General features: G+C 42.0%; 5 protein-coding genes across 16 annotated transcripts in view; 1 reads left to right on the forward strand and 4 right to left on the reverse strand.

Moving 5' to 3' along the window:
* LOC140069868 (B2 bradykinin receptor-like) overlaps nt 1-8,250 on the reverse strand; it is a 26,781-nt gene extending 18,531 nt beyond the window's left edge. Inside the window, exon 1 of the mRNA XM_072116069.1 lies at nt 8,167-8,250. The gene's annotated coding sequence lies outside the window, so the exon portion shown is untranslated. The remainder of the gene's footprint in view (nt 1-8,166) is intronic.
* A 22,496-nt stretch (nt 8,251-30,746) lies between these two features.
* On the reverse strand, nt 30,747-47,098 carry BDKRB2 (bradykinin receptor B2). 3 transcript variants are annotated; one of them, XM_072116072.1, is made up of 4 exons: nt 46,957-47,050; nt 42,450-42,548; nt 37,904-38,004; nt 30,747-33,189 (listed from the first exon to the last, which is right to left on the reverse strand). In XM_072116072.1, the coding sequence occupies exon 4, from the start codon at nt 33,163-33,165 to the stop codon at nt 32,086-32,088; it is 1,080 nt and encodes a 359-aa protein (XP_071972173.1). In that variant the 5' UTR covers nt 33,166-33,189; nt 37,904-38,004; nt 42,450-42,548; nt 46,957-47,050; the 3' UTR covers nt 30,747-32,085. The 3 variants fall into 3 exon arrangements, with proteins under 3 accessions (XP_071972173.1, XP_071972172.1, XP_071972171.1); XM_072116071.1 differs by lacking the exon at nt 42,450-42,548 and having other exon boundaries at nt 46,957-47,098; XM_072116070.1 differs by lacking the exons at nt 37,904-38,004; nt 42,450-42,548 and having other exon boundaries at nt 46,957-47,098.
* A 47,993-nt stretch (nt 47,099-95,091) lies between these two features.
* On the reverse strand, nt 95,092-207,173 carry NIN (ninein). Of its 5 annotated transcripts, none has more exons than XM_072116074.1 (30): nt 207,152-207,173; nt 172,982-173,175; nt 167,694-167,775; nt 149,139-149,308; nt 140,416-140,455; nt 135,961-136,151; nt 134,750-134,896; nt 133,725-133,892; nt 132,846-132,982; nt 130,544-130,684; nt 130,180-130,354; nt 129,978-130,088; nt 129,575-129,664; nt 129,347-129,485; nt 128,428-128,549; nt 127,092-127,615; nt 122,521-125,340; nt 121,167-121,292; nt 120,539-120,608; nt 120,233-120,427; nt 118,959-119,057; nt 118,653-118,775; nt 117,929-118,042; nt 117,599-117,745; nt 116,725-116,904; nt 115,130-115,279; nt 114,841-114,942; nt 111,143-111,307; nt 103,992-104,105; nt 95,092-97,246 (listed from the first exon to the last, which is right to left on the reverse strand). In XM_072116074.1, exons 2-30 carry the CDS (start codon nt 173,153-173,155, stop codon nt 97,031-97,033), a joined length of 7,032 nt encoding a protein of 2,343 aa, XP_071972175.1. In that variant the 5' UTR covers nt 173,156-173,175; nt 207,152-207,173; the 3' UTR covers nt 95,092-97,030. The 5 variants fall into 5 exon arrangements, with proteins under 5 accessions (XP_071972175.1, XP_071972174.1, XP_071972179.1 ...); XM_072116073.1 differs by lacking the exon at nt 207,152-207,173 and adding an exon at nt 186,667-186,834; XM_072116078.1 differs by lacking the exons at nt 122,521-125,340; nt 207,152-207,173 and adding an exon at nt 186,667-186,825 and having other exon boundaries at nt 95,101-97,246.
* On the forward strand, nt 185,312-214,766 carry ABHD12B (abhydrolase domain containing 12B). Of its 6 annotated transcripts, none has more exons than XM_072116084.1 (14): nt 185,312-185,535; nt 200,179-200,318; nt 201,602-201,729; nt 202,569-202,671; nt 203,244-203,363; nt 204,376-204,406; nt 208,250-208,295; nt 208,378-208,507; nt 209,120-209,157; nt 210,405-210,484; nt 211,159-211,241; nt 211,977-212,055; nt 213,084-213,205; nt 214,663-214,766. In XM_072116084.1, exons 2-14 carry the CDS (start codon nt 200,218-200,220, stop codon nt 214,682-214,684), a joined length of 1,083 nt encoding a protein of 360 aa, XP_071972185.1. In that variant the 5' UTR covers nt 185,312-185,535; nt 200,179-200,217; the 3' UTR covers nt 214,685-214,766. The 6 variants fall into 6 exon arrangements, 5 of the variants coding, with proteins under 5 accessions (XP_071972185.1, XP_071972183.1, XP_071972184.1 ...); XM_072116082.1 differs by having other exon boundaries at nt 185,313-185,535; nt 200,161-200,318; XM_072116083.1 differs by lacking the exon at nt 185,312-185,535 and adding an exon at nt 186,709-186,778 and having other exon boundaries at nt 200,161-200,318.
* Nucleotides 214,767-215,196: 430 nt separating this feature from the next.
* Nucleotides 215,197-242,724, reverse strand: PYGL (glycogen phosphorylase L). The gene is made up of 20 exons (XM_072116079.1): nt 242,435-242,724; nt 238,075-238,176; nt 232,879-232,957; nt 232,162-232,265; nt 227,865-227,996; nt 227,660-227,771; nt 226,915-226,997; nt 226,403-226,546; nt 226,221-226,313; nt 225,296-225,442; nt 224,463-224,626; nt 223,482-223,596; nt 223,076-223,177; nt 222,696-222,843; nt 221,323-221,381; nt 219,342-219,483; nt 217,461-217,668; nt 217,244-217,378; nt 217,023-217,089; nt 215,197-215,697 (listed from the first exon to the last, which is right to left on the reverse strand). The coding sequence occupies exons 1-20, from the start codon at nt 242,675-242,677 to the stop codon at nt 215,509-215,511; spliced, it is 2,568 nt and encodes an 855-aa protein (XP_071972180.1). The 5' UTR covers nt 242,678-242,724; the 3' UTR covers nt 215,197-215,508.
* Between the last annotated feature and the right edge of the window lie 14,010 nt (nt 242,725-256,734).

Genomic DNA, 256,734 nt, shown 5'->3' on the forward strand with positions numbered 1-256,734 from the left:
GTGTAAGTTCAAATGACAAGAATTCATATTTGAATTTGGAGATAAAGGGTATGAACAGAACTTTAATTCAACAAACACAAAATCTAACAGTAGACTAACACTTCCCATTAGAGGTCTAACACATCAACAGCCATCCCCAGAGACAAGTCCAAGTAACTGGGATCCGGCTATTCTTCAAGCTCTTATATGTTCAATGATCCTAATTACAAGATCCTCACTTCCTAGTAAGTGAGCCAGGAGACGCTGGGATCATAACACCTCTCTTGCTAATGCACTGCTACTTCCCCAGAGGTAATGATGGAGCCCAGATGTTAGATTACCAGATGATATGTCACTAAGTATTGAGTGGTAATTGTAATTACACGGTCAATCATCCTAAGAGATCATTAATGTATCTTCTTTATCAAGGGATTACAGCGGTATTAATTTACACCATGTCCTGACTACACTGTTGTGTTGTGAATAATGTAATGGAAGATGAAATACCAACACACATACCATGAATGCAGTGGTTGCTATAACTCCCATCATCCTTAAAGGACATCTACTATCAGATTTACTGATAGTAGATGTCCAAAACATACTTGCTCGTCCCATCTGTCAGTGGATGATCTCGCTTTTATGAAGTCATGGTCGGCATTGCTATTAACCTCTTCCCGCTCAGCGTCCGATATATCGGACGCTGAGCTCAGTGACTTAGCGCTCAGCGTCCGATATATCGGACGCTGAGCTGATGCCGGTTTGGCTCAAGATCTGAGCCGAACCGGCATCGGGAAAGACGGGGTGCCGGCTGTGACTGATAGCCGGCACCCCAGTGTAACACCCGCGATCGGAGTTGTCTCCGATCGCGGGTGCTTAACCCGTTAAATGCCGCGGTCAGCGCAACCGCGGCATCTAACATGTATCTGGGGGGTCTTTCCCCCACGATCGGCCCCCCCGAACCGTTTTCGGGGTGCGCCGATCGTTGCTATAGTAACTCTGGGGTCCGATCTGGACCCCAGAGTTACCTGCAAGAATTGCCAGTAAGATGGCGTCTGTGACGTCATCTTACTGGCAGAGTGCTAGCCTATGCAAGTGTATAGGCTGACACTGATAATACTCTGCAATACATGAGTATTGCAGAATATTATCATGAACAAGCAATCAGAGGATTTCTTGTTCATGTACCATGGTATAAAAGTGAAAAAGTAAAAAAAAAAATGTTATTCAATAAAAAAATAAAGTAATACATCACTAAAAATGCCCAAAACCCCCAAAACATATAAAGAGACATATAACTAAAAAAAAAGTCTAAATCATAACACAAACCCCACATATATAGTATCACCGCGTCCGTAACAACCCGTAGAATAAAAGTAAATCATTATTGAACCCCCACGATAAACGCCGTAAAAAAAAAACTGCTATAAACCTTCCAAAAATTATGATTTTTAGCTATTCAATCCCACAAAAAATGCTATAAAATGCGATCAAAAAACCATGTGTACTCCGACATGATACTGGTGCAAAGTACAACATGTCCCGCAAAAAACAAGCCATCAACCAGCTCCGTAGCCAAAAAAGTAACAATGTTATGCCACTTGGAAGACGGCAATACATAAATGATAGATTTTTCCCCACATTAGGGTTTTGTTTGACAAATTTAGTAAAACGTAAGAAACTATATTCAAGTCTGGTATCCCCGTAATCGTATCAACCCATAGAATAAAGATAACATGATTATTAGTCTATATGGTGAACACCAAAAAAAAAAAGAGTAAAAAATCCAGTACAGAATTGATGCTTTTCTACTCCTGCCCTCAAAAAAAGTTCCTAAATTTTCATCAATAGGTGATACCAACCCCAAAATGGTAACAATGGAAAAAGCATCTCATCCCGCAAAAAAAATGGCATCACATGGCCCCAATAACGCAAAAGCGAAAATTTTATAGCCTTCAAAAGGGGCCAATGAGGAAACTAAAATCCTGGCAGCTGCAGGGCACTCCTTCCCTTCTGCGTCTCGCTGTGCGCCCATAAAACAAGTAACGGCCACATGTGGGGGGTCTCTGTACTCAGGAGAAATTGCAGAACAAATTGTATGGTGGGTTTTCTCTTTTTATATTTTGGAAATGTGTAAATTTTAGTGCTAAATGAACGTATAAGGGAACAATTTGACCATTCTAAATTTCACCTCCATTTTGATTCAATTACTATGAAGATCTCAAGGGGTTAACAATCTTCGTAAAAGCGGTTTCTGATAGCTTGAGGGGTGCAGATTTGAAAATGGGTTGGTTATATACGGGGGTTTTGATGCTAAATATGTAAAATTTCATTCCAAACTGTATTTATCCCCAAAATAGTCAATTCTGAAAATCCGGAAAAGCGATATTCTTTTTGTAAGCCGCGTGACATCAAAATAAATTATCCAGACATATCAAAAATTATGAAAATGTAAAGTAGACAAGTGGGAAATGTTATTCAGCAACTTATTTAGGTGGTAAATCTATCTGCCTGGAAACGCAATGATTTTGAATTTTCGAAAATGGCAAATTTTTCAAAAAATTTATCATATTTTCTTTTTTTTTGTAAATAAACGCAAAACTTATCAGCCAAAATTTACCACTAAAATGAAGTACAACATGTGGGGAAAAAACAATCTCAGAATCGTTTTGATAAGTAACAGTGTTCAAAAGTTATAACCATATAAAGCGACGCAGGTCAGAATCCAAAAAAGCGGGCTGAGCCTTAACCTGCAAAATGGCTGCGTCCTTAAGGGGTTAAAAACGCCTTTATAAATATGTTCAAATGAGCTGGAGGCCCTCAGGGTTACCTCACCCGAGCGCCTCTTGACTCAGCCTCCTGCTAATATATGAACGCCCACCTCCATGTTCATGGCGTCTGGCCTCGCCCACCAATCGTAACGCCAACGAATCGGTGGATGCGAACACTGAGGGGAGGGTGCATATGTTAGCAGGAGGCAGAGCCGAGAGGCGCTCAGGTTATTTTAAAACAATGCCGAGGTTCCAGGACTGCATAAACGCAAGGTCATCAGACGGGACGAGCAAGTAAGTTTGGGACATCAGTAAATCTGAAGACAGATGTCCTTCAACTGTGTCAAGGAAGTCCTGTTAATAAGTGTCAAAATTACATCAGAATTCAGAAACACCTACCCATATTACTCTTATAAGTGACATTTTGGAAGGGCAGATAAGGGTTGAGGTGGGCAGAGCTGGGACAAGGCAGTTTAACACATAAGGAAAATTGTGCTCTACTCACAAGCCAAAAATTCAAGATCATACTGTCATTGGTATAAAAGGGGAAACTGTGAAGGGAACCTGTCATCAGATTCATGCTGCCCTGCCATGCTGACAGGGGAGAATCTACTGGTAGGTTCCCTATGTGCCCCAGTCCTGTCTGTGCCTCAAGCATAGTTTCACATGTAGCTTGCATTAGCCGTTGGAGGGTTCGGTTACAGGGATCCTGTATATGGACAGCAGGAAATGATTGCGCGAATCCTCTATTAAAGGGACCCTCTATATGGACAGGAGTTTATTGAAGGGAATCTACTCTCTAGACTAGAGGTCCTCAACCGCTATGTCCACGTCCCAAGGTCAGGCTATGGAACACCTGGTTCCGGGCCAACGTTGAAGAAGAAAATCTGATACTCTCCTTTCCATACTCCCCCGAAGCAGTAGCAGATTACCTCTTCTATTTTACTCTGTGCAATGGCAGTTTGCGTCTCTGAAGCTGCAAGATGCAATGATGTCATAATACCATATCTGCCAGCTTCAGGCCTGTGTACTGCCGCCACAAACAGAAGAAGAGAAGAGGGCGGCTGCTGCTGCTTCGGGGGAGTGTGGAAAGGTATATGTTTTGTTTTTTCTTCACAAGAAGGTGGCAGATTGGACTGGAGGAAGGGGGGGGGGGATAAATCGAGGGGGCATTATAAGTAGGGGGGGGGGCTAGAGAAAAGGTGTGTTACAATTCCCCCATTTCTGCAAATCCCTGCTTATAATGGTCCCTTTATGGTAGCTCCATTATAAGGAGGGGGCTGTAGGAGAAAAGGCTTTATGAGGTGAGATTCAGGAAAAGCCACATTACAATAGGGGGCTGTAGGAAAGGAAGCTACTACTACTTGCATGGGCGCAAATACATTTTATGAAGATAGCCATCTTTTGTGTTTTGTAAACGCAAGTATTAAAAGCTGTCTAACTAGGCAAATCTCTCTTCAGCTGTTACAATCAGGGGCGCACCTGCCATGAGGCGAGTTGAGAATCTCGCCTCAGGCGGCGCGCCACCTGCTGGACGAGTGGGCAGCATTGTGCGCCCGCCCGTCCATGCTGCCTCCCGCCTGTCTGCCTATGCTGGAACCCCACCCGTGCTGCCGCCCGCCGGCCCATCCTGCCATCCGTCTGACACCCCCCGCTGCATGCCGGCTAGCACATCCTCTTTCCCGCCAGCTGGCACATCCTTTTACCCGCTGGCCACCACATCTTCCTGAGCACCTGTCTGCTCCGCTCCCTCTGTCCCGTTTATCTCCCCCTCCTCCGCTCCGCTCCCCCCTCTCCTCCAGTCCGCTCCGCTCCCTTTGTCCCGCTCATCTCCGCTCCACTCCCTCCTTCCTCCGCTATGCTCCGCTCCGCTCCCCCCTTCTCTGCTCTGTCCCCCCTCTCCTCCACTCCGCTCCCCCCCTCCTCAGCTCCCCACCCCCTCCTCCGCCCCCCTCAACTCCGCTCAGCCCCCCCCCCCTCGGCTCCAGAGAACCTTCCTGGAGAATAAAAGAAAATAAAGTAAGTTTATCTGTGTATATGTATATGTGTATATGTATTTGATGTGTGCATGTATATGATGTGTGTATGTATGTGTGTATATGTATGTGTATATGTATGTGTATATGTATGTGTACATATATGTGATGTTTGTATGTAATGTGTATATGTATGTGATGTACACTACATGCATTTTATACTACGTGGCGATATGCTGTATGTATTTTATACTACATGGTGATATTCTGTATGCATTTTATACTACATGGCGGTACGCTAAAGTAAAAAGTCCAGCTCACCTCTCTCCGGTCCTGGTGCAGGAAAGTCAGAAACTCCGAGAACCTCCAGCCAACAAAATCTTTTAGCAAATGCTTCAGCACTCAAAGTTCCGGTGAAAAAATGGTTTGCTTTATTCCATTAAAATCCATATCAACGTGCATGAACAGAGGTGATAGTCACAAAACAGGTGATGGCAAATCTTTCGGAGATTGAGTTCCCGAACTGCAACTCAAAACCCAATAATTTGGCTTTTGCACCCTGAGGACGCCAATACCATTGAAAGAGGGAGATATTCAGATTCTCATTGTAGCTTCCATCTAGGCCAAAGCTTCTGCTTGAACAGGAAGAATCACAGACCTGGTGAAGAAGCTCCAGTTATAATCCTACCTTATCTGCTGCTTTTCACTCTTCCTAAAGTCAAGGTCAGCCAAGAAAGTGGCAAGGCATGCCTAGGACTTTGGATGCCCTAAGTCCTACCTGGGAAACTGTGCTGGGGTGATGACCTGTTTGCTCACAGAGAGGGCTCTGAGTGCCACCTCCTGGACCCCTGTCATAGATTCACCACCAATGCTCTATATGGACAGCTGATAACTGATAACTGGGATCTTCTATATGTAAAACAGGAGTAGATTGTAGGGATCCTCTATACGGAGAGTAGAAATTGATTGTGGGGATCGTCAATATGGATAGTAGGAGCCAATTGAGTGGATCCTATATATCAACAGAAGAAGGGGATTGAGGGGGATCATCTATATGGACCGCATTAGCTGATGGTGGGGATCCTTTATCTGGATAGCAGGAGCTGATTAAAAGGATTCTCTATATGGTATACAGAAGGTAATATTGATGAACCCCGATATGGACAGCAGGAGCTGATTCCGGGGATCCTCTATATGGAAAACAGAAGCTTTTATTGAGGATACCCTATATGGACACCAGGAGATGATTGCAGGGCTCCTGTATTTGGACGACATCAGCTGAGAAAGGGGATATATAGATGTTTACGTTCTGTTCAGATTTGTGGCTTATTGTAAATGAAATGATGGTTATTGTCTGACAGCAAATTATGGTCTTAAAAGTGTAAAGCAACACAAAGTATACAAGAAAGTTACAAAATCTTTCATTATCACTTCCCAGTACTCACTAGTATACACTAGTTCCTACATAATCCTAGACTCCCATTGCAAATCCGTGTGGCAGTGCTTATTTTATGATCCATTGATATAGAATACATAGACTAATAATTCCCATATTTTTCTTCAGGCATTTGAGAAAACAGATGGAAATTTGATACAATACAGACAATAAAAACTGACACCCTGAACAAAATCTGACAGGAAACCGATTGAAATCTGATGGAAAATGTTCTGTTTTTCACTGATGATAGTAAGGCCCTTTCTGTACTGATAAATGATAACCAGCCTTATTTCTGCCTCTGGTGTACAGAAACTGCAGAGCTGACATAGGGCCGGGGTCACCAGCAATTGGGCACACATGTAATAGATTACTGCTTGCCTATGCTTTACATTCTATGTCATGCTAATGTCCACAACCCCTGCTGTGCTTTTGGTATCTGAATACTGTTGATTTATCTGATGACCTCACCACAAAAACCTATAATAGTGGTCTGTCCAGATCTTTAAGGGGTATTCCACAGTGATGGCAAAAGATATATGCTTTTTCACAGTTAATGTGAACTCACATCAGTTGCTAGACTTGAAACTCCTAATTCATGAATATTATTGTCAGTGGAGGCTTCCCTCTATTACTCAGGAGAACATGGGGGCAAATGTCCTCCTCAATCCTGTCAATGAAGTGAAATCTCAACAGAAGTCAATGGAACGATGGTCATTGACAGAGAGGATTCTGGGGGAATTTTAATTCCCTGTTCCCCCGATTGCTATGGATCCCAGCAGTCTAATGATAGGACATCAGTGTCAATGGTGGGACAACCCTTTTAATGAACAACCATGTCATAAAACGGCTGCAAAATCACAAATCGTTTCAGGACCTGACAACCTTTGCCTCGGAGTAATAGTTTCAATAATGACAACTATGCCTGAGTATGAAATGTCCCCTCTACTTTTTACTAGTAAAGGTAACGTCAAATTATTTCCTGAATTTGGCAGAAAGGATTTTGAAGAACTGGAAGCACAAATTTTCAGCCCAAAGAATTTAACAAAAGATAAATAGAACTTTAATCCTTTTATGATCGAACCTTTACCAGTCATTGTCACAAGGATTTACTCACACTTCTCCATTTTAAAATTATATTCATTGTCTAAGGAAAGCTCCTAGTGCATATTCCAGAAATATCCACATGACGCTGTGTAACCATTGCCTGTAAAGAGGCATACAACAGAATTTGGAAATCCTCTCAATACATAAACAGAGTAAAAACAGAGTACATGGTGAATATATGGGAATCTATTATTTTCCATGTATAAACAGAGTATATGAGAACAGTTATGACACAACATACTGCTTTATATAACCATAGTGATAAATGAAACATACTTGTTTTCATATGTTTCAAGCCCAGTGGTGTAACTTTAAGCTAAAGGGCCCCACTGCAAAGTCTGTGCCAGGCCCAACTATAAAGGATGGTTTATAGTACTAGTATTCTAATATGGGAAAGTGACACCTTTTGGACCACCTAAAAATTTTGGACCTTGTTGCAACCCTCTGCACCCCCTCAAGTTACACCCATGTTCAACCCCCTTTTTATTCTTTACATTATTCACTTGACTTTCTGTTATAAATCTAAAACATTGCATATCAGTCCCTCGTAATTAAAAAAAAGTAATTAATGAATTAATTAAATATAAGGAAATTTGACTGTACAAAGAAAAACAAAATAAAATGTATAAATCAAAGTTTTTAAATATTAAATGATATATATATATATGTTACATCTCATGAAAACTTTTTATGAAAACGGAAATCTAGAAAATACAGCATAAGCCAATATATAAGCTAATATAGTACTTTGGATCTATGCCAAAAATTACAAAAGAATCAGTTTTGTTACTTCCCAACAATTTGGTTATAATAATCTCTATCTGGTTGTACATAACACACAACCCTATTACTTTTCTATACATAATACTGAACAAAATATATGATGAAACCTTCTTACTTGGTGTGCAGGATGAGGCAGTCCCCAGGGTCAGCTCCTGCACAGAGAGGTCTTCTGGCTGCCGTTGAATCCTCTGTGGGTTTGTGTCAGTGGAGGAGTGAGTATGATATTATACACTGACTACTTGTTAGTATCACACCCCTGACTGTAGGCGAGAGGAGGGGTCACACAGCTGTGCTCCACAACACTGCACTCCAGTCTTACCCGTACGTAGTCACACTATACATATATATAGGATCTCATGTTTTACGGTCTCCGCTTCCACATTCTCTTACATGTGTTCTCTATTATACAGGCATTGCAGACATCCCCCTTAAGGGATACAGTGTATGACTTTCCTCCTTTCACTATTCAATCATTAAATTGAATCTCCTACAGGGGTGTAGTTATAGGGTTGAACAAATAAATCTTGTAATCCAGCACCCTAAAAATCAATTCTTTTTTTAAAAAAATGTCCTAATAAAGAAGAATTTATTTTAAGTTGCTGTATTTTTTCAACTGTCCCGCAGTCATAGGGAATATCCTTTACTTTGCCTCTTAAAGGGAACCTGTCATCAGAAATTGGCCTAATAAACCACTACCAGTATGTTGTCAAGCAGCTGAGTAGCTTGTAGATTGTGTTGCTTTCTTGGCCTGGTGTAGTGGCATCATCCAGAAAATCAACTCATAAATTGGTTTTATGAAGTCAAGGAGGCGGAGAGTTTAACACTGAAGTCAAGCTTTGCCTGCCTCATTATTGATTGTCCTTCGTCCAAGGACATCATTGACCAGATCTCCTTAAGTCAGATGCATGATGTCAATCACAGGAGTGGAAGAGTTCAGAGGTGGGAAGAGATTGACTTCAGTGTTAAACTCTCCACCTTCCTGACAAATTAACATCTCACTTCAAAATTGATTTGCTGGATGAAGCCACCATGAAAGAATCATGATCTCGGAGCTGGTAAACTGCTTGACAACCTACTAGTAATAGTTTATTAGGCCATATTTTGATGACAGGCTCCCTTTAAAGGTACCAGAACAGGTGAATATTGAGATTGTTGTTATAGTTTCACCTTCCTTCCTGTTTATACAAAGTTAGAAGGGTGCCGAAGCTGCAGCGTCTTCTCGTGCCTGAGTGCCTGAGTATGTCCATCTTAAAGGAAATCTACCACCAAAATCAAGCACGATAAACCGGAGATCCACTATGATAATCTTCTTATATTTGTTATCCATGTCCTCATTCCTTTTAAAAATCAGCTTTTAAAATTATGCTAATGAGTCAGAAGTGCTCTGGGGGTGATTTTAGAAGATAGGAGGCCATGGATAAAAAATATAAGAAGATTACCACAATCACCGCACCTTGATCTATGAGTAAGTGTCCCTGGTTTATCATGCTTGATTTTGATGGTAGATTTTCTTTTTTAGTGTCTCTTCTGGCCAAGGTTTCAAAACCCATTATAATAGGTGTTCCATTTTGATGTGTGCTGTGCGACCTCCTCTCTACTGTGTAAGTCACTGTCCATCACATTAGACCTTAATTTTAAACCTTGTATGGTCAGTATAAAGAAGCCATCATTCAGAGGAATGCTCATAGAGCCTTGAGATGTGATCAGAGAAGGTCTTACCCAAGTCCTTCCATACAAAAAAATTGCTCACCTTCTTCTTCGCAGCGTAACCCAGCAATGATAGTGCAGCCTCCATGTGTGTATGACAAAGATAAATGCAGTTGTGCTGAATAAGGCAGAGTATGGACGGACCCTGCCTGGGCCCCTATATCTCCCTATGATCTTTACCAAAGGAGAAAAAAACTTTACTTGGTACAGTCTGGTACGACAGCAGCACCTAAATTCCTTGTGTATTCAGTATACATAAATTACTATGGGTCACATCGTATGAGATCATAACATTGAAAATGTACAGGTATGTCCCTGCTAGTATAGTATGATACATTCAAACGTACAATTCCATATAAAAGTTATATTCCGTATCATGCTCCAGAGCTGCACTTACTATTCTGTTGCATAATTTAGGAAGGCATCTACATTCTGAAATGTAAATTGCCAGGTTTGTCTTCTGTAGATACAAAAAAAGTGAGTTTGAGATTGAATTAAAGGGCTATTGCTTGTGTTTTCTATTCAAGTAAATTAAATTGAATTCCAATATCAGGAAGAACCAAACCACATGGCCCTGTTACTGTAAAATGACTCATTGGGGGTCATTTATCATAGCTGGTATTTTTTCTTTTCTCTCTTTTTTTTAAGTAATTTGCACCTTTTTTGCGCCTATCTAGCCTATTATTTTGCGCCTAGTATTTTTTCTGTGTTAGGTTTTTTCTATTTCTCTTAGCAAGGCACATGTTCTTGTTTCATTTATGCCTTCTTCTGATACAAATTGCCGGAATTCTGCTAAACATAGGCGCAAAACTAAGCCAGCAAAACCTTGGCGTTATTGAGGTTCTTTAATGGAAGGAGGAAAAACATTCAAATTGTGACTTTTGATCAGAGAACTTGCACCTTTTACATAAGTGTCACGGGTGCCCCTGCAACCCATATCCTGGGTCGCAGGCGCACTTGTGTGCCTCCCTGTTTCCCCTGCGCCAGCCTGCATGCTAACTTACCTTCCCTGGCTTCCATGCCCTTTGCGATTATCCTGATTTCCCGTTGTGACCTCTATTCTGTTCTTGACTTTGCTCCTGTGCTGCCTGTCCTGACCTACCGCTACGTCCCCGACTCTGATCCTGTGCTGCCTTTCTCGACCACTCGCCTGTCCCCGACTGCGCTTTTTTCCTTACGACTCTGTACTACGTCTTGGCCTCCACTGTGGACTAAGTCGTGCCTGTGGAGTGACCTGGTGGTACCACGCTGCAGCAAGTCCAACCCGCTTTGCGGTGGGCTCTGGTGAAAACAGGGTGCCTCTTACACTCCGCTCCCAGGTGTCGGCTTACGTCATCGTCCACGGTAGTCTAGTGGGTCCACTACCCCTGGTGCCTGACAACAAGAAAGTCGCAAATTAATCCCAATTAAAAACCAAATACATTCACACAAAAAAACACAGGAAAAGAAAAAGAAACAACAACAAAGAGACCTCACAGTTATAAATGACCCCCATTGTCTATTTTCCTAACTGTTCAGGGAAGTAGAATAAAGTAGACTTAGGAAATACAATGGGGAATCTTTTACCAGTCAGCAGAAATGTGAGAACATCAAATCCAAACACTTAGTTCATTGGAAAATAATTGTGTCTTTCCTCCTGAGAAACGGTAAAATGTTTCTGGAAGTGCCAAACCAGTCTCAACAACCCAAAAGTTTCCATAGGTGGAGCCTGCAGCATACAAGGGGCCTGTGTGATGCAACCATATACAGCCTGTTTCCAGATACTGGCAGTCCAGGGGTTACGTACAAAATAGGTTCCGTAGGTTTGTTCTTAAGTTGAATTTGTATGTAAGTCAGAACTGTATAGTTGTCTAATTGTATCCCCAGCCACAATTTCTATTTTAAATTCGATTGGATTTTAAAAATGTTGGAATGTCATAGGAACCAGAATTAACAATAAAGCTTATTTGCAGACACCTATTATAATTATTATAGCTGATTATTATAGCCTGGGGCAAAAGTACAGTGAATTAGCACATCCACAGGGCCGTTTGTAGCTAGCAAGAAGTTGTCTGTAAGTCGGGTGTTCTTAAGTAGGGGACTGCCTGTATTTCATTATTACTTAAAGCGTAACCATCATTTGAGATAATTTTTTTGTGCCTGGGGAATTTTTCTAATATACTTCATTAATAAATTCAGCTTAATGTGTAAAATAAAATAAAGCTGCTCCCTCCCATAGAGATGTGAATTCCATTCCATTCACAGCACTTTCAGGAGGGGTCTGCTTGAGTTAGGGTCTCCGTCCATGCACCAGGATACGTGAGTTGTTTAAAAGGACATTCAAAGGATTGACTGTGATTATGCTTATGCAAGTTTACAAATAAGTTTACAAATATGTTAACATACTCACTCTACCTTGTGGTCTGAAAATGCAAGCTCTTTGAACTTTATCATAGTGAATATATGGTTAATTTATCAAAAAATGTGAATGTTTTTCGAGAAATTATGAAGTAAAAGGAAGATTTTATCCAGAAAACTTGTGTGGTCAGTTTTGCTCTTGGACACTATGGTGTGATAATAGAAGCCTGTGCACCTGTGTGACATCACATGACCATGACAGCTTTCTATAGCAGGACAGCAAGCAGAGATCTAGAAACCTGTGAGGAATTGATACAGAAAGTATATTGGGAAATTGGATAACTTTTCCTTATACAAACCATATCAATTATTTGCTGAAAGTGGACAACCACTTCATCTAAAGAGATCATATCTATGAAGACAGAAAGTCAAAAAAAGATGGTCCATAAATGGGCTGAATTATGGTAGGCCAAAGGGCCAAATACCAGTGGGCCTCTATAGACCATCCCCACAATAACACGGCTGTCTGGAGACTATTATCCAGGGGGCTAATTCTAATGGGTCATAGACGCACACTGTAAATCATTTTAGAAACTCTTGTATGTTTTATGGTGTAAGGTAGGTTATACTTTTCCTAGGATTTTCTACAGCTGAATGCATGGCTGCCGATAGAATTTGGCACAAACTATGCACATTGTCATTTATTATAAATTATGGACTTAAATGGAATGTGAGGACCCGGAATTGTTGTAATTTTTGACTGTTTGACTTTCCTGTGATGATAAATCCCAGAGGATGGTTTATGAATTCTCAATGTTTGATGTCACTCATCCACTTCACTGCATCCACAGATAACTATTGTACAATAGAATATTTATAGCCCCTTAGGGAAAGATAGTACGAAAAGGGAATATCCATCCACAAAACTTTGCTTTTTATATTCAAATATATATATAGCTGAAACCAGAAGTTTACAAACACATATACAGGTTTTTCTCACTATCTGACATGAAATAAGAATAAACCTTTCCCGTTTTAGGTCAATTAGTATTCCCAAAATTATTTATATGTGCCAAATGCCAGAATAATGACTGAGGGAATTTCTAAGGAATTTCATTACTTTCTGCACATTACATTAGTATTTGGTACCATTGCCCTTAAACTGTATGACTTGGGTCAACATTTTGGATCTCCTTCCACAAGCTTTTCTTGATAGTTGGTAGGAATTTGGGTCCATTCCTCCTGACAGAACTGGTGTAACAGTCATGTTGTAGCCGCCTTGCTCTCACCTGCCTTTTCAGCTAGGCCCATAAATTTTGAATAGGATTGAGATAAGGGCTTTGTGATGGCCACTCCAAAAAAAAAATCGACCTATCCTAAAGTCTCTTGGTAACCAGTTTGGCAGTAGCTTCCTGTCATTGTCCATTTGGAAGGTCCATTTGCGCCCAAGCTTTAACCTTCCGGCTGGTGTCTTGAAATGTGGCTTCAGTATTGCCACATAATGTTCTTTCCTCGTGGTCCATCGATTTTGTGAAGGTCACTAGTCCCTCCACCACAAGATGCTACCCCCATGTGTCACAGTTGGGATGGTGTTCTCAGGTTTGTCGGCTTCTCCCTTTTCCCTCCTGATGATGGCCATTATGACAACACTGGTCTATTTTAGTTTCATCAGACTACTGGACAAGTCTCCAAAATTGAAGGTCTTTGTTCCTGTGTGCATTTACAAACATTAATCAGGTATTTTTGTTTCTTTTGCAGTAATGGCTTCTTCCTGGCAGAGAGACCTTTCAGCCCATGCCGATACAGAACTTGTTTCCCTACGTATAATGATACTCTTACCAGCTTCAGCCAGCATCTTCACAAGGTCTTTTGCTTTTGTTCTTGGATTGATATGGACATTTTGAACCAAAGCTCATTCATCTCTGGTACACAAAACCAATCTCCCTCCTGAGCGGTAAGATGGCTGGACAATCCCATCTTGTTTGTGTTTGCATATAATTGTTTGTACAGATGAATGAGGTGCCTGAAGGTTTCTGGAAGGATGAACCAGACCTAGTACAAGTCCACAATTCTCTTCTGATATCTTTGTTGATTTCTTTAGACTTTCTCATGATATTATACAATGAAGGAGTGTGTTTCAGTTGTGCCTTCAAATGCATCCATACATGTTTTTCTAATTAACTCAGATAATAAACCCATCGGAAGCTTCTAAAGACATGATTTCATCATAAGGGCTTTCCCAAATTGTTTACATCTTGGTGTATGTAAAGTTTTGATTTTGCACAAAAGTAATAAAAATGCCTTAAAAATTCTTTCTCTCTTGTTGTTTGGGCATTTGACAAATATAAATAATTTTGGGAATCCTAATTGGAAAAGATTTATTTTGATTTCAGGTCATATTATAGATGATAGATTTATAGATGCATAAATATAAACTACCGTATATACTCGAGTATAAGCCGACCCGAGTATAAGCCGAGACCCCTAATTTTACCACAAAAACCTGGTAAAACCTATTGACTCGAGTATAAGCCGAGGGTGGGAAATGCATTGGTCACAGCCCCTTCCCCCAAATATATAGCCAGCAAGCCCCCATAAGTATATAGCCAGCAGCCCCCCAGTATATAGCCAGCCAGCCAGTCCCTGCCCCCCAGTATATACCCTGCCAGCCCCTGTGCACCAGTATACAGCCTGCCAGCCCCTGTGCCCCAGTATATAGCCTGCCAGCCCCTGTGCCCCAGTATACAGCCTGCCAGCCCCTATCCCCCAGTATATAGCCTGCCAGCCCCTGTGCCCCAGTATACAGCCTGCCAGCCCCTTTGCCCCGGGAAATATAGCCTGCCAGCCCCTGTGCCCCGGGAAATGCAGCCTGCCAGTCTCTGTGCCCCGGGAAATACAGCCTGCCAGCCCCTGTGCCCCAGGAAATACAGCCTGCCAGCCCCTGTGCCCCGGTTTATATCCTGCCAGCCCCTGTGCCCCGCTATATAGCCTGCCAGCCCCTGTGCCCCGTTATGGAGCCGGACCCCCGCCCCATTGATGTAAAAAAAAAAAAAATCAAAACTCACCTTTCCGGCGGCCCCCTTGGGTCTTCTTTGCTGTCCATCAGTCAGCGGCAGGTCCGTGCCGCGCACAGCGCTGACGTCAGCCGTAGCCACTGACATCACAGTGTGTGCCGGCTGCCGGCACACACAATACTATTGCAGCGGCGGCGGCAGATGTCAGTATCTGTGACATCGGACGAACCTGCCGCTGACTGCCGGATCACACAGAAGACCCGAGGGGGCCGCCGGAAAGGTGAGTTTTGATTTTTTTTTCAGCGGCAAGTCAGCGGCAGGTCCGCACAGCGCTAACATCAGCCGCAGCCGCTGGCATCACAGTGTGTGCCGGCTGCCGGCACACACAATACTATTGCAGCAGCGGCTGATGTCAGTGCCTGTGACATCGCACGGACTTGCCGCTTACCAACAGATGGCACAGAAGACCCTAACGGGCCCCCGGAAAGGTGAGTTTTGATTTCTTTTCTTTTTTTTGTGTGTACATTTTATGTTTGACTCGAGTATAAGCCGAGTTTGTGTTTTTCAGCACATTTTTTGTGCTGAAAAACTCGGCTTATACTCGAGTATATACGGTAGATTATATTTAGATATAAAATATATAAATTATAGATAGATAACAAGACAGTTAGACAGGAAATGCATGATAATAATCTTCACTCGGCATTCAACCAAGTGGGATTAAAAGAGCTTCACCCTGAATTGAACCATGCAGGGGCCCCTTTAGGACAGAGGGCCCTGGGAAAATGCCCAGTTTGCCGCCCCCTGATGCTGGCCGTGATGGAGCCCTTTGATTATATAAATCATCTTTGGTGCATACACATAGTTAACATTATTTTCCACATCACCATAACTACTGGCTACAAACTGAGTCAGACGACTGCTCATCCCTGGGCTCATTCCAATCTGATTCTTTGTGTTTCAACTTGCAGGAAATCCTGAACATGGTCAAAACCTGGAAGCGACAAAATTACAGTTGTTAATTGTGGAAATATATATTGTGTGTACTGAACCGAGAGTTGTGTTCCAATTTAATACAAATCTAACGTAAACCATGAGGAACAACGAACCTTATAGGAAATCAACCACCAGAAACAGCCCCTATTACACCATAAACATGTTTATGGAACTGTTCTTCTTGTAACTTTCTAGTGGTGTCATATTTGAAGAAATCCAGTTTTAAAAAACTGTGACGTCAGCTCTCTTTGCAATTATAGCTCATGCGCGGTATGTACTATTGCACATGCAAGGAATACCAAGAGGCGTCTGACGTCACCGGTTCTCTCGCTGTAGAGGGGAGGGAGGGGGTGGGGATTGAGTGGAGGGAGGATGGAGGAGCTCAGGCTATGAAAGGTCATGGTCCAGCCCTAGAATCCAGTTTCACACATCTTTATTCAACAGTACACCATTAGACAATTCAAAAGTGTCTATGCGTTTCTGGCGACAAACAAAGCTGAGCCTCAGACTCCATTTATTTTTAAATTGGGTTGTTTATGGTGGTGGATTTCTGTTAACATAAGAACACAGTTATGTACTATTTGGGTTGTACTTGGGTATAATAGAATTGTATGACGATCATGTCCTGTGGTCCGGTCATGTTGGGGGTGTAGTATCTTTGTATAAAGATACAGTCACTCCTGCTTGGTGCATTAAAATCAGCAGTAGTCTGGCATCCACAACTAGGTGTTGTTTACCATATAGCTTGTTAGTTTGTGTTTGTGTTGTGTTTGTGTTTCCACTCACAATACTACCCCATTAAGTGCCTTGTGCATTGCTTTATAATTTAGTATCTATGTATAGAATATAATAGAATTGTATTATGGTCATTTCTAGTGGTCAGGTCATGTTGGGAGGTGTACCGTATATACTCGAGTATAAGCCGACCCGAGTATAAGCCGAGGCCCCTAATTTTACCACAAAATACTGGGAAAACCTATTGACTCGAGTATAAGCCGAGGGTGGGAAATGCATTGGTCACAGCCGCCCCAGTGTATATAGCCTGCCAGCCCCTGCCCCAGTGTATATAGCCTTCCAGCCCCTGCCCCAGTGTATATAGCCTGCCAGCCCCTGCCCCAGTGTATATAGCCTGCCAGCCCCTGCCCCAGTGTATATAGCCTGCCAGCGCCTGCCCCAGTTATATAGCCTGCCAGCGCCTGCTCCAGTGTATATAGCCTGCCAGCCCCTGCCCCGGGGTATATAGCCTGCCAGCCCCTGCCCCAGGGTATATAGCCTGCCAGCCCCTGCCCCAGGGTATATAGCCTGCCAGCCCCTGCCCCAGTGTATATAGCCTGCCAGCCCCTGCCCTGGGGTATATAGCCTGCCAGCCCCTGCCCCAGGGTATATAGCCTGCCAGCCCCTGCCCCAGGGTATATAGCCTGCCAGCCCCTGCCCCAGGGTATATAGCCTGCCAGACCCTGCCCCAGGGTATATAGCCTGCCAGACCCTGCCCCAGTGTATATAGCCTGCCAGACCCTGCCCCAGGGTATATAGCCTGCCAGACCCTGCCACAGGGTATATAGCCTGCCAGACCCTGCCCCAGTGTATATAGCCTGCCGCCGCTGCCGGACAGATCGCACAGAAGATATACAGGGGTCGCTGGAAAGGTGAGTTTAGATATATTTATTTTTTTGACTCGAGTATAAGCCGAGTTTTGGTTTTTCAGCACATTTTTTGTGCTGAAAAACTAGGCTTTTACTCGAGTATATAAGGTAATATCTATGTATACAGTATAATAGGATTGTATTATGGCCATGTCCAGGGGATCAGGTCATGTTGGGTGATGTAGTATTTATGTATATAGTATAATAGGATTGTATTATGGTAATGTCCAGTGGTCAGGTCATGTTGGGAGGTGTAGTATCTATGTATACAGTATAATAGGATTGTATTATAGTCATGTCCAGTGGTCAGGTCATGTTGGGAGATGTAGTATATCATAGTATATAAGGCTGGAAGGAGACGCAAGTCCATCAAGTCCAACCTTTAAGAATTAAATAAATGTTTTATCCACATAACCTGTGATATTTTTTCTCTCCAGAAAGTCATCCAGGCCTCTCTTGAACATGTACATAGAGTCCGCCATAACAACCTCCTGCGGCAGAGAGTTCCATAGTCTCACTGCTCTTACAGTAAAGAACCTTTGTCTATGGTGATGGTAGAATCGCCTCTCCTCTAGGCGTAGAGGATGCCCCCTTGTTCTGGTCACAGGCCTAGGTATAAAAAGATCTTTGGAGAGATCCTTGTACTGTCCGTTCAGGTATTTGTACATTGTAATGAGGTCTCCCCTCAGTCGTCTTTTTTCTAAACTGAATAATCCCAAATTTTGTAATCTGTCATTGTATTCTAGTCCCCCCATTCCCCTAATAATCCTGGTTGCTCTCCTCTGCACCCGTTCCAGCTCTACTATATCCTTTTTATATACTGGTGCCCAAAACTGTACACAATATTCCATGTGTGGTCTGACCAGGGATTTGTATAAGGGCAGAACTATGTCTTTATCATGAGAATCTATTCCTCTCTTGATACATCCCATTATTTTATTAGCTTTAGCAGCAGCCGCCTGGCTCTGGTCACTAAAATTAAGTTTACCATCCACCAATACGCCCGAGTCCTTTTCAGCTTCAGTTTTACTAAGTAATTGACCGTTTAGAACATAATTATACTTTTTGTTTCCATGGCCCAAGTGCATAACTTTACATTTATCTACATTAAACCTCATCAACCATTTCTCTGCCCATCCCTCAAGCTTCCACAAATCCCTCTGTAATGCTAAACTATCGACCTCAGTATTTATTACTTTACACAGCTTAGTATCATCTGCAAATATTGAAACTTGACTGTGTAAACCCACTACAAGTTCATTAATAAAAATATTAAATAGAAGTGGCCCCAATACTGACCCCTGTGGCACTCCACTGGTAACATCAACCCAATCTGAGAATGTGCCATTAATGACCACCCTCTGTTTTCTATCACTAAGCCAATTACTTACCCAGATACACAGATTTTCTCCTACTCCCAGCAGTCTCATTTTATATACCAACCTTTTATGTGGCACGGTGTCAAATGCCTTTGAAAAGTCCAGATATACAACATCCACAGCGTCCCCCAGATCCAGTCTTGAACTTACCTCCTCGTAGAAACCAATCAGATTAGTCTGACAGGAGCGATCTCTCATAAACCCATGCTGACGCTGGGTTATAAGGTTGTGCACAGTGAGATACTCCAGGATAGCATCTCTAATAAACCCCTCAAATATTTTCCCCACCACAGCAGTTAGACTTACGGGTCTGTAGTTTCCAGGATCGCTATTTGATCCTTTTTTGTATATTGGTACCACATTTGCTATGCGCCAGTCCTGTGGAACATAACCAGTCCTCAGTGAATCTTCAAATATTAAAAATAACGGTCTGTCTATCACCGTACATAATTCATGCAGAACCCGGGGGTGTATGCCATCTGGCCCCGGTGATTTATCTATCTTAGTGGTTGCGAGGCGGCGCCGTACCTCTTCCTGGGTTAAACTGTTGACATTATAAAAAGAATTTACATTATTCCTCATTGTGTCTTCCACCAGGGGATTTTCCTGAGTAAAACCAGTTGAGAAGGCGACATTCAGTAGATTGGCCCTTTCCTCATCTCCTTCCACCATGACCCCCATGTTATTTCTAAGGGGACCCACACTCTCTGTTTTTAGTTTCTTATCATTTATATACTTGAAAAATAATTTGGGATTATTTTTGCTCTCCCTGGCAATATTTTTCTCAGTCTCTATTTTTGCGGCCTTTATCTGCTTTTTACAGGATTTATTTTTCTCTCTATAATCCTGTAATGCCTCATCGCTACCTTCACGTTTTAGCACCTTAAACGCTTTATCTTTCTCGCTTATTGCTTTCCTTACAAGACTAGTTAGCCACATAGGCTTTTTCTTGTTCCTTTTATGCTTTTTCCCATAAGGTATGTGTTTCTCACAGGACTTTTTCAGAATATATGAGAAAAAGTCCCATTTTTGGGGGGGGCTTTTGTCTTTGAGAGCATTATCCCAGTCTATGCCTTTAAGGTCTTCCCTTAGTTGATGAAAATTTGCCCTCCTGAAGTTTAGAGTGTTGGTTGTCCCTTCACTAACGTGCTTAGTAAAGCGTAATACAAAATCAATGATATTATGATCACTATTCCCCAGGTTCCCCCCAACCTGTAGTTTTGATACCCTATCAGGTCTGTTGGTAAGGATAAGGTCGAGCACTGCCCCCCCTCTTGTTGGCTCCAGGACTAGTTGCGACAGGTAATTGTCTTTTGTTGTTGACAAGAACCTGCTACCTTTGAAGGACCTGCAGGTTTCTGCCCCCCAGTCAATATCTGGGTAATTGAAGTCCCCCATGATAAGTACTTCACCATGCTTTGAAGCCGCATCCATTTCACTTATCAGCATTTCCTCTGCTGCCTCCATTATATTTGGAGCCTTATAACAAACCCCTAGTAATATTTTATTATTCTTTTTCCCTCCTCTTATCTCCACCCATAGGGACTCCACATTTGCGTTACTGATGTCATCTCGCAGGACGGGCTTGAGGCAAGAATTCACATATAAACAAACCCCTCCCCCTTTTTTATCTATGTATATAGTATAATAGGATTGTATTATGGTCATGTCCAGTGGTCAGGTCATGTTGGGAGGTGTAGTATCTATGTATACAGTATAATAGGATTGTATTATAGTCATGTCTAGTGGTCAGGTCATGTTGGGAGGTGTAGTATATATGTATATAGTATAATAGGATTGTATTATGGTAATGTCTAGTGGTCAGGTCATGTTGGGAGGTGTAGTATCTATGTATATAGTATAATAGGATTGTATTATGGTCATGTCCAGTGGTCAGGTCATGTTGGGAGGTGTAGTATCTATGTATATAGTATAATAGGATTGTATTATGGTCATGTCCAGTGGTCAGGCCATGTTGGGAGGTGTAGTATCTATGTAAATAGAGTATAATAGGATTGTATTATGGTCATGTCCAGTGGTCAGGTCATGTTGGGAGGTGTAGTATCTATGTACACAGTATAATAGGATTGTATTATGGTCATGTCTAGTGGTCAGGTCATGTTGGGAGGTGTAGTATCTATGTATATAGTATAATAGGATTGTATTATGGTCATGTATAGTGGTCAGGTCATGTTGGGAGGTGTAGTATCTATGTATATAGTATAATAGGATTGTATTATGGCCATGTCCAGTGATCAGGTCATGTTGGGAGGTGTAGTATCTATGTATACAGTATAATAGGATTGTATTTTGGTCATGTCCAGTGGTCAGGTCATGTTGGGAGGTGTAGTATCTATGTATATAGTATAATAGGATTGTATTATGGCCATGCCCAGTGGTCAGGTCATGTTGGGAGTTGTAGTATCTATGTATAGAGTATAATAGAAGTGTAATATAGTCATGCCCAGTGGTCAGGCCATGTTGGGAGGTGTAGTATATATGTATATAGTATAATAGGATTGTATTATGGTCATGTCCAGTGGTCAGGTCATGTTGCGAGGTGTAGTATCTATGTATATAGTATAATAGGATTGTATTATGGCCATGTCCAGTGGTCAGGTCATGTTGGGAGTTGTAGTATCTATGTATAGAGTATAATAGAAGTGTAATATAGTCATGCCCAGTGGTCAGGCCATGTTGGGAGGTATAGTCTTCTACGTACAGTGCATAAGTATAATAGAAGTGTATTATAGTCATGTGCAGTGGTCAGGTCATGTTGGAGTTGTTGTGTCCTATATACAGTATCGAGTGTTGAGGAGCTGTATTACATTTCAAGGATATCTGCCAACAAATTTAAGCATTATAAACCAGGGACGGTTACACATAGATCAAGGCACAGTAACTGTGATTATCTTTTTATATTTGTTATCCATGCCCTCTTTTCTTCTAAAATTAATGTTTTAAATTAGGTTTTAAATTAGGCTAATGAGCCAAAAGTGCTCTAGGGGGTGTTACTTAGGCCTCTCTATGCTCTAGGTCAGTGGTGGCGAACCTATGGCACGGGTGCCAGAAGTGGCACTCAGAGCCCCTTCTGCAGGCACTCAAGCCATTGTCCAAGGACAGAGTTCACCAAACAGTGAATCTTCAACTTAAGAGATGCTGCTCTCAGCGCTATTTTAAAGCGACACTTCATTGGCTGTTTGGAACTGCAGGGAAAGTAAGAAGGTGTTGACAGAACTGCAATATCTTTGGAGGTCGTCCTACTGGACCCACCATTCTTCCTGTACATAGAGGCCCTGGAGAGCAGCTACATTGATAGTTTGAATTTGCCTTCCTTCTGGCAACTATATTGGTGGCCTCAGACAGCCGGTACAATTGAAAGATGTGGAAGAACAGGTAGCAGTAAGTTACTGTATAAAATTCCATGCTGGCACTTCATGGTAAATCAATGTATTATGGATGTAGTTTGGGCACTCGGTCTGTAAAAGGTTCGCCATCACTGCTCTAGGTTCTCAGGCTCTTACACTTTGGGGGGAGTGCTGAGGGAGCACAGCTTGTGAAGCCACAGCATGGAGGATCTCTGGTAACGCCCCTCCAGAGCCCTTATGCTTCGTTAGCATAATTGTAAACATTGATTTTATGCGGAAGGATGCCATGGATAACACTTAGCGGGGGCTGGGGGGTGGGGGTCCAATCCTCCTTCAGCATCCCTGGGGTTCCACAAATGCCCCAAGACTACCCAATCTCCTCTCAAGTCAGGCCCTGCCTCCAGACCCGACTGTAACTCATTTGTTAACTTAAAATGATCAAAGGATTGATTTTCTGCTCAGAATGGCGCTCCTTCTCTTCAATCCCATGGCGTGTGCCCGTGCAGCAGTTTACCACCAAGTGTGTGGTATTGGCAAACTTAGGTGAAATTGGGTATCAAACTATGTGCAGCGTTTATGTATTTTATGAAAAATGTGTAATTGTTTTGAAAAATACATTCATTGAGCAAAAAAAATGTGAATTTCTGAATTGCTCTTGATTTTGTTTTAACCCCTGTGAAACAGTGAAAGAGTTAACAAACTTCCTAAAAGTTGTTTTATATAGTGAGGGGTGTAGGAACACGTCAGATTTGTTTTTTTTTTAAAGAAGGCTGTTAGGTGCAAAAAGGCCAAGTCGTCAAGGGGTTAAGGAATGAAGAATGAGAAGAGAGGCCTGAAATCTGATACTTTAGAGACTGGGAAAATTGCATCATGACCTGTGGAAAATAGCTGCCTTTTTCAGGAACATGGTTTTTAAATATTGTTACAACATTTCTCTCCTTATGGAACTGCGTCAGAGAATATTATTGATGCTCCTCACTTCTTTGCATGGTGAAAAAAACTGGATAATTTCCATCAACAAAACCATCAATACATGACCAAGGGCCAACAAAAATCACATTTACTCCAAACAAATGTCTCGCTGCAGTCACCTCCGGGTGCATGTTCACCAGCTCTAAGCGAGGTATCAAACATGAGGCTGACACTAGGGATGTGCAGAAACTTCACAATACACTTAGGCTATATTCACACTGCCGTTGCCCGCCCGTACCGTACCGTAGCGGGCAACGGCAGTGTACGGGGAGAGGAGGAGGAGGTGAGCGCAGCTCACCCCCGCCCCTCTCCATAGCAACCTATAGCGCACGGCCCCGTATTACGGGAAAAGATAGGACATGTCCTATCTTTTTCCCGGGTACGGAACGGTACGGTGCCGCACGTGTGCTGCACCGTACCATTCCCGTAGGGTGCCGTGCGCTCATAGGAGTGTATGGGGGACGTATATCGGCCGTATATACGTCGGCCGTATATACGTCCCCCATACGTTCGTGTGAATGTAGCCTTATTCTGTACCGCAGAGGCTGGCGGGAGGCCAGAATGACACAATCACACAGGGGGGATGCATCAGTACTACAACAGTTTTCTGTCTGCTGCAAACATGAAACTTTTAGTGAGGGTGAGCCAACCCAGTCCCCTTTTCACTTCCGGAGATTTATTCCAGATAATCATATGAATCCAGATGTGGTAGACAGATTCATGAAGTATGACTTTTGAAAAGTTGAAATTTAGGCGCACATTGGGGGACATGTATCTTTATTTCTGCTAGTCAAATTTTTAGTGACTTTTTGGCGTTTTTGCGACTTTTTTGCGACTTTTGCTGTGGTTTTTCAAGTGCACCTTGTGCGGTGCGCCTTATGTATCTTTGTTTTCCAGAAGTTCTGTGCAACCTTTCACTTTAACATCACTTTTTTGACTTATTTTTGTGACTTTTTAGGTGCAAATCTGCACCTGGTCCAGGGCAGGTGCAAAGTAAGGATTTTTTTCATGAATCCTTTTTTAACATGCAAATTGTAATTTTTAACATGCTTTAAATGTTTAAAATTTTGCACAGTAACCTCTTTTTTGAAAATTCAGAAATATAGCATTTTCTTTTTTTTTTTTTATTAGTTTCTTCTAAGGGTGCGGTCACACATTGGATTTTAATTGCGTTTTGAAACATATTACAGCAGTGGAAGAGAGGTGATTTGCCTAATTACATTACTGTTAACATTTTAGGCAGGTTTCCTCTGCTGTTTTTAAAAATATCACAAAAAAATCACAATGTTTCTCCTGCGGCTTCTACAGGCCTGCTGGGGTAGGTGGGTCGGGACTAAATTACTGCTTTTTATACAAAGTCTGAGCGGCTGGGCCAGCCCCCACTCTCCCCGACAGTTTATGGCGGATGCTGCACTGGGCTACTAGCCTGTCAAATCGCTCCTGACTTCCTATCAGCCCAGAGAGCCTGGATGCTTGTCATGGGTGCTCCCGCGATCCCTGTCACGGATCGCGGGCGCATCCGTGCTCCTTCATGTGCCCCCGCTGCTGCCCGGAGTCTCTTACCTCTCCCAGCTCCTGCACTTCTTCGGACTGCCGTGCGCGCGCGCGTCCCCGCCTCCTAGGGCGCGCGCGCGGCTCCGGCCGAAGATTTAAAGGGCTAGCGCACCGCTAGTAGGTGCACTGGCTGAACACCTCACCTTTAAGAATCCTGCCTCTTCCTGTGTTCCTTGCCGGATCTTTGTGCCTCATAGCCTTAGAGAAAGCTTCCAAGTGAGTATTCCTGCGTTCCCGTGTATTCCTGCGTTCCCGTGTATTCCTGTGTATTCCTGTGTGTTCCCGCTCCTGAGTCCTGTGTTACCTGAGTTCCTCCGTGTTGCTGTGTTCCGTGTGCCTGTGTTCCCGTTCCCACCTGCCTGGACCTCCTGTTGCTGACCCCGGACTTGGACTTGACGTTGCATCTCTGCCGCCTGCCCTGACCCTGTGCCTGGACCTGACTACGAGTTTGTCATCCGCTAAGGTACCTCGACCTCGGCTGCCACCGTGGACTAGTCACACCTGGGAACGACCTAGTGGTATCCTGCCGCAGCAAGTCCAACCCGCTTTGCGGCGGGCTCTGGTGAATACCAGGTGCCGCTAGGCTCCGGTTCCGGGTGTTGGCTAGTTACATCTCCCGCGGTGGTCCAGAGGATCCACTGATCCTAACAATGCTGACAACGTCACAGAGCGCTAGCTCTGTTCCTTCCGGGGGGCTTGTTTTTTGCATAACAAATTGTACTTCCAAGTTTAGGTATTAAATATTCAATGCGAAATAATGGGAAGCAGGAAAAAAATTCAGAATGTGATGAAATTGACAAATACATTTTGTGGGCTCTGCTTTATGGCTTTCAATGAGCAGTAAAAGGGTTGACACCCATGATCTGTGACAACATCTGTTGTGGGTGTCACTGGTGGGTGTTTGCCCATGAGCCCTCTTCGTACTCCCCTTCTCTCCCGCTGACATAATAGCATGATGGATTATGGTTAAACTCTGTCTTTGTTGCTCCTCTGGCTTTAACTTAGGGATGCAGGGCCCCATAGCAAACTTCTGAATAGGGTCCCACTTCCCCTTTAAAATAATATACATATTTGTATTCTCACTATCATTCATTATCACTGTCAGCCTGTGCAGGTATTTATTACCTGTAACACTCTAACCATTCACAAACTATTGGATTGTCTTATTATATTTAGATAAATATTACACTAAAACTCAACTCCTGACAAAACTATTTACTACATTCAAAAACCTCTCTACTTTCAATGACCACATGTTGCTTCACACGTGCATCTCAATCACCCTAGATCAGTGATGGCGAACCTTTTAGAGACCGAGTGCCCAAACTACAACCAAGACCCACTTATTTATCGCAAAGTGCCAACATAGAAATTTAATTTGTGATTTATACTCCCTGCTCTGTCACAGCTTTCATTGATATCAGTACCCCGAGGACACCAATAAAGCATAAAATAGAAGAAATTTGGATGATCATTGTAACTTCCCTCCAGGGTCCCATAAACAGGAAGAATTGTCAGGGCCGGAGCAGGAGCTACAATGATAATCCAGATCTGTCCACACCTTCCCACTCCTCCAGTAGTCCCAGATAGCGCTGCCACGTTAAAATTGCTCTGTGCACAGCAAGTCCTGGGCTGTCTGGGACTGTAGGAAGATACCTGGAGTCATCTCTGGTGATGGCCTGAGTGCCCACAGAAAGGGCTCTGAGTGCCACCTCTGGCACCCGTGCCATAGGTTCGCCACCACTGCCCTAGATCTACTTACTATAGTATATAAGCAGACTTTCCCTTTCACCCCCCTGTAGAATATGTGGTGGAATAGAACAGCTGTTAGGTGACAGCTACTCCCTTCTCTGTGATGATGATTAGTACAGGCGAGGAAGTTACCTGTTAGAGGTTACACTCAAGGAATTGTTTTGGGCAATATGAGTAGTGGCCATAGAGAAGACAATGCATTGATGTGATACTGTCCTCTAGCTGCCACAAGGGGAGCTCCTGGCATTCATTTTTTATCTCCCAACAGTGATAAAGAATAAATATTAGCTTCCCTTATATGTAGTAAATTGCACAGGAGGTTGCAATGGGACAATTTTAATTGCTACGAAGATCCCTTGATCTGAACAATTCCCTCTGCAAATAACTTTACATCACACAGTCACTCATTGGTGCTAAACAGAGGGCAGTAACATCTCACCCCGGGAATTTTCAGGAATGCATCGTTTTCTGTGGAGTCGCTCATTTTCAGACCAGGGCATTGTTGCTAATCTTTGTAATTTTAGGATGGTTAGCAAGGATATTAATGTATTTCAATAGCTCCATTCTCTATGGTTTGCCATGGCACCACTATATTAAAATCCAGGTTTCAGTAGTTCTCTGGTCACTCTTTTGTACCCTGATGTATTGATGCTGGGTTGTCCGAAGGTCATAACCTGTGATACATAAGTGGATCAAGAACTGTGAAAGATTACTAGATTATGTGTTATTTAGAATTTTACAGAAATATTGTCGGTTCAACAATACAGAATGAAGTCATTTCCTCTATATTTTGGGATTACTTCTTTTTTTACATGTCTGTTCACAATGTGAATTGTCTGATACCTAAGAACTTACCATATGACATCAAATGTTCCTTCCTGAATTCCTGGAAGCTAAATTCCTACCAGTAAAATGCATATTTCAACAACTTTAAAAGAAAGTCTAAAAATAGCTTTTTACTGAATTTATATATATATTATATATATACATGACCAAATTAGGGCCACTCCTAACGGGGAAAAAAAATGCTCCCGTCATGGCAACTTCTCCCAGGTGTGACTTATCACTGCAGAATTTGCTAGCCAGGTGACTGTGGCCTTTGGGGAACATTTCCTCACTTTGTCCCTAATAAAGTCACATTCAACATAATGTTCCCTAGATAACAGATAAGTGCTCCACAATGTGCCCTTGCCTATACAGATAAAACACTGTGACCAATTAATACATTATGATGTATACTACAACATAATATCCGCCTCAATAATTCGGTAACCATCCAGCCCCATAGAATAAAGCCAGCTCTTGCACCCAGTATATAACCAGCCAGCCCATGCCTCCAGTACATAGCCAGCCAGCCCATGCCCCCAGTATATAGCCAGCCAGCTTGACCCCAGTATATTGCAAGTGATCACATGTTTCCAGTATATAGCCAGCCCATGTCTCCAATTTATAGCCAGCCCCATAGTAAATAGCCAGACCCCTGCCCCCAGTATATAAACAGCACCCAGTAGTATATAGCCAGTCAACCCTATAGTATATAGCCAGCCAGACCAATAGTATATAGCCAGCCAGCACCCAGTAGTGTACAGCCAGCCTGCCCCCTGTCCCCACTTTATAACCAGCCACTGCCAGCTCCATATTATATAGCCAGCCAGCCCCCAGTATATAGCCAGCCCCAGTAGTATATAGAATAGTATATAGCCAGCCCACAGTAGTATATAGCCAGCCCACTGTATATAGACAGCCCTCTGTATTTATCCATCCAGCCTCCATTAGTATATAGACAGCCCCCTGTACTATATAGCCAGCCCCATAGCATATAGCCAGCCAGAGCCCCAGTAGTATATAAGAAGCATGTGGAGCACACACCAGCATGTCAGTTTGTTTGTTTTACAATCCTTATCCTGCTGGCAGATGTCCTTTACTAATAAATGACCCAGACAATTATTAAAAAACAAAACAAAAATGTATGATGGTCACAATAAGTTTTGGCATGTGAGAGATGGATCCGGGGATTTTTCTTTGCTATGCTCTGCTAGGAGTAGCTGTGTATGCTATCATATCTTTATCTACTATCATGTTTTTGAAACAACTTTCTTACATGAATCGGAGGAAGGGGATAATTCATGTTTATTTAATCAGGAAAACAATAGAAAAAGGGAAATTCTTAAGCCATTGAAGGGCAATGCTATATCTTAGATGTCAATATCTCAATTAGTGAAAGGTGGAAAACAAGCGTATTAACTCCTTAACAACCAGAATATTTTGGTTTATAAATTACCTTATTGTATTTAGAGGTTTTGTGCCCGTGGTAGCTAAATGACCCAAATGTCAACCACCATTGCAAATTAAAGAGGTTTTCTCATGACATATAATTTAATTCATCTGCCATATACATACATCTGCCATATACATACATTTTTTCATTTGGATGTTAAAAAAATTACCTGTGTGAAGATAATTTGCCATAAATGTAGCCATGTTGTCACTGTCAATGAGATTGCTGATCTAGACACACAGATTATTACGTACACTTAAGTATATATTATATATATATGTAAGTGTACGTAATAATCTGTACGTAATATATATCTATACCCTGTTACACAGATGGGTGTGTCTGCCAGGCTGTTCAGCAGATGCCATCACTCTCCCTTCATGCCAGGACAGTGAAATGCTGACATGCAGGAGGACAAGGAGACAGAGCACACACAGAAGTACTGTATTTACTCGAGAATAAGCCAACCGGGTTTAAACCAAGGCCCCTAATATTAGCGTCGTATGGTTTAGCTAGTCTCCGTTTATTCAATAAAATATACTTACAAACACAAGTGTAAAAATTTGCATATAAAAGTAATAGACAGGAAGCCAGTCCAACATGTCTCGTATGCACTGCCTATACCCTGCACCTGAAATTCCACAATAGCTCAGACCTCTCTTAGGCGCTGCACATCACTGTGATGCTGGCTGCAGGGATTTATCAGAAGGCCGGGGAGTGCTTAGGAGCGAGGATACCATCATATTCTGGTGTACTTAGTGACAGCCTATGATCAATGTGCTCCTTTGTTTGTTTTTGGGTAAAAAATAAAAAGACAAGCACCTTTAAAAATAAGATGATCTAAAAAAAATAAACTGGCAAAAACATAGGATATACTTTGGTTACTCATATTTAAACAATCCAAGCTTTCTTTAAAACTTTTTCTGTAGGGTTAAAAAAAAGCATGGGATAAAACAATGTAAGACGGGGGTGTATTTCACCCCCATTACAGTCCCAGTTTGATGCCAGAAATAGTTGTGGCTGAAGGCAATTTTTTTTGTTCATCCCAATATAGAAAGCATCTTTCTACTTCAATACCTTTCTCCCTTGGGAGAAATATACAGAAAAATGTCATTTTTCATGTTGGAAAAAAAATTGGCATCTATCAACAGTATTAGTAAATATAAGAAACTATGTAATATTTTACCATGGGTCTATGAGGATGTGGCAGGGTGCCAATGCATGGTTAGGGTGACGAAAGCCTGTTGAAGATTTCCAAATTTCTCTCTCAACTTATCTTTTTCATCAGAAAGCCATTTTATGCATTTTTATTTTTGCCACATACAAGGAGACATAAATTCATTATTTTTTCATCAAAGTCACAGTATGAAAGTTTGTTTCTAAAGCGCCAATTTTGAAATACCGTACATGGATCTATTTCGAGGAGGGGAAAAAGAAAAGAAAATCGAATTCGTCCTTTTTGGCAAGAAACAAATGAAACCACTCACTGTGTGATATACGTTAATAAAAAACATTATATTTTTATTCTCTGGGTTGAGATGGTTACAGCAATACAAAATACATATAATTGATTTTATTTCTACTACTATTACACAATAAAACCCCTTTTCTTCATTTACTGAAAAAGCTTTTGCCTCCTTTTCAAGACCCATAACTTATGTTTATTTTCCTTACATCCAAGCTGTGTTGTTGCCATTTGGGGATTCATTTCACTTTCTCTTTTCTTTTTATAATTTTTTTTTTCAGAAAAAAAACAAAAGAGAACTTCAGGGTTTTATTTAGTAATGAATGCCCTTTATCATTTAGATCCATAAATTAGTTAAGAATCTTAATTATGAACAAGATTATTACAAGAGTATTAAGTCCTTTCAGGGCCAAGGAGGGTACACAAACAGCCTTAGAAAAACGTAGGTTTTAGCTATCTAATAGTAAAGAGGAACCAACCAGTGCTGAGCCCCATGACTCTAAGATTCTCTAATTTTTGCATGGCCAGAATTTATTTAAAGGGAACCTGTCATCAGAAATTGGCCTAATAAACCACTGCCAGTATGTTATCAAGCAGCTGAAAAGCTTCTAGATCATGTTTCTTTCATGACCCAGCTTAGTGGCATCATCCAGAAAATCAGCTTTGAAGTTAGATGTATAAAGTCAGGGAGGCGGAGAGTTAAACAAAGAAGTCAAGCTCTCTCTGACTTTGAGCACCTCCTCCCATGTAATTGACATCATGCGCCGGACTTCAGAAGGTCTGATCAATGATGTCCCTGGACACAGGACCATCAATTACAGTGAACGGGGCATTTTAAGGCAGAGAAAGTGTGACTTCAGTGTTAAACTCTTCACCTCCTTGACTTCATAAAACCCATTTACATTTAGATCCAACTTCAAAGTTGATTTTCTGGATGATGCCACCACACTAGACCATGAAAGAAACCTCTACTAGAAGCTGCTCATCTCATTGACAACATACTGCTAGTGGTTTATTAGGCCAAATTCTGATGACAGGTTCCCTTTAAACTATTAATCATGGTATTAAAGCAGTGTTTGGTGAGACTTGCTAATTTCAGTCTCCATAAACCAAATACTAGGCCTTTAAATAAATAATTTGTGTTTAAGAGTAGGGTCAGGGGCTTTAGTGAATCGGCAAGCAGTGCTAAAGATATGTGTCTCTTCATCTGATAGACTAGCCTAGAGAACCCAAACTAATGTATATCACCTCTAAAATGGTAGAGGGTGAATTTAGGTGGACCAGAATACTAAGAGTAACATTGAATAAAATTCATGTAAGGGGAAATCCATGTAACAGAAATGTAAGGGAAACTGTTTGGTCAGGTTCCTACTACAATAGTGATGGTTTTTCTCAATCCTTAGATCAACAAAATATTAATCATTTGTGGTTCCATCTAGTTAAATGTTCTGATGATATTTTCTAAAATGTTGGAGAAAGTTACCATCATATAACATTATAGGATATCCTTTCACAGATCTGAAATTTAGTTCAAACTAATGTGAAAAAACAAAAAAATTTGCACAGCTTTTAGGTAATTGATTTCTTCTTTAGTCCCGTGACAAACGACATCTGTGTTGAGCTAGTGTCATCTATGGGGAATGATGACTTTCTTCTATTAGATCCTTTGCATAAAATTACACGGTAGACTGCTATGGCTTTTTGCCTGAAGTGATTACCAACCATAATGTACAAAATAGGATTGATACAGCTGTTGCTGAAGCCAATATAAGTAGAAATTTGGTTGAAAATATGATTTACAGATTTTACTGTACATGTAGGAAAGACATTGAATTGCTCCAGTGTGTCAATAAAGGTAGAAATATGAAAGGGAAGCCAACATGCTATGAAGACCAAGAGTACGGACAAGACCAGCCAAGTTGCCTTCTTCTCATTGTTGACTTCCTTAAACTGCTGCATTGTATTGTTCTTCAAAGCACAAATAATTTTTAACGTACAGAAGGTGATGACAACCAGTGGAACCAAGAAGCCCAGAACATTCAAGATGATATTTGTTGCAATAAGCCAGTTTTCAGATGGTGGATCTGTAATGCAGGCAGTGGTATTTATCTCACTGATAAACATTGCTTTTCGGAACACCACGGCAGGCAAGCTTAACACACATGCAGAGATCCAGATGATTGCACAGTTAACCTTTGCCCACCAAGGTCTTCTCAAGCGACCAACAGACATAGTCTTGACCAAAGCCAGATATCGGTCAACACTGACCATCATTAGAAAGTAGATGCTGCTGTACAGGTTGAGTTGAATGAAAGAGCTGACAGCCACGCACAAGAAGCTTCCAAATGGCCAGTAGTACTTGTTGGATAGCGCTATAGCCCAGAATGGTAGACCACTGACAAAAATCAGATCAGCAGCTGCCATATTCCCCAGGTAGATCTCAGCCACAGTGCTGCGACTCTTATGAAGAATAAATACTGAGATGACAAACAAGTTTTCTATGAAGCCCAGGATAAATATGAACCACATGTATGGGGGCTGGTAGATAGAGAGCCATTCGAGTTGTTCCATGTCTATACATTCATTTTTTGGAGATGCTGTGGTGTGAGCCAACATACTCAATGTTCCGTTGCCTTCTTCAGTCATCATCTTGTGTTCGATATGCTTGGACTCCTGCAAGGAACACAGAAATGAGTAATATCATTATCAATAGAAAACAAACAATTCCCTACCGCATAAAATGTTCACAATGTATTTTGTGGGAATTGTATCCCAAAAACATCGAGAAATAACCACAGACATTAGATCTAAAGGTAAGAAATTATTTTCCTATCTTATAGTTCACATACTGAGTTTACATAGTGAATGCTATCCTCTGGATAGGTAAAACTTCTTTAAAATTGCTACATCTCCAAGGGCTTCTCTTTTGATGAATCTTGTAGTGTGGGAGGACGGTAAACATTCCCATAATACACTGCTGCTCAGCCTCATTAACTGGTCTTTAATACCAAAGAAATTGTATTTTGACCCAAGCAGGTCAAGACTAAAGCTAAAGAGATATAGCACAGACTGGTACCTGCTACGGCACGGTGGGAAATGCCGAAAGTGTATTGACCTAAGGATGAGGAATTATGTTGTTACCATTAGGATAAGATTGTTACTGTCATGCATGGGAAATCCGACCATTGTGAAACTCATCTACATCTTGGGCACAACCTGTTCTTTCTTTACTCAGGTCACATGTTAATTCTTTGTTAAATATATGAGATAACATGTCTAATGGAGGTTTAATCACTGCTTCTGTGTAATGGAGAACTTTTTTGGTGGTCAACGATTTAACATTTTTTTTACATTTTAACCTATCTAATAGAGCAATTAAGGTGTTGGATGTTTTTAGAACAAGGCAATTATATTTTACTTCACATGAAAGTCCCTTGCTCAAACCTTGTCAGGCAATGCTGCAAAATCCTGCATTGATTCCTCTGGATATAAAGGGGAGTATAACCCTAGACCCAACCTGTAATAGCAATGTGGCTCACTGTGGCTGCCACAATATAATATACATAGTATGATATATGTTTCTAAACTCTGTCTTGTTGGCAATAACACGGCAGCCATGTGCACACTGTAGCTATACCTTGGACCATGGCCAGCTAACATCTTTTTTCTTGTCCTGATGTACTACACATTGTATATTAGGCTAAGCATTTATCTTTTCCCTTGCCAACTGCAGCTTCATTGTTAAACCAGGAAGGCTGAACTAGACAAAAGCCTTTAATCCAAACTTCATCTCTAAATAAACTAAAGAAACAAGACTTGGGTTCCAATAGCTGCATCTGTAATTAATGCAGAGAACTTGTTACTAACCAATTGACACCCCTCATTTGGTTGACTGTCCACCGGTCACCAGTTAAAAAATATGGCCATGGAATATTTAAATGAAAATATACTCATTTGAGTCAAGGTGGAGGAAACCTTTAATTTTCATAGAGAACACAAGGATCCAGTTACATACAAGCTAGATTCTATAGGTTGAATGTCCAGTGGAGACCATTACAGGCTGTGGGTATGGTTGTCACTGTAAGGCACCCATTTCCAGCCTCTGCTGTACATAAACTATGGATGCTCCCCTTAGTTAAGTAACTCTCCATGTAGGGAGACAACCTGAACATCATCAGTAACTGTAGCAGTAACTACTACTGCATAACTTGAGAGGGTGCAGAGAATGCAGTCGCAACCAAAACCAAGGGGATTATGGGGTCATAAATTGTGACTTTTCCATATGAGAAGACTAATACTATAAACCATACAATATACTTGCACTGTGACTTGCTACGCGACTGAAGCCCAATCAATTCTAGTTACAACTCTGGACTACATAGAAATCTTGCTAAACTATTGGTATTGTTGGGGCTCCAGGGACCATTACTAACTTCCATAGAGGTTAATATTAAAAATTATTAATAAATCAATAAATGTTTACTGTAGGGAGCTCTGCTGACACCTAGTGACCGTGTCTAACTTTTACAGCCTGGGCTGAGACCTGAAGGACTGAGGTAATCTCCCCAAAAGTCTGTTGAGAAGGTAACGGCAGGTGGGGAGTTTTGCAGATGAGGGTGGTAAGAGCAGAGCTAGAAGGTATGAGAAGCCTGAGCTAAAGGGAGTCTAGGAGAAATTGGAACTGTGGGACTATATAATTCCTTGGATTATACACCACACTTCTCTTGTAATGCAGTATATTATCCAAAATAAATGATGAGGACAAACCATGGGGCTTTCGTATGCTCGCTGCTGTTCTCCGTTGCAAAGGGCACCCTAAATGTGCTATGACTATGATATCTAAAGAATTAACCACATGCTAGGAGCCCCTACACTGTTCCCTCACTATAGGAGTTTATTTTCAGGCTTAATACAGACATAGGCTACATTAACACTGCCATTGCTCACCATACTGTAGCACGGCGGGCACATGGCAGCGTGCGGGGAGAAGAGGAAGTAGTGAGCGCTGCTCACCCCTGCCCCTCTTCATAGGGATGTATGGCGCACAGCGCCGTATTACGGGAGAAGATAGGACATGTCCTATCTTTTTCCCGGGTACAGAGCGGTACGGTGCCGCACATGTGAAAAAATAATATTTTATATCCACCTAAGAATGAGCCTGATAAGGCACAATGGGTACATCTTTGGTTCCGCTGGGCCTGAGCACTGTGTCAGTGAAGCTTGAGTTGTGCACCCCCATTTCATTGCACATGCGCTGTAGCTACAGTATCCACAGTGAAGCCTGGGTGTACCATCACTTATTGCCGATCCACCCTGGGTAGAGATTTATTATATAATAGACCCACTTCAGACCTTAGCACCTCATGTGCCAAAATGAAACCACATTTACAAAGCTGTCTAATGTTATTTAAGTGCATTTTGCAGTTAACATTTATTATAGGGTTATAAAGACACTCCAAAAATTGGAATGAGATACCTGCTTAATGATGGATGCGTCCCACTGAGGTACTGCCCCACTACCCTAAACAGCTATTTCATCCCATAAAGGCGTGATGGGTGAAATGCTCATTGCCTAAGACAGGGGTGTCAAACTCATTTTCCCTGGGGGCCACATCAGCTTTACGACTGCCTTCAATAGCGGAATGTAATTTTATTACTGTACAAATGTATCTACTCAAGCTGTTCAGTAGTTACATTTACACATTTTACCATTATAATTAGCCAATTCAGGGCAACCACAAAGCTAAACATATTACAAAATGACGCGATACACAGCCATGGCAAGTGTGCCCCCCAAACAGTAGCCAATAGTAAGAGTGCCCCCACAGCAGCCAGAGTACCCCACACAGCAGCCACAGTGCCCTCCAGAGATGCCATAGTACCTGTATAGTTACCAGAGTTCCCTCCACAGCTTCCAGAGTGCCCCCATAGTCACTACAGTGTTCCCATAGTAGCTACATTGCCCAGACAGCGGCCACAGTGCCTCTCATAGCTGCCACCGTGCCTCCACATAGTTGCCAGAGTGCCCCCCACAGTAGTCACAGCGCCCCCAGAAGCCACAGTGCTCCCCACAGTTGCCATAGTGCCCCCACATTAACCACAGTGCCCAAGACAACTGCGAGGGTGCCCACCACAGTGACTGCATAGTTGCCAGAGTGCACCCCAGAGCTTATACAGTGCCCCCATATTGGCTACAGTGCCCCCACATGACATTGTGCTGCTCCACTCCAGCGGACAAGAAACTTCACATCCAGTCTTAATTGAAGGTCTATGACAGTGGTGGCGAACCTATGGCACGGGTGCCAGAGGTGGCACTCAGAGCCCTTTCTGTGGGCACCCGGCCATCACCCCAGCACACCAGACAGGACTCAGAGAATCTTTCTGCAGTTCAAAGCAACTTAAAAGATGCTGCTTTCAGTCATATATCAAAGTTATACTTACTTTGCTACTTGGGACAGTAGAAAGAGGGAGAATGTGTAGACAGGAACAAATTATCTCTGGAGGACCTCCTGCTGGCCCTATAATTCTCTATGTATAGAGGGACACTGGAAATAAGCTAAAATGATGCAAATTTTCCATCTTGTCCTCAGGAGGCCAGTATGATTGAAAGTTATTGAAGAACAGGGAGCAATAAGTTACTGCTTTAACTTTTGGTTGGCACCTCACAATAAATTTTGGGGGTTTTGGGTTGCAGTTTGGGCACTCAGCCACTAAAAGGTTCGCCATCACTGGTCTATGTCTTTATTGCCAATTTTTACATTCACTAACTTACCAATTGGATAACATGTTTGAGAATGGTATTATCATGTTATCAGGGGAACAAAAGGGACAAGTGTAATGAGGTATTTCACTATTTTTGTCCCTCTTTCATTTCTTCAAGCTCTTTTTTTCAACCCTTGTGGTGTCATTAATCTTCAGCTTTGCTGCAATCCTACCCCAGATCACACCAAAGGGGAAAGTACAGCCAACAAAACAGCGCAGCCCACTTCCTAGTATGGCAAATTATTTTTAGAGTTATTTTCATCATTCCTAATCTGAAATTTAGAGAACTGAAGCTGTTTAACAGGATAAAACCTAATGCATACACTAGTAGAGGCTGTGGAGTGGCATGGGATGTGTAGAACCATGCCAATCTCAATGGATCCAATCAATTGATCACTACAAAGAAATGACATGACCCTGTAGAATAAACCTTCAATAAGTATTCAACCTAAAAAAGACCTGGTATTTTCTCATGACAGGTCTGTTTAAGTGAATAATTGCATTGTCCATTTTAACTTTCCCCCATAGTTGTAGTGAATAAGGAATCGCATAACACAGTCTTATAAGACAAGACGTTAAAAAATTTTTGCTTAACTAGTTAGGAAAGGGATATCTAACAAGATACCTTGTTTTATTATTGAGAAACAGCTCCACTTTTATCTATAGGCTGTGCTTGGTACTGCGATTCAGTATACCAATTGGAATGAGAATCAAAACCAGACACAACTACAACAAGACACAAGATTGTTAGTTTCAGGAAATAAATTATTTTTAATCCAAGAAATAACCACACATTGTGCCACAGTATATGAATACACATATTAATTACCTCTTTCTTCACTGATGATCAGACCAGTAGCAGTGTAAGTGGCAAAAAAATGTCGCCCTCTAAGGTCCAGGCACCAAATGCTACATACAAACTGGCTAGGGGATATATGGCGCCTCACAGGAGACACCGTTATAACGTGACATGCCCATGGGAGTCACAGACATGCCGCAGCTGAAATGTTTGGGGCTGTAAGAGACAAAGGTTGTCCATATGGTGGGTGCAGAGCATAGAAACCCAGAAAAATAAAGACAACTAATTTCTTCGTCGAGATAAAGAAAGAAGATTTTAAGGAATTGTCCCATAAAGAATATTGCTTATAATTAGGTCCAGCATATAATTTTATGTATTTACACCTAAAATAAAGTAGATCTAGATCCCGATATTTCAAGAATAACTTGAGAATAGTGCCCTCTGCTATTTCTGATTATTATGCACTATGGGTATGGCGCACCAGTGTATGATGTTAAACCCACCCCCTGCATATGCCAAATATATCTAGAGGTTCTGGCCTCCTGATATATCTGGTGGGTGAATGCTCTGCCAGGTAATTCTACACCACGTCCAGGCTGGCTTAGAATTGGGCCATAGCCTGCGCCAGTTCCCGTCCACAGGGCATGACACTAATCACACCCTCAAATCCTGGATGCAATTTCCATGCTTGTCAGAGGAGATGCTCAGAAAGTATAACTACAGTAATGTTATCTCCCCAGAGCTCTCTGCAAACTGAGACCAAACCCTGTATATGTATTCACAAACTGAGGGGGACACAGAAAGGCTGTTCAGCAGAAACAGCAGGTGGCGCTATTCTAATATACCCATAATACCGGGATATGTAAACATTTTCTATCAATAGCAAAGGTACAAAAATAATTACAATTATGACTTGGAATTTATAATGAACAATCTCTTGTGGGACAATACATTGTAGATTCAGCAGAGAATGTAAGTATATGAAAATTGATGGGAAGTAAGGAAGTGACATGTAACATACCCTGTCCCTGTATTAGAGTTATTCATTTTCACTCTGAAATTGGCTCCAAAATCTGCCTTTGCCATAGGTTTAGTCAGTCATTCTGAATAATAGTGACTTGTGCTGCTCTATTTTGTTGAGTTTGTGACACTGTCATTGTGACTTCGTCAGAAAATTTTACTTAAAAGGTCAGAGAAATAGATGATGATAACAAGTGGGTTTCAGTTGTCGGAAGATCCTACTCAGAGATCATTTATATAAGATGTTGCCACAAGCTCATTGCCAAATGCTTTCCGAAACAAATCAGTTTTTAGAAGTGTTCCTGTCCTGAGAAACCTGGAGTTTCCATCCAAACAATAAAAGGCAAATCCTGCTCTCTTCCCTGAGAAGACACTGGCAGTGGTAGAGTACAGACAAATATTCCTGGATTTGACTTACCACACCCGGCACCTCCCACCTAAAATGACACAAAGTGAACTAGCCGAGGGATATAATCGCTGCTCTAAGACTGCGCGGTCAGGACTAGACGACACATCTATTCCTGCGGAAATTGTTGTATTGTGTCATATTACATCTTCTGTAAAATGGTTTGGTAGTTTTTTCCATATGTAATAAATCAATTGAAAGTCTCTACTTTACTCACAGTAGTTAGTGAAGTCCATATGCAGGAGTGCACACCAGCATCTGCTCAGAAAGTGATGCAAAACATACAAAGGAAAAGCTGTGGCACCTCCAGGAAGAGAGATTTTTAATGTATTTCTAAATAAAGAATTTTCAGGATTTTATCCTGCAGGTGCCACAGCTTTTCCTTTGTATGTTTATTCCATATGTAGTAACAACCCTTGTGATCTAGAGTAGTTAAAGGGAACCTGTCATCAGAAACTGGCCTAAAAAACTACTATCAGTATGTCTAGCAGCTTTACAGCTTACAGATCACGTTTCTTTCATAGCCCCATCATGGCTCCATCACCCAGAAAATCAACTTTAAATGAAATGTAAACTGGTAGTTTAAAATCAAGGAGGCAGAGCGTTTAACAATGAAGTCAAGCTCTCCCTGCCTCTGAACACCTCCTCCCGTGACTTACAATTTGACTTTAGAAGATATGGTTAGTGATTTCTCCGGGTGCAGGACCATCAATTACAGTGAAGGGAGCTCTCTGAGACAAGGAAAGCTTGGATTCAGTGTTTAACTTTCCACCTCCTTGACTTCGTACAACAAATTTACATTTACTTCAAAGTTGATTTTCTGGATGATGTCACCACCCCGTCCATGAAAAAAATATTATCTGGAAGGTGTTTATCTGCTTGACATACTGGTAGTGGTTTATGAGGTATATTTCTGCTTTAAGGGATTCATGGTAACTTCTCTGGTGGTCTAAAGGAGTAAAAAAGTCAATGATAAAATTTAAGGAATTGAAGAAGTTGAAGGGTTTATTATAACATTAATACCTTACCGCCGCAGCAATTTTCCATTTTTGCTTTCCTGCCATCCTTTTATGTTGTCCAATAGACAACACATTTTTATTTTTCTGTTTACAGAGTTGAATGAGGGCTTATTTTCTATTTGACAAAATGTACATCCTAGTGTCATAATATAAGTTTCCATGCAATGTACCAGGAAATGCAGTGTAATCGACTAAAAAATGCAGCTTCTTCACAGGTTTTGTTTTTCACCAAGTGATACCCCTGACAACAGAGTTCTCTCCGAAATGTGCGTTGTCTTTCGTGCTTTGTGTTGGGCCCCCTGGTCATACCCCAGTGTTATCGTTACACATGAAATAAGTGTGCAGCTGTGTATTAACTGTGTTTAGGAAAGCTATTAGATATTTACCTTACTCTTGCTTAGTAATTACTTGCTCCAAAGCTATTGGTAAATATTACATTATAAGGTGGATTTGCTGTATTTGGCATTGTCTATTTATATTATAAAGTGCCATCGGGGTCTCCAGCTTGCTATGTTTACACTATGGGTTGTGTCCCATGGAGGTTTTTATTTTCTATGTTTGGTAATGAATATTAATCCTGTTCTTCATTTTTAAATTGAATTAATAAATAAATAAGATTTTTATGGTATATGCTTTTTCATGTGCAAGCTCTCCCCTCCTTTGTTTAAGGTTTGGGTCTTTTCACCAAGTGATCCAAGTGACATGTCCCCTTTTTATTTGGGTCAGTATGGTCGTAGACATGCCTCCATATGTAAAGTTTATAATATTATTAAAAATAAGAGATGTATTTTGCAATACCAACAACATCCTTAAGGTATACTTGAAGGTATGCGTTAAGGTGAATTTTCTTTTTGTGAGACACTCTTATTGTTCAAATTTGCAACACATTATTATACTGCTCTTGTGTTTAATAAACTGCTGCCAGTGATGTCTGCCAGTAGCCATTGGAAGGAATAGCTGATGACTGAAGCAGTGTTAAAGAGAACCATTCACCACCGGTTTGCATTTGTTAAAGGGAACCTGTCACCAGGGACATTATTCTCACTAAAGACAGGTTGTAGAAGCCCATTACAGCTCCATTGCAAATATGTCTTCCTATCTTTTTTATGCATTTTATGCATAGAAGGTAATTGTGTGTTTTAACTTACCTTGCACCCTGCCAGATTTGTGTTCTGAGTCCCAGGTTTGTTTTGTTTTGGATGCATTTAAAAAAAAAAAACTACATGTGACTTGTCTGTGCTGCTCACTCTCTCCTCAGCTCTCATCAATTAGGTCCCAAAGTTATATTAATTAAAATGCCGGTACATACCTTTAATGACACCACACCATTTTGCCAAATTCTCATTGGTCTGAGAATTTGGCAAAATGGCAGATATTTTTTTTTGCACAAAAGATTTTAATTTACTAAGCAAACCTATATAATTTGGTATCTCTGTGATCATATCAACCCAAAGAATAAAGAGGAAGTGTCAAGAAAATGGTGCAAATGTGTTTTTTCTTTGTCGATTTCACTGGACTAGGAATTTTTTTCCAGCTTTCCAGTACATTGCATGGCATATTAAATGGCGCTACAAAAAAGTACAATATGTCCCACAGGAATGATGAGACTATAAAAAAGAAACGCAAAACTGTTGTAAGGGTTAAACACAGGAGCTCTTTAATAACTTGTTGAAGCACAGACAATCCTACACTCTCTCTTTTCACTCTCTCAAATTGGCAGCATGAGTCACTTCTGACCCTATGTGCATAGGTAACTTTCCATACAGATGTACCTTAAAGGTCAATATACATGCTCATCCATATAAGATTTAAAATGAATTCCCATCATACTACACAATATATTACTAGGAATTAGCACAAGGGTTATCTGCTGTCCTAAAAATGGCCACATACATCATTAACTCTCCTGTCAGAAGTAACATAATACCTGCATAACAAGTGTGACCAGCTGAAGTCTTAGCTCCACAGGCCAGGATCAGCAGGGAATGAACCAGGGAGGATCGGTGTGTATATGTTATCTTGGTTTCTGAAACAAAAGGACAATAACAAGCAACTATTGTGGTGTACAATTTGCAGGCGGAGTTGTACACCAGATCCTGCCTGATGTAGAACTGCGCTTTAGTTTTTTCTTTTCAGTAGCTCCAGACTATTGTGAGAAGTTGTATGAGTGCCTGCATGTATAATTTACATTTATGTACAGATGAAGAAACTCTGGGTTTTCACTGGCTTTTGATGCTCTCTATAATAATGTATTACAAGTCGGATAGTCCTGTTAATCTCTGCTACTTCTGAATGAATATCTTCTTCTAACTGATGTGCATACATAATCATGATGAATATGGTCCTGTGTAAGAGAAATGTCTAATGTATGTAGGTATATTCTCAACCTATACCACACACAGTTAGTAACCCTCTATTCTCTGCAGACCTTAGATATTTGCTGATATTGCATAAAGTGGCTTCTTATTTTAGGATACTCTTATTCAGCAAGATCTGTGCCAATGATTTTCTATCTTACCAGTTGCCACAACATTTATATGTTCTTTTACTTAGAATCTTACATAACAGTTTCCGTAGATTGAAAACCACCTTCAGTATTATTAGTTGCATAACAATAGCAACTCAACAGAATGGCACCATTTCTGCAAAAAATAGGAAATGGAGAATAGACAGATTGTGGGGAAATTTATCACATGCCAGCTCTCGGGTAAAACTGCACCAGCTCAAACCTTTAGTTTTGGGTAAAAACAAAAGTTCACAGGGTTTTAAAAAGTATGCAGACAGGGCCCACTCCACCTGTGCCCCTCTACGCTCCATTCCTGCCCACATGGCGTGGAGGTGTCGTAGCCGCTAGTGTAATCACAAATTTTTGCAGTATGCAATAATTTGTATTTATATCAGTGCTTCTAGCCAAGAACCCCAGAACTTTCAAGAAGACTTGGCACTCCTTATCAGATGAACTTTTCAAAATAGCATATTTTATTCAAGTGAAAAATAGGGTAGCAATCCAAATTAACATGCAACGTTTCGGTCTATACACATCAGACCCTCATCAGGTATGGATTGCAAGGTATACAGGGTAGCAGTGGTAAGAGTGCGGTACTATGACCGCTAGAGCACAGAGATGAACCGCTGAAGCATCTGCTCAGGAGAAGTGGAGAAGACCACAAATGACCACAAATGATGGGCCTGGGTAACTTTATAGCCTACCACTACCATGTGGGCTCTTTGGCAAAAAAAAGGCAGAAAGTCATCACTTCTCCCTTATTATACTTATGTAACAGGGCTGAAATTTTCCTTGCGGAATCTGGTAAATTGAAGCGTCATGAAAAAGTAACAGGACATGACTACTGATTTATGCTTTTGTTCATTTTTCATCTAACATATTATGGCAATTTATGGCAGTTTATTATTCGCAGAACGTAATCTACAACACATAAAATATCAGTTTTTTGTTAGTTTTTACGCTTGAGTCCTTCTGGAGGAATTATGATCTTGCAAAGATGAGTAGAGATCAGCGGATTGAACATTAAAGAGAACCCGTCATGCAAAATAACCCCCTAAACTAAATATATTTTCATAAACTGCCATTAGAAAGCATTGCCCCTATTCCTACATTATCCCTCTACATGCCTGTAAACCTAAGCAATGAGGTCCTAGAGCTGTATGCAAATGACCTGTGAGATGTCCAATGAGTCATTATCATATTCAAGCTGTCCAGCTTATTCATGAGTGGGAGGCACAGCCACACCCCCAGTGCTTGACTGAAAGTCTGTATAATGGTGTAATGGCTCCTCCATGTGCTTACTGGTGCTGGCGCCCCCTGCATCCTGTGTGGGTATTATATACTACTATACACATGACTGATAGTCTGTATAATGATGTGAGGTATAATAGTGTGGTGTATAATGGTGTAATGGCTCCTCCACGTGCTTCCTGGCTGTGTGTGTGTATGTGAAAGATACAACAGCTCCAGGCAGACATGTTATAGCAGAACATGTCAGATTCATGTGTAGCTGATGTCTGTGTCTCACACATGTGTATAGGAGAACACAGCAGGTCAGCAGATAAAGCACAGACACAAGCAATGCTTTACTATACATTACACACAGACATGAGCAGGGGGAGGAGAGGGGAGGGGTAACAGGGGTGACATCACTGCCTCTGACCATGTGACCAGCCTCATTTACATAATAAAGAAAATATGTTTTTGTAATGATTAATGTATGAATTGACTAGATAAAGGTTGGGATGGATCCTTTTGAGCTTCTCCAACAGGTAGATGTGACAGAAATAGTGACAGAGATCTGATGACAGGTGTTCTTTAAGTTAGAGTCCAGGGTCGGGTGCGTCCTGAACATATTGCCCGATTGGCAGCCATCTAGGGGCCTCAATTTGCCGAATTGGTAAGATGGCCACCAATCCGGCAATATGTACGGTTTGCACTGGACGCACCTGAACCCCGGACCTGAACATAAAGTTTGGATCTGCTCATCTCTACTGGTGAGCGTTTGCTGTTCAGGCAGTGTCTCACAAAAACCCCATCCAGAAGGTGACAAAATTTAACCCATAGCGATTCAAAATCTTGTTCTAACATCATGACATGGCTCAAAGACATGGTCATGGAGAACAGGAACTAATATCTATCTTTATGATAAAGTTAAAAGTTTCAGTTCGGTAATTCAGTTACCCTTATCCTTTTATCAGCTTTACTGGAAAGGGATCTCATCCCGAGTCAGAGCTGTGTCTAGGTGCAGTGATCCCACACATTTTGTATATTGTGTATACATTAAAAATAAAACTAAACTTTAATCCAGATTATAGGTTATAAATACAATTATTAGCATGGTGATAATGTTGTTATTATTATTAATGCATTTTATTTTCTTGTTCAGGTTATTGGAAGGGTATGTATAGGTTATTACTGTGTATTGTGGATAGGATTTGTAATGAGCGTGGCTTGGTGAACATTGTTATTATTGTTCTGTTGTGTGTGAATACAGCTGGACCAGCAGTGGAGTTTTGGATCTGTATATTGTACGGGGTCTTATAAACTTGTTTTATTAATATTGTCTTGTGTAAATTATAATATATTATTATTTTAATAAAATATTTGCAGGAATTTGTAATTAATCCAAGATAAGTCAAATAATATCCTTACACATATGCTCATTTTTTGTAGATTCTGTGTATAATAATGTAAAGTAATAGTATAAAATAATAGTATAATAATAGTAGGAAAAGGAAATATGGGAGAGTCAGGAAACATTGTCTTACTATTTAAGATTCAGATATATTACAGATGTCGTAAGATCTCCTAAAAGAAAAACACATTTATATTCTATAATGGATTCCAAATGTAACAGGGGGAAAAATTACCCAGGGAAGGCCAACCCTTCTTCATTTATTTGAAAGTTCTGATCTAATACGTCTTGTAGAGGATAGTCTGTTCCTAGACAATACTATGCACTAAACACAACTTACACAAGTGTAGTACAGATGTCTCTGCTGACAGCCTGCCACAATCCTATTGGGAAGGTTACATATGTCAGCCAGGGGTCTCTGCTGTTGATCTCACACAGAATTGTCTGCAGTGGATGCCACTGCCACAAACATCTGCTTTAAAAGGGTCTAATGTTTTATTGTCTAATTCATTGACAACAAGCAGTGATCTTAGTAAAAATTATCTAATGGATGCATCATTAAATCAGATCGGCAAACCACAGCGACTATGAAATCACAAACAAATTATTTTAAAACATGTCCTCAAACATGTCCTTAAACTAAGGTTTTTCCATTAGAGGACATGGATTTGGCAAACTCTGCATAATCTGTGAGCGCTACATAAATAATGGAATTATTATTATTATAGCCTTTAAAGGTGTCACTGGTCCCATTTATTTTACTCTAGTTCCATCAATGAGCAATGGAAAGCTGTCCTGTTTATCCTGGGATTTTGACTTACTGTGAGCTATTGAACTATCCGCCAAGACACATATGAACGCAGCCAAAAAATGTTTTCTTTCCAAAACTTTTAAAAGAAATGTTAGGCGTCTGAGCTTGGTTTACATATACATTCTTGTTATTTAATACAACTAATTATCATACAGGTGAAGCGAACAGTAACTTATATGAGATGCAGCGAGATGTCATACAAATACCACTGAAAAAGCCAAGTTTTCTGCAGCTGTTTGTGTAACTTATACTTAATACGAACAGTGCTATGTTAATCTAGATTACTACGGTGCTGTACTCTGCTGCTATGCTGGCTCCGCCAAAGGTTACATGACAACCTCAGCACTGCTACATGTAGAAAGAAAGGTAGGCATATGTCTATCAGTTCTACTGCGCTATAATACATACAGTGAAGGATTCCTTTCCATCATTGCAGCTGTGAATCATTCCCTTATGTCCTGAAAATCCTGCAGTTTTACCTTGGATATAGTGAGAAGTGTAGAGTCGCTCCGGTGATTTATAGCAGACAGGTTCCTCAGTGTTGTGAGTGCTGGGGAAGCTGAGATCTGGGAAAATATTCAATGTGCTTTTATCACACCCCCGGCTGTACAAGAGGAGGGACCACAGGAGATTCAGTACAGAACTGTCATGTGGACGTTCTCAAACACACTGGTGTAGGCTAACCGGATCAGACCCTCAGTTCTGATGTCACATAAATAAAGGGGAATGGCAGATAGTGTATTGTATTATGAAATGGTAGAAGAATATTTCAATATATGCTTAAATGAGTTCTACCCTGCTTACACTCCTTCAACTGCTGAACTCCAGGCTGATAACTTGTACCGGCACAGATACATTGTAACAAACTATCAACAAAGGAGACAACATACCGTACGCTATGCACTCTAATACTTGTTTAGCGTACTGGCGCTATTATGGATAGTAGAGTCCTGAAAGTTTAGCTGACACAATAACTGAAGTGCCATCAGATACCTCATGGCACCTCATGCTAGGAATAAGTCTTATATACTGTAGCAGCTCAGTCTTATTCATTTAGTATTCTGCAATATAACTGCAATTTTGGGCACAGCCACTACTATATGGATGACGCTGTTGTACAGAGAATCTGGGAAAACAAGAAAGATGTAGGACTTGTCTTTTAGCTGATCTGAGATTTGGTTCCCATTGATAAAATATTAATAAACACATGTTAAGAATAGGAGAGAAACTTACAAGTCCCCAAAAACTTCATATAAGGCTTCATTGTAACATGTGTGGGCTGATGTTGGGTGTAAATTCTGCAGTCTGATTCTAGGCCTTATTTGGACAGCGAACAAATAATCTCATCCGACCCAGAGTATAAAGATCCAAAAACATGTCAACACTTAGACATCTAACAGAACAATTCTTAAAAACACTCCATAAAGGGAAGTCACTATGAATTGTCATTATTTTAGAAAGTACATTTCCCCATGAAAACTAATTCACAATAAATTTAGGAAAAAAGAATGCTTCTTAGGAAGTTTCCACAGTTAGAGTCTAAAGAATATGTTATAAGGGTCTTATTGGTGGTGGTGGTGGTGGGGGCGTCTGCTGAGACTCCCACTAATGAAGAAAACGGGAGCCCTTGTAATCTGTCTCTTAGAGGAGCAGCAGAGTAGATGAATATAACCCTCAAGCATCATGACAGCATACCAGTGTGACCACTTCTCCAATAAGTGCTTGTATCCACCGACACAGACTCTTTTAAATTATATATCATAGCATAGTGGTAAAGGAGATAAAAATGATGAGGCAGCACTCCTGGACAAAACTAGGTGTTTATTCACCCAATGTGGAAGGTGGGACGTTTCAGCCCCTCAATGGAGATATTTTTAAGCTATTTTTAACGTCGAACCACATTGGGTGAATAAACACCTAGCCTTTTCCAGGAGTGATGCCTCATTTCTGTTATCTCCCTTGGCAATCGTTTGCTTACCTTGAGTCCGGTCAGCGGAGGCTAGCACCCGCACTGGGACCTCAGTTACCCCCCCTTCACAGTGCTTCAAAGTTTCAGAGGCTCCGTCTCTTTTTTCGGGCATGAGTAGTGGCTACACAGGTAGATGGGACCTGGTTGCTGGTTTAGCTCCCATAGTTATGGTTAAAGTTGAAGAATGCCCCGAAAGATTGGTGAACTTACAGAATACTAACAAAAAATATTAATTTAGATATTTAGTAGCAAAACTATAAGATGCAATGAACCTACAAATTTAACCATATGCTAAATAGCTGTAAGTTAAATTTATGTATGAGTATATTAAATGATGATAGTCTATCATTCAAAGCTTTAGTGGATGTTGAGATACGGAGCCTAAAAGTCAAAACATTGTTACCCTTTTGCTTGTAAGTGTAACTTTCCAGACGTACATATCCTGTTTCACAATAATTGCAAGATATTTGGGATTTTATCTTAGAGTATATGGTGCACCCGGAGGTTGTTAATGGCTGCTGGTCCACTTGTCCACTTCTTGCTTCCTTGTTGAGCTGGGAGTGAACATGCCCCATGAAATTAATGTATAACTGGTATAACTGGACAGCACGGAGGCTCAGTGGGTAGCACTACAGCCTTGCAGCGCTGGGGTCCGGGGTTCAAGTCACACCCAGGTCAACATCTGCAAAGAGTTTGTATGTTCTCTCCGTGTTTGCATGGGTTTCCTACCACACTACAAACATACTGTTACGTTGATTAGATTATGAGCCCCTTGGGGACAGGGACTGGCAAGCTCTGTGCAGCGCTGCGTAATCTGTGTGCGCTATATAATTATTAGAAGTTATTAGTATTATTATAAATGCACAAGTTAAAAGTCAGTGACACATATGTGCCACATATTTCACATAACGGAAAAAAATTGTCAGTATGAGCTATACATAAATATGGGGTATAAATACACGTGGGGTATACACTCACCGGCCACTTTATTAGGTACACCTGTCCAACTGCTCGTTAACACTTAGTTTCTAATCAGCCAATCACATGGCGGCAACTCAGTGCATTTAGGCATGTAGACATGGTCAAGACAATCTCCTGCAGTTCAAACCGAGCATCAGTATGGGGAAGAAAGGTGATTTGAGTGCCTTTGAAAGTGGCATGGTTGTTGGTGCCAGAAGGGCTGGTCTGAGTACTTCAGAAACTGCTGATCTACTGGGATTTTCACGCACAACCATCTCTAGGGTTTACAGAGAATGGTCCGAAAAAGAAAAAACATCCAGTGAGCGGCAGTTCTGTGGGTGGAAATGCCTTGTTGATGCCAGAGGTCAGAGGAGAATGGACAGACTGGTTCAAGCTGATAGACAGGCAACAGTGACTCAAATCGCCACCCGTTACAACCAAGGTAGGCAGAAGAGCATCTCTGAATGCACAGTACATCGAACTTTGAGGCAGATGGGCTACAGCAGCAGAAGACCACACCGGGTGCCACTCCTTTCAGCTAAGAACAGGAAACTGAGGCTACAATTTGCACAAGCTCATCGAAATTGGACAGTAGAAGATTGGAAAAACGTTGCCTGGTCTGATGAGTCTCGATTTCTGCTGCGACATTCGGATGGTAGAGTCAGAATTTGGCGTCAACAACATGAAAGCATGGATTCATCCTGCCTTGTATCAACGGTTCAGGCTGGTGGTGTCATGGTGTGGGGAATATTTTCTTGGCACTCTTTGGGCCCCTTGGTACCAATTGAGCATCATTGCAACGCCACAGCCTACCTGAGTATTGTTGCTGACTATGTCCATCCCTTTATGACCACAATGTACCCAACATCTGATGGCTACTTTCAGCAGGATAATGCGCCATGTCATAAAGCTGGAATCATCTCAGACTGGTTTCTTGAACATGACAATGAGTTCACTGTACTCAAATGGCCTCCACAGTAACCAGATCTCAATCCAATAGAGCATCTTTGGGATGTGGTGGAACAGGAGATTCGCATCATGGATGTGCAGCCGACAAATCTGCGGCAACTGTGTGATGCCATCATGTCAATATGGACCAAAATCTCTGAGGAATGCTTCCAGCACCTTGTTGAATCTATGCCACGAAGAATTGAGGAAGTTCTGAAGGCAAAAGGGGGTCCAACCTGTTACTAGCATGGTGTACCTAATAAAGTGGCCGGTGAGTGTACATTACATTGTGGTGGTTCTCTAACAGTACAAGTACAGTCTTCTTTTTTCAAAAATAAGGAGATCAGTAAGTGTGAAGAACGACTTGTTTCGTTTCCTGGAGGCAAGATGAAGCGCTCTATGTAGCATGAAACAAGTCATGCTTTACACTTAGCGATCTCCTGCATGCTATATCTCTCGTAGTGTCGCTTGTCTGCTTTTCATGAAGAAGTAAATAAAGACAAGACATTTTAATTGGTGGTGAGTGACAACTTTTTATCCTTATTTTTGTAACATAAAGGGACATGGTATATGTTCATGTAAGATGGCCTGCTAAATCCTGCAAGAGATTGTTGTCTTAATGTACATACCAAATTTGTGTAGAAATGGGGAGGGATCTGCCCCAGATTACCTCCAGATCCACGCACTGCTGTCCTAATATGATAAGGGCTGAATGTAGTAAAACTACAGAAGTTTGTTTCTAGCAGGGACAAGTTATCGTTCAGATCCAGGTCTTTTCACTATCTCAGCGCTACTCAATGCCCTGCGACCTGATAACCGGTGCGCCAGTGTCCGCCCCCGACAGTGTTTTTCTAGACTCTATCCCTTGCTCACCCATGTAAACAATGCAGGGACATCTGTAATAGCTGCTCCGGATCTCACAGATGCCAAGAATAAAATATTTTGCAACACTAAAGTGCGAGGGGGATGCAATAAAAAATCTGTTTAAATACAATGCAAGATTGTGGTAGGGGGTGGGGACCCTGTTTGTTTTACGTGAATGCACATGTTAATGGCTACATTCCGAGGTTAAAGCATGTACAGATCCTCCACACGTCTGTTATATAATAATAATCTTTATTTATATAGCGCCATCAAATTCAGCTTTTGTTACATGGTATTCAACACACTAATGAAACAACCTGTAAGATCCTGCATTGTAGCATAGTGATGCAGATATTGTTGCTCAATGTGGAAAATAAAATAATGATCACAGATTTTTTCATGAGTATTTTTTTAACATTGTATTCTATAGCGATATGAAAATCTGCTTCAAATCTGCATCAAATCCACATCATGATGCGGCTTTAATGCGGATTATAGCTAGAAATGACATCACATCAGGTGAACAAAAATGTCAGACGGATGTTCTTGAGGTGCATATGCTATACTTTTTTTTGCAGATCGCATATTGACCCATTGATTCCTATGGGTTTGTTCACACAAGTCAAAGGATCTGCAAAGGATCTGAAAGTTACAGCTACAAAGAAAAGCAGACTGAACTAGCAAACGAAAACCCTACGCATACTGTGGCAGGGTAGCTGCCACTACAGTAGATTTTGGGCATAGAATGAGTATGTTGCTGGATGGATGTGGGAAAGCTGGGTGTTTTTACCACTAATGAGGATTCATTTGCATCCAGCTGGAAGTCCTGCATAACTACCTGGTGCAGACTTCCCACAATGGCTCCACCCTGGGGAAGAGACAGGCTACATCAAGGGCCTGTGGAGCTGTGGCAGTGAACTGTTACTGAGTTTTTGGGGTGCCTGGCAGTAGGCCAGCACCTGGTGAGGTAGGGAACCTCGATGTATAGTTAGTGCCGGAGAGGCTTAGGCTTTATTTTTGCTGTTTTGTTTATTTTTACTGCCGAATAAAACTTGTGTGCTGGTGAATTGTGTCCGTCTACCCCAGGAGACGACGATCCCGGACCTAATCCCTTACATATGGTGGAGGTATGCTATGGCACAATATAGCACAAAAACTATGTTGCAGCAAGATTTAACCCCTTCACGCTCCGTGGCGGATATATCCGCCACGGAGCGCAGTGACTTAGCGCTCAGTGGCGGATATATCCGCCACGGCGCCTATGCCGGCTCGGCTCTGGATCAGAGCCGAACCGGCATCGGGAAACACGGGGTACCGGCTGTAACTAATAGCCGGCACCCCAGTGTAACACCCGCGATCGGAGTTGTCTCCGATCGCGGGTGCTTAACCCGTTAAATGCCGCGGTCAGCGCGACCGCGGCATCTAACCTGCATCTGGGGGGTCTTTCCCCCACGATCGGCCCCCCCGAACCGTTTTCGGGGGGCGCCGATCGTTGCTATAGCAACTCTGGGGTCCGATCTGGACCCCAGAGTTACTTGCAAGAATTGCCGGTAAAATGGCGTCTGTGATGTCATCTTACTGGCACAGTGCCAGCCTATGCAAGTGTATAGGCTGACACTGATAATACTCTGTATTAGTAATCAGTATTGCAGAATATTATCATGAAGAAGCAATCAGAAGATTGCTTCTTCATGTCCCATGGTATAAAAGTGAAAAAGTAAAAAAAAAAAGTTATTCAATAAAAAAATAAAGTCATAAATCACTAAAAATGCCCCAAACTCCCAAAACATATAAAGAGACATATAACTCAAAAAAAGTCTAAATCATAACACAAACCCCACATATATAGTATCACCGCGTCCGTAACAACCCGTAGAATAAAAGTAAATCATTATTGAACCCCCACGATAAACGCCGTAAAAAAAAACTGTTATAAACCCTCCAAAAATTATGATTTTTACCTTTTCAATCCCACAAAAAATGCTATAAAATGCGATCAAAAAACCATATGTACTCAGACATGATACTGGTGCAAAGTACAACATGTCCCGCAAAAAACAAGCCATCAACCAGCTCCGTAGCCAAAAAAGTAACAATGTTATGCCACTTGGAAGACGGCAATACATAAATGATAGATTTTTCCCCACATTAGGGTTTTGTTTGACAAATTTAGTAAAACGTAAGAAAATATATCATGTCTGGTATCCCCGTAATCGTATCAACCCATAGAATAAAGATAACATGATTATTAGTCTATACAGTGAACACCAAAAAAAAAAAAAGTAAAAAATCCAGTACAGAATTGATGCTTTTCTACTCCTGCCCTCAAAAAAAGTTCCTAAATTTTCAACAATAGGTGATACCAACCCCTCACATGGCCCCAATAACGAAAAAGCGAAAATTTTATAGCCTTCAAAAGGGGCCAATGAGGAAACTAAAATCCTGGCAGCTGCAGCGCCCTCCTTCCCTTCTGCACCTCGCTGTGCCCCCATAAAACAAGTAACGGCCACATGTGGGGGGTCTTTGTACTCAGGAGAAATTGCAGAACAAATTGTATGGTGGGTTTTCTCTTTTTATATTTTGGAAATGTGTAAATTTTAGTGCTAAATGAACGTATAAGGGAACAATATGACCATTCTAAATTTCACCTCCATTTTGATTCAATTACTATGAAGATCTCAAGGGGTTAACAATCTTCGTAAAAGCTGTTTCTGATAGCTTGAGGGGTGCAGATTTGAAAATGGGTTGGTTATATAGGGGGTTTTGATGCTAAATATGTAAAATTTCATTCAAAACTGTATTTATCCCCAAAATAGTAAATTCTGAAAATCCGGAAAAGCGATATTCTATTTGTAAGCCGCGTGACATCAAAATAAATTATCCAGACATTTCAGAAATTATGAAAATGTAAAGTAGACAAATGGGAAATGTTATTTAGCAACTTATTTAGGTGGTAAATCTATCTGCCTGAAAACGCAATGATTTAGAATTTCGAAAATGGCAAATTTTTCAAAAAATTTATCATATTTTCTTTTTTTTTGTAAATAAACGCAAAACTTATCAGCCAAAATTTACCACTAAAATGAAGTACAACATGTGGGAAAAAAACAATCTCAGAATCGTTTTGATAAGTAACAGTGTTCAAAAGTTATAACCATATAAAGCGAAGCAAGTCCGAATCCAAAAAATTGGGCTGAGCCTTAAGCTACAAAATGGCTGCGTCCTTAAGGGGTTAAAGGGCCAGTAGCCCATGTGAGAGACTGTTTCCAAAGCTTGTGTTGTCTGAGGAGAGAGACACGGACCCAGACACTGGTGTTTGCTGGTAACACTGTGGGGCTGCGAAAAGCCTAAATAAGTTTGTCTCTGCGGAGACCTACAGAGACTGTTGTTTTGCTTGAATTCTTGCCATGGGTCCAATGGATGAATTTGAGAGGAGCTTGTGGCAGATGATGTGGGATGAAGACCCTAAAATACTGAAAGGTTATTCCCAAAGTGATGTGGCAGAGGTTGAAGTGAAACGTGAGGCTGCATGGGAGCAACTACAGAGGTCCCTGGATATACAGACTTCTAGACAACATGGAGGTTCTACAACACCAGTTGTGTTTCCACCCGCATGCCCTACACTGCCTGATGCTGCTAGGAGGCCTGCCAAGCCAAGCGGATGCCGCTCCATTGTCCAAGGAGCCTGTGAAGTGTCTGCAAATCCAGTGGGAAAAACTGTGTGTGCTGTTGCCAAGGACAACCAACTGGATCAGGTATGCAGATGCCTTAAAATGGACTGTTGTGTGGCTGGATGTCCTGCTACCAAATGGCCTAGTGTGAAAAGGTCTCTACTGCAGCGCAAAGAGGTTGTTGCTAGGGGCAACCATCAGTGGCAGCATGTGGCTGTCCCATCTGTGCAGCGGAAGGAGCCATGCTGGAGCTGCCAATGTGCGGATGTCTGTGCACCTCATTGTCCTCAAGTCAGGAGGCCGGAGAACATGCCAAATAAGACATGTGAGTTGTTGGTGGGTGGAATCCAGTCAGTGGAGCTGGACTGTCTTCAGGATGTCTCAAGAGTGCACCCCGACATCTTGATGTTTCTGAGGAGCAAACCTGGGACGGGTAAGACTGTATGCATTGAGTTTAAAACTGGCTTTGGGACTGTGACTCATGAGCTTGAACTCTGTTCAGACCTGGAGGTCGAGTTCATACTGGGCAAAGACTTTGCTTATTTCTGGCAGTTGTGGGAGAGTATCCGAAATGGTGCCAAAGCTGCCTATTCCTGGGAAAAGCCTCCTGCACCATGTTCTGTACAAGAGTCTAAAAGAGACAGTGCAGAGAAGTCACAGAGGAAACTCCCTGAGGTGATGGTGGACAGAGTCTCACAGTCTAGCAGTCTGAACGGTGACCAAGATGGGTTAAACCCACAGAATGAGACTGTACAGCTGGGACTTGTAGAGTCTAATGGACTGTGTGATAACAAATTGCATGCAATAACTTGTACTGAAGTAATGTCATGTTTTGTGAATAACCTGCCTTTAACCCATGATTGTATCTCATCACCTATTCAGGTAAATGCAGAGTGTGAACAGGCAGGTAAAGGTGCAGCAAGTTGTAATCAGGGGATTAGCTCAAGTGTGCCCCTAGAGGTTGTAGGTTGTAATGCCAAAGATGGCAACACTGATAAACATGCTGTAGCTAATGGCAACCAAGATGGCAATGCTACCATAATGGTTTTGTGTAGAGCTAATGTAAATAATATTGACCATGGTTACCTTCCAGCTCAGAGTAAAGTGAGCACTGATGACTCTGAATTGCATGAGTACGAACTGCGCCTTAATCAAATGGCTGTAAGTGCCAATATTGTGGATAAGTTTGCCAATACAGATGAGGTCTATAAGGCTGACAATGTGTTTTGGCCTACTGATATATGTTTCACTAAATGCTTTCGTACCCCAGACTCTGTGGAATGTGAGGATCCACAGTTTCATTCACTGGTTGATGACCAAGAAGATAAAACGTCCAATAACAACCAGAGGTCTGCTGAACACGCGGGGACTGGTTTTACAAATGTGAGTGTGAAGAATGCCAAGAAAGTCGCATACAAACTGAAAAATCATAGGATAAGTTGTTCAGGTGGAAAACCTTATAAATGCCATGTTCGCTTTGCCAAAAAAGCTGCAGCAAATAGGCACATATTGCAGAAGCATACTGACATGATTGATGTTTTGCATTGTCTGTCCCGTGATAAGGAGCTTAAAGAGGTACATATGAGCATCCAGCTCGCATTCAAGTTCCAAGGCAAGAAATGTGGGGTTGTCAAGTGTTTTTGCACCAGAAATCTTGCAAAAAGGTGACCAGGCTGAAATCTGACCAATGTGAACAGGTCTGTAAGCCAAGCATGATGCTTAATTGCACGCAGTCTGAGTTTGTGTATGAACAGGGTGCGAGTGAGACTACAAGCCATGGAATTGCTGAGGTGGATCCTGATTGTGGAGACAATGAAGATACGGTGAGGGAACTTAAAGTGGAGACCACAGCAGTACATGAGTGTGTAGCAGAACAACCCTTGCCTCCATTCCACTCCACTCCTTCTAATAAACCCAGAGGTAAACTGTTGGAGGAATTGAATCTGCCAAATGGCGCTATTGCTGGTAACCCAGTTTATGATCCAGGTACAGGGGCAAGAGTAAACCCCAAACTCCAGGTGATGAGTGGCTTAAATACCAATCTACTACAAGCAGATGGCAAGGAAGATGGTTGTGATGTTCAGAGTCTGACAGAAGTGAGTGACCTGTGTGATGATTTGAAAAGCAGTAGGAAGAAACAACATCCTGAAAAACCTAAAATGGTAATCGAGGTTGTGGATGGTGGTCTCCAAGAAGGTGATTGTAAGATGCCGATAAGAACCCTGCAAGTGCCCGTTGGGGAGGAACGGCGGAGTGATCTGGAAAAAGTCCAGATCCTGAAGGTACCTGTGGCTATTACTTGTAGAGGTGAGCTTCACTCGTATGAAGAGAAGATGGCCAGTAAAGGTGTGACAGAAGAGGAGAATCTGCTAGATCACATATTACCTCTGACAAAGGTGTACCAGACATTTCAAGACAGAAGTGGTGAGATGGAAACATGGGCTGTCTTGTCCTCTAAAATTACACCAAGGAGAGAGAATCCAGTAGGTGCATCGCCCATGAAGAAAAATAAAAGTCTTAGGCATAGTCATGCAAGGCCAAAATCCCCTAATGTGACATTTGTGGCAGGAGTGACTCCAAATGTAACTATACCGCAATGGAGGAACTTTGACCCTGGAGGGGGGTTGATCTATGTGAAAAAGTCCTACGGCCTTTATCAGGGGGGAGGATATGTGGCAGGGTAGCTGCCACTACAGTAGATTTTGGGTATAGAATGAGTATGTTGCTGGATGGATGTGGGAAAGCTGGGTGTTTTTGCCACTAATGAGGATTCATTTGCATCCAGCTGGAAGTCCTGCATAACTACCTGGTGCAGACTTCCCACAATGGCTCCACCCTGGGGAAGAGACAGGCTACATCAAAGGCCTGTGGAGCTGTGGCAGTGAACTGTTACTGAGTTTTTGGGGTGCCTGGCAGTAGGCCAGCACCTGGTGAGGTAAGGAACCTCGATGTATAGTTAGTGCCGGAGAGGCTTAGGCTTTATTTTTGCTGTTTTGTTTATTTTTACTGCCGAATAAAACTGGCTGCGGTCAGTTATACCCAAGTTGCACAGTGTGGACAGTGAAGTTACTTGTGTGCTGGTGAATTGTGTCCGTCTACCCCAGGAGACGACGATCCCGGACCTTATCCCTTACAATACATATCGCATTAATCAAGGACTGTAGAAAAATAACACGCAAATGAAAATATTAACAAAACATATTGCATTATATGTCATTTTATTTATTTGAAAACTCAATGAAAAATATCTTTTAAAAAAACCAAAAACGGACAGCACACAGATGACATCCACATGCGGTCCAATTGTTGCTAGGCAAACAACTGGGCAGGGCAAAAAGTAGATTAGAAGCCCATCCTTTTTTTTTTGCAGCTGTGACATACAGACGTGAAAAAAAATGATGTGGATACAATACGGACTGAACACATCTGTCTGTATGAGCCCTAAATCTTTCATAAATCACACTACAAATTTGATGCAGCTTTACACGCAGATTTTTCGTATGACAATCTATATGTGCAGATAGTGTGACAGTTCTAGATGCTACAGATAGTTGTGGACTACATGTAGCTGAAGAAAACCTGTGAGTTTTAAAGGGAACCGGGGACCTAATTTTCACTAAAGACAGGTTACAGAAGCCTATTACAGCTGTATTGCAAATATGTATTTCTACTTTCTCTAAGTATTTGCATTACAATATAATTGTGTGTTATAACTTACCTTGCGCCTTGACAGAATCCTCTGTGTAGTCCTAGGGGTTGGGCTTTAGTTCGTATGCACTTCAAAAAACATGTGACTTGTCTGTGCTGCAGACTGCTCAGCTCTCAGCCCCCACCTTTGTTCTCCTGTACTGCTCCTTGCTTTATGGGCGCAAGGCAGAGTGCAGAAGGGAAGGAGCGTCCTGCAGCTACCAGGATTTTAGTTTCCTCATTGGCCCATTTTGTAGGCTATATGTCACAGTCTATGGGGAATAGTCCCTTGGGACTAAAGTCTTGTGGACTCCTTGGACCACCGCGGGGGATAAAGATGCTAGCCGCAACCCAGGAGCGGAGTCTTAGTGGACCCCTGGTCTTCGCCAGAGCCCGCCGCAAAGCGGGATGATCTTGCTGCGGCGGGGAGCCACCAGGTCGCTCCACGGGTGCGACTTCGGGATGGCAGGACCTTGGCAGGACGGCTGGCAGGACCTTGGAAGACAACTAGGATACCGAACCGACACGGGTGTACAGGACCGGCATAGGAGCACAGGACCGCCACTGGAGTATCAGGAGTAACACAGGGATTCGGGAACACCACAGGAACACAAGAATCACAGAATACACGGAGGCATCTGGAAACGCTTAGCAACTCGGTGGGCTTTCTCTTCAGGCAGGGGATGCTGGGAGTTGCCAGGCTATATAGCCGAGCCGGGAATGCCAGTGCCAATAAGGAGGATGCTGGCCCTTTAAATTCTTAAAGAGTCAGGCGCGCGCGCCCTAGAGTGCAGGGGAGCGTGGCCTAGTCCGCGAGGAGGAGCCGGGGACCAGAGCCAGGAACCCGGAGAGGTAAGCATTGTCCTGGGAGCGGGGGCAGCGGCAGCAGCGGAGCACTGGTGCACCCGCGATCCGCAACATGGATCGCCGGGTGACCTGTGACAGTAAACCCCCCCCCCCCCCTTAGGCCCCTCTTCTCTTCTTCTTCAGCCAGCTGCTCTTCCTTCTTTGACTCCTCCAATTCTTCTTGGTGATGAGACACCCTAGGAGGAGAGCAGGCACCAAGAAGACTTGGGAAGCCGCAGGCTGGGTCAACACTTGGCAGACCGGAGCGGCCCCAGGGGAGGCTGGTGGAGACTTTGGAGTGGCCTCAGGGGAGGCCGAAGCATCCATGGGAAGCTGCGGAGGCATGAGCGCCGCTGGAGCAGCTCTGGGAGGCTGCAGAGGCTTGGGTGCCACAGGAGCAGCTCTGGGAAGATGCGGAGACTTGGGCACCACGGGAGCAGCTCTGGGAAGCTGCAGAGTCACTGGGGACACCGGGACCAGGCCTGACAGCCGAGATATCCGAACTTGAGATGGTTCAAACCTGGACCGGATTTTTGCCAGGAACTTGGTATGGGAGACCATATCCGGGTCACCACTATCCCATATAGGAGTAGCCCAGTCCAGCGCCTCTCCAGTGAGCAAAAAAAGAACAAATGCCAACTTAGTGCGTTCGGGGGTGGACTGGGAGGACATCAGTTTGATGTACAGCGAGCATTGGGCAACAAAGCTCCAGCAAAATTGGGGTTGCCATCAAATTTGTTAGGCATCAAAAAATCTGGTCCAGAGTTTGCTGCCGAAAAACATGGCTGGGAGACAGAAGCAACAGGAGGAGTCGCTGGAGCCTACTGCTGGGAGGCAATAATCCGCAGGGTGGCAGCGAGTTTGTCCAGGAGTTCTTTTTGCGCAGCAATCTCTTGGGACTGCTGGGCAATAGTGCTGGGAAGGTTACCCAGAAGCTGGTACGGATCGATCCTTGACACAGTCCATGGTTTTTGAAGAGATCATGACCTTGGCGGAGTCCATGGCCGTATATTGGGAATAGTCCCTTAGGACGAAAGTCTGGTGGACTCCTTGGACCACCGCTAGGGATAAAGATGCTAGCCGCAACCCTGGAGCGGAGTCTAAATGGACTCCTGGTCTTTGCCAGAGCCCGCCGCAAAGTAGGATGGTCTTGCTGCGGCGGGGAGCCACCAGGTCGCTCCACGGGTGCGACTAGGCCCGCTGTGGCAGCCAAGGTAGGGACACAGGGAAGGCAGGACCACGGGAAGGCAGGACCTCGGGATGGCACCGGTGACAAGAACCGGACCGGGGGGCTGCGCGGCACAGCAGGACACGGGTGCCCCCGTGATCCGAGACATGGATCGCGGGGTCACCCGTGACACTATACAATTTTCGCTTTTTCGTTATTGGGGCCATGTGTCAACATTTTTTTTGCGGGACGAGAAGCTTTTTCCAGTGTTACCATTTTGGGGTTGGTATCTCCTATTGTTGAAAATTTAGGAACTTTTTTTTTTGAGGTTTTGAGTAGAAAAACATCAATTCTGTACTGGATTTTTTACTTTTTTTTTTCGTGTTCACCGTATAGCCTATTAATCATGTTATCTTTATTCATTGGGTCGATTACGATTATGGGGATACCATAAATGAATATTTTTTCTTACTGTGGGAGATTTGCCCCAGTAGAGTCTGAGGTAGCGGGGTGTTGGGATGCAGTTCAAGACAGTGACACCAATGTACAGTCCAAAACAGGTCTCGCCTGCGTTTATTGCAGCAGCAAAATAAAACAGCCTTTACATTCATTAAACAAACAAAATTCTACCCGTCAGGGTGCTAACTAAACAGAGTTTCTCTAACTCACCACTAGGACATAAAATAAGTCGCTGCTCCAGGCACAGAGGTCAGGGCTGTGTGCTCTCCAGCCTCCTTTCAGAGAGACCACACTCTCAGCTCTGCTAGGCAGCTTTATGCAGGCTGATTAAGCTGCTCCCACCACCTGTGTCCAAAGTGCTGGACACCACCACCTCAGCACTAAGGCCTTGCATAATAGGAAAACCTAGGGGAAACATACCGCCTATCCACAGTTAACCCCTTCAGTGTCTCACATTACGTTTTACTAAATTTGCCAACTAAAACTGTAATGTGGGGGAAAATATATCATTTTTGCATTGCCGTCTTCCAAGTGACATAACATTGTTGCGTTTTTGGCTACGGAGCTGGTTGATTGTATTTTGCGGAACATGTTGTACTTTGCAACAGTATCATTCTGGAGTACATATGTTTTATTGATTATAGCATTTTTTCAGCGAAAGGTAAAAATCAAATTTTTGGCGAGTTTTTAAAGTTTTTTTTACGGCTTTCATTGTACGTGTTCAATAATTATTTCATTTTATTCTACGGATTGTTCCAAACGCGGTGATACTATATATTTGGGGTTTGTGTTATGATTTAGATTTTGAGCGTTATATGTCTCTTTATATGTTTTGGGGCTTATGGGCATTTTTATTGATTTATAAACTTATTTTTTATTGAATGACATTCTTTTTTTACTTTTTTACTTGCTCCACCATGGGACATGAGCAAGCAATCATATGATTGCTTGTTCATGGTAATATTCTGCAATACTTATGTATTGCAGAGTATTAGCAGTGTCAGCCTATGCACATGCATAGGCTGACACTGTGCCTTTAACCCCTTCGTGTCTAAGCCATTTTAGACCTTTAGGACCAGGCCTGATTTTTTAAATTTGCCCTGTGTCATTATAGGGGGTTATAACTTTGCGACGCTTTAACATATCCAGGGGATTTTGAGGTTGTTTTACCGTCACACATTGTACTTCAAAGTAATAGAAAAATTTTGATGATATCTTTTGTGTTTAGTTATGAAAAAAATTGAAATTTGGCAAAAATTTCTGAAAATTATTCATTTTCAAAGTTCAAAATTTTCTGCTTTTCAGGCAGATAGTCATAGCACCCAAGTAACTTTATAACTAACATTTCCCGAATGTCTGCTTTATATCGGCATAGGGTTTTATGCATCCTCTCTCTTTTCTAGGTTGTTAGGAGGTTCAGAATTTTGGGTGCAATTTTTCTCATTTTTATGAAAATCGCCAAAACCCTTATTTAGAGGCACATTCTCAGCTTTAATTAACTTTGAGAGGCCTAAACAGCAGTAAACCCCCATGTATCACGCCATTTTAGAAACTACACCCCTCAATGTGTAAAAAATCTACTTTAAGAAGTGTGTTAACCCTTTAGATGCTTCACATGGGTTAAAACAATATGGAGGTGTAATTTACAAGCTGTAATTTTTTTAGACAATGTATTAATTTTGGCCAAAAATTAAACCGTTACAAAGTATTAAATGACAAAAAACTCCACAAAGTTTGATACCCAATTTCTCCTGAGTATGAGGATGCCCCATATGTGGTGGTGACTGCTGTATGGGCGCACGGCTGGGCATAGAAGGGAAGCTGCGCCATTCAGAGCAGATCTGCAATGTCACATCTTACAGGCTATAAAATGTTTATTTTTTTTGTAATTTGGACATATGGGAGATTATTTTTTTTGTGGATAAGATCCACTTTGCAGGTAAATCATTTACGGGGGGGCTTAATAGCCAATAATCATATTTTATTAACTCTTTCTTGGTGGTGGTTAAAAAAATCATTGATTCTTGTTTATGGTTTTTAGCATTTTTTTTTGCCGGACATTCACCATACCATAAAAATGTTATCTTTATTCTACGCGTCATCACGATTACGGCGATACCCCATTTATATGGCTTTTTTATGGTTAACTTGTTTTGCAGAATATAGAACTCATTTTGTGAGAAATTTGCTTGTTTTTGTATCACCAAGTAACAATGGGCAAAACATTTATATTTTTTTGTTTACAGAGCTGGTTTATAGCTTATTTTTTGTGGGACAAGCTGTACTTATTCTTGGTATCATGTCGGGGTAAATTTTACTTTTTGATTACTTTTTATGCGCTTTTTATGAGGTCAGATGTGAAAATTTCATAATTTTTGCTTGTTTTTTTTTGTTTTCCCCCGGTCACCGTACAGGTTCAGTGATTATTTTATTTTATTGTACGGGTTGTAACGGACGTTGTGATGCCCAATATGTTGTGTTTTTTTGGTGATTTTCACTTTTTTATGTTTTATTGTATTATTGCATGGGATGGGACTTCAAGGGACTTTTATTCTTTTTTAATAATTTTTTTAATTGCACTTTTTTTTTTAAACTTTTTTTACTGTTTTATTTTGTCCCAGGGTGGGACATGAACAAGTGATCATTTGATCACTTGTTCATTGTAATATACTGCAATACTAATGTATTGCAGCATATTACACAGTCAGCCTATGAATTCTGCATAGGCTGACATCAGCACTGTTAGATCGTGCTTACAGCACGATCCTAACAGGCTTCTAGTGAAGGCAACCCTGGGGTCCTTATCGTGCCATGCACAGAGGGTGCCGATCGTCGCGGCGATTCACCATAGACGCTGCGGTCACAATGACCACGGCGTCTATAGGGTTAAACAGCCGGGATCGCGATAGTCGCGATCCTGGCTGTTACTGCGGGATCCCGGGCTACCGCGTACCGCCGGGATCCCGCGGCGATCGACTGGGCTCAGCTTCTGAGCCCGGGTGATCGCCATGACGTGATACTACGTCAAGGTGCGGGAACGACCCACATCCTATGACGTAGTATCATGTCAGGGTGCGCGAAGGGGTTAAGATAATGTCACTGACGCCATCTTAAAGGCACTGCCTTCAGGCATCTCTGGACCCCAGAGATGCCATAGCAATGATCGGCGCCCCCAAAAACGGCGCGGGGAGAGGGGGCCATCATAGGGGAAAGACCCCTGGTAGGCATGTTAAATGCCGCGGTCGCGCTGACCACGGCATTTAACGGGTTAAACACCCGCGATCGGAGCCCACTCCGACCTCGGGTGTTATCTGGGGATGTAGATTACCACTGACATCCCTCGACCCCCGATGCCGGCTCGGCTTCTGTGCAGTGCTGAACCAGCATCGTCTCCGTGCAGTAGCTGTGCTGCGCTGAGCCCTATTGGCAGGACTCAGCGCAGTACAGCTATGGCGCAGAGCGCTAAGGGGTTAAACCTTACAGGACCCAGGGAGCTTTAAATGTTTGCTTTGTTTATTGGGTTTTCATATGGTACCAAAACAGAATGAGGTTAAATTATTTTATTCTCTTCATTTTATTATTATTTTATTGATTTTATTATATTTTATTACATAGTATTAAACCAATAAAATAAGACTCTCCTGTATGTAAATATGCCTAACAAGTGCTTTGTTTAATCTCATCACTATAGCACCAACAAAGATCACTGTATGCTCTCTGTTGTTCATATTGTTACTAGCACCTGAGGCAGGCTATTGTGCAGTTTGAGAGTTCCCATAGTGAAAAAGCCCTGTCTCCTCCCATGATTAAACCTTGTTTGCCCCAGAAAGAGATAGCATCTCCTTGTCTTTTTTATTTGATTTAACCGGGAACAACTTTCCACCAAATTTTTTGTATGGATCATTCATATATTTATAAAAAATTAATAATATCCCTTCTTAGTCTTCCCTTTTCAAAACTAAATAAATCTAATTCTTTTAATCTGTCATCATAACTGAGACTCTCCATACCCCTTATCATTTTTGTGGCTCCACGTTGAACCTTTTTATGGACCGGTGCCCAGGACTGGACAGCATATTCCATGTGAGGCCGAAGCAATGTCTTGTACACTGGTAATATTACATCCCTATCCTGAGAGTGAATACCACTTTTAATACATAACAAGATCCTGCTGGCTTTAGAGGCAGCTTACTGACTGTAACGGTGACACAGACAACTGGAAGGTACCTGGGAGTACCCGGGAGGAAACTCTCTATGGGAAGAGTCCGGAGGGAGGAGTTTGTGGACCCTCTGGACCACCGCGGTTGATGATATGAGAATACTAGAGTCTAAGTGGCACCTTGGTCTTCACCAGAGCCTGCCGCAAAGCGGGATGGTCTTGCCGCGGTGGGGTGCCACCAGGTTGTTTCACGGGTGCGACTAGACCCGCGGTGGCAGCCAGTGATGACAGGGATGTAGGACGCAGTCCGAGCCTGGGATGATAGCAGGAGTGCGACTTGGAAGGATGAGCTGGAACTCACGGCTGGCAAGCAGGCAGTAGCTGGCACAGGACCCAGGCGGGCAGGAATGGAGAGGTCCTTGGAGGAGAGTGGGTGGCTTGGAGGCGTCTGGGAATGCTGCAACACGGGATATTTAATCTATATAGTCAGACCATACAACTTCTATGGAGCCCTTGATTGCTGCAGTTTAGTGAAGCCACCTCCAGCGGGCAAAGAGATTTTTACATCTTTCATTGAGCTCAGTGGGGCTTAAGGAAGGGGGAGCTGGGTATTTATTCTTCGGTTCCCCCTTGTAGTGACTAAAAGCCATGTATAATTGTATATGGGAGCTTTATCTGGGATAGACTGGCTGTACTAATACCTTAGCCCAACTTAAACACACCCGTCTCACAAAAACCCCCAAAACAGCACAAGACACTGTTTGGAAGAAAAAAAGGTGGGGGTCGGCCACAGCTTTATTGCTAACAGTAAATAATATCCTAGACCTGTGATGAAACCCAGACCCTTTCCCTAAATTTCACCATGCATGCCAGGCCCCGCCTCCGCGGGGGCATGTCCTAGTTGGTCTGTCAGGTGATTTGGACTAAAACAGAGAGGGTCAAAATTCCACCACAGGCCAAGCTGTGACTACCAACAATCACATAACAACAAAGTACAATATACAATAAAAACATTTACCATCAACATGTAATACAAGAAAAAATATAAATCAGGGAGGGTGGGCGGTTGACTCTTGAGCGCAGAGCAGTCCAAAGAGGAAGGGCTAGCTCCACGCTCAAGCTTAACCCCTTAGCGCTCTGCGCCGTAGCTGTACTGCGCTGAGTCCCGCGAATAGCGCTCAGCGCAGTACAGCTACTGCGCAGAGACGATGCCGGTTCAGCGCTGTATAGCAGCCGAACCGGCATCGTTAGCCGCGGGATTTCAACGGTAATCTACCGTTGACATCCCCGGCTAACACCCGCGGTCGGAGTGGGCGCCGATCGCGGGTGTTTAACCCGTTAATTGCCGCGGTCAACGCGACCGCGGCATTTAACATGCCTTCTGGGGCTCTTTACCCCACGACCGCCCCCCCTGCACCGTTTTCGGGGGGTCCGATCGCTGTTTTGGCACCTCTGGGGTCCGATCGGGACCCCAGAGAAGCCTGGAGGGTTTACCTTTAAGATGGCGTCTGTGACGTCATCTTAAAGGCAAAGTGTCAGCCTATGCATCTGCATAGGCTGGCACTGATAATACCCTGCAATACATTAGTATTGCAGAGTATTATCAAGAACAAGCAATCAGATGATTGCTTGTTCATATCCCATGGTGGATCAGGTAAAAAAATGTAAAAAAAAATGTTTTTCAATAAAAAATTACTTTATAAATCACTAAAAATGCCCATAAGCCCCAAAACATATAAAGAGACATATAACACTCAAAAAAGTCTAAATCATAACACAAACCCCACATATATAGTATCACCGCGTCCGTAACAATCCATAGAATAAAACTAAATAACTATTGAACCCATATGATGAACGCCGTAAAAAAAAAACGTTAAAAACCCGCCAAAAATTATGATTTTTACCTATTATATCCCAATAAAAATGCAATAAAAAGTGATCAACAAAACGTATGTACTCCAGAATGATATTGTTGCAAAGAACAACATGTCCCGCAAAAAACAAGCCATCGATCAGCTCTGTAGCCAAAAACGTAACAATGTTATGCCACTTGGAAGACGGCGATGCAAAAATGATAGATTTTTCCCCACATTAGGGTTTTATTTGGCAAATTTAGTAAAACATAAGAAAAAATATTCATGTCTGGTATCCCCGTAATCGTATCGACCCATAGAATAAAGATAACATGATTATTAGGCTATACGGTGAACACGAAAAAAAAAAAGTAAAAAATCCAGTACAGAATTGATGCTTTTCTACTCATGACCTCAAAAAAAGTTCCAAAATTTTCAACAATAGGTGATACCAACCCCAAAATGGTAACACTGGAAAAAGCATCTCGTCCCGCAAAAAAAATGCCGCCACATGGCCCAAATAACGGAAAAGCGAAAATTTTATAGCCTTCAAAAGGGGGCAACCAGAAAACTAAAATCCTGGCAGCTGCAGGGTGCTCCTTCCCTTCTGCGCCTCGCTGTGCCCCCATAACACAAGTAATGTCCACATGTGGGGGGTCGCTGCACTCAGGAGAAATTGTAGAACAAATTTTATGGTGCGTTTTCTCTTTATCTTTTGGAAATGTGTAAATTTTAGGGCTAAATGAACGTATAACCGACAAAATTTGACCATTCTAAATTTCACCGCCATTTTGATTCAATTACTATGAAGATCTCAAGGGGTTAACAATCTTTGTAAATGCTGTTTCTGATAGTTTGAGGGGTGCAGATTTGAAAATGGGTTGGTTATATAGGGGGTTTTGTAGCTAAATATGTAAAATTTGATTTCAAACAGTATTTATCCCCAAAATAGTCAATTCCGAAAATACGGAAAATCGCTATTCGATTTGTAGGCCGCGTGACGTCAAAATAAATTATCCAAACATTTAAAAAATTATGAAAATGTAAAGTAGACAAATGGGAAATGTTATTCTGCAAGTTATTTAGGTGGTAAATTTATCTGCCTGAAAACGCGGTGATTTTGAATTTCGAAAATGGCAAATTTTTCTAAAAATTCATCATTTTTTTCTTTTTTTTGTAAATAAACGCAAAACTTATCAGCCAAAATTTACCACTAAAATGAAGTACAACATGTGGGGAAAAAACAATCTCAGAATCGCTTTGATAAGTAACAGTGTTCAAAAGTTATTACCACAGGAAGAGACACTGGTCAAATTTCAAAAAAAAGTTGCGAGCCTTAACCTGCAAACAGGCTGCGTCCTTAAGGGGTTAAATAACCCCCAGGCCACCGCCACCCAGTGGCCAACTAGGCAACCAACATGTGACCTGGGTTAAAGGGCAACAGGAAGGACTGTAATCCTACTGTATGGAGCACAGACAGTCCTGCAGCACCCCAGCTTAAACAGCCTGCGGGCTGGGCAGATTTAGACTTCTTGTAGCCCTGATAGAAAAATATTAAGGCCAATTTAATTGAGATGGACACCATCTTCCCTCATAAGGCCCCCATTGTCCCCTTCTAACTCCACTTTCAATGGAATCGGGATTACGGGCGCCATTCCAGATAACTCTAGGTGCAACTTCAGACCATACTACAACCAAATCCGAAAAGAAAGCCGAGAAGCGCTCCATGTCCGATTTTATCACCGAAATCAACTGAGCCAGGCGTGTGGAACACATATCATTTCCCCCAGCATGTATCACCAGGACCGTGGGGCCCGGAGAGGACCTGCTGATCGCCACCACCTCCAGCAGGACTTGAAGCCATTTCAGGCCTTTAACTCCCCTCCATGACAAGTCCGCGTAGGTAAAGCCCAGGTTCAACCCTCCTGGGCTCACCGCTGCCCTTCGTGCCGCCCAAAAAATATATGAATGGCCGACCAACCACACCTTCGGCCGACTGCCATCTAAAAGAAAAACAAACAAATTAGTCCAACAGCAAATTAGGACGAACATAGCGTTTGAAACAGTCCGACTTCCACCTGCCAATGCGCATAATATCCCCGTCCGAGAGCCCTGCCGCATCCGCTGTTGTCGCAGCGCCAATACGGAAAGAATGGGACCCGTACTCCGACGCTGGGACACCCACCGCCGCCAGCGTCTTCTGGAAAAGCGAAATAAACTGGAATTTCGTGAGGGGGGAACCATCCTGGTGGCACAGAAAAGCTGGCGCTTTTGGGCGCTGCGCAATAAAACGACCCAAAAGTTGAAACGGGAAAAAGGGGCCTCCCAAACTACCTGCCAACACCCGGTGCCATATATGTCAGTTTTAGACTTCTTGACATGCACTTTGACGAAATCCCCCACTAACAGAACGTCTCCCTCACCCAAGCTTGCCGAGGCGTGGCCCAATGCAGCAACCAACTCACTGACCCGCAGAGCGCAAAAGAAAGCCAGCGCAAAACTGCATTGCAACAACAAGGCCTCAAATAGAGAAGAGCACACATCCACGGCCGTCATGCACAATCACTACAGCAAAGCAAACGAAACCGGCCTATGAGTGTCCCTGCGGACAGGCTCCTTCTCCCACCCCCGTAGCAGCAATTTTATCTGGAAATCTTTTGTGACATCCTGAATACCCCACAATTTAAAAATAAATGAAACCCCAGCCAGACGTTTCTTAACCGCTGCTATGGACGCGCCCTCAGCGCTCAGTCGAGCTATATAACGCAACGTATTGGTCTTGGCCAATGGTACCCGCTCCCCTCGTTCCTCCGTCAGCATGCTATACCACTCGCCCCACGCCTTACCATGGCTGTTCCACGTGCTCTCCGCCAACGAGGTCTGAAGCATAGGAGTCAACTGCTCACCACTAGGTCCCACAGGAGAGGGGGGCAGGGGGACCCCTCCGGGTCCGCCAGGGGGTGGAAATCCCTGAAACGCTGGAGCTGAAAACAAGACAACACGTCAGCAACCACATTAACCTTACCAGGAACATGTCTAGCCCTGAACACAATATTGAGTTGTAAACAACGTAAAACCAAATGCCTCAAAAGTGCTAAAACCTGCAAAGAACTTGAAGTGAGGTTGTTCAAGGCTTGTACTGTACTCTCGTTGTCAGACCAGAAACGAATCCTCTTATTCTCCATCTCCAAACCCCACAGTTCCACCGCAACCACAATAGGAAACAGTTCCAACAGCGTCAGGTTTTTATTATAAGTATTTATAAGTCCCCTCTCCAACCACTGCGGCGGCCAACGCTCAGCCGACAACTTTTTGCCGAAGATGGCCCCATAACCAATGGACCCTGCTGCATCCGTATACAACTGTAAATCCGCATTATCCATCTCCGGTTCAAGAAAAGCCGAAACCCCGCTGTAATTTGTCAAAAAAGACCTCCAAACCCTCAAATCGTCCGTCGTCAAACAGATGTGATGATAAGGCTTGGTCGTACCAGCAGTAGCTAGCGACAGCCTCCTTACAAACACCCTGCCCATAGGAAAAATCCTACAAGCAAAGGCTCAACAATGACTGCAAGCGTTGTAACGTCACCTTGTCCGAAATAAGACAACAATCAATGTCTCCTCGCAAACGCTCCAACTTATCGGCCGGAAGACTGAGAGTCATATCCTTGGAATTTATCAAAATGCCTAAAAAGGTTAACTGCTGCGTAGGACCCTCAGTCTTCTCCGCCGACAAGGGGACACCAAAGTATCCTGTCAAGTGACGGAACAAATTCAACAGCCGCAAACAGTCAGGCGAATCCTTCGCCCCCACGAACAGGAAATCATCCAGATAATGGATGACCCAGTACGAACCAGACTCCCAACGAACAGTGCATTCTAAAAAACTAGTGAACATTTCAAACAATTTACAAGATATTGAACAACCCATCGGTAGGCACATGTCCACAAAAAAGCAAAAAAGGACCCATTCAGTTTGCATCCCAACAGGTGGAAACAGGACGGATGCACAGGGAGGAGGCGGAAAGCCGACTCAATGTCCGACTTGGCCATAAGAGCCCCAGGGCCAGCCTTATTAACCAACAGTACCGCCTTGTCAAAGGAGGTATATGAAACCACCACCTCCTCCCTGGGAATGCCGTCATTGACCGAGTCACTTGCTGGGTAAGAAAGATGGTGAATTAACCTGAATTTTCCCGACTCTTTTTCGGGACCAAACCCAAAGGAGAAACCCGCAGGTTCTCAAATGGTGGTGTCGAAAACGGGCCAGCCATTCTGCCCATTTCCACCTCTTTCAACAACTTCTCTAAAACCAACGACTCATTATCCCTAACCGATTTCAAATTATCCGACAACTGTAAACCCGCGCTTGGCACAAACGGAATAACAAAACCGTGTATGAAGCCATCAAGCAACACCTTTGCCTCCTGCCTCAGATGGTAGCTGTCTAGCCAAACGCCTGCAGCCAGTTACCGAAAGTCCTAGCCACCTTCGGTTTCTTATCCTCACCCTTCACCAAAATTCTCTCCTTATCAGGCGAAATCAGTATCCAAATGTCCACATATTCAAATTTAACAATTTTTTCTCTAAGGTCAGCCGCAACCCGTGTGCCCAATGGGGCTACACCACAAAAATAAGAATCTCTAAACAAAACACCAGCTGACCCCAACGCCTCAGGCGGCAACGTCGTCACCCCTGGAGATACACCTGCAGCACTAGCCTCCATCTTTGTCAAAACCGCTCTAAGTGCACCAACAACATCATCACCTGCAACAGAAGCATTACGCCATGCATTGTCACAAGGTAACTCACCAGTCGTAGCAGGGACCTGGGACACCGGAACAGGAGGAGGCGCCACAGGAGCGCTGGGCTGCCCAACCGGAGGAGCCGTGGGAGGTAGCCTCGCTTCGTCCACCCCATGAGGAGAAGAAGTGCGCTGCCGTCTCCTTGACCGCCTGTCTTGGGAGCGGGTGTAACCACCACTGGACGAGGACGAAGAGCGCCTGGAATATGTCCGGCCCCAACTGGATCTCTCAGAACACCTGCTGTCTCTGCCATAGGATGAGCGGGAAAAAGAACGAGCCGAGCGGGATCGGTGTCTACACCATCCCTCCGGACTGCACGTACGAGACCCTGCCCTCGAGCGACGCCCGTGCTGCGGGAATTCCGAGCAGCTGCAGGCGACGCTGGAGCGACTACGACTCCTATCATAACGGCCCCGATAATCACCGGCCACAGAAGCCGCATACCGGCGATTTGCGGGTTCGCAACTAAACTCCATATCGCCCGCCCCAGCGGTACCCGACAGGGGGGGGTGGCAGCGGGGGAGGGGTGAATGTGTGCAACGGGGGCAGTGTGCTGTTTGGTGCAGGCGGCTGTGCCGCCACTATCACTTGTGGGGGTTGGGGGGTCTCATGTGCCTGGCCAGAGGTTGCTACCTTAGAAGAGCTGGCCCCCAGCCCAAACCATCAAGCTAATCTGCCAGGCTGTTTGGGCGGAGGGCCAGCAGGGGGAGCAGCTGCAACCTGCACTGTGCTCACAGGCACAGCCAGGTTGTCTGGGTGAGGAGATGCAGGAGCGGCCGCGCCCTGCATCCCCTCCCCGCACGGGGCGACCACCTCAGCTGCTGGTCGACTGCCAGCCGCGGTGGAGGCGAGGCTCTTTGATTTAGCAGAGCGCAGCGTGCGCTCTGTTGCCGGTGGCGCCTAGGCAGGGGTCCGCGACGGACCCCGCGCTCGGCTCCGCTTCTTGATGGGGGACGGGCTAAGCCTGCACAGCGCACGACCACGCCGTGCAGGACGGGCATCCGAACGAGGGTGGATCGGAGCAGCCGACACGGGAGGAGAGGGATCCGGCTGGACCAACAAGGGGGTCAGCCAGCCGGAGCCCTCTCTCCTCAGCTTCTCCTCCAACAAAGCTAACAATGCGGGGTCCGCCATAATTGCGGGTCCTATGAGCGTGGAGCAGTCCAAAGAAGAAGGGCTAGCTCCGCGCTCAAGCTTAAATAACCCCCAGGCCACCGACACCCAGTGGCCAACTGGGCAAACAACATGTGACCGGGGTTAAAGGGCAACAGGAAGGGCTGTACTCCTACTGTATGGAGCACAGCCAGTAACATTGGTGGATGGAGCAAGACATGGTGCCCCAGGCTCTGTCACTGGCACAGGGCGCCAGTGGCAAATGTGCCAACCTTGGTTTTCTCTGGCAAATGCCACGTGTCCTGCACAGTGTTGGGCTGTAAGCACAACTTCCATCTGTGGACGTCGGATCCTCATACCATCCTCATGTAGTTGATTTCTAACCGCTTGTGCAGACACATTTTTGGCTGCTGAAGGTGATTTTGCAGGGCACTGGCAGTGCTCCTCCTGATCCTCCTTGCAAAAAGGTGGAGATAGCTGTCCTGCTGCTCAGTTTTTGCCCTCTTACGACCCCCTACACGTCTCCTGGTGTACTGGCCTGTCTCCTAGTAGTGCCTCAAGCCTCTGAACACTACGCTGAAGTGTTAAACATTTCTGTTACACATTTGTTTTGTGTTGGCTGGATGTACAACATTTTATAAGATTAGATTTGAGAATTCAACAATTATTTTTGAAAAATTGAAGTAATCTACACTCACCGGCCACTTTATTAGGTACACCTGTCCAACTGCTTGTTAACACTTAATTTCTAATCAGCCAATCACATGGTGGCAACTCAGTGCATTTAGGCATGTAGACATGGTCAAGACAATCTCCTGCAGTTCAAACCGAGCATCAGTATGGGGAAGAAAGGTGATTTGAGTGCCTTTGAACTTGGCATGGTTGTTGGTGCCAGAAGGGCTGGTCTGAGTATTTCAGAAACTGCTGATCTACTGGGATTTTCACGCACAACCATCTCTAGGGTTTACAGAGAATGGTCCGAAAAAGAAAAGACATCCAGTGAGCGGCAGTTCTGTGGGCGGAAATGCCTTGTTGATGCCAGAGGTCAGAGGAGAATGGGCAGACTGGTTCGAGCTGATAGAAAGGCAACAGTGACTCAAATCGCCACCCGTTACAACCAAGGTAGGCAGAAGAGCATCTCTGAACGCACAGTACGTCGAACTTTGAGGCAGATGGGCTACAGCAGCAGAAGACCACACTGGGTGCCACTCCTTTCAGCTAAGAACAGGAAACTGAGGCTACAATTTGCACAAGCTCATCGAAATTGGACAGTAGAAGATTGGAAAAACGTTGCCTGGTCTGATGAGTCTCGATTTCTGCTGCGACATTCGGATGGTAGGGTCAGAATTTGGCGTCAACAACATGAAAGCATGGATCCATCCTGCCTTGTATCAACGGTTCAGGCTGGTGGTGGTGGTGGTGTCATGGTGTGGGGAATATTTTCTTGGCACTCTTTGGGCCCCTTGGTACCAATTGAGCATCGTTGCAACGCCACAGCCTACCTGAGTATTGGAATCATCTCAGACTGGTTTCTTGAACATGACAATGAGTTCACTGTACTCAAATGGCCTCCACAGTCACCAATCTCTGAGGAATGCTTCCAGCACCTTGTTGAATCTATGCCACGAAGAATTGAGGCAGTTCTGAAGGCAAAAGGGGGTCCAACCCGTTACTAGCATGGTGTACCTAATAAAGTGGCCGGTGAGTGTACATTTTATATCTCTTGATTTATATACTCATCACAGTTTTGTTACTAGGATATGGCTAGTAAGATTGGTGGTATGCTCCAGTGCACACTCTGCTGTATGTATACAGTGCTAGATCAGGAGTTCCAGGGTGAATACCGCTGCGACAGATGTGCCCATATTTTTCTACTGGAAGCTCGTGTTAGAGATCTGGAGGAAGATATTGCACAGCTACGAGCAATTGACAATCTTGAGAGGAGTATGCTGCTCACTGAGCAAGCAATAAGCGGGGTAGGAGTGGAGGGTGGAGAGGTAAACCAGCAGGGCCAGGTGGGTAGCTGGGTTACTGTAAATAGAGGAGGTAGAAAGGAGTCAATGAAAAGGAAGGCCAATTCCGACTCTGAACATCCAAGCAAAATTGCAAAATTGTGCAATGATGTAAGGACATCAGTGTCAGAAATGGCAGCCCTAGCGGATCCTGCTCTCCCTAACAGCCGGAGGAGCAGCCCAGCTAGTAGTAGGATGGATGGGAGTGCAGGTAAGCCAAGGCAGCTAGTGGTTGTAGGGGACTCTATAATAAGGAAGACGGATAGAATAATTTGTCGCCAAGACCGCCTCAACCGAATGCTGTCTCCCTGGTGCCAGGAGCTCAGGGAGTTAAATGCATGGCTTAGATCCTGGTGTAGAGCAGAGGGATTTGGGTTCCTAGAGCACTGGGCTGACTTTTCATTGGGGTACAAGCTGTTTTCCGCAGATAACTTGCACCTAAATGGAAGGGGGGCTGTTGTGCAGGGGGAGAGGATCCTAGCAGGGGTGGCAGAGTATTTAAACTAGGATCAGGGGAGGAGGAAAAGGAAGACATTAAAGGGGTAGACAGGTCAGAGAGGGGGCAGGTTATGTTGGTGGGTGGTGAGGTGGGCGGTGTATGGGGGCCTAAGGCAGTGGATAAGGAGATCCACAAGTTACAAAACAATAGTGAGGATATATGTGCCTGTAAAATTACTTTAAATCAGATAAATAACTGTGGACAATTAAAGTGTATGTTCACAAATGCCAGAAGTATCACAGGCAAAATGGGCGAGCTTGAGTCTCTGGTATTAGAGGAACAGTTAGATGTTGTTGGTGTAGTAGAGACATGGCTTGATGCATCGCATGATTGGGTTGTTAATATACAAGGTTTTACACTCTTTTGGAAAGACAGGGCAAATAGGAGGGGAGGTGGTGTATGTCTGTATGTCAGAAGAGACTTAAAAGCGATTGTGAATGAGTCAGTGGTCTCAGAGTGTGAGGAGGCTGAAACTTTGTGGGTTAAAATTCAAAGCCAAGAGAGCTTTGAGAAAATTATTTTTGGTGTAATATATAGACCCCCTAACATCTCTGAGGAAATAGAGGGTCACCTATATAAACAGATGGAGCGGGCTGCACAGGAGGGGACCGTAGTGATAATGGGAGACTTTAACTTTCCAAATATAAATTGGGGTCAGGGCTCTTCTTCATCTGTGAAGGGGAGAGATATTTTATCAATTTTCTGCAGGATAATTTTATGGTGCAGCTTGTAGAAGATCCCACAAGAGGTGACGTATTGTTGGACCTTGTGATTTCTAACAATGCAGAGATTGTCCAAAATGTCAGTGTCCGGGAACCCCTTGGGAACAGTGATCATAACATAATTATTTTCCTCTTAAACTGCAAAAAGCAGAAACAAGTGGGAAAAGAGACGACTACGAGGGGACATGATTAATTTATATAAATATATGAATGGTCCATACAAAAAATATGGTGGTAAGTTGTTTCAGATTAAATCAAATCAAAAGGCAAGAGGGTACTGTCTCAGTCTGCAGAAATCAAGGTTTAATCACCAGAGGTGACGTGGCTTTTTTACTATGAGAACTGTCAATCTGTGGAATAGCCTGCCTCAGGCGCTGGTCACAGCGGGGACAGCAGAGAGCTTCAAGAAGGGTCTAGATGCCTTTTTACTCCTAAATAATATCGATTGTTTCCCCTAAATCCCTTCCTCGTGCAATCCCTTCCCTTCCTTGGTTGAACTTTATGGACAAGTGTCTTTTTTCAACCGTATAAAGTATGATTATGAAAGCAAATAACTATAAAACAATTAACAATAAAAATATTAATAAATTAATGTGTAACAAAACAAATGAAAGAAGTGCCAATTAAATCCACTCATGATAAATTCCATAATACTGACTGAGTAAACTTGTAGTGTTCCTCACGGGAATGCCACTTTAAATCTTGAGATTTGCCCAAACCCCAAATAATAATAATAGTAAATCTTAATATACAGAGCATGGAGCACCTATACAAACAAGACATTACAGAGTGATAACATGTGAATGAATAGTAGTGAGGACCCTGCTGGTAGGAGCTTGCAAGATATAAACGAATCTACGTATAAATGCCAAACTAGACTGCTTAAATGTGGCAGGATGCCTTGTGTCCTCGAGACTTTCCTTCCTCACTATTTACATAGAAGTCATTTCTATTCTTAGCTTCCTGTTTAACACCTTATGGATCTTTCCACAGTCTTAGAACACTATACAGAATAAGAAAGGGTCTACTCTCAAGAAACATCCTCACTATATGCACAGTCTGCCTGCAGTTTCATATTATATAGCACACAAGGTGATAGGCACAATGATTCATAGGTTGTGGGGCTAGTGTTGAAGTATGAGTAAGAGTCCAGCTGACTACAGTACTAATCTGTTTGAGTAGAGAAACATTGGGATGCATTTAAAGAGCAATTCCCCAAGCTGTCCTCTAGATGGTGCACAATGATCCTCCAGGGCTTAAAGAGGACCTGTAACCAAGAAATTCGGCACTAGGAGCTGCTTACTAAAGTACACAGCTCCTAGTACTAAAACAAACGCTGCAGTGGAGAACAATGTAAACGCCGGACCGCACTCAAAGCGGTCCAGTGTATTCATGAGGGGGCGGCCCAAGGCACTGTATCTTCCCCGGACCGCCCCGCTCACTCCATAGGCTGGCAGTGACTGCCGGGCATCATGCGGCAGTCACTGCCCCTAATCCCGCCCACAATTCCGATAACGCTATCACTCTAACACTGCGCCGTTTGTTTTAGCACTAGGAGCTGCTTACTTTAGTAAGTCTGTCACCAATCATCTGTCAGCATAGTGTCCAGAGGCTAGAGGCGCTACCAGGAGACAGGCCAGTACACCAGGAGACGTGGAGAGGGCCGTAGGGGGGCAGGAACCGAGCAGCAGGACAGCTACCTCTGTATTTCTTCAAGGAGGAACATGACCTCCAGCAGGCCTCAAATGTGTCTGCACAAATGGTTAGAAACCAACTCTATGAGGATGAAATGAGGGCCTGACGTCCACAGATGTGACGGAGTCTGACAGAGGCGGAGTTGCTGCCTGCAACATCGCTCAGCATGACTGGTTTGGCAGTGAGTCAGTAATGGTGTGGGGTGGCATTTCTTTGGAGGGTGGCACAGTCCTCCATGTACCTGCCAGAGGAAGCCTGCCTGCCATTAGGTACCGAGATGAGATCCTCAGACCCCTTGTGAGACAGTATGCTGGTGCAGTTGGCCCATGGTTACTCCTAATGCAGGACAATGCTAGACCTCATGTGGCTGGAGTGTGTCAGCAGTTACTACAAAATGAAGGCATTGAAGCTATGGACTGGCCCGCTCGTTCCCCCGACCTGAATTCGATTTAGCACATCTGGGACATCATGTCTCGCTGCATCCACCGATGTCACGTTGCACCACAGACTGTCCAGGAGTTGGCTGATGCTTTAGTCCAGATCTGAGAAGGGATTCCTGAGGAGACCATCCGCAACCTCATCAGGAGCATGCCGAGGGGTTGAAGGGAGGCATGTGGAGGCCACACACACACACACACTACTGAGCCTCATTTTGTCTTGTTTTAAGTACATTTCATTAAAGTTGGATCAGCATATAGGCTGTTTTTCAAATTTAATTTTACGGGTGACTCCAAATCCAGGCCTCCGTTGGCTAATAAATTTGATTTGAGCACATACAACTTTGTACAGAACAAAGTATTGAATGAGAATATTTCATTCATTCAGATCTATGATGTGTTATTTGAGTGTTCCCTTTATTTTTGGGAGCAGTGTATTACAATAGAATGGGGTAGCAGCAGGATAACACCATCAGTGTGGGATCTGAAAAAGAGATTTAAGGGGTTAGACACCAGGTTTGGATAATAAAAATGAAACCGACCCTAGCAGTTTTAGGAAATTATGCATTTTATAGATATTCAAGAGAAAAAAGTTTAGATTTTTCTTCGCTGCAATACCAACCATAAAGTGTAAGTTCTGCTGATTTGTTGGTGATGTGGTGATAGACACAATTTTATTTTTAACTATCATCAACTTTTGACCACATGGTTAGATTTTGTTAGCTACATGTTGACTCATTTTTATGGGTTAAAGATCTTAAGCAGGACTAGGACAAAGATAGGAGATCTTTGTCCTTCGTCCTGGCCCTCAATAGAAATCAATGGTATGTGCGTATCTAAGATGCACAACCTACTGATTACTAGATGCGTGCAGTGCAATGTTTCTGTTGTCTCTATCAGTCCTGCTGTATACAATTTCGGTTGCCCTGGGATTCGACCGTAAATCAGAGGTCTAGGGTCGGGCAGGACAGATTCTTCTCCTGTCTGACGCTGAAGTGAGCTCCCTAATACTTCCAGTCCCTCCGCCTGCATTCCAAGACAAGCTCACACACAGGGTGATGCCACACATGGCATTTTTGGTCCGTTTTTAAACATCCGTTTTCAGTCCGTTTTTGGCAGTTTACCATGCATTTGGCTGTTTACAACCTGTTTATCTATTAAGATAAGTTTAAGAAGCACAAAAACTTGACCAAGAAAAGACTTATAAGTCATGAGGTATAGAACCATGTAAATTGTTACTGATACACAAATAAAAACAAATTCATACAAGTTAAAAAAGTGTGTGTCCACAATATTGGCAAATATAAGATATGAGGTAGGTTACATATTTGTATATACAGTACTCCGATATTCAATTATAAATAGCAAGCATATGGAGAGCAATAAAAAAAGTCACATCAAAAACATTCAGTGAAGACCTGTATGGTCATAACATAGAGGAGACAAAATACTATACCAAAAGAGGGATCACACACCGTATACCCCGACACGTTTCGCAAAGGCGCTTTATCACTCCCCTTGATAAAGTGCCGTAGCGAAACACGTGACGACACACACTTTTTTAACTTGTTGTGTTGTTGTGGTCCATGATTTGTTGTCCCATTTAAATTTGTTTTTATTTGTATATTAATAAAGATGGATCAAGTTTTTGTGCTACATTATCTATACTGATGGTTTATTTTGTGTATTGTGCCCATACCATTCAGTTTTGTAATTTTTGTTCTTAAAGCTACAGGCAAAATAAGGTCTTTATACAGAGGAGGGAGACAGCAGTGCTGCCAGTGTATGTTATAGTTTAGATGTAGCAGAGCTGAGAGTGTCATTGTGTGTTATTTAAATCTCAGAGGAATCATGAAGTGTCTGCTTAGAGAGTCTCTGTCCACACTCTGGGATTTTACACTAACCATCACTGAGTGATAGGAGCTAAAACAGCATTAAAATGAGTAAAATTCTAAAGTAAGAGGTTAAAAATGATCTTCATTGTACAAACATCATTGTACAAACATCACTCCATCTCCATAGCCGGTAAGTCTTTGGTGCATATTGCTTACTGGTAACATCTATTACTCGTTTTAACCCATTCATTACAATGTGCTAATTGCACATTATAATGAATGAGGAGGAAAATCTCCATATATTGCCATACTGTAATATGGCAGTATATGATAGGATCGATCAGACAACCTAGGATTAAAGTACCCAAGGGAGTCTGAAAAATAGTAAAAGTAAAAAAAAAAAAAAAAAGATTTAAAAAAAAATTATAATAAAAAAAACCTAAAAATTCTAATCCCTAGGACTGATATAAATATTAATAAACAGTAAAAATCATAAACACATTAGATATCGCCGTGTCTGAAAATGCCTGATCTATCAAAATATAATAAAGTTTTTTCACTGCCTTTAACCCCGTAACGGAAAATAGTGTCCAAAGTCGAAAAGGGTACTTTTTGCCATTTTTAAAAATATAAAAAAATCAATAAAAATTGATCAAAAGGCCGCACAGTCCTAAAAATTATAGCAATGATAACTTCATCAAAAGTCACAAAAAATGACACTACCCACACCAAAGTATGAAAAATTTATTGATGGCAAAATCCCCCAAAAAAATTTTGTAGGAGGTTTTAATTTTTGTAAATGTATGAAAACATTATAAAACCTATACAAATTTGGTATCTCTGTTATCGTACCAACCCAAAGAATAAAGTAGATATGTCATTTGGGGCGCACAGTGAAAGCCGTAAAATCCAAGCCCACAAGAAAACGGCGCAAATGTGGTTTTTCACGATTTTCACAGCATTTGGAATTTTTTTCCCGCTTCCCAGTACACGGGATGGAATATTAAATACTGTCACTATGAAGTGCAATTTGTTAGGCAGAAAATAAGCTGCTCTTTATGTGCAAAAATAAAAAAGTTATTTTTTAAGGGGTTAAGCAATGACACTGTCAGCACCACCTAAACTCACCGGCCACTTTATTAGGTACACCTGTCCAACTGCTCGTTAACACTTAATTTCTAATCAGCCAATCACATGGGCATGTAGACATGGTCAAGACAATCTCCTGCAGTTCAAACCGAGCATCAGTATGGGGAGGAAAGGTGATTTGAGTGCCTTTGAACGTGGCATGGTTGTTGGTGCCAGAAGGGCTGGTCTGAGTATTTCAGAAACTGCTGATCTACTGGGATTTTCACACACAACCATCTCTAGGGTTTACAGAGAATGGTCCGAAAAAGAAAAAACATCCAGTGAGCGGCAGTTCTGTGGGCAGAAATGCCTTGTTGATGCCAGAGGTCAGAGGAGAATGGGCAGACTGGTTCGAGCTGATAGAAAGGCAACAGTGACTCAAATCGCCACCCGTTACAACTAAGGTAGGCAGAAGAGCATCTCTGAATGCACAGTACGTCGAACTTTGAGGCAGATGGGCTACAGCAGCAGAAGACCACACTGGGTGCCACTCCTTTCAGCTAAGAACAGGAAACTGAGGCTACAATTTGCACAAGCTCATCGAAATTGGACAGTAGAAGATTGGAAAAACGTTGCCTGGTCTGATGAGTCTCGATTTCTGCTGCGACATTCGGATGGTAGGGTCAGAATTTGGCGTCAACAACATGAAAGCATGGATCCATCCTGCCTTGTATCAACGGTTCAGGCTGGTGGTGGTGGTGGTGTCATGGTGTGGGGAATATTTTCTTGGCACTCTTTGGGCCCCTTGGTACCAATTGAGCATCGTTGCAACGCCACAGCCTACCTGAGTATTGTTGCTGACCATGTCCATCCCTTTATGACCACAATGTACCCAACATCTGATGGCTACTTTCAGCACCATGTCATAAAGCTGGAATCATCTCAGACTGGTTTCTTACAATGAGTTCACTGTACTCAAATGGCCTCCACAGTCACCAGATCTCAATCCAATAGAGCATCCTTGGGATGTGGTGGAACGGGAGATTCGCATCATGGATGTGCAGCCGACAAATCTGCGGCAGCAGTGTCATCAGACAGTAAAAAGAAGCGCATGAACAATGAAGATACTACAGGGAGCGCAGGTAGGTGAATATTCATTTTTTATTATTTATTTGGGCTGTGCTAAACATGTACGGGGGACATAGCTGTTCCCCTTGTTTAAGATCTTCACAGATTTCTTTATGCCTGGTACTTTTAATCTTCAGAGATGTGTAGCTGAAAGAAGCTGACATAGTGGCCAGGTAGAAGAAAACGATGAGAATTACAATTAAAGACGTCATCTATGAGTTGCCACATTTACAATAAGCACTCATGAGCTATTATTTTTCTCGAAATACTTATTATTTATACACTAATCTTGGTTATAGTACTGTTTTATGTACTGTACTGAATTGGGTTTTGTTGCTGTATTAATGTAATAAGCTGGGATCTATTGTTGTGTTTACTGTATGCAATGCCTGGTTTTGGTACTGTATTTATATATAGAACCTGCTTCTGGGGCTATATTAATGGTTAGATCTTGACTTTTGTTCCTCATTTAAAGTCCATATCAAGTGTTTATTCACACTTCAATGTCAAAACACAAATTTAGCCTTGGCTTAGGCACATAAAAAATACAAAATAAACCCTGCCCGGCTGGGCACTGCCTAATACAACAACAGCACCTAACTATATATGCACCTGGCTGCCTGGCACACGCTCTTGGCCAGCAGAATATCAGGAGGCACTCAGTTACCTTTCCTGTTTGAACTCAGAGCAGCCTTCAGCTCTCCAGGTAGTGCCTCACCTACTGCTTCTAACAAGGCCTGTGACCTGTGGGCTTTGTAGAAACCCAGGACCGAAGCCCGGATGGAGTAGACGTCCCACTACCAGCCTACCCCTAATCCATAATAAGCAGCCCCAGTATGGACATTACAAAGGTGTCTATGCTAGCGAGGCCAACATAGACCAAACTGACTACTCCTGCTTATTATATGTCTGCATTAACCCTTGGTTACTGCAGACAAATCCAGGGCTTTTACCATGTACCCTTCATCAGCCTGTAGGACAGATAGCCACTCTCCTCTCACTTTCTCAGTCTGTTTATGAGTTAATATGTTATGTAAATAATTTTAGACAAAAAGGTAGATTTAGGCTATATTCACACTGACATATGGGGGACGTATATACGGCCAACGTATATACGGCCGATATACGTCCCCCATAGACGGCAATGGGCGCACGGCGCCCTACGGGAGCGGGACGGTGCAGCACACGTGCGGCACCGTACCGCTCCGTACCCCAGAAAAAGATAGGACATGTCCTATCTTTGTCCGTAGTACGGCGCCGTGCACCATAACTTCCTATGGAGAGGGGCGGGGGTGAGCTGCGCTCACCTCCTCCTCCTCTCCTCTTGCACTGCCGTTGCCCGCTACGGTACGGAAGGGCAACGGCAGTGTGAATATAGCCTTAAGTAGTATATTCGTGAAGTGCATGTTAAATATTAGTATTGTTGCTTAGAGTAGGTAGCGTTTTTTTCCCATAGTAGGGAGCCTGTTGTTAACAACTTAATCCCACCTTGAGTATAGGTAACAGTTTCTGGGCACCTCACATTGTCATAGTTACAGTGTTTGTGTGTAAGCACTTTTGTCTTTGTTTTATGCTCTATTTTTCTGAAGAAAGGAAGGAAATTACTTGGATTATATCAACAATCTCATCTTCCTGTCCTGCATTGTTTTCTCTCCCTTTGACTGCACAAGTATTCTAAGTAAACAGGCAGATAGAACGCATTTCACTTTTAGATTAAGTCAGAATTCTGCAGCAGGATTGCTATGGCAGCTCACAATTAACCCTGTAATATCAGTGAGTGACACACTCTGGTCTGATGCATCTGGACTGTGAACAAAATGTGCTGCCAATATCAGCAAAGCAAGGAGGGGGCTTGTTTGAAGATGTTGATTGTGTTCTCAAATACATGAAAGTTATGACACTTCCAGATGTTGAGCCACAGGGCGGTCGGGTTTCAGCCATAGTGATCCTGTTCCACTGCATTATCTATGAAGAAATCAAGGATTTATCAAGGATTCTCTGAGTAATATGGTGAAAAGCTATATCACTTCTTCTAGACAATAACATTCCATAATGCAATATAAGTTTCAAAATATGTAGAAAAGGCTAAAAATGTGGGGAGCATTGTGTACATTGTATATATATATATCTGTGTAGTATATCAGGGGAGTATGTTTTATCGAGTTCGAGTTCATAAATTATTGAAATCTGATGACACAAGGGGAAGCTAAGTGCAGATGGAGTTATACATCTAATACAAAACACCTAATGGGAGCTCTATCCATCTAAAGGGCCTGAAGATCAAGCCTCCCACCATGGGCTCTGTAGAACAAGTTTGTAGGTCACTGTGCAGTGTTAATAGAAAAATTATTATTGTGGGGAAAATTAATTAAATGGAGTCCATGACTTGTGTTTTTCAATGATAAACGAACAATGCTACAAGAATTAATATGGATATTCCGTCTATTGTAGTCTTTGGGAGTTGTGGATTTTTGCATCTTTGTCAGAGATGTAGGGAATCACAGGTGAAAATTTTTAAGCACAGTAATTTATCAGCAGTACGTAAGATGCTCTCGCTTTAAGGAGCTCCAATATATAGCTACTGTCAGTAAACACAGGGAAAAGTTCTATAGAGAGCAAACAAAAGAAAAGAGTGCGGAACATTTGTACAAATATCTGTCGGGTATCATCTCATCTCACAAAGACCACACCTACACTATATTACCCCACAAAGTCTTAGGCTTCCACCCTTACTCCAATATACTGACATCTGCCAGACGTATGGCACAATATATAACTTTCAGACTCTGCTCCCTAAGTCTGAGATCTCCTGGACACAGTTCTCTGTATCTGAAGGTAACATAACCTGGATCTCGGAAGTTTTCTCTCTCCCATAATTCCCACATGTTGGTCCGATCCCACAGACTGCAATACTTACACCTAGTTTTAACACCCTCCACCTATACCAAGGTGTCACTTCGTTAATAAAGTAGAGTTTTGTATAAGAAATAAAAATGATTTAAAAAAAAAAAAAGTATGAAAAGTTTATATACCCCATGACTATACATATGAAAACTTTATGCAAAGTCCTCACCCATCTAAAGCAACCAAATATTTTTAATGTTATGGCTTTTGGAAGGTGAAGATGCTTAATTCATTGTGCAAACGTAGTATTTTGAAGAAAAAAAAAATTAACTTGGTATTGCTGTATTCGTAAAGACCAAAAGAAAATGCAATGTTCTATGTTGCCTGGTAAACGCAGCAAAACTTAATTGGTAAAAACAATGGCAGATTTTCTAAAAAAAAAATACTGCAGAAAGGATTAATAAAAGTTCACCAGTAGGATATGCGAGGTATAGAATTGTTATAAAAACTACAATTTGTCCCACAAGACCACATATAGATTTAGAGACAAAAAAATAAAAAAGTTAGTTTGTAGGAGGCATTGACAAAAAAAACCCTACAAAAAGTTTGGTCATCAAAGGGGTATTCCCACGGAGACAAGATTCTTAAATGCACAATAACAAATAACACATTCTATAATTCACTATTATTAACAAAAATACAGCATTTCACAGACATTATTCCGAAATTAGTCCTGGTGTTTACACCATACTCATGCGTGTACTGGATACTCATGTAAATCTTCTAACTTAGGTTGGATGCTTCTCACGAATAGCTTCTCTTGTCCTCACACTGCAGTGCTCTCTTCCTTCTGCCCCTCCCCCCTGAATTACAAGACCAGCTCAGACACAAGCATTTCCTGCTGGCAAGCACCAGTGTGCAGGGACTTGTAGGGGCTCTTCAACCGAGGGAGGCATATAGCAGAGCTGAATCTCTGTTTTATATCCACCTTATGGATCTCATCATCTCATCTCTAATGTGTCTCATCTCTCTATTTGTCAGTTACTAGCAGAATGTTCAAAAGCTAAATAAAAGTGTTGCTAAACCTGTACCCCGATAACCTAAGCACATTGTCAGCACATTTTGCAGCATCATGAAGTGCTTAGAGAATCCCTGCTCACATTCTGTGTAAAATTGTAAAGTAAGGGTGGCATTTGTAGTCTGTTTTAGAGCTTGCGTTTTCAGTCTGTTAAAAAACACATGCGTTTATAAAACGCATCAATTTTTGACCGTTTACCATGCGTTTGGCTGATTAAAACCTGTTTATCTATTAAGATAATTAGGAAAAACGGTCAAAAACTGATGCGTATTAAAAACGAATGCATTTTTTAAATTGATGCTTTTTTAAACAGACTGCAAAACGCATGCTTTAAAATGGCCCAAAAAGCCTAAGGGGTCAAACATTATCTTTATTGTGTAAACATCACTAGGGGATTAAAATTTGAGAAGTTTCTTTCATGTGTAAACCCCCTTGAAGATGCAAAACAGGTGCGGTAGTAAGGGGTTAAGTAACAGTGACATCTAGTGTCAACAGTGAAAACTGCAACAAAACAACATATCTACTATACAGTACCTGTATATATACATGGAGATCACACAGTTTGCTTATAGATATTTTGATAGTAGAAGAGGATCCTAAATGTTGAACAAAATTTTCTCAGCTGAGCGCGCCGCTGACGACTCATAAAAAGGGATGGGTGCCATTTTAGCCATTTTGTGGGCTACTTACTCTTCCTCTCCCTTCCTGAGCCTGTTCATTCCCTCCTTATCAGGCAGGTTCTGTATACCTTCAGTCTAATGTATACACATTTTATGGAGCAAGTTTTCATTAACTTATATAAGGGGAGATGTATAAACCAAAAAGCATTTGTAATTTGCCTCTCACACATGGCACATATGGCAGTGAGGGCATGAGGTGTAATGATGTGTCTGGCACCAGGCTGTACCATATTTCTGTTTAATACACAGGGATGACACATTTTGCCAGTTTCACAATAAATGTAATTATACAGAGTTCAGTTCCAGGCCCCCACTCACTTGGGACCATACAGTAGTGCCATGGACAGCCTCTAGACTACATTGTCACTTACTACAGACTTTCATTGAGGTGGAACATAATAATATATCACATTAAACTCAAATACACTAAATTGGGTTTGGACAGTTATAAGGTCTGTAATATTACACAGAGTTAGGAAACTAAATTATAGGCAGTAGAAGTCAAAAATCTATAAAAATCAAAACAAAAGTAATCACTGGAGAAAACGTACTGAACTTTGCTTTGGTCTGTAACATAGAAGAAGGCCTTGTGTATATGGCCATATAGCTGCACAGTCATAATACAGGAAGAAAAGGCCCACACTAAGTCCATATGCAGGGTAGTTATCAAGGGGGCGCACAACAAAGAACATGGTCTCCAGTAGCAACCTGTTTATTAATTATTAGCAATATATGGGCACAGGCCTGTACCCTCACACTTATTAATTCCCCTGACCATGATATTGCTCTGTTATTTCTTATTTTGTTTCTATGTGTATCCCATGATCTGTAAAGTGACTCAGAATATGATAAATGCTATATAAAGATTATTATGGAACGTGAGCATTATTTTTAATTGGGCATTGAACAACAGTATCATGTGGGCAATATACACTCACCGGCCACTTTATTATGTACACCTGTCCAACTGCTCGTTAACAATTAATTTCTAATCAGCCAATCACATGGCAGCAACTCAGTGCATTTAGGCATGTAGACATGGTTAGGACAATCTCCTGTAGTTCAAACCGGGCATCAGTATGGGGAAGAAAGGTGATTTGAGTGCCTTTGAACGTGGCATGGTTGTTGGTGCCAGAAGGGCTGGTCTGAGTATTTCAAAAAACTGCTGATCTACTGGGATTTTCACGCACAACCATCTCTAGGGTTTACAGAAAATGGTCCGAAAAAGAAAAAACATCCAGTGAGCGGCAGTTCTGTGGGCGGAAATGCCTTGTTGATGCCAGAGGTCAGAGGAGAATGGGCAGACTGGTTCAAGCTGATCAATCTGCCAGTGCCGCTCCTTTCTTTGTTGTCTTAGGACGACATCCACGCACACGTTTTCCTCTGTATGAGCCTTCTGATGTTCCTGCCGTGGAGGAATTGGTTCAAGATCTCAAGTCCATCTGGAAGCAAACATGGCTTGTCCTACTTCGGGCGTCCGCACCAAAATCCAGGCCGACAAGAGACTCAGGTCTCCTCCAGTCTTCTCTCCAGGTGATAATGTGTGGCTGTCTTCTAGATACATCCGGCTAAAGATTCCCAGCTACAAGCTTGATCCTCGCTATCTGGGTCCATCTGAGGTGCTGAAGTGCAACAATCCCGTGGCCTATAAACTTAGCCTTCCTCCCACCATGCACATCCCAAATTCCTTCCACGTCTACCTTCTGAAACCTGTCATCCTGAACTGCTTCTCCCGGCGAGTACCACCTCCAGCTCCAGAGGCACATTCCACCAATGTTTATGAGGTGAAAGAGGTTCTGGGTATGAAGTCAGTCAGACTTCTTGTAGACTGGAAGGGGTTCGGGCCGGAGGATAGATCTTGGGAGCCAGAAGACAACATTCTGGATTGTAGTGTTTTTCAGAGGTTCCTTCAGGCTAAAAAGAGGAGAAGGCCGAAGGAGGGGTACCATGTCTCAGGAGGCAGACGCACCTCCGTGTGGCCCCCTGCGCCACTCACCTCGCCGGGTTCCAGCGGCATCTCCCGTGGCTCGTTGCCTCCTAGGGCGCGCCGGCTCTGTAAAATAATTACCGCTGGCCAGTCGCCTTCCCTGATGAATTCACAGCCCCTTCCTGTGTTCTCCTTGTGCCTCATAGCCTTAGAGAAAGCTTGTCTGATTCCCTGTGCAATTATCCTGATTTCCCGTTGTGACCTCGATTCCATTCCTGACCTGAGCTTCTGCTAAGTCCCCTACTCTGATCCTGTTTTTCTGCCTGTCCCGACCACGAGTTTGCCTTACTATTCTGTACTTCACCTTGGCCGCCACTGCGGACAAAGTCGCGCCTGTGGAACAAGCTGGTGGTACCACGCTGTAACAAGTCCAACCGACTTTGCAGTGGGCTCTGGTGAAAATAGGGTAGCATTTAGATTGTAGTCTTAGGTGTCGGCTTACGTCGTCATCATCCACGGTGGTACAAAGGATCCACTACCACTGATCCTAACACCCTCTATGTACAAGAGTATAACTACTATAACTACCATAATACTGCCCCCTATGTACAAGAATATAACTCCCATAATACTGCCCCCTATGTACAATGATATAACTACTACAATACTGCTCCCTATGTACAGGAATAAAACTACTATAATACTCCCACCCTGTAAAAGAATATAACTACTATAATACTGCCCCCTATGTACAAGAATATAACTACTATAATACTGCCTCCTATGTACAAGAATATAACTACTATAATACTGCCCCCTATGTACAAGAATATAACTACTATAATACTGCCCCCTATGTACAAGAATATAACTACTATAATATTGCCCCCTATGTACAAGAATATAACTACTATAATACTGCCCCCTATGTACAAGAATATAACTACTATAATACTGTCCCCCTATGTATAAGAATATAACTACTATAATACTGTCCCCCTATGTACAAGAATATAACTACTATAACTCCCATAATACTGCCCCCTATGTACAAGAATATAACTACTATAATACTGCCCTCTATGTACAAGAAAATAACTACTATAATACTGTCCCCCTATGTACAAGAATATAACTACTATAATACTGCCCCTATGTACAAGGATATAACTACTATAATACTGCCCCCTATGTACAAGAATATAACTACTATAATACTGCCCCCTATGTACAAGAATATAACTACTATAATACTGCCCCCTATGTACAAGAATATAACTACTATAATACTGCCCCCTATGTACAAGAATATAACTACTATAATACTGCCCCCTATGTACAAGAATATAACTACTATAATACTGCCCCCTATGTACAAGAATATAACTACTATAATACTGCCCCCTATGTACAAGAATATAAATACTATAATACTGCCCCCTATGTACAAGAATATAACTACTATAATACTGCCCCCTATGTACAAGAATATAACTACTATAATACTGCCCCCTATGTACAAGAATATAACTACTATAATACTGCTCCCATATGTACAAGAATATAACCACTATAAAAATTTCCAATAATAATGTCCTCTAGTCCCTCCTACCCCCAGGTCTAGTTCTCCCTCCTGTCCTCAGCTAGTTCCCACCCCCTGCCACCAGCAAAATATTAACTTAGGGGGCCAAATAATATTGCACACCCCACATTTCAGTTTATGATTTTTTAGGAAAGTTTAAAATATCCAATAAATGTTGTTGACAATTGTGTCTCACTTGTTGTTTATTCTATACCAAAAAAATTACAATTTTATATCTTTATGTTTGAAACCTTAAATGTGACAAAAGGTAGAAAAGTTCACAATTTTGTTGTGAGCACAAGAGAATCAGCACATGCAATTATCTACTTCATAGTTGCCAAAAATGTGACATGTTCCCTTTAAGGAATCACAGATTCACCAGACATAAGTGGAAAAAGTAATGCTCTGCATCATGTTATTTTTACCCTCCATACCATACTGTAGCCGTGATATTTACACACCTGAAGGTATTCCTCTCCTGTAAATCATCTTCTCCATACTAAATATTGTAGAGCAGCGTCTGATATGTGAGAGATCACAGACATCTCTGGAGAATGTTCATCCCACAGATTCTCTGATGTGTTTGACTTATTCTCGTGAAATACTTTACATTGATCTACTTAATAACTGATGTTACACAGTCAATATTGACTCCAGTCATGGTGTGTTTGACTGAACCACACTCTGTTATCTTTAGTCCTCATGCATCCCAATTACTTCACAAAGAATATTGATTGAACATACAAAAATACAACTACGATACTATCCCCTATTTACAAGACCATTGCTATAATACTGCCTCCTATGTACAAGACTATAACTACTATAATACTGTCCCCTATGTACAAGAATATAACTACTATAATACTGCCCCCTATGTACAAGAATATAACTACTATAATACTGCCCCATATGTACAAGAATATAACTACTATAATACTGCCCCCTAGGTACAGGAATATAACTACTATAATACTGCCCCCTAGGTACAAGAATATAACTACTATAATACTGCCCCCTATGTACAAGAATATAACTACTATAATACTGCCCCCTATGTACAAGAATATAACTACTATAATACTGCCCCATATGTACAGGAATATAACTACTATAATACTGCCCCCTATGTACAAGAATATAACTACTATAATACTGCCCCCTATGTACAAGAATATAACTACTATAATACTGCCCCCTATGTACAAGAATATAACTACTATAATACTGCCCCCTATGTACAAGAATATAACTACTATAATACTGCCCCCTATGTACAAGAATATAACTACTATAATACTGCCCCCTATGTACAAGAATATAACTACTATAATACTGCCCCCTATGTACAAGAATATAACTACTATAATACTGCCCCCCATGTACAAGAATATAACTACTATAATACTGCCCCCTATGTACAGGGATATAACAACTATAATACTGCCCTCTATGTACAGGGATATAACAACTATAATACTGCCCCCTATGTACAAGAATATAACTACTATAATACTGCTCCTATATATAAGAATATAACTACTATAATACTTCCCCCTATGCACAGGAATATAAATACTATAATACTGTCCCCTATGTAAAATAAAATAACTACTATAATACTGCCCCCTATGTACAAGAATATAACTACTATAATACTGCCCCCTATGTACAAGAATATAACCATTATAATACTGTCCCTATGTACAAGACTATAACTACTATAATACTTCCCCCTATGTACAAGACTATAACTACTATAATACTGCCCCCTATGTACAGGGATATAACAACTATAATACTGCCCTCTATGTACAAGAATATAACTACTATAATACTTCCCCCTATGTACAGGAATATAACTACTATAATATTGCCCCTATGTACAAGAATATAACTACTATAATACTGCCCCCTATGTACAAGAATATAACTACTATAATACTGCCTATGTACAAGAATATAACTACTATAATAGTGCCCCCTATGTACAAGAATATAACTACTGTAATACTGCCCCCTATGTACAGGGATATAACAACTATAATACTGCCTCCTATGTACAAGACTATAACTACTATAATACTGCCTACTATGTACAAGAATATAACTACTATAATACTGCCCCCCATGTACAAGAATATAAATACTATAATACAGCCCCCTATGTGCAAGAATATAACTACTATAATACTGCCCCCCATGTACAAGAATATAACTACTATAATACTACCACCTATGTACAAGAATATAACTACTATAATAGTGCCCCCTATGTACAAGAATATAACTACTATAATACTGCCCCCTATGTACAAGAATATAACTACTATAATACTGCCCCCTATGTACAAGAATATAACTACTATAATACTGCCCCCTATGTACAAGAATATAACTACTATAATACTGCACCTATGTACAAGAATATAGCTACTATATATAGCTACTATATACAAGAATATAACTACTATAATACTGCCCCCTATGTACAAGAATATAACTACTATAATACTGCCCCCTATGTACAAGAATATAACTACTATAATACTGCCCCCTATGTACAAGAATATAACTACTATAATACTGCCTACTATGTTCAAGAATATAACTACTATAATACTGCCCCCTATGTACAGGAATATAACTACTATAATACCGCCCCCTATGTACAAGAATATAACTACTATAATACTGCCCCCTATGTACAAGAATATAACTACTATAATACTGCCCCCTATGTACAACAATATAACTAGAATACTGCACATCAATATATATTAGAATACTAATCTCTTGCACTTTATGCGGTGAGTAAAGGATGTGGAGAACAGATTCTTCAGGATCTTCTACAGAATCATCACAATTCATTTGGACCATAGGAAGGAAAGAACCGCAGTATCCCCCAGTGAGTAGCTTTAGCGAGCAGATGTTTATCTAGTGGATTTGTCTGGTTTAAGTCCTTATTAAGGCATAAAATCCTGGTGGACCCCTTTCCCCAGCAACACAATGAACAATTTACACCCCGCATTAGACACTTGTAACATCCTTGAGCAGTTGCCAAGAAAAGCAAAGCGTCAGTGCTGACCTTATACATGACTTGTCCAGCGGGCCATGGTGGAATGCTGGGAGGGCAGGATCCGAGTGCTCCCTACATTCCTCTACAGTCACTTGTATCTGCATCTAATGGAAAGTGGAGATGGGAGAATGACTCTCAGATTTAGGGGAATAAAAATGATAATAAAGTATAATCAGAAGCCCACATATCATCAATGAGTGGGAGACGTGACCTCGAGCGCTTTGTTCTCAGGGTTTATAGGATTTTGGACATAGAAGTCACATTTGGCAGCATTTTACACAGAGAAAGATTTATTTTTTTGGATTAAACTTTTCTACTTAAACCGATGATCATCAGTCTTCAATAAACAAATCTTAAAGGGGCTTTTCTGGAGTAAACAAATATTGATACTGATATTGATATAAACAGGTGAAATGAATGGCAGGAGGTCTGTCCACTACACAAAGAATAGAATAATGTATTGATTATCTATAGCGAATAGATGTCAATGACAAGGTGCCGACTACTGACTTTCTAGCTAGATTCATACACTAGAAGCAGGTTCCAGATTTTCCCTGTGTTCCACACATTATTTATTAACTGAATGCGTTGGGTCTGGAAAGTCTTAAAGGGGTTGTCTGCTTATTTTTGTGACTTTTAGGCGCAAATCTGCACCTGGTTCAGGGCAGGTGCAAAGGAAGTATATATTTTTCATGGACCCCGTTTAAACATGTAAATTGGAATTATTTCACATGCTTTAAATGTTGAAAATTTTGCACATTAAGCAGTTTTTTTTTTAAATTCACAAATTTTTGCATTTACATTTAAGGGTTAATTTTAAGGGTGAGGTCACACGTGGTGTTTTGAAAGATTATAAAAGCTGAGGAGAGGTGATTTGCCCAAATACATTACTGTTATTTGTGTTTACAAAATGCTAGGTAAACAGGATTTTAACATGTGTTAACACATGCGTTGACAATGCGTTTAGGATAAGGAAAACGAAACATGTATCACAAGATAAAATACATGTTCATACATAAGGTGCAAAAAAGACTGTCCAAATATTTCAATTATACACAAAAGAAAAAAAATAACTGATATATGTCTTTTTCGCATGGAAATTGTTGTTACTTTTCTTGTGCCTCCTCTCTGACCTCTGAGTTTTTCAAGCTTTTTACATTGAAGTCTATGAGAGAGTGAAAATCTGCATCAACGTGCGGTTTTCTTGCAGAATTCCCTCAGGATAAAAGAATGGGGGGAAAAATGTATATATCGGATTCTAATTTTCATGTATAAAATAGAGAAGGGTGATATTTATCAGAAGTGTCTGAGATTTGATTGGTTTCCATGTACATCTAGATCAGTTCTGCGATAAATATTTCCATAGACTTCCAGTCAACCATCGTCTTACAGATGAAGCCCCTCAAATGAAAACATAAAACCCCACCCTATACTTCTGTTACAGCCCCATGCCATGGCAGGAAAGCAAAACAAAGGATTCTCACATAATTATGCATAAAAACATGTTTTATTCATCACATAATAGTATTATTTTTCCAAAAATTCCAAATTCTTCATAAAAAAAAACTCCTTAAGTGTCATCAGTGTATGAAATATTTATGAGCGTCAATTACATGATTGCCGTGTTACATCCTCCATTAGGGCACAACTGTGAATCTGTAATTGCTGGTAAAGTGACGTAATCATTTCTTCCATTTGATGGCAGTGAGTAATAAATAAATACATAAAAACATGGGTATCAGAGGCAGTGCCACCATCTGTAAGTGCATTACTCTATTACAATGTATCAGGCTTAAGCTCCACCTACAGCCCATACGCTGTTGGGCACTTTTACATACACCCCTAATAACTTGAGGTCTATTTCAAACATATAGATCAAGATCAGCAGTAGAGAACATGGCAGTTTCCAATTCACAGTTTTAATATTTTTTTTTTTTAATCACTGAACCAAACAATTGTCTGGCAAACACCTACATAAGGTTGTCAGGCAGCTCCTCCCTGGGAACTAGTCTGTCCTCATTTATTAAGGTCTTCAGGTCAATGGTTAGAAAGAATGTACACAAGGGCTAAGGGTGTTCTCAGGTACGAGGATAGTACATTTTCTAGGCTTCTGCATCACCTTGCTTACTTAAAGTACAACTGTAAAGTATAGAAACTTTTGCCTAACTCTGCACTTAGCAAAAATAAGCAATTTTCTAATTTACTCTAGTTAGCTACAGTATCTGCGGCTGTTTAGCAGCTAACAGAGGTTTTATCTTGCCCCTCAGGCTAATCTCAGTTTGCCATGCTGTCTGGTAACCATGGGAAACCGTATAGAACAGCTAGATAAGTCAGCCGGCTTTTAGGAGGGGCTGTAGGACCTTTAGTGATGTCACAAGCGTGTGACTCATCACCTGCTCTAGATCAGCCAATTACAAACATGCTACCCCGTTTTTGGCTTCAGTGCACTGAGCTGATACCACAATCTGGAAAAGCCTACCCAGAACAGGAATGGCTGAATCTGATTTCAAAAGAAATAAATGTTAAATATACCAGGCTGTATCTCAGGATAGGAAGAAGTCAGCAGCATGATACATGTATTGATGGAATTGTTGTCAAAGGCTCTCACCAGCTGTGCTAAAACTTTACAGTTACGCTTTAAGGGTTCCAACCTCCTGCTAATTCTTAAGGCCATTTGGTGACCTTTTTAACCCATATATGCACGTCTCTTTAGAGTTTCTCAAATTCTATTTGATTTAGAAACGACCAACCTAAATTACCACCTTGGTTACCACCTAGGTCATGGGAGGTCTGTGCCTCAGATTTTGATTGGGACACTAACTAATAACAAGAAATGTTGTTTTGGTAAAATGGCAGTGGCTCAACATAAATATGGCAGCTATAATTGACGGGGATAGCTTTAGACTGCATAACAGCCCTTGGGTTTAGTACTGAACCCAAGTACTAAACAAATGATGAAGACAACCAAAGTAACAAGTGATAAGGATAAATATGCTTGTCCTGCAAGCAATGAGAGTAATCCTGATTTACACTAGTGAGATTATTCCAGTCCAGATATAAGGGAACATTCTACTCCAGGAATGTGCCCCAAACCACCATTTCTATACAGAGTTGTATGAATACTTATCAATAGAATGATGGATTGTGGGAGCAAAAAACAGATATGGCAGTCTGCTGTGTCACCCAATTTTCTCTCCTGCGGTGGAATGACATTTTTTTCTTCAAAATATACAGTGCAATGCATAGTATGGATACATTACTCTAACCTGCAAGGGGTCAGCTCAAATCCAAATAAGTACAGCAAAAGGTACCAGTCATCCACAAGTCAGCCAGCACTAGTAATAGGCGTTGTTGAGGATCTGGAACAGATGTGCACTACTCTTTTCTATTGCAGAAGTCTCTTATCTCAATGATGAGTCCTGGAAAGCACATTAAGATCTAAGATTGGAGTGCCGCCTTCGTTTCAAGACCTCCACTGTGTGACGAGCCCCCCACCTAGAGTAGTGGGTGTCAAGTCTCTCACTATTTTACTCAGTCCAGAGATCTTCTCTTCCAGTAAGTAGTTCTTTTTCTCAGAAGTCTGATGCCTCTGCTCACTCATTTCCAAAGCTTTGAGCAGCTGAGAGTTTTCCACATACAAATCTTTAATTTTAGCATCCGCTCTAGAGTTTCTGACGACCTAAAAAGACAAAAAAAAAACATCACCATGCATATTCAGCTCAATAATAAAACAGTACACTGTAAGCTCCCTCTAGTGGTGGCTGCAGGCGGCAGAATTATTTTGAATTTGAAGAGGACCGGACACAAAAGTTCAAAATTATAAAATCTTCGTGTGATCAATGCTATGCCCTGGATCAAATCAGTGTTTGTTTGGGAATTGTGAAATAAATTTTTTCAGGATGTGACAAGGAAAAAAAAAAGGCATTGTTTTCCTTGTTCCATATTTTCCAGAATCCAAAATTTGGAGCATCGATGGCTATACGTCTCCACAGTCTCTGTAAGCAAAAAACTGTTTATCCTCAACCCCAATTAGTTTAAAATTCTACTATAATACCATTTGAGGTTTCAGTACTGAATTTTTTTTGTGTTATAACAGGCATCAAACACAATTATTTCAACCCCATTTTGGCAACGACTAGAAGCTCTCACTGGGGAGTTGTTTGGTAGTGTCATCCCGTTAGACCCCATGCAATATCTCCTCAATATCCCCCCACGCAATTTGAGAAAAAAGTCTTTGCACAGCATCCAAATGCTTGATAGCAAGGGCATGGAAGCAGAGTGCACCCCCGGCAGAATCAGAACCATTCGCTCGGTTGAAAGAGATGTGCTCCCTAGAAAAACTAACGGCCTCCCTCAATAATACAGTTGACGCCTACCAGAAGGTATGGGAACCTTGGAACTTCTTTTGTGTACTCAATGATTTGTAGATGCAGTGGGTCCTCTCCGGGTGTGAATGATACACCACCATTGAACCACTAACAATGCGGCTCAACCCCCCCTCCCCCCACGGGTCCTACCTTACCCAGTGTTTGTAGTGTGTCTTGTCTAATGTGTTATGTCGGTAATTCATCCTTTGAAGCGAATGTTGTAGCATTACTAAAATTAAGGAAATACTGGAGACATATGGCATAATGTAGCAGCTTTATTTAGTTTAAGGTGTAAAGGCACAGATTTACAATGTATCACATTATAAGCATGTCCTCTACTCAAAGCTGTTGTACTTGAATATACATATACCTCTTTTTTACTGCTCTCTACACTGCAAATGCAGAAGAATGTATGACTTCATCAAGCAATGCATGCATTACCCGCTGTTGTATATTGTGTTTTATTCTATGTTTTAAAACATTTTCTTAATAAAAATGTACAGTTTAAAAAAAAAACACACACACAATTATTTCATTGTTTTTAGGACTTAATTTTTTATATATTATTAAGCAGGTCAGAACATTTATCCAGATGCTAAAAATACATTGTTTGTGCTTTCAAATTAAAAAAAAAAGGTCTTTGTATTTTTTTTAATTTTTTTTTAATATTTTTAATTTTTTCTGTGGATATAATTCTTTACTAGGGGATCAGCAATGTATTGGGGGGCACAGGATTAAGAACTTAAACTGACCAAAAATAAATAGTGATTTCAATAATAATAATGTGGTGTAAATGCAGCGTGCCAGAGTGTGGAAGACAGTGAGAGAGATAGAAAAGAGGATGATGCTGGTAGTAGTAGCAAGGTCTGTAGGCTTTTAGACTTCTCTCTACTGTGTGTAAAGGCTTCATAGCTGCAGGGTGAGAGAGGTGCAGTTACCTGTGGGATGCACCACAGCCTTACTCACTGAATTGTCTCGGTCCCAGGTGGATACAAGGGTTTCCACAAAAACGGACTACTCTCTGGCGCCTCCCTGTAATCTCTCTCTCCCTGCTGGGGGCTGTAGAGGTTTTAAGGGGGCTTCACCGATGTTTGTGGCAGTCAGCAGTGTGGACTTGTACACTCACCGGCCACTTTATTAGGTACACCTGTCCAACTGCTCATTAACACTCAATTTCTAATCAGCCAATCACATGGCGGCAACTCAGTGCATTTAGGCATGTAGACATGGTCAAGACAATCTCCTGCAGTTCAAACCGAGCATCAGTATGGGGAAGAAAGGTGATTTGTGGCCTTTGAACGTGGCATGGTTGTTGGTGCCAGAAGGGCTGGTCTGAGTATTTTAGAAACTGCTGATCTAATGGGATTTTCACGCACAACCATCTCTAGGGTTTACAGAGAATGGTCCGAAAAAGAAAAAACATCCAGTGAGCGGCAGCTCTGTGGGCGGAAATGCCTTGTTGATGCCAGAGGAGAATGGGCAGACTGGTTCGAGCTGATAGAAAGGCAACAGTGACTCAAATCGCCACCCGTTACAACCAAGGTAGGCAGAAGAGCATCTCTGAACGCACAGTACGTCGAACTTTGAGGCAGATGGGCTACAGCAGCAGAAGACCACACCGGGTGCCACTCCTTTCAGCTAAGAACAGGAAACTGAGGCTACAATTTGCACAAGCTCATCGAAATTGGACAGTAGAAGATTGGAAAAACGTTGCCTGGTCTGATGAGTCTCGATTTCTGCTGCGACATTCGGATGGTAGGGTCAGAATTTGGCGTCAACAACATGAAAGCATGGATCCATCCTGCCTTGTATCAACGGTTCAGGCTGGTGGTGGTGGTGTCATGGTGTGGCACTCTTTGGGCCACTTGGTACCAATTGAGCATCGTTGCAACACCACAGCCTACCTGAGTATTGTTGCTGACCATGTCCATCCCTTTATGACCACAATGTACCCAACATCTGATGGCTACTTTCAGCAGGATAATGCGCCATGTCATAAAGCTGGAATCATCTCAGACTGGTTTCTTGAACATGACAATGAGTTCACTGTACTCAAATGGCCTCCACAGTCACCAGATCTCAATCCAATAGAGAATCTTTGGGATGTGGTGGAACGGGAGATTCGCATCATGGATGTGCAGCCGACAAATCTGCGGCAACTGTGTGATGCCATCATGTCAATATGGACCAAAATCTCTGAGGAATGCTTCCAGCACTTTGTTGAATCTATGCCACGAAGAATTGAGGCAGTTCTGAAGGCAAAAGGGGGTCCAACCCGTTACTAGCATGGTGTACCTAATAAAGTGGCCGGTGAGTGTAGTTCCCCCTGATACAGCCATCCGACAAGGAGATAGGTGTAACAACTCTTTTACTGATGACTTACAGGCACTTGTACAGTCCAGTTACATATAGATCTTAATATTGGGGGCCTGGAATGAGTTACTGCACTTGTGGATAAAGATAGGTAGGTGGCTTCCTGAAACCCCAGTTTATCATTACGAGTGGGTGGCAGGTCAGCCCTGTAAGTCTTAAAGGGATATTCTTGTCTGGGCATTCACATCCAGTTTTATTAATCTGCCATATAGAAACATTTCTTCAAATAGATGTTTTTTTAAAAAAAATGTTCCCATGTGAAGATAATTTCTCATAAATGAAGCCATGGTGTCCTTAAGAAACGTGATAGCTTCCACGGTTACGACCAATGACCCATGTAATACCCCTTCAAGTATCTAGGCCGAACCAAAAGCTACTACTACTGCGGTTCCTTGTTCTCTTTTTGGCAGTCTGGCCAAAACCAGTTTAAACCAACCTACCAACTGAACAACCATTCCTCCCCTTAAAAATGGAAAATACTAACACTACCTAAAGCAGATCCCACTACAGACTGCGGGTGTCGCCGCTCGTGTGTAGTATAGTCACAATTTAACCCATTCTCTGCCTGCTAATTGCGCGGGTACAGGGAATACATAACACAGTTTGCATAAGAACAGGAGGAGAACTTCTGGACTTTTTATCGTCTCAGTGAGCCTAAACATCATTCAGAAAAAAGGTATAAATTGGTAAATTTACCTTACAAGGCCATGATATGATAGAGGTTCATCAACACACAACCTCATACAAGAGACGACAACAACTGGTGGACAAAAGGGAGTCCCTTTTCTCAATCAATCAATCCTAAATTTTAAAAGGCTGGAATCAGAGTTTCATGGTCAGAACAGGAAGTTGGTGTTGGTTATGTCACACACCCAGTCTGCTGAGGAGCAAGTTCAGAAGATCTACCCCAGCTGCACACCAATCCCACTGACTGCACACATTGCTCTCGACGGGAGTCCTCACATCATGCAAAAATATGTCTAAATGCAGCACCGGTACTGTATTAACCCCTTAACGCTGAAGCCACTTTTCACCTTCCTGACACGACCCATTTTTTCAAATCTGCCCTGTGTCACTATAAGTGGTTATAACTTCGGAACGCTTTAACATATCCAAGTGATTTTAAAATTGTTTTCTCATGACACATCGTACTTCAGGTTATTTGAAAAATTTTGGTGGTATGTTTTGCATTTATTTATGAGAAAATCAGATATTTGGTGAAAATTTGGAAAAATCTTTGATTTTTGAACTTCAAAATGTTCTACTTTTTCCATACATAGTCATAACCGCAAAAAAACGTAATAACTAACATTCACTAAATGTCTAATTTATGTGGACATGGTTTTTTATGCATACTCTTACTTTTGTAGGATGTTATGGGCCTTTGAACGTTAGGTGCGATTTTTCACATTTTCATAAAAAACGCAAAATCCTGCTATTGAGGGACCTGCTCAGTTTTCAAATCACTTTGAGAGACCTAAATAAAAGTAAACCCCATAAATTACCCCATTATAGAAACTACGCCCCTCAACGTACGTGAAACAACTTTTATGAAGTTTGTTAACCCTTTAATTGTTTTACAAGGGTTAAAACAAAATCGGATGCAATTTTGAAAGTAAAATTTTTTAGGCTAAATTAATATGTTTTTCAAAAAATGTACAAATTCTCAGTGGATAAAATACCAAAACGTTCCACAAAATTTGATACCCAATCTCTTCCGTGTATAATAATACCCCATATGTGGTGGTAACCTGCTGTATGGGTACACGCCAGGGCATCGAAGGGAGCTGCGCCATTCAGAGCAGATTATGCATTGTCAATTTTTATTGGCTATACAATCTTTATTTTTTTGGCAATTTGGACATATAAGGGCTTATTTTCTGCGACATGAGATGCACTTTACAAATACTTCATTTTAGTGGGTCATTAGCTTATTGATGAGATTTTATTAACTCTTGAATGTTTGGGTGAAAAGAAAATTGTCAATTTTGGTTTACTTTCTTTTTGTATTTTTTGGGGGTCGTACACTGTACACTAAAAATATTATATTATCTTCATTCTATAGGTCACTACGATTACGGTGATACCTCATTTATATAGTTTTTCATTTATTTTTAAAATTTTACTGGATAAAAACTAATATAGAGGAAATCTCATTTGTTTTTGCATCACCATCTTTTCGGAGACGTAACTTTAATATTTTTTGGCTGACAGAGCTAGTTTAGGGCTTTTTTTTTCTGTGTTAAGTTGTTCTTTTCACTGGTACCATTTTTGCGCACATAACTTTTTTTGATCACTTTTTAGAACATTTTTGTGTAGAGATTTTATGAAAAATGTACATTTTTGGCGTGTTTTTCAGGTTTTGTTTTTACGGCGTTCACCGAGCGGGTCCAATAATGTTTCTGAGTTATTGTACGGATTGTTACGGACGCGGCGATACCAAATATGTGTTTTTTTGCTGCGCATGCTCAGTGTGTTACAGCCGGGTCCTGTCAGAAGGCAGGACCCGGCTACAGGAAGGAGGATCGCGCAGCCCCGGGCACCGGCTGCGATCGGAGCAGCGGACCCCCCCGGTAGGCGCCGCGGGGGGGTCCGATTCTTCTGAAATGCCCCTTGCACGCCTCGGTCAGCGCGACCGCGGCGTGTCAGGGGTTAACACCCGCGATCGTCGAAATCGTTCAGGAGCCGGCGCCAGAAGCATGACGTAATAGTTCTGCATTTTGCGGGAACGCACCTCCCGCGATGCAGTACTATTACGTCAAATGTCGGGAAGGGGTTAATGGTTACAGAGTCAGCACTGCAGTTTGGCCAGCAGACAGGGAGTCCTTGCGTTATATTTCTATATGATGCAAGGACTTCTGTCCTGTGCAATGTGCGTAATCCGAGCGTTGTACCAACAGAAGGGTCCAGTCTGCCTGCCATACTTTAACTCCTGGTAGGCTGGAACGAAAAATAAAAGGACACAAAGGCGCTCATTGGGTAAACACTTGTTGGTTCAAGGGAATCCCATTTTTGGTGACTTAGGTCAGGTTAGTTATGCTCGCACCTCAGTGCATAACTACTCATAGTGTGTCCAGAGATGATGTAACGCTGTAGTGCTCCTACCGATTCCTCCTGGAAGGACCGCATGAGAAAGCTCCACTTTTTTCCCTTTAATCCACTGACATACTTCTAACTACTGTCATTCATGTACGAGAATGGTCAAGGAGGAGTCAAAAGGGTTCAGTTGTTATCCCTTAGCCACATGACGATGATAATCCAATTGATGGGGGATAGCACTATAATTTTACCCCAAAGATAGAGCATCAGGGCAGCTATGCATTCTGCGGCTCTAGTATATGCCTGTGGGACTGCGGAGATAGCTGAGCGCTGACTTGGGCTTTTTTTGCCGCTACTAGAGACACATGCTGAGCATGGTTTCAGCAGTCAGACTACGGATCAGACTTTTAGCCCTTATGTACCGGTACATGGTGGATAACAAAATTGGCCAACCACTTTCAGGACACTTTGGTCATGTAATTTCCTAAAGGTGGTATGGATGTTTTATGTTAAATTTAGTAAATAAGAGCAATAATGTACATCTACAAAGTATTACAGGTATATAGAAGACAAGGGCCATCACAGTTACATAGCTGGCCAACCATGGACTGGGCCACCCTCTACATGGCTGACTGAAATACTTACTTGTTCTTTAAGTTGATTCACTTTTTCCTGTAGTAGCATCTTTACAATTCTTAGTTTCTGTTCCACTTCCAGCATTCGGATCTCCATTTTTCTCAGCAACTGTTCTGGTTCACTCTAAGAAAAATACAATGTGATAAGGATCAATACTGTCCCGGGTATGGAGCTCTCTGTACTTGGCCTTTAGGCATATTGTGGTTTGGGTTTTTCTACTGTAATCTGATAAGCGAGTGTTTATGATAAGTGAGCGATCACTCCGATCCATATTAGTCTGCTATATCAGATTCATTGCATGCGTTCTTATTCATTTAATAAGTTCTGAGGATCTTGCTAAAGCTACAAATATATTGGTCTTATCCACCCTAAGGTGTATGGCTTCAGAAAGTAAAGATTCAATAGAACTTTAACTATTGTAATTGTCTTTTCCCCGTTCATGATATCCCTAGTTCCCCCTGCACATACATATTCAGCAATTATTACCTTATTTAGATGTTACTTTCCATCTGAAAATTCCTAGGACTCATCTTGTCAGGTCATGTGATCTCATTGTGACCTGCTCAGAGTTACATGGATTTGTGTGTTCAACCAGCAGGAGTAAATCTAAACTCGGTGCTGCCTGACATGAACTATAGAAAGGGGCCTCATTCACACCCATCCCATGGTAACACTTCTCTATTTTACTTATATGAGTTTTCCAAGTTGAGCAATTGCAACAACAAATCCCTGTTTAGAGCTATAGTCACTGATATAACAGACAAAGCATGAGCCCTTCTTTCTGTGCTCACTGTTATTGCAGGGGGAGATACTATTTATACAGCTACTAGGGATAGTAGGTAATCAAGAACTACATTTCAAATGGTAAAACAGCCACAGTCCTTCAAGCTGTGAATCCTCCTTCCTCATGGTGCATGGTGGAAGCCAAATGCACCAAGCAAAAACTATGGAATAGTAGAAACTCTGGCACTACACAAGAAGTCTTTGGATAAAAATATTGTCTTTATTTCAGCTATAGCTTCCATACAGCATACATAGTGAATAGATTCAGATCAACACGCGTCGATGATTGGGCATGATTAAGACGCCCCGGTCGCCGATGTGCTGTATGGACTCTATATCTTAAATAAAAGATTAGGTTGCCTCTGTGACCTGCAGATAAAGTATCCTGTAGACCCCGGGCTGGTACCCAAATACTAATATGTACCCAATGTACTCTGCACCTCCTTGTTCTCATGGTTCACACTATTTTTAAGCAGCAGTTCCCAGCCGACTGCCACCCCTTATGCTACCCCTCCTTCCCTTAGAGCTGTTGGTGCTGCACGAGACAAGAAGCTTCATGTGTCTTACAATAAATGCACCCCCGCTGACCAAAGGTCTAAATCGCAGGCCCAATGTAGACTCCTGACTATAGACTTATGATCTCATACATAATGCATAAGTACCGTATATACTCGTGTATAAGCAGAGTTTTTCAGCACAAAAAATGTGCTGAAAAACCTCACCTCGGCTTATATAAGAGTCAATGAAAAAATAAAAAACTTAATACTCACCCTCCGGTGTCCGTATCCTTAGCGCGGCTCCCGATCTTCGGCACGGCTCTTGATGTGATTGCCATTGGCTCCTTTTCTCTCTTCTTTCTTCTCTAGCTAGCATAGTCGCGTCCATGCGATCTGCCGGCGCGCGCACGCTGATGACGACACTGCTGCGCGCCTGCCGGCAGGTCGCATGGACACGAATCTGCTGCCTAGAGAAGAAAGAAGACTGAAGCCGCCACTGGGGATCGAGAGCCGCGCCGAGGATTGGGGGAGGGTATTAAGGTTTTTATTTTTTTTTATGCGCTTGGCAGGGGGCTGGCTGTATACTACATCGGGGGGGTGGGGTGGGGGCAGGCTGGCTGTATACTACATGGGGGGGGGCATGCTGGCTGTATACTACATGGGGGGGGGCATGCTGGCTGTATACTACATGGGGGGGGGGCATGCTGGCTGTATACTACATGGGGGGGGCATGCTGGCTGTATACTACATGGGGGGGGGCATGCTGGCTGTATACTACATCGGGGGGGGGGGGCAGGCTGGCTGTATACTACATCGGGGGGGGGGGGGCAGGCTGGCTGTATACTACATCGGGGGGGGGGGGGCAGGCTGGCTGTATACTACATCGGGGGGGGGGGAGCAGGCTGGCTGTATACTACATCGGGGGGGGGAGCAGGCTGGCTGTATACTACATCGGGGGGGGGGAGCAGGCTGGCTGTATACTACATCGGGGGGGGGGAGCAGGCTGGCTGTATACTACATCGGGGGGGGGGGAGCAGGCTGGCTGTATACTACATCGGGGGGGGGGCAGGCTGGCTGTATACTACATCGGGGGGGGGGGGCAGGCTGGCTGTATACTACATCGGGGGGGGGGCAGGCTGGCTGTATACTACATTGGGGGGGGGCAGGCTGGCTGTATACTACATCGGGGGGGGGGGCAGGCTGTATACTACATCGGGGGGGGGGGGCAGGCTGGCTGTATACTACATCGGGGGGGGGCAGGCTGGCTGTATACTACATTGGGGGGGGGGCAGGCTGGCTGTATACTACATCGGGGGGGGGGGGGCAGGCTGGCTGTATACTACATCGGGGGGGGGCAGGCTGGCTGTAGACTACATCGGGGGGGGTCAGGCTGGCTGAATACTACATTGGGGGGGGGGGCAGGCTGGCTGTATACTACATCGGGGGGGAGGCAGGCTGGCTGTATACTACATTGGGGGGGAGGCAGGCTGGCTGTATACTACATTGGGGGGGGGCAGGCTGGCTGTATACTACATTGGGGGGGGCAGGCTGGCTGTATACTACATCGCGGGGGGGGAAGGTTGGCTATATACTACATCGGGGGGGAGGGGGGAGCAGGCTGGCTGTATACTACATCGGGGGGGAGCAGGCTGGCTGTATACTACATCGGGGGGGGGCAGGCTGGCTGTATACTACATCGGGGGGGGGCAGGCTGGCTGTATACTACATCGGGGGGGGGGCAGGCTGGCTGTATACTACATCGGGGGGGGGGCAGGCTGGCTGTATACTACATCGGGGGGGGGGGGCAGGCTGGCTGTATACTACATCGGGGGGGGCAGGCTGGCTGTAGACTACATCGGGGGGGGCAGGCTGGCTGTATACTATATCGGGGGGGGGGGGCAGGCTGGCTGTATACTACATTGGGGGGGGGGGCAGGCTGGCTGTATACTACATTGGGGGGGGGGGCAGGCTGGCTGTATACTACATTGGGCGGGGGGCAGGCTGGCTGTATACTACATTGGGGGGGGCAGGCTGGCTGTATACTACATTGGGGGGGGGGCAGGCTGGCTGTATACTACATCGGGGCGGGGGGCAGGCTGGCTGTATACTACATCGCGGGGGGGGGAAGGTTGGCTATATACTACATCGGGGGGGGGAGCAGGCTGGCTGTATACTACATCGGGGGGGAGCAGGCTGGCTGTATACTACATGGGGGGGGGGCAGGCTGGCTGTATACTACATCGGGGGGGGGGCAGGCTGGCTGTATACTGCATGGGGGCAGGCTAGCTGTATACTACATGGGAGCTTGCCAGCTGTATACTACACCCTCGGCTTATACTCAAGTCAATAGGTTTTCCCAGTTTTTGGTGGTAAGATTAGGGGTCTTGGTTTATACTCGGGTCAGCTTATACTCGAGTATATACAGTAATTATTACATAGGCAGAGATGGTGCATTTTCTAGCTGCCCATGTGATACTCTCCTGAAATCTAAAAATAACAATGGTGTCTGATGAGGATGGATGGCAGGGTGAAAGGCTAATAAAATTACAGTTTTATCATTTACACTGCAAAAACTAAGGAATCGAGGATTGGAAACAATGTGTTTTTTCCTGGAGTGCCACTTTAAGCATGCTGAAGTGAGGCTGCAGGGGAGGTTGTGGCCCTCAACTTAGAGAGCCTTTACATTATAGGCCAGACACCCTTCAGGTCAGGTTTAGTGGTGACATCATTCATCCACGCTATGATTGCATTATTCAGTAAGTAATGATGTGGTGGTATTATTCAGTGACAACAGCATGGCCTGGGGGCAATAGTCAGCACGGTGTTCTAGTAGCAGTCACCACAGTGGTATTTTAGGATGTATGTTTTATAACAGTTTTACCTGGAATGCTTCACACTAAAAAGGAAAAAAAACAATAGAAAAACATCTCTGTAATTAAAAGAATTTTATTTCCCAGCATCAAAACATCTGCTTTTTTCTTCCAAAAGTATCTTACAAATTTTGACAAATTTCCAGTATAAAGAGGCTGATAAATCTGCAAGTGCCGCATATAAAATGTCATTTCCCAAGTCAAAAAAAGTTACAAAAGGAGGAAGAAAATATAAATATATCAAGTGGACGAAAACCAAATCTAATAAATAGTATAAATACATAAAACTTTACACAAAACAGCTGATTTTTTTTTTAAATAAGGTATTTTACACACATTATTTCTACAGTAGTAATTACAAAGGTTTGAAGCAAATCTAAAGAAAAAAACTCTTCAACCCCCCAAAAAAAGAAAAAGTCACCAAAAATTAAGCCCTTTTTGGTCAAGTTGTTAAAAGGTTAGTAGTTACTATTGCTATAGCTGCCAGGATGGTATCCCTGGAGCGTCAAGTACATAATATAACTAAGCTAGTCTTCCCTCCAGCAGTCCAAGATGTGATGGTCACCCAGAATGTCTTGTTAGGCTGAATGGAGATTTAACAACTTCACTTTTGTTTTTAGGTGATTTTTCTTTTTTTTTTTTGGAGGGCGTGGAGTTTCACTTTCTGGAGGCAGCCATTGTGTGACATGAGAACACCGACTCATCTGGTCACTGAACTGCTCGATATTGAGGGAAGAAGAGCTACGGGAAAGTGCAAAGTCCTCAATGAGATGCCCAGTGATCAGATGAGGAGGCTTCTCCCACACAATGGTCTACTGCCATAGCTTTGTGCAGGAGGTCGGTGCATTTTAATACTGCAAAGGTTAAAAAGGAAGGAAGAGTCAAGCAGCTGGGCGCCATGCCCTCACTAAGGTCTTTCTCAGCTTATGCCAGTGGTGTGTTAGGATAGGTTAACGTTAGGTGCTTGTTAGAAGAAGACACATTCTCAGAGGCGGCCAATCCGTCTGTAAGAGTCTGCATGCAGCGCCCGTTGCTCCAGAAGCAAGGCCTACGGGAGAAAGGTCATTGGTACTTTCACCCCAGTTTTACTTCACAGTAAGTATGCAAACACATAAAAGTAATATTCACTTCCATCACCGGGGACCCTCACAGAGGTGAAGAGGTCTCTGGGGACAAGAGTGCACAAGTCATGCAAAGCAAGGTCATATTCTACAGTAGATGTCAACTTCCAAAAGGGTTAATTACATTCAGCACAAACAACAGAAAAGCCTCCATAGCCCAAGTGTGATGTATGATCTGCCCAAGTTTGTGTTGCATGTGCTCATAATAGGATTGCCATCCTTAAGGGACATCTGTCAGCTCAAAAAAAGAGGAGTAGCTACACATATTGATGAAAAACTGTCCCTAGTCGTCTTCCATTTATTGTGAAAATCCTAGCTTCAGCACAACCTACCGGATAAGCTCTGCCACACTGTGGCACTTGGCGATCCCATCCCCGGCCACATCTGCCAGTGGTCTGGCGTTTTTATAAGGGGGCGGCCAAGGGATTCCCCTCTCTTCTGTCTCTGTCCCTCCCACGCTAGATACTGGCGGTGAATGTAGCGTGTTCCGGGTTTGATGCTGCAGTCACCACCCCCTGGAAAGCCCGCTCATGAATAAGCCGGACCACTGGAAAATATGGCCGGCAATCGGATGGCTAAGTGCCAGTGTGGCAGAGCTTATTGGTATATTGCGCTGCAGCTATGATTTGGACGATAAATGGAAGATGGCTAGGGACAGTTTTTCATTAGTATGTGCAGCTACTCCTTTTTTGGAGCTGACAGATGTCTTTTAAGGTTTTATCCTCTGGCCTCACCATGTCTGGTGCGATCATCCAATATAAGGGAGTTGAGCGTGAGGGATGTGCTTGGCCACATTTACCTCCAATTTACAGTATACCTTGTTTTGTAAAAATCTGGTGAAAATCCCCTTTAAGCAAGTTAGGAAACCTTTGGAAGTGGACAACATCAGTAGTTATATTCATAAAACATAAGAAAGCAAAGGTTAAACACAAAAGCTACAGAAAAAAAACATGACACAGAAGAGCAACTACAACTAAAGCAACTACAACTAAAGCATGTGCATTTAATACAGCAATCAGTTTATGGAGATGTGTAGAAATAGCCCACTTCTTTGGGTTAATCTGTGTGCTGAACATACATATAGGGCTGTAAGGGCACTTCTGTTTTAGGTATATAAAAGCCGAGAGCAATTAGAGAGTCTTTGCACTACTGTACAATCTATGTGATGCCCCCTTTTGGTAATACTTGACACATATTAAAGGGGACCTCTCTCTGTCCAAGCAGCATAGCTCGGTTGGCGTACAATGTGAAGGGTAGAACAACAAAACCCTTGACCCAGATTAGGGTATTTTTATAGTGGTCAATGGAAAGCAATGAGAACCTTTTGCCTGGGTGCAAGAAATCCTCTCCAGATTTGGTCCCCAGATATTTTACCAACACAGAGAGGAGATTTCACAAAACAGAATGTACAGGCTGCCATGTACAACTTTTTTTTATTGTGGAAAAGAAAATGAGAGTAAAATACATTAAACGAGATAGAGCATAACAAAATCTATAGGACATACAAGGATTAGAACAAGGAATCTGCCATGTATGGAGGGGGTGGGATAATCTGTTATACACCTTTCTAAACATAGAATAACCTTACAAATAATTTAAATTTGGAATGAAGAGTAATTGAAAAATTGCAGATTACTTGTTTCAATCAGCAAGGAAGTCACTACAAGAAGCACATAGACTACTACAAGTTTGGTCATGGGGTGATGGGTACCAGAGTGACTTATAAGGCAATTTACAGTCTTAGATGGATGAAATGCACCAATGTAGTCTGATTGCATGCCATGATGGAATGAACCGACATCTATAGGAGCTGGCATAACCAGAGAAAGGATGCTCTGCATTGTATGTATTCCACATCCAATACATAAATGGGGAGGGAGCGCACTAACCTGTGGAGAGGTGTTGTCAGTGCTGCGGTTATCTGCTGCTGCCGGATGCTGTTGGCTTCGCCGGTCCATCTGGTGCTGCAGGTATGGTTCCCGTGGTATGGTGGCACAAGCTTGCTGCTGGAGAGGAGAGTGGCTATGGCTCGCACTGGAAGAAGAGTGCAGCATCTGTATAGGGAATATCTCACAGGTTAGACACTAGATGACTACATTGCATTTCTTCTGGCTTGTCAGTTTTCATAACAGTCCCATGTCAGAAAGTTCCCAATACCAACGACACAAGAAAATGCACACTGACCACACATGCAGAGCTGACACAACATTGCTCAAAGTCATGCAATATACTTTGTAACAATATGGCATTTTAAAGATCAATACATGGAAAATAAAATGGTATGAGAAGCGATGAACTGTCCATGGGGTGCGTGTATGGAAAAGACCACTTATAGACACTAAGGAATTGTTAAATTCAAGTAAAAATCCTCGGTTTACTGATCCTGCAATAACATTTAGTAACTCATTTGACCTGAAAGCCTCTCAGCTTCTTGATGCAGAATTCCCATAATGCATTGCATTCATCAGTAAAACAGACAATTTTTTCTAAAATTCAGGTTTGCTTATGAATAATAATGGAACTTCAGAAAGACTACATCTGAAACATTTTCTATAAAGAAGAATCTGGGACACCCAAGTTTAGGATGTAGGCGGCCAGTTTGACTTTGGGTATGGTAATGTTTCTTCCTGTGTACAATCAAAGAAAAATGAACCTTGCACAGCAAAGTGTAATGCCAAGTAAAAGTAATGGTCGACACACTCAAAACAAGTAATCAAAAAGCCAGAAAAAGCAGTGTGTCACTGACATAATGGGTTCAGAAAAACATAACAAATTTTATTTGTATCAAACACTGAACACAAACACATATCTAAAATCAATTAAAATTGTACCGAAGTACATACAATTATCTACCATGTTGTGCACTGTAGTTGGTGCAGAAACAAGACACCTCCTGAATGGGCAAAATATACCCAAGCCACCCCTAAGTATTGAAAAAACAGGTATAAAGTGCAAATGCATATATCAAGCTGCCATAAAGGTAAATGCTAGGTAAATGGATGCCTACAATGCAATCATAGTATACATTCAATACAGGTAATGGAGGCAAACCCTAGTGCAAAATACAGATAACCTGGCAATAAGCCAGTAAAATAGCAGCATACAAACGGGGTGGTAAAGTGGTCAGGAGGTGGAGGGCTCCCAATGTTTCTTCCTGTGTACATGTACACAGTCATGAAATAATGAATGTGTTCTATACAGGATGGGATATAAATACTGAATGGCCACTGTCATGCAATGATGAACACTCAGCACTCAGAACTTTACCATAAAAATCTGAACTGCACCCATCTCTGAGATTTCCTGAGGTCTAAACGCAAGGTAATGCACAAAACAGGGAAAGGAAAAAAGAATGACAATAGTACATTTTTCAGTTTTTCTGTCAAATGTTTGAACAAAGATCAATCTAAAATATGGATCTGATGGGCTCTGAAAGCTACACTCAATAAAAATGCTGCTACATAAAGTAATTAGGGCCCTCACTCCTATTGTTCCATATGACTAAGTTTTTACTCTGTAATGTATTATTTATTTTATCCCCCCCCCCAAAAAAAAAAAAAAAGAAAAAGAAAAAAAAACTGTGCAGCACTACAGAATATGATGGTTCAGTATAAAGATTACGATTTTTATTATAATAAATGTAGGTCTTGAATAGGGGAGCCCAAGCCAATCTCTTTTAAAAGAGCATAAACTATTCATGATTCACATCTTTTATCAACGCGTGACCTCAAAGGTCTCACTATGAAGGAGAGTTCAAGTCCTAACCAGCTCAACATCTGCAAATAGTTTGTATGTTCTCTCTGTGTTTGCGAGAGTTTTCTATGGTTTTCTCCCACACTCCAAAACATACTGGTAGGTTGATTAGATTGTGAGCCCCATGGGGACAGGGACTGATTTGGCAAGCTCTGTGCAGCGCTACGTAATCTGTAGGCGCTATATAAATAAAAAATTATTACTAAGGACTTAGTCCTCATATTCTATATAGATAATCCACTGTGTAACAATGCATCGAAACTCAACACTTACTACTGGGTGAGTGAACATACATGAGAACACTATGTAACCATCTTAATCTCCATGGACACCTAAACATTGATCAAGTAAAACTGGTCCCATTGGTCAAAGTTGGGATCCAAAGTTACCCGTATACATTTTTTATACGACATTGTTGTCCCATTACTTGACTTGTGGATTTATAGATCTTTGATAACTAAAAGCACGGGTGTCATCCGGCCTGGCTCTCGTTTCCTGCCCCTATGTTGAGCTCATCAGGAACGCAGCATAGGGGCAGGGTAACTACCATACTTACCTTTCTTCGCTCCCCAGAAGCAGCAGCTGTCTTCTTCTTTTCTCCAGTGTGCGCCAGCTGTACACACAACTGGAGTGTACCCGTGATGTAATGATCATCACGTGTGCCAGCTTCAGGGTCGGCGTATTCAGTGGGTGCACCCTGGAGCCAAGAAAATGACAGCAACCGCTTTTTGGGAACAAGGAAACACAAGTAAATGTTTTTTTTTTTTTTACAACAGTGAGAGAGGGAAGGGCACTGGGAGCACAGTGGCTAATGGGGGCATTGGGGGAACACTGAAGATGCTGAGAGTACTAAGGGAGTACTGTAGCTACTGGGGGGACACATTAGGGGAACTGTGGCAGCTGGAGGGACACAGTAGGGGCAAGTTGGCTGCTGGGGGTGAACCGTGAGGGAACTCTGATTATTTGTCGCTGTGGGGTACATACCCATACATAAGCCATGCCGGTTTCTCAGGTTATTGTTATTTAACACTATGTTCAGCATTGTGGCTGCTTTCAAAGAGCTGATCATATCATTGTTTGAATATAACTACTAAACAGCTCAAGTATATACACTTACACGGTAATAAAAGGACAGTCGGCCCCTATACGGCAACCACGAAGCTGATGTGGCCCCCCTGACTGTCAGCGCTTTTGACCATATAAAGCTGAGTGTGGAGTATATATAATTATATCACAGCACTATGTATACAGGTAAGATCAAAAATGTATTCGGTACACCGTGTTTTTATAGTCCATTTTATTTTCGTGTTACTATATACATTTCTGATCTCTCTGGTCTACAGAGTGCCGTGCTATAATTATATATCCTATTGTTATCACTTTTTATGTTTTTATACCAAAGCCAGCACAGAGCACATATATTCAAAATTTTCCATGAAAAATGCCCCTACCAATATTAATAGTGTTAGGTATTGGCACTGGAGATCTGTGTAACCATACCTGTGTGTGCTTTAGTAGCAGCAGGACTATGAAAATGCTTTTTTTTTTCCAGGATTGTAGCTGGATTCTGATGCACTCTGGTGCAATTGTGTTTGAGAACTCTTCACTGAACACAACAACAAGTACAGCCACAATCGATAAATATAAATCCATTATCACTATCCTGCTGCTAGTTACACACACAACAGGTATGGATACACAGATCCGCAGAGCTGACACATAACACTTTCGGCTGCTTTGTATGGTAAAAACCTCTGGTAGACTCCTTTTAAAGTAGGGAATACTTCTCAATTACACAAAGCACTCTTGTATAACTCAAATCTTTCATACTTACTTCCATGAACGGATCATCAAACTTCCCATGTTTTGCTCTTAAGACTTCATTTTCAGTTTTGTAGGTTTCCAAATCCTGTTCTAGGGCACTTAGCTGAGTTATCTGAGAATAGACAAACATCAGTTACCGCACAGCCATACAAAATCCACCTATTAAGGCAAAGCGAGCTATACTACTCATGTGAGGGCTAACCCAGTCCAGGTTCTTAATTAAAGTGGATGTTCTGGATTTGAAAACGGTACAGCAGCTACTTTCCAGACATGATTTCATACCCATGTATCGTACTGACCTTCCTGGTTGCAGACTGGAGTTCTTTCTGGAGATGGTCACATTCCCTCTTAAGACTGGACTTCTCCTGTTCCAGGGCTTTCACCAGGCTGGACTGGCTCTGCTGCTTCTGATGTTTCAGTGATATTATGGTGGCCTCCAGCTGCCTTACCTACCATGGATAATAGAGAAGTAGGGTTAACATGCATTCATTGACAGAACAAAGATGTACCTAGGAGGAGTTGTATCATCATTACATTTACAAATAGCAAGTTTACAACAAGTGTGATTACAATGTGAATGCATAAAATCATCTGTACAATTGAAAGGAATACAGGCAGTCCTTGGGTTACTTACAAAATAGGTTCTGTAGGTTTGTTCTTAAGATGAATTTGCATGTAAGTGGTTACTGTATATTTTAGAATTGTAACCCCAGCCAAATGTTTTTGGTCTCTGTGACAACTGAATTTTTTAAATGTTGTATTGTCAAAAGAACCAGGATTACCAATAAAGCTTCATTGCAGACACCTTTGATAAATGTTATAGCTGATCATTGTAGCCTATGGCTAAAGTACAGTAAATTACCAGAGGTTCGTTTGTAACTAGGGGTGGTCTGTGACGGGTGTTCTTAAGTAGGGGGCCATCTGTATATGGTAGGGGCAGGCTCCAGCTAGCCTGAATTTAAGAATAGTCTGATGCGTACTGGTCCCATATTTCATTTTGTGGCATATTTGGCCACAGATGGGTCTGTAGAGCCACCCTTATAGATTGCGAGTGTCACCTGGTAACATAAATTGTTTTGTGACAAATCTGGCAACTGGGCAGGCCAAGAGGGGTTGTAATCTGTAGAGACATTTGTGTGAGTGCATTTATAAGCAACCACATGGCATTACATTTGGCCGCAGGCACAACCTGGAGCGGCCGACCGCTTTTCCTCATGCCCGTCAGAGATTATTTTGCCTTAAGTGTCTTCACATAACCACAGCTTATACCTCTGAAAATCTACATCAGAATGACCTACATTGTGGGCAATTTATTGGGACAATTATCCAGCTTCTCTCAGGATGCAACTGGGCATAATGTCTAACATTCAATAGTACACACAAATTCACTTGGTACTCAAAATAATCATGAAATTAGGATTCTTTATTAAATGTAGAAGTAAACACAGCAATCCACAGAAATGTGATGTTTCCTCAGAGAGGATGAAATGTAGATGGGAAATGGCCTCCGTCAGGCAGCAGGCGTCATAGGGAGCCACGGTATCTGTGCCGCACAAGGAGACACACGCCATGACATTCAATGGTCAGAGGTGGAAGCACTTTTACATACTCTTACGACAAGACCCAGTTTCTAATAAGCACATGCGCCAAATACACCCATGCTGAGTTTTGCACCAATCCAGTGTCTGTAACTTGATGTGTAATTTTTTTGTGAATGTGTCCACATTTACCACTTATTATAAATCTGAAGGGTTTTATATCCCTAGGTATTTCTGCAGAGTATTTTAGGGGGTTCATCTATTGCTCTGGTGTGAGTGTGTACCATGTGCAGTCATGTTGTATTGTTATGGGTGGTTGGATGGTGGACATAGGATGCTCCCTTCTTCTTACATACCTTTTCCCTTGTCTGTGCCAAATCAGTCTTTGTATTATGAACCTCTCTTTGAAGTCGTTCATTCTCTTGTCGCAGGAGCTGCTGTTCCTGTTCCATGAGCTGCTCCAGGTCGTCCCAGTACTGCTTCTTTTGCTGGTTCTGTAGCCCTGAGGAGTGTACTGCCATCTCCAAAACTTGTTGCTATAGATTTGTAGAAAAATAATAAAAGGGTTAGTGTAGTGAGAGCACATTAACTATCCTATAGTTCTATGTAACATGGAAAGGGCTATAAAAGGATGGGAGAAATACAATATTCAACTGTTCTGTGGCTGTAGGAATTGCTTGTAGATGGCAAGATTAAGAACAAGATTTAGAAAGACACACTCTTCCAACTACCTCTCCATCTATCATAGATATGACAGTGCACTTCAGAGCAAAGGCCAAGCCATGAGGAAGATAGATTGTCATGCAGAGCTCAGATACCCAGAAAGGCACAGAACTGGGAGAAAAGTAAAAAATGGGGAGGGGGGAATATACTCTACTGCACAGAAAGTTCACATAGCTGAGGCACTTTTGGCAATGATAATATGGGAACTTCTAAGTAGTCTAGAGCGACTAAATACTTATGCCAGTAACATGGTTTAATTTTTCTTATTTATTAAATACTTTAGTTAATATTTAGAACATTACCTTTTGACTTTGTTACTATAGTGTATTGAATTTATACTATGGGGAACATAGACAGTGACCACACCAGCAGAATAGTGAGTGCAGCTCTGAAGTGAAGCTGAAGTAACTTTACATTTGCACGTTTGAAACCATGTAGATAATATCTATATGTTAATTGTAGACCTGTTTATTTGGCTAAAAAACTGATTAAAATGAAAGCCATTACCTTGGAATTAACATTTTGCAGCTGTTTGTGCAAAGACATCACTTCTTGTTTTAAAGATTCCTTCTCCTGCTGTGCGACGCGAAGATCTGACTTCATGCGAGCCATCTGGAGGCTGACGTTCTGCAGGTTCTCCTCCAAACTATGAATCTAAAGACACCAAAAGGTACACATATTTTTTATGATCCCGGACAAGCACTTGCTCTTGTCCAAGACAAGTGTCTGGTATTGCAAGTGAATAAGACTAAACTGCTAAACTAATCCTAACCAATAGATGTGACTATTTTATGACCCATCAGAGCGCTAGGCAGAACATAAACAGCTTGTACCTACCTTCTCCTGAGATGCGGCGACCTGAGATTTTAGAGAAAGTGACTGCTGCTCCCACGTCTTTTGTTCTTGCTTTAGATTTGCTATTTTACCCTCCAGAAGGCCAACTTTAGCAGACTGAGAAAACGAGGAGAAGCAACTTACACAACAGATTACAGGGATCTTTTTCAGAACCCCATTCTGTGTAGGTCACGGAGCTCAAAATAAAACCGGTGCTAAAGAAAAGTGGGGATGTCCACATCATTTTACAGAAGAAATAATAATAATAATTGAGAACGAAATCTTCCATCAGGATGAAGAATTCTAAACCAAGCACACGTGCATGAAGGTGTGTACCCCCTCTGACAGGATCTGTTCTTCTTTTAGCTGTCTATGCCCTGTTTTTTTTTTTTTTTTTTTAATAAAAGGCTTTAACAATTATGCAAATTATCCTGAGGGGCTCCAGGCTCCGGAGACCCTCTGGCTAATTTGCATAGTTTTTAAAGCTATATGTTCTATCAACTAGGGAATAAGAAACTTTAACAAGAGCAGATCCTGCCAGAGGGAGAACACACTAGCATGTAAATGTGCTTGGTTTCCAATCCTTTATCCTGGTGGTAGACTGGGTGAAAGCTGCCACAATCAGAGACTTTCCCAACTCTACTCCAGTCTTCTGTGATTTCCCATACACTGCAGTTCGGTTCAGGAATTTCCCTGTACAGTTTGTGCATTTCTGGGTCCACCTTACCTTAGCCACACATCTGTTCAGTTCTTCTCCCAGAGCTTCCTTTTCTTTCATCAGTTTTTCGTTTTTCCTTGTTATGAGTGAAATTTCATTTCTCAGTTCAGTCACCTCAGAGCTTTTAGAGACCTGCCGAAAAATAAGGACCGGTCACAATATATTCCTATACACTCAGCTTTAGTCAACATCACAGACACCATTCCTTGTCATATAGAGTAGGTCCTAATACAGGAACAGGGCAAGAAAATGTATAAAACTTTTGATACTCCTTTTGTAACAATTCTGGTCCTGTGAAAAAGCAACAATTCTCACCTGCTTGGTCTTTACTTCTTGCTTGAGCTGAGAATTCTCCTGCTCCAGGAAACTACTATGCATTCTGACCTTGGATAACTCTCTTTCTGCATCTGCCACCTAGAAAAAAGATATTAAAAACGTAAGGCGCTTAGGACAAAACATGTATCTAAATACAGCTGTTTACCAAGAGTCCAGCTGTTCACCAATTCCACCAACGCAAATTTAGTTTTGCAACGTAAACATATGAGTTATTGCGTTACTATGACATATGGTCCCACCAGGTCCTCTAAAGGAGGGTCTTGAGGTGATAAAGTAGACTATGAGATGCATACTACTACTAGGAAATTTGGACAGGGGATATCTTGCGGTCTCCATTATTAAAAATAAATTTCATATAGAATTGACTTCCGAAGAATCTGTAAAAATACCACTTTGAACATCACAGGCACCAGGCAAACTTGAGATGCTATAGCCCACCAAGCTTAGGGAATCTGTCACCATGATTTTTTTTTTAACCACACTAACTGCTACCCTGTTTCCCTGAAAATAAGACAGTGTCTTATATTAATTTTTGCTCCTAAACAGGCGCTAGGTCTTATTTTCAGGGGATGTCTTGTATTTCCATGAAAAATAATTTACATTTATTGTTGGACAAAAAAAAAACTTCTCTACCATCCTTCTCTCCAAACTTATTTCTTGCTGTATTTCTTGTGACTCCATTTATATTGTAATCATTGGCCCCAATCTCTCATGTTTAGCAATAGCACTTTCCTTAAATGATCCCCTTCTTGTCAGCACTTTTTGTCCGGGTAGCTGCTTGTAGCACATTTGCAGCGCAACAGTCAATGATTTTATCCCATGATTTCTTCCCGCAGGTCACAACCTCTTGTGGTATCTAAATGATCTACTAATACGAATGTACGACATGGGGGGAGCTGCTGCAATGGCTGCCGCTAGGTCTTATTTTCAGGGGAGGCCTTATATTTCTAAGCTTGAACATTTTCGGGGGATGTCCTATTTTAGGGGAAACAGGGTATGTTACATAAGTTTATGCCCACACATGCCACCCTTACCATTGGTTTTGTTACCCTACGCAACATAAATTTGATGGACATGTGTCTGTTTTCAACCATATAAACTTAAACTATAACATAGAAGTTAGTTTGGGCAGGACAATCTTGGTGACAGATTCCCTTCAAGAGACAAATGGTTGAGATATCCTAGAAAGGTGGAAATACAGTTTATATCATCCAAGGTTTGACAAAATTGAATAAAATATTCCACATTTTCACCTTGGTCTTGTAGCCTTCAATTTCCTCCTTCCACTCATCTGGGTCTTTATGAGATTCCCTCCGATCCTTCTGTTTGAGAAGCAGCATTATTCTACGATTCAGATCCAAAATGTCTTCCTGGTTCTTTGAGTTTTTGGAGATCAACTCTTCATTTTCTAAAATCAGTTGCTCATTTTTACTCCTGAGTTCAGTTACCTAGTAGCATATAAAATTATGTACAGTAAAAAAAGGGGATCAGAAGTCTGTAACGGTACAGTAAAATCTATGGATATTGCCCTTAGGGCCTCATTATATAATTCAACTGACCTCACTTGTTAAGCATTCAACCATCTTCTCCATAGTAACCTTTTCATTCCGCACCACTTCAATGTCCACCCTAGACAAAGAGTGTAAAGATGAGTAAGCCTTACACAAAAATATAAGGGTGAAACAGCATTGTGCAGGAAACCATCTTCACTTGCCAAACCTGAACTTACCAGGCTTCTCTCAATCACTCTCACTTAAAAGGGTTGTCCAAGACTGAACAAAATCAGCAATCGCTTCAGGAAGCGAAGCAACCAAGAATCTCAACCAGTCAATAGGTCATGAAGACATAAGTTAGAGATCTGCCTGACCCATCATTCAGATACAGACAGTCAACATTCAAGGGTTTGTTCTTAAGTTGAATGTGTACGCAAATAGAATCGGGTAGATTTAGTACATGAAACTCCAGCCAAATAAATTTTTTTAGTCCCTGTGACAATTGGATTTGGAACATTTAAGGTTGTCAAAGGAACACGGATTATCAATAAAGCTTCATTGCAGAAACCTTACAGTCGATCATTAAAGCCTGGGACTAAATTTCATTAAATTACCAGCATCCAGATTGCTTTATCCCGGGTCACATTAGGCAGAGAGGTCAATATAGAAACAAACATATTAAAAAGATATTTACCACATTCCTTCACAAGCGTCATACAGATCTGCAATTTTTTGGTCATTGGCTTTGGATTCTTCGTTCAAGGAGTTAATCTGCTTTAATAATCCAGCATTTTCTTCCTTTAGGTTCTTGTTCTCACATCTACAAAGTAAGAACCATTATTTATAGCGGGATGTTCACAATTAAACAATATTCCCTGTATATTACTTTTTGAAAGCACATCAAAGTTGGAGCTCACAGGTACAATCAGTGCTTTGTTTTAACCATTAAAAGCCAAAGGGTTTGATGGAGATGAACACCAATAAACTACTATGGCATTGAAAAGAAAATGTTATCCACACATTTTTAACAATTGGCCAGAGTACAATTCCATAATAAGATTCTCCTTACTATTATGGACATCAAGACCATCAAAAACCTTCCTAACAGCAATGATAGCATTAACATAGAGCAGAACAATTCATTAAAATAAAGCTTAGCATCAGCAAGAAAATTTCTGTAGTAGTGGTGGGCAACCAGCACCTCAAATCTCTTCGAGAGCATTACTTAAGAGAACTCTCAGGAGGTCTCAGTCTCTGACTCGGACATTGGGGTACATGTATCAATAGTTTTTTGGCTGCCATTTCCTAAAGTTGGCCTACTTAAATCATTGTAATGTATCTTAAGTTTATTCACTTCATGATACATGTGATGATTTTTGCATTTAGTCTCACTTTTGCTACTGTTTTGGTGTGCAAGTTTTTAGTCCCAAATAGTAGTTCCCAAAAGCAAGTCCGGTTCTAACATGTTCTTATTAGGTGCAATAATGGAACAATTTCAGAGCCCAAAAGTTTCACAAGTTGAACATACATCTGGGCTGCAAAGATAGGCACAGCACAATGCATTAAATCCTTGAGTAGCTGACTTTGCAAATTTTAAGGTGCATAATCAAGCAGCGTACCAGACTGTGAAAAGTTGCAGAAAGAGAAAAAAAAAAACAAAAAAAAAAAACATTGTCTCCCATTTGCACAAAACACATGGAAGGCAGCCTTGAACCGCAAGAACCCCAAAGCTATCTGAATAGCTGCCCACCACTTCTCTACAAATAAGAAAGAACAAAAAGGTTAAAAGAGCAATGTGTTATTTTGATTAGAAGCAGTAAAATTAGCAGAAATAGATTTTGAAGCAGAGGAATTTGACAAAAGATATCTTCTTAAGAATTTTGGTAAAGACTTTGTTAGGCCAGTTGTAAGTGATGTTATAGGAGAGGTTTCTCTTAGGTTTCTTTGAAGGGTTTTAAAGGTTAGTCCTGAAGCAGAGAAAGCAGCGGTGAAAGAACAGGTCTTCATGCAGCTGACCTCAACAGAAGGGTCATAGGTTGCATTATTACCTCAGATGTTCCAGCTTCATCATGATCTCATACTCATTGTTCAGCAAGTCAAGCTTTGTGGTCTTCTGCTCACTGTTCACCACCAAGTTGTTCTGCTTGGGACTAGTTTGTTGAAGATCTCTGGCAAATAGCTCATGATCTAATGCTGCAGTGGAGAACATTTCTGGCTTACCATGGTTTTCATGCATTTTTTCACTTTTTAAAGTTTCTTCAGGACATACTAGCACGTATTGTTCCTGCTGAGCCAAGATGGAGCCACTTTCTTGATTTTGATGAAGGGGCAATGAGAAAGTGGTATCACATAGATAATTTTCAAGGCTGACAACAGGCTTTGGACTTTCTTCAGTCTTACCGATTACATGTCCCTTTTCAAGGCTGTACATTTTCTCCTGCATCACTTGAATAAGTGACTTTAATTCCTGGTTTTCCTTCTTGGCTTCTTCGTGTAACTGCTCAAGCTGCAAGGAAGCTTCAGCCATTTCTTCCATGTTCTGTATTTCTTTCTGCAACCATGAAACTTCAGTGGACAGAACTTTGTTGTTTTCAATTGCATCTAGACTTTTAAGCTCCAAAACTTTCAAGCTTTCCTTCAGTTTAAAATTTTCCTTTCTAGCAACAGCCAAGAGCAGTTTAAGGCCAGGAACTGATATAGGTGCATCTTCCAGATGTGGAATTGGAATTACCTCAAGATTAATAGCCTTCTTCACCTGATCATACTCCATAGTTAAGCCGTTTAGCTTTTCCTGAAGTAAAACAGTCTGTGTCTTAAGATGTCCATTCTCAGTTTTCACATCATTATAACTCTGTTCAAGCTTACACAAAATCTTTGTGGTATCTTCAAGTTCTTTGGTTTTATTTTGTAGTTTCATATTCACATTATCAAGGGTTTCCTTATATTGGTTGACAGATATAGAAGCCAGAACTTTAGGGTCTTGTCCTTCAGACCTCATTAACGAGTTCTCCTCGGTTTCACAAAGTTGATTTTTGAATTTATTCCTGTTGGATTTGTTATCAAGCACCAACATTTTCTTTTGTAACCTTGAAATTTCCGATAGCAACCTGACATTCTCTTTCACAGTTTGCTCGTGGACAGCTTGTAGACTCTTAAAGACATCCATTTCATCTTCAGGAACCACCAAACGATTCTGAAGTTGAGACACAAGACACTTCAACTCTCCATTTTCCTTCTCTATGATATTAAAGTTTTCTTTAATCGCACATAGAGTGGCCATTTCTTTTTCCAAATCTTTAATTGTATCTTGAAGCCTGGCCATTTCTTGACTATCCTTTTCAGACTTTTCACACATTTCTCTGTAGATTTGTTCAGAGTGCAAAAGTTTAGAGTTGAGCTCTTCTTTCTCAGATTTATAAGTGCTTTCTAGTTTCTCCACCATTTTCTGAAAACGTTGGGCATCTCCACGATCCACACCTTCAGTATCTTTTTTACCAGCTTCTGTCAAGTTCTCCGCCTTCTTCTCAGTAGCATCAATCTTCTCCTGAAGTTTGGCAATTTCAGACAACAGTTGAACATTTTCTTTGACAGTTTTCTCATACACCTTTTGCAAATTGTTGAAGATTCTCCTCTCTCCTTCTAGGAGACTCGGACACTTCTGTTGGTCAGGTGCATGTTTTTTCAAGTTTTCATTCTCTTTTTTTATTGCAGTATAATCATTCTGGAGTTTTGATAAAGATTTGACCTCATCCTGCAGTTGAGTAATTGTACTTTGTAGTCTTGTAATCTCTGCAAGCATTTCTTGTCTCTTTGCATCTGTCCCATCACACATTTCCTTATAAAGAGACTCAGACTCAGAAAGTTTGGCATCAAGGATCTTTCTTTCAGTTGTATGTTGGCTTTCCGCTTTCTGAATGGTGTCATTTAGAGCCATGATACTTTTCTTTGCTTCACACAGCTGTTCAGCCTGGTTCCTCAACTTTTCATCCAGTATGGAGACCTGGGAGAGTAACTCAGAATTCTCTTTTTCAACATTCTCATAAACAGCTTCCAGCCTTTTGTTCTGGTTTCTTTCCTCTTCGAGATGAGCCAAGCTGTTCTGGAGCTGAGATACCACATTTTTAAGGTCCAAATTTTCCATTGAAAGCATCTTATATTCCGATTGAAATTTTGATAAAGACTCAAGTTCATTTTTCAACTCGTTGATTGTTGCCTGAAGTTTTGTGATTTCTGTCAGCAGTTCATGTCTTTTTCTCTCATTACTCTGACTTATTTCTTCATAAAGCGCTTCAGACTTTGACAATTTAGTACCAAGTTCTTCTGTCTCATGCTTATACTTCTTTGTCAAGTCATCTAGGGCCACTTGAAGATGCTTCATGTTGGCATCTGCCTGAAGGAGCTGCTCATCTCGCTCTGTCAATTCCTCCCGCAAATCATTTTCCAGCTGAAGGATCCTGCCATTTAGTTTTGCTTCGATCTGTTGTGCAGTAATTTTCAGCATTTCAAGCTCATTTTGCAGATAAGCCTTTTCTGACTGTAGATTATTGACCTGCTCTGTGTACGCCTTCTCTAATAGATCTTTCTGCTGCAAAATATCAGAAAAAGACATTTCTTTTTCCATTTTTTCTAAGTTTTCTTTTAGTTTATCCTGCAATTCTGCAACATCTTGAATAAGCTCTTCCTTTTCAAATGCCCATTGGGCTTTTTCTTCCTCATGTTGGGCCTTGAGATCTTGAAGATCTCCCTCACATTTTTCTTCTAAATTAATCAGGTCTTTTTCATAATTTTTCACTGCTAGTGCATAGTCATTTAAAAACTGAGCCTCTTTATCTGAGATTCTTCTATTATACTCGGTTTCCAATTTTTTCCTAAACATGATTAACATAGAAGAGGATATGAAATGCAGTCATGCAAGATAATTTTTACAGTGTATACATTATACATTGCTTTCTTGTACTGGTCCAGGTACTGAGACCCAATTCAAGCTAAAAATAAAGAGGTAGATGCTATAAGATGGGCAGTACAAGCTAAATGGTGTGCAAGCTTTGTTTTCACTCCCAAGAGCCCAAGATAGTCACAAATGGCAACAGTGCCTACAATAGCATTTAATTCCCTGTCCCCAGAGGATGCTGGGCGTCTCAGCACCTGGACCGTGCTCATATTTTTACATTTTTATTTTTAATTTAATTATTCAAAGCTGCATTTTTGATTAATATTCATAGCTTTTAAATACCGGTGAATTAAAGGTGAATTAGAAAAAGCGCAAATTATTGATTTGTCTTTTAAAGAAAGGATCACTGGGGAGCAAAAGTAGCAAGCTAGGAAGAAGTAAAAAATAATAATAGTAGTAAAAACAAATTATGTTACATTGGCAAAATGTGTCAAACTTTATTTTGAGGAGTTGAGCTTAGGATTTTAATTTCAGTGATTTCATGCACAATTTGAAAAATGGGAGGATAACCATCCTTTAGGCAGGACCGATGTGTGGCCTTATTATTACAAGAGAAGCTATTTATTGGAGGGACAAGCCTTATTTAGCACAGAAGGTTGGAGGCCCTTCTATTGAACATACCAACAGAGGAGAGTCCTAACTCATACAAGTACTGTTATATTACCAACCAACGCAAAACAAAAATAAAATAAAAAATAAATTACAAAGAAATTCCAGACCAACTAAATCTGCGGCAGATCCTGTCCGGCGTATATATTACACCTATAGCCTTTGCAAGTATCCTGGTGCAGACTAAATTAGATTTAGTGCCTTTTGTTCTGCTCACTTAAAAAAAAAAAAAAATTGTGGTGAGGGTGGCAGACGGAGGGAAAAGTCACAATTTTCTGGTTGGGGGAAACTGCCAAAAAAAAAACATGAGAAATGCTACACGAGTCCAACATAGTGGAGCTGAATCAAAGGAAATCAGGAAGGAGAATGTGAGGCCTGATATTTTGGGGCAGGGAGACCATGGCTTAAGAATTTGGAGGCACCAAGCCTCTCCCAAATACATTATAACAAGAGAGAAGGGAGAGGTGATGAAACTACAGGACTTCTGCAAATAACGGCTAGAACATTTTCACTATATCAAGTCACAGCATTTTTAATTGTCATATAGGTTACGTGTTTTTGCTACTCATTTCATGATTGATTTCATAATTTGTGAAAATCAAATCAATGAAAACATTTAGGAAAAAAGAACATTCAAGAGGTTTTCAAAGCTCACAGTATTGATAGTCAATCCATACTACAGACAAGTACTATGGAACGTGTGGGGTTTGGCTCTCAGTTCCATCTAATCTGCCATTTGAGCAATGAGTTTTTTCAATGTCACCCCATTCAGCATACATTACCATATAAACAGGCTTTTCATAGCAAAACAGAGGCAGGCGGGTGCTTATTTGTTGCCTTTTTAATTGATGTCAATTTTGCATGGGTATGTAAAAAACACCCTTTCAGGGGATACAAAATTATTGTACATGATACAACATGTGATGTAGGTTAAATGATGTGATCATTTTGAGGTTTAGGTTGTTACCTTGGTAGAGTGCTGGTGGTAGAGAGGGAGTCTCCCATTATCATGCTTTAATCCCAAATGGATTGACAATTAGGAGCAGAAACAATCCTTACCTTTCCTCCTGGACTTCCGTATGATGTTGTTCATTCAATTCTCTCCTTAATTCCAGTTTTTCTAGTTCATGTTTTTCCTGAAAACCCATTACTTTATCATTAAAATTTTGTTCCAGTTCCCTCTTCTTTTCCTCGTATGTGGTTACCAGTTCCACCAGTTTGCTCTCGGTTTTCTTCTCCAAGTCCTCTGCTCTCTGGACCAGCTCCTCCTTCTCCTTGTGGTAGGTTTCCTTGGCCTCTTCTAATTGTAGCCTTAGCACAGCTTCCTGCTCCATTAGCTGAAGCTTCTGGTTAGTAAATTTGGCTTCTATTTTATCCATTTGGTCACGATGATCACATTCTATTTTCTGCTTCTCCTCTTTAAGGCTGGAGATCTCAGCTTCTAATTCTAAGTGCTTTATTTTGTAGAGTCGTATTTGCTCTTCTGCCTTCTGAATTTCCTCATTCAGCTTTTGTTTTAGGACATCTTGCTCCTTCTCAAAAATACATTTAGCTTCCTTCAGCTTCTCTTCATAGTGTGCAACCTAGGACAAAGCAGGTAGTCTACATGAGTGGTCAATTCGTTTATCTCATACAACCGAGACAGAGGTGCAAGTAGTATCGACTTCAGAATCTGAAATCTTAGTTGCTCACAAACTATGTGTAATGTACAATATCAGAGCTCCGTAATGCTGCAATGACCTTTGGGTGTCTGAGAACTACTGCCTAGTCACTGTACAGTTAGATATGTGATGAGAGAACCACCATTGACTGCAATTGCTGCATTCCTCATTACATATTATACCATCAGCCAGTCAGAGCAGTGAACCACACACTATTATCAAGTCATACAATCTCATTCAGGGAAACATTTTTGATGTGGATGCAGTTTTGGTCTCAGTGCTATCCGACCATCCGTTTTTGTAGTCCTAGTGTCAACCAGGTTTTGCAAGATTTGTTACAGCTCTATGACACTTATTTCATTTTCTTAGCATCTGCTAACAAATGCTTAAAAACCTGACTGCACTAGAATAGAGTGCTATCTTTATTTCATGCAGCCAGTGACTTCATCGGGTTGAGAATCATGCATTATTCGGAGTAATGCATGCTGCAATTTTTTTTGGATCGGATCAATGGACTGTGAAAAGCAGCATGTGCATAGCACTATAGACAACACACGTGTCAGAGTGCTGTCCAATGTAGGCTTGTGCACTTGTACAACTAAATTTTTTTGTGGGTAAGGGACCTTACTCCTCTAGTGATTGTGTCCACTTTTCCATTGAGCCTACTCATAAGTGTCTGATGGGTCTAAGATCTTAGATTTGCAATCCATATAGTAAAGTAAAACAAATCTTACCTTTGATTCCAGTTCATTCTTTAACTGGTCCATTTCCCTTTGGTGTTGTTCTCTCATCTGCTCAATGGCCATCTCTGCTTCTATACTCATGTTTAGTGGAGGGCAATCTTCAGAGCCAATACCTGCATGATGCAATTACACATTAAAAGGAAACTTACCATCAGGCCTCTCCCTATTTAAGTAGATCAGATGGTAGGTTACTCCTTAACCATAAACTATCTTTCTTGAATCATCTTTCTTGACGGCTGCTTAAGTACCCAGTAACTGCTCAGGTGGCAAAGAGCATGCACAGGTCATGCAAGGATGTGGGACAGCAAATTGCATATCAGTAAGATAAAGTTTAGATCAGGTTAGGCTATATAAATGGATCAGAGAAAGATAGTTTAGGACATTAGGAGGAACCTAACATCAGATCTACCTTAATAGGTAGATTCCTGATAATAGGTGTTCTTTAAACAACTATATGCATGAAAAGTAGGATTAGGCACTATGGCCATGGTTGGGCATATCAATAGAGCCTCAATGACCGCACATCAAACCCCCTACAATGCCATATCACTAACTGTTTAAAGTGTCCTACAAATCATAAATTTAGGATTTAGCAGAGAATGCACTTCAATGGTCCTGAACTACTACACTGCAATTCATAGGTTAATTCTGGGGTCTCATTTGGGCTAAAACAAGCAAGCCTTAATCTCTTACTGCATTTTTTTATGTGACCTTCTATTGTCCAAAAACAAACTGTATATATAGAGCAAAAGAAATTCTATACATGGTGGCCCTTTTTTCTGAATATACAATATAATGAACCCGATTCTTTTGATTTTTAAAACCAACTAGCCACAAAATGCAGATCCACTACGTGGCTCTTTATGTGGTTCAATTTACAGATCTCATTTATCAAGGTATGGATTCTTACCTTGGTCATAATCAACAGCATTTTTATTATCCATTTCATCAAACAATGAAGTCTTCAGCGAGGTTTTCAGACCCCGAATCCCCTGAGCTCGATAATCCTCGAGCTCCAGCTGTAATTCATCAATACGATCCTGCAGCTCCTGCGAGAAATAAATGATGGGTCAGGATTAGTATTTACACACTGACCTCTGCTATGAAGCAGCGGACAGCTATTGATCCACGCACTCACCCGGCGCTGCCTCTCGTATTCATTCCGCATTTGCATCAACTTCTCCTCATGGCGGAAAAACTCAACACAGCTTGGATCCAAATCTCCAAACTACAAAGAAAGATTATATATGTGCTATCACATGCTGTAATAAAAGTTCTTTACAGGGTTAAAAATGCCATCTGTGTAATGGGCAGGAGTTTTTAGAATTGTCCATATACCAGGAGTCTTAAAGTTGAAAAAGATGGTGACCAAATTTACTTTGTAAAACTTTTGCCAGAATTCCCATAATTCACAGTGGGAGAGAGACAGGTGCAAATTGGCGAGAGGGTTCGCCAAATCTCAATATATGATGGTCTTGCAATATCTTCTGTATGGGAATACCTGGTATAGCGAAGATCAAAACAACAACTGATAGACAAACCTTTTCACGCAGTATGTTGTCAAGAGTCTTCTGCAGTTTGGACGTCAAAGCCTCGCAGTCTGATAGCTTCTCAGATGTTTCCAATAACTCATTTTCCATACGACTGTTTTCCTATAAGCACCAGAAAGATTTACACACAAGTTAAAAAGCTACAAGACATAAGCAAATATCCCAAAAAAGTAGTCAAAAAAAATATTCATACCTTTATTGATAATGTAAGCCGATCCCTAAGGAAATTCTCTTCCAATTTCAACTTATCGAGCTCCTGTTCAAGCTCCAGTCGCTGGCGATTAGCTTGCTGCAGTATCTGTTCCCTCTCTTTTCTCAGCTCAGTTTTCAGGGCCATGGTCCTCTCCTTGTACTCCTCATCCAGCTTTCTACAAGATTCAGACACCAAGTGATAAGTGGCAGCTATATGATGTTCGCACTTATATGGTCCTATGTCATCCAGGAGACAAGTGTAACCAACAGACTCCTCGGTAAAACGTTTCTCAGAATTCTATCTTGTGAATTCATTTGTAAACTCTACAATGCCAATATAAAAACAGCTAACCAAAGCTACAAACCGAAGGTTATATTCATTCCGGCACTCAATGGCGGCATGATGGTCGTCCACCTCTGATGCCATGAGACTTTTAAGTTTTTCGTTTTTCTCCAAATCCATACGCAGCTTCTCCTTTTCCCTCAAATTCTGGTCAGCCCGTTCTCTACAGAGAGCACATAATGGTCAAACTTAAAGCTCCAAATAGTTTAATTGAAATTACTGGAATATCTGGAAACAAGAGTGGATCAGACCTTAAAACACCTTAGTACAAGGGGCTACAATAAACTTGAAATATATCTCATCAGAGCGAAAGCTTTCGTCACTCTACGAGGGAGTTATTTAATTAGTTATTAGATTCGTTTTATTTTATTAGATTAGTAATTAACTAATTAGAGCCAACATACTTTTCTCTACAAAATGTGTTTTGAATTCCATCTTGCTAACAAGATGGCCAGAAGCTTAAAGGGAACCTGTCAACACATTTTTCAAATAAACAGCTAGTGATAGGTTCCCATAGAGCCCTAGTAACTGACAACCTTCTTTTAGCTAAAAAATTGTCCTCAGACTCCCATATATTCAACTTTATAAACATGCTTGGATACCAGGTAAAATGTATAAAGGGTTGAGATGGTGTGGAGATTTAACAACAAGTGGGACACAATTGTGAAGTGGAACGAAATTTATTGTATATTTTAAACTTTTGTAAAAAAAAATAAACTGAAAAGTGTGGGTGCAATAGTATTATTTATGCAGCAAACTCACTCCAGAAGTTCAGTGAGGATCTCTGAATGATCCAATGTCATCCTAAATGACTGATATAATCCACCTGTGTGTAATCAAGTCTCCGAATAAATCCACCTGCTCTGTGATAGTCTCAGGGTTCTGCATCATGAAGACCCAGGAACACACCAGGCAGGTCCGTGATAATGTTGTGGAGAAGTTTAAAGCCAGAATTGGATACAAAGAGATTTCAAAACTTTAAACATCCCAAGGAGCACTGTGCAAGCGTCATATTGAAATGGAAGGAGTATCAGACCACTACAAATTTACCAAGACCCAGCACTCCCTCTAAACTTTCATCTCAAACAAGGAGAAGACTGATCAGAGATACTTTTCAGTTTATTATTTTATGCAAAAGTTTAAAATATGCAATACATTTCATCCCACTTCACAATTGTGTCCCACTCGTATATTCTTACAAATTTCATATCTTTTTGTTTGAAGCCTGAAATGTGGCAAAAGGTGGAAAAGTTCAAGGGAGCCGAATACTTTTGCAAGGCACTGTATCTGATCACATGAAATCACAGCAGCCTCCATGAACTTCTTCCCATCTTCCATGGATTTCTACTCTTCCCCATCCTCCATGGAGGCGGCTGTTATTTCTTGTGATCAGATACCTACATGGGGTAGACCTTGCAGATGTAATTGGATGATGTCATTCTGGTCACATGACTAAGTGCCTAATAATGTAATAGAGCTCTCCATACAGCAGAATATCATAGCCTGTCAATCAGGAACAAGGAGGCTAGGCAATGCAAGTAAATTATAACATGCATGACTCAATTAGTGTGAATGGCTCACATCAGGTTAGTTGCATTTAACGAGGACCTGCCACCCAGAAATTCGGTACTAGGAGCGGCTTACTAACCACTCTCAAAGCTATCCGGCATATTCATGAGGGGGCGGTCCGAGGTGCTGCCTCTTTCCCCAACCGTCCTGGTCACTCCATACCTCGTGGGTGACTGGCACGCGTCATGCGGCAGTCACCGTCCCTAATCCCGCCCCCTTATGAATACGCCGAACCGCTTTGAGAGCAGTCCAGTGTTTCTATTGTACTCCGCAGCAGTGTTACAGTAGATAGTGTTATCAGAGTTTTCTGATAACGCCATCATTGTAACACTGCGGTGTTTGTTTTAGCACTAGGAGCGGCTTACTTTAGAAAACAGCTCCTAGTGCCGAATTTCTGGGTGACAGGTCCTCTTCAAGTTTATAAACTGATTGATGTAACGTTGTAGCCATAGAAAGAAACCATTTGTGGATAAGGGCAATGCTTTTAAGTCATTATTTTTGGTGGGTTAATTTGCATGACAGGTTCTTTAAATCGTGCAAAAACAATAGGAAAAAAACCAAAAAACATATCTGCTTTTTATCCATACTTAAAAATGATGAGTTTGCAATGCATTTCAAAACGCAATGCTAATACAGTTTCAATGTAGCCTAAAAATCTACATTTAATATTCCCATGTAACAATAGGTGGGCCTCTAGTCCGGCCCTGTTGAGGAATTTAGTTAGACTTTTTTTGTAGCGGTTCAAAACATCTTACAGTAAATGCCTGATTTCAGAGCGGAAGCTGACAAGAGCCGCTTGGTAGACTTCATTTTTGGTGATCAGAAGCTCATTTTCCAAAGTCATGGTCAATTCTGTCAGATTAAGTTTTCCTTCCAAACTAAAATCCAGAGCCTGAAAAAGCAGAGAAAACGTCAAACCCATCAACCGTGAGGACCAGGATATAACACAATGCAAAAGCCATATAGGTAAAATGATCACATATAAAGCAACAATGATGCTGTAGCCAAATCAAAAAGGTATTACATTATTATATATAAATAAAAAAATACAAATATGAGGTATATCTTGTTTAGGGTGTTGGAGTCCAGCACTCCTACATAGTGACCAACAGCATTCCCATCTCCATGAGCATTTTTAGCTGTCATTTACTGTAGATCCACCTATTGTAAACCTAAGCCTGGAAAGATCAATAGGATGGATGTGCCCTCCATTAAGGTGTAAGGGAGTTCTGGAATGAGCTGTATCGCGGTTTAAGCACTTTTTAAAAGTTTATAGCTGAAGCTGCTTCGGCGCCGCTTGCGACCGTGCGCGTCTCAGGCATGTGTGCGACGTCTCCGGCATTTCCGCTTCAGCTATAAACTTTAAAAAGTGTTAAAACCGCGATACAGCGGTTAATAACACTAACGAAAGTAAGCACCGGCACCAGCTCACCCTGAGCTGGTGCTCAGTATTTACAGCTTACCCCTACCATTTGAACTGGTAGGTTTCCTTTAAGGGTTGCAGAAACCCCATTATTGCTGTTGGATGGGTATCCGGGGGTGGATAAAAAAAAAAAGTTTTTTTTATTTCTATCGTCCAACTAGCAAATACAGAACTTTACTACGGTCTCAACAAATGTATATTACGAGCTTACCTTGATTATAGCCGGTCCGTTCTCTAGTCCTTCTTCATGCCAGAAGTCTATAACGTCCTCCACTGATGCATAGCCTGTTCCATCGTCAAGTTTGGAGAATAAGCGAAAGCCTATTGTTCCAGTCATGGCGGATGGAGTTATTGTCCTCCTCCCACTCTCATCATAAGGCTGGAAAAAATAAATAAATAAATAGACAAATTTCATTTGGGTTAGATTTCTACTTATTACCGTACATACACGAGTATAAGCCGAGGTATCTAATTTTAACACAAAAAAAAAGGGGAAAGCCTATTGACTCCAGTATAACCCGAGGGTGGGAAATGCATTTATCACAGCCTCCCAGAATATAGCCAGCCCTCCGTAGTATACAGCCAGCCAGCCCTTGTATTAAAAAAAAAAAAAAAAGAAATTAAACACTGTACTCACCTTTCCAACGTCCCCCGTAGGTCCTCTTCTGCTTCCAATGCTGCGGTGCCTCCTCAGGTCCTTCAGTCCTCTTTGGTCTTCGGGTCTTCTCGCCTGGTCGGCACACAGAATGCTGTCAGCCGCTTGCCGACGTCATTGTTTGTGAGCCGCTGGCATCGCGAGGGGACCCGAAGAGGAGCGGAAGAACACAAGGAACCCGAGGCTGCATTGGAGCATCGGAAGCAGAAGAGGACCTACGGGGGACTTCAGAAAGGTGAGTACAGTGTTAATTTTTTTTTATAGACTCACGTATAAGCAGAGTTAGGGTTTTTCAGCACAAATTTTGCTTCTATTTACCTATTCTGGTGGGGTTCAGGTTAGGAACTTTTCCCCATCAATGGGATAGACAGTGTATTCAATTATAACCCAAATGAATAACGAATATCTTAGGTACTGGATACAGCATCACATGAGACACTGCTTACCACCCAAAAAAGTTAGTCCATACAAATCTATTGAAAATTTATCTGCTACATGCCAAATCCTGTGACCATTTATGGTGTATTATTGGTTGATTATCCCCAACATCAAGGCACTTGCTTAGCACAGATGAACGTTACCTGCAGAGAGAGGTGTCTCTTCAGCTGTCGATAAGGGGTGGAGGAGGAAGGAGTGGGGGGTTTGGTGTTTTTACAGACTTCATAGAAAAAATCTTGGAGACTCATGGTGTCATCTTGGTCCACATTCTGTAAAGCATCCTCCAGGGCCTATAGTAAATGAGATCATGTTTTGCATTTATGAGGTTTCTTTTATTCCATGTAAATAAAGCTTAATGTCCAAGCTTTGAAAACATGGCATCACGGTTCTCCATGGGTTGCATGGTACTGCAGATCATTGCAGCTCAGTTCTGTTAAAATGAATGGAGCCAAAGAACTAATGGACAGGTATGGCGCAGTTTACAGAAGCAAGCTGCAGGTTTTTTATTCATGAAAAACCACTTTAAAAATATACAAACACTTAGGGGACGAATTACTAAGCTAAATGGACCTAAAATGTACCCATACTGACAAAATACTAGTATACTTGCCATGTACATACAAGGGGGTGTGGCTTAGAGGGAAATTGGTCAACGTTATCATATAACATACACCACGTTAAGTACAAATAGTCTAGCTTTGTGTGTATCCAGGCAGCAGCCCTTGGTGTAAAAAAAATCATTTACATAAAAGCAAAGGCGATATTAAAATAAATTGGAATCCTGCAGGCCTTCCAGTGCACAGATATTAACTATGAGTTTCATGATCGCTGAACTCCTTTAACCTATGTGGACAAATATGGACTACACAGAGAAGTGAAAGAGAAAAGAAGAATCTACCAGCAGAGGACTAAGTGTGTTAACACATTAAAGGCTGCAACACACAAAAGAAAAATAAATGGATGCAGTTCCTTATTTTTGTCACTAGGTGGCAGAGTCATACACAACATTCTTCTCAATTAAAAAAAAAAAAAAAAATTAGCGGGAAATGAAAGTAGAACACACAAAACACTATCCCGGCAACTGGAAGGGGAAAAAGAAGGGCACAGGAACAGATTTCTTTATAATACAAATTGCAAAGCAAACAGGTATCATCTGAACTATGTGATTTTGCCTATAAGTTTAGTTATGCTTTTTTGAGCCAATCTAATTAAATGTTATGGGTCTTCTTTAAAGTTGGGGGTGCCTTACAAGAACACATCAGATCCCCAATCAGCCCCTCCATCCTCACCATACGTATAATATATATTTATGTACACACACAGACACATACACATATATGTATGGGTCACTCACCTCTTTGTCCAGGTTCTGGAAACCATACTGTTCACAGATGGAAAGAAGTTTCTTCCTGTTTAAGTGTCCATCACGGGTGATCCCAAGATCTTCACAGATTAGTTGCAACTTTTCCTCTACCCAGTCCTGGTCTGGAGACAGTACAGTCTGGGAAGCACTAAGATCATCTGGGTTCCAAAACCGTAGCTGCCCTAATGGTAAAATATAGAGCAATCTGATCACACCATTTTATACAGCATATACATTCCCAATAAGACAATCATGGCAGAGCATCCGCACTACATTGTCCCTCAAAAATTATGACTACACAGTCCAGCTCTGTCAAATCAGGACTGATGATTGAATCCATACATTAGATCATGTAGTGCCTGTCTTCTAAACGTCCCCTACCACTAGTATGCCATCATTTACTGCTCCATTTCCTGGCACTGGAATACTGATCACACAGGTCCCGCTGCCCGTGGCGCCTGCTCTATGGGGAACAATGATAGGCTAATCTGTCATCTACTTAATAAAGCGTCACTGCAGAGAAATGGAAATGATCAAAAACACACAAAACACCACACGAAATCTCATCAACAGAATGTGTGTAAAATCAATCTCTGTACTGTGTATGGGACTAGAGAGATCATAGGACCTTAATAATGACTGACATGATTAAAGGTGCCGCTTAGAGATTAAAAAAAATAGATGCAGTCTAAAAACAGCGCCACACATGACCATTGTTTGTGCTGGTATTGCAGCTCACCTGTATAGAAATGAATGGAGCCTAGTTGAAATACTAGGCACTACCCATGGTCAGTAGAGGAGAGGTTTCTTGAAGAAAGTAGCCATGTTTTTCAACCTCCAGACAATCCCTTTAACTCAAGTAGCTGGCACTTTAGCCAATACAGGGATGTCCATGAATGTGGAGTGTCAGCCTCACATACAACACATCAAAAAGGAATACAAATAATAGGGGGGACGGACACAGTGTACCCGCACCAGATCAAACAGAGAAAACAAAAAATAAATGTAGAAAGCATAAAATGGAGAATTATACTCTCACAATTCTTTCCTGTAGTCCAAGCAGCAGCACACACACGCAAAGGGGTTAATTCCCTGCCACAGGTAGCTCAGGTAACATAACTAATTGACAGGTTTAATTGACCCTACCCGAATCCCTCCTACATGAGTATAAGAGACAGACAAAATTAGCAAAATAATTTTTTTTTTTTAAATGGGAGGGCAATAATCTTGTGCTGCTGCTTGGACTACAGGAAGAAGAATAGTGCAAGTATATTTCTCCATTTCCTAGTGGCGCAGCAGCACACACACAAAGGAGATGTAGCAAGATTAAATGGTTCACTGATGAAGATAGCACCACTTGTCTAAAAGTTCTCTGAGGCCCCCACATCTACCCGGTGAGGTTTGATGAAAGCATCAACTCTAGACCAAGATGCTGCATCACAGATTCTTTCTACTGGAAATCTTCCTCTTTTTGCCCATGAAGCTGTTATTCGTCATGTTGAATGTGCCTGTATCTTTTCAGGTGGATCCAACACAAATAGGACCCGATTTCATTTATACACACACGAGTTTGTAGTGTCGATATCTTTATATTTCATATATAAACCATTGACCTCTTCACATGCAGGTAATATTCATTTTTCTCTATTTAATATTGCACATTGTCCATGTTTTTAAGCAAAAGTTAAAATATATAAAAAAAAGTTTCCATAGTCTCACGTGTCTCTGCGTTCACTTAAAGCTGTGCATGGCGTCTGCACGTTTTGGAGGCGTGGCTCCTTCAGATGCCTGAAGATATCCGACGTCAAAAATTATAGGATGAAGAAGACGGCTGGGTTGAGCTGCCTCTTCGGTGTGCCCTACAGAGTCCTCTTCTGTAGAATGGATAGCCTCTTTCTTGCCTGATCTCTGTGGTTAGAATACCCATAAGATGGCCTACAATGGTTTTCTCTTCTATTCTGCTGCAAGAACAGCAAGGATTTTTCCTTTTTATGGGACAATTTTTCCAATAGTTCATCCAATTGAGAACCAAATTGTATTCTTGGCTTAAATTCCATATTGCATAAAGCACTGGTTTTTTTTTTTTATAATTTTATATCAGCTACCCAAGGATTGAGCCATACAACTCTTCTGCATGCTTCTGACATACTCATATTCTCACAGCCTGGGCTGGAGGCGTCACATAAAAATTCACTGGTCAACGATATATATCAAAAGGCCTTCAGAAGATTATCCCGGTGGACTCCCTCTGGAATGTCATCTTGGAGCTGAATAAACCAAGACCTAAGAGATCTAGCTACTGTAGAACTGGAAGCTGCCACTTTGACTTATGACGCCGGAGCGGTTCAAGATCTTTCAAAAACACTTTCTGTTTTATAATCTACAACTTCCTTCAAACCATCACAAAATTCTACAGGAACTAATGTCCTTATGGACAACTTAGCCAGGGCAACATCCACCCTTGGAAAAGGGACTCCCACTCCTTAGTCTCCGCTTCATCAAAAGGGAAACATAATTTTAAATCTCTTATTAATTCCACGCTATTCAGGAATTGCAGATTAACTTCATCCAAAGAAAATTTCCTAGGTTTTTTCAGCAGCTCCTGAATCTCACTCGTATTAGAACCTGTCTCCATTACTGCACAAATAAGCTTATTTATTTTCTCTATTGGAAATACACTTGCTTTAGGATCTTCTTCATCCTCTGATGCTGAAGTATATACCTCATCCAACACCTGAAATTCCTCCTGTGACAATACTTCACTATAATTTCCCATTAGAGTGTATTCTCCGTTAGAGTCTTAGACACGCATATAAGACATCATCTCCTGAAATTGATGAAGAAGCATCCTGAGCTACCTGATGCCTACAAGTTCTAAACGGTCAACTGATAATCATCCGGCAATAAATCTTCACAATTATAGCAGGTCAGATGCTTTCTCTTAGAAGACACCTTGCCACCTCTAGTCTCAGGCCTTCTCAAATCTACCGATCCACAGCTAGACATCTACAAAGAAACCAACATGCTACTAGATTGCCTGTACACAACCTTAAAGCCCTCTAATCACACTACTTACTGAGTATGGCAGCTCTGGAGTACCAGCATGCAACAATGCCACCATCTGTTCAAATAGCTAAGGGAGTAAAATGCCTCCAAACTTCCTCTGAGAAAACAATATGGAGTCCTTCATTGACCTTTGATGACAACTTCCGGTGCGACGTCTCAGCACTTTCGGTACCATGGACCTCTGAACTTTATAACTTCTAAGGAGCACATACACAGGTATATACAGACCAAGGGTGGACATGTAAATGGGCTTTAGAGGTAAATAGCAACGATAAAAGTGCTACTTCTACCATCATGGATTTTGAGGCATGTACTTTATTGGACAACTGGGATGTCACGTTAAAAATAAACTTTAATGTAGAGATGCATTCAAAAATTGGGGTTTGCCCGATTTCCAATGCATTGATGCAGTGCCTTAGGGGTTCTGTAGGTGCCACTGTTGAAACAAATTCAATAGCCTTAAAATCCAGGCGAGTGCCTGTGAGTGTACAGGGGAAGGTAAGGGGTAAATGAAATTTACATCTCTCAACAGTGTCAATGTTGACGAAGAGGGGGAATGTGTTGACAAGCACTGCATAATGGGGATACAGTTAAAATATATGACATTGAAATGCAGCCTAAGTGGGCAGATTAATATCCTGCAATATAATTCTACTTAATATGAGGAATATTTCATCCTATGGAGAGACCTTTAATAATCTACTATCTACTTCCTAACAATGTAAGATTACAGGAGTCAATAAACCTGAGTAATGAAAGGTAATCCTCCGAGACGCCGACAATTATATCCCAGCAACGTGTGACACTTTATAACACAATGGTCTGTCATTATGGTACTTATGTTACAAGCTAACCAGAGCTGCATAGTGACCAGATCCTGTTATTGGTGACCACACACGCCGATTCTATACTAATAAACTATGCAGATTTTCTGGATCAGTCTGCACTACACTACACTACCTCTCCATGGGTTTAGCTTGCAGTCAGTGAATAGAAATGTTCCTGTCCAAGTTTAAGGTTTTTTGCTAGTATTGAGCATTGCACAAAACATATGTGATGCAGGTTTCCATCCACCAGCAGCAATCTAGAAATCAGTAAAAGTCATATTACTGGGATGACACATACATTTCTGGCAAGGATTGGTGAGGGGCTGACTATCGCGATTCCAAAAATGAAATTGCAACTTCACTAGCAATATCTTCGCTCAATGTAACTTCACCGGGAGGATAGTTATTAGACTACAGAATGGAAGGAAAACTACATACAAGTCCTTACATCAATGACGTCCTAATAGGTCCCGACTCCCATTAACTTCCCCTTTTCATTAAATTGCAACATTTTTGTCTGTAGGTTTGTAAGCTTAGTTAACCCTTTATTTACCTTCAGCTTCATATTCTTCTCCCTCCTCACTTTTCCAGAGCTGAAACATTAAAAACAACAACTGTTAAATGAAAAAACACAATGGTAGTCACTCAGCTTTCAAACAGAACTAATCTTTTCAATATTTTAATTACTGTACAATTTCCACTTCCAGAAACAATAGGACAAGGACTTTACACCCGTTTTCCAGGCAGCTGACAATCAGATGACATATTCTTCTACTTTTTTAAAATGCAAAATGATTCCCCCACCCCAGTTCAGCCTTGACTTTAGGTTTCCTACATGGCCATGAGGTGACAAGAGGTTAAAATCATGCAAAAAGCATAAAAGCAAAGGGGATGTCAGGGGGCATCATTGAGTCTAACAGAGATTTTGACATATAGATTTTGTATTGTGCAGCAGCTGGATGGTGGGGCCAGAGGGTCACACCTATTAACGTGCAGCGGCCCATAAGAGAGAGCTTGCATCCTCTATTGTGCACATTCATGGGGGGCTTATCAGCAGATGGCCGGGCGCTAGGCCTCGATGCTCAGGACCCTGTAGAAGCATCTGTAGCTCAGGCCGTCTAACAACCCAGCAATTTCCTGCGCCCTGCCATCTGCTTTAAGGGGTGGACTTTTGTTGTCTGCATGGACTCAATTTGTGAACAGGAGAAGGTGGTTGTATGGGGCAGCCCTGATGCTGCTCATTGAGTTATACATTACATTTTTCAAGGGCATAGGCCGGAAGTGCCCACAGAGCAGCATCCAGCTCATCTCCCATTACCAGGATTACACGTGTGCGTTTCACCTTCTACCTTACTGGCATTAAGAGATTTAGTATACACAGTGCACCTAGGCTCCTGATCACTATTTACTCCACAGCGGTATGGTATAGGGCAGTGATGGCGAACCTTTTAGAGAGCAAGTGACCAAACTACAACAAAAACTTGCTTATTTATTTATTTAGTGCCAACATGGCAATTTACACAACAACTTATTGCTTACTGCTTTGTCAAATCTTTCAATCACATTGGAGTCGTGAGGACATCAATACAGCAGAAAGAATCGAAATTAAGATTATTATTGTAGCTTCCCTCCAGGGTCCACTATACAGAAAGCATTACAGGGCCCATGGCAGGAGCTCAAATTATAATCCAGCCCTGTCCACATCTTCTCAGTTGCAGGCAGCCAAGTATGTGTTTCTTTAAAATAGTAGTCCTAATGTCCATAAGCCTCCACAATGTCCTTTGTGGCCTTGGACTGCAGAAGGAGGCCATGGGTACTTTCTTATAAACTCTATGCTGAGGAGGCCCAGAGACCTGGGTGCCCACAGAGAGGGCTCTGAGTGCCACCTCTGGCACCCGTGCCATAGGTTCGCCACCACTGGTATAGGGTATGTGCCAGATATACCATCTTATGACTACAACAGGGAACCTTTTAAGAACAAACAATGATTTTTTTATGCCTGTATAAAAGTTACAGTCAATGACAAAATATTTGCTTCTCCTTTCATCATATTTACACCAGACACTCAAAAAATTTTTCTTGCAAATGGCTGCTGGGGACAATGCTACAGCAAAGTAGGAGGGAAGGTATGCCTGCAGAAATCTGGCATAAGTGAGCATTTAACTGGCTAAAATAAATAATACATTTACGGTATTTACAATCGCACAAACCTATTCCGCAGCGCTTTACAGATCATAGAGACCAAGCTTTCTGACACCGGGCAGCACATTTCTCTCCAGAACGCCTAGATAGCCCTGAGCTTTCATTGCAGCCTACCTGGCTTGTCAATATGCACTTCGGAAAATTCCAATCTTGCTTTAATGTCCCCTGATCAGAGGCTACCACCAATTGGCTGGAAGTGGTGGGAGTCACGGGACTAATTTGGCCAAATCATTGGTCTATAGGACATTACTCCCTCTTATGTCACAATGATGACCCATGGTCCGGGGAGGCTACCGATTGGTACTTCAGGCCTAGCTGTACGTCCGTAAAACCAGAACTACACCTGAGCAACACATGAACATGTTCTCTATTCTTGGAACCCATACCCACAAGGGGTTTTCAAGGTTTCCAGCTGGGGCGTAACTTTAGGGGGTGCAGAGGTTGCGATCGCACCAGGTTTAGGGGGCCCTTATGGTGTCAGTTTCCCATTTGAGAAGACTAGTACTATATACCATACATTATAGTCGGGGGCCTGGCACAGACTTTGCATTGGGTCCCATCAGCTTCTAGTTACGCCACTGGTTTCCAGTCTTTTAAGTCAATTATGGCAAAGACTTCGAAGAATGGACTGATGTACCTTCACCTACATCTCCAATTTCTTTGGAGGTTTTTCACATTTGTCCAAAGGCTCTAAATGCATAGGCCTTTGGACAAGTTTGACTTTCATTTTTTGAGGATTAAATAGTCTGATTCTGAATTATTATGTTTCATGGATGACCCCGACATTAGTTATATGGAAAAGTGTTAGCGACTGTAAACCTCTACCCATCATTAATAAGAGACAGGTTCCTCCAGCAGTAATGTTCCTTCCAAGGCTCAGTTGTTACTAATTACTAATTAATGTTTGCCCCCTGAACCGCATTAATCTCTACCGCTATAAATGAAACAGTAAATTCCTTAAATAAAACTTGGGAAGCAAGCAAGGCATGCTGAAGGCCCGGAACAAGCATCTCAGAGCTCCACCAGTTATTACTTAGCATCTTCCCCATGGGTGCAGGAATTCAGCAGGACTACATAATGAACACGCGCCGGGTCCTGGCTGATTAAATAAGGTTGGGCGAACTATTAATATTACAGCGGGTCGCCACCACATTCATTATGTAGTCAGTGACTGGATACCCGCAGGGAACTGGATAACTATTCACTTATCATTCACATTTCTATGCTCGGCCCATCACTGGTGATCCTGGCATAAATTCTGTGATTAACATTACTGCCGGAGCGACCTCGCTGCAGGGGAGGAAAATGATTAAGATTTTAAATAAAGTTGGAGGCAGCAAAAATAAGGCAGTACATTGCATGTTGGGATTTGTAGGTCACAGGGTTGGTTTTATATGGAAGAAGAATCAAACTTGAGAGTCCCATAGAACGACAACCACATTCCCTCACAGTCCTTATTGAAGGAGATCTCTACAACCTCCAACAACAGTTATAATCCGCTGTCAGTAGGTTGTAGAGAAATGTACCGATTACCATCATACGTATTTGCCTTCATTAAGGTATGTCATTTAAGGTATGTCCGTAAAGTAATGAGGTGTACCTGAGCAGTGTGCGTGGCGCAGCACGGTGGTTAAGTGGTTAGCATTACAGCCTTGCAGCGCTGGGGACCTGGGTTAAAGTCCCAGGGTCAACATCTGCAAAGAGTTTGTATGTTCTCTCAGTGTTTGCGTCGGTTTCCACCTATTCTTCCGGTTTCCTCCCACACTCCAAAACATATTGGTAGGTTGATTAGATTGTGAGCCCAATTGGGGACAGGGACTGATTTGTCAAACCCTGTGCACCGCTCCGTAATCGGGTGAATTCTCACACCTCCTGGCTGAGTTAGGTGTTCATTATCCCTTGCGCATTCCTTTGTCCGTTTATTGACTGACACACCTTGCAAACCTTTTCATCTGACAGGTTGTATAGAGAGGGTTTTTAGTATATACCTATCCATCCTATTGACTTGTGATGCATCTCATCATCTGTTAAAAAAATTATTTACATAAACACTGTTTGAATTTGTTACAGCCAGAGGGGTTTGTGATGGTGATTTTATGGTTTTCACCTCACTCAGTCTTTGCAGTGTATACCAGTACACTTTAAGTGTTTTTATCTATTTTTTGGTCTCTTGTTCTTTGTATGTATTCTATTAAAGATTGTTAATAATTCATGATCGTTATGACACTTATTCTTGTTATTGATAAATTATTTACTCATGTGTTGGTGGACCAATAGAGGTATTTATTGTTGTATATATAAATAAAGGAATTTACACTTGGTGTACCAAAACCACTGCTATACCTTGTCTTCCAGTGTTGTCCCATGCTGCTCGCATGACACAACTCCCTGCTTTTCCGATGGAGCGGGGAATGGTCCAGACAGGAAAAACAGTGCACTGCGTGCTAAGGAAACACACAGGGTGCACAACTGCCTAATTAGCATATGGATTAAAATGGGAATTTCTCATAAACAGCACAATAGACAAAATTAATAAAATGATACTTTTTTTTTTTTAAATCACAGCGCATTGCTCTACAACAAGCTGCCAGCAGTGGTAGATTCTCAATAAAAACTAAGGCACACCTCTGAAATGTTCTCTTCAAACTTAAGGCGTTAGACACCAATTCTCAAGTTTAAAGAAAGCTGTGAGGGGCATTGGATCTGCACTCACAGGATTTGCTACAGTAAAGCTCCTTGCGGGGAATATGGTTTTAGCCCCTGTGATAATTGTTAATTCAACAGATAGGGCACCTTATACCCACCACAGACATTGTTTGCTACACTGAATTGGTTCAAACCAACAGCACAAGAAAACGCATTATCCTGTTAATATAATCAGAGGATTATTTAGATACATAATTTCGGTTACATTTCGGTTTGCATATAGATCTATGTGTGCTATATAAATAAAGGAATTATTATCCTGTAATTGTAACAACAACAACAAATACATGTTATGGAACAACAAAGTTACCATTCAAGAAAGTAGGAAATCACTGTAGAATTACAATTTATATTAAAAAAAAAATAAAAAAAATCACACAACACCTTTAATGTTAGTTGTTCTATAAAATCCCTTAATTCTTTCATTGATTAAGCAGGTTAGTTGCTGGATATTAGCACATAATTCCATACCTTTGACACTACGATATACTTAAAAGATCAGATTTTACATCAATAAGAGACTTCCACTAGTACCAGTGACGGAAAAAAACAACAACTTTAAATGTAAATTTTCTCCAAAAGGGCGAAAAACTCTAAATGCATTTTTGATGAATGGCATAATTAGGAGACGATCATTTGTGGTGACAGGCCTCATGAGAACTCGTTCGTGTGTTAAGGGCCCATTGTAAGGAGGATTCTCGGATGCGCATGGCTGGAGGTGGAGGGACCTGGCTCCCATCCCGCGCCTACTCCACAAACCCCACTCTGTTCTGATTAGGGGGAACAGGAGGTTGAGGCTGCACCTTAATGAGCAGAAAACCCACTCGTTCCTGAAATATTAATGACGGCGGGCAGGAGACAAGTTGGAGCTGAGCCAACATTGTTTGATGTGCGGTTCGGTGTCTGAGGTGTGTGTCATCACAAAGAGCTTCTCTTGTGCCTACATTGTTACAACAAAGCGGTTTACAAGTCATTTTACTTCAAAGTTGTCCTAAGAAAAAAAAGCTATAAATGCTATTAATTTCTCGCATTTGGCACAAAAGTGGCATTTATATAGGTGACAAAACATTAAAAATGGTCTCCTACTAAGCAGATCTCCCTCATGCCACCACAGCTCCCAAGCATGGGCTCCACAAAGCTCCTGTGGGTATCCTGTGGTATAAGACACCAAAACACTAACAGGAAATCCTTTAAAAGCGACAATCACCTGCTTCTTTCCCACTAAACTACCAGGTGGGGTATGAATTGCCCTTAATAGAGATCCCCTTCTCATTTTAAATATCACCTGTTTACCTATAAAAATTAAGCACCTCAAAAAGGCATGTGAAAATGAGCATATTTTGCCAGAGAGAAGTCACTTTTTGAGGCTGGAGGTGGAAGCATCATTACAACCACTTCTATAGTACCTAGAACCAAGCTTGATGCACATTATAGATAAGATTCTCATCTTTCAGAATGAACTGGCTTTTGTTTTTGAGAGCTACAGAACCGGAGATGCAGGCAGATAAATAAATAGGGAGACATTTATCAGTTTGTTGGCTTACAAGGACTTAATTGCAATTACTTGCGAGCGTCAGTAATTACGATTATATTCCCCTTCACGCCACTTCAATGTGAAGAGTACATGAAGGGCCACAGCCAGCGAATGAATGGACTGGTGTGCCCCACACCATTGAATGTTTGCAGGTATTTGTGCCAGGGCCCAATGTAGAAGCCACCACTGGATACATCTGGAGGTCAAAACCCCGCAGGGGGCGGGGCTTCCATCATTAGCCGACGCATAGTGCGTATGATAAATTCCCCCCATAGCTAGGAATGTGAGCTACAAACGTTTCAGTTCCCGTCCATTTCTTTAACTGCTTGTATCTCTGGTTCTGCAAGTCTCAGAATCCCAGGCCGGATGCGATAAGAGAGACAAGATTCTTCTCTTTAACAGGGCACCAGAAGCATGACTCTAGCTACTACAGAACCAAAGACCGGGACATCTGCAGTATTGCTCTGCCTCATGCCTCAAAAGTGCTTCATCTCAATGAGATAATTTATCTCAACTCACTAAAGAGTTTTTTTTTAACATATAGGTAAAGAGGTAAGATTTAACATAAAAGAGGCATTATTAGAATGGACATTTCATACCTGAGGAGGGGAACAGTGCTGCTTTTGTAGAGAAAAGTGGCGTGAAGAAAATCTTATCCAAAACCAACAACCCTATAGATTTCCCACCAGTGGATCATCATCTCTCACGAGCTAAAATATTAATGAGTGAGAATGTAGATGAACGTCTATGTGAGTTATCCATCACCAGGGAGAGCCCTGCGCAGCATAACATCAATGAGACACATTAAATAACACATGTCACAATGTAATTTACTTCAGGAGTATTAAGGTTATTAAAAGCTGTGCGCATCGTTAGAGAAATTGCCGGCATCTTCGCAGCCTTCTGGTGAGGGGAGCGCTGCCTACTACAGCGTGATCTACAATCCGAGGACGGAGACAGAAAACATAATTAACCATATTGTGAGGTGCAGCTGTAACAGGCGTGTAGCACATCCCCCAGAAGAAAAAGAAACTCCAACTCAAATCGAGCGTGTCACACCAAGAAGAGAAGGAAATCAGTATTCATGTCTCGGTGTCACCCATGTATCTGCCGCTCATTCTACATTGTTACAAATCTCAGGCTTTGGGGAAGGGGGGGGGGGGGGGGGGTGAAGTGCTCACCTGGTCCTCAGAGGACAAACACATCTGCTTTATCCATACTAACTTCTATGTACCCTTGTTTCGTTTTATAGGGAGATTTATTGTTCACTGTTTATACATTGCTAAATTATTAATCTGAACAGGGAATGTACTGGAACTGAATGGGGGCTTACCATCTAATTTCCCTATCGCATCTCACATCATGGCCAAATTTCATAGAAAATGCTGTTTAATTTGTAGCAATCAAAATATCTGGTTGTAAAATAATCCATTAAAAATTACGCAGGTGTACGCCATTACCTTCTTTTTGACATAAATATAACAGTAACAATGACACAGCACAGCGCAGCCGGCGCTGTCAGTGCACTGCATGGCAGAGAGCCGCGCTGCTGCCGGCTATTCTTACAGGTCCCAACTGATAGGGGCGTGGAGGGGATGTGTCGGCCGGCCCCCTCATGAATACGGCCGACTGCCAGGGGACCTGGACGAGGATCTGACCTCTTATTTGGCAAGTTGTCTGTTTGATTAAAACAAACTTTGCAACCAAAAAAATTTTAATAAAAGATGAATACAATATAAAGGGGCTGGGAAGAGGATTAGGGGGAGCATATTTGGCGGGGATATTTTTGGGGGGTGAAAGGTCCTCTTTAAAAATTCTGTAAAAAAAAAATATGCAAATGAGCCCATGGTGCTCCAGGCTCCATTAACACCTAAGGCGCATTTGCATAATTTTAAAACTCTTTAAAAAAAAAAAAACAGGACATATGGAGCTAAGAGTGGATCCTGACAGAAGGAGCACACACCACTATGTCCACGTGTTTGGTTTACAATCATTGATCTTGCTGGTAGATGCCCTTTAATACAAAAAAGAGATCTCAGAGCTCCCGATCTCATAAGCAAAAGGTAAATTATAGCTTCCAACCTCACTACAGAGCAGAGGAAATTATTTCCAGCAATCTAAGATGCCAAGTGGATGATTCTATTGAAATTATTACAACATATATTGCAGTACACAGATGGAAAACACAAAGGATCTCAGGACAATCCTTGTCCTATGCGTTTCGCCACACAGCATAACCATGGCTTCAAACCATGACTAAGCCATGTGGTGAAACACATAGGTTAAGGATTTACCCGAGATCCTGTTTCCCATCAGTTTATCGCAATGTGCGCTTTAAAGACTAAGTGGACAGTGGAAGTGGAAGTGGACAATTCCATTGGACTGCTGTAAATCATTTCTTCTATGTATGTAGGAGTTTGGTGTTGATCTCCATGCACAGTTGGAGTCCACACAATTAGGAGCTGGATTGCTTTTGTTATGGTTGCACTAAACATCCATGTGGCCAAATATAATTGTTATGACTGCAGACCAAACATTATAAAATGTAAAAAGAAAAAAAGTCGCAATGCATAAATTCTCCTCAAAACTGTTTAATATGCCCTTGCCTTTGTGACCAAGTTTCTATAAACCCTTTCATCCTGCCCGAATACTGTGCACGATGATGAAGGACCCGAGAAGCAATCAATTTGGTTCCTTAACCACACAGATGGAAAATGCCTCACCAAAGATAACAAGGAACAGCTACTGAGATTAGCAAGAAAGTATCATTCACCCACCAGGTGGCAATGAAAAATAATGTTCCTTAAAGCCATAAAATTAATTTATCTTCTTACCTCTTCACAATTTCTGGAGCTGACCTGTGAGGACCTCGTCCCTTCATCTTCAGGTTCAATTACCGTCTCTTCATCAAACTCTTCCAGCGAGTCTTGAAGCTCCGGCACGGAGCGGCGGCCGTAGCGCTTGCCATCTTTGATGTATTTAGGCTGGGCTTCAGGGGAGCAATCTGGTGTCAAAAATCAAAATAAAGTAGTTTAGTTTTCTGTGTGCAAATCAATAGCAGCGCCTCTGGCCTCCAGTGATAACAGGGTTTTTAGAATGGGAAAACTTCAGATAATAAAGTGATATACCCTTCAAAAGGAGGAGGTTTAATTAAAGCTGGAATACAAAACAACTTTCTGTCCAAGGCTTCAACCTTCAAAAAGCTCCTACATGGTACCAGCAGGTTCCTCAGGTTATACATGCCAGAGGCATTGATCATGAGTCCTACTACTACAATCTACATTTTATTACTACATTGTTAATAATATTTAAAAATTTTTTATTTACAAACCATTTGATACTGGTAAATTTTAAAATCTACAATACCAAGCAGAAGACAACACCACCGCCCACACTGAAGACTCTCGGGACCCTATGTACCACTAGTGAAGTGCCTATGGTGTCTGGTAGAGGAGCAGCAGCTTTTTATTTTATTTTCCATTTTCCAATTCTTTATTTAAAGTTGGCGCGTTCTTTTCCAAATGTTGGGGCGGTCACACAAACAGCATGTAGTTGTTTACTTAGCTGGAACTGGCAAATTGGCACACAACTACGTCTCCATCAAGCAAACAACAAACTAAACGCAGACTGGCGTCAGCCCCCACTGCCAAGTAAAGATCTGTTGCGGCCAGTCGTGACTAGACAAAATCAAACATTGCCAATCCGATTTAGATCTTTGTTTTTCATCCAATGAACATTTTATGTTCAGACAATGCAATGACCTGAGTGTTTTTAGACATGGTTTCCAATTTGACACAGGGAGAATATTTTTCTTTGTGGCAATATTCTTGTTTCTCTACTGTCAGAGGGGTGGCGACCACCTATCTTGAAGTAAAGAAACTTGGAGAGGGGGGAATTATTAATTCGCCAGTGCTCGTGTAGCAAGTACACAAGCCTGGGGTGTCCTGTGCCAACTCACTCTGCCAGCAGCCCGCGCCATGTGTGCCACACCATAGACGCAAAAATAAACGCAATTTCTTACAGTGTGCAAGAAATTGCAATTATTTCAGTGCTGCAATGCCGGAAATCGAAACAGTCTGATTGTGGCCAGTGAGAGTCAGCGGATTTTGGTTTGATTTTAGTCCTAGTACTATCCGACCAGGTTTTTTGTAGTCCTAAGGGGACTTTTATTGTGCGCCGGCAAAAAAAACATCCAGATATTTGCTTAAAACATGAATGAAATATTGAACGTACTAAGGCTACATTCACACGGCTGTAGGGGCTACATTCACACGGCTGTAGGGGAACATATATACGGCCGCCGTATATACACCCCCCAGTGGCTGGCAATGTGCACATAGAGAGCTATGGAGAGAGGTGGGGCGAATTTGTGTGAAATTGTGCCAAGATGGCATCAGAGTGCCTTTTTTTTTTTTATACACATACCCAATGATGTCACACAAAACTCAAATTGGAGTAGTGCATGCTGGGTTTTTCTCTGATAGGATCAGATCAGACTGAAAAACATCTAATGGGCGCAGAGCACTGTCAATGTGTCTTATTTTTGCCTTCCAATGTATACTCTGACTGCACTCATAGAAACAAGCAATAAGGTCAAAAGCATAAAGTATTCTCGAACTATAGTTCGTATGTCCCAGAATACAATTAGTGTCCGGGGGTGATGGGTAATAGAAACCCTACCTCGGATCCTATAGCTGACCAGTACTAGCCACAGATACAAATTAAATAGAAAAGCACATGTGGTAAACATTAAGACATAACTTTTAATAATAACAAATAAAAATCAGAAATCCTTAAATCTGAATGACGCCGCACAGCATAAACAGATAGATGGGGCAAGTGTATATGCCACAGTAGAACAATCTCCACCTGGAAAGTGCAAGTATACACCTATATGAGTAAAGATGGCACAATCATATAACATCCACTAGTAAGTGGCACATACTAGCTAGGAGGAACTATAGGGGAAAAAGTATGTAACGATCTCACAGTCGAATAATCTCCACCTGAAAAGTGCAAGTATACACCTATGAGAGTCAAATGGCATATTCATATAGCATCTACTAGTAAGTGCAAATACTAGCTAGAATAAACTGAAGGAGAAAAGGTATAGAACGATCTCACCCAGTCCAGATACAGGTACAGATGGTGCGATGGGATGACAGGGAACTTGTAGTCCGGATGTGAAGACTTAACCCTGAGATCTCTCACCTATCGCCCAAAAAATTGACTCCCGCCCTCACAAGGGCGGTCCCACACTTGCCCTATTCATGACACTGTCCCTAGATGTCAAAAGGGTCCAGACAAATCGATACCGTCCCGTCCCAACGCGTTTCCCCCCTCTTCTTTGGGGTTCATCAGGGGATGCAGGGATAATTGAAAGGCAAGGAACGAAGGTTTCCAGTGCCTAAAATCGAGAAAAAGCTCCCTCTTGGTCTTCAGTGGAGCTGTGGAGGAAAGGCAGTGGCCCTTCCTTCTACTGACCCGGCCGAATTAGGCGTGCGGGTCTCAGTGCTGGCGTGCGCAATTGTCTACCGCGCATGCGCCATTCAAATATCGGACTTCCTGAATAAGACCCCGCCCCTGTATGACGCGCAATGACGCTGCGGCTGTGTCTATCCACAGAGGAGTGGGTGGGTGTATTCAGCTCCAGCACGGGCAGACGAGGATTTCCCTATGCAGCAGGTAAACAGAGAAGTTAACCCGCTGCTGCCCGTTATCGTCGGTCTCGATACCGTGGAGTAAAGAAGGTACACAACGGAGTTTAAGGGAGGAGGACTCGTGTACAGGGGAAATATAAGACAAAAATAAACACAGAAAGTGTACCAATCTGAGGCAGGAGATGAGTATGTATACATATATGGGTGCCGGCTTATAAAAAGCATGCATAACTAATGGTCTCATTCAGACCATTAGGGGCCACAGTATCCAGGCGGTATATCCACCTGGTTTCACATTGCAGGAGCAACCTATCCCAATTGCCCCTGCGTGTAGGTCTGTGGACCCTGGTGATGCCGTGAAATTTTAGCACCTTCGTCTCCCCTCCATGTAAACCATTAATGTGTCTGGCAATGGGCGTGTCGTGGTGATTCCGAATATCTGAGAGGTGGGCACCTATCCTCCGTCGGAATTCCATGATTGTCTTGCCCACATACTCCATACCACAGTCACAAACAGCTCTATAAATGACCCCCTCTGTTTTACAGTTGATGAATGTCAAAATGTCTATATTTTCATTCGTAACATTGGAGGTGAACATTTTGCATGTTTTGATAAAGGGGCAGGCAATGCAGCCACTACATCGATATGTCCCCTTAGTGGTCTGTTGTTCAAGCCAGGTGTTCTGTCGGCTTGGGACAAAATGGCTATGAACGAGCCGATCCCTAAGTGCCTGACCTCTTTTGTAAGTAATAGAGGGGGCCGGTCCAATAGCATCCCTAATGTCAGGGTCCATATAGAGAATGCCCCAATGCTTGGTAATAATTTCTCGCGCTGCTTGTGCACCATTATCAAAGGTGGTAATTAGTCTGATATGTGCATCATTCTCCGGTCTTTTTTTCGTATTAAGCAACTCATATCGGTTTTGAGTCAATGCAAACCGATACGCTTTTTTAAGGACCCAATCCGGATATCCCTGGTGTTTAAATCTCAATCGCAAATCATCGGCCTGTTGTTTAAAAACTCGGTCATTTGAGCAATTGCGTCTAAGACGCAAATACTGGCCACGTGGGATCCCACGTTTGAGGGGGAATGGATGGCTACTCTCCCACCTCAGTAGCGAGTTGGTTGCTGTTTTTTTGCGATACACCTCAGTTTCTAGTGATCCCGCCGGATGTCTGGAGATCCTGACATCTAGAAATGCAAGACTGTCGGACTGGGTCTCAAAAGTAAATGTGAGTCCTATAGGGTTATGGTTCAAGCCCTGTACGAAATGAAGGAAATCCTCCTCAGCCCCACTCCAGATAATAAATATATCGTCGATATAACGCAGCCAGATGTCAATGGCTGCGTTTGAGGGGTTTGAGGAGTCGGAGAAAAATTTTTTGGGCGATAGGTGAGAGATCTCAGGGTTAAGTCTTCACATCCGGACTACAAGTTCCCTGTCATCCCATCGCACCATCTGTACCTGTATCTGGACTGGGTGAGATCGTTCTATACCTTTTCTCCTTCAGTTTATTCTAGCTAGTATTTGCACTTACTAGTAGATGCTATATGAATATGCCATTTGACTCTCATAGGTGTATACTTGCACTTTTCAGGTGGAGATTATTCGACTGTGAGATCGTTACATACTTTTTCCCCTATAGTTCCTCCTAGCTAGTATGTGCCACTTACTAGTGGATGTTATATGATTGTGCCATCTTTACTCATATAGGTGTATACTTGCACTTTCCAGGTGGAGATTGTTCTACTGTGGCATATACACTTGCCCCATCTATCTGTTTATGCTGTGCGGCGTCATTCAGATTTAAGGATTTCTGATTTTTATTTGTTATTATTAAAAGTTATGTCTTAATGTTTACCACATGTGCTTTTCTATTTAATTTGTATCTGTGGCTAGTACTGGTCAGCTATAGGATCCGAGGTAGGGTTTCTATTACCCATCACCCCCGGACACTAATTGTATTCTGGGACATACGAACTATAGTTCGAGAATACTTTATGCTTTTGACCTTATTGCTTGTTTCTATTACTAAGTACGGAGTATGGCAGGATTTTTGTCAAAGGGGCTAGACATGCAGACATGGGCCAATGAAGCAAGGGATGTTTTTTCTGAGAGGGAATTTACACAAAAAAGATATACACCCACATTCAACACGCGTTTAAGGAATTAACTAAATTATATAAAGAGAAGATCACCTCATGGTGGGAGATTCAATCTCTCGACAACTATATTAGAAATAAAGTTGTCCCTAGGGGCTTACGGCTCACTCTACTGCCGGCAAAAAGGTGCCGCAGCACAACGTTGATAAACAAATGGGAAAAAGAGGCAACGGATTGTTCGTTGAGATTGATGCAAATTCTCCTTGACGAAGAGAGGGTCACCCTTGGTGTTCTGGAGGTGAAACTGACTGAACAAATTGAGCTAACTAAAAAATTCGAAAACGAACCTGAGTTCAAAGCAAAAGAAGCGCTACTGCAGACGACCATTGAACGTTTCCAGTACCATCTTAAAGATAGGAAACACAGACAATTTATGAGAGACGTGCAGGACTTCAGAGACAACAGGGTTTATACCTCCATTAACACCAAGGGAAGAGCGGATACTGATCTGTCCTCGACAGAGACTGACTTTTCTGACATCGAAACTTCATCTAAACAAACTCCACGAAAAACGAGAGGCAGAGGGAGAGGGAGGGGTCACTCGAGAGGGAGACAGACTGGGACTTCTGATTTTTTAGAACACCCCTACCAGTTGAGGGCCAAGGGACAACCACCGATAGCCCCAATAACTCCCAGATAATAAACCTATCCAGACATATACTCACTCCCCCAGAGACCAAACTATTACAAAAGGGTCTCTCTTTCGTACCGAGTTCCGATTTTGACAAGTTTACTTTTATTAAAGACTTGCATTTGTTTATTAGGAAAATTAAGTGGAAAAAATACTTCAGTAAACAAGCTCAGAAGGAAAGTAGGGAGCTTGGGATACCAGTGGATTTTCTCCCGGATGTAAGATTACTGTATGGTCTCGCAGAAGAGCAATTGGGAGCCAGAGGACTAGGCCCCTTTACTGATCTTAAACTGAAAAGTATGAAATCCCCTCCACTTATGGATATGTCACCAGTTGACGTCTTTCTTCGACTTGTAACTGATGACATAAAAACTATGCATACTCCCCATGTACCATTTAACTGTACCAAAGAAGAAATGACAGCTTTAGGTAATTTAGAGAAAGATAAAAATCTGACAATTAAACCATCGGATAAGGGGGGTAACATAGTGATATTGGATACCTCGGACTATTGTGAGTTATGTGTGGACCTGCTGAAGGACAGATCAGCATACAAGATTCTATCTACCAACCCTACCACCACATACTACAAAGAGTTAGATCAGATTCTGCTACAAGCTAAATATGATGGGTTAGTAGACGACAACGAATATAAGTTCTTGTTGCCATCCAACCCGGTAATGGCAACCTTCTACGTACTCCCAAAGGTTCATAAGGGGTACAGTCCCCTCAAGGGACGCCCAATTGTGTCGGGTGTTGATTGTCTAACACAAAATCTGGGGATTTACCTGGATAGAGTTCTTCGTCCCTTCGTTACAGCTCTTCCCTCCTATACCAGAGATACACCTGACCTTCTGAGAAGGCTGGAGGGTATCCATTTACCAGAGGATGCCACCCTTGCGAGTATAGATGTAGAGGCGCTGTATTCCTCCATACCACATACGGCAGGTCTGAATGCAATTGCCCATTTTTTACGGTCAAGAGGAACGGAGTGCCAACGGCACAATGAGTTTATTCTAAAAATACTTGAGTTCTGCCTTAAGAGAAACGTTTTCCTCTTCAATGGCCGTTATTACCACCAGCTCAGGGGCACAGCAATGGGTTGGCCATGTGCGCCAACCTATGCCAATTTGCTCCTGGGCTGGTGGGAGGAGACCATCGTTTTCTCCGACTCCTCAAACCCCTCAAACGCAGCCATTGACATCTGGCTGCGTTATATCGACGATATATTTATTATCTGGAGTGGGGCTGAGGAGGATTTCCTTCATTTCGTACAGGGCTTGAACCATAACCCTATAGGACTCACATTTACTTTTGAGACCCAGTCCGACAGTCTTGCATTTCTAGATGTCAGGATCTCCAGACATCCGGCGGGATCACTAGAAACTGAGGTGTATCGCAAAAAAACAGCAACCAACTCGCTACTGAGGTGGGAGAGTAGCCATCCATTCCCCCTCAAACGTGGGATCCCACGTGGCCAGTATTTGCGTCTTAGACGCAATTGCTCAAATGACCGAGTTTTTAAACAACAGGCCGATGATTTGCGATTGAGATTTAAACACCAGGGATATCCGGATTGGGTCCTTAAAAAAGCGTATCGGTTTGCATTGACTCAAAACCGATATGAGTTGCTTAATACGAAAAAAAGACCGGAGAATGATGCACATATCAGACTAATTACCACCTTTAATAATGGTGCACAAGCAGCGCGAGAAATTATTACCAAGCATTGGGGCATTCTCTATATGGACCCTGACATTAGGGATGCTATTGGACCGGCCCCCTCTATTACTTACAGAAGAGGTCAGGCACTTAGGGATCGGCTCGTTCATAGCCATTTTGTCCCAAGCCGACAGAACACCTGGCTTGAACAACAGACCACTAAGGGGACATATCGATGTAGTGGCTGCATTGCCTGCCCCTTTATCAAAACATGCAAAATGTTCACCTCCAATGTTACGAATGAAAATATAGACATTTTGACATTCATCAACTGTAAAACAGAGGGGGTCATTTATAGAGCTGTTTGTGACTGTGGTATGGAGTATGTGGGCAAGGCAATCATGGAATTCCGACGGAGGATAGGTGCCCACCTCTCAGATATTCGGAATCACCACGACACGCCCATTGCCAGACACATTAATGGTTTACATGGAGGGGAGACGAAGGTGCTAAAATTTCACGGCATCACCAGGGTCCACAGACCTACACGCAGGGGCAATTGGGATAGGTTGCTCCTGCAATGTGAAACCAGGTGGATATACCGCCTGGATACTGTGGCCCCTAATGGTCTGAATGAGACCATTAGTTATGCATGCTTTTTATAAGCCGGCACCCATATATGTATACATACTCATCTCCTGCCTCAGATTGGTACACTTTCTGTGTTTATTTTTGTCTTATATTTCCCCTGTACACGAGTCCTCCTCCCTTAAACTCCGTTGTGTACCTTCTTTACTCCACGGTATCGAGACCGACGATAACGGGCAGCAGCGGGTTAACTTCTCTGTTTACCTGCTGCATAGGGAAATCCTCGTCTGCCCGTGCTGGAGCTGAATACACCCACCCACTCCTCTGTGGATAGACACAGCCGCAGCGTCATTGCGCGTCATACAGGGGCGGGGTCTTATTCAGGAAGTCCGATATTTGAATGGCGCATGCGCGGTAGACAATTGCGCACGCCAGCACTGAGACCCGCACGCCTAATTCGGCCGGGTCAGTAGAAGGAAGGGCCACTGCCTTTCCTCCACAGCTCCACTGAAGACCAAGAGGGAGCTTTTTCTCGATTTTAGGCACTGGAAACCTTCGTTCCTTGCCTTTCAATTATCCCTGCATCCCCTGATGAACCCCAAAGAAGAGGGGGGAAACGCGTTGGGACGGGACGGTATCGATTTGTCTGGACCCTTTTGACATCTAGGGACAGTGTCATGAATAGGGCAAGTGTGGGACCGCCCTTGTGAGGGCGGGAGTCAATTTTTTGGGCGATAGGTGAGAGATCTCAGGGTTAAGTCTTCACATCCGGACTACAAGTTCCCTGTCATCCCATCGCACCATCTGTACCTGTATCTGGACTGGGTGAGATCGTTCTATACCTTTTCTCCTTCAGTTTATTCTAGCTAGTATTTGCACTTACTAGTAGATGCTATATGAATATGCCATTTGACTCTCATAGGTGTATACTTGCACTTTTCAGGTGGAGATTATTCGACTGTGAGATCGTTACATACTTTTTCCCCTATAGTTCCTCCTAGCTAGTATGTGCCACTTACTAGTGGATGTTATATGATTGTGCCATCTTTACTCATATAGGTGTATACTTGCACTTTCCAGGTGGAGATTGTTCTACTGTGGCATATACACTTGCCCCATCTATCTGTTTATGCTGTGCGGCGTCATTCAGATTTAAGGATTTCTGATTTTTATTTGTTATTATTAAAAGTTATGTCTTAATGTTTACCACATGTGCTTTTCTATCTGACTGCACTCATGAGAAAACTGTTCTTGGACAAGGGACCTTTAACGAATGCCAAGAGTTGGAGTTTATGGAAGTAATGAAAAGTCCTCTTTATACGTAAATCTTTATCTTTAAGGCTAGGAACAGCTAATATTAGCTATTTATTTGACACACAAAGGAGTGCATCTTCTGTAGGCCAATAAAAGTGGAAGCTCATGACTGGTTACACCTGATTTTCGCACATGGATAGGGACAGCTCCACAAGCCAAGGGTTTAAGGGAAAATATATCTAGCTGCTTAGATCATAAACAATCAAAATCACAAGTCACCATGAGCACAAGTAACCTGGAAGTAGGTTTTACTTTTACTTAAATTTTTGTCTCTGCCTTCATATGGAAAAAAGAAAAAAGTTTGCCTTGATCACAAGCTGCATCAACCTAAATCTGCGATGGCCAGCAGAACTTACAATTGCCATCAGTAAATCTTCAGAATGACATGGGGTTGCAACCCAACGTAGATCAGAAATTTGAAGAACTTTTTATGAAGCTCAATTTTATCCTTTAATAAGTGGATACATTTCATTACTCTCAACTCCTTGTCCACAAGACTTCCATGTTGTCCATCTTTGCATTCAATTTCCCTCCCTTACAAGACTAATTATAAATGTGAGGTATTCTCCAACATACAGTCATTTTGAGGCCTTAACTGTGCCTTTAGTGACAAAATCTTTAAACCCTTGTGACGGGTCCGCTTTCATCCTTCCTTCTTATTCTGAGCTTTTTAAGATGTAATATTGGCTTCTTTGAGAAAGAACCTTAAAATTTTCAATTATACATTTTGAACAGTGGCAAACATAAAAGACTATAGAAAGGCCATTTTTAACACAGCCAAGAATACCAATATAGGTCAAATTAGGAAGGGTGAGAGGTCGCAGTTTCATCTGGATCAACATAAACCGTGAATATTTGCCTTGATTTACTGAAATACTCTTTGTGAAAAGTTTTTAGTACTACTTTTCTCGAAGCCTCAAAGACAAGCAATTGCATAGACATAACCAAAAAAAATACCCTTACCCTATCACGTGTCTGTTTTGCATGTGGTGAATAGCCTCCATTATTTGTAAATGGCAGGCTGATGAAACAGAGCCACAAAGGGAATCATACCACAATATAAACCTTGGTGGTCAGGGGCCCCTGACGGTTATTTACTATTTCATTAGATTTGGTTCTATTAATTTCTGTACCATTATGTGGTTCAAGGATAAAAGAAGTGTCTGGGTGACATGAAATTAATAAGATCTTGGATAAAAAGACTGGGTACAGAGGGTAGAAGTTGAAAAGTGTTGATTCTACATGCAAAGAAAAAAAAAAAAAAACACACCATCACAAAAACAGCTTTAGCCGTCGATGGGAAGAGGTCTTTGAGCTGAACACTTCAAAACAGCTGATGAGATGGCTTCGTGTAGATGTATTCCTTTAATGGTAGAGGTGAGCGTAAAGTGTTTTATCTGGGGACTCTCCACATACATTATTTAGTATCCAGCCCTGAGAACCATTTTATTTGGCTGTAATAACCGGCTGGTCCTGTAAATCCAGCAGCAGCAACAGGGGGCGCGCCTGATCTCTGTGTGAGATGCTAGTGTAATCCATAATGGTTGTACATCATAGATACACAAAGCTTCTGTCAGCAAATCGCTATCTAATACTCCACTTTCCTCACTATTTACTTGTCTGAATGGGAAAAGGGAAACGCAAAAGAAAAAAAAAAGAATTTTGCAATATTTTAAGTCTTTGCAAAAGCTTTTAGTTACAGCAACTGATGGGTTGATGTAATCCAGCAATAGTTTAGATTGCTCAGTAAAGGTCACACTTGCCATTGAAAACAAAATTTAAGTTAAAGCTGCGCCAACATCCATTTTTTAATTCTAGGCCACACACAATAAATTAGATCTTACTCATTTTCTAACTCCCCCCTCCTCCTCTTTCTAACTCAATCTTGTATTCTGCAAGCTACTACGGGGTCAGACACCGCAACCTGCGGCCAGCAGTCTTAAATTAATCTCCTTCATTTATTAGCAAGGAACAAATTTAATCATGGTTACCTATCCTGGCGTGAGCAGATGCGGATAAAGATCTAGCTAGGATGCACGTGTACACTACTACATGGAACAGCTTAAAAAGGACACAGTCACCAGATTTTATACCCTCAGGCAGGGAATTATCCTTTCTAGAATTCACTCTTGTTCGCTTACCTTAAAAAAAAAAAATATTCTAAAAGTCATATGCAGATGAGCAGAGAAGAGTCATATTCTGCATGAGGTAACTCAAATTTTTTTTCAAAAGTATATAAACAAGATTTGGGTCATAAATATTTGATACACATCCATAATATAACAGCAATTAATTTTAGAAAAGAAAGCAGATGTCCAAAAGAGATAAGATAAACACAATCGCTTTATTAATTCATCAAGTAAGAAGATAAAAACATTTAAAAAGCACATAGGGGTGCTATACACATCCTAGTGTCCCCAGTACACCAGTATAAATTTACAATCATGGTAGGGCAGGCTATATATGTATAAGGAATAAATACAGTACTTCAATAGTAACATACACAAGTGTGGTACTAAAATACATAATTAGAAATAAGATATAATAATAGCCATGTGTTACCTAGGTGGGCACTGGTCAATGCTGGGCACAAGGGACAAACTCAAAATTTTTTGGGACATTTATCAGAAATGTCTGAGTTAAAACTGTTCTAGTTACTCATGGAAACCAATCAGATCAGCTTTTATTTTGTAAAGGGCTGTGTGAAAGTGAAAGCGGAGCTCAGATTGATTGCTATGGGCAACTAGAACAGATCTGCTCTCAGATACTTCTGATAAATTTCCCAGACTGAAGGGGAAGCATCACTTCAGAAGCCCCTTTCTGCATTTCTCTATTACATGCATATGGGGTCATGAAGGATAGGAATCTCATCTTTCTGAACTAGAGATACAGACAGAGTATCTGTCACTACATTCCACCCCATTAAACTCAGGTACGGCAGGTATGAAATGTCCTTCTCTCATATTTAGTGTGCCCATGTCTGGGTACTATAGAGCCAAACATGCCTTTGGTCCAATATTAAAAGAGAAAAATCTAATCCTTTCAGATTACATCAGGGTTGTGGTTCTCTGGGCTGCAAGAAAAAAGGCAGGAATTGGATTTTTATCTGCAGCTCACATTTCCAGCTATGTCTATAGCTGCCTGTATCTTTGTTCTGAAAGATGAAATGTATGTCATCTTTAACATGACACCTATAAAATCAGACATAGGGGTGTATGAAGTGACCATCCCCAAGAAAGAATTCCATAAAGAACATTTCATACCTGTTTTGGGGTGTTGGAGTAAAATCTTCCCTTTTAAAGGGGTTATCCGGGTTTAAAATTTTTTTTATGGCCGGGCTGGGGAGGACTAGTTAAACATAATAAACATGGACTTGCCTCCTCCGGCGCCGCCGATGTCCCGCGCCGCGGTCCCTTCGATCCGTGCCCCTGTTTGTTTACAGGGGCACGGAAGCCGCGCACAGGGAGCTTCCGGTCCGCGATGTGGACGGCTCCTCCCATCCGTCCTTATCTCTCAGCGTTGTAAGCGCTGGGAGATGGTGCGCATGGGAGCTTCCAGCCGTCCAGAAGCTCCCTGTGCTTGTACTGAAACCGGCGCACAGAGAAGACCGGCCGCGGCACGGGACATCGGCAGCACCAGAGGAGGCAAGTACATGTTTATTGTGTTTAAATAGCCCTCCCCAGCCCGGCCATAAGAAATTTTTTAAACCCGGATAACCCCTTTAAAGACATAGTTGGGAGCTGCAGATCCTGCCCATTTCTCTTTTTTTTCCATTCTGTGTTTATTGATTTTTCTGAAGAAAAGAGAACCTAACGTAGGGCCTACCACATACATACACAATAGGTTGAAGACCTAAAAGGAGGGGGGGGGGGCTGGATCATTCACCAGAGTCTGCAAGTCTCAACTCGTCAACAACAATTTGATAAAGACTTCGTTCTCCATCCAGCAGTCAGAGCTAGCGGGGAGTTAGCCAAGTAAGCAGTTCTGTATCCTGATGTGGCATCCTGCCCCAGTTCCGATGGAAAGGGAGGGGTGGGGGGGGGGGGGGACACACATAATACAATCATTGCAATACAAAAACAGAAGGGGGGGGGGGGGGGGGGGAGTTCAAGCCTCCCCACCTCGACCCAAGCATGGTGTATCATAACACTACTACGATCAAGTGCTGTGCAGTGCATACTCTCGTCTGACGAGGTTCAGTAAAGTTCTATAGGGGGATCTCCTACAAGCTGCCGCTCCTTTCCTCATCTTTGGTGACAATACGGTAATAAAACTTTGCCCAAGTACTAAATAAAAAAGATTGTACCCGCTTCTCCCTACTCAGAGAGGCCCCTATCCAAAAAATGTTTAAATGGTAGCTGTGTGGGGCCAAGCCAGGTTTGGAGGATGCTTTTGCAACCTGCTACTGCCATCTCCGACGACAATCGCAGACAGCCTCTGGTGGTACGCTGAGTTTCTGTGTCTACAAAACCCGAAGATTGCTCACAAAAGGGTCTCTAGGTACACAATTTGTGAGATTCTTGGTAGTAAAGGCCATAATTAGATGCCAGAAGGTTTGGATGACTGGACATTCCCACATGCAGTGATACAAGACGGAATCCTCGGGTGAGGTCTCCCCAAATGAACTTTCAGTACAGATAGTTAACCAGAGCTATGGGTAGGGATTGCATGAGATATAGCATCTTAGGGAATTCCACCATTTTAAGTAGGTTGGCCCTACCTATAAAAGAATGGGAACAGTGTTGCCATTTGGAGAGAGTCTGCTCTAAGTTCTATATATCCTCGGTCAGTGACATTAATCTCTACCTTAAATTGAACCTCTCATGCACGTCTCCAGGACTTCTCTGAGTTTCTCCAATTCTCTGGAATGCCCATCCCCAGACTCTCAGACTAATACCCACCCTCCAAAGCTTCAAACATGCTCTTAAAACCCATCTCATTAGGCAAGCCTATCACACTCGCTAACTGCATGAAACGTCAACTCTCCCTTTACTAATCCATCCTGTGTCCTCCTCCCGCTCCCCTGAATCTGCAGTCTTTTTCACCTTGGACCCTGTAAATTACATGGCGGCTGAATTTTTAAACATATTTTATATTGTTCCCTTATAAAAAAAAATTGGCTGGACCATTATACAACCTCTTGTGTCAACACCCTCACCTCATAGACTGTAAGCTCTTGTGAGCAGGGCCCTCACTCCTATTGTTCCATATGACTGTTTGTTTTGTGTAATGTAATATTATATTTGTACATTTCCCCTTTGATTTGTAAAGCACTACGGAATTTGATGGCGCTATATAAAGATTATTATTATTATTATTATTATGGGTTATATTCACACTATACAACTTGGCAGGTTGTATGGAGATCTGTACTCCCAGGTATGTAAAGGATTCCGTTTCCTCTAGATTTAAGGAATACATAGGCGGTCAGCCCTACCACTGCTATGTCCTCTAATAGGGGTTGCAAGCATGTTTTGGGATCAGAGACCACAAGCCATAGGTCATCCGCAAAAGTCGAAACCCGAATTTCCTGCCCATCTCTCTGGTTTTGTATATCACATAATTACAAGCCATATGTGATCTAAAAGATGAGATTCTCATCTTTAATATGACAAACACATGTTCCTTGTACATGATGGTGGGAAAAAAAAATTACAAAATGTAAAAGAACAAATTAAAATTTTCTACCATCTCATTCAAAGAAGCTCATTTAGCAAAATTGTGTCTTAAATGTTCAGTACAAGCGAGAATGATGAAAGTGGAGCTGTCACAAGGGTTTTAAAAATTCTGTCACTTATAGCGTAGCCGAGGTTTCAAAAGACTAATTGCCAAAAAAAGGAGATATTATCCGACAAAGTCATTAGGGGGAATAAAAATCACACATAAAGCTGGAGGACTGAGGTTTTAATGCTTCCGCAAAACATCAGAGTTCATCATTTCAATGGACACAGAATATAGATTCATGAAATAGTAAACTAAAGCTATATGAAAAGCTCTGCAACTTTTTAATATACATTTACAGAGTGCGGAGGAAAAGCCATCATTATTTCACCTGGTGGAGAGCACGCAGCTGCCTTCATACACTGCACAAATGACTGGTGAGAACTGGATCTGGGCCATTGTACAAAGCTCTGTAGCAGCCGGCGAGCGGTGAAGGAGTCATTCGTAGGATTTAATTGGGACCCTATGATTAGTCTTAGCCTTGTAAGAACCCCAAGAGTCTTGTATTAATGGGACAGCCTATTGTGCAGAATACCAGGGCTCCTGTAAGCTCAATAGTTCCTTTGAATCCGTCTATTTCCTTCTTGTACTCTTGTGTCTAAATGACCTCCGCACTTCACTAGTAGGACTAATATAGGAAGCATGAAGAGGACGGAGGAGGATGGGGGAGGAGGGATGAAGCAGATCATCCATCACAATACCTATTCCAATTAGGAAATATAGATGGGAATACAATATAGTTTTTCTATGACACTAAGCATTTCAGAGATCAGAAAGTAGAGACCATCCGGTGACCCCCAAAAATGTCAGAAAGGTGCAGTTGAAGTAGCACGTTTTAAACTTTTATTTTGTGCATGTACCAGCAATCCCAAAGAGAACCAGTCACCAGATTTTATCCTATAAAAACTACTAGCCTCCCTCAGGTAGGATATGAAATGTCTGAGATTTACATAAGAGAAAAATTCTAGACACATTCACCTATAAATCTCCTCCAAAGTCATTTGAAAATGATCAGGGAAAAGTAAAGTTTAGAACCATAATTTTTGGCGTCAAATTAAAAAGGAAAGAATCTCATTGTTCAGATCACTTGAGGCTTGTGGTTCTGCGATATACAGAACCAGAAAAACAAGCAGTTAGAGAAAAGTTGGGAACTGCAGATCACATTTCCAGCTAGGTCTGTAACTGCCTGTATCTCACAGAACCCCAATCCTGATGTGATCTAAACAATGAGATTCTTATCTTTAATAAGATCCCTTCTTTCTAGGTTCTATAGAAGGGAAGATGGGGGTATCTAAAGTGACTAACTGCGGCCACGAAACTTTACTCATCTGAAGCAAAATATGGCTCTCCTATGCTCATTTTCACAAGAGGGAATTCTGGAAAGAACTTTCCATACCCTAGCGACCTACAGACGGACCTCTCTGAATGCCATTATTTACTGTACAGACTGCAATGATCGATGTCACTGTGCGATGTGTCTCACGTAGTCACACCCCTCAGTGACATTGTACCAGGCCCCACAATTCCAAATATAAGCTACACCTCCTCAGTCACTCCCGTTGTTCTGGATGGGAGAACGTCAGTCTTCCAGACGCCTGGTACAGCATTAGATTTAATGTTGTCCCGCGACAGTGCCATGGCGCTATTTGGTACAACATATATATAACACATATAAATTTTTGTTCCAGCACCTGCATATCTCCTGTTTTGACTTGCCCGAGTCTTCTTCTCAGGTAAATTAGTAAAAACAAGGCCTCTGAGAAGAAATATTAAATCTTTATGGCCAATAGCATTGCAGTATTCCATCTTCTCTTCACGCCCCTTTGATGATGATGTTCTGTTTAATATATGCAACTGGGCACTAAAAAACATTCTACATTCACTAAGAGACTGTTGTGTCTTTGGTTTTGCGCTCTCGTCCCGGTACCGGGCATCCATGACAGAGTTGAGTTGTAAAGGTGACTTTCAAATTAAGTAAGAACTGTTTTGAGTCCTAGATAAAAATCTCTTATCACTTCCCCATGGCCCGCTATCGCATGCCTTATTAGAGGAATAATGTTCCCCCAGCCTAAAATTGAATTTTTTTTTTTTCAGTTTTGACTGAGCTGGAGAACAGAGTTTCATGCAAAACAGTGACGTTTGTCTCCTATAGAAACCTTTTCCTTTCATCACTGTCCTAATGATTAATCCAGGGCAAAAAGAAAAATATTGACTTCAGTGACAGTCACAATGCTGACACCTGATCCTTCCTCATACCTCCCCTAACACATCCCACAGCTCAGAGATCAAATCCATGCAATTAATTTCCGAGAACAAAACACTGTGATAGTCAGAGCTACGCGACAGCTGAGGAGTCACCGTCACCAAGCAACAAGCATGCGCCACGCCGGCTCAGGTACTACACAGCGGAGCAGAGCAAACATCTCACGTCTAACTGGTAAAGTCAATAATTATCCAACAAACAGCGGACGCTGATGAACCGTATAACAAGACATCAGCCACTTGTAGCCAGGGACACAGCAACAGACAATTGAAACATCTTGCGAGTGGGGTGGGGCAGAATTTTATATAAGAGCTAAAAGCATAACAGTGATAAGTCACCCTGCTAACACAGGTACGGGAAAATAGATAGCATACAGATATTAGTTGTTCTTTTACTCCTCCTTTCAAGCAACAATGGGGAATAATACATGAAAGCAGCAACAGATGTTGTTTGTAGTCTGTTACTATGGAGAAGATTAGGGATATATATGAAATGTAGACATTGAACAATAGGGGGTTGTCATCAAGGTTTTGATGGTCTACCTACTGGATAAGTGGTGGGCCAATACCCAGCCTAGCCACAGGATTGGGAAACCATTAGACATTGAGTCCTAGGCATTGAGTATATTCATTTCATTTGCAAAGTGTCTCCACTTTTATTTTAGATGCACTACAAATACAAAACGTTTTAAAAATACACACACCCTTTCATGGGGTTGCACAAAGATTAAAGGGGTATTCCCATTTCAGCAAATTAATGTTATTGTTTGGATAAAGAAAAGTTATAAAAATTTTTCCAATATACTTTCTGTATGAATTATTTGTGGTTTCCTAGATCTTTGCTTGCTGTCATTCTATAGAAATCTGACCAAGGTCACACAGGTGCACTCCTCGTTATTGTCATACGGAGTAACCAGAGCTGTGTGATATAACAAGCCGTGCACCTGTGTGACCATTGTCAGATTTCGGTCCACTGGAAGTAAACTTAGAAGCTTTATATAGACGGACAGAAAGAAGAGATCTAGAAAACAGTGAGGAATTGATACATAAGGTATTTAGGAAAAATTGTATAACTTTTCATTATACAAACAATAACATTTATTTGCCAAAACGGGAATACCCCTTTATATATTATTCCCTATGGAAGGATAAAGGATAACAATCTGGTTTGGGTCCTTCTACCTGGAGCTCCCCTGATGAAGAGCACAGACCCTCCACCTATCATGTGTTCTCAAAAGAATTCAGCTGCAGGAAGATGCGTCCCTCTTTTCCAAACATTGCAGTGCAAACTTTACCCATCTCTTTATTCAATTTGTGAACTTAGTACCTTTTTTTGTCATCTGTGGGGGTCCCACTGCAACCATTTGATACATGAGCAGAAACGTACCTGGTTCAGGGCAGTTCTCCTTATTGGACAGTGTGCTGGATAAGGCATCAATAAGGGCTTCTTTGAACTGGTCAAAATGAATCTATAGAAAGAATGACAAGATGATATTTTGTGTCAAATTCCCACTGGAGAACAACTGGTTGAAGAATCTCACCCTGGAAATACCCCAGATCTCTAGAGTTCTTACTGTGAAACAAAGTAGCAACTGTAGCCAAGAGAGAACATAAAAACTTACACCCAAGAGGCTGCATGATAGGAAAGTAACACAATGACATCATTCATTCTATCCATGTATCAAATACAGAGACATTACTGTGTGCCTCATGCCTCACTCATACCATCCTTACCTGAACCAGGCCTACACCTGCAGGAAAGTAAATGCAAATCTCTCTTTCAAATTTGAAAGCATTAGGTAGGATCAAAGATTGATACAAGAAAATGTATCTTAAGGGTTATAATCAGGAAAGATGTAAGTGGCCAGATAAATGGTAGCGGCACTACTTTAGTCCCTTAAAAGTTCTGCTCAGGTAACTATGCCTTCAAAGACAGTGGAAAGTACAGTGGAACTCCTAATAGCCACAGCGCAATAATTCAACAAATAAATGTTATTGTGTGTATAATGAAAAGTTACGGTATATAATTTTCCAATGTCCTTTCTGTATGGCTTTCAAGATCTCTGCTTGCTGTCATTCTATAAGAAGCTTCATTGTTAACTTCCAGGGATACAATCCGTCCCTGGTCATGTGATGTCACACAGGTGCATGGCTTGTAATATCACATCTCGGACTACTCTCTATCATACGAATGAGCCATGCACTTGTGTGACATCACATGGCCAGTGCCAGATTGCATCAATAGGAAGTAAACAATAAAGCTTCTTATAGAAAGACAGCAAGCAGAGATCTTGAAATCAGTCCCATGGACTCCTACAGAGTGGACATTGGAAAAAAACTTTCCATTTTTACCAGCCATCGATTTATTTGTGGACAACCCCTGGTACCCCATGCACCACTAAAGTATCACCTTTAAAAGTTGTATATATCTGTGTAAACAAAATAATTGCCAGTTCTCCAATCTAAAAGGCAACCATGCTCCAAAACAGCATGGATCTCCAACGGGTCACCTCTGGTGCCAGGAGCAGTTGCTAGGCAGCAATCATATAGGAACAGAACAGCAACAGACAGAATGCCTAATTACAGCAGGATTTTAAAATAATTACATGTTAATATGCATATGAAATTATGTGAACTTGCACTTTTATGAAATGTAGCCAATAAAATCCAGAGTAAGGAAGACATGAGAATTTAGGAAAAGGTGATGTTCAGAATAGTAATGGCGGTGGAGATGCAGGAATGTCTGGCCATTGTTCAGTCACACAGCTGCACAGTAAGACAGATGGCTCCAGCTCCTGAGTCCTGAAGCAATTTCACCGTGACCAGATCAGATACAACCCAAAGGGATTATACTACATGGCAAGAGCCTGATAAAAGTGGTGGCGGCCATAAATTAGCCTGGCAATCTAATCACTGCAATTCAAGATGCAATAGCGTGTGTCACAACAGAATCTTAATAAGAAATTACAGCAAATTAGCGGAACTCGACATTTGTTTCTGTTTGTTCTTATTAACTCCCCCCCCCCCCAATTAATATTTTCTGTTAAAGGTAACTAGGGGAGAAAGCGTAAAAAAAAAAATATATACATAAATTCCAGAACAGAAAACTGGTGTGCTAATATTAGGTCTAGGGCAGAACATGATGTCGCCACAGAAACATTTATGGGGAACATTGATGGTGTTGAAGGGAACAATATTTTACCCCAATAAACCAATAGCCCCTTCGGGTAGGATATGACATAGGTTTTCTAAATTCCCACTTATGTGAAATCTCACCAGTTTAATCGATGAAAAATCGCCCCCAAAGTCAGGGAAATATGACTCTTCTAATCCCATTTTCACATGAGATAAGTTTCGTGGTTGCAGGGCTAGTGCCTCTTCAGAAGGCCCCATCTTCTGTTCTATAGTGCCTAGAAACATACTGTGTGTCGAATTAGAGAGAACAATCTCACCTTTAAGATCCAATCTTACGGTTCTGTGAGCTACAGAACTAGACAGGCAGTTTAGAAATTATGCTGGAACCGGACCTTTATCTGCAGCCTGCATTTGCAGCCATTTATTTAGCCGCCTGTATTTCTGGTTATGAAGCTCACAAAATCAGAACACTGTTGTGTTCTGAAAAAAAAAAAAAAAGAGATTCTCATCTTTAATATGACACAAAAAGAATGTTTCTAGGTACTACAGAACCAAAGATAGCGAAGCGAAATTACTATTGCGACCAGTAAACTTGACTCGCTTCATGAAAATGAAGGGAATCATTTTTTTTATTGATAAATGGGTGAGATTTCACATAAAAGAGGGAATTCTAGAAAGGATGTTTAATCCCTGGGGGGGGGGGGGGGGGGGTTGACCTGGTGACAAGTTCTCTTTGTATTATTTCACACATGATCGGTCTTAACCACAAAGTCTTCACAGAAATCCTAAAGTCTGCAAGTGAACTGCAACTAGAAAAATAGCTTTTTCAGCAAGAAATATATATCACTCAAAAAGTTCTATGAGGGGATGTAAAAATCTAAAAAAAAAATCCTTATAGATTCATCCATTACATCTTTTCTTTGCCCAATGAGCAACTATCGGGGCAAGTATGTGGCACATACATGCAGGTCTGCCCGAAGCCATCATTGCTCTATTGCAGTCAGGTCAACAAGCCTCTTTTGTAGTATTCTCCTGGGCTTCCACAGTTTTAATCCATTCAGCCTAGGCTACTATATTTTTAGACTTTAATGCCAGGTTAGCGCCTAGAACTCCGGCAGTAGCCGGCATAAGCAATCATGTCATTGTGCTAGAGGACGGATCCTTGTGGTGTCCACTGCTAATCCATCTGTCTACAGGCCAAGACATCTTATCACACCGCTTTCTCAGTTTAAAAATAATTTCTTTGGTCTTCTGAGCTTCTTAATGGTTATTTAACCCCAAGCAGTCCAGGCTATTTCCAGACCTATCCCTATGAGCCAGGACAACCTCAGACATCCTTCCAGCCTGCTGTCTGTAGATATATCCAGCCCTTGAGCCGTTACATTACACATAAACCTTGACCCTACAATGCTTGTGCTGGGGCTGCCTACAGACATAAGGGCGCAGAACATAACATTTGCTTTTTTTTTTTTTTTTTTTATAAAACACACAAATTAAAGATTACTAAATCAAAAAATATTTTGTTCGTTTTTTTTTTCTTGCAGATTTAAAGAGACACTAGCACCCAAAATTACCAGATTGATTTTTGATGTTTTGCTGCTTGTAACCAAATTACCAGATAGACAAAAGCAAATAAAACACTCAGCCCATCTAGCAATTGAGTCTGCAATTTCATGTCTTTGTTGCCAGACATGTCACCCCTCCAGGAAAGAGACCACAAGCATTTGTCATGACATCTCATGAATATGCAATATGACTGAAGACAACACAATGAGGACACCGAGAAGAGGGGGAGGCTGAGGAGCAATGTCTATTCACAGGCATTTTAGACACCCAGACCGCTCTCACCCAGCGCCTAAATCACAATCCGCACTTATCTCCAGTGTGATGCTTGTCATTGCCTTCCCCATTATCCTTATGAAATATGAAAGCGGCTTTATCCCTGTAGGGCCACACAAGGATTTAAAGTAGTGAACCCCTAAACCAAATTCTTACCAGAAGCCTAGATTTGCAGTCAGTCACTTGCACAGGACCACTATATTAGTATTATTTCATGCCACAATTCCCCCTACCCCCACAAAAGACACAAAATAACCAAAACCAGTGTCCCATAATCTGATTTCATATTCTCAAACTGACCACTCAGGGTCCGGATTTTTTCATTCGAGAGCTTGAATAAGTCATAAGTGAACATAATCATAGTTCTCACAGCAAAGCCACCTGTCGTAGCGAAAAGCCAGGAAAAACTTGTACAATGTTGTGCACACAAAGAAGCACTAGTTGGATTCAGTTTTTTTTTTGCATTTTTCCACTTATAGGGAACCAATCACCACATCTTTCCACAAATACAGCTAGTGGCAGGTTACCATAGAGCCCTATGTATTAAATGACACCCTTTTAGCCAAAAATTGTTTCCACATCCCCATAAAATAAACTTGGTAATCTTGCCATCCATACAGGCAGTTGTAGTGCAAGTTGAGGGGGGCATGGCCTCCTCAGCGGAATCCAGAAAAACTTCCCCATGCCATCTCAGCATCAGCAAATGCAATGTGACCAGAGTGACATCATCTAAGGTCTTTTTTGCATCCTAAAATTGTACTTCATGAATGTATCTGCTCACTTGAAATCACAGCATGCCTCCATGGATGCATGTGGAGGAGTAGAAGTCCATGGAGGAATTATGTGAGTTCAAGTGAACAAATACATACATGGGGTACAGTTTGCAAATGTTAGGAGGAAGAAAGACCTTAGATGATCTCACTCTGGTCACATAACATTAATTGCTGACCAGATGCGGATGTTGCGAAGGCATGGGGTAGAGCCGTTGGATTCAGCCCAAGGAGATGACACCCTCCTTCACTCGCACAAGATCCGACTGTATGGAAGGCAAGGTTATAAAGTTCATTTATGAGGATGTAAAAGGAAACAAATAACTAAAAGAAGGTTGTCAGTTAATAAATAGGGCTCTGTGTGAACATTAGCTGAAATTTTTATCATGACTTTTTTGCATTAATTAAGACAATCCTATTTTTTACTATACTTTTTTTTGGTAACAAGCTTCTATCTTGTGTTTTTAGTCTGCCATTAGCTGTATTTGTGAAAAATGTGGCGACAGGTTCCCTTTAAGTCAAGCACTAGACTTATTAGTATTTGCAGAAGTGTTCCTTTACCATCACTGTCCCCGTCAGTAAACACTAACCAACACTGTACGCTCATCCCCAAGACTGGAACTAACATTTTAAAAATGACCAATTAAATTTTTCCCCTTGATAACATGCCACTTCCCAGTTTGGGATGGAGAGTGCGATGCGTCCCTGCTATGCTATGAGAGCCTCCTATTTCAGTGTAAGCCTGACAGATTACAGACATAGTTGGCACACGTCATGGCCAGACTGCACATTACAAGATACACAGCCAGACATCACCAGATAACATTCCCTGTAATTTATTCTTGGTATGTCGGCTGCTCAGTATTTTACAGTCCCCCCCCCCCCCCATTTATGTTGTTGCCCATTATTATCAAATTGTGTGATTCCTTACCCGGCCAAGGGGGTTGTCCTGAAGAAGAACTTGCTGTAATGAGGGGGCCACCTCCTCCAGCTGCAGCATATGACAGAGGTCTGTCAGCTCCTCCTGTCCCAAAGACCCTGTGCCCGTGGTGTCAAAACTATCAAACAGCTCCTTAAGACGAGCTTCATACTGATCCTGCTCCATCCCATAGCCGACACTGTGTCCTGTAACATACAATAGAGGTGCATTCGTTATATATTCAGTATAGTTCAAGTGCAATACAAAAAATGGGGACACCACAAATCGGGTTAACAGTTGTCCAAGGACTAGACAAGGACTAAAGAAGATCAGGGACAACGTCTGAGTACCACAATGGTCAAGCAGTGAAGGTCTATGCAGATAATAAACTATCAATACTTAATCCAAGTCCACCCCTTTAATGTAAATCACATGTGTGGCACCTGTATACATGTAACCAGAGGTCGCATTAACGCCTCACCACGCGTCATAGACGCGTGATGAGGCGCCATTACCCCCCAAAATAATTGCCATGCGTAAAGTTACGCTTGGCAATTATTCCCTGTAGCGCGCAGGCTGAGCGGTTCAGCGCGCGCTGCAAATGAGGTAAATGTCAGTATCGCGATCACAGCGCGCGCTGGACCGCTCAGCGGGACACGTGACTAGGGGCGTGCCGGAGTGAGAGCACCTGCCCCAGGGGAGACATATGGGCAGTGGCGTACCGTTCGCGGTCGCCATTGAGACCGGGCCCATCAGAAGGGGGGGCGGGGCTGTCACTAATGCTGCTCTTTCCCCAGCTCTCCGCTCTCCCCCCCTCGTCCGCTGCTCGGCTCCTCCGCGCTCCCCTCGACTCCTCTGCTTCCCGGCTCCTCGGCTCTCCGGTTCCTCTACTCCTGTAAGTCCCTCTGTGCATGTGCTGTGGTGTGTGCGAGTATGGGCCGTTTGTGTATGAATATGCTGTGTGTGCGCACTGCGAGTGTATGAATATGCTGTGTGTGCGCACTGCGAGTGTATGAATATGCTGTGTGTGCGCACTGCGAGTGTATGAATATGCTGTGTGTGCGCACTGCGAGTGTATGAATATGCTGTGTGTGCGCACTGCGAGTGTATGAATATGCTGTGTGAGAGTGCTGTTTGTGTATGGTGTGTGCGGTTGCGCTGTGAGTGTATGAATATGCTGTGTGTGCGCACTGCGAGTGTATGAATATGCTGTGTGAGTGAGTGCTGTTTGTGTGTGGTGTGTGCGGTTGCGCTGTGAGTATGAATATGCTGTGTGTGCGCACTGTGAGTGTATGAATATGCTGTGTGTGAGTGCTGTTTGTGTGTGGTGTGTGCGGTTGCGCTGTGAGTGTATGAATATGCTGTGTGTGTTTATGCTGTACGTATGCGTATTTGTTTTGTGTATGCAGTGTGTCTGTATATACTGTATGTGTGTACATGCTGTATGTATGAGGGAGTAAGCAGCGCTCACCCTCTCCTCCTGTCCCGTGCGCCGACGTGTGCCCGCCGTGCACACGTCGCCATAAGGGGGGCCCCATGCATAAGTTTGTCATGGGGCCCAGCCTCTTCTAGTTACGCCACTGCATGTGGGCCACGAAGCTGCTGCTCCCCGTCCTGCTCCATCTCTACCTGCCTGCGTTTGTGATCGACGGGACCTAAGAGCAGTGCCGGGTGAGTGTGTAGTGTGTGCGGTGTTGTGTAGTGTGTGCGGTGTTGTGTAGTGTGTGCGGTGTTGTGTAGTGTGTGCGGTGTTGTGTAGTGTGTGCGGTGTTGTGTAGTGTGTGCGGTGCGGTGAGTGTGGTGTGTGCGGTGTTGTGAGTGTGGTGTGTGCGGTGAGTGCAGTGTGTGCGGTGTGTGCGGTGTGTGCGGTGAGTGCGGTGAGTGCGGTGAGTGCGGTGAGTGCGGTGTGTGCGGTGTGTGCGGTGTGTGCGGTGTGTGCGGTGAGTGTGGTGTGTGCGGTGAGTGTGTGCTATGTGTATTACCGAAATTTTCATACTCCTCCTCGGTTAAAAATACTCCTCAAAAATGGTGAGAGGAGTATTTTTACCCTTCTGGAAAAATGTTAGTGCGACCTCTGCATGTAACCCATATAATCTCTAACCTCCACTTTGTCAATAGGGAAAAGCCAACACAAAAGCCCCAGGTAGGTTGCACCTCCTTTCAGCTGGACAGTACAGCATCTCCTCTACCCGGTTACAAAAACAGCCCCCCCCCCCACCTAGTTATTACAGCAGCCTTATGGAGACATACAGATGTACAGTATTCCAATATCCTAGTCCTCAGATAATTTCCTTATACAAAGGTCCAAAACTTCTGCATGGTAAAGCCGCTTAACTATAACTCAAGTTACCACAATTCAGAAAACAGTCTGTAAAGGTTGGGGGGCTGGCAATGTGTCAGAGACTTGGAACGGACAGAATACACCTCCCAATTTCTTGAGAAAATATAATTGGGTTCTTTACAGAGGATTTTTTTTTGTTGGAAAGGCCGGGATGTGGGACTTTCAAGGGTTAATTCGCAGGGCCCTTTCAGAATTGATAAAAAGAGGTTTCTTTCACCTGCTCCTCTCACCATTATGATACAGTTTCATGGCGCAGCTCCGTGCCAGCGAGCCTTGGGCGACTGCCAGCGCGCACAATGTAATTAGCGATCACCATTAAGTCATTGTCCTGAAATAGCCAAGTCTTTGTCTAACGTCATTGTCACCAGCAACAAAGTAACAAGTTTGTTTCTGTTTCCGGGCCGTTCATTGAGGCTTAGCCTGTGCTTAATGGAAGAATAATTATTAACCAAATTCCAAACAAAGGAGGAATTCTATTGGTTTCTAGGATATTCGAGATTTCCAAACGATGACAACCAGTGCTACACTAAGGTCAGAAACAGGTTTTACAGAGGATGGGTAACGTTTTACAAGCCACAAACTTGCTAGAAGTTTGGAGTTTTGTAAGCAAAGGGCACACAAGTGTTGCTGGAATGAACAGAATTGCACCGACCCAAGAGAATTATCAAACTCCTTTCTGTAATGATTGAGCTTCATCCACAGAAAGATGATGAACCACTTTAAATCAATAACAATGAAGAGAAAACATTTTGAGCTTTACACAACACTCTCCTTGTTTCCAACACCCCAGGGCGAGACAGGGATTGTACATGTGAAAACTTGTGACTCGGCCGCAGGAACAGAAAGGTCCAGAGCGATAAATACAAGGAACAATGTAGCAAAACAAGAGGTGGCAAAAGAAAAAGAGAAATTCTATTTTTAACTCAACATAAAAATAAAAACTAGGTCAATAGTAGACCTGCCATTCAGGAGGCTCAGAAGTTTGTTAACATCTATGGGAACAGTGTCAAGCCATGTGGTTACATTTCCAGAACATGAAGTTATTACATCCACCTGGGCGTTATTTTCTCCTTACACACTCCTGAAGACGCCTCTCTAGCTTCTAAACCTTGGTCCCACCAAGTTAATCCCTATAGCTGTCTTCTTCACATCTGGCTTATTGGCAGCAATAATCAGGGTCGTGGACACCACCGCCGTGTGCGAGTGTATAGAAATACATGGGCATACATGCATGGGGCCTAAAAATAATATAACCTTTAGGCCGTTTGCACATGAACAGGAAGTTCTGGCTGAATGCTACTCATACCATACTGTTATGTACAGCCGGGCCGCACTCTTCCCTAAGTAGGGAGGGGGTTAGTAGAAGGTTCTGCAGAACTTTTCCGGAGAATAAGAATTTCTGGAGTACTGGACACTTTTGCATTCGGAGTGAGCCTGCTCTGCCAACTAATAACCATAAGACTTTAAGCGGAGCACAGCGCTGCAGCATTCAGGCCCCCTCCCCTCCAGGAGGTTCTTCCATGCATATTGGAAGATTTTATGCACCAGATCAATTAACAGCACATGACAACGAGCATCCTCACACTCCAAACACAAACAAGCCCAGCAGCATCAAACATTTATGGAGACAGCAATTTTCTTTGCATAAATGACATTTGTAGAAATTAGAAACCAACAGGAGGGTTCAGCAATGATGGACATGAGTGGAATAGAAATGAAGACATTATGGAAGAGGGTTCCTGCCATCACCAGACATATTCAGGTCAATGTAAACCCCAGTGTGCTGAGGACTATGTGCCCATGATGATTCCATGGGGCTGGGGGATTCAGTTCTTTAATGCTACAACCATTTCAGCTTCTGGGGTAAGCATAAAGAAACAGCACTAAACACCCCATGTGTCATTTATAGGATTCCTTCCATATCACCTTGTTATGTGTCCATCAGTACAGTAGTAGGAGCAGGATCCCCGAATCTTAACTTTCAACTTTCCCACCAATATCAGCTGTTCATACAGGGAACATATAGGGTAAAGACTCATCCTACCCCATGTGATCATTATATCCCATATAGATTAGGAGGACAAATGGCAAGTAAAGAGATCACGTGGAACTGCAACCCATTTAGTAACAATGGATGAGACAAGCTCATGTATAGGGTGAAGACACTAAAGTGGCATGTATGGTTTCTGCGGATGTAGCCCTTTATGAATTGCCATACAGAATCTTAATTAAACAAGGGTTATGGAGAAGATCTTCCCATCCCAGAAAACATGATGTGCAAATAATATGCATTATGGCTCCATAAAGCAAATACTTCTATAGGTATCATAATGCAGCTCTTATTACAAGTAATGTGCACGTGACCCAAGAGGAGAAAAGTACTGTCTTGTCTTATCGGGTTACATAGAAAATACAGCTCTGGAGCACAAACAAGTCACATCACCGTTTATTAACATGTATCAGAATTGAGAAGCTCTTTAGACTGTACAATGACACAAATATTCAGGTACTGCTGATCCCCCTCCCATTCAACAATCGCTTTAAGGACCAAATTACCGTCTCTGTTTATAGCTAAATTATCCAAAGCGTTTTTCCTAACAAAGAGAAGTATTGTAAGTCATTTACCCCCTCGGCAGCCAAGACCTAAACAGCAAAATAAACAGCTGTGAACAAATGCTAATAGCAGCAAATTATACAACGATCTTGTGAATATTTAAAACCCTTAAGAATATGAATTGCGGATAGAAGGAAAAAAAAATAATCATCATCTGAATATTTATAGTCAATAATTGCAAACTGAACAGAGACGGGAAGCTCGCAGCCGCCACAGCAATTACTCAGATTTAGGAGCTTTAAGGGACGGGAGAAAAATATCTAATTATGGAATAGATTGAAAGTGTCAATAAAAGGAAAATATTGTCACATCCAACAATAAGCAGATCACTCCTTGGGAGACAACACATCATGTACATGTTCTCAGGTATACAATAGTCTAGGGATCTAGTATCGTAACCAAAAACTACAATACCAGACTTTTAAAATCCTGCAAGACCAGAGGAAAGGAAACCAGATACCAAAAAGAGTTTAAAGAATTTTAGGCCTCCTGCACACAAACATTGTTTTTAGCCACTGTTCTCACAGCTAGCACACGTCCCAATGTCTTTCTATGGGATCATACACAAAGCTGTGGTTTCCACAATCCCGTGTATGAGCCGCCTGCCCGACCCACAAGCTATGTTCCTGCCCATGCTTGCAGCTCTGTTTTTCTATTGTTTTGGGCACAAGAGTGGATCTCACATGCCAATCACCAGGGCCCCGTTGTTTGCAGCCCAACATTGCACATGGGTGGAGGTAGGACTTTAAGGGGTTATCCACAGGATAGGGGATAACTAGCTGGTCAGTGAGGGCCCAACCAATCAAGAGAATGGAACCTGATCTGGAGATCCCGTTCTCACTAGTGAGTGGAGTGGCAGGCCGGGTACGCACCCTGCCGCTCCATTCTATTTAGTGCTACGAGTGCTGGGCCCAGATATCACCGGATACATGCCCCTCCTGCCACTCCGACCACTAGTGAGAATGGGATCTCTGGATCACTGGGGTCCCAGCAGTCAGCCTCCCCACAGATCAGCTAGTTAACCTCAAATCCAATGGATAGGGTAGAACTTCTAAACTTTGGACAACCGCTGTAAAGAAAGCTTACTACCAAGATGTACGTTTTCCTAACCCTGAAGGTAATGGCCTTTGCAATATGCATATTAACCAGTTATTAGCCAGAAAGGGAACCGGTCAGGGAAAGAGGCAGGCATCCAATAACCATTACGTATCCCATTATGTAATTAAGTATGAACAATAACCACACTACCATAAGACAACGGGAGGAATTTATTAACACACTTGCACCACAATTCTAGTGGTTTTGTGACAAAAAAATGTCTTGCACCACTTTTATCATGCACTTTTCAGACCTTTTTTTCTGGCCTTGTTAAATCCCCCCAGATATGCCTAGAGGTTGGAAACATGAGACACAACCTCTATATTACACTTCTGGATCTCCATAAACCCAGTCTCACATCTTTCCTATAGTAAATGGCTTGATCAGAGTAACCAGGAGCTACAATACTACATCACACTGTCACAGTAGACAGAACGTCCCTACTCTACCTATTATTTTTGTATCAAATAGTAATCATGCATCTGGAGCCTTTTCTATTAGATATATGATAGGCCTCGGCAATGACAACAATGGTTGCCATGGCTACATCCATAACATCTATAAGTCCCCATTGCACTAGGCACCGTGAGATCTCGCAGCCCTATGAAATGGATTAAGGCCATTCAAGCGTGTCGGCAACGGGAAGACAAATAACCAAACAAATCCATCAGTGTCAGTCTGCAAGGATCCCCGTCTAGCCCAGGCATTAAGGAAAAAATAAAAATACAGACGTCATTCTGGACAAATCCTATCCAGATGCTTCTTAATCTAAGCTCACACATCCGGTTTTTGACAATAGTGGGAGATTTTTCATTTCTAATAATCCCGAACAAACAAAACGAATAAATGCCTACTTCTGGGCCATACCGATCCATGGGTTGTGTGTGGTACGGCAGTGCTGCCCCATGGCAATACCAAATACTGAATAGTTAAAACATCCCCCCTCCCCAAACCATTGTACGGCAATGATTTTTAGTTGGATTTTTTTTCCCCCTACTCCCATAGTGTTGTCTCGGTATAAAGGTTTATGTTCAATAAACTGGGTGAACACATACCCTATACAGACACTGTATGGCCATAATTATTATCATACAGTCTGCATAAGTCTCAGTTCACACCTGAGTTTGACAAGTTCCATTACTTCTGTTATTAAATAGTAGGAAAAAAAAAATAGTAGTTATTAAAAATAGTACCGCACCCAGCATCTTTTTTTGCCACTATTATAATGAAAAAGTGTAAAGAAAGATAACCTTCCATACACTGAAGTCAATGGGAAACGGAAGGCGAACAGTTCTGTTCAGTTCTGTTCTTAGTTCCCAATACCCTCTCTTAAAACGGAAAGGGTAATGGAAACCCCTGAAGCAGGTGTGAACTGAGCCCAACATACTACTACTAAGAAATGACTGAATAGAAAGATTTCTACTTCTAAATATTGTCTTTTCATTCACATTCAGTTTTTGATGCAGAGTTACATCCTTGCATTATCCATCTGAATAGAACATGCTCTATTTAACGGATGGGCCGCATGGTCTGGTTATAATAGTGACCGGGGGGGCTGACCCATTATAGGGTATTTCATTTAGTTCATTTTGTGTCATCCAATCTTGAAACCAATTTCCCTGTCATGGGTTGAAGCCCATTTTAGCTGCATATATCGTGGATATAAATACATGGAAAGCGGCCGCCTCAGGTACGCGTCAGTCATAGCGCAGGTTGATAATAAACCCAAGTGATCAGGGAGACATGCCATACAATAGACGCCTTCATGAATGAGATGTGCCATATTAAACGCCAATTACCTGGGCGCCCCTCGCTGGAGGCTAATGATCCAAGCTGGCGCTATGAATATACATGTACCAGAAAGCGCAATGTGACGGCCGCTGCTCAAGTTTGTAGACAATGCAACGCTGAGAAATAATCGGAGGTATTCAGCGGGAATCCTGCTCACCTGCCACTCACACTGACTGGCAGCCCTGCCATGGTGGAAGCCGCTGGGATATACCTTCTTCTCTCCGATTCTTTCATCCGCAGAGGCAGACACCAAGGAGTGTTATGTACTAGTGCAGCTCCTATGTGTGTTATGTACTAGTACAGTGGTGGCGAACCTATGGCACGGGTGCCAGAGGCGGCACTCAGAGCCTTTTTTGTGGGCACTCGGGCCATCAACCCAGCACACCAGACAAGACAAAGAATCTTCCTGCAGTTCCAGCAACATAAAAGATGCTGCTTTCAGTCATATATTAAAGTGATACGTACTTCACTGCTTGGGACTATAGGAAAAGGGAGAACGAGTAGACAGGACCGAATTATCTTTGGAGGACCTTCTGCTGAGTACTGAGGGACACTGGAAAGAAGCTAAAATGATGCAGATTTTCCATCTTGTCCTAAAAAGGCCAATATGATCGAACATTGTTGAGGAACAGGGAGCAATAAGTTACTGCTTTAATTTTTGGTTGGCACCTCGCAATAAATAAGGGGGGGGGGGGTGTTTGGGTTGCAGTTTGGGCACTCGGCCGCTAAAAGGTTCGCCATCACTGTACTAGTAGATAGTGTCACCCTTGTGTGTAGAAGAGGTCTGTGTGATCCTGCTTAGAAGGCTGAAACCTCACAGCTGAGGGTCTGCTGCAGTTGCATCCATAGAAAAGCCCTGTTTTGGGCTGCGTTCACACGTGGCGTTTCATTTTGAAACTTAATACAACAGCTCAGAAGAGGAGACTCACCCGATTACATTGCCAAATTACAAACGCAATCTTACTTCAATAGGTGATCGCAGGGAAAGTCTGTGCGCTGCATTTGGAAATGCAACGTAAACGCCATGTGTGAACGTGACCCAAGAGTCGGCAAACCTATACACACCAGGAATAGAGAGAAAGTTTCGTAAAAGTTTATTTTTTCATTTTTTATTGAAAACTGTTTGTATGAGAGGACAATGGGCTTAGAAACACTTCATTTTCAGCTCTTACAGCTGAAAGACCACAGTAATAGTTAGGAGTATACTTTATAATATGGAGTATACTTTATAATATGGAGTCTCCAATAAAGATGGCTGAAGGAGGGGATGCAACCTGTTTGCACTGCGGCTATTTAAAGGGCTTGACAATGTACATTAAATGAAAATGTTAACAGTAATGTAAATAAGCAAATCACCTCTCCTCAGCTGTAGTAATGCGTTTCAAAATGCAACATGTGACCGTGCCCCGTGGCTGGTGCCACACGCACCGCTTTGTCTGCGTTTGAAAACGCAAACGCAGACAAAGCCTCACCTACCGGGGCGGGCCGAGGCCCAATTGCATCGGTGTTTCTATGGAAACGCCTGTGATCGGGAACGAGCCGCCGGTGTTTTGCGTTAATTTAATGCAAAACACTGGCGGCTTGTTTCCCGATAGGTGAGGCTTTGTCTGCATTTGCGTTTTCAAACGCAGACAAAGCGGTGCGCGTGGCACCAGCCTGAGGGTGAAGACACACATGGCGTTTTTGGGCCGTTTTTACTAAGTGCGTTTTCAGATCGTTAAAAACGCATGCGTTTTTTTAAAACGCTTGCTTTTTTGTCAGTTTTTCCGAAATTGCGCAATGAAAACCGGACAAAAAAAACACCCTGAATCTGTTTTTCTTCATTTCTGGAAGTGTAAGCAGCTGAGAAAATGTAAGCCATGAACGCATTGTGTGACTGCACCCTCATCCAAGGGTGCGTTTACACTATCAAACCGGTCAAACGCACACGTTTCTGTAATTTGTTTTAAAACAAGCACCGTGCAACCGCACCCAAAGGCTATCGTCACCCTATGTCCCTGTGATCTCTCAGCCAGATTTTAGCAGCACCTGTGCATCAACCATCTCAGTTGCTTCCACATTCTGTGTAGAACAAGGTTACAATGATCGCAAAACATTCAGCAGAAGAAAAAAGAGGAAACCTCTCACATACAAGACAAAGGACAAAAGTGCACTAGAGATGTCCACACCATAAACATTAAACCATCCTAGACTTTATTATGGTCTCCAAATTGGTTTACTGTAATCTGGTTATTTATAAAGCGCCAGTATATTACACTGCATGGGACCAGCCATGTTATTATCAGTCTGTGCCACAGGGGAACCCATAAACCAATTTACTAACCGGATGCACACACAGTGGGGTCAGTATACCCAGCCAAATGAAAGGTGGGGTCTACCAGCAGAGCTACTCATACAAAAGAGAACTGTTTAACCCATTACCAACTCACCATGGGAGGAAATGCTGCCACGCAGCTTCCCATAAGGCCGCGGTCACACGTACCGCTAGACGTCCGTTCATAATGCGACGCTAGCGCACAGGGGGAGGTCCTCGGCCCGATCGGCTTAACAATCGCATGTGTTTCCCTGGAAACGCATGTGCGTTTGGGCCAAGGACCTCCCCCTGTGCGCTAGCGTCGCGTTATGACGGACGCCTAGCGGTACGTGTGACAGCGGCCTAAGGTGCTTTCAAACGTTCAGGTTTTCAGATGCAGTGTTTTATGTCCAAACCAGGAGTGGAGTGAAAAAAGTGGAGGAGCAGCTTCTCCCCATGATATGTTCTCACCCATGAGGGTGAAGACACACATGGCGTTTTTGGGCCGTTTTTACTAAGTGCGTTTTCAGATCGTTAAAAACGCATGCGTTAATGTCAGTTTTTCATTGCGCAATTTTGGAAAACGGACAAAAACGCATGCATTTACAAAAAACGCATGCCTTTTAAAAAAACGGATGCGTTTTTTTACGCATGCGTTTTTAACGATCTGAAAACGCACTTAGTAAAAACGGCCCAAAAACGCCATGTGTGTCTTCACCCTGAGGCCGGCGCCACACAGGGCGCTTTGTCTGCGCTTGCAAACGCAGACAAAGTCACGCCCACCGGGGCGGGCCTCGGCCCGATCGCATCGGCGTTTCTATGGAAACGCCTGCGATCGGGAACGAGCCGCCGGTGTTTCGCGTTAAATTAACGCAAAACACCGGTGGCTCGTTCCCGATCGCAGGCGTTTCCATAGAAACGCCGATGCGATCGGGCCGAGGCCCGCCCCGGTGGGCGTGACTTTGTCTGCGTTTGCAAGCGCAGACAAAGCGCCCTGTGTGGCGCCGGCCTGAGGCCGCGGTCACACGTAGCGCTAGGCGTCCGTTCCTAACGTGACGCTAGCGCACAGGGGACGGTCCTCGATCTAAATGCACGTGCGCTTCCAGAGAAGCGCATGTGATCGGCTTATCAATCGCATTCGTTTCCCTGGAAACGCATGTGCGTTTGGGCCGAGGACCGTCCCCTGTGTGCTAGCATCACGTTATGTGTGACCGCGGCCTTATAATCCACACCTGCTTTTGGCTTCAAAAACTGCATCTGAAAAACTGAACTTTTGAACGCGCCCTGAGGGCGCTGTCCCACGTTGCGTTCGCAAACGCAGACGCATTCAAAACCGCGCCCACCGGGGCGGTCCGCGGTCCGATCGCATCGGCGTTTCTATGGAAACGCCTGCGATCGGGAACGCAAAACACCGGCGCCTCGTACCTGATCGCAGGCGTTTCCATAGAAACGCCGATGCGATCGGACCGCGGACCGCCCCGGTGGGCGCGGTTTTGAATGCGTCTGCGTTTGCGAACGCAACGTGGGACAGCGCCCTTAAAGAGATTTAGGTGAAGCTCGAGCACAGCAGTCCCCAGGCTGTTATAAAGTCAGACTGCAATACTTACAAGCAGCAATGCCAACCCCTGTGCCCATGGCAGCATAGCACGAGCCGTACAGGTGACAGGGGAGTATAATGTGGGCCACAGAGACAGTCACCCGGCAGCTCCCTAGTAACTGAGCAGCGCTCCATAGAGCCACAACATAAACATCACACACCTAGCCCCGGGCCGGCAGACATGATTGTATACAAGCCACTAAAGCCTGTCATTGTCAGCAGAGAAACCTTCTGTTACCTACATGTTACCCAAATATAAAGGGACGCGACAAACGTGTCATAGGGATCACCCATTTATATACAAGCAGCATGAGAACCTCACTTATCTTATATATTTGTTTTGGGAGTAATTTCACCTGATGCACTTAAAATGATTTCCGGAGCTAAAAGAAAACGCACAGTGTGAACACAGCCTGTCCGGGATTAGAGAACCTCTTCTTATAGACCACCACATGTGTAATACCACATACAGCCTGTGCATAGGTGTGGGGCTGCAGCAATCATCGCTGCTCAGGTGTCTCAGTAGCTGTTGAAGTAATACTCCCAGCATGCATGGGAGTTGTAGTTTGGCACTAGTTGAACACTGGTGTGCAGGGAATAGCGGAGGTCTGAGAACAAGTCCGGGCAACCAGACACAGCCAGCCCAAATACAACCCCCTGGAGCTGGGCGCCGGCTGTTTCACCCCAGGCAGTGAAGTGTCCGCCAGCACACGTCAGGCTCTGCAGCGTGTTCAGACCTAGATACCCATCCAGCCAGTGCCACCCCTCACCCAGATATACATGCTTGTATCCACTCCTGGGAAAGCCATTGTATACTACTGCCTCACAGCAGGTAACTCATCGGATACTCTCTACAAAGGGAATATTCCTCAGCATCCAGCTTTCCCACACTCCTGAATAGCATCATCTAGTACAGTGATGGCAAACCTTTTAGATGCCGAGTGCCCAAACTACAACCGAAACCAACATTTTTCTCAAAGTGCCGATTCGACAATTTAAGCAGTAACTTGTTACTCCCTGCTCTGTTACATGTTTAAATTATATAGGCAACTGAGGACACCAATACAGTAGAAATAAGGAGAAGAAGTTTGGATTATCATTGTAGCTTCCTTCTAGGGTCCTGGGCTGCCTGGGACTGCGGGAGGCCTTGAATCCTGTCTGGCGAACTCCAGGTTGGGGTGATGGCACAGGTGCCCATAGAGAGGGCTCTGAGTGCCATAGGTTCGCCACCACTGATCTAGTAGCACAGCCATATAACCGGTCTCTGTGCACTTTCATGTCATTGAAGGAACCAGGTAAGGTGCCAGCCTCCATTTGTTGTCACCCATCGTCCCAGACCTCTGAAGGATGTGCTGACCCCATTCATCAGTAATACCGGTCCTGGTAAGGATACAACATAGCCCCACATAACAGGCATTAGAGATGTGGGAAAGCTGTGTGACATTACTCTGGGGCACCCAGCTTTCCTGCGTTCACATGTTATTGTTGAGCGATTAACTCTTCATGTACCATACACCCATTTTCCATGTAATCAGTGACTGCTAGTAGTTTGAGCTTAACCCCCTCATTGCCACAAGGCTAAATTAAAGGGAGAGGAAACTTCAAAGTGAATTACAATCTCGCCAACATGGAATAAATCTGGAAGCCATACCCCCTGCTACATCGCCTGCAATTAGGTGCCAGGTGCTGGTCCCGTATGGAGCATTTCACCAGATCAGTGCCATACAAAACATATCAGCACAGAGATGCCAATTTCTCCCAATTTAGGCAGCTCAGAAATCTCTCCTGCCGTGCAAGCCCTGTGCCCATCACATTACACATCGCCAGATGCAGAATCAGTGGGCACAGCATGGCATGCACTGACCTCCAGGGCAGAGGGCACCACTACCCCCTGCACCCAGCACAGAACAAGACATCCGGGACATGGGGCTGCTCCCTCCCCTCCGCCCCGACCGTTACTCACCCCAGTAGTCACTATGTGCGCCCGGCTCTCATTGTGGCTGCAGCTGGTGGTGAGGGGTACCCGGGCTGCCCGAGGAGATGCCAGCTCCCCCGCTCCGCTCTGATACTGAGAGGTTTGAATGATTCGGAACAGTCAGGGAGGGGGAGGGGATGTGACGAGGATAAGCGTCAGATATACAGCGGCAGGAGAATGCACCAGACGCCCCCTGATGGCGGACACGCGTTACTACAATACAACACATGCTGCTACTGCTGCTGCCCGCCACATACTTATCACTGCAGGTCCGTGTAAGAGCTCTCTGTATGCTCCACCATTCTGTATATAGCTCCACCATCCTGTATATAGCTCCAATATTCGGTATACAGCTCCACCATTCTGTATATAGCTCCCCCATTATGTATATAGCTCCACCATCCTGTATATAGCTCCCCCATTCTGTATACAGCTCCACCATTCTGTATATAGCTCCACCATTCTGTATACAGCTCCACTATTCTGTATATAGCTCCACCATTCTGTATATAGCTCCACCATTCTGTATATAGCTCCACCATTCTGTATATAGCTCCACCATTCTGTATATAGCTCCACCATTCTGTATATAGCTCCACCATTCTGTATATAGCTCCACCATTCTGTATACAGCTCCACCATTCTGTATATAGCTCCACCATTCTGTATACAGCTCCACTATTCTGTATATAGCTCCACCATTCTGTATATAGCTCCACCATTCTGTATATAGCTCCACCATTCTGTATATAGCTCCACCATTCTGTATATAGCTCCACCATTCTGTATACAGCTCCACCATTCTGTATATAGCTCCACCATTCTGTATACAGCTCCACCATTCTGTATATAGCTCCACCATTCTGTATACAGCTCCACTATTCTGTATACAGCTCCACCATTCTGTATACAGCTCCACCATTCTGTATACAGCTCCACCATTCTGTATATAGCTCCACCATTCTGTATACAGCTCCACCATTCTATATACAGCTCCAATATTCTGTATACTGCTCCACCATTCTGTATATAGCTCCCCCATTATGTATATAGCTCCAATATTCTGTATACAGCTCCACTATTCTGTATATAGCTCCAATATTCTGTATACAGCTCCACTATTCTGTATATAGCTCCACCATTCTGTATATAGCTCCAATATTCTGTATACAGCTCCCCCCATTCTGTATACAGCTCCCCCCATTCTGTATACAGCTCCCCCCATTCTGTATATAGCTCCACCATTCTTTATATAGCTCCACCATTCTGTATATAGCTCCAATATTCTGTATACAGCTCCCCCCATTCTGTATATAGCTCCACCATTCTTTATATAGCTCCACCATTCTGTATATAGCTCCAATATTCTGTATACAGCTCCACCATTCTGTATACAGCTCCACCATTCTGTATACAGCTCCACCAACCCGTATACAGCTCCAAAATTCAGTATATAGCTCCACCATCCTGTATACAGCTCCACCATCCTGTATACAGATCCACCATTCTGTATATAGCTCCACCATCCTGTACACAGCTCCACCGTTCTCTGTATACAGCTCCACTATTCTGTATACAGCTCCACCATTCTGTATATAGTTCCACCATTTTGTATATAGCTCCACCGTTCTGTATATAATTCCACCATTTTGTATATAGCTCCACCGTTCTGTATACAGCTCCACCATTCTGTATATAGCTCCACCATTCTGTATATAGCTCCATCAATGTGTATATAGCTCCACCAATCTGTATATAGCTCCATCAATCTGTATATAGCTCCACCAATCTGTATATAGCTCCACCATTCTGTATATAGCTCAAGGCCCGATAGCTCAATAGTATAGACCTCAAAGAAAGCCTGGTGATAGATCAGCCAGCAGAACTGATACTGCACATGACACACAAAAACATATTAAAAAACAAATAGAATGTAAATAATGTAATTATATATATATATATATATATATATATATATATATATACACAGTAATCACAAAAAGATAGCTATAAGTACTACTCTTGCGTGAAGCTCTCGAACTGATGTCAATGGGGCTCATTTACTAAGGGTCGCGGATCACACTTTCGTTGGACTTTCCCTCTTTTTGGGGATTGCATGGCTTTGACATGTGTCTGTGCTGGGATTGTGTTGTTTTTGGCACAGCTGCTCTGGTTTCCATGCAACACAAATTAGGGGGCGTGCCATCGAACGATCCGACTCGGACAGAGCGCGCAAATTGTGTCCAATGCACTTAGGCCCCTTTCACACTTGTGTTGCAGATCACGTCAGAGTTTGATCAGGGTGCGATCAGGGTTTGGTCAGTGAAAAACGCACATTTTGCATCAGAGTGCAATCAGTTTTCAGTCAGGGCGCGTTCACATGTTGCGTTTTGACCTGCGTTTTCATTGCGTTTGAATCGCATATACAACAGCTGAGGAGAGGTGATTTGCCTAATCCCATCACTGTTAACGTTTACAAAACGCATCGTAAACGCGATGTTTTGTTAACACATGCGTTATCAGTGCGTTTACAAATGTAATTAGGGAAAATGTAATTAGGCAAATTACCTCACATCAGCTGTTGTATATGCGTTTCAAATGCAATGAAAACGCAACCAAAACGCAACGTGTGAACGCGCCCTCAGAGTTTGTTCAGTGTCTCAGTTTTTCACGCTCGTTTTCATTGCAATTTCAATGCAATTTCAATGCGTTTTTCACGCTCAGAAAATGCGCGTGAAATGGACTCAGGACTGAGTTCTATCTTTTCTATGGCAATTGATGCAGGAAAAACGCATTGCACTTGCAAGTGTCTCAGAGTACAATGGGGGACATTTACTTACAGTGTCGGTGTCTGCATTGGCTTTGTTACTGACCTGCTCTCGGTAAGAAGACACACATTTAATATTGTGGAGCTGTGCAGAGACATTTCTGGCGCCGAGACTATTTTCTGTCCCTGGGACAAAATCTGTCCCGAGCACCAGAAATGTGTCCAACAGTCCCTGCTAGACCAGTTTTCTTTTGGTCTACTTTCCGTCAGTTTACACCGCCCAAAAAGGGCTGCGACACATAGTAATTGTGTCTGAGTCTCCACTCCGCCAAAGCCACGCCCCTTTTCGGAGAACAGTCGGAGCAGACGGAAAAAGGCATTTTTTCTGTCCCCGACAGCTAATAAATAGGTCGGAGAGCAGAACATGTGGTGAGAGCGCCACAAAACTGGCGGAAACGCCATAGTAAATGTCCCCCAATGCGTTTTTGATGCATCTCCATAGACTTGCATGGTGCGTTTTTCACGCGCGTGACTTGCAAAAGTAGAGCATGTCGAGATTTAAACGCGCGTTAAAAAAACCGCGCGTGTGTGCGTGAAAAAAAATGCAAGTCTGAAAAGACCGACTGTTTACAATGGGTCAGAGTGCAATGCAAGTTCTGCGCGTCAAAAGCACGCGCAGAAAACGTGCGTGAAAAACACAAGTGTGAAAGGGGCCTTAGGGTGAAGACACACATGCCGTTTTTGGGCCGTTTTTACTAAGTGCGTTTTCAGATCGTTAAAAACGCATGCGTTTTCAAAAAACGCATGCGTTTTTTTAACGCATGCGTTTTTAACGATCTGAAAACGCACTTAGTAAAAACGGCCCAAAAACGCCATGTGTGTCTTCACCCTTACAGTGAGTGCTTAGGCTCTTTTACACTTGCGTTTCAGATCTTGTCAGAGTGCAACACGTGAAAAAAGCAACGTTTTGGCTGTGGTTTTCATCAGTTTTTAAACTACCGTATATACTCAGGTATAAGTGAGGTGGGGGTTTTCAGCATATATATATATATATATATATATATATATATATATATATATATATATGTGTGTAAACAAGAGTATATATGGTAATTCATTAACATTTTTCGTTTTTCAACTAATGACTGTGGTCAGTGGAAAACGCATTACTCTTGCATTACACCTGCAAGTGTCTCAGAGTGCAATATAATGAAGCTTTGTTGATAATCCTTGGTCCCATTACTGAAAAAAAATGTTAAACTCCAATTGTCAATGGGGTAAAGAAAAAATTTGTCTGGAACTACAATTATAAAATATACAGTTTCGACGTACATACAAATTCAACTTAAGAACAAACCTCCGGACCCTATCTTGTACTAGCCCAGGGACTGCCTGTATGAAAAAAACTATTAAACACAATGGGACAGAGTGCAATACAAGTTCTGCAAGCCAAAAACATGCGCAAAACACATGTGTGAAAAAATCCTAGTGTAAAAGGGGCCTTACCATCCTGGAAGACTTAGCACAGCTAATTTTCTTGCCATATTTGCCAGCACTGCACACCAGGCTAGACTGATCAGTGTCCATCTGGCCCTGTACTGAGCATGCAAGGGTTAACACCAGCTGTACAACCGTCTCTTCCCGTCTATTGTTTTTAATATCAGTTCCCATAGATTTTCATGCATGGAAAGGTCCCTTCTGCTGTGCTTTAGTATAAATAATAAAGAAATACAGAATTTTGCCTTATATTTAAATCAATGGGTGAAGACACGTGGCGTTTTTAGGCCGTTTTTAGTTAGTGCGTTTTCAGATTGTTAAAAAATGCATGCGTTTTTTGAAAACGCATGCGTTTTTGACCAGTTTGAATTAAGATAATTGGTCAAACCTGTCAAAAACGCATGCGTTTTCAAAAAACCCATGCGTTTTTTAACGCATGCGTTTTTAACGATGTGAAAACGCACTAACTAAAAACGGCCTAAAACGCCACGTGTGTCTTCACCCTTAGCAAATGAGCCCCATTGACTTCAGTTCGCGAGCTTCACGCAAGACTTCACGCATGGTTCGTTTATCTTTGATAGGATCTGATAATCGTACTGTAAAAAAAGATCTGACTGAGTTTTGCCAAATTGTATTGAATGTCCAATGTAAGACTGCACTCGTACAAGAAAATTGTTTGTGTTTAACTGGAATGAGCTGCAGCTCCCTGGCATTAAGGCCGGCGCCACACAGGGCGCTTTGTCTGCGCTTGCAAACGCAAACGCAGACAAAGTCGCGCCCACCGGGGCGGGCCTCGGCTCGATCGCATCGGCGTTTCTATGGAAACGCCTGCGATCGGGAACGAGGCCCGCCCCGGTGGGCGCGACTTTGTCTGCGTTTGCGTTTGCAAGCGCAGACAAAGCGCCCTGTGTGGCGCCAGCCTAAGGCTGCATTCACAGGTTGCGTTTGCATTGCGTTTAGAAACACAATGCAAGTGGGTGGGGCCTGGTGGCATATGAGTTTCCATTCAAACGCATGTGATGGGTAACAAGCACCCAGTACTCAATGCAAACTGTGTGTTTCAATGGTAACATATATGTGATCAGCCAAAGCTTCGCCCACTTGCAACGCAATAGAAACGCAACGTGTGAATAAGACCGGAGTGATGGAATTCAACTCACTGTCTACTAAAGGAAGTTTATGCTTTCATCAGTTCATCCTATTATCATGGGGCAGCTTGTGATGCCATGATACCTTTTCTCTTGATGGTGAATGTCATCTCAGGAGACTGTGAGCCCATTAAGACAGTAACATATGGATCCCAAAGAACAATAAGAAAGGAGGGGCTGTGATTGATGCCTGTTTAAGAGCCGGATAAGAGCGCAGCTTTGAACAACACATTTAAAAATCCACAAAACGCTTGTAAGTCTATTGATGTACAACATATGGCCACTTTCTGGGATATTAGCCCAGACAGATCGGGGTAATTAAATTGTAGCACTAAGAAGGGGAAGGTGTTGTGTCTGGTTTTGCGATGAGAAGCATTTAGTACAATGTCTATGGTTGCCTAAACTCAGCTTACAATTCACAATAATTATCCATAAATAGCTTATAAATATTATAAAGGGTCAGAAATGTCATTATTTAAGAGATTATAATGATAGATCTGTGTGACGCTCAGTGAAATTTTCTGCAAAAATAGTTTGGTGTCCCCTGTGGATTTAACGTTCCCTGTGCTGCATATTTTGATATACACATGTGGGGTATGTATAATCTCCTCACATCATGCTGTTTAGGAAAGTATGTTTTCTTTATATAAGTATTTTGGATTTGTACATATTTTACAGGAAATTTTAAATTTTCATGCAATTTTTGCATTTTACTGCCATTTGCGGGAAAGTTGCATGAAGGTGGTAGTGTGTATGAATTTAAAAGTTATTCTTGTTTACATGGTGATTTCTGGAAAAATGTGATTTTGACAGAATATGAGCTTTCTATTTTGTGTGTGATATATTTTTAAACACATTTGTGGATAGCAACCAAATATGTCACGGTTTTTGTTTTAGCATTTTTTGGAGTGTATATTCTTGATGTTGTGTATTGTGGTGTACACTCACCGGCCACTTTATTAGGTACACCATGCTAGTAACGGGTTGGACCCCCTTTTGCCTTCAGAACTGCCTCAATTCTTCGTGGCATAGATTCAACAAGGTGCTGGAAGCATTCCTCAGAGATTTTGGTCCATATTGACATGATGGCATCACACAGTTGCCGCAGATTTGTCGGCTGCACATCCATGATGCGAATCTCCCGTTCCACCACATCCCAAAGATGCTCTATTGGATTGAGATCTGGTGACTGTGGAGGCCATTTGAGTACAGTGAACTCATTGTCATGTTCAAGAAACCAGTCTGAGATGATTCCAGCTTTATGACATGGCGCATTATCCTGCTGAAAGTAGCCATCAGATGTTGGGTAAATTGTGGTCATAAAGGGATGGACATGGTCAGCAACAATACTCAGGTAGGCTGTGGCATTGCAACGATGCTTAATTGGTACCAAGGGGCCCAAAGAGTGCCAAGAAAACATTCCCCACACCATGACACCACCACCACCAGCCTGAACCGTTGATACAAGGCAGGATGGATCCATGCTTTCATGTTGTTGACGCCAAATTCTGACCCTACCATCCGAATGTCGCAGCAGAAATCGAGACTCATCAGACCAGGCAACATTTTTCCAATCTTCTACTGTCCAATTTCGATGAGCTTGTGCAAATTGTAACCTCAGTTTCCTGTTCTTAGCTGAAAGGAGTGGCACCCGGTGTGGTCTTCTGCTGCTGTAGTCCATCTGCTTCAAAGTTCGACGTACTGTGCATTCAGAGATGCTCTTCTGCCTACCTTGGTTGTAACGGGTGGCGATTTGAGTCACTGTTGCCTTTCTATCAGCTCGAACCAGTCTGCCCATTCTCCCCTGACCTCTGGCATCAACAAGGCATTTCCGCCCACAGAACTGCCGCTCACTGGATGTTTTTTCTTTTTCGGACCATTCTCTGTAAACCCTAGAGATGGTTGTGCGTGAAAATCCCAGTAGATCAGCAGTTTCTGAAATACTCAGACCAGCCCTTCTGGCACCAACAACCATGCCACGTTCAAAGGCACTCAAATCACCTTTCTTCCCCATACTGATACTCGGTTTGAACTGCAGGAGATTGTCTTGACCATGTCTACATGCCTAAATGCACTGAGTTGCCGCCATGTGATTGGCTGATTAGAAATTAAGTGTTAACGAGCAGTTGGACAGGTGTACCTAATAAAGTGGCCGGTGAGTGTATATAAATCTGCTCACTTTGTGTTATTATTTTTAATTGTGTTTAATAATTTGTGTTTGTCACAAAGTTACATGAGTGTGGTCAAATGTTAATTGCCAAATGCAATGGTTGTCTGCTTTCAAAATTATATAGGTTTTATGAGTTCCTTTACTTTTTAATCTGTTTTATTTATATATTTTGAAGGTTTTGACTTGAAATTTCTAGCTGAAAGCAGATATTTAGTTACGGTATTTCAGTTTAAGAATATTATGATGATTTATTTTTGTGAACATATCAATATGAGGCATTGTGAACCCTACACATGTCCATTAATTACATTTAGGAGATGTGAAGGTAAATATTTTCTGTTTGGAGCACATTTTTTGCCATCAAAGTCAAATTTTAAGTATTTTTTATAAAATGTTTCAGTTTGCATCAAAATTGCATGAAGGTGCCTATGTCTATAAACTCATTAATGCAATTTTGAAAATGGGGCAAGTGTCTTCTTTTATAAAATACATGGTTAGTTGGGTTTACTTCTAATTCTTTTTGCTGTAATTTCGATTTTATTTGTAAACGTCAAAATTGTAAAAATTGCTCTAGCCAATAACACAACAAAATATACAGAAATGCCTGGCAGTGAAAGGGTTAATACCCACTGGTTGAATTCCCAGTGAAGATGTTTATCATCTATCTGTCTTGTTATCTATCTCCTATAATCTGATCATTTATATATGTTGCTTTTTCTCTATTTTTCAATCAATCTTCTATTTCTCTCCTACTGAATTTATCTCTCATATCCATCTACTGTATATAATGTACTTTATAGTTCTGCATCTAGAAATCTCTATCATCTTTCATATTTATCTTCTATCATAATAATTATAATGAATAATTCCGTTATTTATATAGCGCACACAGATTACACAGATTCCATTCCCTTGTAAAGAATGTCTGGACCATTATACAAGTTCTTATACCTCTTGTGTCACCCCCTCATACTCATACACTGTAAGCCCTCACTGCTATTGTTTCACATGACTATATTATTACAGGTGGTCCCCTACTTAAGAATATCTGACTTATAGACGACTCCTAGTTACAGACGGACCTCTCTACCCCCTGTGACCTTTTGGGAAGCTCTCTAGATGCTTTACTATAGTCCCAGACTGGTGTCTGTAATAGAGTTTTATTGATAATCCTTGTTACCAATACTAAAAAGCTTGAAAATCCAATCGTCACTGGGACAAAAAAAAATGTTTTTGCCTGGAGCTACAATTATACAGTTCGGACTTACATACAAATTCAACTTAAGTACAAACCGAAAGAACCTATCTTGTACGTAACCCGGGGACTGCCAATACTCTGTAATGACTTATTTTATTTGTATACTGTATGTCCCCTATGATTTGTAAAGTGCTACAGAATCTGATGGCACAGCTGACACCTGCATCACTCCACCAGCAGACAGTCACACTTGGCAGTCTGAAGGTCCTACATTGCAGTGGAGATGACGGGCACCCCTGTGCAGGGTACAGAGTGCAGATTGCCAGTTGGAGGGGTGGGTAAGCCTTTTAGACTCTGTGGTCATGTTTGACTGTGGCACCTTAAGGGTTAAACAGCAGGGATCGCTACATCATTGTGTGCTAAATACAAGCTCAGCGTGGCGTTCCCCACTGTCATAGTAAGGGAAGGCATTAAAGGGCACAAGAATCGGGGACCATTGTATCCCAAATAAATGGAGTGGTAGAATGGACATGTACGCTGCTGCTCCATTCACTGTCTATCTCCGCCAGGGCCATAGATATAAATACAGTGGCAGAGACGTTCTCCTGATCTGTAGGTACCTCAATTCATTATTTGCAGTAAACATAGTATATAAATATTTGATCGGGGCTGCGCCTTTCTATAATTCGCCTGAGGCAGCAAAGAGGCCAGATTCACCCCCTGGCAGCGAGGACTGACTGCCTTTAGAAACACTAGCCATTGTAAAAGCCCCTCTTTCTGCCAAGTTTATTAGAATCCTAGGCTCCAGATTGGAGATAGATGAGGCCATCTTGTCTCCACACAGTGTATGGTGACTCAGATCAGATTTTTACCGCATTTTGGATTGCAGCACAAGAATCTAAAAGTAACCAAAATGACCACTATTATTGTCCCCTCCCCCCTGGTTTTCTGCTGTCATTTATGGATTTTCCCAGCAAATTATCCAGCAGGCAGGACACTGGCTAAAATCAAGGTCACTTGCGGATTATGAACACATGATGTCTGCAGCGTTCTCCCATCACTTCATTATGTCTGGAATTATCCTTGCAAATCTGCCGACCTCTCTCCATGTCTACCCTAGCTCCGACAAAGCGGCTTTATATATGGAGGATTTATCACTGAGGGACTGCAACAAAGATTCTGCGCAGTGACATGCTCCAATATCCTAAGGAAATGTTTGAATTACAATTCCAGAATTCACATTCATAAAAAAAAAATCTGCACAGGGAACAGCTCACAAATATTACTAAAACTATCAAAGAATTGCATTCAGACTTTATCAAGGACCATAAAACAGACAGACTTATAGCTACAGCCATCACAGCGACGCTGGGTAGTTACACCCCTGAGGGGACAATGACCCATAGTCCACCAATAAAACCCACATTTTACAATCTGTCATCTCTCTGCTGCCATCTTCTGGTATTTTGTAGAAACACATAAAAATACAAATATAAAGTGTAACTAAACCTTTGATGTTGTTTGTTTTTTATTTCACAAATCAACAGTGCAGATAATAATATATAACTTTGTCATATTTTGTGTCCTATTTTTCCCTCCTATTTTTCCCTGTAGTGAAAATGTTTCTGAAAGCTGAAGTCTGCTGAAGTCTGTACATAACAAACCCCTTACATGCCTATCAAGTATTTAATGTCATGAGTAGCTCAGTAAGGAGATAACACTACCAAATCAATGCAAGGCTTTAAGTTACTAAATGCTTTAACAACTTCTAATTGAGAGTGAGTTCCTACAAATTTGTACCCAATTGAGATTGTTCAGACAAAACCTACTCTGTGTTTGTCTGCAGGATTTACTGACCCAATCACAGAAGTACTGAACTGTCAGTTCAGCAGTTTTAAGTTGGGGACGGTATTGCCGCATCACAAAATTCCAGACCTATCAAAATATAAAAATAATTATTTCAAGTGGTGAACCCAGTAACAGAAAATAGCACCGAAATTTTGTCCCTTTTTTCGCCATTTTGCTACACATAAAAATATAATAAACAGTGACAAAAAGGTCATACATTCCCAAAAATCATAGCAATGAAAACATCATCATGTGCTGCAAAAAATATCAACTTACAAAGTCTGAAAAAATTATGATTTGTAAAGCGCTACTGAATATGATGACGCTATAAAAATAAAGATTATTATTATTAAGTTATTGGTGCCAGAACAGGGAAAATGGAAAAAATCTATTAATACATAATAAAACCTAAATAAATTTGGTATCCCCATTACCGTACTGACCCAAGGAATAAATTAGATGTGTCCCTTGCAGCTCACAGTGAAAGCCGTGAAGACTGTGTCCACTAGAAATTGGCACCAAAGCAGTTTTTCTAAAATTTCAGCACGTTTGGAATTTTTACAAAAAAGGATTTTTTAAGAAGGGGAGTGAAAAATGGAAATTTAAAAATGACGTGGTCCTTAAAGGGTTCAAAACCATTTTAAACTGTGTAGGAAATTAATTACAGCCAGTTATTCCGGCAGATAGCTTAAAGCTCCTGGTACAGGTGCTTAATAGTATTGGTGATTTCATCTGTGGTCCATAGGTGTTTTAGCACACCCACTCGGTAGTGCCCTCTATCTATCCCCCCTCACGTTGTGTCCTTCCATCTCGCTGTCACATTTTAGCTCCCTGATATGTTGCATATTCTTGTAAAGAGCTGACGGCTCTCTGTATTATCTCTGTATGCAACACTGTTGACAGAGGAGGATGTTGACAGAGTTGATGTCCCAGGACATACCTCCTGCTGGCCAGGACAGTGGAACAAAGACCAAAATTCAGGACCGTCCTGCTGGATCCAGGATGGTTTAGAGATATGCGCCATATCAGGGGGAGCTGGTGGCCACAATGTGTGGCGTGCGGGGGCCACATTGTGAGGGGAAGCTGGGCACATTATGAGGAGGAGCTGGGTGCACAATATGAGGGGGAGCTTGGGCACAGAATATGTTGTGCTCGCAATGTGAGGGGGAGAAGGAAGGCACTGAGGGGGGAATGAGTGTGTGGGGAATAAGGGGCGGGCAAAAGGCAGGGATTTTGTGGTGGGCAATATTGTTCCTTTTTCACCTTAATAAAAGTTGGGAGGTATGATCTCATTTGATTTAAATTCCTGATCTCTGGCATAATTACCAACATTTGATTTGGAAAGTTAGTGCATTTACGTTCCACTTCCACCTCAAGTATAGCCATAATCAGGACCACCGCTGTTTCGGAACAGGTCACTTTTGTCCAATTTTGTTGGTAGTTACTTAAAATTTCAGCCAATCCCATCAAGTTTAGGGCTGTTGCAAGCATCAGTTCAGGTGTGACTGCAACCTCTGCAACTAACAGTAGGGTCCCTCTACCCTAAGGCCAGTGCAGTTGTTGCAATCCCAGAAAATCCTGAAGACTGGCATATATGCTGCTTAATCCCCTGTGTTACTGGGGAACAAAACCTCATTGTAATTCACTAAGAGGCAGAAAAAAGCTCAGTCTGCCGCATAAGACTGGGATATAATAATATAATCCTCTAAAACACTGGGATATATATTCTGATGAACACTCATCCTAAAATTGTATCCTCAGTAAATGGGAAGAACTATAAACAGTTTCATAACCGGATTAGCAGCTATGTTAACCTCATATAAACCCGGGATTTTACTTTGTCATGTACTGTCACTTAGAATAGTCCCTTAAATAGCTGATATGGGAATGTAAGAAATTGTTCTGGTAATAATGAGACCACAACTCCCAGCATACCCCAACAACACTAGGCTACTAGGGTATACTGGGGAGCATTCGCATAGAGCTACACCGCTTGCAATACCTTATATGAAACATAGCAGGCAGAAAATAATCTTATGTGCAGTGGAATTTCTGAAATTAATGAATTTGAAAGTCGCCATGCTAGAGTTTGCGTTTGCATGATGAATTTTTGTTATATTTTTGGATAGGCAGATTTCCCAGCTGACACCCAGTTTTTCTGAATATCTGGAATGCCTACATATCACACCTCTGACCTGTAGGTTTGCATTGACATATGTCCCTAAACCTTCAGCCAGGTTTATTAATTCAGTTCTCTTGAAAGCTGTCCCACAGGACATGTGAATGTGCTGCTGACAGTCTTCCTCTTCCTTCTTTTTTTGTTGAAATCACCTGACAAACATCTATATGCATTGACTTAGGTCAAATATTGGAGGCAATTGTCATTCCCCATATTAGGCCTATGAATTGAAAGACCTATTGAAATGTACTAGACTTCGGGTATCATTTTTATGTGCGGTGTCTTCATTTCAAAGAGAATTCTAAGTCTATGCTTTATATTCCACTCACAACTACTCCTGTCAGCCTCCACCTCCTGTGTACGCCAGATTTAATCAAAGAATTCCTTGTATCGAGTTTCTATAGTAACTGTGTGTGGGGAATTCTGCCATAGTGAATACTGATAGAGCTTGTCCTACACTTTATTCTTCTGCTGTCTGATAATCTGGAATATTTAATAATCCTGAAATTATATATCTAGGAAATATAAGTCCATTATATGTAATTTACTTCTATAGAAGAGCCGACTCAGCCGTATATAGTGATCTTTAGGACCCTGGTAAAGCCTCAACTATGATCTAATAATGAAACTCATAAATTCAGAGGAAGTGAAGATATCTCTTCTCCTTTGACCCAGTGACTGTTTGTTCATCAGTCCCCTGACAGAAAGGAATTCCAGTCAGACCAAAGAAGAATGAAAAGGAGAGAACCACCTCAAAAAGGGGGCTTAAGACCCCAAGTCAAAGCCGTCAGCCCCAAGATTGCCAAGCCCGAGGGCAGGACCCCTAAACCCCGGTGAGTTAATGACATTTATTTCCTGTGGATCCACAGCTAATCATTATCAGCCCGGCCACTCACTGACTTGTACTTTGTTCTGTACAATGCTTTCAGTCATCTGCATGTAAGACACTGGACCCCGGAGGAGGGGGGATCCTTTCTGTTCATTTTTAGCATTTTTTCAATTAATTGGGTTAATACAAATACAAATCCTGACACACATAATATATATATACACACACATACATTATATATATATATATATATATATATATATATATATATATATATATATATATATATAATAAACATTAGAAAGTGAATGAATAATATCATTGTACAGTGTAGTGTACAGTGTATGCAGATAATGTTGCCATACAATACTAATAACTAGTGACATCAGAACGCTCTCAAGTGTAAATATTGCCAGTGAATATTACATATAGATAAGACTACATATGTCCTACTTAAATAATGGTGCTATAAAGTACAAATAAATAACATTGCCATCCAGTGCCTAAATGACATGGTTATATATCCCATTAGTAGTGTCATTAAAGTCACCAAAGTTCCCTGAAGAACACTACTGCAATACTGCTAGCAGAGTGTTCTATATATATATATATGTATATATATATATATATATATATATATATACAATAGTATAGTATTGCAAAAGAATGCCCTATAAATCATTATGCTGGTAGAGTGCCCAATATAATATGTGCCAGCTGAGTGCTGCCAAAGTACTCCCAATTAACAATCTACCCTAAAGTATATATGTGTTATAATCTATATATGATCCGTAATTATAACTTTTTCTGAAAGAGCATAGAATGAAGGTTGTTGTAACCTTGTAACACTATAAACCTTATCTATAGCCTTTTACACGTTAACCAAACGACAATGCTCTAAAGTATATATTTCCACCAGTAATGTCCTATTAGGAAGGTGCCATCCACTTCTATCTGGGGCATTTGATATAAATGTATAAGGTCCTTCTAAATCAAAGTGAATATACTGAATGAAACATATAGAAAGTAACGTATCACAAGATCACCAGACCCTTCTTACAACACACAGGAAGTCATTATAAATGTCACATGACGTGTCAGATGTTCTTCAAGAAAGTTCTATTCCAGTTACTTCTGCTCTCCCAGTTTTCATCATGTCATTAAATAATACCATGTCATCACTTTAATGGGAGATTTCTTATCTGATATCTTGTTGTTATAATAAACCATTGGAAGGACTGTAAAACAATTTGAAATAATAATATAATCCATGTACTTATTTTTCAGCCATTCTTCTCGCGTCTTGTCCTACCTGAAGGCATGTGCTTTGATTCTGGGCACCATCTATATTTGTGTGCCTTTTATCATTAGACTCTGTCCTGCACTGTTGGGAAAGGTGGTTTATTTAAACATGGGTAAGTACCAGGGGTGAACCTAGCCTCTCTACTTCTGTGGTGAATTATAGAAAGATGCCCCGCAAGTTAAAGAGTTTTATACTGAACTTAGTGGTAATATTCAATTGTGGTAACAATATATCACAAAATTGATAGAATAGCTCCCTACCATATATTGTGCCCCTAATTATGTGCCCTCTCATGATAGTGCCCCTTTTGCTGTTGTCTGTCTTAATAAGAAGTGAGCTACATAAAAGAGGAGGCTATAAAGACCTTTTTCTATAGCCCTTCACACATCCAGGGCAAGATTAAGGGTCACAGTGGTATGGAGCACCTCAATTAGGATGGGGGCCAATGCAGGGTCCCCTCCCACAACAATACATCTAAAAGATACCACATACTGTTTCAAATATCAGCACAATCAGTAGTGATATTAGAAACAATAGTATCTTAAGTTGATAATTTCCTATTGTTACCAACCCTATAATGAAATGCCCACTGTAGAACCCCCCTTTAATGGAATGTCCACACAGAGGGAGGGGAGAAGTGGCAGCAAGATGCCGCTCCCCTGACATCCAGCTGGGGGCGCCACCCGAGGCGAGTTTTTTAAGTCACCTCATGAGTGGTGTGTCCCTGGTAAGTACCATACCTTACTACAAAATTGCTGACTGTTCCTTTCCCTCTATGAGTGACAGAATCCAGGCTGCAATGAGGTATCTGTATGATACACACAGCACTGGGGAGGGTAGCTGCAGGAATTACTAAGAGTCAGAAGTGTCGGATAGAAGTGACTATCTATGGTTAGCTATGGTATCATCAGTGGTATTGTTGTACCATTCACATATTTATTGTCTTCCTAGTAAAAGTTCCACTGTTTGTGGACTTGAAGAATCCAGGAGAAGTCTTGAATCACACCATAAACTTTTATCTGACATCGGAAGACGGAGTAACTGTGGGAATCTGGTGAGCACAGAGATAGAAGTACAATACACAACAAAATTCACATTAGGTTTATCTCCTTAGTCCACCCAAATCCGTGAAATGGTATATGAAAGGGTGCTCTCCTCATATTACACTTTAATGGTATGTATATTGTATGCTAAAATCTATATCCCTTATACAGGCAATTCAATAAGCAAAGCATGTACTCACATTGATGGTACAGCAGAAACTATTCTTCGTCTACAAAGGATATATATATATATATATATATCCCTATAATTCCATGTCTGTAAAAGAGAATATAGTCACACTTCAAACTTCTAATTAATATACAATAAAAACCCAGCATGGTCTCTAGTTAGTATGGAGCCCTTGGGCACTAATAATTGTGACTGTTAGCTCTGAAAGGTAACAAACCAATACATGCACACACACATATTATATATATATAAATATATAATATATATGTAATGCCATTTATGTGCAGGTAATTACTTAATGATCAGAGCGTTCCAGTCTTACTAGGGATGAGCAGGCGTCTGCTCTCGTACATGAAGCATTCTCATTAATCATGCAATCTTCATCTCTTGTAGGCATACCGTGCCTGCCAGCAGGGGAGAGGAGGCAAAAGACAAGGACCAACGCTGGTTTGAAGGCGCTCTCTCAGATGACAACCCGGTTATAATTTATCTCCATGGCAATGGAGGAACCAGGTGATTACAGACTCATCCACAATAAGAGGAATTTGATTACAGTCCTCTGCAAAATGATATAATGGGCCATAGAAACATTGATGACAATCTAGTCTATCAGAAAAGTGATGTCTCACAGACACGAGGCATGCTGTGACATTCTTCTAATGTTGTTACTGTTTAAAGCTATCAAATGCGCAGATTTTATCTGTCACTCTATCTATCCAATATCTATCCATCTTATTGGAAAGATAGATAGAAAGATAGATAAAAGATAATAGATAGATGGTAGATGAAGTGTGAAAGTCCAAGGCAGCACCGCCTATTAAATGAGGCTGGGTGCAGGTCCATGGGTTTTGAGGACCTCTTCATATAAAAATAGGAAAAACAGGCAGCACTCCCAGATTTTAGTGAAAATTCAGGTGAAAAATGTATTTCAAGATGGCTACGTTTCGTTGTAATGCACTCTCCTCAAGTTATACTGAAACATCACCATCTTGAAATAAATTTTTTACCTGAATTTTCACTGAATTCTGGGAGTGCTGCCTGTTTTTCTGTCTATTATCGATCTCATACCTCTCTTTTATCATTCCATTTATTTATATTTCACAACAACGTTCCACATGTTAAAGCCTCCACCATAAAAATGTAATCTCATTATGTAATATATGAGACAAAGGGGCAGATTTATCAAGCTGTCTGAAGGTCAGAATATTCTTAGTTACCCATGGCAACCAATCACAGCTCCCCTTTAAAATATTCATGAGCACTGGTAAAATGAAAGCTGAGCTGTAATTGGTTGCCATGGGCAACTAAGAATATTCTGACCTTCAGACAGCTTGATAAATCTGCCCAAAAGTGTTTATCTTTTGGGGAACTGATTTATTTCTACCACATTTCCATCACATTCTTCTCATGCTTTTAAAAGTGAAAAATAAATTGTATTTAGCTGTTCAGTAAATGGATAGTGCAGAATAATAGAGCATTACTTCAGATCTGAAAGTTACCTACAGTTCCTATCCTCTTCCTTCAGGGCCGTTGATCACCGAGTCCAACTCATGAAGGTGAGTATCTCTTATAGTAGGAATATGGCAACAGACATCTAAAGAATCAGCATTTCCTGACATTTGTCCTGAAATTCAGCTTGTCCTTGCCTAACAGGTGGTTGTTCCCTGGCAGGTAGTCTGTGGCACCTTAATTTCTCAATTTAAACAAGAATATTACAAACAGGGCCGGATTAAGGTTGGTGGGGGCCCCTGGGCGCAAAATCTGGTGGAGGCCCCCACTGAGTGCAGCGTGCATACACGTCCTCCTGCTTCCTTTCCACTATCCCAGCAGTAACACAGCTACATACATCCACCTCGCCCCAAGTAACACAGCTACATACAGCCGCCTCATCCCCAGGAACACAGCTACATACAGCCGGCTCATCCCCAGTAACACAGCTACATACAGCCGCCTCATCCCCAGTAACACAGCTACATACAGCCGCCTCGCCCCCAGTAACACAGCTACATACAGCCGCCTCATCCCCAGTAACACAGCTACATACAGCCGCCTCGCCCCAAGTAACACAGCTACATACAGCCGCCTCATCCCCAGTAACACAGCTACATACAGCCACCTCATCCCCAGTAACACAGCTACATACAGCCGCCTCGCCCCCATTGATACAGCTACATACAGCCGGCTCATCCCCAGTAACACAGCTACATACAGCCGCCTCATCCCCAGTAACACAGCTACATACAGCCGCCTCGCCCCCAGTAACACAGCTACATACAGCCGCCTCATCCCCAGTAACACAGCTACATACAGCCGCCTCGCCCCCAGTAACACAGCTACATACAGCCGCCTCATCCCCAGTAACACAGCTACATACAGCCGCCTCGCCCCAAGTAACACAGCTACATACAGCCGCCTCATCCCCAGTAACACAGCTACATACAGCCACCTCATCCCCAGTAACACAGCTACATACAGCCGCCTCGCCCCCATTGATACAGCTACATACAGCCGGCTCATCCCCAGTAACACAGCTACATACAGCCACCTCATCCCCAGTAACACAGCTACATACAGCCGCCTCGCCCCCAGTAACACAGCTACATACAGCCGCCTCGCCCCCAGTAACACAGCTACATATAGCCGCCTCGCCCCCAGTAACACAGCTACATACAGCCGCCTCGCCCCCAGTAACACAGCTACATACAGCCGGCTCATCCCCAGTAACACAGCTACATACAGCCGCCTCGCCCCCAGTAACACAGCTACATACAGCCGCCTCATCCCCAGTAACACAGCTACATACAGCCGCCTCATCCCCAGTAACACAGCTACATACAGCCGCCTCATCCCCAGTAACACAGCTACATACTAGGGCCAGATATACATCCCCCACACTGATATATACACACCTTTATATACATATATACACACAGATAAAGCACTACACGCATATACTTGCACCCATATATACACACACATTTATACACTAATACACAGAGTATATACAAACTCATAAAGTATATACACACATACAGCAAATACACACATTCAGTATATACAGCAAATACATACATACATACCATATACCCAGCGTAATATATATATATAGTACACACATATATGCGTGTATAAATACAGTATATGCATCTATACACAGTAGATGCATATATACCCATATACACAGTATATACAAAGTAGATGCATATATACCCATATACACAGTATGTACACATAAATAAACAGCATATACCCATATACACAGTATATACACATAAATAAACAGCATATACCCATATACACAGTATATATGCATAAATAAACAGTATATACCCATATACACAGTATATACCCATAAATAAACAGTATATACCCATATACACAGTATATATCCATAAATAAACAATATATACCCATATACACAGTATATATCCATAAATACACAGTATATACCCATATACACAGTATATACCCATAAATAAACAGTATATACCCATATACACAGTATATACCCATAAATAAACAGTATATACCCATAAATAAACAGTATATACCCATATACACACATAAATAAACAGTATATACCCATATACACACATAAATAAACAGTATATACCCATAAATAAACAGTATATACATATATACACAGTATATACCCATAAATAAACAGTATATACCCATATACACAGTATATACCCATAAATAAACAATATATACCCATATACACAGTATATATCCATAAATACACAGTATATACCCATATACACAGTATATACCCATAAATAAACAGTATATACCCATATACACAGTATATATCCATAAATAAACAATATATACCCATATACACAGTATATATCCATAAATACACAGTATATACCCATATACACAGTATATACCCATAAATAAACAGTATATACCCATATACACAGTATATACCCATAAATAAACAGTATATACCCATAAATAAACAGTATATACCCATATACACACATAAATAAACAGTATATACCCATATACACACATAAATAAACAGTATATACCCATATACACACATAAATAAACAGTATATACCCATAAATAAACAGTATATACATATATACACAGTATATACCCATAAATAAACAGTATATACCCATATACACAGTATATACCCATAAATAAACAGTATATACCCATATACACACATAAATAAACAGTATATACCCATATACACACATAAATAAACAGTATATACCCATAAATAAACAGTATATACATATATACACAGTATATACACACAGATAAATACATATGTATATACTTACCTTACCGGCCGTGGCTTCAGGCGGGTGAGGGGTCTTTTGGTGGTTGTTCGGCTGGGAGGGGGTCGGCGGTGCCTGTTCCGGCGGGGGGGGGGTGTCGCTTGGGAGGGGGGGGGGGGCGCCGGGTGCTTTTTCAAGCGGAGGGGGGGAGGTGACGATTGTTCAGATGGGGAGGGGGGGCGCCGGGTGCTTTTTCAAGCGGGGGAGGGGGGGGCTCAAGCGGGGTTGCTTGTCCGGGCGGGGGGGTTGATGTCACGGCCATGCATGGCGGGGGATGGGCGGTCCGGCAGGCGGTCACCTATGCCGGGGCTCGCTTGTTCGGATGGGGATGAGAGGGGGGCGGTGGGTGACTGTTCGAACGGAGTGGGGGGGCGGGGCAATCGAGCGGGTTTTCTCATTCAGGCGGGCCGGCGGGGGTTGGTTGTTCGGCCACACATGCCGGTGATGGCCAGGCGAGAGGCGGTAACCTGTGGGGGGCAGCCTTGGAGGTGGAGGCGGTGTCACCTGTAAAGGGGGCTTGTCTGTCGTCCAGGGAGATGAGCGGGGAGGCGGTCACCTGAGTCTGGGAGCCTCGGGTATCTCAGACGGGTGGCGTGGGAGGTGCGATCTGGTGGGGGCCCCTAGGGGGGGCAAGATGGTGGGGGCCCCGGGGCTCGAGCCCCGGGAGCCCCGCCTATAATCCGGCCCTGATTACAAAGGAGAGAGATGCACATGTGGCATTTTCCTTGCTGGAATGCGAGAAACCAGAAGACCTTTATTAATAGACAAAAGACCCAGATGTGGAACTTATGGGTTAGACATTTTTAGGTATAGCTTTATCGAGTCCCCTGGGAGTGATGCATGCAACCAGATGAAGCGACTGCAGTTTGTGCGTTGTGCGTGAATGGAAACACTTTGACTGCACGGTTTATGGAGGTCCTTTAGGGTCCTTTTGGCCATATTACCGATCCTTGTATCCCGTACTTTCTGACAAAGATTCAATGACCACAAAATGGAATCTAATGTATAAGTGTATAAAGCTGAAACTTGCACATGTCTGGCCATATGAGTGTGACCGTGCCCTACAGATATCCTTCTAACTATTTGTGGATTGTCTTGCAGGTCCTCAGCAGAAGTGGCTTCCATGTGTTATCTCTAGACTACAGAGGTTTGTCAAAATATAATAAACAGTAACCTTCTACAGAGCTGAAATTGTGGTTTTATATGTTGAATTCGTTCTAATTTTCTAGGTTACGCTGACTCCACAGGCCAGCCCAGCGAAGAAGGGGTCACCAATGACTCAGTGTTCTTGTATGAATGGGTGAAGGCTCGGAGCCGTGGAAACCCTGTGTGTCTCTGGGGACATTCACTTGGCACAGGGTAAGATCTTATAATGCAACTCAAGTAAAAGCACTACGTTTCTTGAGATTGTCCATTATTGTTCTCTTTGCCCATATCTTAAGTCTTATATTCTTCAGTAAAAGCTGGTTGACATGGGCACTATAAGGGTTCTTATAGAAGTTGTCACTCAAATTTTTCCAATGCCCACATGGATATTCTGCCCCACTCCATCCACAACTTTACAAATCTGCTGCTCAGCCTAAGCAATCCCATGGTCTCTATATTGTTTGTCAGCAAATTCATTTAAAGTGGGACCATAAAGGGCTGTGGTTTTGATCATGGGTGTGGCTATAGGGGCTGCAGAGGATCCTGGGGCCATGCAAGAATACACGTGATAGGTGTGGTTCCTGTTAATAAATTTTCATCTAGGTCCAGAAACGGCAGCAAATAGCTCAGGTTCTGACTTAAAATCTGTATCAGTCCTTCTCCTACCATGACATGACATAACATTACAGTACTGCTGTTCTATTAGATAGAAAGTGGCCTTATAGTCCGAAACAATGAAATTGTCTTATTTTTACTGCTTGTCATCCATCTTTCCTTGGAACAGATACAGGTACTTTTTGTACTATTTATTTTCTATCATTACAGCATAGCCACAAATGCAGCCCGGAAATTACAAGAAAAAGGTGAGCATCACAGAATTAGTATAGAAATTCTGATATTCCTGTCCGTGTGTTAATGTAGAATGCTACAGAATGATAGGCAGGATGAGAGTGTAACATGAAAAAGAATTTTGAAGTGAAGTATACTTGTTTGATGCACTGCGTTGTACGAGGACCTTTATAAGCTTTCCAGATCTCTCTTGCTTCCCAGCGATCAGTCATTTCAGGGAAAATTGTATTTTTCCTTTTATGCAGATGAGATTCTCTGTACACTATGGGTCTCATTTACTAAGGATCATCCGCTGCACTTTTGTTGGACTGTGCACCATTTTCGGTGCTAAAACGGCATGCACAGGAATTTAATAAGTGAGTGTGTGCTGGGATTGTGGTCCATGCAACACTTTTTTGGCGCAGCTGCGCTGGCTTCCATGCAGCACAAATTGGGGGGCGTGCCGTTTCGGACAGTCCGACTGATTCAGACTGAGTGCGGGATTTAATTTTCAAATTGTGTTGCAAGCCCAAGCACTTAGATGCACCACTTAAAAGATGGTGAACTCTGTCGGACCTGAACGGGGAAGGGACACATTCATGACTTTGGGCGCACGATCTTACTGAATCGCGGCACAGTGCATTATAGACGGACAATGTACTTTCTGTGAAATCCGGTGATGTTGCAAGTAAATGTGCCCCACTGTGTGTAGGAATTTGATAGATGCCATTTAACATGTAACTAATCTTTACTTGCAGAAACTGTTATCTTACTTTAAAGGGAACCTGTCACCAGAGACCCTATTTTAGCCTTCGCCATGTCCCCGCAGAATAGCATATCCCCAAACTGTTTTCATCAACCCTTGGCTGGCCGGGATGGGGGCGGGGTTTTATACCCTTGGACAACCCCTTTAAACTTTACCTGACTCTTTGCCAGCTGTGTCCCTTGGGCGTGTTCATCACAGAGCCGAGTCCCCTGCCCCTCCTTTGTAAAATGCTCGTCCTCCCTGTGAGTGCCCCACCTCTGCTTCATCTTCTGCCAATCTGCAGTGACTGGAAGGAGGGTTTTTTTCAAAGTGAAGGAAGAAGAGCATTTTACACAGGAGAATTTTAATTAAAACAGTTTGGGGATATGCTATTATTTGTCTGTGGGGGCATGGGGAAGGCTAAAATGGGATCTCTGATGGCAGGTTCTCTTTATGTGTTACTCAAGTACTGACAATCTGGCCCTAGAAAAAGTCCTGCACCTTGAAGCAAACCAGTAATGACCTTCCCTCTTGCAGGTAATCCAGCAGACGCGGTGATACTGGAGGCCCCATACACGAACATAAGGGATGCTGGTGCATTTCACCCCTTTGGGAAGGTTAGGAATATTACATGTAAAGGTTACAGTGTCTGCCCTTATAAATGTTGTGAGGCAGCTTGACACCTTCCATATCATGTTACTTTCTAGGCCCAGCATCTTGACATTATCCAGAAAATCCACTTCGAAGTGAGGTGTAAACTGGTTTTATAAAGTAACTGAAAAGGAGAGTTCAGCGCTGAAGTCAAGCTCCCCCTGGCTCAGAACACCCGTTGACACCGCGCACCAGACTTCATAAGAGACAGTTACAATGTCCCTGGATGCAGAGACATCAGTTACAGTGGTGGAGAGAGCTTGACATCAGCCCTAATCGCTCTGCCTCCTTGACTTTATCAACCATTTTACATCTCACCTCAAAGTTGTTTTTTTTGGATGATGTCAACACACCAGGTCATAAAAGAAACATCACCTAGAAGGTGTTAAACTGCTTAACATACCTGTAGTGGTTTGTTAGGTCACTTTCTGCTGACAGGTTTCCCTTGGCATACTCTTTCCCTCTCTTGAACACTTTATAGTGACTTTTTGGCCATAATGGGCTACAGTGACTTGTGGGCGTATGTTGGTTGTGGTAACCAAGAAATTTATAGTCCCTGAGAGTTGAAATGTCCTATTCTTCTGGCTGGTGCTCTCCAATGACTTCAACAACAAACTAAATATAATTTTTGTGTTATTAGATTTATCACATTTTCCCAGGATTTGAATATTTCTTTCTGGACACCATGGCACTGGATAATATTGTGTTTCCCAATGATGAAAAGTAGGTACTTTCAACATAGATACTTTGATTTTAATATTGCTGCTTTAGCTTTTCTTTTTCCATAAGCGTTTGTAAGCCAATGATAAAAACTATAGTAGTTCTTATAGATCTTTTTACCTTTGGGTGGAATATCCAGTTGCTAATAAATGAGGATTCTTGGTGGTCTTTACACTTACTCATAGTAAAGTTCAATATTAAAGGGAATCCGTTAGCAGAAATTGACCCAAAGTCACATAAGTGAAGAGTTTCAGCACAGAGGTTAAGCTCTCCCTTCCTTAGGGAAGGAATCATTGAGATCAGTCACCTGACTTCAGGTAGAGATATTCCTGGACACAGGACTGTCAATTACAGAGAAGAGGGCATTCTGAGGCAGGGAGAGCTTAACTTAGTTGCTTCCTTGACTTTATACAACCAATTCACTTACTTCAAAGTTGCTTTTTTGGATGATGCCACCATGCCAGGCCATAAAAGACACAGGAAACGGAAGGTGTTCACCTGTTTGACAACATAGTGGCAGTGGACTGTTAAGTAAGTATCATGTAGAAAGGGCAAATGCTTTTACACAGCACCTCTGTTGCTTTTTAATCAGCCAATAATCCACTACCACATTTAGTGTACTGCTAGGGATGGTTCTGGTTATCTGTTTGGTAAAATGATAGAAAGTTTACTATAAATTACATTGAAGAACTATATATTAACTGCGATCATAGACCTAAATGTCTCTTTTATTTGCAGTATAAAAATGCTGACCAGCCCAATCCTGATCCTGCACGCAGAGGACGACCATGTGGTGCCCTCTTCAATGGGGAAAGAGGCAAGTTAACTGCCATGGGTTAATTGGTCACCTCACTATGCTTTAAAGGAAACCTACCACTACGGATCTACCTATTAAGGTAGATCCAGTGGTAGGTGCATCTAACGTATGTAAGGATAGCCCTTTTTAAGGCTATTCCTTTACTCTCCTCAATCTTTTCTAAAGAGGCCACTGGGGCGTGAAGTAGCTGCAGCTGAAGCTAAACGGTGCGGCTACTCCACGCCCCAGTAGCCTCTTTGATCCTACTACCCAGACATCGTCAGCGCGCAGCTACAAGGAGGTGCGAGCACTCGCCAACGAAGTCAGAGATCTGCGTATGCGCGGTAGCTCCAGCTTTAGAGGCGAGAATGCGCAGCCACTGGCCTGTGTTCTGCACATGCGCAGAACTCTGGCTACTTGGACGAGTGTGCGCAGCTCCTTGTAGCTGCGTGCTGAAGATGTCTGGGTAGGAGGATCAAAGAGGCTACTGTAGCCTCTTTAGAAAATGTGCATATTACCCTTACTAAAGATTAGAAAAGATTGAGGGGAGTAAAGGATTAGCCTTAAAAAGGGCTATCCTTACATACGTTAGATGCACCCACCACCGGCTCTACCTTAATAGGTAGATCCGTAGTGGTAGGTTTCCTTTAAGGTCAACTTGGCCCATGTAGAAAGCATAGAAGACTTAATTAAAGCTGGCCTATGGTCAATGCTGGATGAATCCTTTCTTGTGGTCATCATAGAAGCATCGGGATAAGTGGTACAAAATGTTTGGATTTCTTTACTGTCCAAGTTATTCCAAAAGTTGGTGTAATAACACTTAGGGACCATATCTATACTGAATGACCTCATTGTCTTCCATTGCTCATGTTTCCTAGAGCTATAGAAATGGCTGTTCATATGATAAGACTCCTCCTTCCCAATCATTTTCAGCAGCATAAGTAGTTATGCTCTCCTAAAATCAGTGTCACAACCGTTCCTAGATTGCCTGTGGTATAACACAATGCTTCCCATTGGTTTTGTTCATACAGTTTTTCTTTCACTTTCAGCTACATGAAATTGCAGTAAACTCTCGTCACCCCAGAGAGGTGAAGCTGGTCTTGTACCCTCCAGAGCTGGGCTACAAACACAAATATATTTATAAGGACCCTAAACTTGCAGAAACATTGTGGTAGGTGCTCAAGGTTATATCTCATCTATTTTCCCAAGCACTGAGGTCCCTTAAAGGTTTTAGTCATAGGGGTTAATAAGACTATATACAGGCGTATTACAGCAAATATTATGAGCGATATCCAGCATTATTTTTCAAGACAGAAGATGTCACACTAAACTGACCTGGATTTATAAACAGCATTTATAGTGAGCAGAAGCCTAGACAGAGGAGCTGCTATGGATCCAGTGTTTTTGGTCTTTGTAGGCATTCAATACAGTCCCTCATAGGTGTTTGGGCATCAACCTGGCAAATGAGGTTTAATGTGGATAAATGTAAAGTTATGCACCTGGGGCTAATAATCCACATGCAATTTATGTCCTTGGGGAAGTAAATCTGGGAGTCCTTTATTCAGACGGACCTGGGTGTAATAGTAGATCATAGATTAAATAACAGCATGCAATGTCAAATCAGCTGCCATTAAAAGGTAGCAAGATCTTGTCATATATTATAAAGAGGTATAGACTTTAAAAAAATAGAGATGTGGCTTTGGGCCAGGGTTGTAATATCAATTTTCAATCTTGAGATCAGCACTAGAACCCAAAACAGAAAAAAAAACTAAAAATGGAAAGATTTGGATTTGCAGCTTTCCACGTTTCAGCTTTAATATACTGATAACACTTTGGTCAGTATTTTCCCCGATATTGGAAATTTTAAATAACAGCCCCAAATATGTGCATAGATTCTATGTGGTATTGTAGTTCACCTTTTGAAGGTTATGAATATAGTGTAGACACCAGTGATTAGAGTAATAAAATGTGAGAAAAATCATGGTTTTAAAATAGTGATCTTTCCTCTTTTAAACTGCATAATTTTCCCAAAATAACAAGGTTTATAGTTATTCTATTGGTATTGTAAATTGTTATGCATTTAAGGGATCTTAGGTTTGGTTACTGTTTTTTTATACAGGTTATGTTTTTAGACTAGGATCCACTCCTGGCTTTGGACCTGACTGGATGTTCAGGTGTTTCAATCATGGGATTAGCTCTCTGTAATATATACATGGGAATGTAGTTTTACTTTGAAGAGCCATGATTGTGCATTTGAAATGCGTTGGAGATAACTCCTGTACGCAACTGATCCATGTAATTTTATGGATATTGCTTGAAATAAATACTTGAAGATTTTTAAAGAGACTTTGGTGTCCGATGCTAGATTGTTTTGTGCTGTACTCCTCTTGAATCCAGGACATTATGACAAAGATTTGGTTAGCAGCTTTTTTTTTTAGTTCACCTATAAACCCTGTGATGTGGCTCTGCTGAAATGACTATAGTTCATTGTAGATTTCTATGGCCTAGCAATTCCTTTTAAGTGTAAATGCAAAGGAACTGAGTACAGTATGTCAACAAGGTGCATATAGGTTTGCAACTGTACTCTTAATTCCCACCTCTGACCCATCATACAATCTTATTTCCTAGGGATTTCCTGAACTCCATATGAAGTGGCACATTATCCAGGACTGAGCAGCTGAAGAATTTATAGATTGTTACTTTCCTAAGAAAATAAAGAAACTACAATAATATGTGTTGTTGGCCTACACAACTGCAAATGTATATCACAGAAAGTGGTTTCAAAGTTGATTTTACCTGGTGGACAGTAAATAACGCTCCCAAAAAGGAAATTGTTTTAGAAACCGCATTGAACAATAAAACTCAAGGGAAGATAAATATCTTTAGACCCCATGGGTAAAACACAGGGACAGGGCTGCCAAAGTACAGCTTTTGCAATGGAGCCCAGGAAATTCTAGTTATGCCTCTGTTGGCCACCTTTGCCTTTGGGTGAGGATTTAGAGCCAAAACAAGCCAGGCTCACCTTTCCTGGGACAAAGATACATATAAAAAGGAAATTTGGTGACTAGGTTAGTCATTATATTTCCTTTCTGTGTTACTGAACTAGACAAAAAACACCCAGACTGACTAAACGCCCATACCCCAGAAAACATGAGATGGAAATCCATATAAATTTCCTTTATTGTGCGATGGACAGACCGCACATTTGGTCAGATAAGCATCTACAAGAGATTCCAAGATATAGTTACAGTTTCAGCACTGGTCCCGGATGATCCAAGACAGACCCATCAGTGGTAGAAAACAAACCATGCTCTGTACTGGACCCATAAAGTGCAACAACAATTATCTACAGCAAAGCAAGTGCACAAAAGCATTAAAGTCGTTTCGGCTGCCCGAAACCCGATATGACAAGGACTATTGAGATCTGGAGATTAGTGCAAGCTTCACTTCTCCATGTTACAACTTCTTCCCTTATTAAGCTTTAGCATTAGCCGGTTTTAAGTCCTCCATTGCTTCTCTTGGTTCATTGGGTGGAGGAATCTTTAAATCAGATGGCTCTACTCCCCAGATATCCTTAGCGTATTCCTTAATTGTCCGGTCACTGGAGAATTTGCCTGATGCAGCTATATTCTTGATGACAACCTTGGTCCATTCTTTTGGTTTCTAGGTAAAGAACACAAATTACATCATGTATGTGTTTTAAAGGGATCTGCACCGTCAAGTTTACACAATCACTAAATTTTGCACAGCTGATCCTGGTGACGTCGGGAGAGTCAGACTAGGTTTTGAGCAGAAAGCACCGCCACCAAAAAAACGGGAAAAAAAACCCCACAAAAGATAAATAGAAGTGTAGAAAAATAATAGTCTTGAATTCCCATAGCGACAATCGCGAGTCCCTTCCCACCAGTCATTCCCTTTATCACACAAAATTCTCGCTTCTGTCCCTTAAAGTAGGACCTGACAGACAAGCAGTGTATGTGGAGGACATTCACCACCTACTTGGCGTTGGCACCAAGTGCAAGTGTTAACTGTTTAAATGAACACAGCAAAGCTGGATGAGATCATGAACAACCATGAAGTCAGTCATCGGGGATTCAGTGATCAGTAGCTTTAACAGTCTGGAGCCTGTCCTAGATTCCCAGGTGGAAGATGGTCAGAGTTCAGCACTAAAATCCCATATCCTGCAATAAAGTAGTATATTGTAGGAGAACTCCTGGGGCGGGGGGTAAAGATTTTTTTTTTTTTTTTTTAAAGCTCAAAAACATAAAAATGTATAAAAGGCTAAAAAGTTCAAATTGTCCCCCTTTTCCTAGAACTAATCAAACAAACAAAATGATGATAAACGTGATGAACTTCATAGTGGAAAATTATGGCAAAAAAAAAAGTTGGTTCATTTGAATAAAATATACACAGAAGTGGAAATGGACACAGAAGTGTGAAAAGGTTATTGGTCTCAGAATATAGCAGGACAATTTTTTTTGTAGAAATTGATTTATTTAGATAATACATATAAACTTGGGATCTTTATGATGGTACCAGGCCAAATAATAAAGAGGATGGAACTATTATTTGGAACAAGCACTTAAAGCCGAAAAAAAACAGCCAGATAAAGTTGCAGCGGCTTGATTGTCTAGAGGTCATGGCTACCCTCAGCTTATGGCACAAATCTTCTGAAGGCACCGCTCAGGTTCTACCGTTACCTTGGTTCACATACTGAAGTCTGTGGGTGTCAGTAAATGTTTACATCCAAATCATCCCCATTTATGAAATGGAAGGATTGAATAACTCAATAACTTTATTGCACTACACCAACAAAACTGCTACCACTAGGAGGAGCCAATAGGGTCTTTTAATGTTGAATCCAGGAACTCCATGAAGTGGAAGCTATTATACTCTTCTAGTAGGGACTCCAGCAAGTCCTTAACTTTTAAGTCATTTGGAACGAAAAACAATAGTGCTCAGTGGTGGACATGGTCTTTGTAGCCTACCTTGTACAGGGCACTGACCCTCTCCTGGCACTTGACATAAGCTTCATAGTCTGCAAACACTTTAAACCTGTAGTCCAAAGATTAAATAAAATCATGTGGTGTTATTAAGCAATGGAAGAGATGATGGTAACTGATTATTGAGTTAATTCTATTTTTTTTTTTAATTCAGTTTTCTTCTGAAGTTTGCCTAACCCAACTGCCACCATCTCAGCAATACTGACCTGTCATGATAGAAAAGCATGTCCACCAAGTCTTTGAATAGCTCAGGCTTTGATGGAGAGAAGAAGCCACTTTGTATCTGGTCAATGACCTGCTTTAGTTCTGGTAGTCGATGATAATATTCCTGGGCATTATACCTGCACACAGATCACGATGAGGGTAAAATGCGGCAGAGGTTTCGGCAGAGTAGACATTAACCATTGTCAGACAATGTCTTACCCCTTCTTGTCCATTTCGGCCACATCGTCCACTCTCATGCCAAATATGAAGAGGTTCTCCTCTCCAGCCTCCTCTGCCATTTCCACATTGGCGCCATCCATGGTCCCAATGGTCAGTGCTCCATTGAGCATGAATTTCATGTTACCTGTGCCAGAAGCCTCAGTGCCTGCAGTGGATATCTGCTCTGACAAGTCTGTTGCTGGGATGACTACCAAACAAAAACATGGCATTTAATAGGATCCAAGAAGAAGAATGTAGCACATTCACAAATTATGTTCTTTCCACAGTCACATTAGAGGATATTGGAAAAACATTGCCAATCTCTTCAACAAATGGTGGCACACATGGATAAGTATGTTATTGCAGCTCATCTACCATAGGGTGAATGGGGCTGAGATGCAATACCGCAGACCTAAAGAGGGGATGGCACAATTTAAAAACTTAAAGGGGTTATCCGACCTATTTTAAAATTCTCCATGCAGGCTGGGGAGGTATTTAAAACAAAAAAACAAAAACAAAGCTGTACTCACCTCTTCCTCGCGGTGGCCAGAAGCTGAAGGCATTGCAGCTTCTGTGCCAGCGAGATGGCGGCACAGGACAATGGGTGCGATGGAGAAAATGAGTACTGCTTTATAAAAAAAATCCCTCCCCAGCCCGTCTGCAGAATTTTAAAAACTGTAGGACAACCCCCCTAATTGAAAAATAGATTTTGCTTAAAGCAAACAAAAACAAGCACGATAAACCAGGGGAACTTACGCATAGATCCAGGCAATGGGACTGTGCTTATCTTATATTTGTTATCCATGGCCTCCTTCCATCCAACATTAACTTTAAAAATTATGCTAATGAGCCAGAAGGGCTCTGGGGGAGTTACCAGAGCCCTCTGTGCTGCAGCTTCATAGGCTGTTACACCATCACACACTCCCACACAGCACAGTGGGGCTCAGATCATGCCCCCAAGAGTTGCATGGAGGCCATGGATAACAAATAGGAAGATTACCACAAAGTGCCTGGGTCTAATAGGCCAACTAATTTAAAGAAATCTACCATCAAAATAAAGCATGATAAGCACTTCCTAAGTGCTCCAGGAGGTGCACAGAGCAATGGTCTGAGATGAAGCCCCCAGAGCACTTGGGCTTCATATAAATAAATATTAAAGTTAATTTTTAATTAATTTTTTTGCAGCACACCTATATATTCACCATGTTAGGAGCCACAAAGTAGTGTTAATGTAGAATATAGCCCTATAGAACAGGATAACATGTTGATCAATGGAGATCAGACCACATGAACCTTACATCATGAGAATGGGGTCCTGTTCCTCCATGTGAATATTGAGATAAGTTGAGAAAGAACTCTATGGCACTGCCAAAAGGTAGCCACGTACAGTACTCTGCTATTTATGGCATATCAGACACGTGGCAGGGCATATGCTTTATTTGCCCCTCCATCCAGACAGCGTAGAGGGCAATAATCCGACACTCAATCAGCAAGTTATTTCCCCTTATTACAAACAGGAATATATACAGGCAGTCCCCCAGTTACGTACAAAATAGGGTCTGTAGGTTTGTTCTTAAGTTGAATTTGTATGCAAGTCGGAACCGTATATTTAATAATTGTAACCCCAGCCAAAATGTTTTTGGTCTCTGTGACAATTGGATTTTTAAAATGTTGGATTGTCATAAGAATCAGGATTAATAATAAAGCTTAAATTGCAGACACCTTTAATAACTGTTATAGCTGGTTATTTTAGTCTAAGGCTAAAGTACAGCAAGTTATTAACATCCAGGGGTCGTATGCAAGTCGGGTGTTCTTAAGTAGGGGACCGCCCGTAGTAATAATAATATATTATATAACAGAACTTTTGGACAAGGCACAGACCTTTCTCTGCAAGAGATACTCTGTAGTTCTCCAAGTAAATGACTTTCAGCTTGCTTCCTACCATCGGGTCATTGTTCACAATATCCCCCACAGAAGTGATGAGCTTTATGATCAACTTCGCCATGTGATATCCAGGAGCAGCCTGAAAAGGTGGAAAAGGGAAAATAAGGACTTGCTTTAGGGTGCAGTTCTCTACTTATAGAATATAGGCAGTCCCTGGGTTACATACAAGATAGGGTCTGTAGGTTTGTTCTTAAGTTGATGTTTGTATGTAAGTCAGAACTGTATATTTTATCATTGTAATCCCAGCCAGAACTTTTTTGGTCTCCGTGACAATTGGATTTTAAAAATGTTGGGTTGTCATAAGAATCAATATTAACACTAAAGCTTCATTACAGACGCCTGTGATAACTGTTACAGCTGATCATTGTAGCCTAGGACTGAAGTACAATAAATTACCAACATCCAGAGCTCCTTTTGTAACTAGGGGTCGTATGTAAGTCGAGTGTTCTTAAGCAGGGGACCGCCTGTATATGGCTCAGTCTGAATTGTATTTGTGATCTCTTTTTAGGACTTGATTAAACAACAGTGAGCTAGAAAATTGGCGACATGTTCAATACTTGAAATCCTCACCAGAAATTTGGAACAACTCCTCAAATCCCCACTGGCAAAGAGATCAAACCATGCATGTCCTTAAGTTATTTGTAATAATGAGAAGGGCACATGGAAAAAGTATTAAACTTGCATTTAAGCTATTGTTTGTATGGAAGAATGGACCAAAATCACATATACACACACAGAATAAATACTCATCACATATACAAGAAATACACACACATACAGTATATAAACATTACACACATACAAACCTAGATGCCTGACACTGTGGGCCCCATGGCAGCTGCTACCCGTGTAGTTATGCCCCTAACGGCAGTAGATTTTTTTAAAATTATTATTATAAAGAATGTCCCCACCTTTGGTATGGAGCTAGATACAGTGCCTTTTGACTGCCAAACATGGTGTGTATTATGTCATCCAAATAGTTACATTTTTCAGACCAGACGATATTCTCTCTGTAGGTTTGTCTCAATGTTGTTGAGCAAACATTAAACACCCTTGAACAGGCTTTTTATAGTCTCTATAGGCAATAAAGTCCCTCATGGGGAGCATGCGTACAGGCCATGGAGGTTGAGTGTATTACACAGGTGGTCCTTGGACAACTGATAATTATGTTCCCTCCTCTGTCGGAAAGCACCAGCTCATTGTCAGTTTATGGAGAGATTATGTTCTTTCCACTTCCCCAATAGTGTTCACTGAAACCTTCAGAAATTTAGAAACTCTCCTGTAATTAATGCCATCAGTAGGTTTTGCAATAATACGGTTGCAAAGGTCTTGAGAAAGCTCATTGGTTTTACTCAAGAGAAGTTTGTGATGGCAATAAGACACCATTTTATAGACCATCAGTTGAACCAGCTGATGTTTGTTACCAAGTTTCAGAATTGCTTTCTAATTACTGATTGCTTTCTATTGGCGTCATGACTTTACATGGCTTTTTGCACAGCTCTCTTCAGGTGTTCAATACTTATTTCCTGTGTCATTTTACACAAAAACCATATGGTTTGACCTAAATTTGCCAATGCGGATTGGATGGGTTGTTACAGACATCCAGTGAGAAAGTCATATCAATAGCACCTTTAGCAATGGATTTACTTGTAATAGGCAGAAGGTGAAATAAGTATTGAATAGTCACCAACATCATAAATGGGCACAAAATTCTTTGCCCAAATACATGAAAATGGTGGCTCGGCACATTTAGGGTTCTTCCATAGAGCACTGGGTTTGTGAATGCCTCAGCACAAAACGGCAAGGAAACTATCCACTTAAATTTTTTACTTCAGCTGGAATTCCAGGCAACAGTTGTTTGTCAAACCCAAGATTTTTTATAATTTTACATTTATAAATATAGCCAAGACGAGACTACCTTTCCTCCAATAATAACTGTTCTCGGAACAAACTCCTTAGTGGGATTTGCCTTTATACCTAAAACAAAATACAAAGTCATGGAAGTTAAAAACAAAAGGAATCTTTGGGGACTTCATAACTAACTATACCTGAATCAATAAATCACTAATATATGTCTTACGATTGCTATAGGGTATATATCTATCATAAGGCCAAATTCACATTTAGAAAGGCAATTCAAGAGCATGGATAGGAGTTTCACCGGATCGCATATGCTTTTAAACCTAATCATCTGCAATAGGGAATGACCACCACATTTTTTTTTTGTTTTTTTGTCAAAACATGCGGTGCTTAATTTCGATTGAAGTGCAATTTAAACGCAGCATGCAAACGTGGCCTTACAATGGCGCATCCTCTTTATCTAAAAGGGGAAAAACAAAGAAAAGAAACAGACAAAACATAAGAGGGGGTTCTTAACTGTCAAAGCAGGGAAGACTCTCCATTAGTGGAAGCCGTTGATGAACTCACTCAAATACTTTAAGAGTTATTTGGATGCGTTTCCTGTGATTTTAACAATATCACAAGATACAGTCATTATTATAGTCATTATATTTCTGGGGAAAAGTGGTTGATCTAGGAAATTTATTCCAATTGCAGCAATTCTCCTTCACAGATTTATGTATTATATTGCTAAACAAAAAGGATAGCATGAAGCACCTAATGGTTATGACAAAATATGCATTTTTTTTTCATTGTAATTTTCTTCGACAGTAGCGGATAAAAGATTTTAAAATAAGTAGGAATCTACCATTATAGTTTTACATTGCCGTCTACAGCCTCCTAGTCATCAATTTTTCACCTGAGACCCAAGCAATACTATACATGATAAATGCTCCTCTGTACCGAGTCCCACACCTCATACTTCATGTCATCCGTGCCCCATTATAAATCTTGTTGTATTGTCACACTGATCAGGATAATCGCACAGCTAATGAGCCTTCTCCTAGACTATGCCAGTGTAGACAACCTGCGAAACAGATGTTACCCACTACACCCTAATCCCCAGATGACGTATTATACAATATTGTATTTATAACCATTTATAGAAGAAAAGGCATGAAACTAATTTCCAAAAAACATAACATGGAAGGAAACCTCTTTTCAAAATAGCTTTAACCCCTTAAGGACGCAACTCATTTTCGACTTTTACGGCACGGTCCGTATTTTAAATCTACCTTGGGTAGATGCAGTATCAATTTTAGAAGACTGACATTTTTGTTTAGGTTTTTTGTTTTCATGTACTTTTTTCCCCCATGTTAACCTTTTGGTTAGTGGTAAATTTTGGTTGAGTGAGGATATGAGAAATTGAGTATTACGAAAAAGGGCGCTTACGGTTGTACATCGTAATGATATGGAGGCAGTTGAGCAATTGTCTCTTGTACTCATGGATTCTCTTCACTTGCACATCAAACATGGAAGATGGGTTCAGTCTCATCTTGTATTCCTTTTCCAGATATTGGATAAACTTTAGCTTGTTCTCCTATAAAGGAAGAAAATTGTACATGTCCAACTGAATATTTTCTTTGTTGCATTTATATTTTAGGGATCATTTTTATGATACACAGCAATTCTGCATGAATCACTAGAGTTCAAAGATAGAATTCTTGCTACATTCAGCCATCACTAGGGAGCTTATTGCATAGATATATGCAGTGAGCTCCCACTAGTGATGGCTGCACTAGTTATGTAGAATACAGCTAACTGTTACTAACCTCTTTCACCTTTGAGACATCCCTGATGAATATGTCGTCATTTACAAACTTATTCAGTTTGGTAAGCTGGCTCAGATCTTTTACGTAATCTTCCCCAATTTTCTGAAAGAGAATACAAAGGGTTAACCCAAATCATACCATTGCCTTTCCCCAAGCATGGTCAGGACTGGTGTGTTATTTTTTAATTATTTGCTCCTATATAGACCCAATAGTGTAATAAATGGGGCACAAACATCTGTAAACAGCCGCAATATAATGACAAATAGGGCGCAACAACACAGCGAATTGAGGCGCAAAAAAAAAAAAAAAAAAATCATGCAAAATAGGCTCAAAACAGCCATTACGCAGCAAAAAGGCACAAAAACACCATTAGCAAGAAAAAAAAAAATATATGACCCGGTTTTACCTCCGCAATGAGTTCTGCAAGTCCAGGGTTACACAGGAGAAGCCAGCGCCTGGGAGTAATCCCATTTGTCTTGTTCTGGAACTTTGCAGGTTCAATGTCACTGAAGTCTTTAAATCTATAAAAGAAGGTGGCAACATTATATGAGGATTGATAGTAATTATCACATTACTATAACATATCACATTACTTCTATAACAACGCAATCCTACTATCCCCATCCTTATACAGAATCAGAAAAAAAAAAACAAAAACACAGAAACAAAAAAAAAATTAAAAAGTCCACTGATCTCCACCATTGATTTTCAAGCAAATTATACATACGGTATGTGATCTGTAGGAAGACCCAATTAGAAGTTCGTCCCAGTGGCTTTTCATTTTCAATCATATTACACTTTGAGTCTAGCAAAAAAAATATATTTCTCCCAACATGAGCAAAAAGCGCGATTCTACCTCATGGGCCTCATTTTCCACATTCCTCTACATGAATATTACAGGGTGAGATACTTCTCCAGTTCAGACTACAGGCAGGCCCCAGGTTACATACAATATAGGGTCTGTAGGTTTGTTCTTAAGTTGAATTTGTATGTTAGTCGGAACTGTATATTTTATCATTGTAATCCCAGCCAGAACTTTTTTGGTCTCTGTGACAATTGGATTTTAAAAATATTGGGTTGTCATTAGAATCAGGATTACCAAAAAAGTTTCATTACAGACACCTGTGATATATATTATAGCTGTTTATTGTAGCCTAGGACCAAAGTACAATAAATTACCAATATCCAGAGGTCCGTTTGTAACTAGGGGTCGTATGCAAGTCGAGTGTTCTTAAGTAGGGGACCGCCTGTATTTGGCCTTACACACCATGTTTCTACATTCTCCCTCTAGTTCCCCATTAATGGATTATAGGCTTATTGAAAGTGACACAGAATGGAGCAGCAATATGTTCGGCAGTAGATGGATTACGTAGGACCGGATACTTACACTTGGTTTTTCACAATCTCCGAGTGGATTTTAGCCACCCCATTCACTGCATGTGATCCAACAATGCACAAGTGAGCCATGTTAATCCTCTTGATTCCATCTTCTTCAATCAGAGACATTCTCCTCAGCCGGTCTACATCTCCTGGGTATAGGGCTGAAATTTTCTGAAAAACCCAATGCATTTAATTAAATTTGTGCAATGCCAAGAGCTTTTCCACCATTGATAATTATAACCTATTCTGTCAATAGGTCACTGGGCGGTCTAACAACCCCAATAAAATGATCGGCAGCATTGTCGATAACCATTTATAGATGGGAAGCTCAGCACACAGTTTCTGCTGGAGCTAGCCACTGCATTATCACCACAATGACCTCAATGGACCATACCAACTACAGAACTTTCAGAATTTTGAAGTGATCTAAAGTGGCTCCTTTACATAACAAACACATCCACAAAATAATTTCCATCTGTAGTAGGCTAGGTGTAACAGGATAAACTCCCACATGGGCCTTACGGCATTAAAAGCACACAAACAGAAACATTTATGTACAAGGGTCATGTCTGTGATATACAGACACCACAAGGGGGGGGGGGGGGTGTCAGACCTGCAATACTTGGTACAGCCATTGCACAAGGATGCTTCATTCACATCAATCAAAAATTCCTGAATATTAGTTGGAAATATTTACCAGCTCATTACAGGCCATATGGCATTTCATACATTGTTAAAGTTCTTATCAAGAAAAAGGTGCTTTGTTACAAAAAGGACTGATAGTTCAACCTTAAAAAAAAAAAAAAAAAAAAAAAAAAAAAAAAACCCGAAACAACTTACCTCTAAATGCCTCTGGTTTATTTCATAGATGATCTGCAGGTGCCTGGGCAACAATTTCTCCACTAGGTCCACGGGCCAGCGTTCCAGTGCTTCAGGCAATACAGTGTGGTTCGTGTAGGCAAAGGTTTTCTTGGTGATCTCCCAAGCCTGAAAAATATATAGAAATTAACTGACTAAACATAGAAGAAGGATTTTACCATATTAGGGACTGTTCACACATTGTTTTTCGACAAATACCAATATCGGGTCAAAATTGCAGTTATCCACATAGCCCAAGCACACTAATGAACATGCCCTGTTCATATGAAGGTAGTGCAAGTTCTTGAGCACTCAAACACAACAATGATCATGTACAATGAAATGTGTCAAGAAGAACAGCGTAGGGGCCACTACAGAGAAAGTTCATGGCTCTAGGATACAGATCTCAGGTTAATTTTGACAGTTAAAAAACTGTTGGATTCAAGAACCGCATGCCAAGGATTAGAAATGTTTGCCAAATCCTGTGGGCGTTAATGCAAGCTACAAAGATGGCACAATACTATTAGCTAAGAAGCTTGTTCTGCTTTATCTTCATATACACGAAAGTTTTCATAGTACTTCTGGGAAAGAAGCCACTATGGCAATGTGGACCGATAATAATCTGCTATAATTTTATGTATTGGAATTTGCCTGTAGAGTTGGGCATTTCCCTACCTGAACAAGTATAGGGACAGGTGCCAGAATTGGTGCCCCAAGCAATAAATGAAACAGATATATCTCCAACTTGTATAAATAAAGAGGTACAAATCTGAAACATGGCACCCACATATTGAGCTGGACCATTTGGTCATTTATCACTGCATGCAAGTATAGGCAACAACCCGGCTAGCAGTAGCCAACAGAGACGTGGAGATAGCAGCTGAATTGCAAGCTTTTGACGCTATACCTTATCCCAGGGAAGTTTCTCAATATCCAGAAATATCCTCATCAGCTCTGGAATTCCCAGGGCAGGGTGAGTGTCATTGAGCTGTATGGCAACCTGTAGAAGAAGGACTTAGAATTAATTTTCCCCTTTTTTCCCATCACGGATTGGAATATTTACTGCTGCGGGTCAAATATCAAACATGCCTTTTCAGGAAAAGAGTCAAAGCCTGTCCTCACAGAGTCCCTGCACCCAAATTTAGAGGCCTTGAAACGGCGGATGATGTCTTGTAAAGAAGCAGCCACCACAAAGTATTCTTGTTTAAGGCGTAGCTCCTTCCCTTCAAAGAACTGAATAATGATAAAGAACAAATTTAAGAAGGCAACATATAATAAAATACAAAAAAAAACACAAAAACACACACACACACCATAGAAGTATTTGTGCTCTAGAGAAGGTAAAAATCAATTGAATACTGCCCTCTAATGTCCATTGCTGAACATAACTACTACTTTCCCAATAGTGGATCAAATGTAAAATGGAAAAATGGAAGGGAAGTCTGCTCCCTTACCATGTACACAAAGACAAGTTTCATATTGTAATGGATTGTATTCAAGCACCACAGACAGTTTATTCCACATGTTAGGGCCAATTGGTTTGTATGTGGTCTCCCTGGCTCAGCCAAAGTTATACGAATATCGTATCGGGTAAAACTCACATTATCATTTGGATACAGGACACGAGAGATGTTCTCGGCCAGGTTCCGGTCCAGTACTGCCTGGATGTAGTCACCAACATTAACTGTAGGAAAGGTTAAAAGCAGGCTTGATCATTCATACATGTGATATGTATTTATCAATACACAATATGATGACAATTTAACACGCTCGGAGAAAGGGATAGGCAATAGTTTCAGCAGAGCATTTGTAATAAACCACTTCCTGACCAATGAATTATTAGGAAAGCATCAGGGGAAGCATCAACATCGACTAAAAACAGCTGTCCAACGCTTCTCTATCCAGCTAGTAACTAGTTCTCACATCTAGCAAGAGGGTTACTACGCCCTTATTGCACCTACAGAAAAGATGCAGGTCTATGCCATAGATCCGCATCAAAAACTCTAGTTGGCCAAAGCAGAGCAACCTCCATTAATCTATCCACAATCCACCAGCACCCTATGGCTACATTAGGGGAGCCCCAGCAGAAAATTGGGGATAGTAACTGACTGCCTTAGCCTACAGCAATGAGGTATCAATTATATCAGGTGCACAATAAAATTGTACAGTATACTGACAAAGCAAGGATTACAACGGGGCTGGAGGATGTGGTGGGATTGAATTTAGTAGCTACAAAGACTATTTGCTGACCTTTGGATTGGTAGACTAGTTTTCCTATGAGAAAGTCAGAATTGTCATCTCACACATTAATGTGGACTAGTAAGATTTTGCACCAGACATACTCACAGTCCCTCAGGTTGAAGTCATTGGGAGCTCTTGCAGACCAAAGTCTCATAGTATTGACTGTGTTATTCATATAACCAGGGACTGGAGTGTCGTACGGCATTGCCAGAACCACCTAGAATTAATAGAAAAACATAGGAAAAAATAGGAAAACATTGGACCAGAACTTCTAAGGAGGTATCTAATGTGAAACTCAAAAAAATCTTACTTGAGTGTCCACCCATCGAGGACCTGTTTTGGTGTTTTCCACCCGCCCATAGAAATGCACAGGGAGCATGTACTCTGGTCGGGCCTTTTCCCAAGGATTTCCATGTCTCAGCCAATCATCAGCTTCTTCCACCTGACATTATTAAGTAATACATAAACAAACAAAACATGGATTTCATTTTCAACTTCTATATAGCCAACCAATTCCAGGAGTAACGGACCCCAAGAATACTTCACTACTCGTAACTATAGATGCAAGTCTGCTGTAGTTACCATCTTTAAGTTCCAAGTGCATCAATTTCTGAAATTTCTCCACCCCCCAACACAACTTTTTGTGTCTCAAGTGATACAAAAATCTAGTGTAAATTATACTATTGTGGTCTAGATTTAATCCAAATTGTGCAAAAATGTTTTTTTTGTGCAGCTCGTTATTTGTATGTATATAAAATGCACCCTCCCCCAAAACAACAACATTTATGTTTGTAAAGAGCCAGTATCCACATCCCGGCTGAGCCATCATGATAAGCCCATTACACAGGAAGCGTGGGGAAGGATAGATTTAAACATAAGGGAACCAGCCTTGGGTAACATCCACTTGTACAAGACCTTAAGTTTCTCAATGACAATTTACCAAGTTATTTTTTCCACGACCAAAATAGACCATTAAATTCTACTTGCCGAGGGTATTCATTTCCCAGCAAAATTACTTCTTTGCTGGGAAACTGCTGAGTATAGGACATGTGTTTTTATATAACTAAACCAGTACTGTATGCTTGTAGGGGTCAGTTTTATTGGTGCATTATATCAAAAAGTATAAAACAAATATAGATTATTCTTAACATGTCCCACTGTATAGTATAAGATACATGGGAAATGGTTGTCAAACTCCAAGCCGATGTTGCCAAGGCTGCAGACCATTATGTCCCACCAGTAATGTGTTTCTAGGGCTCCTTAACAGCCACCATAGCAAGAAGACTCCAGCTAAAAGATAATCGGGGGAATTTATAAAACCACTTGTGTCACAATTCTGGCAACTTTGCGCCGAAAAACACTGTCTAAAATGCATTGCACCACAGTTATCAAGGCTTTTAAACCTTTTTTTTGGCACTTTCCCGACTTGTCAAACTAAGGGGCGAGAATGGGCCGTGGTTTGTGGGAAATCGTCCATGCACCCAAAAACAAAAAACTAAAAGTAGGTCTAAAGTAGGAACAGACAATCTTATACTGCACCAGAATTCATCATCACAGTGATAAATGTGGAGCAGCAAAAGACAAGTGTTTTCCAGCTAGAGGGAGGAACCTGAGACACGTTGTTAAATCTCCCCCCCCCCCCCCCCCCATAGTTTATTTATGCCTCAACCCCTTGGCGCTCTGCGCCATACTATTAAAGTGCAAGCTCCCGCTATTCGCGCTCAGCACAGCAATTGCATTGTGTTTAACTAGGTCACTAGGACTCAGGAGGTTCTCCTGCCCCCCTTTCCCAATGAAGTCACCCGGCTAATTAGATCGGTTCTGCCCGCTGATCGCTGTGATTGGCCAGTCAAGTCTGACTGGCCAAATTGGTTCTCCTTCAAACAGCACCATTTTGTTTTGGTATCGCTGAGTGTTAGGGTGCATTCACACATCCATCTGTGGGGATGTATATGCAGCTGTAAATTTGAACATTTGAAAATTGTAATTTTTTTCCCCAATTTCTCCTAAATTATTAATTTTTACCCACCAAAAAAGTAACCGATCAATTAAATTATAGTAACAACAAACTACAATGTCTCACGAAAAAACAATCACAAAATCACAGGGATGTTAAAGTGTTAAAAATTTGACCAGTGTCTCTTCCTGTGGTAATAACTTTTCAAGCAAAAGGACTGAGCCTTAACGTACAAACAGGATGCGTCCTGAATGGGATAAACTTGTGAATCTTGTTTTCTGCAGAAAGTTAACCCTCCTTCATTTAAAGGGAACCTGTCACTAGGTTTTACTCCACTAGACTACCAACCCCCTTAGGTAAGGTATAAAATGTCCTTTCTGGAATTCCCTATTTTGATAAATTTCACACTTTTATCTATTTAAAAATTAAATAAATCTCCCCCAAAGTTAGGCGAGATGAGACAAGTTCAGCGGTTGCAGGGGAACGGTCATTTTAGAAGTGCCCCTTCTCTTATTCAATAGCAACTAGAAACATTCTGCTAAGGTTTGGTTCTGTGATCTACAGAAAAGATACAGGCAGCTAAAGACAGAGTTGAAAATGCAAACGCCTGATAAAAGTATTCAGGAACTCTATCTTTAAAGAGAACCCGTCAGGCAAAATAACCCCACTAAACTAAATATATTTTCATAAACTGCCATTAGAGAGCATTGCCTCTATCCCTTCATTGTCACTCTACATGCCTGTAAACCTAAGCAATGAGGTCCTAAAGCTGTATGCAAATGACCTGTGAAATGTCCAATGAGTCATTAGCATATCCATGCTGTCCAGCTTATTCATGAGTGGGAGGTACAGCCACACCCCCAGTGCTTGACTGACAGTCTGTATAATGATGTGAGGTATAATAATGTAATGACTCCTCCATGTGCTTCCTGGTGCTGTAGGCCACGCCCCCTGCAACCTGTATGTATGAGATACTACTATACACATGACTGACAGCCTGTATAATGGTGTGAGGCTGTATAATGATGTGCTTCCTGGTGCTGGCACCCCCTGCAGCCTGTGTGTGTATAGGAGAGATACAACAGCTCCAGGATGCAGCCATGTTATAGCAGAACATGTCAGGCCCTTGTGTAGCTGATGTCTGTGTCTCTTACATGTGTATTAGGAGGATGCAGCATGTCAGCAGGTAAAGCACAGACACTAGCCATGCTTTACTATACATTACACACAGACATGAGCAGGGGGAGGAGAGGGAAGGGGTAACATCACTGCCTCTGACCATTCGACCAGCCTCATTTACATAATTAAGAAACAATGATTTTGCAATGATTAATGTATGAATTGACTAGATCAAGGCTGTGATGGATCCTTGTGAGCTGCTCCAAAAGGTAGTAGTGACAGGACAACGACACAGACCTGATGACAGGTGTCCTTTAACTGCCTGCATCTCTATAGTTTTGTAGCTCGCAAAACTACAAGCCTTATCTTTTAATAGGACACAGAAGCAGGTTTCTAGGTACTATTGGAAGCCCCGATCTTCTGTTCAAAGGAACATTAGCCCTCCAACCACTTAATACGAATTATCTCCTGTGAAAATGAGGTGATTTTAGGGGAGATTTTTATTTTTTTTTTAACAGGTCAAGGTGAGATTTCATATAAAGGAGACAATTATAGAAAGTACATTTTAGCCCCTATCTGAGTAGTGGGGCAAAACCTTATGACAGGTTCCTTTTAAATAATGGAACTAGCCAAAGTTTCTGAAGTCTCTTGTCCAGATAGAGTAAAAACAAATGACCCTAGTACCAAAGGGCAACTGTGCAAACTTCCAGAGACCTTGGGTCAAATCAGAAAGAAGGGATTATCCATCATAATGGACCCAAGATACCAAAGTTCATTTCTAGGAAAGACAACTGGTCAGAGTTTCAGTAAGTTACCTTCCGTTTAATTTCTGTATAAAATATAGGGGCAGATATACCTATGATATAATTAATGCAATTGGTGTTGGGATGAAGCAAGTTCTCTAGGACCTATGTTAAAGCACATAGAAGACAAAGTGGCTGCTAATTAAATTGTATTGGTACCCAAATAATGCCAATACAATTTACCGCAATGGCAGAACAGGGTGCAATAGATTTCCTTCTGATATTTAAAGAAACACTCTGCATGAGAGGGGTCTCGCCAGGTGCAATTTTGCTTTGGGCCGCATAAATGATAAATACACCCTTTGTCAGGAAAGCATGTGTAGGTTTCTATAGCTAAAAGTCTTACGAAAAAAAAAAAAAAAAAAAGCTTTACTTGCCTTGTATAAAAGGTGAAACAGCTTTTTAATGCTCCTTGGACAGAACAAATGCAATTCCCTCCCTCAGCTAAATTTATAGCACCAATTATTAAGCATGCAGTACCCCAAATTTAAATCAGGCTTTTTGAAAAGAAAGCTAAAAAGCAGGAAATATGAGGCACCACACTACTATTTGCAGATTTTGACAGTTTGACAGAGCCGTACCTTGAGGAGGTGTCGAGGGTGCGGTCCCAACCTAGCCCATATGGTGTACCTTTCTTATATGAGAAGACTAGCACAGTACTATAAACAATACATTATAATGGGGGGCCTGGCACACATTTTACCACTGTAGCTCAATATAATACACACCTGCCATCCATCTTTGATCTTCTGATTGAAAATTCCATATTCATAGCGGATGCCATACCCATATGCAGCAAGGCCCAGAGTAGCCATGGAATCCAGGAAACAAGCTAATAAATAAATAGAAGACAATGATCAATAAGTAAATCCAATAAAAGGGCCAATTGAAATGTTTGGCCGCCTTGTTACCGAGCACCAGCAAAGTCTAGGTGGTTTTAGTCTACCAAGGTCTGCTTTGGTCCAAGAAAGTATTGATGTGGCAGCTGTACTAGAGCCTAAGCGAATGGCTACTATGAACAGATATTGTATGGGATATTAATATTGTAATGGGCTCACACGGTACAGAATATTTATGGTCATATTATAAGATGCTTCATACTAAAATTATTGCAACATTTGGAAGATTGCACCCAACATTAAAGAATTTACAAAACTAACCAAAAACCACAGGATGAGTTCCAGTAAATATGTAACCAAGTGTAATGCCAACATGAACAGAATGTATTTCCAGTCCATGCCACCTCCACAAATAGTCCTAATGTCAATGCCCTGAGGCCTGATGTAATCTAGATCAGAGCTGAAGACTTTGGTACACACAATTATAAATATTTGAGTAACAGGAGGTTTTGTTCAATCAATAAATTACTGGAATACACCTCAATTTTGGCTTCTGTACAAAGTCTCAGCTGTATCCCCAGTACAGTGCCCCAAACAATTACTGACCTGCAAGACGTCCAAGACCACCATTACCAAGCCCAGCATCCTCTTCCATCTCCTCTAGTTCCTCAATGTCCAGTCCAAGCTGCAGAACAGGAATTAAATGGTATTTATGGTGTTAGGTCCAATAAATTATCCTTGTCATCAGTTTTGACAATCGATTCAATTTATTGATTCTGAAAACTGTATTAGGTTTAAATTTACAATTCCACACATTGCAGCCCACGCAGAAAATTTACAGAAAAACACTAATTATTGGGTGATTGGGGGAAACAGAAACATTACAGGAAGAGGTTTCAAGACTAATACAGCATCAGACTAAAATTAAAGCTTTTCCATCTGAGTGGCTTCTCTTGATAGGAGAGCAGAGAGTATTACATTCCAAGAATGAATAATTATAGAGCACTCAGACAAAAGTATGTGTCTAGAATTGATCAGAAATCTAGGAGCTGTCCTGTATGGAAAAAATTGTCATAGTGAAATTTTCTGAGTGTTGCCACTGCATCAGTGAGGTTTTAAAGTTTGCTCATACGGAGACAGGAGATTCTATACCATAACGTCCTGGTGCTTCGGCTGGACTGAAGTATAGGCACATATACCCAAGGGACTGTAGGTATGATCTCTAGGAATTCCAACGTTACATCAGATGTGCCCCAAATAATAGACATTATCACATATGAAGAGTTTCATAGAATCGTGGTTGCTGCCTTCTATATAGATTTAAATCCTTATTAATTGTATCTTATAACACTTGAATATAGTTCTGCATGTATGCACGTCATATATGAAAAGGAATTGCAAGTATGATCCCTAGTAGATTAAAATATTTATATCCACGCATCGAGGAATAGCTCAGTGTACACTTCCTTTTTGTGTAGTCTCTAAACACCACTGAAGTGTAGCCCATTGAGGAGCATGTGCTACTGACCCCGCACACCTCTAACACTGAACTACTTTGGTGCTAGTGACATTGGGCTGAGATGCTTTAATGCCCAGTTTATATTGAATACATATGCTAGTGCGATCTTTAAATTTAAAGTACCGTAATAATTGTACCTCTATCACTTTGTATCGTCCCTAAATAAAGGTTACACCTTATGCTAGCCCAAGTAAGGGCATGTTTTTGACCATGACATAGGAAGTTCTCCATAAAACACTAAATAGTACAGGGATGGACAATTTTATAGACTAGAAAAGCTGGTTAGATGCACATAAAGTTGCATGTTTAAGTTACCCAGATTTTTTTGCATTAGTTACTAGACTTGGCAGGATAGATTCTAGATGACGAAGTTTGGCCAAATGCCAGCTATGCCCCTCACATAGGAATCAGTGTCAGATTATGTTCAGGAGCTGTATTAATACTATATAGCCCCTAGAAGTCAGTAATTCCCTTCCTACATATTGTACTAGCATCAAGCTTCTTGGGGACTGGAGGATACATTCTTTTTGCTGGCCCTCAATCTGCGGTTTAAAAGGTCCTGGAATGGCTCTTGTGTACATGTGCATTGAAAGCAAGAACAGATGTACAAAGACTTCACGGGTGAAGTCCCTTCTCAGTATTAAATTTAGTAGGTAATTTGGGTGGCAATGGGCCCCCCCAGATGGCTTGGGATCCGGCCCACCACCAAAAATGCATATATTATAATCCACTATAATCTCTTTCTAATGAAGGTAGCTGGTTTCCATAAAGGATTAAACAGTTCAGCAGAATGGTAGCATTCTTCCCGACACGTGGCGTACTAGTACGGCGCGCGCCGGGTCCCGGTGCATGGAGAGGGCTCGCGGGCCGAGCCCTCTCCATAGCCGGTAAGTCTTTGCTGCATATTGCAGCAAAGGCTTACCGGTAACACCCGCGATCGGTGCTAGCACCGATCGCGGGTGTTTTCTCCGCGATCGCCGCCGGCAGCATTGGCGCCGCCATCTTGTCGTGGATCGCTGCTCCCCGATGACGTCACGGGGAGCGGCGATCCGTTGCCATGGTAACCTCGGGTGTTCCGAACACCCGAGGCTACTTCATTTTAACCCATGCATTAAAATGTGCTAATTGCACATTGTAATGCATGGGGAGTAAAATCCACATATACTGCCATACTGTAGTATGGCAGTATATGATAGGATCGATCAGACTACCTAGGGTTAGAGTACCCTAGGGAGTCTGAAAAATAGTAAAAGTAAAAATAAAAAAAAAGTTTAAAAAATTATAATAAAAAAACCTAAAAATTCAAATCACCCCCCTTTCCCTAGAACTGATATAAAAATAAATAAACAGTAAAAATCATGAACACATTAGGTATCGCCGCGTCCGAAAATGCCCGATCTATCAAAATATGATAGTTTTTTCACTATGTTTAACCCCGTAACGGAAAATAGCGTCCAAAGTCGAAAATGGCATTTTTTTGCTATTTTGACAAATATAAAAAAAAATTAATAAAAAGTGATCAAAAGGTCGCACAGTCCCAAAAATTATAGTAATGAAAACGGCATCAAAATTCACAAAAAAATGACACTATCCACAGCTCCGTAAACCAAAGTATGAAAAAGTTATTGGCCCCAGAAGATGTATGAAAACATTATAAAACCTATACAAATTTGGTATCCACGTGATCGTACCGACCCAAAGAATAAAGTAGACATGTCATTTGGGACGCAGAGTGAAAGCTGTAAAATCCAAGCCCACAAGAAAACGTCACAAATGTGGTTTTTCACCATTTTCACTGCATTTGGAATTTTTTTCCCCGCTTCCCAGTACACACCATAGAATATTATATACCGTCACTATGAAGTGCAATTTGTTACGCACAAAATAAGCCATAACAGAGCTCTTTATGTGGAAAAATAAAAAAGTTATAGATTTTTGAAGTTGGTGAGTGAAAAATGGAAGTGAAAAAACTAAAAAAGGCCAAGTCGTGAAGGGGTTAAGTGGGAATGGTTGTTCTATCTACAATGTTTCACACCTTCAGCCAAGACTGAGAGTCATCCCTTATCCTGGACAGCCACTTTATTATTCAGGTCCTCAGGCCAACTAGTCGATCACAGATGAGCTGGCAGTTGCTCGCGAGTGAACTCGGTCCGGACCTCAGCATGTCAGTTCAGACAAGTAAATCCCTCCAGTAGAGTATTTGTCGTGGACCGAATGCCTTCATGGGCTACTGGCCTAAAAGAAACCAGTCACCGCAAATCATTGTGTCTGCGCACAGAGCTTAGAAGTGCCTCTCCCCAGGAAGCCGGAGAGTATGCCGATGTTAAGCGCGACACGGGTACCAGGTTTATCAAATTTCATCATGAAAATGGGTAGACCTGGACATTTTATTGGTGAGGGGGTGTTGCTGCTGGACATTTCAGTAAAGAGTATTTTACACCCAAAGCCTATGCTCAAGTCAATGGGGCATATTTATCAGGACCTCTGCGCCACGCCAGCTTTTGCTATTATTTGCCCCGATTTGCCACCTTCCCGCCAGTGGGGCGTGAAGAGGTGTGAAGGGGGGGGGGCGGCGCAACCTACAGAGCGGAGTGGGCCGGGTGTTACTGTCCCCGCGCCTGCGCACTTGCTGCTGCCGGCAATTTTCATATACCTGGCGTAGGATAAACGCTGTGGAAGCCGAACATGCAGCGGCGGGGCCATCATACGCTGGGTGCAGGATAAGGGGTTAAACAGCATATTTACAAAGAAGGCACTGTGATATACAATGGAGGTTGTATATGGAGAAATGAAGGTCAAGGTCCACCAGTGCTCTCCTAAACCTCGGGTTTGAACCCTAGATGTGGTTATCCTATAACCTATTATTAAAAAAACTAAGTCCTAATACTTGATCCCTCTAGAATCCTCCATGTAGTAGACTTTAGCTACATGTCCACACTTGTTTTTTGTGCTATAGCGCTACCAATGAAGACTTGCCCCTGTAAAGTTGGCCTGATGTGATCTTTCAGCAAGGATAATAGTCTGAAAGGGCCAAGCTCTGTAGAAAAGAAAGTTACTGATGCCAAGTCACACATAAGCAGCTGAATGATAGAGGAATGACTCAGAACCTCCCCATACAAGTTTCATTTTTAATAAAGTAACTATGCAAAAATTGTAGGGTCTATGTGATTCCAATCCAATTTCTGAAGTAGGCACCAACATTGGCTCAAATCCAGGCATTCATTTATAGGCACGAACTTCAGGCCAATTCAACTTGGCATTACAGTGATAGTCCTAAATAGAGATGAGCGAACATGCTCGTCCGAGCTTGATGCTCGGTCGAGCATTAGGGTACTCGAGACGGCTCGTTGCTCGGACGAGTATTTCCCCTGCTCGAGATCGAGCATTTAATTAAAAAAAACACAGTGAAGAACAATGAAGAATAGAATAAAAACAGTGAACACAGGATCATTTAAGATAAAAACACAGTGCAGAACACAGTGCAGAATAGATTACAGATGTTCGGCACATCTGCTTACTTGTCGGGAGATACGCGCGGAACGGCGCGAACAAAATAGCATGTGAAGAACAATATATATGTGTGAAGAACACATTGCAGATGTATTTAAACATCTGCAATGTGTTCTTCACACACATATATATTGTTCTTCACATGCTATTTTGTTCGCGCCGTTCCGCGCGTATCTCCCGACAAGTAAGCAGATGTGCCGAACATCTGTAATCTATTCTGCACTGTGTTCTGCACTGTGTTTTTATCTTAAATGATCCTGTGTTCACTGTGTTCACTGTTTTTATTCTATTCTTCACTGTTCTTTACATCTGCTAACTTGTCGGGAGATAATATACGCGCGGAACAGTGAAGAATAGATCGCAGATGTTTGCAAATTATCAGAAGACATTATTTTTCAATTAAATAACACATTTTATTCCTGAACCATGGTCCCTTTGAAAAATGCTCGGGTCTCCCATTGACTTCAATGGGGCTCGTTACTCGAAACGAGCACTCGAGCATCTGGAAATGTTCGGCTCGAGTAACGAGCACCCGAGCATTTTAGTGCTCGCTCATCTCTAGTCCTAAACCAAAGCCAGGTCCAGGTTAGATTAGCAACAAACAGATAGGAGTTGTAGTACATCTTTAAGAGTCCATTTCACAAGCTGTTCCACATCCAATTGTCATAGAATTACCAAGTTTTCTTTCTGAGTGGCTACCATTAGGGCACAGGTTGCTACAAGTATATAAAAGTGGTCACATACAATATACCACTGCATATCCTATGACTTACCTGATAGATTGCCTCATCACAAGCATTTTGCAGTCCTAGGTTAATCATGGTGTTCTGTAGGGTACGGCCCATGTAGAATTCTAGAGACAGGTAGTAGGTTCTCTGCAAGAATGTAAAACAGAATTATTTACAGTTCTCTAGGGACTTTCTGGGAATAATACATGCAACAAGGTACAAAAACCCCTCTGTACAGTATACATTGGGCAGGAACCCAACTTTCCATACACCCAAACAATAGTTCTACACTGGAATAAAGTGTAACACTAGTCGTCTAATGCATTAGGTGAATTTAGGTTATTCTACATCCGAGTGAACTTGGTTGACAACTGATGAGAAATGCCATTCTGTTACTAGTTGTATCCAGTGGCAAACACCATTTTACCACATATTGTGGAATACCATTTCAAGACTTGTTTATTCCAGGAAATACATATTTATTAAAATATGTGGCCTGGGATATATGTGTGAAAATAGTACCAGGTTACTTTTCCATTCATCTGAATGGGAGCACATCAGTACAGCGCTTTACCATCATTGGCAGTCTGACAGAAATTAATAGAGCCCCAATATTTGTGTGACCTGCCACTTTATCGGTGCAAAGATTAAAAGGTCCATATCCATAGTGTTGGTCCTTCATAATTTGCAAAATATCACCTCATGTGTTTACAGGCGATTCTAACGCATTCAAGAGATGGAGTCACACAAGGCAGACAAAATACTGAATTATTGTGAATAAGGGTTCATTCTGAATGACAGCAAGAGACAGCAGCAAGGGATAAAAACTACTATAAAACTAACTCCGATGTATGGTACAAGAAAATACCTACTATAATGCTGCCCCCCATGGACTAAAATATAACCACTATAATACTGTCCCCTGTGTACTAGAATTTAACTAGTATAATACTGCCCCCTATGTACAAGAATATAACTACAATAATACTGCCCCCTATGTACAAGAATATAACTACAATAATACTGCCCCCTATGTACAGGAGTATAACTACTATAATACTACCCCCTATGTACTAGAATATAACTACTATAATACCGTCCCCTATGTACAAGAATATAACTACTATAATACTGCCCCCTATGTACAAGAATATAACTACTATAATACTGCCCCCTATGTATAAGAATATAACTACTATAATACTGCCCCCTATGTACAAGAATATAACTACTATAATACTGCCCCCTATGTACAAGAATATAACTACTATAATACTGCCCCCTATGTACAAGAATATAACTACTATAATACTACCCCCTATGTACAAGAATATAACTACTATAATACCGTCCCCTATGTACAGGAGTATAACTACTATAATACTGCCCCCTATGTACAGGAGTATAACTACTATAATACTACCCCCTATGTACTAGAATATAACTACTATAATACCGTCCCCTATGTACAAGAATATAACTACTATAATACTGCCCCCTATGTACAGGAGTATAACTACTATAATACTACCCCTATGTACTAGAATATAACTACTATAATACCGTCCCCTATGTACAGGAATATAACTACTATAATACTGCCCCCCTATGTACAAGAATATAACTACTATAATACTGCCCCCTATGTATAAGAATATAACTACTATAATACTGCCCCCTATGTACAAGAATATAACTACTATAATACTGCCCCCCTATGTACAAGAATATATCTACTATAATACTGCCCCCTATGTACAAGAATATAACTACTATAATACTGCCCCCTATGTATAAGAATATAACTACTATAATACTGCCCCCTATGTATAAGAATATAACTACTATAATACTGCCCCCTATGTACAAGAATATAACTACTATAATACTGCCCCCCTATGTACAAGAATATATCTACTATAATACTGCCCCCTATGTACAAGAATATAAATTACTATAATACTGCCCCCTATGTACAAGAATATAACTACTATAATACTGCCCCCTATGTACAAGAATATAACTACTATAATACTGCCCCCTATGTACAAGAATATAATTACTATAATACTGCCCCCTATGTACAAGAATATAATTACTATAATACTGCCCCCTGTACAGTAAGGAGGATAATTTCTGGTTCAAGCAGCAGCATCCTGAAATTATTCAAATTATTTTAATTTGTTCTCTTATAAAGAATGGTTGGACCATTATACAAGCTTTCACCTTGTGTCACCCCCTCATCCTCATAGCCAGTAAACACTTGCACGCAGAGCCCTCACTCTGTACTATTTTACTTGCATATGTCCCCTATGAGCTGATATTGAAAAACAGAATAACTTTGTATTACACAAAGGTAAGATACTTTCTCAAACCAGGACAGGCCATAATCAGTAATAATTGTAGACTAGGCTTAGATATGGATATGTTGGTGACATTGCTGAAGCTTTTATACGACTATCCCTTCCTGCAGGCCTCCAAGTGTGCAAGTTATAACGCAAACTCAGCAATGTTTTCTAGTCAAGGTCAATCCTGGGATTTCAAAATCTTCACCTACTGTGTCACCAAGGAAGCCTGTCCAACAACAAGCATAGAGGAATGTGAGATGGAGCAGGTTATGGTGATGCAACAGGTTTAACCCTTCAGGCAGGAAAACTGGATAGAACTTATGTCAATTATGAAGATATCATTAGGGAAAGCTTTTTAAAGGAAATTGTTTATGGAAGAAGTCACCCTCTATGTATCTAGATCATGTACACCTAGACCAGTGATGGCAAACCTTTTAGAGACCGAGTGCCCAAACTACAACAAAGACCCGCTTATTTATCGCAAGTGCCAACACAAAAATTTAATTTGTGATTTATACTCCCTTCTCTGTCACAGTTTTCATTGATACCAGCACCGGAGGACACCAATAAAGCAGAAAATAGTCCCAGGTACAGCTGTCACTTTAAAATACGTGTGTGCAAAGCAAGTCCTGAGCTGTCTGGGACTGCAGGAAGATACCTGGAGTCATCTCTGGTGATGGCCCGGGTGCCCACAGAAAGGGCTCTGAGTGCCACGTCTGGCACCAGTGCCATAGGTTAGCCATCATTGACCTAGACCATGTCACAGAACGGATGCACCGATCCAAGGTGCTGGATTAGTGATTATTCATACTCTAAACCATAGGACCATACTGGACACTAGATGGAGCACGGGGAGAGATTGGATGCACTTCCACTGAAGGATCCTCTGGTAGATTCCTCCTGCCTGCCTCTGCCCTAATCTGTGATTTAATAATCCAGGAACCTAACCCAACTTGTAAAAAACTTTATTTTAGTAATATTTAAATTAGCTACTGCAGTAAATTTACATATTACTAAAATAAAGTTTAACAAGTTAGGTTTGGTTCCTGCATTATTAAATTACAGATTAGGGCAGAGGCAGGCAGGAGGAATCTACCATCAGATCTACTTCTGATGGTAGGTTTCCTTTAATGCCTAGTGGGTAATTGATACATTGCAACATACAGTATGAGCAGCATAGCATGAGGAAAGTAAAATATACATAATAATCCTTACCTTATTTATGACTACACTTCCCACCATGTAAATTCACACTCCTATACAAGCCATAGGTAATCGTGATATGTGCAGAAAATTCTGTTCTATGGGTCTATGTAATCTCTCATTACATACAAATGCACAGAAAATTATGCGACTTCGTATTATCATACATTATAACTAAGCAGACCCTGTAGATCACCGACTTTCCTGCATAACTACAACTCCAATATGCCCAAACAGCCGTCATCTATTATGGTCTTATAATTTTTATAAATAAAGTTAATATTATTAAAATGGCCAGACCTCCTCACATTCTGCTTATATGACCTTGTTTTAGAAGCAAAATATCCTACTCTGCGGAGAAGCTTTTTCAGTCACCACACCCAAATAAACAGATTACTCCACACTGGCCCTGGGCAGTATAAATGCTGCACTGCTATGCCAGCTACATATGCAGGGACTATGAGGAAAGGGTCAGGATATATGTATACTATGTGATACATCTACACACAGTCTACTAGCAGATAGCTGACTGCTTACATGACCTGCAGGCTGTGGAGAATGGAGTCTCATTCCTTCACACAAACAAATGCCAAGAGTTATTAACCCACAATGTAGCAGAAACTTGTCTACATTGGAACAATACAAAGTAAACATCATATTCACTGTACAAACTCCAGGTCCCCCAAGTGTTTTGTATTCCTAGGGGTAGCCTGATACTTGGCTATGACAAGTCTCCTCCAACATGGACTCATCTGCACTGACAGCCTCCAAGTCCCCACTAGTCAGACTGCTACAGGTTCTCCCGCAAGACCTTACAGACAGAAGACTACCATGAGGCAGAGCTGAGGCAGTACCTTGGGGTCGTTCTCATAGTAGTACTGCTGGGTTCTGATCCACCTCCCCACCAGGTGGTCCCTCACAGTGTGGGCCAAAGCAAAGTAGTAATCTCTGGTGGTGGAGACATTCCTGTCTTTGACCAGGGTGAAGTGCAAGTGTCTGTTGAAGCCTTTCTTCAGTTCAGAGACATTTTCCACCCCTACAATGCCTCTGATGCTGATCTGCTTCCTCTTCTCCTGGTCAGTCAGGGGTTTGGCCATGTTTGCTGTGCTGTGTAGGGACTGGGGAGCAGAGGCTGCAGTTTATAACTAGTGAGAGTCTAACTTCCCCTGTGCTGTCTCCACCCACACTGAGATGACTGGGGGAAGGCTGTGGCTGCCATTCACACTCACCAATAGTCTAACAGGCGGCTCAGGGGCGGCATGGAGCCTACAAGAGACTGTGCCACCCCTCATCTGCCTGCAAAGCATGCTGGCACCAGTGCCAATCCTCTGCTAGTCTGTAGTTGCCAGGATTTCTGCACAATGTCTCTTCTGTTACTGCCAACAATTACAGTCACGGACTGTATGCCTTGGTTGTCTGCTGTAGAACTACAAGTCACAGCAAGAAATTACCAGTATTTTGTGTCTGTCAGCATGGGACCAGTAATATGCCCCGAAGAGACAGGTTATTCAGGCAATTACTACTAACATTACAGTCTGATTCCTATAAGTGGTGCTATACAGGGCTTAGCTTTACCTGTGCGTCCTGTGTTCTGCACCAGGACTGTCCAACTATGTTATGTGTAGGGGAGAAGGATTGCACACTTGGATTTTAACACAAAAATACTACTTTTATTTTTACTCCAAAAGCCATAAGCTTTTTCATATTTCTGTACTTAATATTGACACCATTTAATATTCTGTACTGAGAATTTGGTACTAGATTCCAATTGCAGTGTAACTGATGAAAAGGGCAATTTCTTATGTGATTTCTTGTTGCGACAAATGACTCTTTAGAAACATTCTTTGATCCAATTTTTGTTATGTTGCAATGACTGAAATGAAAAAAGAAAATCTAAAGAAAAGATAATGCCATACTCTGACAGAGTTGTCCTTGGTATAAAAATAATGGCTGCTTTTTTTTCCAAAAACAACGCCTCATCCGCAATACCGGTACTAACCATGGTCAGGTGTGGCGCTGTTTATGGGAAGTGTACAACGTTTTGATCACTTTTTTTTAGCAATTTTTATTGAAGCCAAAACTGTGGCAATTGTGTCAGTTTTGCCACTATGACATTCATGGTCATAATAATTGTTATATTTTAATTAATTGGGCATTTTGTTTCTTTGTTCCTCTATTCCGTTATGGACACCTAAAACTCATGGTTAAAGTAATCCCTTCCCTTTACCATCCTTTTCCATTGACACAAATAACAGTGGTGTGTACAGGACCTAAAATATTTATTTTTATCCTCTGTTTATTCTCATTTGTTTTATGGAAGGAGGGGTTATTTAAAAATGGTGTTTTTTATTTATATTTTTATTTTATCTGATTGAACAGCCCAATCCCCCTAGGGGAATCGAATGCGTGATCTTTTGGTACTTTCAAAATATGAGGTCTGGAATCACAGACCATTCAATGGGGGGGCATTTATGATTTTTGGTGCTAGTGTTATTTTTGGTTCCCGATTTTAGGAGTTATTTTCACTGTGTGATTCATTTTGTGATTCTGTGATTCATGTCTGATATTTTCAATGTGTGATTGTGGCATATGGCCTTCATGTAATTGCCGCATGGAAGATGAACTAATGATCATCAGAAATGACAAACCACATTCATGAAAGGGTTTAATAGCTGGTAGACTTACTTTTTGTTGGTCTAATATGCAGCAAAAACAGTGCCAAAAAAGTGGTGGGAAACTAGAAGTGCAGGAAAAATGTCAGAATTGAAGAACTGCACTCAAATTGGGCAGCAAAAAAAGTTGTGAGTGATAGAAAAGAAGCTAAATTGTGGTGCCGAAAAAATGCAGCCGCCAAAATACTGATGCAAAGCCAATAATAAACGCGCCCATGGACTGAATAAAAGATATTGCATACATAAACGAAATGACGCAGAGGGAGGGACTCCAAGCATCACAGTCAGGGCTGGTGCCTGCGCTGGGCATACCCGGGCAAGTGCTGGGGCCCAGGGCTACTGGGGGGGCCAACATATCACTGTATATAAGGAATTCATGGGGGTGAGGGGGGATGTATCTAATGAATCCATAAGTTTTGAGGGGCTTATATAAAATAACCATGAGGGGGTGTTTATTTTAGTCAACAGGAGACTGCTTTAGTTTCTGAATTTTTTATGTAAAGGGACCCACTGAGGCCTACTGAAACCTGGAGCCAACCTTGATCACAGTAATTCATGATACAAGAAGTCCATTTGCAGTTCAGTGCTGCCTCTCTGTGGTGAAGCAGGGATTCCTTGCATTATATACCACTTTGATGCTTGGAGTCTCATCCTCAGCAATGTGGTATGGACACTGGTTTATGGACCGACCACAGTCATCTGAAACTGGACTTATTCACAGCTAAATCAGATATGGGTAAAAGAAAACCATGTGTATTTAACCTTTGAAAGGGGGTCAGTAAAAATGTTACATTATGTGAACAGGATACACCAGTAATAGCTTATTTGTTGTTTGCTCAGTGCCCTCTTTACAAAGGCCAATATGTGAACAGTCGTTGGCCCATGTAAAGAACTTCTTTTTAGGACGTCCATTCTTAAGCTAGCCATGTCTTGGAGTAGGCTAGTATTTAGCACAAGACATAAAATGCATCTGTTACATGATAGAATTAGTTTATACTTTCCATAAACCAGTTGAACGTCTGCTTGGAAGTGTCTGGTATGAGGTATTTACCAATGAAAAGTTAAACTGTAACTTCTGTGAATTCCAGAAAAACAATGTATAGAGATTAATGTTCCAGAGAATACTAATGTGCGCTATACTCTGCAGAGAGGTGATATCTGCACACTGGACACTTATTATATAAGTAGACACATGGAGGGAATTTATTAATGCACATGCACAAAAATTCTGCAGGATTTGCACCGAAAAAACTGTCTAAAATGTCTTGCTTCACATTTATCAAGGCTTTTAGACAATTTTTGGCACGTTTCTGAGTAGTGTAAATAAAGGGAGGGGAACTTCTGGAATGGTGATGTGACCTCTAGAAAAGGGGAGAGACTGACAGGAAATAGTCCATGCGCCAAAAATTATGGCGCACAGATTAAACCAACTAAACTCATAAGTCTAATACTGCACCGTCTTCACAGTGATAAATCTGGCCCAGTAAAATACTATTGTTTTCTAATTGTAGACTGGCAGAATCTGAGACACATTGTTACATTCCCCCATAGTGCCTCTGTGCCAAACTAAGCGCATGACTGAATATTTAGATCACTTAACCTACCTTGAATACCAGCTCTGTAGTCTACAGCCAAGCACTGCAGGGACATGTTTTGCATTACCAGCAAAACATATGGTGGTTATTCCGCATCGCGCATGTTTGGGGATAAACGCACAAACAAACAGGAGAATAGATGATTGTCAGATGATTAGAGATGAGCGAGCACTAAAATGCTCGGGTACTCGTTATTCGAGACGAACTTTTCCCGATGCTCGAGTGCTCGTCTCGAATAACGAGCCCCATTGAAGTCAATGGGAGACTCGAGCATTTTTCAAGGGGACCAAGGCTCTGCACAGGGAAGCTTGGCCAAACACCTGGAAACCTCAGAAAAGGATGGAAACACCACGGAAATGGACAGGAAACAGCAGGGGCAGCATGCATGGATGCCTCTGAGGCTGCATAATCGCACCATTATGCCAAAATTATGGGCAACAGCATGGCCATGACAGAGTGACAGAATCTAAAACATCCAATAATTGACCCTGACACTATAGGGGACGGCATGCAGAGGCAGCAGCAGCAGCGGCAGGCTAGAGAGTGGCATGGCGACATACCCTAAATGGACTCAGGCTTCAAACCAATGGGTGGCAGAGAGGAACCAAAGGAGGTGAGCAAGAAGCGCTGAAATTATTTCCTCTGTGAACAAAAGGTTGACGGTATATTTAGTCGATAACACAGGCGACATAGTGACCAAGTTCCATAACGTATCTGGTGAAACACCCGAAAAATGAGCCTGACACAGCTCGTTTGATAAGGGGACGACATTTGGAGGCAGCCATGGAGAGGACTTCCATGATTAAGAGCGACAGTATGGGGCATCCATATTGCGCTTCTATGATTGCAACTGCAGGTCTCCAGCATGGCGGCGACAGACGCGCCGAGTTCCACTATGTATCTGGTGAAACACCTGAAAATTCTGCCTGACACAGCTCGTTTGATAAGGGGATGATATGCTGCATATCCTCTCGTGCTCCAGCGTCTGGGGTATAGACAGTTGAAAGTTGCGCATGGAGACATTGGTGGACGCTGTGGAGGCGAAATGGACGGGAAACAGCAGGGGCAGCATGCATGGATACCTCTGAGGCTGCCTAATCTTGGGATGGAGCTGGCGGTCCGCTGCCAGGCGAGCTTTCGCCTGTCCAAGCCCCTGTCTCTCGGCTCCTCCCCACCCAAAATGGGCCTGGGGGCCAGAAGAGTTTACTTTGAAAAAATTATAATTTTCAAAGCAGGCGGGGTCGTTTGAATATTTCACCTAGGAATAATGGAATAGCATAGTGGTTCTATTTTTAATTGTTTTTACGGAAATGGTTCCATGATTAAGAGCGACAGTATGGGGCATCCATATTGCGCTGCTATGATTGCAACTTCAGGTCTCCAGCATGGCGGCAACAGATGGGCCGCGTTCCACTATGTATCTGGTGAAACACCTGAAAATTCGGCTTGACACAGCTCGTTTGATAAGGGGACCATGTATGGAGGCAGTGAACTAGTAGTAGATTAAAGGTGCTGCAGTTAAAACTATGTTAGTTGGATCTTGGGATGGAGCTGGCGCTCCGCTGCCAGGCGAGCTTTCGCCAATCCAAGCCCCTGTCTCTAGGCTACTCCCCAAACAGCACTTCTAAGAACCTTTTGTATAAGATCAAGTGTAGTAGCGTTCTTATAAGTTTGGGATATGGCGGGTGAGGGGAATGTAAATAGATGCGCAAGAAGCGCTGAAATAATATCGGTAAATGATAAAAGTTTGCCAGTATATTATGTGGATTACACAGTAGGGTGGCGACAAAGTTAACAAGTTTGATGTGGAATGCCCTGTAATAGCTCTTGGGCGGTGTGCCTTTTATCGCCTAGGCTCAGCAGTTTGAGCACCGCCTGCTGTCGCTTAGCGACGGCACTGCTGCTGTGCCTAGAGCTACCGACTGATGGCGCCATGCCCACGGATGGTAATTCGGAGGAGGAGGAGGTGGAGGAGGGGTGGGAGGAGGAGGAGGTATAGTAGGCCTTTGAGACCTGGACCGAGGTAGGCCCCGCAATCCTCGGCGTCGGCAGTATATGACCAGCCCCAGGGTCAGACTCGGTCCCAGCCTCCACCAAGTTAAGTGTAGTAGCGTTCTTATAAGTTTGGGATATGGCGGGTGAGGGGAATGTAAACAGATGCGCAAGAAGCGCTGAAATAATATCGGTAAATGGTAAAAGTTTGGCAGTATATTTTGTGGATTACACAGCAGGGTGGCGACAAAGTTAACAAGTTTGATGTGGAATGCCCTGTAATAGCTCTTGGGCGGTGTGCCTTTTATCGCCTAGGAGGAGGAGGTGGAGGAGGGGTGGGAGGAGGAGGAGGTATAGTAGGCCTTTGAGACCTGGACCGAGGTAGGGCCCGCAATCCTCGGCGTCGGCAGTATATGACCAGCCCCAGGGTCAGACTCAATCCCAGCCTCCACCAAGTTAAGTGTAGTAGCGTTCTTATAAGTTTGGGATATGGCGGGTGAGGGGAATGTAAACAGATGCGCAAGAAGCGCTGAAATAATATCGGTTAATCATAAAAGTTTGCCAGTATATTTTGTGGATAACACAGCAGGGTGGCGACAAAGTTAACAACTTTGATGTGGAATCCATGAAAACAACCCAAATTTCTGCCTGACACACCTCGTTTGATAAGGGGACGATGTATGGAGGCAGCTATATGGACGACTTTTGGAGGTAGCAATGGAGACAACGTGTGGAGGCTGCTATGGAGACAATTTAATTTGGATAGTGCCTGTATGTGGCAGTCCAAAATAGTTTTCAAACCAGAGGAGCAGGTAGGTGGCCCTTTAGAAAAATGAAATAGATTGAGTGCCTGTATGTGGCAGTCCAAAAAAGTTTTCAAACCAGAGGAGCAGGTAGGTGGCCCTCCAGAAAAATTGAATAGATTGAGTGCCTGTATGTGGCAGTCCCAAAAATTGTTTAAAACAGAGGACCGGGTAGGTGGCCCTCCAGAAAAATTAAATGCATAGAGTACTATAGCTAGAGCCAGTGGGCCCTGTCAAAAAATAGCCAGTTTCCTCTGCTTTAGTGTACAAAGAGGAGGAGAAGGAGGAAAATGAGGAGGAGGAGTGCATAAATTATTCAGGTTGAGCTTCCTTCACCTGGTGGAGATTGGAAATTATGAGAAATCCAGGCTTTATTCATCTTAATAAGCGTCAGCCTGTCAGCGCTGTCAGTCGACAGGCGTGTACGCTTATCGGTGATGATGCCACCAGCTGCACTGAAAACCCGCTCGGACAACACGCTAGCGGCAGGGCAGGCAAGAACCTCCAAGGCGTACAGCGCCAGTTCGTGCCACATGTTCAGCTTTGAAACCCAGTAGTTGTAGGGAGCTGTGTGATCATTTAGGACGATGGTATGGTCAGCTACGTACTCCCTCACCATCTTTCTGTAAAGATCAGCCCTACTCTGCCGAGACTGGGGACAGGTGACAGTGTCTTGCTGGGGTGACATAAAGCTGGCATAAGCCTTGTAAAGCGTACCCTTGCCAGTTCTGGACAAGCTGCCTGCTCACCTACTCTCCCTCGCTACTTGTCCCGCAGAAATACTGTTTCAGCTTGTGCACCAGGGCCTGCTGGTATTCATGCATTCTCACACTCCTTTCCTCTCCAGGGATGAGAGTGGAAAGATTTTGCTTGTACCGTGGGTCCAGGAGAGTGAATACCCAGTAATCGGTGCTGGAATAAATTCTTTGAACGCGAGGGTCACGGGATAGGCAGCCTAGCATGAAATCTGCCATATGCGCCAGAGTACCAACGCGCAAGAATTCACTCCCCTCACTGGCCTGACTGTCCATTTCCTCCTCCTCCAACTCCTCCAACTCCTCTTCTTCTGCCCATACACGCTGAACAGTGAAGGACTGAACAATGGTCCCCTCTTGTGTCTCGCCAACATTATCCACCTCTTCCTCCTCATCCTCCTCCACCTCCTCCGATATGCGCTGAGAAACAGACCTGAGGGTGCTTTGGCTATCAACAAGGGAATCTTCTTCCCCCGTCTCTTGTGACGAGCGCAAAGCTTCCGACTTCATGCTGATCAGAGAGTTTTTCAACAGGCCAAGCAGCGGGATGGTGAGGCTGATGATGGCGGCATCGCCACTGACCATCTGTGTTGACTCCTCGAAGTTACTCAGCACCTGACAGATATCAGACATCCACGTCCACTCCTCATTGTAGACTTGAGGAAGCTGACTGACCTGACTACCAGTTCTGGTGGAAGTTGACATCTGGCAGTCTACAATCGCTCTGCGCTGCTGGTAAACTCTGGATAACATGGTTAATGTTGAATTCCACCTCGTGGGCACGTCGCACAACAGTCGGTAAGCGGGCAGTTGGAGGCGGCGCTGCGCTGCCCTGAGAGTGGCAGCATCTGTGCTGGACTTCCTGAAATGCGCACAGATGCGGCGCACCTTCGTTAGCAAATCAGACAGATTGGGGTATGTCTGAACTATCAGATTTAACACATGGGCCAGGCATGGCACATGTGTCAGTCTGCCGACTTGCAGAGCCGCCACCAGGTTACGGCCGTTGTCACACACAACCATGCCTGGCTTCAGGTTCAGCGGTGCCAGCCACAGATCAGTCTGCGCCGTGATGCCCTGTAATAGTTCTTGGGCGGTGTGCCTTTTATCGCCTAGGCTCAGCAGTTTGAGCACCGCCTGCTGTCGCTTAGCGACGGCACTGCTGCTGTGCCTAGAGCTAGCGACTGATGACGCCATGCCCACGGATGGTAGTTCGGAGGAGGAGGTGGACTATATTTCCTTTTCCGCTCCAGCGTCTGGGGTATGGAGAGCTGAACGCTGGTGGATGCTGTGGAGTATAGTGGAGGCGACGATGGGGTTTTTGGGCCAGGGTCCTGGGCAGGGGGCTGACTATCAGCTGACACAGGGGAAGGAGCAGTGGTGTGCACGGCCGGAGGTGAACGGGCTTGGTGCCACTGAGTGGGGTGTTTAGCATTCATATGCCTGCGCATACTGGTGGTAGTTAAGCTAGTAGTGGTGGAACCCCTGCTGATCCTGGTTTGGCAAAGGTTGCACACCACAGTCCGTCGGTCATCCGGTGTTTCCTTAAAGAACCTCCAGACTTCTGAAAATCTAGCCCTCGCCGCGGGAGCCCTCGCCACGGGAGCTTCACTACGTGACACATTTGGCGCTGATGCACCAGCTCTGGCCCTGACTCTCCGTCTGGCCCCACCACTGCCTCTTCCAACCTGTTCTGGTCGAGGACTCTCCTCCGTCTCAGAAGCACTGTGTTCACCCGGCCTCTCAACCCAGCTTGGGTCTGTCACCTCATCATCCTCCGATCCCTCAGTCTGCTCCCCCCTCGGACTTCCTGCCCTGACAACAACTTCACCACTGTCTGACAACCGTGTCTCCTCATTGTCGGACACCTCTTTACACACTTCTTCCACTACGTCAAGAAGGTCATCATCACCCACAGACTGCGACTGGTGGAAAACCTGGGCATCGGAAAATTGCTCAGCAGCAACCGGACAAGTGGTTTGTGACTGTGGGAAGGGTCCAGAAAACAGTTCCTCAGAGTATGCCGGTTCAAATGCCAAATTTTCCTGGGAGGGGGCAGACTGTGGGGGAGGAGGCTGAGGTGCAGGAGCTGGAGGAGTGCCGATTTAGTTAGTGTCCCAGTAACTTCAGACATGAACCTAGGGAGTGTAGCTCTGCGGCGTTCCCCTGCTCCCTCATCAGCAGGTGGTGTCTCACCCCGCCCAGGACCACGGCCTCTGACCGCTGCAGTAGTTGGACGCCCACGTCCCCGCCCTCGTCCTCTACCCCTAGCCCTCGGGTTAAACATTTTGAAAATGAAAGTTATAACTTTAATTTTTTTTTTACTTTTTTTTTGTGTTTTTTTTTTTTGTTTTTTTTTGTGTTTTTTAGTTTTTAAAACCAAACGATGCTATCCTATTGCTATTGCTATGGCTATGAAAGCACACTGCTATGCCAGATGAGATGACGCTGAGTTATGAAAAAATAAACGTAAAATAAAAAGTAAATGGCAGACTGTGCCTAATTTCAATCAAACCCCTAATAAATTGTCCCACTTTGGTGTTTGAGATGGATATGTGTGTCACTAAGAGCTAAACACAACGGTCGCAAGTCTCACTGCAAATTCCTCACAATATGGTAGTAGATGCACTACAGCAAGGCCAGCCACCAGCAAATCAACCAAAAATCAACTATATAACGCTATTGTAGGCCTAAGTAAGCCGTTTGGATTCTCCTATGGCTATTTTCTAGCCAAGTATGAAAGCACACTGCTATGCCAGATGAGATGACGCTGAGTTATCAAAAAATAAACGTAAAATAAAAAGAAACTGGCAGACTGTGCCTAATTGAAATCAAACCCCTAATAAATTGTCCCACTTCGGTGTTTGAGGTGGATATGCGTGTCACTAAGAGCTAAACACAACGGTCGCAGGTCTCCCAGCAAATTCCTCACAGTATGGTACTAGCTGCACTACTAGTGCCAGCAAGCCCAGCCACAAGCAAACAAAAAAATAGGAAAATATAACGCTATTGTAGGCCTAAGTAAGCCGTTGGGGTTCTCCTATGGCTATTTTGTAGCCTACAATGAGAGCACACTGCTTTGCAAGATGAGTTTGAGCTATAAAATGAAATACAGCTAAAAAAAAAATAAATCAGCAGACTCTGCCTAATTCTAATCAAACCCCTAATAAATTGTCCCACTTTGGTGTTTGAGGTGGATATGTGTGTCACTAAGAGCTAAACACAACGGTAGCAAGTCCCCCTGCAAATTCCTCACAATATGGTACTAGCTGCACTACTAGTGCCAGCAAGCCTAGCCACAAGCAAATAAAAAAAAAAATGTATAACGTTATTGTAGCCCTAAGAAGGGCTGTTGGGTTCTTGTAGAATCACTCCTGCCTGACACTATTCTAATAGAACACCCTAACGCTTTCCCTGACCAGCAGCAGCTCTCTGCCTAGCGGCATCCAGACACAGAATGATCCGAGCAGTGCAGGCAGCGGCTAGTCTATTCCAGGGTCACCTGATCTGGCCAGCCAACCACTGCTATCGACGTGTAAGGGTACCACGTCATGCTGGGTGGAGTGCAGAGTCTCCTGGCTTGTGATTGGCTCTGTTTCTGGCCGCCAAAAAGCAAAACGGCGGGAGATGCCATTTTCTCGAGCGGGCGAAGTATTCGTCCGAGCAACGAGCAGTTTCGAGTACGCTAATGCTCGAACGAGCATCAAGCTCGGACGAGTATGTTCGCTCATCTCTACAGATGATCTCTACTTTCAGTGTTGTGGGCCATAGATCTAATAAGAGATTAGTGAGTTGATACTAGAAAAACCTCTTCCAGAAACAATGTTACTTTAGTTGATGGGGCATCACAAGCTAAATCCAGCTTTAGAGGACAAAAGTCAAAAGTTCATTAAGAGACCACTTTATGGACATGAGTAGCTATTTTTTCTGGAAGAAAGCAACTCTATATATATTCATATCCTTGCAATGGACTAGGGCCAAGAACATGACTGTGCAAGGTAAATAAACACATATACTTCCTGGCCAGGAAGTGTCATTCTTAATTTATTGCACATGGCCGTTCATAGCACCTGCTCTTGCAAAATATGTTTTTGGCTTTTGTCCTTGTATAGAACCCATGGATAATAATAATGCAGATTAGTAAATTCTTCACTCATAACTGGAGACAATGGAGACATGTCCAAAAGTAGAGCTGGTCAGAAATACGCATATATATACTTAGAAATATAAGGCCTCCCCTGAAAATAAGACCTAGTTGCAGCCATTGCTACACTTCCTTCTACGCAGCACATTAGTATTAGTAGATTTCGATACTGCAAGAGGTTGTGACATGGGTGAAGAATTCACAGCATAAAATCAATGACTGTGATGTTGCAAATGAGCTACCAGCAAGTTCCTGGGCTAGAAGGGGTCATTGAAGGAAAGTGCTCATAATCACAGATTGGACAATGATTATTGGACAAGAAATTATAAGAAATTCAGCATAAAAATCTGAGTTTGTAGAGTTCTTTAGATAAGTTTTCGACCCTAATGGTCAAAATGGTCCTTAAGTTAAAAAAAATCTTGCTTTTTGTGCATAAATACCAGGATTGAAAATGTGCCAGAGATTGTTGTGCACGGACAGAGAGTGACAAGACTTTCTTGGTAGAATTCAGATGTTTATGCTGATGTATGTGATGGCAGGACTACAAGATATAAATTAATGTTGATTTTTGGTTCAACAATAATTGTGAATACTTGTTCATGGGAAAATAGGGCATCCCCTGAAAATAAAACCTACTCCCTCTTTAGGACCAAAAATGAATACAAGACAGTCGTATTTTCAGGGTAACAGGATATGTATGAAGTAGGTATGGCTTTCATTTTACCTAAGAGGATCTATAACCCACCGTCTCCTGATGAATTTTACTTTCTGTGGATGTTGAAATAAACACGGATTGGAGATTCTTTTTTACTTCAACAAAAATTGCATCCATTTTCACTACGTGTTCTGTCACTATTAGAGAACTTTAAGTTTGTTCCCACGCAACATATTTTTGGAATGACATTTCTAACAGTCCTGCTACCTGATAAAGACAACATACGCAAATGTATGGTAACGCAGATCACCAGGACTGGTACCTAGCACTGTCTTCAGCTTTTTATGGACAAAACTGCTGATAGATTCCCTTTAACCATAGCAAAAGTACCTTTATACCCAATTGTGCGCTAATAACACATGAAATTGCCAGTCATCATTACAGTCGTACTGTTGCTTGGTATGTTCACACCCTATCCCTCCACTGGCAGGTGTGGTGTTTACATTTTCAGAAATAATTGGCGTGCAGATACATTGCCTTGGCACGTAGCACATACTGTACATGAGAGTTACAGGAACCAAACACTTGGGTGAGTAGAACCAAATTTCTTATGCGGTAGATGCAGCAGGCATATTCATCAACAGAACAGGCAGTACTATAGTAGTTATATTCCTTCATATAGGGTGCAATATTATAGTAAATATAGTAATCCTTGTACAAAGACAGTATGGGAGTTGTTATTTTTTGTTATTATTTAGGTATTTATAGAGTACCATGGTACTGAACAATCAGAAATTCATATAAATCACATTAAGATAATAACGAATGAAAATACAAAAATTACAGAGATCTAGAAAGAGTGGAAGGAGAATCTATATGGAAGGGTAAATGGAGACATAAGGTGAGGGAGCAGAGCAGTGCAGTTATTGTGTGTTTGAAAGTTTGGAAAGTTAAGGACAGTCTGACATTTTTTGGTAGAAAGTTCTACAATATGTCATGTGCACTGGAGAAGTCCTGGAGATAATAATGAGCGGAGCAGATGGTAATAGAGTGAAGCAGAAGGTCCTGTGAGGAATGAAGATTAAGTATGGGACAGTATTGTTTGACTAGTTCAGAGATATATGCAGGTGTCAGAATCACAGAATTAGGTTCATGAAGGGAGCCATGGTCATATTGGACCATCATCTAACAGCTCTCTGCCCTCAAAACCAGAGTGAATTTTAGTTGCCTCCACTTATAATAATGCTGAAGAAACACCTGGCATAGACTATGCCCAAATTCATTATTGCACTCTCTAATTAAGCTTATTTAGGTAACGGCTATTCTGACTTATGGAATCGTTAGAACACTCTTATTAAATTGAAGTTTTAATATCAAAAAGGACAGTCTCTACAAAAAAAGGGGTTATCATACAAAAACACAACATAAACAGACAAATACATACAATGCAAAAATAATAGTTCGGTAAAATAAAAGGGATAAAAAAAAATTCAGATAGAGTTGAAGTCCTGGCATGGGCGGTAGGGGTAGGAGCTAGCGGTGACAGTGAGGTGAGCGTCTGACATTGGATGTAGAAAAGAGATTTGTTACATGATCTTCAGAAACCTTAATGTGTAAAGAAACCTGAATGTGCTGACACGCAAACCTTGGTTTCCTTTATTATATGGTGTAGGCAGTTTTTCAGTGTGCATTATGACATAATTTGGTCATATGTCTTGCATTGAGGAGAGGCTTTCGCCATAATTGCTTAGTTTGGCTGTATGGCCATGTCGAGGAAGAGTTGTGTTTGTTCCAAAATTCTTCTATTTAAAGTAAATCAACCACTCAAACAATACAAAAACCTAGAAATAGTCACTTTCACTCCACTTCCTCATAAGCCCGTCGCTGTTATAATTAGCCTCTTGTGTGACGTCACCTCCCTCTCCCATGTATAACTACTAGTTCGGAGCGTAGGACCCGCACTCCATGGTGATCCTGGCGTGTCAAGACTATCAATGGACAGCGCCTGGATCAAGATGAAAAGGAGCGTAGGTGAGTATTTCTATTTTTTGTGTTTTTTCAGTGCTTGATTTCCTTTAAAGATTGTGAAGGCCACTCATTTGCAACCTTGACCAGATTTGTGCCTGGCCACAATTCTCTCTCTGAGCTCCTTCGGAAGGTACTTACACCTCATGATTCTCTGACATGCACTGTGAGCTGTTCAATTAAACACAGCTGGACTCCAATGAAGGAGTAGAACCATCTCAAGGAGGATCAGAAGGAAATGGACAGCATGTGAGTTAAATATAAGTGTCACAGCAAAGGTTCTGAATACTTATGACCATGTGAATTAGGATTGGAATTCAATACAGCACAGTACGCTTAAATAAATACCCCTCTTTATTTTTCATTTTATTTATATGATTATAAATTGATAAATGCCCCAGACCTTAATTACAGAATTATAGTAATTATGGTCTTATAGGGGCAGTATTATTGCAGATACATTATTTTACATAGGGGACAAAATTACAGGAGTGATTTTTTTTTACAAAATGG

Source organism: Engystomops pustulosus, chromosome 7 (genome assembly GCF_040894005.1).
Source record: "Engystomops pustulosus chromosome 7, aEngPut4.maternal, whole genome shotgun sequence".
Lineage (NCBI taxonomy): Eukaryota > Metazoa > Chordata > Amphibia > Anura > Leptodactylidae > Engystomops > Engystomops pustulosus.

Bases quoted from the DNA above. Each gene is read 5' to 3' on its own strand.
- BDKRB2 (XM_072116070.1), bottom strand. From the start codon at position 33,165: ATGATGACTGAAGAAGGCAACGGAACATTGAGTATGTTGGCTCACACC.
- NIN (XM_072116074.1), bottom strand. From the start codon at position 173,155: ATGGAGCAGGATCAGTATGAAGCTCGTCTTAAGGAGCTGTTTGATAGT. The intron at 125,341-127,091 runs GTAAGGATTGTT...AATCATGTTTAG, and splicing joins ACGGAAGTCCAGGAGGAAAG to GAAAAAATTGGAAACCGAGT. The intron at 97,247-103,991 runs GTAAGTATTTCA...TTGTCTTTTTAG, and splicing joins TGAATCAACTTAAAGAACAA to GTCGTCAGAAACTCTAGAGC.
- ABHD12B (XM_072116080.1), top strand. From the start codon at position 186,906: ATGCTGCTACTGCTGCTGCCCGCCACATACTTATCACTGCAG. The intron at 209,158-210,404 runs GTGAGCATCACA...TCCCTCTTGCAG, and splicing joins CCGGAAATTACAAGAAAAAG to GTAATCCAGCAGACGCGGTG. The intron at 210,485-211,158 runs GTTAGGAATATT...TTGTGTTATTAG, and splicing joins CATTTCACCCCTTTGGGAAG to ATTTATCACATTTTCCCAGG.
- PYGL (XM_072116079.1), bottom strand. From the start codon at position 242,677: ATGGCCAAACCCCTGACTGACCAGGAGAAGAGGAAGCAGATCAGCATC. The intron at 232,266-232,878 runs GTCAGTAATTGT...TTTATTTATTAG, and splicing joins TGGTCTTGGACGTCTTGCAG to CTTGTTTCCTGGATTCCATG. The intron at 219,484-221,322 runs GTAGTCTCGTCT...CCACCTTTTCAG, and splicing joins CAGTTATTATTGGAGGAAAG to GCTGCTCCTGGATATCACAT.